The sequence below is a fragment of the Lampetra planeri genome, chromosome 2 (assembly GCF_965212315.1).
Source record: "Lampetra planeri chromosome 2, kcLamPlan1.2.h2, whole genome shotgun sequence".
Taxonomy (NCBI): Eukaryota; Metazoa; Chordata; class Hyperoartia; order Petromyzontiformes; family Petromyzontidae; genus Lampetra; species Lampetra planeri.
This window is the reverse complement of record NC_136108.1, coordinates 25,888,373-26,173,823: the sequence shown is the minus strand read 5'-3', so window position 1 is coordinate 26,173,823 and position 285,451 is coordinate 25,888,373. Positions and strand designations below refer to the sequence as shown.

Below are 285,451 nucleotides of genomic sequence, written 5' to 3'. Positions count from 1 at the left end.
GCTGGTAGTGGTGGTGGTGCTGGTGCTGGTGCAGCTGCTGGTGGTGCTGGTGGTGGGCGGTGCTGGTGGTGGGCGGTGCTGGTGATGGTGGTGCTGGTGGGGCTGGTGGTGGTGCTGGTGGTTCTGTGTCTGTGTGTTTTGGCCACTGTCGGCTCGTTTATATATTTATTTATGCGGCCGTTTATTTATTTACTCCTCCTAAACGTGGCCGCTGCTCCGGAGGGCTTGAAGAATGCGGGTTGCCGAGGAGACCACGAGTGTGGCGGTGGTGGCGGTGGCGGTGATTGTGGTGGTGATTGTGATTGTGGTGGTGCCGGTGGTTTAGCGGTTAGCCCCACTGTGCTACGAACCTGGCGACCCGAGTTCGATTCCCTCTTACGGCCGACACCAGTGACGATTATCTGAACCGGCCCTGGCCTCCCGTAAGTCGACTCAGCCTCAAAACGAGTGGGTAGTGAGTGCATGAATCGGCACGTCGCTACCTGCTGTGACGACGCGCGCTTCAGAAACAGGGAAGGCACCGAACAAAGAAGTGACAAGTGCCCAGAGAGGCTTGGAGAGACGGAAATAGAGGAACGTGTGGATTAGAGGGCGCACGTTAGGGCAGGTTCAACACGTAATTCTAAATATTTGGGGGGAGGATGTCTAATACCAAATATACCGAATCATAATCCTTGTAAATACTGGGCGTACGGTTATTGGATGGCGACATTGCCAGGGCAGAAGCATTGCGGAGATCGATGTCGTATCGCTGGTGTGTGTTGGCCTCGTGCTGCCCCACGCGTTTTAAATCAACGAGCACCACGGACCACCTCATGCCCCCCTCCCTCCCCGCAGAGAGCAGCGAATGTTTTGTCCGCGACTGCCGCTTCGCCGCTGTTACTCCGCACGATGGCGACGTCGTCTCGCCACGTGAGGCGCGCCACGTTATGGACGTGCAGGTCCCAGATGCGCCCCTGCACCTCCATCATCCATCGCTGTCAAGCCACGCGGTTCAAGCCCGTTGTCTTCTTGTACGGGGAAATCGAGTGTTCACGTCCATACGGCGTACGGCCGTCTCCATGCGGGCAAATGTGTTGTGTCTGTTTGTTTGTGTGTGTCCCTTGCGATGGGACTTTGTAGGATGAACGTTGAGATTTATCAAGGGCACGGGTGGCCAATAAGGTCTGAATTGGTCTGTGATAATGTAGGGCGCTGATGAGAGGTTGACGGATGTGATTATCAGAGGCGCCACTCTGCGCCCACCTATCACTGTAATGTAATGTGTGTGTGTGTGTTTATGTATGTATGTTGAACTGCTCTCTTTCTCACTGCACGTATTCCTCACTGCGCACTTTGTTGTAGATCAAACAAATCGTGACATTTGTCTTTGAAGCAGTCCGCTTGACGGCACGCCACGTGTCGGGGCAGTGAAGGGCCTCACGGCGACAGCCTGGCCAGATCATTCCGCAGTCCAACACGACACATATTTGACCAATCACTATATATGTATGTATGTTGAACTTCTTTCGCACCGTACGTAGCCAACCGTGCTAATTGGTGGTGCGGGGGAAGGACAACAAACTAGACGCCAAAAGCGGTTCTAAAGAAACGCGTCTGTGAATCTTTGTGATTTAAAAGTGCATAGCTCCGGTAGCTTCCTAATATCGGAAGGAAAAGCGTTTCCAGACGGCTGCAGAAGCGCATCTGAAAGCGCCACACGATGCAGTGACCGCCTTTGAAACCGGCGACCCGAGTTCGATTCCCGCTCACTGGCCAACACCAGTGACGATTATTTGAACCGGTCCTAGGCCTCTCCCTAGGTCGACTGAGCCTCAAATGAGCACCTGGTGCGATGTGTTACCTTCGCCACTGGCGGGACAAAGGCGGCCGGGTGTGGTGCTGGTCACCCAACCCCTCGTGTGCCGTTCCTGCCCTCATAGGTGCTCGCTAACAGCACTTGCCCCCACAGTCTGTTAAGGCTATACGGAGATCTTTGTCTTTGATGTCTGGCCAAACTCGAAATTGCATTGCTGCAAATAACACGTTTTAAACGACACGGAAACATTAACTAAAGAGTATTTATTTTTTAAGACTAAACATCAACCGTAACGAAATGCTAATGCTACGGTCAAATCACCCGGAATGTACCCCACCTCCTCAGATCTCGGTAGCTACGCAGAGGTTCAGCCTGGAAAATTGGGGTATGATGGGCGACCACCAGATAGGTCATCGTGAGTGACTGCTGCGCGGCGTGGTGGCCACGAGAGGGCGGCTTAAGTCGCGGATGCGTTCCTCAAATGATGCGACGGCGAATATCAAAACGACGTGAGTGGAAGCGATTTGCCGGGTAGTCAGTAGCAGGTGATTGTGGAAGCCGAAGGCTGAGAGAGGCGACCGACAGAGAGAAAGGAGGGACGGTGATGCTGTCAGCGACGTGAGTGCGGGCTTGAGGGGACGCCAATCGGGGCAGCGGTGTCAGTAAAGCGACGACGTGTATGCGAAACGACGTAATAGGGGGAGACGTGAATCGGGGGATTCCTGTACGATGCGGCTACGTCTACGATTCCCGCATTCACGGACCTCACTGACCAGCATGGTGAAGTATGGTCAAACGACACTGACAACCCACAGGGCCACGAGGTGCTCATCCAGCAGTGGATTTACGTGTGCGTCTCACCGTCTCCATTGCTGACGAACGAATCGCCGAGGCCGCCCGTTTAAGCCGCTTTGCCAAATAACTAAAACTAAACTATGAAACTATTTTTTTTATTTTACCAGGTAAGCCTCGCTGAGCTGTACAGCTCTTTTTCAGAAGCGACCTGGCCACAAACGATAGCCCAACGAAGTTGCTTATCATGTGCAAATGTAAAACAGCCAAATAATCTTAAACGCATTTTTCTAAATGTGGAGGGAAAATCTAGAGGACTCTGAGAGAAATCCACACGAGCATGGGGAGAACGTGCAAACTCCAATAATACAGGCGCCAGGGTCTGGATCGAACCCGCGACCTCATGTATACCAGGCAAGATAGTTAACATCTCACCACCGTGGCAGTTGAAACTGTCCGCATGTCAGTTTAACACGCAGGCTTCGCGACCAATATCATCCATAATACAGGGGTTTTATTGGGTTAGATCGCGTAAATATAAATACGTCGTTAAACCCGCCACCATCTGACACAGCCAATTAGTAAGGTTTGTCACCTAAACAGAACATGGCGATTCGTTACTAGTACAGCACACCGGTGTGTTGGAGAGCAAGTCCATTTGCAATCTGAGTACAACGTTTCGCCAGTAATTGCAACTAACTAAATCAGGCGACAGACAGATGTGTGATCTGTCTGTCGCCTGATGAAGCTAGTTGTAATTACTGGCGAAACGTCGTTGTGGCTTTGCTCTCCAACACACCGGTGTGCTGTACTAGCAACGAATTGGCACGTTCTGTTTACGTGACAAACCTGACTAATTGGCTGTGTCGGGTCGTAGCGGGTTTAACGACACATTTATATTAACGCCATCGAACCCAAAACGCCTCTATTATGTCCGTATGTGTCTCAAATCGGATTTTTGTTCCTTGTAACTCCAATCAAGGCCCCTTCCGAAAATGAATTTAATAAAACCTCATTAAGGGTGACTCATTAATTTCGCCCATCGTTAAATATTCCCACTCTACTTTTGCGAACAAAAATCCTCTAGAATTGCTCACTGTGTCGGGTGGTCGCGGGTTTAACGACACGTGGATATTTACGCGATCTAAACCTCACTGGTCCTTTTATCCCATAAATGGATGTTAAATTTCCCTTCGCGCCTAACTCCCATGGAGCAAACCCCGCGGCCTCTGTGCTTGGCCAGTGGAATGCCGTCTATAGCAGCAGTAACAACCCACGACAACTCAATTTGCACAATTATGAACATTTAACTAAATCCATACAGTACACTAGGTGAGGCAGTCTAGAGGCCAGCCTGCCTGATCCTGAGCGAGATTGCCTTGTGTCGGCAGTCTCGCAAGTGTTGGCAGGTCTTCCTAAGTGTTCATTCTTGTCTCGGGCTTATTATTATCATCATTAAAGACCTTCCTTTGCCTGATGGCAGGAGATTAACTTTAACGTGGTGCCATAACATTTGGACCCCACTCGCAGCGCAGTACATTTCTATTGGATGGGGGGGGGGGGAAATCGGAACACCGATGGACAATGCCGATTCCTGCGAGAATCCCGTAAGTAGAAGGGAAATAATAAAATAATTATTGAACAATTAAATTCTCACGACGTTTCGATTGCAACATAAGCAATCATCATCAGGTGTGAAAACCACAGCAAGAAAAAAACATGTCTTGCTGTAGTTTTCACAGCTGATGATGATTGCTTGTGTTGCAATCGAAACGTCGTGAGAATTGTATTGTTTTATTATTATTTTTATTATTTCCTTTGTACGTGACTTTACCGAAAGAACCAAGAATATGAATCCCTGCAGTCACGACATTTTTAAATCGAAATCCCATAAGTGTCACAAAGTTCACCGCGTGCCTGCGGAGGCTGCTCTCATCGCATTCACATTCTGCATGTTGGATGTTCCCCCTTCTTAAAGCGATTCTTTTTCTCTCCTAGACGTTGCGCTCCTATCGAATGTTCGCATTTTTTAGTGTTGTAACGTTCTGACCCGCCCCTCTACTGGACATGTGTGGAAAAAGAGCTTCATAGCTCATCGGATTCCTCCAGTGTCAATACATATGATGATGGTGATGATTTTGACGGCCTCTGGATGCCACTCAATAACTCTACCCTCCTCCGCCTTGCCTGTGTTTCGCACCCATTGCAATTTCATCTTCCTGATCACAGTGGTACGGATCATTCCTGCCGGTAGAAACGGCCGTTTTTGCGCTGTCATGGGAACTATAGAAAAGAGTGTTCACAGTGTGCACCTCTTATGAATCGCTCACAGACTCTCAGGAGCATCATCATCATCGTATAATCGCCGCGGGTTTTGGCTAGCCATCGAACAAAGACGGTCACTGCGTCGTGTGCGTTCAAAAGCGCTTCTGCGGCCGTCTGGAACGCTCTTCCTCCCAATATTAGGAAGCCACTGGAGCTACGCGCTTTAAAATCATCTAGATTGAAAATTAATTTCTTTAGAACTGCTCTTGTATTTAGTTTGTTGTCCTTCACCCACTCCTCCGATTAGCAGGGTTGACTACGTACGGTGCGAAAGAGGTTCAACATACATGATCACCATCAGTAGTAGTCGCATCAGTAGGAGCTTTCCTCTCTGGATTCCACAAGCCCTCTCTATACGCAAAGCAGCAGCATGCCACCATGAAGAGACTTTCAGCCTCAACAGACTGTAGGGGCAAGTGCTGTTAGTGAGCAGCACCTATGAAGGCCAGAACGGCACACGAGGTGGTGGGTGGCCAGCACCACGCCCAACCGCCTTTGACTCCCCAATGCTCATGTTTACACATCGCATCAGATACTCATTTGAGGCTGAGTTGACCTAGTGGAGGCCCAGGACCGGTTTAGATAATCGTCACTAGTGTTGGCCATGATCGGGAATCGAATTCGGGTCGCCGAGTTCATAGTGCAGCGCGCTAACCGCTACACTACCGCTCCCCACAACTGCTAATATGCAAAGTACTACAACAGATGCACACATACAAACTTCATGATGTTAAAGTATTCACGTTTATTATTGTTTTCTGCGTAGAGACAAAGTACAATATTTGAAAGTGTCGTTTTGCATGAACGCTATTTTATTAACAGCATATTTTTGGCAAAGCTCATTTTGACAGCGGCGTCTCCACAGACTGCAAAAGAATCGCAGACGTCTTACGCTGACACGGTTTTGCAGAACATCACAGCAGCTTCAGGTTGGCGTGATGCTCTTGAGTTTTGCAATGTTGTGAATTGGGAAATGTTGTATTTCACGATTGCTCTACCCATAATCCCAGACACGTCTTGCTCATGTCGACGTATTAATAGCAGCCCATAATTTAATGCTCAATTCGTTTATTTTTAAACAAATATATATTTTTATTTTATTTCATTAACTCCTGACATTCTATTGCTACTAAGTGGATAATTGTTAAGACTCATCTCTCTCAATGAGCATTGATAATGTATTCCTAATGTGCTACTTTCATTTCCCATCCCAATGCAAGTTGCCCAATCAACTAAATGGCAACCACATTTCAGTGGCCATGTATTGACAAATGTATGGCTTCCATCAGATATTATTAGCGATGTTTTGTGTATACACAGTACTACGAGAGCAAACTAACGTGAGAAAGGGTGCTATTATGCGGCGAGTGAATAATACTGGTGTGCTGCTTTAGAAGAGTCTCTGGATACACGAGTCACATGCTAGCACGTGGTCTCTTCTGGTAATGCTTTTTTTTCATATATCGACACTCATCAACTGAGACGGATTTTATGATTTTCAGAAAACCATTTTTGGTAGAAACACGAGGAGGAGAATAAGAAGAACAGCAGCTGGAAATCATCTCCCGTTCGTCCAGAGCAACAGGCGCATCATGCCGCGCGTGCCGAGGACAACGTCACCAACACGGTGCTAAGTCGGGTTCCCGCCTCCTTCACATTATTTACGAGTTTACATGTCGATTCAAAGTCGTTTTTTTCTCTCTCTCTCCAACTGACGACTTCATTGGCGATGAGCACGTTGAGAGGGGTCGCCATGCCCTCTGGTGGTGAACAACAGAACGGTGCTGCTGCTGTGATCGCGGGCGCTTGCTCAATCAATTCTAGATTTGACTATAGTCGATTTACTTTTTTTTGTTTATTTTACTAGGTAAGGCCCCCACTGAGCTATAAAGATCTTTTTTTTCAGAAGCGACCTGGCCACTAATGACAGCTCAACGAAGTGGCCTATCGTGTGGAAGTTTATAGCAGCCAAATACTCTCAACACGTGTTTCTAAATCTGGAGGGAAAAAACCGGAGGACCCAGAAAAAAATCCACGCGACCACGGAGAGCGAAAGAGAGACATGCAAACTCCAAATATACAGGAGCAGGCGTCAGGATAGGGATCGAAGCCACGACCTCCTGCATACCAGACGAGGCAATGAACATCTCGCCACCGTGACACCCCTTGGCACAATAGTCAGCGGTCAGGCATCTTCACTGCTAGCTCGCTCGTCGACAGCTGCGTCCTATGGTGACCATCAGACCACGCCCAGTTGTGAAATTAGCACGAAGACCGCAACCACCTTATCAGGCGGCTAAGGAGTCAACCATCGCCACCGATGCCTCAGGTTGGATCGGGGTCCCAGCCACCCGCCTGGTCAAACTGGGTCCCTTAGTGGAGTGAGGTGATGGTCTCAGCATAACAACACGTCACATTCAAGTTTGGATTCTCAATTTGGTTATGTTCCAGCTTTGAGAATTAAAATGTGTCTGACTGTCATGTGAAAGTCAAGCCAATATTCACCATTCTCACAGCAGAGTGCGTGGGAAAGTGCGCCCTCTGTGTTATAAAGACAAAAGGGGCCATTTAAAAAGGACGTTTTCGAAGAAGATACGTCAAAATGTCTTGCAGGGCTGCACACACACGGTGGTTGCGCTGCTCTGTAACATTCCCCAAGGGATTCTTCGCCTCACGTCACGACGGCGAAAGATACTGAGACATTTACTTGTTTTAACACCCCCGCCTGGCAACGGGTGGGGATGGAATCATATACAAGGAACAGTGGAGGGTAACCGTGCTGAATTCGTGCTCCTGATTGGCCACTGAGCAAACCAATCAGGTGCTTTATTTAAAAATGTGTACATTTGAAGGAAGACACAGGGAGGAGTGGTGGCACAGTGATTAGCACGCTCCGCTATGAACCCGGCAACCCAAGTTTGATTCCGGGCCACGGCTAACATCAGCGGTAAGCAATATGAAAACGAGTTATGTCATCTCCCACCTTCATCAACCAGTAATGACTTGGAGTGGTGAAGTATGGTTAAAAAATTTATTTTAAATGAGCAAAGGTGGAGAATGGAAGCCCCCGCAATAATTTGTGGACTGAGAATGGCCGGATTTTATTTGAAACCACACAATGGAGATGCCGGTAATCATGGGGCTCTAAATCCCCTCCATGGCACTTTCCTCTGGCATGAGGGCAGGGCGTGGCTGCTCTGTGGCCATAGCGTGGGGTTAGACCGGCATTTAAAACATCCGTGAAGCCACCGATGATTTTTGTTTCCGCCGTCATGATCTCTTATCGGGCGGAGGCAATCTCGACTTGCCCCTGGAGTAATCCGACGAGCCACGACGCCCCTTTTTCACAGACGTCATCTCATTATGCCCGAAGTCATCACACCTGGTAGCATTGTCACGGCTTGGCTGGTGTTGAAGCCATGACCGGATTGTCTGTTCTCCTGTACGCTCATGTTGCGATCGCGTGATGATGGCACCTCGATCTTTGTAAACCACTTTAAATTGGAGGTGTTGCTGGTACACGAGACGCCCAGCTCGACGGTAAATTTCTTCGGTAAATAACTTGGGAGATAAGACTTAAAATAAACTGTAATGCACAATTCGCAGCGCTGTGATGGCACCAACTGGTCATGTCGCAGCAACAATATTCCACGTTGACACCACAATTTAAAAGTCTCATTGCGCATAATGTTTACATTCAAACTTCAAAGGATACCTGAAATTATATTACAAATTTAACACGGTTTACAAACTGTGTGCAAGACCGTTATTGAACGTGCTGAGATCAAATCAAAGTTTGTTTATTTGATCTCATCTTCAAATTGGCTTAAAGTAAAGTGGCATCACGCGATCGCAGTCACAGCTCCAAGCCTCAGGTCGGCCCTGTCACCCCGTGCGTCCGCGTACGTACGCACGTTAAACCTCTTCCGCACCGTACGTAGCCAACCGTGCTAAGCGGAGGCGCGGGGGAAGGGCGATGACCGCGAGGGTTGGGACGCAGGCCGCTGGGGCGCGTCCCCTCCGTGCCACGGACACCCGCCGAGCCTCTGGCACAGCCCGGCGCACCGGGACCCCCCCCCCCCTAACCGCGCGTGGCGATCCCCGCGGCTACTCGGCGGCGGCGCGCTCGAACTCGCACACGAAGTACGCCGGCGCCTCGCAGTCCACGTCGTTCCACTCGCCCGCGGCGGCGGTCAGCTCCACGCAGCCCTCCGCGCCGCCCGAGTCGTTGGGCTCGCCCGTGCCCCAGCGCGCCAGCCCGCCCACCAGCGCGCCGCCGTCCACGTACGCGAAGCGCCGCGCCGCCGCCGGCCCCTCGCCCGCGTCCGCCGCGTCCCGCCGGTCGCGCACGCCGATGTACGCCGCGCCGACGCCGCGGTGGGAGAGGAAGGAGGCGAGCATGTCGTTGGTGGCCTTGTCCTTGGGCATGGCCAGCGTGCCGCCACGGTGCTGGCAGTCGCTCGCCGCGTCCGCGTGGCTCTTGCCCTCCTTGACGACGATGTAACTCTTCTGGCCCAGCTCGGAGACGCCCACCACTGCGTGCAACGCGGTTTTTTGTTGTTGTTAAATTACGTTCACGGGCGTGCGTGCGTTATGCGTGCGTACGTACCGCACTTTGAACTTATTTTCGCACCGTACGTACGTAGCCGGCCACGCTAATCAGAGGTGGCGGGGGAAGGACAACAAGCTAAACACAAAAAGCAATTCTAGAGAAATTAGTTTTGAATCTCGTTTTAAAAGTGCATAGCTCTAGTTTCTTCCGAATATCAGAAGAGCATTCCAGACGGCCGCAAAAACGCGTCTGGAAGCGCGCGATGCGGCGGCCGTCTTTTTTCGATGGCTAGCCAAAAGCCGCTGAGAGGCTATCACAAATGATAGCTCAACGAAGCCTGAAGCTGCCAGATAAATGCTTGTCAGCGAATTATGAAAGTGAGCAGTGGTTGTTCTGGACCATGGCCTCTGCACTCCTGCTGTAAAAACGCAAAGGCGAAGAGCTTCCCGTGTAGCCTCCACAGGCTGGTGGGGCGAGCGCGGTTAGCGGGTACCTGTGAAGGTGGGCACGGCGCGCGAGCATGCGGGTGATGTCGGTAACACCATGGCCAGTTACACACCGCGCCAGCAACTCACTTAAGGCTGGGCAGGACCAGCAGCAGTGCAGATATAAATTGTCATCTGATGTTACCCGTGGCCAGAAATCTAACTCGTGTAGCCAGGTGTGCAGTGCAGTGCCCTAACCACTGTGCCACCTCCCTCCAACTGGCACTGCTCTCCACACACAAGCTCAAATAACACGTCACTTGCAAAAAATTCAACAGTGCAAGTAATTTAAAAAAAAGTTGCGAGTGCTGTCGAGTTGATCTCCACTGAATACCCAGAGCCAGCCTCGGTGATTTTGAAAAAACTAATAACATTTTACTCCATAGCAGCTACTCGTTCACTGCCCAACCAGTGGGGAAATGATTTTGCTCGGAGTACACATTATTGCAGACTCCCATGGCAAAATAAACAATGCTTAAAAAATTATGAACATTTTTCTCTTCCACCCGACTGATTTCACTGTACGCTGGCACAGCGATTATTGCGCTGCGAGTTGAACCCGCTGAACCGAGTGCAATTCCTATCGTGGTGAGTCATATCCTAAACCGGTCCTCACAACCCCCTTCCGTGCTCGCTGCCGCAATCCGTGCTCGCTGCCGCGGTGAGTCATGGTGAATGAACCCCCAACAAACCCCACGTGTGCCGTGGGGAGGCTGTCATCCGGCGGTGGATTGAGAAAACGGCTACACGTGTGCAAAGAGTGTTGGCAGATTTGGAGACGTGGGCACTCTCCACCCTTATGGGGGAAGGTGAGGATGCGCATCACGCACACCCAACCCCCGGGGTTGGAGGACCACGGGGAAACTGTGGGTTCCCTGAAAGAAGCCGAACTATAAACTCAAACTCAACTTGTTATTATTTCCCTGGCTTGTAATTTTTCCAGGTAAGGCCCACTGAGCTACATAGCTCTTTTTCAGAAGCGACCCAGCCACAAATGATAGCTCAACAAAAGTGGCTTATCGTGTGAAAGTTTATAGCAGACAAATACTCTCAAATCATGTTTCTAAATGTGGAGGGGAAAAAAGGACCCGGAGAAAAATCCACGCGGCCACGGGGAGAACATACAAACTCCAAATATACAGGCGTCAGGGTCAGGATCGGGATCGAACCCACGACCTCCTGGATACCAGGAGAGGTGGTTACCAACTTGCCATCGTGGCGAGATGTTAACTAGAGGGGGCCCAGGACAAGTTCAGATATCTGTCACCGATATGTTGGCTGTGAGCGGGAGTCAATCTTGGGTGGCCGGGCTTGTAGCGCAGCGCGCTCACCGCTACACCACCGCTCCTCACCCACGAGACACACGCTCGCAGCACGGACACCCACGTGTAATGGAACACGGACCGCGCGGTGTGCCACCTCACCATTCTTCATCAGCTGAACCTCGTTTTTCAGCTGTGAGATGACGATGTCCAGCTCTCCCACAGTCCTACGCAGGTGGCCACATTCGCAGTGGGAGCCTGCAACGAAAAATGCATTCAACCCCTTTCATTGAGTAACCTTGGGCAGAGAGCACATTACTCTGATCATTACAGTGGTGCAATAGGCTTAGTGCTGCTTTAATGACTGGTTACACAAACCAGCGTGGGAACACTGGTGCAGTGGCTGGTGCACTGCACGCACTATGAACAACGGCCACCTGGGTTTGATTCCCGGCCGCAGTTCACATCAGTTGCGAGTGCTCGCCTCCTGTTTACACCACCGAGTCAGCGGTTAGAATTCCACATTCTCATGGCAAGAGCCTCTCTTTCGGGAAAACTACTCTCGTGACTTTTCCTCAAACTGGTTCTCATATTATTGACACCAGAGGGATCAGAACTCGAATATTGATTTATACTGGAGGAAACACATTCCTGCGGAGGGAGCTGGTAGGAACGTTGGGTTGCTCGGTCAATGGCCAGGGTCAACGGCGGAATGGTGTATTCCGCAAATATTCCCGACTGTGAGGGCGGGCACAAGCCGGCGGGAGTAGGTTAAACGTTGAGTTTTATAAGGGCACCACGGGGTGACCAGCCCCTCCTCACCCAGCCCCACCCCTCCCACCCCCTACCCAGCCCCTCCCCACCGTCCCCACACAGCCCCTCCCCACCCTCGCCTCCCCACCCAGCCCCTCCCTGCACGACGGACGGACGGACACAATAATCCCCTGTGGGCTGGTGTAACCAGGAGGTTCCTACCAGTATCATATGAGCTATAAAGCTCTTGTTCAGAGATGGCCAGTAGTTTTTGGGCTGAGTCGGGGGTCGGCAAGCAAAAATAACAAGAAGAGCCTTTTTTTATTGAATTCGGTATATTAAAAAAACTCAATATTTCCAAGAGCCGCCAATGCTTGTGGTGAAGACGACACGGTGGGCCCTTAGTAAATGACGTCACAAAGCCGTTCCTTAAAGAGCCACACGTGGTTCCAGCGCCGCAAGGTTCCTGAGCCCTGGGCTGAGTCAACCCCCTCACAATGGGGATGTGACAGTTTTGCGAGCTGCTGTGTGGCGGCGCACGACGCTTGGTGTCAGAGTGTGCTTCTCTCTCACCTGGGTCGCCTACTGGCCCGATTGGTCCCTCGCCACCCAGCTCTCCTTTGACGCCTGACAAAGACAAAGTTCCACAGTGTAGCCTTAACAGACTGTCGGGGCAAGTGCTGTCAGCGAGTAGCACCTATGAAGGCCGGCATGGCACACGAGGAGGTCGGTGGCCAGCAGCACCATGCCCTGTCGCCTTCGTCTCCCTCGTGGCGACGTTTACACACCGCACCGGGTACTCATTTGAGGCTGAGTCGACCTCGGGAAAGTCCAGGACCGGTTCAGGGCCAGTGAGCGGAAATCGAACTCGGGTGGCCGGGTTCCTAGTGCATAGCGCTGACCACTACACTATTGGACTCCCCACACTGCTCGCCGGGCTGCATCGACTTCCGGTTGCTGAAATAATACATTATAATAATGTCGCACTCACGACACACAAAGCACTTGCCACAAATCAACCACAATACCTGACTGATCTCGTCAAGGAGCATAATCCATCACGCAAACTCCGGTCATCCTCGCCGCAGCAACGCTTTTCGGCTGGCCATCGAACAATGACGGTCACCGCATCGCGCGCTTTCAGATGCGCTTCTGCGGCCGTCTGGAACGCTCTTCCGATATTAGAAAGCCACTGGGAGCTATCCACTTTTAAAGCACCGACATTGACAAACTCATTTGAACAGAACTGCTTCTTGCGTTTTAGAACTTTCGTGACTGCAGGAATTATTATTTGTTTCTTTCGGTTAAGTCACGTCTAAAGATAAAATAATAAATTAAATTAAATAATAGAATACGACGCAATCGAAACGTCGTATTCTATTATTTAATTTAATTTATTTAATTTAATTTATTATTTTATCTTTAGACGTGACTTAACCGAAAGAAACAAATAATGCTTCTTGCGTTCCGTTTGTTGTCCATCTCCCACACCTCCGATTAACGTATGGTGCGAAAGAAGTCCAACACATGCAGACATTGCAAACTGCGTGTTGGCTGGGAGACGCTTTGACCTCTGCGTGACCTCTCCTCGTCCTCGTCTGCCGCCTGTGGGTGCGCACAGCGGCCCCAGCCTTGTGGCGCCACCTCGTGGCAGGCAGGGCCACGGAGCTGACGGGGCTCTTCATCTCCGATCAACGCCGTGCATTTAGCGACAGGGGGCTCGTCAAACCAAAATAACAAGAAGAGACATTAAAAAAAAAATCTAATTCGGTAAAAAAATAAACCTCAATATTTCGAGAGCCGCGATGCGCGTGAATAACGTCACGGGGAAGCAGTGCACAAGGATCTCAGTGGTGCCCCAGGTTGCCGACAACTACCCATTGTGAACTGGACTCCCACGGTAAACTGAACTCCAATGAACTGGACTCCCATGGTGAACTGAACTCCCACGGTAAACTGGACTCGCATGGTAACCTGGACTTCCATGGTGAACTGGACTCCCATGGTAAACTGGACTCCCATGGTAAACTGGAATCCCACGGTAAACTGGACTCCCATGGTAAACTGGACTCCCATAGTAAACTGGAATCCCATGGAAAAAACTGGACTCCCATGGTGGACTGGACTCCCATGCTAAATTGGACTCCCATGGTCAGGTGTCGGCAACCAAAATAACAAGAGGAGATTTTTTTGATTTTTATTTCACGAGGCCACCACTGCAGCCCTTCAAGAGCCACCGCATGCGGCTCCGGAGCCACAGGTTTACCAACCCTGCTTCAGCTAAAAACTGAATCTGCCTGGGCATTGGTGCATTTCATTTTGAAACTGTTGTTCCTTTGTATACTGTATAAGGGAGTCTTCGGTGAATCGAGATCGTGTGTTCAGGACGTACCGATACAACACACTATGTAACACATACAACACGTGTTACATAGAGGGTTGCCACCTGTCCCAGGATGTGACCTGGACAATCCGGACATTGTCATCTCTATTCGGGAGTCCTGAATTGATTTCTTCCGACATGTGCCACCGGGATTGTGTTGAACTATATGAAAGTCGACTGCACAGCTTATTATTTTATTGTTATTATTTTTTATATCTACGTGACTTTACCGATGGTGATAATTAATTCCAACTTGATGGAGATAATTCATTACAACTTCATGGAGACAATTCATACCACTTGATGGAGATAATTCATTCGAACTTGATGGAGATCATGAATTACAACTTGATGGAGATAATTATTCATGCAACTTAATGGAGATAATTCACGTGGCGGGGAAAGCCTCCGATAGAGGAGTTTCACCTTTTTCTCCGACTGCGCCGATTTTGCCGTACGGTCCCATGATTCCTTTGGAGCCCTTTTCACCTGCAAAACCTGCAAACGCATTATCACAATTATTTTCAGAACTCAAGGCGTGTTTCTTTTTTCTGCCCAAGGTGATCTTTGATCGGCGTTCAACACTTCGCGATTATAAAATACAACTATAAATAAACATGCCAGAGATGCAAATATTAACGCATTCGCACAACTCCATTTAATATGATTCAAGGTGTGTTAGATTTAAAAAAGTACTCCCCCCCCGCCATCCACCAATTTTATCCTGCTTTGGCGAGGGGAATCTTGTCATGAGACAAATAAATAGTCCGTTCAGATCTTTCACAGAGCAGCACATCCCACCGTTAGGGAATAAGAGAATGGTCCGAGGAAGTGGACGTCACAGAGCTACCCCTGAGAGCCCTCACAGTAGACAGAAGCCATTGTCCACCTGCTCTGCATATGAGAGCTGTAGTTGCCATATGGCAGTCACGTGGTGCGGCATATAATTTAACCAAATGAAGTTGAGCCAAAATTAAGCGGACAATCAAACTTAATGCCCAGTCAGTTTAACACGTAGTAGGCTTTTGCGACCATTATCACCCATGATGCAGGTTTTTGGGGTTAGATCGCGTAAATAAAAAATGTGTCGTTAAACCTGCCACGACCCGACACAGCCAATTAGTCAGGTTTGTCACGTATTACGTAAACAGAATGTGGCCAATTCGTTACTAGTGAAGTATTGGAAAATGACGGCAGGAAACTCCTTGACGGGAACACACTTCTTTTATTAAATCTTGACTCGTAACAATACAACGCGTGGCCTCTCTTCTCACAATGCGCTTCTCTTGACTCTGGATTCTGTGCTGCCGGCTCTCTGTGCCTCGTGTAGACTCCGCGCCTCGGCTACACTCCTCTCTCGCCTCGTGTAGACTCTGCGCCTCTGCTACACTCTCCACTCGCCTCGTGTAGACTTTGCATCTCCCTCTGGCTACACCGTATGCATACTCGGCTCGTGTAGACCTTTCTCTCTCGCTGGCTACACCGTATGCATACTCGGCTCGTGTAGACCTTTCTCTCTCGCTGGCTACACACTATACATTACTCAGCTCGTGTAGACCTTTCTCTCTCGCTGGCTACACACTATACATTACTCAGCTCGTGTAGACCTTTCTCTCTCGCTGGCTACACACTATACATTACTCAGCTCGTGTAGACCTTTCTCTCTCGCTGGCTACACACTATACATTACTCAGCTCGTGTAGACCTTTCTCTCTCGCTGGCTACACACTATACATTACTCAGCTCGTGTAGACCTTTCTCTCTCGCTGGCTACACACTATACATTACTCAGCTCGTGTAGACCTTTCTCTCTCGCTGGCTACACACTATACCTTACTCTCCTCTACTCTCCATTACTCTCCTCTCCGGGCTCTATCTCTGCACCTTCGTCTTCATTCTTAGATGGTTCCACTTCTGCCCCCTGCTCCTCTGTGCATCACCTTATATACCCCTTCTTCCCGGGAGACGGAGCGGATGCGGACCTCAACGTCGGCACCGCTCCTCAGTTACCCAATCCCCACGCGCTATCCCTACGATCCGGTTCCGCTCAGCGCGTGTTTCCACTCCCCGACCAATCACACCGCGCTGCTACCCGATCACTCCCTCTGGGCGCGTCACCGGCACACAGCCAATCAGCAGCACTACCCCCACCCGCGCACTGACGCCTGCTCCTCCCCGTCAGCGCGCGTCACCACACACACACCCGTACATACGCGCTGGCACACGACATATACACCCAGCGCGTATCACCACTACATCACCCCCTCCCACATAGCTCGCAGCCGGCCCGGCTGCTAACAACAACCAACCGCGACGATAAAACGACAACCAACAAAAAAAAACCCCGTAACCCCCCGAGTGTGCCCCGTAACATAACACAACAACAACAACAACAAGAATAACTATGTACAGATTGACAATGAACCCGAAAAGTCAACAATAACACGATACGAGCAAATTCGAAACGAACGCGCCCCACGTCCCTGCGACTACACGCAGTGACGAGGCGCTCCAACTGCCCCGACTCCTCACGAGGCAGGTCATGCAAAGTAGCACGACCTGGCGCGAGTCCGTCTGGCTGGTCCATCGTATGGGGCGGGACACTGACGACCGTCCGGCGGTTCCGGCTGCTCCAGACGGCGCGGAACGGGCCTGAAAGGGCCGGCCCCGCCGCGGAGATCCGGCCGCCGGTGATCGGCAGCTGTCAGTTCCGAGACACCTGGGAGCAGATCAGGCGAAAATACGTGTGGATCAGGCAGAGACATTTCCCCCTCTGGGTCGCCGGTCACGTCACACGCCCGGCCATCACGACACAAGGGGAGGCCATATGGAGGCGAGAACGGTTTCAGTCGGGAGGGGTGAACGTACCACCGGCGCTTTCCCCACTTTATCTGAACGCACTGGGGCCGTGCAACGCGCACGACCTCCACGGGTCCCCTCCACGGTCTCAACAATTTAGGCGACGTAGCCAAGGGTGCCTGAGGGCAATGCAGCCAGGCCCTGTCACCTGGTTTCCATTCGTGCATGGACACCTTCCGTGCCCGCAACCGTTCATTAGCAATTTGGCGAGCCCGCGAATTAAGCCGCGCGGCCTCCCTTGCCTCTGTCAGCTTGTGAATATTAAACTTAATATGTTCTGCCAAATTAGAATTAGTTCGTGGAGCGGACAGGCCAAGTTGCGTTTCTATTGGCGGGTCAGCTTCCCGACCGTACATCAAATAGAATGGGGAAAACCCCGTAGCTGCATGGGGGGCCATTCTATACGCGGCAAGGACTCCCGGGACCTGCAGGTCCCAATCTACATGTGCCTCGCACACCTGCTGGCACAGCATGGAAGTCAAGGTTTTGTGGAGTCTCTCCACCATCCCGTCAGTCTGCGGGTGGTACGGGGAGGTACGCACCTTCTTGGTACCCAACAGATCGCACACCTCTTGCAACAATTTACTCGAAAAATTTTTACCTTGGTCGGTCAGCAGGCGTTCGGGAGCCCCCTTGTCCAGGACATAGCCCTGGACGAAGGCATCCGTCACAGCCGCTGCCGACTGGTTAGCGAGAGGCCACGCCATAGGCCATCGGGTAAAGTATTCGACCCCCACTAACAAATATTTATTCCCTCTCGGCGTGACTGGGAAGGGCCCCAAAATATCGAGTGCAACGAGCTCGTTGGTACGCGAGACCTGAATAGATTGCAGCGGTGGATTAGCTGCCACGGCCGGTGGTTTACGCCTGGCGCACTCAACGCACCCCTTCAGAATATGCACCACATCACTTCCCATTCCCGGCCAGTAATAGTCACGCTGAAGCAGGGCAAGCGTCTTGTTAACCCCCAAGTGCAAGAGGCGTTCGTGTGCCGCCAAGACAACCCTCCCCCTCACAGCGGAAGGCACCACGAGTGCGTTCCGCCGGGACAAACTGTCCCATTTCAATAACACGCCCCGCTCAAGTACATAGGAGCCGGTACGCTCCTGGTCCCCCTCGGGACCCCCAACCTTGCGGCGCAATGCTAGCAGCGAGCTGTCCGCCATCTGGAGGCGGCCCCATTCGCTGAGCGACAGCGAGAGCAGCGAGTCCCGACCCTGAGAGGCAGTGGAATCATCCCCGATCGGTGCGCCCGCTGTCGCAGCCAGTGCCCCCATCTCTCCCGCAAGCGTCGGTTTACAGCGCGCCGATCCCGACAAACACGCGCATTCATCACAAGGCAACAACCGCGACAAGCAATCGGCATTCGTGTGTCGCAACCCCTTACGGTACGTAGTCGTAAACTGATAGTCCTGGAGGACTTCCAACCAACGCGACAACTGGCCCGAGGGCTGGGCGACCCTCAATGAATACTGTAGCGCCGCGTGGTCCGTTCGGACTGTAAAGTGACGACCATAAAGATATGGCCTAAACTGCTGCACAAAAAAAACAATGGCAAGCAGCTCGCGACGGGTGACACAGTAGCGCTGCTCCGCCGGAGACAACACCCTACTACCGTAGGCGACAACTCTTTCGACACCCCCAACGACTTGGGATAGCACCCCCCCAATGCCCGTGTTGCTAGCATCAGTGTCCAGCAAAAAGGGACTGGCAAAATCGGGATAACACAAGGGTGGGGCACCCACCAAGGCGTCCCGGAGGGAGCGAAACGCGGCCTCCTCCTCCGGTCCCCATTTGAACTTCACTCCCTTCGCCGTTAGAGCGTGCAAGGGTTTTGCAATAGTGGCGAAGTGCTCAACGAACCGCCGATAATAAGAAGCAAACCCGATGAAACTACGCACGTCAGAAACGGACGTAGGTGTCGGCCACGAACCGACACAATCCGTCTTCGCGGGATCGGTGGAGATCCCCGAAGAATCGACAATGTGACCCAAGTATCTAACGGACCTACGAAGGAGGTGACATTTGGCCGGTTTAAATTTCAACTTAGCCGATCGCATTCGCAAGAACACCCCTCTCAATCGCCGGAGGTGTTCCTCAAACGTTTTACTGAAAACAATGACATCGTCCATATAAATCAAGCATGTATCCCACTGCAAGCCCGACAAAACCAGCTCCATAAGTCGCTGAAACGTCGCTGGAGAGGAGTGAAGTCCCATGGGTAACCGGTTAAACTGGAACAGCCCCCCTGGAGTCCGAAATGCTGTCTTAGGTTTCGACTCTTCGTCGAGCGGCAACTGCCAAAACCCCGATAACAAATCAAGAGTCGAAAAATATCGCGCACCAGACAATGCATCGAGGGACTCATCCATCCTGGGGAGCGGATACGCGTCAGCCACAGAGATCTTATTCAGGCGACGGAAATCAACGCAGAATCGCAGGGACCCGTCCTGCTTCTTAACCAGCACAATAGGCGCTCCCCACGGGCTAGAGGAGGGCGAAATAATATCGGCTTCTAGCATATCGTTAACAGCCGACTGAACATGTTCCTTCTCCACGGGACTCAGTCGGAAGGGATTTTGCCTGACCGGCGCCGCATCGCCCGTTTCAATGTGATGGTGCAACAAATCCGTGCACCCAATGTCATACTTATGTTTACTGAATACATCAGAGAATTCAATGAGCAACTCGCGCAGCGCACCCAACTGCGCCGCCGACAAATCGTCCGAGGCGGCACATAACGAATGGACCCACTCAAGGTCTTCCCTTGGCTCAACGTTCCGCGCGGGGCTCGAGCCCACCTGCGCAACCAACCCATCATCCCCAGGGACCTGCGCCGCGTGAGCCAGCACGGTGCCCTGCGGAATGACAGCTGGTCGCGACCCCGCGTTCAAAACCATCACAAACGGATCCCTGTCAGCCCGCACCAAAGTGTGAGCCACCGATAAATCAAGACCCCCGACAGCCTTGTTAGAAGGACCCAAAAGCATACTCTGTCCCGAAGCCTCCCTCACCCATGGTTTCCGCAACCGGAGGGGAATCAACATCTGTGAACCCGGGGGCACTTGCACTGTCTGCGTCGCCACCGCTTGTATCGTAGCGCACGCCGTCCGAATGTCAGTAGGGCCCGTCAAAAATGAAATCCGGCGACCCGATGGCAGTTCAATGCATCGTTGATCGATAAGAATTTTAATGGGCATTTTAGCCAAAAAGTCAGTGCCCAAAAGACACGGAACTGCCAAAGAAGACGAAACGAAAACGGGTCCCGACAATTTGATATCTCCAATGCAAATGGACGCCCTAACCTGACCGATAATGCCCAACGATCCCCCATTAGCGGCGTAAAATGGCACATCCACTGGAAGCAGCGGACGACATTGGACCGGAAGAATATTACAAATGAGGTCCGATATAATAGTAGCCGATGCCCCCGTGTCCACTAACACCCTAATCTCAACCCCATCAATAGATCCCGTAACAACGGACGAACCCGCCGAAGCAGCCACAATTCTATGCCCCAATTCCGCCCATTCAATGTCTCCCTGGTCCCGGCCGAACCCCCCTCGCCGAACCGAATCCCCGAACCTTAACCGGCCCTCCTCCGCCGCAACGCGGCGTCCCATGTGTGCCGAATAAACAGGCCGAGCGTGTGAGGTGCCGCGACTTGCCGGGGATTGTAGAGATGACTTGGGCTCTCGGTCGTCGTCCAGCCGAGCTCCCATGGCGCGCTGCCGCGGAGCGCGGCACCCGGACGCCACGTGGCCCCGGAGGCCGCAGTTATAGCACGTGACGAGGGTCGGAGTAGATCTTGGTTGCTCCGACTTTCGGCCCGATCGCAGAGGCGACCGGGCCCCCGGCCTCCAGTCCCCTGGTCGTCCCGTGGCGAACGCCTCCTCTCGTGGGCTGACGACTTGGGGTTCGGCGACCACCAAACCCGGGGCTGCGACGACAGCAGCGTTGCAACCCACGCCTTGCTTCCGTTGTAGGGCCTCGTGCGCTTGAATACTCGTGGCGACTCTCAAAGAAGAAATATCAATCTCGTCAGCTGTGTTGATAGGGACCCCCAGGTCCTGCGCCAACTTGAGCAGCTGCTCCAAAACCATCGCGTCTTGGCCCTCCTCGTCCATCCGAGGGAACGCAGCATCAGCAAGAGCCAGCAACGCCGTGCGATAGGCCAGCGCGGTCTCCGTGGCCGCTTTCCGTCTTGCGTAGAACTGATGGCGGCACGTAGAGGGAGGCCCGTAGACCCTGGCCAACAACCCCAGCGCATCCTTCAGCGTGGAGCGGTCCGACTTCCGTGCAGCCCTGAAGGCCGCGAGCGCATCGTCGTCCAGCATGGCGGGCAATGCCCGCAGCGCCGTAGCATCGGACCACGCTGACATCTCTTGATGGGCCAAAAACCTTCGCTGAAATTGGCCCCAGTCTCCGCCTTCCGCCTTGAAGGCTGACAACGTGGGCAGGCGCTGCTGAAAAATGAAGTCATCCGCCTCGTGGTTCCTCTCCGCCTGTCCGTCGGTGTCTAAGATGGCGGCTCCAGCAGCAGACGTAAGATGGCGGACCCCCTCGCGCGCTGATGACGTCGATGCGCGCGCTTGGGAACCCACCACCACGTGGCGCTCGCCGTTCCCGCCAAAAGTAGGCCCAGGCGCAATGGCGGGAATCCCCCATTCGTTTTGGCGGGAATCTGCGGGGCGACCTTGTAAAATGTCCCCCACCGTCCCCGCTCCTCCCGACGAGCTGATCTCCGCCAAGATGGACGCGGCGGCGAGCAGCAGCTCCGCCAGTCGGGAGTGCGCCTCACGAAGCCCGGCGTCTGTCCCCGGTCGCTCGGCCGGCGCCGTCGACGGACCCTGCAGCGTGGGCAAGTCCTCTTCCTCACCCCCCGCCACCAGCGGCCCCGAGTCGTCCAGGTCTTCCTCGCGGTCAATCCCGTGGGTCCTACGGGTCTTCCTCGTCTCCATACTTGGAAGCCCGTTTCACTTCTGACGCCAGATGAAGTATTGGAAAATGACGGCAGGAAACTCCTTGACGGGAACACACTTCTTTTATTAAATCTTGACTCGTAACAATACAACGCGTGGCCTCTCTTCTCACAATGCGCTTCTCTTGACTCTGGATTCTGTGCTGCCGGCTCTCTGTGCCTCGTGTAGACTCCGCGCCTCGGCTACACTCCTCTCTCGCCTCGTGTAGACTCTGCGCCTCTGCTACACTCTCCACTCGCCTCGTGTAGACTTTGCATCTCCCTCTGGCTACACCGTATGCATACTCGGCTCGTGTAGACCTTTCTCTCTCGCTGGCTACACCGTATGCATACTCGGCTCGTGTAGACCTTTCTCTCTCGCTGGCTACACACTATACATTACTCAGCTCGTGTAGACCTTTCTCTCTCGCTGGCTACACACTATACATTACTCAGCTCGTGTAGACCTTTCTCTCTCGCTGGCTACACACTATACATTACTCAGCTCGTGTAGACCTTTCTCTCTCGCTGGCTACACACTATACATTACTCAGCTCGTGTAGACCTTTCTCTCTCGCTGGCTACACACTATACATTACTCAGCTCGTGTAGACCTTTCTCTCTCGCTGGCTACACACTATACATTACTCAGCTCGTGTAGACCTTTCTCTCTCGCTGGCTACACACTATACCTTACTCTCCTCTACTCTCCATTACTCTCCTCTCCGGGCTCTATCTCTGCACCTTCGTCTTCATTCTTAGATGGTTCCACTTCTGCCCCCTGCTCCTCTGTGCATCACCTTATATACCCCTTCTTCCCGGGAGACGGAGCGGATGCGGACCTCAACGTCGGCACCGCTCCTCAGTTACCCAATCCCCACGCGCTATCCCTACGATCCGGTTCCGCTCAGCGCGTGTTTCCACTCCCCGACCAATCACACCGCGCTGCTACCCGATCACTCCCTCTGGGCGCGTCACCGGCACACAGCCAATCAGCAGCACTACCCCCACCCGCGCACTGACGCCTGCTCCTCCCCGTCAGCGCGCGTCACCACACACACACCCGTACATACGCGCTGGCACACGACATATACACCCAGCGCGTATCACCACTACACTAGTACAGCACACCGGTGTGTTGGAGCCGAGCCTACGAATATTAACGATCGACCGATAGACGCGCGTGCTCATTGATGACACTTTCCTGCTTCCGCGCAGAAGACTGCCCACTAAGTGGACAGCAGCAGAGCCACGCAAATTTACATCAATCAAAATCCATCCACTGTTGCAACTACTGTAGTGTAGAGGCGATCACGTGAATTTCGGATTCACTGGAGCACATATTTGTTCGGTTTAAGCACGTGACTTGTGATACATATTTCCAGACATAACAATGCTGTATAACTGTTGTCAGATTATTGATTTGTGCTTATGGGGAAATCCACGAGATGTTAATTTTCATTAAATTCGCAGGTGCGCGGTTAATCTGCAAATCGGATAAACCGCACGCGTATAATCGAGAGCCGACTGCACATTCATGCAACTGGATTCTAACCCAGGATCTCGTCAGTGCCAGCTCAGCGCTGTGACCTCTGAGCCACGAAGCCGCCACCATGGGTTCAGGGTTTTTAGTTTGGGGCCCTCTGTTACCTCTCTCTCCCACAGCTCCATGCTCCCCATCCAGCCCCTGCTCTCCCTTATCTCCTTTTCCCCCTTGGTCTCCTGCAAACAAAACACAGACGACAGTCGCCAGTCGTACGGTGATCACTGCCGGGGGGGGGGGGGGCTTCACGTGAACACTGTATAATGTGCCATGCAAAATCATGTTTCGTTTATCAAAAATCGCCCCCCCCCCCTCCCCTATAGCCTGAACAGACTGTTGGGGCAAGTGCTGTTAGCGAGAAGCACCTATGAAGGCCGGCACGGAGCATCAGAGGATAGGTGGCCGGCACCACGCTCGGCCGCCTTTGTCTCCCCAGTGGCGATGTTTACACACCGCACCGGGTACTCATTTGAGGCCGAGTCGTCCTAGGGGAGGCCCAAGAGCGGTTGAGATTGTCGCCACCGTCGTTCGCAGCGAGCGGGAATCGAACTCGGGTCGCCGGGGTGTTCGCGAGCGCTCCGCTGCCGCTCCCCACGCACTCCACAGCGTGCTCAGCGCCTCCCACGGGATTCAGAGTCACCATAGGATGGGCGATTCCCACAAGTGTTAAGGGACACGGAGCGGGTCTTGATGGGACCTACCGAACCCGCTCGCCGCACAGCGCGGGTCTCGCCGTGGCGTTGTGAGCGGCGTAGCCGTTCCAGGGGCTGGGGAGTGGCGGGGTGGGGTCGGTTGGCTCAGGCGCCCCTCCTGAAGGAGGTGGGGGGGGGGTGGAGCGTGGGGGGCACCGACCGAATGGGGGAGGGTGGATCTCAATTGTTGGTGAGGCACGCGGGGGGGAGGTGGATGGGGAGGGCAGTGGGTGTGAGGATGTCGTCGTAGAGAATTCGGTCTAAGTGAGCGACTCATTTGAAAGTCACAGAGTTGACAAAAACAAATTTCCGCAGAGAGACTGCGACAACAGAAAAACACCACAAAGACGGTCGCCGACTCAATAAGCGCGCGACGAAGGAGACAGAAAGAACCGTGGCCCCAAAACCCGAAGCCTTTCGCGTCGCTTTCAAACTTTGGGGCGGTGGGGGGAGGGACACGGGGAGTCCTTTAAGTTGCCATCGACCCAGCCGTAGGCGTCGCAGAGTGAGCTCGCCGTGGTCCTGGGTGGCGGTGGTGGCAGTTACCGTTGGGTCCGGGTAGCATGAAGGTGCTCAGGCAGGCGGAGGAGGAGCGGCTGGGTGGTTCCGTGGAACAAAGGCCCAGAGGAAGGAGCAGCAACAGCCAGCCAGACTCCATGCCTTGCGTAACCGACGCGAAGAAAAAAAAAACTCGCTGGCAGCATCGAGACGCACGAGCCAGAGTAAACACAGAGGCCTGGTGTCTGTGTGTGTCGCGTCCCTTCTTGTTTTATCCTTCAAGTCGCAAGCGTCACAGCGACTTTGCATTGTCATCTTTGCCATTCACACACAGTGAGCGAGTGCCAAAATGTTGTGAATTCGAGTTAAATAATAGTAGTGTGCTCCTTTTGAAGGGGTGGGGGGGGGGTGTTAGAAATATCGTAAACAACAACTGTCGTGCATGAACCCTGCAGACAAAAGAATAACCGAGGGAACACGACGGAGCCGTTTTCTCTCTCTCACAAAGACACAGATCCCCCGTGTAGCCTTAACAGACTGTTGGGGCAAGTGCTGTTAGCGAGCACCTATTGAAGAAAGGCACGGCACACGAGGCGGTGGGTACCAACACCACGCCTGACCGCCTTTGTCTCCCCAGTGGCGATGTTTACATCACCGCACCAGGTACTCATTTGAGGCTGAGTCGACCCTAGCAGAGGAGACCCATGACCAGTTCGGATAATCGACACTGGTGTTGGCCAGTGAGCGGGAATCGAATTCGGCTCGCCGGGTTCGTAGCGGTCAGCATATAGCGCTAACCGCTGCACCACCGCTCCCCGTTTCTCTCTCTCACGCACGCACTCACACACTCGCTCACACACAGACGCGCACCTCCTCCTCCTCACGACGACCACATCAACCGTGACGAGGGCAACGAGACACACAAAGGCGAGACACCGAACGAGACGTTCACGCCGAAGGGGTTGTCCGCGGATCGTGCGCCGGGAATTGGACGTACCGTCACAGGCGGGGAGGAATCTCGGCTCGCAGCGGAGCCCGCGACCGCTCGAACTGCCATGCGGTCCGTGTCACGCGATGTTTATAAGAGCCCCTTGACAGCTGCTTGCGTTCAGCGGCAACAGCAGAGGCGGGCGACACAACGAACCGAGCGAGCTGTTTTCCAACTTTTGCCCATCTGCGTGTTGGACCGCCACACCACCACCATCTCTACTGATACGACTCACTGCTGCTGATGGTCACTTGTAGGGCGAAGGGAAATCGTCTGCCCCGTTACAGTCGGCGGCACGAGCGCCTCCTGCCCTGTGGGCTCTGTCTCTAAAGGGTCGTCGCAACAACGGAGAGAGGTGGGGAATATTGATGCCAACACCACAAGAGTCGCTCGTTCGATCGCCCGGAGCGGCAGTTTAAACGATGGGGGTGGTGAAGGGTAGTGGGGGGCTAAGTGTCTTAACTCTGGAGGCTGCCGTGAATTCGTGAATTCACACGAGGGGGGGGGGGCACGCGGATGGCGAGAGGGGCCGAACAAAAGGGGTGGCCACGCTCCCTGTGAGAGGCACAAAGACAAAGATCCCCCGTGTAGCCTTCAACATACTTAGGGCAAGTATTGTTAGTGAAAGACAAATATCCCCCGTATAGCCTTACAAAGACTTAGGGCAAAGTGCTTTTCGCGAGACAAATACAAAGATCCCCCGAATAGCCTTCAACAGACTTAGGGCAAGTGCTATTAGCGAGACAAAGACAGAGACCCCCCGTGTAGCCTTGCACAGACTGTAGGGGCAAGTGCTGTTAGCGAGCACCTATAAAGGCCGGCAACGGCACACGAAAGGGGGGTGGGTGACCAGCACCACGCACGAAGCGCCGCAACCAGGTATTCATTTGAGGCCGAGTCGACCTAGGGGGAGGCCCAGGAACCGGTTCAGATATAATCGTCAGCGGACGAGTCGGTGGCCGTGGGCGGGAATGGAACTCGGGTGGCCGGGTTCACAGCGCAGCGCTGCCACCCCCACTCGCCGCCTTGCGCTCAGACCCGCAGGGTCTCCTCCCCACGTGTTGCTGCTACTGCTGCTGCTTGCTGCTCATGGGCACTGTGAAGCAGAGCTGTGGGTGGGTGGGTTGGGGGAGTTCCGTCACAATTACAGCAGCATGCAATTATGCTTAGCCTGACAGTCCGATCGCAATTTTCTTTTGTGCGTTGTCATTGGAATCCGTGACAAATTACACGGGCGGACCCGGCGGCGTGGCTGCTGAGGGGGGTAAGTGAACCACCTGTTGCACCTTCAACAGATTTAGAATCATATTCTTTGGGTCTTTCGGTAAAGCCACGTAGATAGAAAAAAAATAAAAATAAAATATCACGTTTTGATCGCAACACAAGCATCTGATGACGATTTCTTGTGTTGCAATCGAAACGTCGTGATGTTTTATATATTTTTTCTATCTACGTGACTTTACCGAAAGACCCAAAGAATATGAATTCTTGCAGTCACGAAACCTTTAAGTCAAGATTTAGAATCAACATCGCGCGTTTCGAGTTATTTGGCTGCTTAAAATTTCCCCCAATACAAGGTCATCATCATTATCATCATTAACCATGACCAATCCACTCGTGGATGAAGGCCTACACAAGCCATTTCCACGCCTGTGTATTTGGAGTTTTCAGGTCATTCTCTCTCCCCGTGGTCACGTGGATTTTCCTCCGGGTCCTACGGGTTTCCCTCCACATTTAGAATCAACATCACGTGTACTGCCGGACAATTGATGCCAAATCTGCCAGCCGCCGGAAAAGAAACTTCATCTTCTGCAGCTAGGAGGCTGCGACACGCAGCTCTGGGTGGATTGGCCCTGGGGTAACGGTACAGAGGGCACCACGTGACGAAGGATGGAAACCCCCGGGTTACGGAAGCAGCCGGCAGCCCTGCAATTGCTTACTCACTCGAAGGGGCTCCACAGAGCCTCCTTTTTCTAGAAGGTATTTAACCGACTCCTTCATGCGGGCCAGACGTCTTGGAAGAGGTGCGATATACCCACGCTTTACCCCACGATCGACTATCATGTACCCATAGACAGGCATACCTCCTATAGCGCTCAGGATGCCGTTATTGGTAAAACGGAGCGCTATACGAAACAGTGCTATAGGAGGTAATTATAACGTGATTCTAATGGAGATGCGTTCCCGACTTGGTTTTTTATACCAATGAGTGATATCTGAGGGCTTCATTGGGATATCGGTGAATAATCTGAATAATTATACTGTACAGATGATATTTCTGTAAAAGCATGTTGTGATTTTTTTTTATAATGACAGGAAAAAATACAATAAGTTATGGACTCACCAGTGCATTCGGTTAGAGCTTGCGTAGGATTAACCGCCGTCTGCCGTAAACACACGATCCGCAAGAAGCTGTACAGCACTAAACAATGGGATTACTCGATCAATGGATCGCCAATGAATCGATGCACTGATTAACCATCGATGAATCGATAATCTACGTGGCTGTCGGATCGACTGTGAGCAGACTTGACACAATAGACACCTCGACTCAAGTTCCACAAGACCACCTCCGATGAGCACGGTTGGCTACGTACAGTGCGAAAGAAGTTCAACTCACGCACACGGTACATACAAACACACGACCCTACGGGCAACGCCACGCCGACTTTCTTCCATACATGGGGGCTGACCCGCACAGGAATTTTCCTTCAGGACAAAGAGCGTTATAACGAAGCAGCGCTGTAAGAGGCAGCGAGCGCTATAAGAGGTGCGCCTATATATTTATGGGTGGACAGCAGTGAGGGGATGTTTAAGAAACTCGCACCATCGTTCCAACTCGCCACGCCGGGGAGATCGAACCCGGCGACTTGTGGATTTCTATCCGAGTGTGCGAACATCTGCCCCACAGCACGCTCCCTGTTCACTGCGTAGCGGACGCTGTACTGCGTTTATATTGCTCATCGCATTGTCGGCAATGTACAGAGTAGCCAAAGAAGACACAAATGTATGAACACTGTATAATAATATAAATGTAATTTATGTGTTACATTGAGCCAGTGATCCGTCCTCCACGGGGAAAGAACTTGGTGAATCACGCACAGAACTCGTGACACGACCCCGAGCAGTGACCCAACCACTGCGCCACTGCTGCGCCCATCACCGAAATCGTTGTGCGTCGTAATCCCCAACAATTGTTCACGGTCACGACGGGTTGGAGAATATAATTCTACAGAAATGAAATCTGCCGCATACTTCCGCCCCTTGGGAAAGCCTGCAAATCCGCAGTGCTGGAACAGCAGCTGCTCCGGCCGCTACGCTTGGGATACTTTCCAGAAGGACAGAGGGACCTTTCCGCCTGATGTAGGATAACTTTATGAAGGCTCTCGATTATCAGAGTGCACAGTATGTGAGACTGGTGTATAACTTGGTTTGCTGTTGGTGTTGTACTGCATATGTGTTTATACTTTGCGTGTGTGTGTGTGTGTTATCGGCCATCCACAAGACAGAGGCAGATCTAGAAACTCGTGATTTCAAGCTTTTGAAAACAAGGCCGTACATAAATAAAGGATATCATGCGATGCATTGCCTCTGCTAAATATCAATAAAACATCAATTATCAGGGTCTCTATGAAAGTCATTGCCCTCCCCTGCCCTCCCCCTCCCTGAACCCAACACTGGCACAAGGTATGCTATTCTAAACGTAATCTCATGAAGAATGCATTGCACGTACAGGGCACGTGGCCACGTCTCCCTCCAAAACGAGACAATGAATCCCAGTGGACTTTTCAGAGGAGGCGCTCATTGGCCAGAGGTCAGCAGTCCACAGTCCAAATGCCGGGTGGGCCACTCGGTGGGCCGGTCTGTATTGGGAAACGGCAAATGTGATCAGGGTAACATTTCTCCAATGAACCAAATATATAAATATTTTATCACTTCTAATGTGTGCGCTTAATTGCTCATTTACTTTCTCAGTTGGCGGAAGCCCCAAAGATTCTTCTTCATTTGTTTTTTTTGGACCAGCCACAAGGGGCCAATGAGTTCCAGTCCGTCACTACCTTTTCCACAGACCAAACCGGGACGTTTCCCGGTCTGCCGAGGTCGAACAGAACTGGGCAGTCTATTAAAGTTCAACACGACACTGGCACAAGGTTTCCATACAAAAATATTTTTTTGTCAGTTGCGTGACAATACACCACCAAAGACAATTCATTTACATGCAGTTCTTCTCTCTTCCGGTATTGGGAGATGTTCTTTTCCCGCATGATATGTCTCAGTTTTTACTTCTGAGGTGGCAACCCCAAAGATAAATATCCCCCATATAGCCTCAACAGACTGTTGAGGCAAATTCTGTTGGCGAGCGCCTATGAAGGCCGAAACGACACGAGGTGGTGGGTGGCCAGCACTACCACCACGTCCGGCCGCCTTTGTCTCCCCAGTAGCGATGTATCCACACCGTACCAAGTACTCATTTGAGGCTGATTCGACCTAGGGGAGGCGCAGGACCGGTTCAGATATTCGTCACCTATGTTTGCCGTGAGCGGGAATCGAACTTGGGTCGCCGGGTTCGTAGCACAGCGCGCTAATCGCTACACGACCGCTCCCCACTGCTGTGCATTGTATGGCCAGCGCATGTGCAAGTCAACGGGCAATGTTATTTGGCGCTGCAGGAGACTCCGTGACCGGCCCTGCTGCTGCCGGGAACCCGGTGGCCGGTCACGGCGAACCCTGCAGCGGAGCACTTGCACACAGCGACACAGCCACCCTGCGGGCAAGTGCATCGATGCTGCCAAATGATCACATTCGACATTTTATATTTCATGCCAGAATCGTGTCGCTAAAGTAACAATTCAATGAGCTGCGCATTGCGTCGTCCAATGAATCTCCATCTTCTCACTCCGTCTCTGTGTCTTTGTTGCTCTCTGTCCCCTCTTCTGCCTCTCCCCTCTGAATTTCTCTTCCTCCCTCCACTGCATCTCAACCACTCCCCCCCTATTTCTCTCCCTGTGTGTGTGGTTTCTCTCTCTCTTACCTCCCTCCCTCCTTATTCCTACCTCTCCTATCTCCATCCCTCTTGCATCAATATCATCCACCCTCCCAACTGCTGTGCTGCTTTCCTTCGCTCTCCTCTTTCCGTTTTGCTCTCGCTCTTTCCTCTCCGTCCGACGCCCCTTTCATTCTCTCGTCGCTCTCCGTCTCATAGCCGTCAACCCACGCGGTTTACCCCGTATTCTTGTGCAGGGAAATCGAGTTTTCAGGTCCATACGGCGTTTTTTTTGCCTACTCGTTTGTGTTTCTCCCTCGTGATGGCACTTTGTGGGATGAACGTTGAGATGTATAAGGGGCACGGGGTGACCAACAATGTCTGAATTGGTCTGGAACAAGGTGGGCACTGATAAGGGGTTGACAGGTCTGCCGTCTCGTCCTTCCTGCTGTATATCCCTCCCCCACCTCCCTCCTACATCTCCCTCCGTCACCTCTCCCGCTATGGGGCCATCCATTGAGTAGGTACGCAAAAATCTGTCAAAACTCGAGCCCTCCCCCCTCCCTGTATGCACGCGGACTTTTACCCCCCCCCCCACCTGCATACGTACGCCTGACGCACCCCCCCCCAATCCTATAGAACGGCCGATATTTAATCCACGCAGAAACGATCAGGAATTACTAATATTAACGTGCTTAAGCAAACAGATAGTCCAATGCCAGACTAACTCAATTGAATGTAGACAAATTATTATCGAGGCTTCCCCCCCCAGTTTCCTATGCGTACGTACATTGTCAGTAGACCCCCCATATGCATTTGGGTTAACCCCCCCCCCCTCCGTACGTACGTACTCAATGGATGGCCCCTATCTCCATGCGCCCATATTGTTTCCACTGTTTGTTTTCTTTAATTCGCGCCTACCTCGCTTATGACCGTTAAAACCCTCGTTTGTTGTTAAATATTCCTCAGAGGGCCCGTAACTCGTTCCCTGCAGTGCTGATGGTTTTTGTTGCTGCTGTTCTCACGCACGCTCCCGTGTGAAATAGCCGGGAGAGCGTCTCAACGGCACCACCCGCGTCACACGACGAGAACGCATCGATGGGTCCTTTTTGCCGGTATCCATGCATGGAATGTGCCGTTCGCCTTTTGGCGTCCTCTGGCCTGACACTGGTGAGACGAGGCCATAGAGAAAGCTGTCTCTGGTAGAGGTCAAGCAGTCAATGCCATATATGCATTAGTTATCAGAGAGTGGTTGTTTGCATGGTTTGCCACCAGTATTTGTGGTTAATGCAGACTAATGATGCCTTGCAAAAGGGTAGCTTCTTCTTGGTTCTTTCGGTAAAGTCACGTAGAATGGAAATAATAAAATAATAAAAATAAAACATAATAAAATAATTATCACCGACGTTTCGGCCACAACACAAGCAGCCGTCCTCAGGTGGAGAGCAGGTCTGTCGAGAAGACAGAGTCTGTCTTCTCGACAGACCTGCTCTCCACCTGAGTGGCCGAAACGTCGTGAGAATTATTTTATTATGTTTTATTTTTATTATTTTATTATTTCCATTCTATGTGACTTTACCGAAAGAACCAAGAAGATGAATCCCTGCAGTCACGAAAGCTTTCAATCGAAAAGGGTATCTCTTTGGCGTTTGAACATCTGAACACAATTCCTGTTTTATTGCCAGAAAGGGTAAAAACCGATTCATTATTTTTCAAAACGAATACACCTAAACTTACTTATAGTCGTAAACTCATCCCTCTCCCACGCGACCGGGTGGAGGGAGAGTGGGGGGAGGGGGGCTTTACGTTAGCACGCACCAACCCGGATTAACGGTCGAGGACACGGGTGACGTCATCACGCACGCAAGTCAGCAATACGGCCAGGAATCCACCGAGAAGACTTTTTTTTCCAATGGAATCGATGATCATACGCGATGGTGAAGATCTCGAGCAAGTTGCATGCTTGCATTACAATGTTAACTAATCCTATCAGAGAGAGAAAAACCCGCACGTATTGATTCCTGGGGTTTCTCCTGTGCTCACATCACGCGGTCATAGTGTTTATGAATAATAAAAGATAGACTTTTCAGCTACCAGGAGTGGGGTTCGAACCCACGAAGACATTCGTCCATTGGATCTTAAGTCCAACGCCTTAACCACTCGGCCATCCTGGTACACATCAGCACAATGGGGAAATCATTATGGAATGATGGGGTCATAACGGATTCATAATGGATCGGTCGTGATTATTTATCAACATTACGTTCACTACGTTAATTTTGCCAGGCAAGGCCCACTGAGCTATATGGCTTTTTTTTCATAAGCGACCTGACCATAAATGATAGCTCCAAGGAGTGGCTTATCACGTGCAAATTTATAGGAGCAAAATGACTCTTAACGTTTGGCGTTGATTCTAAAATTGGAGGGAAAACCTGGAGGACCCAGAGAAAAATCTACGCGACCACGGGGAGAGAGAGACACATGCAAACTCCAAATATACAGCAGGCGTCAGGGTCGGGATCGAGCTCCTGCATACCAGGCGAGGTAGTTAACATCTCGTCTCACGTTGCCCTACGAAGCAATACAGGGTGTTTCAAAATATGGACCCGATTTGAAATCGCTATATCTCTGCAACCACGAACCGTCCATGAATTAAATTCTTACCACTTGAAAGGGCGGGGCATAGAGAGGGCGGGGCATATAGTTTCAAATGATTACGTTAGAGGCCTCCCAGCGCACAAACAGCCTCAGTCATTCGCAAGACCCACAGCCTCAACGTTGGATAGGTCGCACGGGACCCCAAGACTTGGCGCTCCACTCTTGGCCCCCAAGAGCCCCAGACATCATCACACCCTGCGACTGTTTCTTGTGGGGATTTCGTCAAAGACCGTGGTGTTTTTGTGCCACCATTAGCGACTAATCTGGATGACCTCAAAACAGAATCACGGCAGCGGTGACCTCTGAGTTGCGGCCACTACGTCTGCAAATTTGCGCGCGTTACAAATTGAACTATTATTATTATTAGTGGAAAAATACACTTTGAGAGGCGTTTGGGACGAAATCAACTATCGTCTCGATGTCCGTACAGCAGGTGGAGGGCACATAGAGCATTTATAAAATGGTTAGTAAAACGTGATAACTCATTAAACCGTTTATAACTTTTTGTTTAATTGTAACATGTTGCCATCGTGAAATATACTGCTTTGAAATTGGGTCACTCTTAATTAAACACCCTGTACTTCGCGCGAGCTGTCGCCACTTCCACGTGTCAGTTTTGTTGCCAGATAGAAGGGTAAAGAACCAATTATCATATTTTTACTGGCAAATGAGGTTCCCATAGTGTAGATGCTTGCCCCGAGCTCTCATACTCTGATGGTGCATTGTCTTTGAGTTGTGCGCCTTTTGGCGTCATCTGGTCCAACCCATATGAGACTAGGCTCTAAGGAAAGCTGTCTCGGGTGTGGATCAATCAACTTTAAGGACAGTGCACATTATCAGAGTTATGTTCTTTTGTTTGTATTATGACGGCAGGTATTGCGGTCTATGCAAACATGACTCCTTGTAAAAAAGGTGTCAGTTTTGTTGCCAGATAGAAGGGTAAAGAACCAATTATCATATTTTTACTGGCAAATGAGGTTCCCATAGTGTAGACATTTTTTACTGTTTGGCCGTGTCGGGTGTTGGAGGGATACGACACATTTATAAATAACGCGATCTGACCCCAAAAAAACTATATTATGAATAATATTGGTCGCGAAAGCCTACGTGTTAAAGTGTATAGTAGTGTATAGTCGTGTTGTGCTGGAGTCTGTCGCCAGTAAAAGGGAGGTCTCGACCGCCCTCCTCAACACGCTGCCGCCGCGACCCTCGCCAGGACAAGCAGACTGGAAACAAACGAAGGAACGAACCGGTCGGCTGAATGAAAAATGAATCCCTGTGAAGCCTCGACAGTCCCCGCCGTTCCCTGGAAGCTGTCCCCATCCCCACTGCGCCTGCCACGAGTTGACAGCTCGTCACAGCGGCTCCCCTCCAGCCCCTGTGGTCGAGTTCGAGAGCGTTCCTCTCACTTGCGCAGCGGTTGTTTTGTTTTCTCTCTCTCTCTCTGAGTGTTCGTGGTCATTGTGTTCTTGAAGGCGCCGTGCGATTTACGACTTGCGAGTTCCGTGAATAACCACACCACGCAGGACACGAGCAACAGAACGGCACCGCACACCACAGGACAGGTGATATAAGATACAATTAGAAGTTAAAAGTCAATGCTGAAGGCTCTTCACATTTCCTGTTGCCCACTGGGAGATACATTCACCAATTGGTTCATTGTGCTGCACAACGTTGAGCCAAACATTGCATTTCCCATTTGTTGCAAAGGCGTTTCCGAGTCACGACCCCTGTGACGGTGAATATCATGACGCACAGTTTCATTGGCTCCTGATGGTGGCAACGATCTGCACATACGATTAGTACGATTGGCTACGTGTTGGTGCGAAAGAAGTTTGGACAACGTATCATACTGGTAGGAACCTCCTGGTTACACCAGCCTACAGGGGATTATTGTGTCCGTCCGTCCGTCGTGCAGGGAGGGGCTGGGTGGGGAGGGGAGGGGCTGGGTGGGGAGGGGAGGTCGGGTGGGGGGTGGGACTGGGTGGGGATGGTCACCCTGTGGTGCCCTTATAAAACTCAACGTTTAACCTACTCAAGCCGGCTTGTGCCTGCCCTCACAGTCGGGCATATTTGCGGAATACACCACGCCGCCGTTGACGCTGGCCATTGACCGAGCAACCCAACGTTCCTACCAGCTCCCTCCGCAGGAATGTGTTTCGTGGTATTTCTGCTGTGACAACACGCTCCAGTCATGGTTTTAAGAATAAAAAGTTAACAGCTACCAGGAGTGGGGTTCGAACCCACGAAGACATTCGTCCATTGGATCTTAAGTCCAACGCCTTAACCACTCGGCCATCCTGGTTCCGTACATAACGACATCGAGGATGTCACTGTATGGTTCCAGCCCGGGATGGCCATGGCGTGCGATGCACCGTCATCGCGTACACCCAGTAGGCGGGTGTAGTACCAGCCCTAGCGGGGCTTGGCGAGCGCTGGGATCGCGCGGCCACCACGCGTGGCGTGTAGTGCGAGCTCCCACAAGGGGGAGCGGCAGAGTGTCAGCCCAGGGGCAGGGTTGCCCCGGGCCATAGCACTCTGGTTGAACCCGCAGACACGTGATCTGGAGTGTCCACAGAGAAGGCCCCAGATGGGGGGGCTAGGGGGTGATCACGTGTCCGGGGATAGCTCCCGAGAGGGATCCAGGGGGAGCTAGAAGGCTAGAGAAGGCGGGCGGGGCCGAGGGCGGAGCGGCCCCGACCCGGGGGATATAAGGCGGGTCCCTGCGAGGGACGGACTTCTTCGTTCGACAACTGGAAGCCCTCCGTCTACAAGCTAGAAGCTCTACGTCCTACGAGGCACCAACACGTGGTCGGTGACCCGAGTTAGGGCCCGACCCTTCGTAGCTGTAACCCCTATGTATAGTGTAGTTAGCTGGGTGATCACCACCCTAGGCTGTACCTGGTGAAGGGGCAGTTACCCCTTTGTGTTAACGTGTTGATGTTACAATAAAAGTGTTGCCTCTAAAGAACAACGTCTGCGACTCAGTTGGACTCACTACATATATGCCAGCAAGAGGGAATTATAATGGATGTATAATGGACGGATGATTGTTGTAATTTGTTCACGTTAATTTTACCTTTCCTGAAAATCATCGGACGGATTTTCCACACTACGACAGAACTCGTATTCATTACCACGGCTGAGCAGGGTGGTCCAGATTTCTTGTGACCCCCCCCCCCCCCCCCATTTAATTCTCTACAAACTTAATGTTTTTTTTTAGTAAGGTGGATTTAAAACAGAAATGGATATGCAATGAAATAGCTCATTTATGGGTCATATGGACCGCCCTTTAAAGGAAAAAGAAGCTTTCCCCGTCCCAACTGAGCCAAGTGCTGCACCTTGACTCGAACTGTATTGATTGATGGAGTTTCTCCTGGTTTTGGATCTTTCGGTAAAGTCACGAAGAAGGGAAATAATGAAATTAAACATAATAAAATTCTCACGACGCTTCGGCCGCAAGACAAGCTTTTCAGACATCTCTGTTCTTCACCTGAGGACGGCTGCTTGTCTTGCGGCCGAAACGTCGTGAGAATTTTAATATGTTTTATTTTTATATTATTTCCCTTCTACGTGACTTTACCGAAATATCCAAGAATATGAATCCCTGCAGTCACGAAAGCTAGCTACCCGGAGTGGGGATCGAACCCACCAGGACATTTGGCGCAATTTGATTTGAAATCCAACTCCTTAACCACTCGGCCATCCTGGTTCGGCACTTGGTAGCAAGAGGGTGGAGACTCATGATGGATGTATGGGGTTATGATGGAATTATATAATGCGTTTGGTGTTGGTGCTCATTTATCTAGGTTACATTGCCCTCACTTGGAAATCAGAGGAGGCATTTTATGCACGACCAGAGTACGGCACTCGCTACGACTAAAGTAAAACCCCGGCTTGCTGGACCTTAAGATATCTGGAGTTCACATTTTAGCCGAACCAGGTCGGCAAAGACCTCGGGTCGGGCCCAGGATATGCTGGCGGGATTATGTCAGTGTATAGTCGTGTATAGTGTAGTGTATACTAGTGTATAGTCGTGTAAAGTAGTGTATAATGTATAGTAGTGTAGTGTATAGTGTAGTGTATAGTAGTGTATAATGTATAGCAGTGTCGTGTATTGTGTCGTGTATAGTAGTGTATAGTGTAGTGTATACTAGTGTATAGTCGTGTCTAGTAGTGTATAATGTATAGTACTGTCGTGTATAGTGTCGTGTATAGTAGCATAAAGTAGTGTATAATGTATAGTCGTGTAGTGTATAGTGTAGTGTATAGTAGTGTATAGTCGTGTATAGTGTAGTGTATAATCGTGTATAGTAGTGTATAATGTATAGTAGTGTAGTGTATAGTGTAGTGTATAGTGTAGTGTATAGTCGTGTATAGTGTAGTATATAATCGTGTATAGTAGTGTATAATGTATAGTAGTGTCGTGTATAGTGTAGTGTATAGTCGTGTATAGTGTAGTGTATAGTAGTGTAAAATAGTGTATAATGTATAGTAGTGTAGTGTATAGTAGTGTATAGTCGTGTATACTGTAGTGTATAATCGTGTATAGTAGTGTATAATGTATAGTCCTGTAGTGTATAGTGTTGTGTATAGTCGTGTAGTGTATAGTGTAGTGTATAGTGTAGTGTATAGTCGTGTAGTGTATAGTAGTGTAGTGCTGGAGTCTGTCGCCAGAGAAAGGCAGGTCTCGACCGCCCTCCTCAACACGCTGCCACCGCGACCCTCACCAGGACAAGCGGACTGAAAACAAACGAACGAACCGGTCGGCTAAATGAGAAATGAATCCCTGTGAAGCCTCGACAGTCCCCGCCGTTCCCTGGAAGCTGTCCCCATCCCCACTGCGCCTGCCACGAGTTGACAGCTCGTCACAGCGGCTCCCCTCCAGCCCCTGTGGTCGAGTTCGAGAGCGTTCCTCTCACTTGCGCAGCGGTCGTTTTGTTTTCTCTCTCTCTCTGAGTGTTCGTGGTTATCGTGTTCTTGAAGACGCCGTGCGATTTACGACTTGCGAGGACGGCACACTTCAATTGTGAGGAGCTCCGTGAATAACCACACCACGCAGGACACGACCAACAGAACGGCACCGCACACCACAGGACAGGTGATATAAGATACAATCAGAAATTCAAAAGTCAATGCTGAAGGCTCTTCACATTTCCTGTTGCCCACTGGGAGATACATTGACCAATTTGTTCATTGTGTTGCACAACGTTGAGCCAAACATTGCATTTCCCATTTGTTGCAAAGGCGTTCCCGAGTCACGACCCCTGTGTGGGTGAATATCATGACGCACAGTTTCATTGGCTTCTGATGGTGGCAACGATCTGCACGATTGGCTACGTGTGGTGCGAAAGAAGTCTTCTGTTGTGACAACACGCCACATTCATGGTTTTAAGAATAAAAAGTTAACAGCTACCAGGAGTGGGGTTCGAACCCACGAGGACATTCATCCATTGGATCTTAAGTCCAACGCCTTAACCACTCGGCCATCCTGGTTCTATACCGAGATAGTCAATGTGGAATTATGATGATTTTATCATGGATCGTCATGGCGGTAATCTATAAACGTGACATTGTCTTTGGAGACAATAATCAGCGCGAGCTGCAACCACTTCCACGCGCGCCTCTCTCCTGAAAATCAGAGGAGGCATTTCCCGCACGACCACAGTACTCGCTTTCTCTATGCCGCCAACTCTTAAAAGCGCACAATAGGGTGCTTATACTTGGGGGTATTAGGAGTGTATGCGGAATCAATTCAAACTTCACGAAATAGTTCTACTATATACAGTATATGTGTCACTTACCAATATTAGAAAGTTACAAGATTCAACCAAAAGTCTAAAATTAATGGTGAAGGCTCATCACATTTCCTAATTCCCAGTGGGACACACATGAACTGATTGGTCCGTTGCGCTACGCAAAATGTTGCTCAATTGTGTGCTTTAAATATACCTACACTGTATTTGAAAGTGTGCATTTGGTGGCACAGCGTATCCCCGTCATGACCTCTGGGGGAAAATGATGACGCTCAGTTTGATTCGCTGCTTTAACACTGGGAAGATGGCACCTGCTATATTGCCGTGTTTGCAATCATTGTCGTCATCTGCATAGCCCAAGTGCTACACCTTCGTCTTACCTGTATTGCTTGCTTGGCTTGTCCCCTGTGCTAACCACCATTCATCTGATTTTTTAACGAATAAAAGTTCGAGTACAGCTACCAGGAGTGGATGTAGAGTCCAACGCCTTAACCACTTGGTAACTCTAGAACTGCATTTACCATTAAGAGGGTGGATAATCATGATGGAATATGCCCGACGACGTCAGTCGTCATGCCGTGCCAAAAATAATCCCGCTGTAACGTCAACAAGGTTTTCTGCACCCCGAGATGTAACAACTTCTCAGCGTGCAGAATCCGAATCAACTCATATCGCAACGACGATGGCACAACAAGACGCCAGCGATCGTGCAAGCCTTCCCTCCACATCAACAAGCCGTCACTGAGAGTCGCTCCCGGCGTCCCATCGGACGACGGATATCCCCTCTCCTTCGCAGCCTGACTCCGTAAGGCCCCCAGCGAATCATCGAGCAATTGCTCTCGAATCCACACGGAACGCGGCAAATTTAAAACCCCGTCGGCCGGTTCCGGACACGTGGAAGCCCTGGGCATCTCCACAGCGGACATGACAGGACGCGGGGGCTGTGGAACCCGCGTGCACCTATTCATGCCAGAGGCACAGGCGCAGGTGGATCCCTGTGGCAATCGGGAGAGCGTGTCCGCATTTGCGTGACGCGACCCCTTACGATATTTAATCTCAAACGAAAATTCCTGCAAAGTTTCCAACCATCGCGCCAATTGGCCAGACGGTTGGTCAACTTTCAGGGAATATTGCAGAGCCGCGTGGTCTGTGCGCACAATAAATTTGCGGCCATACAAATACGGGCGGTATTGACGGACAAAATGCACTATAGCCAACAGTTCCCGGCGGGTAACGCAGTAGCAGGTCTCCGCCAGAGATAAAACGCGGCTCCCGTAAGCCACAACGCGCTCGACGCCACCCTTAAACTGAGATAGGACGGCCCCAATCCCCGTGTCACTAGCGTCAGTATCCAAAATAAAAATCAGGGTAGTCCAGCGTCGGCGCTGACGCCAAGCGATCGCGTAGGCCATGAAACACCGCCTCCTCAGCTGGCCCCCAAGCTGAATCTCCGGTTCTTTGCCGTAAGGAGGTGCAACGGCCTAGCGATCATAGCAAAATTTGGAATGAGCCTGCGATAATAGGAAGCGAACCCGACAAAACGACGCACGTCACCCACCGTGGCCGGAATCGGCCAGTCCTGGACGCACGCCGTTTTCTCTGGGTCCGTGGCCACACCGTCAGAGCTGACAATGTGGCCCAAATAGCGCACGGACCGTTGCAAAAGGTGACACTTCTTGGGCCTAAATTTCAAATTGGCGGAATGCACCCTAGCAAAAACAGCATCCAATCTCTAAAGATGCTCCTCAAACGTACGGTTGAACACAATAACATCATCCAAATATATCAAGCACGTGTCCCACTGCAGACCGGTCAACACGAGTTCCATCAACCTCTGGAACGTAGCATGGGCGGCGTTCAACCCCATGGGAAGACAATTAAACTGAAACAGGCCCTGCGGCATATGGAAAGCCGTCTTTTCCCTCGAGGACTCGTCGAGGGGGAGCTGCCAGAACCCCGAAGAGAGGTCAAGAGTGGAAAAAATTTTGCCCCAGACAAGGCATCGAGGGAATCATCCATACGCGGCAGGGGGTAAGCGTCCGCAACCGACACTTTGTTTAACCTCCGAAAATCAACACAAAACCGCAAATTACCATCCTTTTTCTTCACCAAGACCACCGGAGCGCCCCACGGGCTGTTGGATGGAGAGATAATGTCAGCAGCTAACATATCATCCACTGCGCCGCGTACATGATCCCTCTCCGCCGGGCTCAACCGATGTGGATTCATCCGAATGGGAGCAGCATCCCCAGTATCAATATTGTGGGAGAGCAACGAGGTGCGTCCCAGATCGAAATCGTCTTTACTAAAGACATCAGAATAATTCTCCAACAGCGCGCGAAGCGCGGACCGCTTGTCCGTAGTCAAGGACGCATTTTCTTGGCACAACCCGGTGATCCATCGATCGTCCTGCGACGTCGAGGCCGAAACCCCCCCTTCGAGGCCCCGGTGGGCCGGATCGTCATGGGCCATGAAGGTGGTCGTAGCATGGGCCAGAACCGTTCTGGCCGGCAAGACGACATTGTCCGCGCCTCCATTCAACACTTGCAAAAACGGAGGCTGACCCGGCCGAACAATCGTCCGTGCCGCGACCAGCGCCAGGCCAGCCGTAACCACGTTGGACGGCGACAATAACACCCCCGCCGCCCCCTCGACCCCAGGCACGGGCTTCCGATAACGCAGTGGAATGAGCATCTGCGAGCCAGGTGGCATGTCGACCGAAACATCGGACAGCGCCTGCACCTGGCGGTCCAGGGCGGACTGGCCCCACGGTGACGGCAAAAATAAAATCTTCTGGCCCGCCGCCGTTGACCCTGGCCATTGACCGAGCAACCCAACGTTCCTTCCAGCTCCCTCCGCAGGAATGTGTTTCCTGGTGTTTCTCCTGTGATAATCCGCCCCATTTATGGTTTGAAGAATAAAAAGTTAACAGCTACCAGGAGTGCGGTTCAAACCCACGAGGACATTCATCCATTGGATCTTAAGTCCAACGCCTTAACCACTCGGCCATCCTGGTACTATATCAGCAGCACCGAGATAATCACTGTTCAACAAAAAAAATTGTTTCTGGGTAGGAAGTGTTATTTCCTAATTGCTTATGCCTCAAAAGTACAGAAAATGGCTATTATTCCCCACAAACTTTGCTTTTGTGACCAAGAGAGTTATATTTTGAAATGTACCTATTTTCAATGAGAAAACGGGCGAATTTGTATCTTTTCATTCACATTAAGTCAGAAAAAAAAACATATGAATCAAAATGAACATGTATTTTACTAAAGTAATACAAAAATGACGACGACAGATTCCGACACCAAGGCGCACTACAACAGGCGGGACTGGCCACAGCAGACCGAGTTCTCTGTGGGGAGGAACAACGTCAAGTAGAAGCCACTGGTTGACCCCCAGAAGGTGATGATGCCACCACTGCACATCAAATTGGGCCTTATGAAACCATTTGTCAGAGCTGTAGATAAGGAGTCAGCAGCCTTCAAGTACCTTCAAGACTTCTTCCCTAAGTTGTCCTGAGGGAAAGGTCAAAGCCGGTGTCTTTGTCGGACCACAGTTAAAGAAGATCCTGGAGTGCAATGAATTCCCCAAGAAGCTCACTAATAAGGAGAAAGCAGCTTGGAACAGCTTTGTCGCAGTGGTTCGTGGCTTCCTGGGCAATCACAAGGTCGAAAACTATGTGGAGCTGTTTGAGACTCTGGTGAAGAACTACGGCACAATGGGCTGTAGCATGTCCCTCAAAGTCCAAATCCTTGGTGCTCATCTTGATAAATTCAAGGTGAACATGGGAGCGTACTCAAAGGAGCAAGGCGAGCGCTTCCACCAGGATATACTGGACTTTGAACGCCGCTACCAAGGACAGTATAACGAGAACATGATGGGAGACTACATGTGGGGGCTTATTCGTTAAAGTGAATTATAGTATAATCGTAAATCTCGAAAAACTACTCACTTCTAAATCTTTTCTAGTAATTTTTGTATTACTTCAGTATATATATACATGTTAATTTTGATTCATATATTGTTTTTTTCTGACTTTATGTGAACGAAAAGACACAAATTCGCCCGTTTTCTCATTGAAAATAGGTACATTTCAAAATATCACTGTCCTGGTCACAAAAGCAAAGTTTGTGGGGAATAATAGCCATTTTCTATACTTTTTAGGCATAAGCTATTACGAAATAACACTTACTACCCAGGAACAAAAATTGTGTTACATAGTGTAATCATTGTGGAATTATGATGATTTTGTCATGAATTGTCATGGCGGTAATCTATGAACATGACATTGGCCTTAGATACAATAATCAGCACGAGCTGCAACCACTTCCACGTGTGCCTCTCTCCTGCAAATAAGAGGCATTTCCCGCACGACCACAGTGCAGCACTCGTTACGACGAAAGTAACACCCTGGCTTGATGGACCTTTGCATAGCAAACCCACAACATTTACAATTCGCTGGTGATTACAACAACTGGCTTCATCGGGCGATTTGCCAACAAACCGGTCTGCTGAACCAGTAACGAATTGTCACGCTTTGTTTTACGTGACAAAGATTCCTAATCGGCTGTGTCGGGTGGCGGCGGGTTTAACGACACAATTTTCATATTTACGCGATCTAACCCAAACAACCTCTATTATGGGTAAAAAAAAATATCTGTAACAGGCGACGTATCGGGCGATAGCCCTTCTTCGCAGCGCACGAGCAAGGGCTGTTTCCACAAAACGTCGCCGATTCAGTCTGTCATTTGAAGGCAGTGTTACTGACCGACTCGTCGAGATCTTTTTTTACTTGAGCACCGCTGCCAACGCAGCGGTCGCATGTTGTTGTTGTGTTTGTTTCACACATTGTTCGTGTTTATCATTTTCTTGAAGGCATCACGCGATTTACGACTTTGAGGGCAACAAACGAAAATTGTGAGTGGTATTGTACTCTACAGGATGGTCCAGATGTTTTGTGACCCACATTTAATGCTCTAAAACATAATATTGTTGTATTCCAATGGGTGTGAAAACAGAAATTAATAAGCAAAGGGGAAAAAACTTTTAGTGGTCAATTAATTGTGGGGTCACAAGACATGTGGACCACCATGGATATTACCACACCACGTGGGCCACAGTAAACACAACATTGGCTGCTTCAGAACAGACAACCATGGTGTTATTTTTAAAGGATTTTTTTTATTATAAATAACAATAAGCAAACATTTATCTGTCCCATTTCAGAGACGACGTCGCGAGGCCTCTGGCGATGGTCGAGTAGCGAGAGGCGCCGTGAACTCTCGGTCCGAGCAACTCCCAAAGTGCTGCGCGAAATAAACAACGACAACAACATCGACGCTGGTTTACATGTCTGTTGAACGATTCGCGAGTAGGGATAGAGACCAAAAGATCCATCCATAAGGCGGGAGCGTTCCAGACCGACGTGAGATGCGACTGCAGGATGGCAGGGAGTGGGTCTTGACGACCCAGAGGTTGAAGAAAACTGCAATAAAATTGTCCTGGGTTACTTTTTTTATTCTCTAAACTTCAAAGGCCCAGAGTGACGTCGTACCGCGCAGCCAATCATGCCGTCGTCCCTCTCCGCCGTCTCTACCGTGGCCTAAGTCCCTCACTTCAAAGGCCCAGGGTGGCATTGTACCCCGCGGCCAATTGTGCACCGGCGGCGGCCACCCATTGTCCCTTTGTCTTGCACCCTTCACGCTCAGGGTTCCGTCCTCCCCCGACTTGTACCTCATTGCGGTTGGCCCAGGGAACCTTTTCTTTCTGCGCCCACACAATTTTCAACCAATTTGATGGGCATCGCAATGAAATCTGCCCTCCGAGGGTAGGCAAATCTCCTTGCACCGGGAAACCGTCGGACTTTCCCTCTAGAGGCCCTTTGGATTAAAACCCGATGTGGCAGGCAATCCCCAGGACACTACGTGGATGCGCTGCATGTTTAGTGCCAGGGGGGGGAGGGAATCGCGGTGCTTGCGGAGTTGCCCCGCGGTTGTGGCACCACACCAAACATATGTTGTCCTATCATGCCAAATCGTGCCCCGTCACGATCTTTGTGTGCGTGGCTATGATGATGCTCATTTTGATTCGCTGCTTTAACACCAAGCAGATGGCAGCAGCATTCGTTTCCAAAGCATACTCATTCATCTGCATTGGCCAAGTGCTGCACCTTCGTCCGACCTGCATTGCTTTCTGGGGGTTTCTCCTGTGCTCACCACCATTCATGGTTTTTTTTTTGCTTTTACAAATAAAAAGCTAAATACACCTACCAGGAGTGGGGTTCGAACCCACGAGGACATTCGTCCATTGGATCTTAAGTCCAACGCCTTAACCACTCGGCCATCCTGGTACTATATCAACACAAAAGAGGGAATCATGGATTTGAAGCTTTCGTGACTGCAGGAATCCATACTCAGTCTGCCTCAGCAGCAGACCATGCTTTCCCACCTGATGATGGACGCTTGTGTTGCGCCCGAAACGTCGTGATTTATTTTATTTTATACCTATGTAACTTTACCGAAAAAAACAAAGAGTATAAGGGAATCATTGTCTGATGATGAAAGATTGATGATAGATTTTGGTCAGTTGAACCCCCCTCCCCCCTCTCATTGCGAGAGATTGGCAACATAATGAGCATACAATAAAAAAAAATGAATTTCATTTAAATGATTCCTTTGCGTGGTGTTGTTCATATCTCATGATGAGGAGAGGTTGGGAAAGGGGGCGGAGGATTCCAGATAATATGAATCGTGTCTGCCTTCCCCAACCTCGTAAAGGATCGGCGCTGAGCCAGTGGTGGAAATTCCACGTTCCTATGGACGGGGCCATTCTCTCTACAGGTTGACCACGGTTTCCCTTCCCAAAGATTTGTGCTCATTTTGTCAACCCTGGGGAGATAATGGGCTGAATTCATCGTGTTTTATTTTTTACAAATAATCCTTGCCAAATGTTCAGGCCTGTTAGGACGTCCACGGTGGAGAAGGAGTATAGAAATGAGCTCATGTGCTGGAGGAATCGGTACATTGCAGCAACATGAGACATTTATCTTGTTTCTATTCAACTAAGGCCCACTGAACTATATAGCCCTTTTTCAGCAGCCACCTTGCCACAATTGATAGCTAAAGGAAGTTCCACATCACGTGGATACGTATAGCAGCCTAATACTCTAAACGCGTGTTCATTCTAAATGTGAAGGGGAAAAACCGGAGGACCCAGAGAAAATTACACGCAATCAAGGGCAGACACACAAACTCCCAATATACAGGCGTGGAGATGGCTTGGGGAGGCCTTCATGCAGAAGTGGATCATGGTGAATGATGTTGATGGACCCCATTTTTTCTTGACGTCAATGTACTATAATTTATGTTTAAATAAACTCTTGTTTATTTAAAACTAGCCCTTTCCTTACCGCGGTGGCGAGATGTTATCTCCCTTGCCTGGTTTGCAGGAAGTCGTGGGTTTGATTCCGATCCTGACACGTATATTTGGAGTTTGCGTGTCTCTTTCCTCGTGGTTGTGTGGATTTTTTCTCCGAGTCCTCTGTTTTTTTTCTTCCAAATTTAGAAACATACGTTTAGATTATTCGAGGCCTATACATTTCCACACGATAGGCCACTTTATTGAGCTATCATTTGTGGCCAGGTCACTTCTGAAAAAAAACTGATTAAGTGTTCTCTCGTTGTTCGCGAGGGATACGTTCTGGAGATGCTCATGAATATCAAATTACGTGGATAATTATATTGGCCTTTCATTTTAATAAATGACCTTAAATTAATACGTAAATAAGATATTAAACACATGGAAATTATCTCATCACTTTTTTGCTCATCACTCTATCTATCATCCCTTTACCTCTTATCACTTTATCTCTCATTACTTGATCTCATCAATTTATCTCATCACTTTCTCTCTCGATGCTTTCGTGTAGAGTTCCAGATGCGATTCGCGGATAGCCAGAATCCCGGATAGCAAGTTCGTTAATAACGATGGAATACTTTAGCTCAGTGGGCTTTACTTTATCTATTTAACTTATTTATTTGTTGGGATTTGCTTACCTCGACTATACTTTGCACTCCTATCGTGTGTTTGGATTGCTTGTTGTTGTAACTTTCTGACCCGTCTCTACTGGACATATGTGAACAAGAGCTTCATAGCTCGTCGGATTTCTCCAGGATAAATAGAGACTGTTTCCGCGAGAGTAGCTGCAGGAGAGGTGGGGGACGGGGCCCCAGAGGACGGTTCTGTTTATCTTGGAGACCTCTGATCATCATCCACTAGGGGGCCTCCACACTGCAGGCGACGTGTTGTGGATTTCATCAACGATGTCATACGCCTGTCTCTCGCTCAAGAGAGACACTTTCGAGCATGCGATATTACCAGTGCCGGATAAAGCCAGTACGGGGCCTGTAGCATCTGTTATAAAGAGGCCCTAAATAAAAAAAAACATAAATATGAAAACACAAATGTTTTACTTGCATGGTAAAGTAATTGTATGTTTTTTTATTTGTTACTAGCGGGAAGTACCCGGCATTGCCCGGGTCCAAAAAATATTTCACACCTACTCTTAAAAATCTAACAGCAGTGCATACTGACGGTGGTGGTACCTGCTATGATTACAGCAGTGCATACCGACTGTGGTGGTACCTGCTATCACTACAGTCGTACATGCTGACTCTATAGCAGTATGTATTGACTCTATAGCACAAAGTACTCACCTGACAGAGTGGCGTGGTGAGGCCTAGTCCCATGCAGAGCCTCCGGCCTCGCCTAGATTGTCCAGCCGGCCGAGGTGGCACCTTGGCAGGCTGGGGCTGGGTTGCTAACCCTGACCTCCCCCACCCCCCAGCCACGATCTCCCCGGCCGCTCTGCAGTAATATCTACGGCCTATAGTGATACCATCTGTCGACTGTATATATTAGTAACTGCACGCATCAGGGTGGGGGGGGGGACATCACACAGTGAAGATTTAAGCTCAGCGTGCAGTCTATTTTTATAGCATTTTAACGCGAAAGAAAATGTCCCCCTCACTCCCAGCGAAGGCGTGCGACTTGGCATGGGACGTCCCCCTCCACCAAAGGTGCAGAATCACTGAACCGGAATTGATAGCTTGAAAGCATTTAGCGCGGGGCCCTTGAAAGTGCGGGGCCCGGAGCATATGCTACTTTTGCTACTCAGATAATCCGGCACTGGATATTACCTGTGTCAGTTCAAGTGTAGTTTGTTCAATCAGGTGAGAAGTCAAGAGACCAGGATGAGTCTCGTCTCGTTTGTAAGAGTAACCTGAGTCACCAAAACGACAAAAGAAAAGAAAAACTACTTTCGTCACACGAGGAATTGTACGTATTTTGAACTTCTTTCACACTGTAAGTAGCCAACCGTGCTCATCGGAAGTGCCGGGGAAGGATACCAAACTAAACACTCAAAAAACGATTCTATAGAAATTAGTGTTTTAATCTAGACTTAAAAGTGCACAATTGAAATAATTGCAAGCATAATTCCCACCAGCCTAAATAAGGACACAATGTAGTACAGAGTCCTACTGAACTTGATTTTTGTGAGTGCTGGAAATATTGTACTGAGTGTTATCATACGGTGTATGCAAAAATCTGTTGAACGAAACAGAGGCGCCTATTTGATGTGACATTAATTTGCACCTCTGATTAGCACGGTTGGTTACATACGGTGCGAAAGAAGTTCAACATCCACACTGTCCATAGACTAGCACTATCCATAGGCTAACACTGCACATAGACTCAACACTGCACCTCCGATTAGCACGGTTGGCTACGTACGGTGCGAAAGAAGTTCAACATACATCGACGTATTGAGCACCCAAACACAGGAGCAGGTCAACACAATCACAGTCGGCTACTATTTAGGGTGCCACCTGTCCAGGAAAAATGCAGAAAGGTGGCAAACCCAATCCTGAATAATGCTCTAGCCCCGTGGGGTATCAACTATATGTGACCCCTTTGGTGAATTTATTTTCACCCCCCCCCCCCCTAGCCTGACCCAACATGGTTCCGAGAAATAAATGTACGAATAATGAACATCGATATTTGTATCAATTTCCCATTTTGTGAGGTATCCCAAATAGCAAAAAAAACTGCAAACGAATAAAACAATAACGTGGCGTCATTTGTTTGCGCTCGCTGGTTACTCTTGGAAACCCGGAGAGTTTACGATTGATGAGTTGGGAACGGTCTTTTAGATCGTTCGAGGTTACCACGGGAATTACAATGTTATTGTAGTTATTTTATATTGCCAGATTCATTCGTGATTATTCACCAATGACTCCCATGTACGATATAAATAGACACATTTACTGGTAAGAACCTCCTGGTTATACCAGCGCCCCAGGGGATTATTGTATCCGTCGTGCAGGGAGGGGCTGGGTGGGAAGGGAGGGGCTGGGTGGGGAGGGGAGGGTGGGGAGGGGCTGGGTGGGGATGTTGGGGCTGGGTGGGGGGTGGGAGGGGTGGGGCTGGGTGGGGAGGGGAGGGGCTGGTCACCCTGTGGTGCCCTCATAAAACTCAACGTTTAACCTACTCACGCCGAATTGTGCCCGCCCTCACAGTCGGCCATATTTGCGGAATACACCACGCCGCCGTTGACCCTGGCCATTGACCGAGCAACCCAACGTTCCTACCAGCTCCCTCCGCAGGAATGTGTTATAAAGCACCTCACGTACCCCCCCTCCCCCCTCCGGGGACATTGCCACTTACCCGCATGGGTCCGCGTACTCCTTGGTTGAGATCCACTGCTGTAGCCGACTGAGCTGGTCTCTCCAGGACGAGGCGTCTGTGCTCTGGTGGCAGGAATTAGTTTGAACGGATATCTGTCACCGATTTTGCGTTGAACTTTAACGCGGAATCGTGCACAATTTTGATAGATGTGGGCTGGGTTTAGTTTTGCGAGAAAAATTATGTGGCAACCGCTGCCACCAGAGTGCAGCTCACGCAATAAGTTACCGTTCACCCACTCAAGTGCCATATGTTCCTCGTGGCAAATCTTTACACAGAAGATGCTGTGTAGCCTTGAATGTCATCTCGTTTGTAACTTTTTACGATCTCTGTGACACTTTTATGTGAGTGGCCTGGTAACTATGAAAGCCTTCACTCTTTGCCATGATTGATCTCCTGCACTCAACGTAGAAGTGACGTCCTGCACAAATGAGCACGGAGGCATTGCTCATCTGTTAATACCCCCCCTCCCTCGAGCCAGTGGTGGAAATTCCCCATTCCCATAGCGGGGAGCGAGGATATCCATTGACTTTCCCACAAAGCGGTGCTTATATCCTGCACCAGTGATATATATGTGTGTGTATTTTAAGTTGCCCAGTATTTTTGAATATCCCACAGAACCACAAGGACAATGTTGGACGTTCCCTATGTCATTCAAAGTTCAAAGTTCATTTATTAGGTATAGTCCTGTGAGCCATTCGGCTCTTGAATCGGGTGCAACCGCAACAAACAAAAAACAAAAACATGACCAAGAAAACATCTTAAAGTGACTATGTGCAAACAGAAAATCCAAGAAAAGACAGCAAAATATTGCAGAAAAAAAATCACCGTACACCAACCCTGTGCAAATATCCCAGTGGGATGCAAGTCAAACAACAACAACCACAAGACAACTTAGATTAAGGCCATCAGTCTAACTCTGTACTACAACAAACAAACATGGCCAAACCAAAAAACGTTTCGAAAATCACCAAAATAAAGCCATAAAAGCAATGAAACAGTGGTCATAGGAACTGTGACCGAATTTTCACAATAAACGACGTAAACAACATGTACTACCAACATGTACTATCATTGTCATTCAATGAACTTCTGGAGTGATTCTCCTCCTTGCCTTCTAGTCCAGGGGTTGTCAACCTGCCGCTCCGGAGCCGAATGCGGCTCTCCCAGGAACTGCTTCGTGACGTTCATTAAGGACCTCCGCCGTCTCGGATTCCACCACGATACACGCGGCCCTTGAATATATTGAAGGGCGATTTTTATTTTTTTACCGAATTCGACAAAAAAGGTGGCTCTTCTTGTTATTGCTCTTTGCCGACCCCCTGCTCTGTCGACTTTGTGACCTGTTTCTGCAATGTGAGCGCACATTCACGGCAGCAAAAGCCATTTGCAAGAGGTGCTCGTAAACACTAATCGAGATGAGAATCTGTGAACCCATTACATTTAACAAATAGTTGTGGTTTTACATTGAAAAATACTGCGTGGATTAGGCAACATTGTGCGAGATCAAGCATTCTCTCGTGCCTGATTTGATGGATAGCTTACTTCAGTCGGTGTCTAGTTGGAGTTCAAACAGTCTTCATAATGCCAACAGTAATACAGACTTCATAATGCCAACAGTAATACAGTCTTCATAATGCCAACAGTAATACAGACTTCATAATGTCAACAGTAATACAGTCTTCATAATGCCAACAGTAATACAGACTTCATAATGTCAACAGTAATACAGTCTTCATAATGCCAACAGTAATACAGTCTTCATAATGTCAACAGTAATACAGTCTTCATAATGCCAACAGTAATACAGTCTTCATAATGCCAACAGTAATACAGACTTCATAATGTCAACAGTAATACAGTCTTCATAATGCCAACAGTAATACAGTCTTCATAATGTCAACAGTAATACAGTCTTCATAATGCCAACAGTAATACAGACTTCATAATGTCAACAGTAATACAGTCTTCATAATGCCAACCGTAATACAGTCTTCATAATGTCAACAGTAATACAGTCTTCATAATGCCAACAGTAATACAGACTTCATAATGCCAACAGTAATACAGACTTCATAATGCCAACAGTAATACAGACTTCATAATGCCAACAGTAATACAGACTTCATAATGCCAACAGTAATACAGACTTCATAATGCCAACAGTAATACAGACTTCATAATGCCAACAGTAATACAGACTTCATAATGCCAACAGTAATACAGACTTCATAATGCCAACAGTAATACAGTCTTCATAATGCCAACAGTAATACAGACTTCATAATGCCAACAGTAATACAGTCTTCATAATGCCAACAGTAATACAGACTTCATAATGCCAACAGTAATACAGTCTTCATAATGCCAACAGTAATACAGTCTTCATAATGCCAACAGTAATACAGTCTTCATAATGCCAACAGTAATACAGTCTTCATAATGCCAACAGTAATACAGACTTCATAATGCCAACAGTAATACAGACTTCATAATGCTAACGGTAATACAGTCTTCATAATGCCAACAGGAATACAGTCTTCATAATGCCAACAGTAATACAGACTTCATAATGCCAACAGTAATACAGTCTTCATAATGCCAACAGTAATGCAGACTCCATAATGCCAACGGTAATACAGACTTCATAATGCCAACGGTAATACAGACTTCATAATGCCAACGGTAATACAGACTTCATAATGCCAACCGTAATACAGTCTTCATAATGCCAACAGTAATACAGACTTCATAATGCCAACCGTAATACAGTCTTCATAATGCCAACCGTAATACAGTCTTCATAATGCCAACAGTAATACAGTCTTCATAATGCCAACCGTAATACAGACTTCATAATGCCAACAGTAATACAGACTTCATAATGCCAACCGTAATACAGTCTTCATAATGCCAACCGTAATACAGTCTTCATAATGCCAACAGTAATACAGACTTCATAATGCCAACCGTAATACAGTCTTCATAATGCCAACCGTAATACAGACTTCATAATGCCAACAGTAATACAGTCTTCATAATGCCAACCGTAATACAGTCTTCATAATGCCAACCGTAATACAGTCTTCATAATGCAAACCGTAATACAGTCTTCATAATGCCAACCGTAATACAGTCTTCATAATCCCAACCGTAATACAGTCTTCATAATGCCAACCGTAATACAGTCTTCATAATGCCAACCGTAATACAGTCTTCATAATGCCAACCGTAATACAGTCTTCATAATGCCAACCATAATACAGTCTTCATAATGCCAACCGTAATACAGTCTTCATAATGCAAACCGTAATACAGTCTTCATAATGCCAACCGTAATACAGACTTCATAATGCAAACAGTAATACAGACTTCATAATGCCAACAGTAATACAGTCTTCATAATCCCAACCGTAATACAGACTTCATAATGCCAACCGTAATACAGACTTCATAATGCCAACAGTAATACAGTCTTCATAATCCCAACCGTAATACAGACTTCATAATCCCAACTGTAATACAGTCTTCATAATGCAAACAGTAATACAGACTTCATAATGCCAACAGTAATACAGACTTTACAACTCCAACAGTAATACAGACTTCATAATGCCAACAGTAATACAGACTTCATAATGCCAACAGTAATACAGACTTTACAACTCCAACAGTAATACAGACTTCATAATGCCAACAGTAATACAGACTTTATAATGCCAACAGTAATACAGACTTCATAATGCCAACCGTAATACAGTCTTCATAATGCCAACCGTAATACAGTCTTCATAATGCCAACAGTAATACAGTCTTCATAATGCCAACAGTAATACAGACTTCATAATGCCAACAGTAATACAGTCTTCATAATGCCAACAGGAATACAGTCTTCATAATGCCAACCGTAATACAGTCTTCATAATGCCAACAGTAATACAGTCTTCATAATGCCAACCGTAATACAGACTTCATAATGCCAACAGTAATACAGTCTTCATAATGCCAACCGTAATACAGACTTCATAATGCCAACCGTAATACAGTCTTCATAATGCCAACAGTAATACAGTCTTCATAATGCCAACCGTAATACAGACTTCATAATGCCAACCGTAATACAGACTTCATAATGCCAACCGTAATACAGACTTCATAATGCCAACCGTAATACAGTCTTCATAATACAAACCGTAATACAGTCTTCATAATGCCAACCGTAATACAGTCTTCATAATGCCAACCGTAATACAGTCTTCATAATGCCAACCGTAATACAGTCTTCATAATGCCAACCGTAATACAGTCTTCATAATGCCAACCGTTATACAGTCTTCATAATGCCAACCATAATACAGTCTTCATAATGCCAACCATAATACAGACTTCATAATGCCAACAGTAATACAGTCTTCATAATGCCAACCGTAATACAGACTTCATAATGCAAACCGTAATACAGACTTCATAATGCCAACGGTAATACAGTCTTCATAATGCCAACAGTAATACAGTCTTCATAATGCCAACCGTAATACAGACTTCATAATGCCAACAGTAATACAGTCTTCATAATGCCAACGGTAATACAGTCTTCATAATGCCAACAGTAATACAGTCTTCATAATGCCAACCGTAATACAGTCTTCATAATGCCAACAGTAATACAGTCTTCATAATGCCAACGGTAATACATTCTTCATAATGCCAACAGTAATACAGTCTTCATAATGCCAACCGTAATACAGTCTTCATAATGCCAACCGTAATACAGACTTCATAATGCCAACAGTAATACAGTCTTCATAATGCCAACCGTAATACAGACTTCATAATGCCAACCGTAATACAGACTTCATAATGCCAACGGTAATACAGTCTTCATAATGCCAACAGTAATACAGTCTTCATAATGCCAACAGTAATACAGACTTCATAATGCCAACCGTAATACAGACTTCATAATGCCAACGGTAATACAGTCTTCATAATGCCAACAGTAATACAGTCTTCATAATGCCAACCGTAATACAGTCTTCATAATGCCAACAGTAATACAGTCTTCATAATGCCAACAGTATTACAGACTTCATAATGCCAACAGTAATACAGTCTTCATAATGCCAACCGTAATACAGACTTCATAATGCCAACAGTAATACAGTCTTCATAATGCCAACCGTAATACAGACTTCATAATGCCAACCGTAATACAGTCTTCATAATGCCAACAGTAATACAGTCTTCATAATGCCAACCGTAATACAGACTTCATAATGCCAACAGTAATACAGTCTTCATAATGTCAACAGTAATACAGTCTTCATAATGCCAACCGTAATACAGTCTTCATAATGCCAACCGTAATACAGACTTCATAATGCCAACCGTAATACAGACTTCATAATACCAACCGTAATACAGACTTCATAATGCCAACCGTAATACATACTTCATAATGCCAACCGTAATACAGACTTCATAATGCCAACCGTAATACAGACTTCATAATGCCAACCGTAATACATACTTCATAATGCCAACCGTAATACAGACTTCATAATGCCAACCGTAATACAGACTTCATAATGCCAACCGTAATACAGACTTCATAATGCCAACCGTAATACAGACTTCATAATGCCAACCGTAATACAGACTTCATAATGCCAACCGTAATACAGACTTCATAATGCCAACCGTAATACAGACTTCATAATGCAAACCGTAATACAGACTTCATAATGCAAACCGTAATACAGACTTCATAATGCCAACCGTAATACATACTTCATAATGCTAACCGTAATACAGTCTTCATAATGCCAACCGTAATACAGACTTCATAATGCCAACCGTAATACAGACTTCATAATACCAACCGTAATACAGACTTCATAATGCCAACCGTAATACATACTTCATAATGCAAACCGTAATACAGTCTTCATAATGCCAACCGTAATACAGACTTCATAATGCCAACCGTAATACATACTTCATAATGCCAACCCTAATACAGACTTCATAATGCAAACCGTAATACATACTTCATAATGCCAACAGTAATACAGTCTTCATAATGCCAACAGTAATACAGACTTCATAATGCCAACAGTAATACAGACTTCATAATGCCAACATTAATACAGACTTCATAATGCCAAGAGTAATACAGTCTTCATAATGCCAAGAGTAATACAGACTTCATAATGCCAACAGTAATACAGACTTTATGATGCCAACAGTAATACAGTCTTCATAATGCCAACAGTAATACAGACTTCATAATGCCAACAGTAATACAGACTTTATGATGCCAACAGTAATACAGTCTTCATAATGCCAACAGTAATACAGACTTCATAATGCCAACAGTAATACAGACTTCATAATGCCAAGAGTAATACAGTCTTCATAATGCCAAGAGTAATACAGACTTCATAATGCCAACAGTAATACAGACTTTATGATGCCAACAGTAATACAGTCTTCATAATGCCAACAGTAATACAGACTTCATAATGCCAACAGTAATACAGATTTCATAATGCCAACAGTAATACAGTCTTCATAATGCCAACAGTAATACAGACTTTATGATGCCAACAGTAATACAGACGTCATAATGCCAACAGTAATACAGACGTCATAATGCCAACAGTAATACAGACTTCATAATGCCAACAGTAATACAGACTTCATAATGCCAACAGTAATACAGTCTTCATAATGCCAACAGTAATACAGACTTCATAATGCCAACAGTAATACAGACTTCATGATGCCAACAGTAATACAGTCTTCACAACTCCAACAGTAATACAGACTTCATAATGCCAACAGTAATACAGACTTCACAACTCCAACAGTAATACAGACTTCATAATGCCAACAGTAATACAGTCTTCATAATGCCAACAGTAATACAGTCTTCATAATGCCAACAGTAATACAGACTTCATAATGCCAACAGTAATACAGTCTTCACAACTCCAACAGTAATACAGACTTCATAATGCCAATAGTAATACAGACTTCATAATGCCAACAGTAATACAGACTTCATAATGCCAACAGTAATACAGACGTCATAATGCCAACAGTAATACAGACTTCATAATGCCAACAGTAATACAGACTTCATAATGCCAACAGTAATACAGTCTTCATAATGCCAACAGTAATACAGACTTCATAATGCCAACAGTAATACAGACTTCATGATGCCAACAGTAATACAGTCTTCACAACTCCAACAGTAATACAGACTTCATAATGCCAACAGTAATACAGACTTCACAACTCCAACAGTAATACAGACTTCATAATGCCAACAGTAATACAGTCTTCATAATGCCAACAGTAATACAGTCTTCATAATGCCAACAGTAATACAGACTTCATAATGCCAACAGTAATACAGTCTTCACAACTCCAACAGTAATACAGACTTCATAATGCCAATAGTAATACAGACTTCATAATGCCAACAGTAATACAGACTTCATAATGCCAACAGTAATACAGTCTTCATAATGCCAACAGTAATACAGACTTCATAATGCCAACAGAAATACAGACTTCATAATGCCAACAGTAATACAGACTTCATAATGCCAACAGAAATACAGTCTTCATAATGCCAACAGTAATACAGACTTCATAATGCCAACAGAAATACAGTCTTCATAATGCCAACAGTAATACAGTCTTCATAATGCCAACAGAAATACAGTCTTCATAATGCCAACAATAATACAGTCTTCATAATGCCAACAGTAATACAGTCTTCATAATGCCAACAGTAATACAGTCTTCATAATGCCAACAGAAATACAGTCTTCATAATGCCAACAGAAATACAGTCTTCATAATGCCAACAGTAATACAGTCTTCATAATGCCAACAGAAATACAGTCTTCATAATGCCAACAGTAATACAGTCTTCATAATGCCAACAGTAATACAGACTTCATAATGCCAACAGTAATACAGACTTCATAATGCCAACAGTAATGCAGTCTTCATAATGCCAACAGGAATACATACTTCATAATGCCAACAGTAATACAGTCTTCATAATGCCAACAGGAATACAGTCTTCATAATGCCAACAGGAATACAGACTTCATAATGCCAACAGTAATACAGGCTTCATAATGCCAACAGTAATACAGACTTCATAATGCCAACGGTAATACAGACTTCATAATGCCAACGGTAATACAGACTTCATGATGCCAACGGTAATACAGACTTCATAATGCCAACCGTAATACAGACTTCATAATGCCAACAGTAATACAGACTTCATAATGCCAACAGTAATACAGACTTCATAATGCCAACGGTAATACAGACTTCATAATGCCAACCGTAATACAGTCTTCATAATGCCAACGGTAATACAGACTTCATAATGCCAACGGTAATACAGACTTCATAATGCCAACAGTAATACAGACTTCATAATGCCAACCGTAATACAGTCTTCATAATGCCAACAGTAATACAGTCTTCATAATGCCAATAGTCATACAGTCTTCATAATGCCAACCGTAATACAGTCTTCATAATGCCAACAGTAATACAGACTTCATAATGCCAACCGTAATACAGACTTCATAATGCCAACAGTAATACAGTCTTCATAATGCCAATAGTCATACAGTCTTCATAATGCCAATAGTCATACAGACTTCATAATGCCAATAGTCATACAGACTTCACAACTCCAACAGTAATACAAACCTCATGATGCCAACAGCGTGAACACAAAAGTAAATGCTTGTTGGATGTGCAAGTTTTGCACAACGTTTAACTTCGTTTCATTTGCATGAAATTGAACCCGAGGCTGCGGCACTGACGTGGTGCTGTCAATTGCGCGAGCTAAACGATCGCTCTTGTCGCCGAAAGGGCAGGGTCCAGCAACCACGATTGCATTATTGGAGTTCGCGGCGGTACAGGGACACCTGTGCGTCACAATCGTTTTCACGCATTTTTTTTTGACTGCGTCACCGTGTGCATTAAAAAAAAATTACAACTCAAAAAAAATTCCCAAGGACGTGGGTTCTTATAATTTGCATGTGATCTTTTTGTAAAATGTCGATGACCCATCCTTTTTAAAAATTGATTCTACAACTTTATGATTTATAGGTTAGGACACGACCCTGTCATTTTACTTTTATCGCGCCACTCCTGGCAGAAAGGGCCCTCTTGCAGAATTGCCAATAAAAAAAGTCTTCTTTGGAAGAGGTGGGAGTGCCAATCCCACACTTTACCCCAACCACCACAGGTGACCTGCCGATCGACCAAAATGTGGTCGTGAGCCATCGGCACTGCCGAGTGGACAGAGGCGAGAAGCCACCGCTGTCGACGAACCTTGGAAAGTAAACGACGAGGTTTTTTTTATTAAGGGGGGGGCGGTGAGGGAGGGGGGTAAATAAAAAAATAAATGCTCATTCACAAAACAGTGGAGGGGTCCTATGGCCACAGGCAAAGGCGCAGCCCTGCAATCGCTCGCTCACGACATTTCTGGTGGAAAGGCCTCCACTAGACAATGATCTAGTACCCTCATCTAGAAGGTATTTAAACTACAAACTATATTTTACTTTACCAGGTAAGGCCCACTGAGCTATACGGCTCTTTTTCAGAAGCGATCTGGCCGCAAATGATAGCTCAACGAAGTGGCTTCTTATCATGTTAAAATTTATAGCAGCCAGATACTCTAAACGCGTGACGTTGATTCTAAATATGAAGGTGGAAAACCAGAGGACCCGGAGACAAACCCACGTGACGACGGGGAGAACATGCAGACTCCAAATATACAGCAGCAGGCGTCAGGGTCGGGATGGAACCCACGAACTCCTGTATACCAGACGAGGCAGTTAACATCTCGCCACCAGAGCGCCCCTATTCGCACTGCTCTATCACACTGCCTTCGAACGAAAGTATCCACACTTTACCCCACGATACAGGCGAGGGAAGACGAATCCACAACTCACAGGTTATAGCAAGTTTCCACTTCGTGACCATCGCTAGAACGATGCAGTGGGTTAGGCTAAGCACTCGATTACAGATGCACACAATGTCAAGGACATTTCAGGTCAGGTACAAGGGACATTTGAGGTGAGCTTGTAGGCAATGATATTAAACGTGGGAACAGGCGTGTTTACTCATCGGCACACTTTGAAGATGATGTATGAAGAGATACGTCGCGAGGTCGGTATGCCGCACTGGCATGCACTGCGGCTGCAAAGTATTTCACTGTGTTGTGCAGCGTAAGAAACGTACGTCAGTGTTTCAACACGAAAAAGCATGTCAGGGATATTGGAAACCTGAGGCTACAGTCATGCGCTGAAGGCAATAGTTCTTGCACAATAACAACAACGCACACACACGAAAAAAAGTATACACACGCCTTTGTAAGAGAGCCGGGGTGGTTGGCGATGTCACGCTGGGTGCTCACAGCATTTGCAGTGCTGTGATGTCGCATACATCCAAGTCCAGCCAGCGGTGGAAACTCCACATCCCTGTGGCACGACCCATTCAACCTGAGCATGATCACATTTTTATCTCCGAATAAACAGGGACGGATATTGACGTGGGCAACTATCGAGCTGTGTGAGTTTGTTGGGCGTTGCAGGCGTTTCACCAGCGATTTGTTGCAAAGGAGAAGCAAACGGCTGTGAGCTCGAGGTAAAGCCAGCACGTGTGTAGGGCAGGGAAGAGGTGCGCTGATCGGCTTTCTCCTGTCGCAAAAAGGAGGTGTTTGGGATTTGTATGTATGTGTGTTGAACTTCTTTTGCACCATACGTAGCCAACCGCGGTAATTGGAGGTGCAGGGAAACGACGACAACACTCAACACAAAAGTAGTTCTCGAAGAAATTTGTTTTCAATCTTGCACAGAACAAACCGCAGAGCACAAGGTAAACAGAGAAAACAAATAGAGGACTTTGAAGTTGTTTTTGCATTAACAATTCAAATGGAAACAAATAAATACAATGTAATTTTTTGACTTAAAACTTTCGTGACTGCAATAATTCATATTCTATGGTTCTTTCGATAAAGTCACGTAGATGGAAAAATAATAACAATTAAATAATAAAAATAAAGTGTATAAAAATAATGATAAAATATCACGACGTTTCGATCGCAACACAAGCGGTCGACCGTTTGTGTTGCGATCAAAACGTCGTAATATTTAAAAATATATATATTCACTTTATTTATTTTATTTTATTGTCATTATTGTTTTTCTATCTACGTGACTTTACTGAAAGAACCATAGAATACAATATAATTTGTGAGAGAGAGAGAAAAAACTTCTTATAACTGTCAATGCAATATTACACCAAGGGTTTATATCGTACAATAATAATGAAAATGTCGAATAGTGGAACCCTGGTGCCCAAACATCACAGTGTTAATATGTTCACTGTTTTGTCGACAGCAATAAAACAACAACAACAAAAACGACACAGACAAATTGACGTCTCTACAAACATGAACGTGGATTTCTATTCAATTCGGACTTTTCACTTCAAAAGAAAGGCAGCATGGCTGGGTGGCTGGCACCCTTAATTCCCGTGGTATGCCACCAAGCCTGCACATCAGCACCTTCTCGACCTTAGATTCAGATCCGACAGCCGTGTGGTTTTTTTGTCTCCTTTTCATCTCTTGGCAATGCAAGGTCCAAGTTTTGTTGCTGCTGCTGTTATTGTTGCTGGTGTCCGTGCATCAGCTGATTCAGAGAATTCTCGCCGACAATGTCAGCTGTGCTGCACAAGCCAACTGTGCCACCCGCTCCGCCACTACTCCACGTGGAGCGACGCCGCCAGGGAAATAACAAATTAACTGCGCGCCCGAAGATAACATTTTTTTTTAAACTTGTAAGAATGTGCGTCGTGATACCGGCAAACATTGGAGTGTCCTTGCAAATGATGCCCTGTAATCTCACCACATTGCTGTTGATGGGTGGACTCTTTCCCTGCTTTTTTCCCCGCATTGTCAACAGATTTAAACCCCGCTGAACTCACCGCGAGCGTCACATTCGCTACAACTCCCGCAGTGTGTTGACACCGGTCACTTGTTAATAATAATAACGTTTAAATTCACAGCACATTTTCAATTTTAACGACGGCCCAATTAATGTCGCTGCAAGTGTGGTGTCGCTGTTTGCCTTTGGCACAGTTTGCTTCGGTGGTTTTTGTAGCGTATCGCTGATGGCGATGTAATTTACAGCCATACAAACATCAACCCATGTTGACTCCATTCGTACATTTGTTTTGCACTTTAGTCTGAAGTCAACATTATTGCAATGGAGTGTTACATTGAGGATAGGCCAGCACGGTTGGCTACGTACGGTGCGAAAGAAGTTCAACATACGCACATAAATCGAGTGCCGCAAGGTATTTATCTGGCGGTCACTGTCCCGTTGCTTAATAAAGAACCCGTTGGGATGCGATTTCTCTCTGACAATTGAGGTCTGGGGAAGCGAGAAAGGGTTATCCAAGATTTTCGATTTAAAGCTTTCGTGACTGCAGGGATTCATCTTTTTGGTTCTTTCGGTAAAGTCACGTAGAAGGGAAATAATAATAAAAATAAAACATAATAAAATAAAATTCTCACGACGTTTCGGCCACAACACAAAGCATTCAGCTTTCATGACACGAGTCCATGAAGGCCTACATTACATTATGGTCAGCAGTCTTCAATGTTAAATGCATGGAAGACGGTGAGAAGACAGTGAGCAGACAGTGAGCGGATGACTGCAGCTCAAGGTTGTTTCTTGCCACCAACCGACGTAATATAATTCGCACGGTCGGCTACATACGGTGCGAAATAAGTTCAACATACACACACACAGACGAGGCTTTGTTTCCCTGCCACTGGCAAAAGTTTTCGTTCACTCTCAGAGAGAAAATTATTCAAAGGAGTGGGAAACCACGGCGAAGCGGCAAGACGGCCAGGACTGGTGCCAACAATTGCTCAAACTCTGTGCTCCTATATTGGGTCGTTTGGTCACAGGCTTCCCCCGCAACCTCCGATTAGCACGGTTGGCGACGTACGGTGCGAAAGAAGTTCAACCTACATACATGCATTTGACTGTTCCTGGAGATTTTTCCCCCCAAATAATTGCTGTCTTATCGAGTAAACATTTTCAGAAAAAATATATGGGTTTGTAAAATAAAAAGTACATTTTCTCTGCAGCTCTCCGATGTTTTGTCGCGTGCCGCTTGGCGCGATGTCCGATGTTTTGTCGCGTGCCGCGATGTCCGATGTTTTGTTCCACACGCTGCTGGGAGCTTCTCTCAGGAACTAGAATTCAGTTGGGGCCTGATGTTCCAGAGTTGGAATCGAGTTCCTGACGAAGGTCCCAGCACAACGAGCGAAACGTCGGACATCCCGCAGGCACCGACGCGCGTTACGACCCGAACGCACGGCGGGGAGCTGCGCATAATTTCAACATTTGAACAAAATAAATAGAATATATCTAAACGCCCCAACTGAATTCTCTATATATCGACACGTCCTTTGTCTTTTAAACAGACGTATTAACAGTGCCGGGAATGGGAGAGTATATTGTTTAAACAAGGGGACTGATTCCACTTGGATGTGTCCACTACTGCTTTTTGTGTTTAGTTTGTTCTCCTTCACCCTACACCTCCGATCAGCTCGGTTGGCTACGTACGGTGCGAAAGAAGTTCAACATACATACATCTATGTTACTACAAATTGTTTGGATCACTGCAAAGTAAAACCACTATTGCAAGTGGAATACTTTGTACTTATGCAATTAGAACGTGTTTACTTGATCTATTTTACCTATTCATTTGTTTAACGTTCCTATACTTTGCGCTCCTGTCGATTGTTGTGTTGTTTGTTGCTGTAACGTTCTGACCCGCCCCTATCTGTGGAAAAAGAGCTTTATAGCTCATCGGATTCCTCCAGGATAAACAAAGATTCTGATTGTGTATGCCACGCAAGGTTGGACTGTAAGAAAAGTAGAAATGCTAGCACGATCAGTGTTTAAGATAAATAGGTAATTTATGACTAAAAAAAGAAGATTCTGCAGCCCTGATAAAGGACTCAACCCCTCATGGATCCCAAAGGTCAACATCCAGCTTGCAAACAGCCCCCCCCACCCCCGTGTGAGCAACTCGTCCGGGCAGTGTGTTTTTTTTATTATTAAACCTACTGAAAGTCTAAAGGAAAATTACTTTTGCATCCCAACTTGCTGTGGCGTACTGTTATCGGTTTTATTTGATCGTTTTGAAAAGCAAAGGGTTTGATGGGTTCAATCCCAGTTTCAGTGAATATTTGTAATTCTTTTAAATCTGTTTCCAGCAATGGCCACGTATCCTGAAATGAAGTGTGTTGCCTGTTCATGTGTCTCTACGGATGGCAGGAGGTGAACCATGGCCCATGTTCACCGTGTTTCACGTCCACCCAACGTCTCATGGCACAAAACTGATATAAACGAAAAACTATACAGTTTATTTTTACTTCACCAGGTAAGGCCCACTGAGCTGCATAGGTCTTTTTCAGAAGCGACCTGGCCACAAATGATAGCTCAACGAAGTGGCTTATCATCGCGCGGAAATGTATGGCAGCGAAACACTCTTAATGCATGTCGATTCTAAATGTGGAGAGAACAACTGGAGGACCCGGACAAAAATCACCGCGACCACGGAAAAAGAGACACGCAAACTCTGAATATACAGGCATCGGCAGGGTCGGGATCGAACCCACGACCTCCTGTATACCAGGCGAGGCAGTTAACATATCACCACCGAAGCGAAATGTTAACGACCTCGCCGATAAAACTTTAATAACACAGAACTCCTCTCACCCACGGCACTATTACCCACGACTCCTATTATCCGCGGCAGCTCTGGGGTTCATAAAAACTCCCATTATCTGCGGCCCTATTTCTTACTATTATTCGTGACTATCCGTGAGTTTACCCATAATGCAAAGTGAATCGGCTTACTAAGATTTGCAACAACAAAAAATGCGGATAAAAGGAGTCGTGCAGCAAATTCATCCTACTATCCGACGGGTTATCTGCTATTTTTTGTTACTCCCACGAAATGAGAAGTCAATTTGTGGATAACCCCATATCACCACGGATTAGATTATTTCTCCTGCACGGCATTACACCCGTGTATCAGTGCGAATTACTTCAGCATTTCAATAAGTTGTGCAGACATATTAAGTAGTTTTCAGGACGGTACAACGTCTCGCGGATTCCGCATGTGGAGTGTGCATCGAAGGAATAAATCCACCACGTGTGGCGACGGCGTCTGTGACGAATGCACTGCTCTCTTGTCACAGCGTGGCTTCCAGGACACGGCATGCAGTGACAGGTGAAGAATGTTGCCGCGTGTGCAGGAGAATATGTGCCCAGTGTGCAAAGTGCACCAAAAAAAAAACCTTGAGGCTTTAACAAAATGGCAAACAGCCAATCGGACAGCGACGAAACTGTGTGTTTAGCTTTGTGAAAATCTGCCGGTCGTGTTATGACAGATTCATGAGCCAGCACACATCTTGCTCATTAATCAGATTACTTTTTTGCGATGTTTAAGTCCAACTGAAAGGAGCCCTGTGGTTGATTACGCTCGGCTTGCTTGTAGTTACACTTTAAACAACTAAATCTAACCATACTGTATGATATATTTTTTTCGAAAAAAGTTTTGCTGGCTGGCTGGCTGCCTGCCCATCATTTATTGTTTTCCTCTTTCCATCCTGTCCCCTGTAATGGTCATGTCCAAATGACTGTCACATCCGGGGGGAGGGGCGGATGGACGGTCACGTCCAAAGATTTGCACGTTGCTAGTTTGAAAGTCAAATCGTTATTAAATGTTGTATTAATTCGTTCCGTGTGATTTAGCTATCAAGGTGTTCCGAACTACACTTGCGTGGCCACGGTGGTTAGAACGCGAGGCTTGAAGTCTGAATGTTACGAGTTCAAATGGCACTCGAGAGCCAACTCGGCTCCTCGTCCATCCGAGATCAGTGAATGATTCCTACCCTGAGAGAAGGTAGCAATGGTCACGGTTGATACGTATGGTGCGAAATAGTTCAACATACAAGGTGCCACGGTGGAGAGATGTTAACTACTTCGACTGGTATACAGGAGGTCGTCGGTTCTACCCTGATGCCTGCTGTAAATTTGGAGTTTGCGTGTCTCTCTCCCCGTGGTCGCGTGGATTTTTCTCCGGGTCCTCCGGGTGTTCCCTCCACATTTAGAATTATGTGTTCAGAGTATTCGGCTGCTATACATTTCCACATGATAAGCCACATTTGTGGCCAGGTCGCTTCTGAAAAAGAACTGTATAACTCAGTGGGCCTTACCTGGTAAGAAAAATAGTTTAGTTCCGTTTTACATGGTGTACAGAGACGAGGGTTGTTAAACGGCGACCAGTAACCACTCGTATTATAAAAATTCGGGAAGCACTAACGATTTCCTGTTAAATGTGAGGAATGCACCGATTGGCACCAACGGACGTACAAACGGCACGGTGCGCGTGGCTGATTCGGGCTATCGGCAGCTGTCTCCCAGCACCCATGCAGCCTACGGCAGGACGATCTAAGTAAGACGATGTTTTCTGGAGACGGAACAGCCTGTATTGTCGTGAAAGGCAAAAACCGTGGGAGCTGACGGGAGGAAACCACTGAGACGTCTGTCACCTCCCCTCTTCGCTCCGCGAACTTTGAACAAATGTCAGCGGTGCAGCGGTGACCCAGACTGGTAACTGTGAGAGAAGAGAGTGAAGATCCGAGACTAGTGTTGGCACATTCCTGCAGGCCGCTGTTTTGTAAACATCGGTGTTTAGTGTTTCACGATAGGATGCATGACTGTTTGAATAAGGGGCCGTCCATAAATGACGTCACGCACCAAGGGGTGGGGGTGGGGTCAGACATTTGTGACGATGTGTGACGAGAGGGGGGGTTTGAGAAACGTGACGTCACATCAAAATGCGCAACTTTAAATAAATATAGACAACACATTCTACTTAATTAAATAGACTTTTTAATAAATGTTTTCTCCTACAACATCAGAGTGCAGCGCCGCATTAAATACGCACTACATTGACAATAGTTTAAAGCGATTTGGAGCATGTTTTATTTTGCGAGGGTGGGCAGAGCTTTGTGACGTCATATTTGAGGGGGGTCTGACTTTTTGTAACGCCGTGTGACGAAGCGGGGGGGGCAAAATTCATCCAAAATCGCGTGACGTCATTTATGGACGGCCCATAACCGTTACACGCAAGAGACAAACATCCCCCGTACAGCCTTCAACAAACTGTTGGGGCACGATCTGTTTGCGAGCGCCTACGAGGGCTGGCACAGCACACAACGGGGTGGTTGGCCAACACCACATCCGGCCACCTTTGTTTCCCCACCACTGATGTTTTAAACACTGCACTCATTTAAGGCTGTGCTGACCAAGTGGAGGCCCAAGACTGGTTTAAATATGATCGACTCTGATCGGTTGTGAGCTCAGATCGCCGGGTTTCATTGCGAAGTGCGATAATCACTGCGCCACCGCTCCCCGCAGATAACACTTAAAAAAACACACAAGGCCACAGGCACGGAATACATCTGGTGACAAGTTATAGGAATGTCCTGGCACCGTCCGTTTTTTTGTATTATTTTGGCTGAGGTAAGATCACGTACTGTAAATAATAGTTTTAGGACATCAATCAATATTCACGTACGCATGTGTTTGACAAGCGCGCTAAGATTAATTGTTGATTTTTGTTTTGGCAAGTTCGCGTGAGTGAAATATGTGTCGTGCACCCTGCTCCACCCGACGCAGCCAATCAATGCATCTGTCAAGTGAACAAACGTGCCAATGTGCTACTGCTTCCGCAGCACCACCGGTGCTGTTGGGAGACAATGTTTACGTGAACAACATCGTCAGGAATCTTTTATTTTCTTTTACATGAATCGGCAACGCCGGTGAATGAATGGGGGATTTCACTGGTGCTCACCCCATCACCCTGTGCCGTCAGGTCGAGTATGACCTCTGGTGACATCCACAACCAGACTCCACCATCCAAGGCCGTAATTATAATATATATTGGGGCGGACACATCCCCCACAATATTCAAGGATGCTCAAAATGTCCCCCCCAATATATTGCTATAAAATAGATTTATGTGTATATGCTTGTGGTTATGGTTGTACTTTATGAATCCCTAATCTCTGCCACTTCATACAATGAAACAAGAAAAGGTAAAAAAGAAAAAAACAGAGCAATGTAATACAATACACTATTAGACATTATTGTAAAAATAAATAAAAAGTCCATCCCATGTGTTAGTGAATGTTTTAATATTTTAGGCAGGAAATTAGTTTTCAAATTGTTTTTTTTCTGGGAAGGGACCCCCAGACCCCCTGGAAGATTTGGTCCCCCCCAATGTTGACTCCATGGCTACGGCCTTGCCGCCATCCACACCACCTGTCTCTCGCTGCCTTTCGTAGCTGGGTTAGTGTAAGGCCAGCGGTGTTTTTGATGTCGTCCATCCACCTCCTCCAAGGTCGACCTCTGCCCCTGCTACTTTCTCCATTCTCAAGCAAAGACCGATTCCTCTCGTCCAGAGGTTCTCACAACGTGTCCAACACGATGTCAATTCCTGCTTCACCAATAAGGCCTCGAGTGGAAGAGTGGGATCGATCTCTCTCGAGACGCACATGTTTAATATTTTGGCTTTCCATGGTTTAAGTAGCACTGGTGCTACGCACTTATACATCTAGATTGAAAACTCAATTTCTTCTTTAGAACCGCTTTTTGTGTTTAGTTTGTTGTCCTTCCCCTGCCCCCGCACCTCAAATTAACACGGTTGGCGACGTACGGCGCGAAAGAAGTTCAACATACATACACACATTGTGATTGCTAACGTATGTTTTAGTTGGGACTGCAGAATGATCTGGCCGGGCTGTTGTCGTGAGCCCCCTTCACTCCCCCGACACGTGGCGCGCCGTCAAAGGGCAGCAATGTTCTTGCCCGCCAAGACAAACGTTCACGATGAATTCCATCGATTTCCATGAGCCAGTCGAGACAACGAAGTGCACGGTGAGGAATACGTGCAATGAGAAAGAGAGAAGTTCAACATACACACACATTACATTGGTAGCTGGGAGGAGAGCGGCGCGCCTCTGGTAATGATAAACACAATGGGGGGGAGGGGGGGCATCTGGGCATTTGTGATTCACGCGTTGCACAAAAACCCCGCGGGGGTAAGAGGAAGGCGGTGGGGTGGAACGTGACTTCGAGTGACGCACAGCGACAGCCACGCCTGGTGCACCTGGGACCACGTGCCTCCTCCTCGTGGCCACCGAAGACCACGTGACCCCTCCTCGTCCTCCTCCTCCTCGTGAGGCGTCGCGCGGTCTCCCTCGCTCATCCGCGGACTGGCACGGCGGGGAGTTGCTGCCTGCCGCATGCGACGACGGGATTGAGAGATGCAACTTTTTGGGTTGGGGAGTAGGGGGTGAGGCAGGATTATTGCTCGGTAGCTTAAATTAGATGCGCTAATTTAAATAGCAAATACGTACATTACGAGTGGATACCTGCTTGGTAGAGTGTAGAGAAGGCGAAATGCAAACCTATTCGATTAACTACTTTTTTGTTGTTAAAAATGTTAACAAGCATCCAGCCGCACATCCTTTGGACGTGACCGTCTGTCCGTCCCTCCAAGCCAGCCAGCCAATCTTTTCCCTAACAAACCATGAAAGTAACCATTCTATCTAGATTTGAAGTTTTCGTGACTACAGGGATCCATACTCTTTGGTTCTTTCGGTAATGTCACGTAGGTAGAAAATAAAATAATTTAATCACGATGTTTTGATTGCAACACAAGCAATCATCATCAGGTGGGAAAACATTTCTTGCTATGGTTTTCCCACCTGATGATGATTGCTTGTGTTGCGATTGAAACGTCGTGATTTAATTTATTTTATTTTCTACCTACGTGACTTTACCGAAAGAACCAAAGAGTATAGTAACCATTGTTTGAACGACGGTCTTTCCCCCACCCCCAACTTCCCTACCTCCCCACCCCTGGATGCCCCCCTCTCACGTGACAACACCTATAGCCCCCCCCCTCCCACCCCCTGGTCGCCCCCTTACCTCCCCCCCTCCATATGTGCCCCCCAAGGTACACATGTCACATAAGGGGGTGAGTGGCCAGCACCACACAAAGGCCGTATTTGACTCCCCAATGCTGATGCTTTACACACCACGCCAGCCACTTATTTAAGGCTGAGTCGACCGAGGTAAGGCCCAAGACCGGTTCAGATATTCGTCACCGATGTTGGCTTTGAGCGGGATTCATACTCGGGTCACTGGGTTCGTAGCCCAGTGCACGAACGACAACACTACCGCTCCCCACTACCGCAACACCACCGCATTATAACAGCCCCACATCATTGCGTTTTACACCGTGTCACGTCCCCTCGTGACCACATTGTCGTTTCACACCATCATCATCTCCATCATGATCATCATCACCATCTATCTCATGGATCCTCCCCCCCCACGTCCCACTCTCGTGGTACAATTCGGTCACAACACGCGTACATGAACAATGTTTCAGTACAGGCTTTTTCATGTGCGTTTGTACATGTGTATGCAGTAAACTTGCAACCGCCTTTGTAGTGTACATGCTACTTATTTGCAGAGCTTTTGGGTCCTTTGTAGGAAGATGGTTGTCGCTCGAGAGGAATTCTTCACCATTTAAAACGAAAGGCGACCGACCGCGGGACTTGTGGGGCCAGAGAGGCGGCGATCAACAGAAAACACAATCTAGCGTGGGGTAGAATTCTCGAGTGGAATTTTAATTAAAACGCCTAAAAGACCGCACTTTAACTGGTTTCTACCTATTAAATGGTTTTGCGCATCTAAATAGTGTTTACATTCGCTCAGCATAGCAATTACCGTTGAAACAACCACTTATTATGGAAACCAATCACGTCAGGAATGTCTGGCCAATGAATAGAGAGCAGTGTGGAGAGAGAAATTGCATTTTTTGAGTGCTCAGATGTTGACTTCAGGGCGGGGATTTAGAAATGTTGCCACCTAATAGATTCTGTACATGGTGTTTGCTGTAACACTTGAGGAACATATATATATCGTATTGCCCTCGAAATAAAGTGGACGGGGTACTAGGTTTGCCACTTACCTGGGTTTGACCCAGATAGTCCGGCATTTGGCATCAATGTGTTCAGATGGCAGGAATTTATTCGTACCAGGTGTCTGGTGGTATCCTGTTGAAATTCTATTGCACCGGATCTCAAATAATTTTTAGCTCAACGTCTTCAAAGATATACTATTCCTAATGTATAGGATTCATAAAGCTCCGTATTCACAAAAATGCAATCATGCCTTTCTTGCTTTTTTTTTACGTGGATCCAAATTTTGGGGAAATGTATTCCTTTGGCTGAGCTGGCTTTAATGCACATCCACTCTCTCTCTGTCCAACACCCTTATACGTTGTGCGAACTGCTCAGATTCTGGGAGCTTCAACAAGCCAAACTCACGCAGTCAAGTCAGCCTGCATCACGTCACACTGCCTCCTTGCACAAATAGATTGTAGAAATAGCGTGAGCGCCAATTAAAAAAAATAGGCGCCACGTTGGAACGATTCCCAGTGAAGGTGTACAGTTGCCAAGGCTTCCGGCACTTTGTTGACTCTTCACACTGCGATCAATATGTTGGCGTCTCACTCCTCTCCAATCGCACTGCCTTGATTGTTATTGCGATCTCAAACCATTGTGGCTTCCGCACATGGGCGTAGTGAACTTCACCCAATGTACTCGTTGATTCAAACACTCTCCCAGTGGGAATGATGAAATAGACACATTTTTACGAGATATATCCCATTATCATGGGATCTTTTTTTGACAGTATCAAAGTATGAAAAATAAGAATTAGGCGTTACACTTTCTGGCAATACAACAGATGTTAAGATGTTCAAACACCAAATAGATACGGACCATTGTTTATGTTTTTGGATTGTTAATGTAATGGTGTGTTATCACTTTACGACAGTGATTCCCAGCTGGAATTCAATTTCGGCACAAACATCCCAGGTGTACTTCTCGGTATTTTAGGGATTAGAGGAAATAATGTCGTGGCTATGCTCTCCAACACACTGGCGTGCTGTACTAGTAACGAATTGGCATGTTCTGTTTACGTGGCAACTCTTAGTAGTTGGCTGTGTAGGGATGTGGAGGGTTTAACGATACATCTATATTTCTACACGATCTAACCCAAAAAACCTGTATTATGGATGATATTGGTCGTGAAAGCCTACGTGTTAAACTGACTAACATATATGGGGAATGTCGGGTGATGGCGGGTTTAACAACACTACTTCAGCACAACCGGTGCGTTGGAGACTAAAACCATAACATTTACAATTTGAGTACGACGTTTCTCTGGTCATTACAACCAGCTTCATCAGGCGATTTGATGAACTTCACTGGAGCAGTTGAACTCCATGCCGTTCAGTGGCCTACCTAGCACCCCCCAACCACCCACCACCCAGCCCCCACCCCTACCACCCATCACTCACAGTAGAGAGGTTAGGAGAGTGAGAGAGCAGGCTAGCAGTAGAGAGACTAGGAGAGTGAGAGATAGAGCATGCTAGCAGTGGAGAGGCAGAGAGAGTGAGAGTGAGAACAGGCTAGCAGTGGAGAGGCTAGGAGAGTGAGAGAGAGAGAGCAGGCTAGCAGTGGAGAGGCTAGGAGAGTGAGAGAACAGGCTAGCAGTAGAGAGGCTAGGAGAGTGAGAGAGACCTGCAGGGCCCCCCACTGGGACAGCTGACACCTTCCTACAGGAGTGTCCTGCAGACATGGAGTTCCCTCGCCGTCAGGAGGCTGAACCAGCCGCGATCGGCCGAGGATCTGGTCTTCGAACCGATCCTCAGGAACCCGCAGACAAAGCTGCCATCCACCACCGCCACCCCCGGCATGGAGAGGTGCCTCGCCAATGCGCGGCTCACCAGGATGGGAGATCTGGTGGAGCCTGGAACACGGGGCCGGTGGCTCGGACCAGCAGACATTGCCGCAAAGACAGGGCTGCAGTCGCTCCGGGTGGCTGCCCGGATCCTGGCCAAAGCCAAGGGGGCCTTCTCAGCGGCAGCAGTGAGAACGCCCCCCATCGGCATTAGGGATGACGAGGCCCCTCTCGGTCCCCCTCCACCGGAGCTCTCCGTCGTGCCACTGCATCACCAATGCCGACAAGCAAAGGCGGATCACAATCTGTGCTGGAAGACCTACCGGAGGTGGCCTTCACAAATGTAAAGAGGAAGGTGCTCTACTCCTACATGGTCCGGTTTCACCAACAGGAGACCCTGAGGAACCACAAGGACCATGGCTGGAGGAAAGCCCTGCCCTGCATCTCTTCGGAGAGGCCTCACTGGAGGCAACTCTACTCCAGCCCGACGTACAACCGCATCGGTAACCTCAGCTGGAGCATCGCCCACGGCACCGTCACCACCAATGCCTCCCTGGCGTGTTTCACCGACACGTCCGCGGAGTGCCGGTTCTGTGGTAAAGTGGAGACAGTGGCGCACCAGTACGTGGAGTGCAAGAGCCTGGACATGTTGTTCAAGGTCCTGATAAACATCCTCCTAAGGTTCAGCCTCCAATTCTCCCCGACAGTCCTCATCTTTGGATACCCGAAGGGCGACGGACCCCAACATCTTCAGGGGCTGGTCAACGTGCTCGTCGGCTACGCCAAGCTCGCCATTTACAGGGCGAGAAAGGTGGCCGTGGAGGGGAAATGTCCGGTCAGCAGCCTGGGCATCTTCCGCGCTCTCGTCGGAGCCAGGGTTTGGCTGAAGTTCTGCCATGTGCGGCTGACCCACGCCGTGCCGGCCTTCAAGGAGCAGTGGGCGCTGGAGGAGGCCGTGTGCTCGGTGGAGAGCTCTGCATGCTGATATGAACTACCCGTCAGAGGCCGTTGGACTGCGAGAAGGGCTGCGTGCAGAACGAGAGAGAGCGAGAGAATGAGCGAGAGGTGGGGGGTTACATAAAGCAAAGTTATAAAAAAAAAATACGAAATGATGAACGAAGCAAAGTGCTGACTACACCGGGCATCTTCTTGTTTCCACTGATCATAAAAAAAGAGAGAGGGGGGGAGCAGAGCGAGCAGCGCAAGTGGGAAAATCACGACGGAGTCACGTGCTGTCGAATGCGAGGAGTTCTGTTCAATAAAAAGTGACACAGGAGAGAAATCAGAAGTTGGCCGCGTGAAATAAAACACTTCATTAATGCCAAATCTATACCTGCCAATATTTACTCTCATCCGAGTAATACAATTGTTTATAAAAACAATTTGTACGTACTTTATGATGTTAACGGCACGTTCCGGAAATGTGTGTTTTAAATGTGACTTGTTTAATGTACTGTATCCTCCAGTCTTATTTGTTGCGAAACTCGAGACAAATAGACAAACACGCAACCAAATTAGGTATCCACCCCACCTTCTTCACTGTCAATTTGCAAATTTAAACACGGCCCGCAGCGTTTGTTCCAACTTACGTGTGTGCAGTTGCAGCATTTGATTTCCGCAACAACAACAAAACCCTGATAACCGGTTTTTTTCTTCTTGTTCAAACGATGCACACGACACGTACACCGCTCTGCCTCCAGATACACCCGAAGCAAAGTCACCCGAGGCGGGCCGATGCGAGCACCAGGCTATTGCCACGGTCGGCCCACGAGGATCATCAGCAATTTCAGGGTGTCTGGAAGAGAGCATTGACGACTGTGAGAATGGCAATGAACCCGGTATTTGCTCATGCAGCCTCCCGCCGTAGCACAGGCAGAGTTTGACTTCTATATTTGGGGGTGGGGGAGCAGAGGTCGGCTTTGTCCCTCACATTCGGAATAGCCGGGTGCATGTAATTGATTTGTTTTAATCTTAATTGGAAACTATTGAAAATAAATTAATGAAGGTGTCCATGGGGAGGGGGCAAGCTTCCCCTGCCGAGGGCTCATTCCCCCCCCCCTCTTCTAAGTTTTCAGTCAAGTGTAGTGTGGTAAAATACGCGGTGCCACTGCTGCCGATGGCAGGCAGGTTGCTTGTGTGCAATGTCAGGTTCCACGTGCAAACCGCAACCTCTTTAACGGGAGATTCGGTTGCAGACGGGGTCGGTCCGGGGTCGTACGCTGGCACCGGAGGTGTTGCCAGGGAGACGTGCGATAAGGGGTGATTGATGGCCTGACAGGCGCCGGCCTATCGGGCCCTAAAGAGACACAAGGGAGGAGCTCGATAATTGGGAGGAGGAAATAAGGGGGTGCGTGAGAGCGGAGCAGGAGTTCGGGTTCTGGGACCAAGGTGAAGACATCTTGCCGCCGCCGCTCAAGCCAGGGATGGACCTCAACCCTCACGAGTCGCCGGGCGGGTGATGGTTGATCCCCCCGCCCAGATCGGACGAGTGAGTGGGTCTGAGGGAACGTAGGCGAGGGCAGCGGCGCAGAGGGAGAGCAGCTGAGTGCAAGCTCTGTGTGAGCACTGCTGTGTGCAAGCTTCTGTGTGAGCACTGCTGTGTGCGAGCTCTGTGTGAGCACTGCTGTGTGCAAGCTTCTGTGTGAGCACTGCTGTGTGCGAGCTCTGTGTGAGTGTTGCTGTGTGCAATCCTCTGTGTGAGCTGCTGTCTGTGTGCGGAGCTGTGAGTGCTGCTGTGTACAAGCTCTGTGTGAGCTGCAGTCTGTGTGCGGAGCTGTGAGTGCTGCTGTGTACAAGCTCTGTGTGAGCTGCTGTCTGTGTGCAAGCTCTGTGTGAGCTGCTGTCTGTGTGCGGAGCTGTAAGTGCTGCTGTGTACAAGCTCTGTGTGAGCTGCTGTCTGTGTGCAAGCTATGTGTGAGCTGCTGTCTGTGTGCAAGCGCTGTGTGAGCTGCTGTCTATGTGCAAGCTCTGTGTGAGTGCTGCTGTGTGCAAGCTCTGTGTGACTGCTGCTGTGTGCAAGCCTCTGTGTGAGCTGCTGTCTGTGTGCGGAGCTGTGAGTGCGGAGCTGCTGAGAGGAAGAGCTACCGCAGGTAGGTCAGCGAGGTGTAAAGTAGATAGGGGAAGTTGGTTAACAAAGTGACCGTATAGACAGAGATAGGAGTGCCTACAACTGGTGCGAGAGAGAGTAATCAAGTGTAAGCAGGTGACTTGGAACAACATGTCCGACTGAGTGATTCTACACAACACTACACAGGTAAAACAATTATCTACAATATATTCTTAACTTAGCTGTGTGCTGAACGAGCGACGAATTGCCACGTTTTGTGTACGCAACAAACCCTTACTAAACTCAGCCAAAACCCCCCTAAACTCAGCCAACACCCCCCTTAAATTCAGCCAAAAACCCCCCTAAACTCAGCCAAAAACCCCCCTAAACTCATCCAAAACCCCCCTAAACTCTCCAGTGTCTTCCTCCTCCCACTCCCATCCCCGCCCACCCACCCCCCCGATCTCTCCTCCCTGGCTCCTCCCCCGTCTCTTACCTATATAGCCCCTTGTTACAGCAGCTCTTTTGCCCACTTCAGCATTTGTTTCTTGCTGTGGTTGTCCCACCTGATGACGGACGCTTGTGTTGCGCCCGAAACGTCGTGATTTATTCTATTATTTTATTATTTATTTGTATTTCCTACGTGACTTTACCAAAACAACCTAAGAGTATGAATCCTTGCAGTCATGAAAGCTTCAAATCTAGAACCTTACTAATTTAGCTGTGTCAGGTGGTGGAGAGTTTAACGTCGCATTTATATTTATGCGATATATCCCAAAAACCTCGATTGTGGATAATATTGGTGGTGAAAGCCTACCACGTGTTAAACCGTCTGCTCCCCTATAACGGCGCATGTTTTCCTAACGCGCATTGGATGTAACCCGATGAACATATTAGGGAACACATTATTTTTCATAACACACATGCGAATTGGACATAACGTGATTGAGTGAACAGAATTACGTAGCATCGCACAAGGCGGGATGCTGCTGGATGCTTCTAGATGCTACCCCTGCGCCTCAGTCTTCATTCAGCCTGCATCCGCATCTCACGTGTTATCGCGGACTGTGTTTTACTCTTTATTATAATTAATATATGATAACGCGATTTGTCCATAACACGGTGTTCTTCAGGAACGCAACTACCACCGCGTTATCGGAGAACAGACTGTACGTTATAGACATAGGGCATGCGGAGTGCTCTAGCAGAATGAATAACAGAAAACAAATCAGATTACATTTAGTTATGCTCATTCTGTAAAGTGTTTAGCACGTGTTTAAAGCTTGTTTAACATTTGGCTGTGCCTTGCCACGCGTGAGTTTTTTTACATGCCCCCTTTTTTGAACGAGAGCTGTACCAAGGCAATATTATGGGCCATTTTGTGATTCTTACCGATGTCGAATGTAAGTCTTTGAATGCCCTGAGTGGTGCTCTACTTTACAGCACTTATTTTTCTCGTGGTGGTCAACAGATGCAGGTTAGGAGTACAGTATACCTATTAAAACTATTCAAAGATTTATTTCTTTATTTTACCAGGTAAGGCCGGCTGAGCGATACAGCTCTTTTTCAGAAGTGACCCGGCTATCACAAACGATAGCTCAATGAAGTGGCTTTTCACATGGACATTTATAGCAGCCAAATACTCTAAACGCGTGTTGATTCTAGGTGTGGAGGAAGAAACCGGAGGACCCGGGGGAAAATCCATGCGACCACGGGGAGAACATACTCACTGATGCTTCGTCACAGCTCGGTTCAGGGGCATCTTGCCCTGGCACACACAAAGGAAGGTACAATGTGGTAATTAAGTTGTTGATAGTAATGCTTCAAATGCACCTGTTCACTCCGGCACACAATGACGTGCCAATTGCTAGTGTCAACAAGGATCATTTGCATTCACACAAATTAGCCAATGGCGAAAATATCTGGTGTCAGTGCATTGCATTTTCAAGGGACTCATGTTGGATTTGAAATGGGGAACTCGGGAGGCAAAAACTGAGGGTAATACAGCTGACGCTAATCTTGTATGTTATACATGCTCCATATTTAAATGATTTATATGATACGTAGTTATCGCACCTCCGATTAGCACAGTTGGCTACGTACGGTGTGAAATAGATTAAACATGCATACATAATTTCATAAAAGTTAAACTCTCCCTCTCCACGACGACATGAAGTCACGGATAAGAGATGTGTTTTTATTACAATTAACCCAAATATTACACGAATCCACGGTCGAATACCACCAGGCCCGGACTGGCCATCGGAGCAGCAGTCCGTACGGTGGGCCGGTCTGTGTGGGAAAATTGCAAATGTGATCAGAGTAATTTTTTTATTAAAATATTGTATTACTTCTGTGTACGCCTCATTGGTTATTTACACTCTCAGTTGGCATTAAGTCCCATATTCAGCAGCCCCAAAGATTCTTCTTCATCGGCCCATTTGTTTTTTGGACCAGTCCAAATGGGCCAATGAGATCGCACAGCAAAATGGCGCTAAGACGTCACAGCGCACATCGAGCTACAAGTATGAAAGTTCGTCGCACAACTCGTCTAAAAAATAAATGTCCACAGCCCAAATTTGGACCGCTGTGTTTATAAATGCCTGGACCGATTTTTTGTCTCAGTCACTGAATACGAGTTGGGACTAAGCCATGTGTAAGGTCCCTCCACTGATGCCCCAACAAAGATCTGCAGGACCAGCGACCAGGGGGACAGTGGCTTCTTGCTGGTGCCCGAGCCCAGCTGTTCCAGCAGTCAAAGGGCACCAGTGGAGGAGAGCTGAGGGGGTCATACCCCCCCTCCGCCCCCGAAGGCGCCAGCCTGGGGTGAACCTTCGGCGAGTTGTAAGGTTCATCTCCTGGAACGTCCTAACTCTGGGAGATGATGATACCTTGGCCCTCCTATCAAAAGGAACTGCGCAGACTAAAGGTCAAAGTGGCCGCCCTGTTTGAGGTGTTGTCACCCTGGGGAGGTCCAGGTCAGTCATGGTGGCTAGACCACTGCTGCTCGGGCTGCCTGGGAGGGTGAACACCGGCATTGGTTGGCCACTGTGGTTGAGGGTGCTCTTGTTCCCCTGGTGGTTATGGGTCACTGCGGTCAGTGAGCGGACAATGACGACGACGATGAAGCTGAGGCGCTCTTTTGGTTGCCTCCTACCGCTGTCTACGCTCCCACCGAGGTGGACACGTGTCCCACTTGAGATGCTTGAGATGCCCTTGGTTGTCCGCGGAGACTTTAGAGCGAAAATTGGCACCTCCGATGAGCACGTTTGGCTACTTATGTTGCGAAAGACGTTCAACATACATAAAGACAGGATTGCCTATGAGATGGGCATCAGTCCACATGGGTCAGGGGCCAAGAATAGCGATGGTCACTAAAGAAAGCACTGAGGGCCCGGCTGAATGCCTTCGTTACGAGTGTATGTGAAGTATAGCAAACTACGGCGGGAAACCACTTGACGGGTAGCACACTTTATTCACACTTGGGTTGTCACAATAACACGTGTTGTCACTACAGCTCACGCAACACGTTCCACCTGACACGGGTGGTAACTACTGCTCACGCTACACGTTCCACCTGACACGGGTGGTAACTACTGCTCACACTACACGTTCCACCCGGCTACACACACACGGGCATTCCAGCCCCGTAGCATCCGGGGGAACCTCCAGACCCACCCCAGCTTGGGTACGGATCACGACCACTGGGTCCCGTGGCCCGGTCCTCACACGGACGTCCGGCCCCCGGGTCCCAAGGTCCCGCTTCCGAGCCACACAGGGCCCCGGTCCCTACAAGGACAGCGAAACTAGGTGTCTCAGGGCCCTATCTCTTCCTCCTCCGTCTTCCGTCTTCACTGGTCACCAACTTCTCCCCGAGCACCCGCACGCACCGCCTTATATAACCCTCCGCTCCAAGGAGACGGAGCCTATGCGGACCGCGATGCGAGCACCCACCCTAACCGACCAATCATCACGCGCTGCCACACGATCCCTTCTTGTGCCAGCGCACATAACCAATCCCCACGCGCTGCCACACGATCCATCACTGTCAGCGCGCGTCACCAACACACAGCCAATCACCATCACATATCCTCGCGGTCAATCTCGTGAGTCCGATGAGTCTTCCTGGTATCCATGCCTGGAAGACTTTCACTCCTGACGCCAGGTGAAGTATAGTAAACTACGGTGGGAAACCACTTGACGGGTAGCACACTTTATTCACACTTGGGTTGTCACAATAACACGTGTTGTCACTACAGCTCACGCTACACGTTCCACCTGACACGGGTGGTAACTACTGCTCACGCTACACGTTCCACCTGACACGGGTGGTAACTACTGCTCACGCTACACGTTCCACCCGGCTACACACACACGGGCATTCCAGCCCCGTAGCATCCGGGGGAACCTCCAGACCCACCCCAGCTTGGGTACGGATCACGACCACTGGGTCCCGTGGCCCGGTCCTCACACGGACGTCCGGCCCCCGGGTCCCAAGGTCCCGCTTCCGAGCCACACAGGGCCCCGGTCCCTACAAGGACAGCGGGACTAGGTGTTTCAGGGCCCTATCTCTTCCTCCTCCGTCTTCCGTCTTCACTGGTCACCAACTTCTCCCCGAGCACCCGCGCGCACCGCCTTATATAACCCTCCACTCCAAGGAGACGGAGCCTATGCGGACCGCGATGCGAGCACCCACCCTAACCGACCAATCATCACGCGCTGCCACACGATCCTTTCTTGTGCCAGCGCACATAACCAATCCCCACGCGCTGCCACACGATCCATCACTGTCAGCGCGCGTCACCAACACACAGCCAATCACCATCACATAACCCATGACCCCGCGCTGACCTACGATCCCTCACCGTCAGCGCGCGTCACCAACCCACAGCCAATCACCACGCGCTACCCCACGATCCTTACTACCCGCGCGTATCACCACTACATATGTGTAGTGAGTCCAACTGAGTCGCAAACGTTATCTTAGGAGCAACACTATTTATTTACACAACGGTACGTAACATAACACAATCTACACTCGGGTCTCGAATGCCCATTTAACCACGCTACGGCAGAACTAGACACGACTCGCTATCCCGGTCCGGACCACAAGCTGGGTCCCGGACCGCGTGGCTAAAGGCGTCTTTTCCCTGACGTGGATCTTCATAACACCAGCACACGAAGAACCTCGAGCTCTTCATGGGGCCCTCGTTATATCCCCTCGGGCTGGGGCTGGCTCCGCCCTTCACCCCGCCCACCTTCCAGGTCTCTCGAGCTCCTTCTCGAAGGTTCCCGAGAGCTCTTTTGGACCACGTGACCACCCCGCGGCCCCCGTCCACAGGTGGCCTCCCTCCAGTATCATCCGGTCACGTGTCAGCAGGTCAACCAGCGTATCATGCCCCAATGTAACCCTGGCTGGCTGACGCTCCCTCTCGCTCCCTCACCGGGAGCCTGCACCGCACACTGCTCGCGGTGCCTCCACGCTAACCAGCACTCACCCAGCCCCGCCAGGGCTGGTACTACACCCCGTAACCCGGGCTGCCCATATTGATAACACATTATCCGCCGTGGCTTCGTAAGCCCCGGCACCATACAGTGACAGCCATAGTCACTACATATGCATAGTCGAAGGATACAGTCGCCATTCCATAACATCCCTCGTCATCGCTTGAAATCACAGCAAGGCCTTTTGGACACCATCCGCTTAACCTTAAACAATTCGATTTCGACCCCCGATGAAGCTTGGAAAACTGAATGGAGTTCAAAATAAACAAACACCTTGTTGTGAAAGACTCAACGCAGAAGATCCCTGGGTTTGATCATCCACAAAGTTCATGGTGCACCCTAAACCGCATCCACACAAAGCATGGAAGATGCAGATACCTGATGCAGGTATCCATGGTCATCCACAACAGACCGTACATCATATGACGACGCAATGCCCGATTCACAAATACGAAGGAGACATCGCAGCGATCCACTCCACTGCTCCTGATGCGGTTATCTGGCTTGACCACCTGAACGTGAATTTGTAGTTGTCGCTCTGCATCTACATCAGCCGTACGAAAGAGGAAGTGTGTATATTCATGATGCCGCGCACGCTGTATACAACCCAATGATGCAACTAACAATAATAATATCACACAAATTATCTGCCATTTGTGGGGTCATGGGTGGGTGGGGGGTCTCCATAAAATATTCCACGAGAAATTAAAGCCCTGCTGGTAGGGGATATGCTGACAGTTGATAGGGCTGAGAGGGGGTACGCGAACAGAGGTTGGGACAATTGCTGGAATGCATTCCAACATGCGTTCGTCCTTGGACGTTCTGTATTCAATGAGAAATGTGATAGGCGTCAGATATTACTCCCCGACCACCGTTGGCGATTTCCAGGAATCGAACTAAGGTCGTCCCGAGTCCATAGCGGAGTGTGCTAACCACTGGGCCACCACTCCACTCCCAGTATTGGATTTTATACGTACACATTTATCAGTAACAATTAAAAACTACTGGAGATCTGTGAAAAAGAGCTTTATATCTCATCGGATTCCTCCAGTATAAAATACTTTGTATAGTAATACAAGTGTTGTTTAATGTTCAACTATAGAGTTATGCTATGACATACATCTGAAGTATAATCCTCAAGCGAATGAGAGGTTTGCAGGGTATGAAGGGAAAATAAATGTGGTTTCCCAATGCAGTTCAGCCAAATTGCCTCAGGGCAAGGCTAGTTGTTTGTGCGCAAAAACTGAACTGAGCAGTTTCATTTGTTATGACAAGGACACGTCATAAGAAAATTTCAAATTAGTAAGCGACAGATGTTGAAGTTTAATTACGTCATGAAAATGTCTTGAGCAACCGGTGAGGAGCTTTACTGGTCAGAAATTGATCAACACATTGCCACGTGTAAATGATACTGTAGGTATCGATGTGGCAATTTTGACGGATGGTGGAGGGTTCGTGGCAAGAAATCCTGCGTAAAACTAACCGAAAAGCAGCAGTCCATTGTATCATGGGACCTTTTTGCCAGTATCACTGTTCGTCTCTGGTCTGACACTCTTGAGACGAGGCCATGAAGAAAGCCATCTCAGGAGTAGGCCAATCAGTTTCAAAGACCATTCATATATTTTGACACCATGTTTGTTTGCATGTTCACCAGAAATATGTGTGGTTAATGCAGACTTGATTCCTTGCAAAAGGTGTTTGAACATCTTAACACCTGTTTTATTGCCAGAAAGGGGCCGTCCATAAATGACGTCACGCGATTTTGGACGATTTTTGACCCCCCCCCCCCTTCGTCACACGGCGTCACAAAAAGTCAGACCCCCCTCAAATATGACGTCACAAAGCTCTGCCCCCCCCCCCTCAGAAAAAATAAAACATGCTTTAAATCGCTTTAAACTATTGTCATTGTAGTGCGTATTTAATGTGGCGCTGCACTCTGATGTTGTAGGAGAAAACATTTATTAAAAAGTCTATTTAATTCAGTAGAACGTGTTGTCTATATTTATTTAAAGTTGCGCATTTTGATGTGACGTCACATTTCTCACCCCCCCCCCCTCGTCACACATCGTCACAAATGTCTGACCCCCCCCCCCCCAGTTGCGTGACGTCATTTATCGACGGCCCCAACGTGTTAAGCCTCTTATTTTTCAGTGGTTCATTGTATTGGCTTCAGAAACCAACGTTAGTTACAGGCAAGGCAATTCAATTCACAGACTCCCCAAATGATGTGAAGCTATACAGGGTGTCCTAGAGCTATCATCCGTGGATAAAGAATAAGAGAGAATAAGAGTTAGGAAATATGTCTCCTGTGAGAGTGATCAGCACACAGCTTAGTTGCATGCAACCTATACGCGGGCGTGTCTGCAAACCAGTTGCGGGCAGTTCTGATACAAATGAGACTCGTCTCTTGGGCCCCTTGTTCGTAGCTGATTCAATCAACAAAAAAATCTGAACGAACGTCCCGGTTTTTATACCTCAGAGGTGGCAACACTACGAGGGATGGAGGGGGGGGTTACTTGTCCCCCTCCCCCGCCACTCACTCAGCTAGGCGCATGCGCAGTGGCGCGCGAAGCGGCGGCGGGAAACCCCCAGCACGCGCCGCGATTCTCAATGAGGGTTCCGCGTGACGTCACCCAAGGGGGAGGAGGTGGGGGCGGAGAAGGGGGTGGGGAGGGGATACGCCCACAACCCAGTTGTGACCAATTAAAACGCGCGTCTCGCCGTGACGACCTCGGCTCTATCCAATGGGGTGGCTCGTTACATCGGCGCTGGGTATTTATAAGCGCGTTGCAATCCACCCTCTTCCAGCCCCAAGCTGTTCGACAATCGATATAAAAAAACACAATAAAAAGTCTCCTTTTCATTGTCTGTTTCCTTTACACTTTGTCAATCTGACTTTGTTGTGTTCGATTTTATGTACTGCTATTCGAACAAATGGTCATTAATCCGATTCCCCAAGCACGTGCGCACGATTCGGTCCGTGGAGCGCGCGGCAATCGATGATGGATCGATGCCTCTGCTCGACGATCGTCGTTGAATCCGCGAGAAGCGAGTGCGATATTCGCTGCTCCGTCACGGCCCACACCACGCATTCGTCACTTCGTGTATATTTATATCCTGCCACGCTGAGTCACAGGACGAGTTTTTTCATGGGGGTATATCCTGCATTGGGTGTTTTAATGTTTTTCTTCAGCCAATCTATGCGTTGCCTTTCCCATCTTGAATGCACAAAGCCTTGACGTCCTATGCACATCAAGTGTCTGCTGTACTGTAGGGAACATGCAAAAATCACGTTCCATTGTATTCTCTACTCTGGTTAAGTCACGTAGGTAGAACAAAATAATAATCGATCACGACGTTTCGACCGCAATACAAGCGGTCGTCCTAAGGTGGAAAAAAATAATCCAGCAGTGGATTTGTTGCCATTGGCCCCACTCACATTTCTGTCGTCTGGCCTGTGACCATATTCCTCAGTGCACACGAGATGTTAACTACCTCGCCTGGTGCACAGGATGTCGTGGGTTCGATCCCGACCCCATAGCTGTCAACCCATACAGTTTAACCCCGAATTCTTGTACGGGTAAATTTAGTTTTCAGGTCCATATGGGACTTTGTAAGATGAACGTTTATAATGGCATGGGGTGACCAATAAGATCTGAATTGGTCTGTAATAGGCCAGGGATGCGACCCTGACGTCTGCTGTATATTGAAAGTTTTCGTCTCTCTCTCGCTGTCTGGTCTTGTGTCTTTTTTTTCTCCGGGTCCTCTGGTTTTTCCCTCCATATTTTGAAACATTCGTTTATAGTTATTTGATATAAATTTCCACGCGATAAACCACTTTGTTGAGCTATCACTTGGTAGCCATGTCGCTTCTGAAAAAAGCTACAGGATATAGCTTCTTCTTGGTTCTTTCGGTAAAGTCACGTAGAAGGGAAGTAATAAAATAATAAAAATAAAACATAATAAAACAATTCTCACACTACTTCCCTTCTACGTGACTTTACCGAAAGAACCAAGAAGATGAATCCCTGCAGTCACGAAAGCTTTAAATCGAAAGGATATAGCTTACCTGGTAAAATTTAAATAGTTTCATATTTAAATTTCGATTTAAAGCTTTCGTGACTCCAGGGATTCATCTTCTTGGTTCTTTTGGTAAAGTCACGTAGAAGGGAAGTAATAAAATAATAAAAATAAAACATAATAAAAAAATTCTCACGACGTTTCGGCCACAACGCAAGCAGCCGTCCTCAGGAGAGGCCGAAACGTCGTGAGAATTTTTTTCGTCAGAATTATTTTATTATGTTTTATTTTTATTATTTTATTACTTCCCTTCTACGTGACTTTACCGAAAGAACCAAGAAGGAGTTTCATATTTCTTAAATAGTTTTTTTTTCAGATTTCAGAAGCCAAGAATTGAGCCTGCATGGACAGATGCTTGGATCGGTGGTCACATTGCACAATCAGGGTAGTCATGGGGCTGATGGGAAGAAAAATCCGAAGTTTTGTACTTCGATGTTTCACCCATCCGCGCTGCGAGGCGCTCATCCAGCAGTGGATTGACACGCACATGTCCGGCCAGGTAGTTGAGTGGTAGGGTTGAGTGCTTCGCAATCGGAAGGTTGCGAGTTCAAATCTTGGGAGGGGGGGGGGTGTGACAGCCAAGGTACGGAATGGGTTCATGAGTTTGGCCACTGAGGAGATGCAGTGATGATATGAGCTCGTGTGTGAAGATGCCATATGGATTATTCTATCGCAGCATGCTGAGAGATGGTGGTGACTTGGGCAGGCTTTCAGTAGAAGATTGCCCATGGCTAATGGTGATTGTCAAGTAATATCATTGCTATTACTCCTATTGTTATGCGTTTCATTGCTACAGCTTATGTCACTCACTGCTTCTATATCAATTAATTAGCGAATGCTGCTGTTAACCCTTATGCATTACAGTACTGTCACCACTGTTTTCACAATCTGTACTAGATTAAAACATTCCTTAAAGAGATGCCTGGGACATAAACACGGTAACCGTAACTACAACATTGCTGCTTCCAGACTTCCCTTAAAAGGCACCGCATTACCCAAATTGTCAGTCGTTGCATAAAGCAGCTTACGTGACTTTGTCCTTTGTATTACTTGCAATGAGAACGTAGTGCAAAGATCCCTCCACTGGTCTCCAATCAAATAAAATAAAATATTGTCTTCGTTAATCTTGAAGAGCCTCCATAGATTCTCAATTTCATCTCTGAACGCCACCTGTTGCACTCCACTATAGAAAGCAAGGCCCTTTGTCACAACCTCCGTGTCCACTCAATGTAACTTCGTCCTTACATCTGCACTCCCATCTCATTCCCGTGTAAATCATAGCTCAAAACGGTCTTACTCTTCCCAAATCCCATTCCTATTTCTGATGCACTATAATTGTATTTTATTTCTCATGTAAATAAATAGAAAATACTCATATTCTTTGGATCTTTCGGTAAAGTCACGTAGATAGGTTCTAAGAAATAACAAAAAAATCACAAACAAGAAAATACTCCGTGACCACTCTTTAGCCCCCTCTCCACCTTGTAGGGTACCTTAAGTATTGTTTTACAGTATTTCAATATCAAGGAGACATCATGTAATATGCCAGCACATCTCTGCCATACGATCATGACTTGCTCCTGTTGTGAACATTCTCTATTGCTTCTGTCCTAAATATAGATCAGTAGACGTGCCGTTATCATTGAGTCAAGCATTGAAAGTTACCGCTTGATGCCCATGATTTTTGTTGTCCTGTTTACACAGCTTTATAAATCAAAATTATATTGTGATTTTGCTATTGAATTTTGCCGTGGCTGCCTTCTACATAAGTAACAATTGCTGTTTATACATCTGTTGTGTAGAAGAACGACTTGGAAGCGAGTTGTATAGGGGCTAACGCCGAATAGTTTATTAGGGGCTTACGCCGAACTCGTGGGAAGGGGTTAACACAACTTGGTACTAACTAATCTCGCCAAGGGAAGGGTACTGGGAGTTCCTTACACCCTACCAGCTTAACCCTCAGCACTGGTCGAGGGTTCAGCCAACTCGGTCAGCCGGTTAAAGCAGCCCTCTAGCCTGGCGCCAATTCCCCTTTGACCCGGGGTCCCTACTCCCCTACCACTCACTCGCCTGGCTCCTGGCGAAGAGCCCCTCTATGTGACCGGTCCCCCCTCAAATACCCCGAGGTGACATGACGTCACTGCTCCGGAGGCGAGTGCGATATCCCGTCATCACTCATCCCGTCGTCACTCTACTCCTCAACACATCTGCTGCTGCATGCAGAATCTAAAACTGTTGCAGACATCTCAGCTGCTGCTGTCGATGAGGAAATATGACATCAGCAGTAACCAGATCCAGGGGAAATGTGTTGACCAATGAAAAATGCCTACATTTCACAGATATGGGGGACCCTGTTGAACGTTAAAACTTTTGTTGACTATATAAACTGACTTAAAAAAATACAATAAATAATCAGAAAAATACGCCTTCGTTCCATGCCTGTCAACATACAAATTTAAGTATATTTTACACATTCCATCAGCCACACGACCTTCTGGCAGAAAATTATTTCAGCATCATTAAAGGGACATATATGGGAAGAAGACTGATTGATTGTTTATTTTGTTACTTACATTCTCCACGATGATAATACTAGTTTTGTGTTACATATTCAAAAGGAATGGAGCTTTCTCTTGTTTTTGTTATGCTTAATATATAGCTGAAGGCTGTACGTTTAGCACTGCACATGCAACCTCAGCGAGTCGATGATGCCATCTGCTTTGGTTTTAACACCTTGTTTGCTTGACCGTAGATTCTCATATTCATCGATATGTAAATCCACACGACAATGAGGATGTCTCGTTCACTGGTCAAACAATGTCACGGTTTAAAAAGGTGTTTTCTTCTTCTTATCTGTCGTCAAATGCATCCGTTAATCCTCGTGTGATCTGCGCCAGTAACAATAAACAATGATATGCACATAAAAGGATGTACAATATTGTGGAGTGGCTACATTACATTAATTCCATGAGTTGTGGATATAACACGAGTTTTACATTTGTTATCAACGTGCTATTAAAATATGCAACACAAGCAATCATCATCAGGTGTGAAAACCACAGCAAGAACATTTTCGTGAGAATTTTATAGTTAAATTTGTATTATTGTATTATTTCCCTTCTACGTGACTTTACCTAAATAACCAAGAATATACATTTAAACTTTCAACACAATTAGAGGATTGCATTCATATATATCACAACAAAAACATTCCATCTTAAAACGTACAGGTAGGCAAACACCTGTAATGCGGGCGTAAGCGACCTTCCGGATGTGACGTCACGGGGGGTGGAGTCATGTGACGTGGGGGGAAGGTTCGGGTCCTTAAGCGGGTAAACTGGAAGGGGAAGGCAGTCGGGGTGTGAGCGGAAAAGAGTGAGGCCACGCGGGCGAGTGTGGAGAGGGGGGGGCGCCGACGGCCATCGGGAGCCAACCCCGAAGATAAGAGGAAGCTGCGGAGTGGTGTGCAGCTGCAGAGGAGACAGCCAGAAGGGCTGCGTGTTAGAGGCAGCGGTGTGGCTGCCAGGAGGAGCTGCGGAGAGAGAGAGAGACAGCAAGAGGCTGTCAGAGCTGCGGAGGGAGAGGAGTTGCAGCGAGTACAGCCAAGGGGGGCTGTGTGAGAGAAACAGCAGCGGAGCTGCTGTTGTGGATCGGGCCGACATTGGAGTCAGCACCGTGGAGAAGCTACAGAGTAAAGACAGCCGTGTGGGTGTACAGCACGAACCGAATAAAGGACACTGAGCCAGACATCGTGGTCCAGTCGTTTATTACACACCTATTGAGTTTATGGATTAAGGACAAATCTAGAAACTGCACTAACAAAAGGGAGAGTTATTCTCGGTCAAGAACTTATCTGAGAGGACTTCAGGTTTGACGTGTGCTCTTTAATGCCCTCGGTCGAGGGCAGGCATAAGCCACTCTTAAATAAACTACAGGATGCTGCTGCCAAGGTGCAGCGGCAGCTGAAACAGTGGACACGTTTCTTAAATGCCCCCTCACTTTGCCACGGGTGGTGAGATCTTAGCTACTTCGCCTGGTATACAGGAGGTCTTGGGTTCGATCCCGACCCTGGCGATGCCTGTATATTTGAAGGTTGCATGTTCTCCAGGTGGTTGGGTCCTCCAGATGTCCTCTCCACACTTAAAACATGCGTTTAAACTGATTTATCCACATTAAACATTTCCACGCGATAAGCCACTTCGTTCAGATATCATTTGTGACCAGGTCACTTCTGAAAAAGAGCAATATAGTTCAGTGGGCCTTACCTGGTAAAACTAAAATGTTAAACAAACTGCTCCCTTGACTATAATTCAGTACTGCAAGTTGACTAATCACCATGTGTTTCCATCTATAAGGGGATAGAGTGTTGCCCTCTCACGCGCGTGAGTTGTATCCAGGTCCTCCGGTTTCCTCCCACTTGTAAAACAATAAACATTCATTGTGATTCCTGTAGTCTCTGTCATGTATGTTGAATTTCTTTCGCACCGTACGTGGCCAAGGGCAACTAGAAAAAAAAACCATTGGCTGAAAGCATCTCAAAAATAAAATCCCAAGGCAGGACTTTCCTGAAAGAAAAAAAAATATGGTCCCACGATTTCAGTGTGGCGTTTCTAGATAATAAGTCAATTATAATTGATATGAGGATTTGGAAAGGGGGGGGCATTCAGCAGGGGCAGAGGGACGAGGGCTCAGTCCCCCGCAGGCCCCCCAGCGGTGGCTCCCGGCATGAGTTAGTACCGCAGCCAGAGCGGCTCCAGATTTGTGAAAGAAATGAAGCAGATATCAGCTCCATTTCAGATCTTAATATAAGCTAACAGGCTAATTAATATAAACACGCCATTTCACTTAATCTCTCTCATCTCTATTTTTGCCTACATTGACCACATCTCTTATCTCTTTGTCTATAAATCTCAATTAAAACTCCATCTTTCACCCCACCCCCACCTCTAATCTCACATCTTTCTCTCCACATTTCTCTCATCTCGCTCGTCTACGCATCTTCCTCCATCTGACGAATGACTTTAAGCACTCGCAATCTCATGATGAGCTAGGACGTGCGTGGTGTGAGGGGGGACGGAGCACACCAACACTGCTCCTGGGGGGAGGGGGAACACGTTGCTTGCTTGGACATTTCTTGGCACGCAATTGAAAAAGCCCTCTGACACAACCACACCGCCCACCACCCCCCACATTCAACGTGTGGAGGGAAATCCTCTGGGCCGACATGCGTGAGCTGTGTGGCCTGGCGGTGTGGGGGGAGGAGGAGAAGGAGGAGGCGCCACGCGATGGGAATGATAATGCCGCATGTCTGCCCGACCGACCGCCCGCCCGTTCTTTCTTTCTTTCTCCTCCTCCTCGCCCATGGTTGGCTGGCTGGCTGGTAGGATTTTTATTTATTTAAAGCACATTTTTATTTATTTCTTCTTCTCATTCCCTCCTCCCTCTTCCTCCTCTTCTATCGCCTCCTCCTCCTCTTCCTTCTCCCTCCCCTCCCCATTCTAAAGGGAGGGAAAATCCTCCCTTGCCGCCTCCCCCCCCCCATCCGCGATAACAATAACAGCGATAATAGCAGCGGTGGCGGCTACGGGCAATGACGAAGGAAGACCGAGGGGAAAACAACAACGAGGACAACAATAACGACGACAACAACAACAGCAGCAGCAGCGAATAAACGAGGACAAGAGAGAAGGAGGATAAGGACGGGAGGAGATTTTGTGTTCTCCACCCCGCCCACCACAACCATCATCATCTATCTCCCGCTCGCCGTGTCACCCACCGTGTTGCAACACTCGGCACACTCAGCACACACAACAGAGAGAGAGGGAGAGAAAGAGAAGCGAAAGGCGGGGTTGGTGAGAGGGAGAAACAATGAAATAAACGCGGGGGACGATGCGGATGTCCCCGAGCTCTCACGCCGGCGTCGCTTCGTCGTTCTGCCGCTGACTTAAAAGGAGTCGGCAGCCACCGCCGCAGCCTCCACAATCTCCTCCTGCTCTCATCGATCATCATCCACCACCACCACGGTCTCCGGCGTCTGCCGTGTGGTTGTCCATCGTTGTCGGCGGCGGCAAGCAGGCGGCGCGAGAGGGCCCCCCCCCCCTTGTTTCGTGGCCAGCCACAAAGCCAGCTTGTTTGCAGGCTCTCGTCTCGCTGTTGTTGTTATTGTGAGACACGAGAATAAGAAGAAAGGGTCTTCTCGTTCGGATTCCCATTGCAAACACCGACGAGAGAGATCTCTCCATCACCGTCGTCGCTTCGTGCCAGCCTCGGTGGAGGTCGTTCCTCATCTCTCGCTCATCTCGTCTTCTTTTCGTGGCCCCCCTCGTGGCTTCCAAGCCCCCCCAGGACGGATGGTCACGGCGTAAGAAGACGACTGGACTTGAGTAGTAGCGGTGATGGTGGTGGTGGTTGTTTCTCCAAGGAATATCATAGCCGGCGAGAAAGCGAGCCTCGTGTTTCCTTCGATTCGAGTCTGTTCGTTTTTAAGTTGACATTCGTGTTTTTAATTGGTTTAGCGGTGGGGTTATTTTGTTATTTTTTTCGTTAGCGTCGTCATTGTAGCTGACGTTGCAGTATTACATCGTTCCTTTGAAACCTCATAGCGAGATCGATAGTGAAGAGGAGAGTGTGGACTGAGAGAGACACCCCCGACCCGAGGAGGAGGAGGAAGAGCAGCAGCAGGAGGAGGAGTAGGAGACTACCCCAGGCTCTCATTTCCCCGCAGCTTTTCTGGGGCTCGGTTTTGTTTTCCTATGCGAGCCGATCTGTTCCCGGGGTCCGGTCTGCTCCAGGACGCCGCGGCCCATGGCCGGGATCCGGCTGCAGATCACAGCTTGCGGCCCGGACAGCATCAGCATCAGCAGCATCAGCAGCATCATCAGCTGGAGCAGGAGCTTGAGGCGGCCAAGTCGATGGAGACATGTCACCAGCTGCCCGTGCTGCCCCTCGACCGACCCATCCCCAAGCACGTCCTCTTGCGACGAGGCGCCATAAGCTTCAGCTCCTGCACGGCCCTCTTCAGTGGACCTCAGCCCAGGCTTCTGTCACAGGTACGGTGGGGAAGACGAGCCGCTGCTAGCTGCCACACGGTGGTGGTGATGGTGGTGGTGGAGATGGTGGTGGTCTGAACAATAAGTGAATACCTCGGTGGTGTTCTGAACAATAAGTCAATACTCAACAATAAGTGAATATCTCGGTGTGGCCTGAACAATAAGTGAATACCTCGGTGGTGGTCTGAACAATAAGTCAATACTGAACAATAAGTTAATACCTCGGTGGTGGGCTCGGTGGTGGCCTGAACAATAAGTGAATACCTCGGTGGTGGCCTGAACAATAAGTGAATACCTCGGTGGTTGTCTGCACATTAAGTGAATACCTCGGTGGGCTTTGCCCCTGGTTTGATGGGGATGGTTTAGTTGAATTTGTATGTTTTTTGGGTGATTTGTTTGCCTTCGCTGTACTTTGCACTCCCGTCGTGTGCTTGTATTGATTGTTGCTGTAACGTTCTCATCACGTGCCTCCTAACTGGACATCTGTGAAAAAGAGCTTAGTAGCTTATCGGATTCCTCCGGTATAGAATGCTTATTCTGGTCTATCGGATGGTCGCACAACGTGCTAGGGTGGTGGGGGGGGGCATTGGTGCAGTGGTAAACGCCGCCTCTTTGCAACGTTTTTTTAATCGGAATTTCAAAGTTGAATCCGTTGAATCTTGTGAACAATCAAGGCGGCTGATGCATTGCTGCTGCGATGACACACATCAAAAGCTGCCGGAGTTTGTTACTTGTGCCACAAGTACTTTACGGTGCATAGTGACGGCACAGCAAGCGAAGTCTGCCAAACCCCTCTTCGTCTGCGCGTTCACACAATAAGTGCATCTTACACGTGTGCAGGAGGGAAAGTAGCGAACGTGCAAACTTTTTGACCGTGCAGACATGTACGGTAATCTGCACCGTCGCATGCACAGCGATTGCATGTTCATGGCGCTGTCACTTAACCTAGAATATTGTGGCTCAGTTGTTTGCATTTCAGGCGTTCCATGCCTTGTATGCCTGAGCGTGACACTAAACTGGGATGGAGTTCTCTGGTAACTCAGGGGGGTCTCTCCATTGTAGTAGGCTCCTTCTTTGCTACAAGTGTGTAAACTTTGCATTGTGGTGGTACGTGTGACGGCATCACGAGGCCCTAGGCAGCACTGCATTTTGTTTGGGACAGTCACGTTTGTAAATTGTTTAAATAAGTGCCACTGCAGTGGAGGTGTCCATGGTGAGTGGGGAGCTGCTAATATTTATCGCTTTATACACAATATAAGCCTTGCGTGGGGTTGAGTGGATTTGTTTAACCAGGTGAGAACTCAAGAGACCAGGAGAGACTCATTTGTAAGTGACCTGGTGAAGTTTTGTATGCAATGCTGCTCAGTCCCAATGTCACAATTTATTAGGAAGCCACTGGAGCGATGCACTTTAAAATCTGGATTGAAAATTAATTTCTTTAAAACAAATGTTTGTGTTAGTTGAAAAACACCGAGATCGTTCTACGTTTCTCCAACTGTTATCATTTCAAAGTTGTGCTATTTCGTGGTTTCACTGAATGAATCGTGGTCTGTTTTTTGTATTTAAAGAATACTTAATTGCGTTCCCCATTGCCTTCTATAGCCAACTCAAAATCTTATTTTTCACGAGGGTGACTTTCTTTGTGTGGCTTCTCTCATCAAGTGGCCCGATAATGTAGTTACAACACAGGTGACAGTGGTCGGGCAGTACACTAAATCAACCCATATATTGTGTTCAAAGGACTCTCCTCCTAGGTCGTACGTATTGTGTTCTGCCTCGACTACTACTTTGGAAGGAGTGAATATTCTATAGAGGCACGACAACACCAGGCGGCCGATATTCATTGCCTTTGGGCAGTAGATATTGGAGCATTTATATTATTGGCGACGTGAAATGTGTTTGCGTATTTATATCACGGTGGTAAGTACAGTTTTGAGTGCGTCCCGCTTTTCATTAATTCAAATTGTTCGTGCAGCATTGCACATTTACAAACTCTTGTGCAGGTACTGTACCCGGACATATGTCTACGGTGTGTCAATTCATACAGTATGCTGTATATATTACAGTATTAGCCGAGCGCGGGGCATATTTCTGAATAATGTGAAATCAATACGGACAGCATTTGTTTTTCTGTTTAAATCTGAGAGATAGCTCTGAGCAGTGGGGCGCAATGAAACTCCATCACTTTGGTTTCACGGCGTTCGTAAAGGGACAGACAAGGGATAGAAACAGGAAGATGTAACGAGGAAACCCCTCCCAAAATGTAGCACGCAAACCCCCCTAAAAACTCACACTATCTCCACTGTAAAAAAACAGCATCAGTCCAAGCCTGGCGACGTTGCTGTTGAACAAGAGAATGAGTGGCTTGCATTGAACGTTAGTAGACATTTCACATGGTGGTTTAATTAGCAAGCCGATGGATCCCCGTAGAGCATTATTTATACAGCATGGCATTTCGGCCTGCAATCCAGAGGTAGCCAGTTCAATATTCGAGTCACACTGGAGTTGTTAATTCGCGATATACAGAATTCCATCTGGTGGGGAGGGCGGGTGAATGGCTGCAACTGTAGAAAATTGATTTGTGGTTCACTTTTTGATGAGGCAAACATGTGGGTATTAGATAGGGAAGGTCTGTCACTCTTAAGTTAAAAAGAGGGTATTGTGGAGCGCATAGAAAATTATTACCTCCTATAATTAAACTATTTGCGAACAGCTAATTTTTGTGCTGCGAATTCCTTTCAATGTATCATTGTTCTAAGTAGTGTAAGGAACTTGCTTTAAAGGACTGTCCTTGTCCCAGTGTGCTATGTGGAATGATCACAGCCTCCACTTGATCTTCAAGCTACACTTGTGAGTCAGTAGACACTTTTCGTGTCTTTTCACAAGGAAGTTTTTTGTTATGTAAAAAAAATGGTTTAACTTATCGTATTTTATAATCCCCGTGTCTTGTGGAAGGATTATATCATTATTTTAATTGAATCATTGTGCCTTCTATACACATACACACAAACACTATTTTATAAGTGCTGTGTGTTTACACTATATATCCTGTATATAATACACTCTACTGTACGTACTAATATAATCGGAGACATGTGTAATAAGTCATTTGTGTGCCAAGACACGCATCGTTGTGTGATACTTTTTAAAACGTATGCGGCCCAACAAACTCAAAACCCGGCCGTTTTTTAAGCCCTGGAAACTTCGGTACACATGCTCAAGATTCAGGAAGGGACAATTTTGCAATTTAGTACAGTAATTGCGGATAATTCCAAATTTGGCCCAGGCACTGGCATGCAGTCGTCCACGTTTATAGTAAACATCATCACTGGGGGTCCATACAAATAATCAGGCAGTGGTGGGTGACCTTGTTGTGTGTACGTGTTCCCACAGTGGGTGGGTGACACTGTGTGTTAGCGGGGCCCACGAGGTTCGGCCTCACACTTTGAACTCACTGGCAAATGGAATACAATCTGGGACATCCAGCGACCACGATAGAAATACATGGTGGTGGGTGTATGCTCATGATAGCCCGAAGGTAATAGTACACACAAGAAACCAAAATGACTTGTTTGCGTTTGAAGAGCATAAAACTTGTGCGTATGTTGTGCGTAGGGCGTTCCTCTACGTTCAGTGGAGGTCTTGTAAACAATTGTAAACGGTTTATGTTTACGTTTATTATCTAATGAAATGGCTTCTTTTAGAAGTCGTGCCAATGCACAGACGTATCGCAATTCTTTCTTTGCACGTATCCCTTTGCTTGTTGTTTTAGGAAGTTATATAAGGTGGCCAAATTAACGAGTGATTTCTCTGCCAATTTACATTGGAGATTGTTAAGAGTTTTGTGAAGTGATGAGGTGACTGGATGGCTTATTGAGCCATCCAGCCACTACTCCGTCACTCCTTCCGATGTTTTAGGATTTACATGGATGGCTCCATCCAAGGTAACAAATCTTCTCAACGTAATGTGTTGCGGTAGGTCACTAACACCCACGTTTTTTTCTAGTTTTCAGGTTAAGTCCAAAGCTGAAGGCTAACCTAATTTTCCGTCAATTGTTAACGTACACAGTGTGTGAAGAAAGCGAAATAAAAAAAATCATCTTGGGGCTGTGTTTAATGATGGCTTGCAAAAACGGCCTTTTGATTGAGACCCCAAATGTGGTGTTCTGGTTTATCTTTTCGAGTGTCGTTATTGGCTGTCCCTCTGTCACCAAACTGCACTGATCAGCGTGGTTATTTGACCGTACTTCACCACACTCACATGGCCAGTCATGGGGAGGCCTTCACCCAGCAGTAGATTGATAAAGGGCTGTGCAACACGTAATACCATGGAGAGGAGCATACACTCGTGTGGAACTTGCTAAGCAGCTCTACTGACAATGCATGCAAAATACCAATTGCGTGCATTGTGCACACGCACATTTCATATGACTGCAGTTCTTATCGTGTAATGCATTGTCAACGAGTGTCGTGTCCCTTATAATATTTCCGTGTTTTTTTTTGTACGGCAGCCATTCAAACGCTGGTATTCTTTTTATGTAACGGGTGCCGACGTGTTTCCACAAACGCCGCTCTGCACCCACGTCAGTATCGCCACAAACACTGTGGCACAGCAGTGCCCACGTCAGTGCCTTCGTGACGCTCATTTTTGAATTCCTGCCGGAGTGTGGGACTATCGTTTGACACTGCAGTGTCAGTTTAGTAACCACCCATTATTTTGTATTCATCACTCTTTAAGCAATGTAACATGGATAATGTAACATCGTTAATATTTACTCATGTGCATGTCAAACGACGACTGGATGAGGGCCTCTCCGCTCTGTGCAGGTCATGGTGGTTATTTGACCATACTTCACCTGAATGGTCAGTGCGGATTGCCTTTCTACAATGTGGCCTCACACTAGCATGTAGTAACGCATGTGCATGTTGGTCGCCCATCCAAGTACTATTCAGTCTCAGCCCTGCTTACTTTGTAATGAGATGGGTGCATTGTGAGTGATTTGTTGATAGCCCCCATATAATACCTGCTATTTAAGTGCCATTCAAGGTAAGTTGGCATACGGATCACGCTTGTGAAATGTGGAATTGATGCTACTGCCTTCGGGTTGTAAACAGCACGGCTTAATAATTGATGAAGGTATCCTGCTATGACGATGCATTTCTCACGTGTTAAAACATCTGCGGGGTAGCTTGCACAACCGTTTCAAAGGCGTGCTCATACAGGTGTATCACATTGGAACCTACCATCACAGCAGCTGTCTTACAATGTCCATGTGGGTGAATCGATTGCGACTCAAGGCTGCAGTTATAGAGCGAGCTTTCCTGTGCATCGCGAAGGCTTAAAGCTTTAACATGTGTGGCTTGCGGACGACCATTGGCACACACAGCCGTAATGTATATTGGAGAGAAGTTCGTGACGCTTTTGTTTGGTTACTTCCTAGACTGACGTGCATTTTTGAACACGCACATTGATGTGCCCTCCTGTTTGTGGTCACGCTTGGACATGTCATAAGCGTAATATTTGTGGCATGTGGCAATTAACAAATATCAGCTGCTTTATGTGTTGTTATAGAAGTAACAAGAGCATTGGAATATTGGGAATCGTGGATATGTATGTGGAGAGCTGCACCTAACTTTTTGATGAGGTTTTTTTCCAGCAAACTGCTATGCTCTGTCCTTTCAATTGAATTCATGGATCCCCTGAGATCCTACTCAACTTGGGGCACCCCATGCTTATTTGCACCCCAACTTGAAAATCATTGCCATGTGCCTGCACGACAACAGTGGGGTTTATCGTCGGGGATGTGCATGCAGCTCTCGGTAAAAGCCGTTACACCACTCAAAACACATTTCTGTACAACTCCTTCTAGTGATCATCATAGCATAGTGAACATAATTCTCCTTTAATTTCTGCTATGTGTAGTAATTAGCAATAGCAATGAAAAAATGTGTTCGGCAGCATTGCATACAGTGTGCAGCAACATGCGGTGCAGTAGTAAATGCAATGCAATTTTTTCTTGCAACACTATTTTCGAAAATATTTCTTCTATTTAGAGTGAAAATTTCCGGATTAACTTTGCCAGGTTCTTTTGTGTATCTTCATTACATGAGGATATAATATGTAAATTGTCAATTGCGGATTTTCTTTATCCAAGGCTGAATGAAGACCTAATTTTCTCTGCTTCTCTGGCTGTGGCCAGTCCTATGTATATAACCAGGATGCTTCGACTGTATTACCACGAATAGTGGAAATATAAATGTAGAAGTGCCAGTGTGTGAAACCGACTTGTCCTGGAGCCCCATGTTCACTGCCGTTTCACCTGCTTCGGAAACATCGCAGCATAGAAATAAGATCCATTTTAAAGAGTAACGGCTACACGTGCTTGGTGTTCTGAGAATTGCCGGTATGACGTACCCCCATCGCATGCTGGCACACGTTGGCTACTGATTACCGTTCTCCTGCATTGACTTGTTTATTTCTTGCTTGTGAATAATTTCGGATTTTCAGATGACAGAGAGTGACCCATGTGTTTTATAATTTCACCTTGTAATGGTGGTACACATCACTAGGTAGCTAGTTACTACTACTACATGTGTAGCTTTTCGAGCTAATGCTGTACAGCTCTGTTTTTGGTAGCTGGTTAATTGGTACTGATCGTTACCTGCCACTGAGTACATTAGTACTGGTTCAATAGCTGTTATCCTGCTACCATTCCTGGCATGTCAACTGCTCCGTAGGCACGTGGAACTGCAACATCGGTGCACGTGACTAGGTCGCTGTAGTGGTGTTGTATCGGATACCAAATTGGAACAAATCCACATCTAAATTACAAAATATAATAATGCTGTTTAGACAAACGATTTCCTTTATATAAACGGTCGTGTATTTTTTTTTATTCAAGCTTAAGTTAAACAACTGGCTTTTCCATGCACATCGAACGATTGATTGGGAATGCAGTTGCTTGTGTGTACGCGAGGTGAACATGGGATGAAACCTCTGTGCTGCCTGCATCAGGGTTTTCTCAAACTCAATTCCTCGTGCCCTCCCCAGCTTTGTTACCCCATGACCACCGGTCTTATTTTACAGTCAAATTGTCATTCTGGTGAAACTGAAAATCTGCCATCCGATTTAATCTGCGCATCATTTTATTTCCACGACACCCCTGCAGTTCAGAGCAAATCCCAACAATTCACGAGTCTTTGGCAATGTTTGGAGTTGGCGCATTTAACTCCCGGCTAAAATTGCGAGGCCCGGCCCCCCACGATTTTTTTTAAAAGCACTTGGTAAATCTTCGAACCACAGCTGGGACATACACAGACACGTGGGAATACCCGAGACACGCAGAAATACAAAGAGAGAGATTGAGAGAAAACAGAGAGATGGAGATAGACACCGGGATATGGAGGGAAACTCGCAGACAATTAGACGCACGCAAAATGACACGGAGATGGATGGCTTGATGAGCTACTGCTGGGTAAAGGCCTCACAAATCTGGCAATGCAACAGTCCATCTCTGTTTATTTTGACAGAAAATTTGAGGAGTTGTTATCGAGATTATTTGTGGATTTCAAGATCCACGAAAAGTGTTCCTCGCATCGACGTGTATTTTAGGATTTTCATTGTACACACTACTTGCGTCTCAAGGGAACCTACAAAATCACAGATAATGGTAAATGTAGTTATTTCACACTGCTGTCTGTTTTTTTTTTATAGATTTTCCCAGCAAAAGTCTGTTTCCTTACACAAATGAGCAATGATGCGCTGCTTCTGTCCGTCGGAGAGCCTAAGCCAGTGATGGCAACCCCAAATTCCCTTGGCATGGCCAGCCTCTCTTTCTCCATAGAATGACCACTATTGGCTTCCCATGAAGAGGTATGCAGGTTACAATGCATTTGACTGTGGGCACAAATATAAGCTGCCTAACAGCGGCTATGCTTATTGTAGACATCTAGTTGCAACGTGTTTTTATTACCACTAACACCGTACAATGACATCGCACAGTTATAAAGTTTTTACTCTGTATCAAATAGCAAACCTTAATGCCGCATTGAGATGACACGAAGCAGAAGTGTAGTCCGCCCCGCCACTGGATGTACATCGTCAGAGATGGCGACGGCGTGGGGAGGCCTTCATCCAGCAGTGGATCGACGATTGCTGATGGCGAAGACTGAACCTTGACGTTTACTAAATGTTGTACATTCGATTCATTGTCAACGGGGCATGAAGTTTTAATTTACTTCCCATAGAGGAGTAGTGCGTCTTCATAAATACAGTTATTTTCATTTACTGCATTTTTACTCACGATTTTTATTTTAAATTCAGAAACCAGCAGTTATAGGTTTTATAAAAAAAATATTATTGTTATGTACGGTGCCAATAATGGCGCCGCACTTGCTGTTTTGTCCTATTGTATGATTGTGTTAGTACATGCTGCTATGAAGGAATAGCTGGCTGACAGTTTACATGTTTTCACTTGCTGACCTTGTAATGATCTGCGTAGAGGCATTGCATGGCGATAGTGGTAATTAGTTCCTGTTTGCTACAAAAAAACGTTACATTTGAGCCAGTTCTGCCCAATTTGGAAATGTCCATATTTCCATGTTTTTAATAAATGATAAATGTTTTCGGTCAATGTGTTCTCAATTACTATATTTATGCATAACCCTCGTGCCAGAATATTTGTATTTTTGTTTTTAATATTTGTTCGTCGGCTTCAGTCGGTTTGAAATGAAGCTTTTTTTCCCCTGTCAAATTAGTGCTGTTTATTTAGTTACAAGGTTTTTCGAAATTGGATAGATAAAAAAATCAATTTCACATTTTTGTTGGACTCAATATCAGGATATTATTAAAAGTATTTTTTTTATGGAACAAATGCTCTTGAGCGCCAAGAATGAAAAGAAAAAAAATGAATTTTTATTCATGTAGCTCAACATTACTCATGCTTATTGGAACTGAGTACGTGTGGCATAATGTCATGTGTATAATTATGTTATGGTTATGTATGCATGTACGCAGTTAAGTCTGCTTTTGTGTGCATAATTGCATGAATGGGAGATCTTTCGGTGTTCATTATTAGAGTTCAATAAAAATGGGATATTTAAATTGGCAGTGAAGGCAATTGAATATTTTTTACATGTTGAGGTAGTAGCATTTGTATGTCTGAATAACGATGTAATTGAATAATTATTTGACTCAACCAATACCTGATGCATATCTACGCACTTAATAGCAGGGTCACTTGCTGGTTGTTGTGAAACTGAACTTTTCACGTGACATGGTGGCCCATTGACTTACTTGCCGGGCCTGTTTTCAATACAATGGAGCTGGTTTTGTATGAACCAGTTAAACATTGTCACGATGTGACTTCATCCATCAAAAAAAACAGTGCTGTCCTTTTTTTTTCATGAACACCTTAATGTAAAATAATAGCATATAAACACACTGTGGCTTGAGCAAGAAAAAAAAATCCACACCGCCAAAATATTTTCAGACTGAAATGAATTACTAAAACAAGGCAGCTGTGCAAGCTGGCCTGCGTGAGTTTCTCCCCACGACTCTGAGCACTGACAGCCACCTTCGACGTCAACCGCCGCACACCGCCCGTGACGTCAATGCGCGCTCGAGATGATCTGTCTCACCTTCACCGATGTTGCTGGCGGTGACACACACGCACACATCACAACGTCTTGTGTGTGTGCGCGCCTTGTTGAGCGGTTTCTCGAGGTGTGTGTTTGCCACCGTGCGTGCTTTGCCGTCCCTCAGCTGTTATATTTCACTTATTCTACTCTGGTTTTTACGCGCTCGCCGAGGTAACTGTTTCAAGAGGGATATTATAAAAGTCACACGTGCGATGCTTTGTGAGGCTTTTTTTTATTAAGCTCTTTTTGCGGTAGGGCCTTGTGAAGAGCATAGATCGAGTCGAGGCGTCCTCTCCATGTGCCGTCGAGCACGGCGGAGGTGTCGTTCTTCTCCAGCGGCAGTCCCAAATGCCTCTGCTGAAGATCCCCCCCCCCCCGCTCCTAGCAGGGGACATCCCCTCCACAGAACAACCCATGACGACTTTTCACAGCGTGGTGCAGTGATGTTAACGAGGGGACTACCTGTTCTCGGCTAGCAAGCAGAGTGCCGTGTTGAAGCGCTGCAAATACCGTCAGGTGTCTTACATTAATTACCCTCTTACAAGACCTGTTCATCTGCCCCTTGTACGTACGCACACAACATGTAAAATCCTTAATGCCCGCAAGATGACAGTGTTTACTGAAGTTCCGATTTAAATTTCTCTTCACTATTCCACCTGCTAACTCAAACTTGGGCCAGTCTTAATATGGTAGGGAATAGGGGGGGGAGGTCTGTATCTATCTTCTGCTCATTCTTTCTGCTGCTGCTGCTCGTACACTCCAAGCATGTCACCCTGAAGACCTATCTACTAATTCTATCGCATGTTCAGTATTTCCATTGATTTTTTTCTATATGCCTTCTGCCTGCCTACTTTTGTTAATATGCAGTTTAGTAAGTGCTCAGATGTTGTACGCATGTTTTCGGCTCGAATGATTAGTTTTTTGTTAAAATAGTGTATATGCCCGTGTTGTTACTTCAGCCTCATGCTGTGTTATTTATTTACATCTGTCGCTTGTGATGTGTCTGTGTGTTGATGCAAAGTACGATGGATATACATTTCACCCCTTCAATTATTAAATGGTTTGCCACAATTTTCGGTCATAATTTAATTCACGAATGAATTGTATTTGTCTTTTTGGGAATACAACTCAGGCCTCCGAGTTATTTGTACAGTCGACTCACGATATGCCACAACTCGTCATACTGTGTGTAGTGTCTAAAATTGCAATAACCTGGTGACACATATATATGGCGTACATTTAGAGCTACGTAGCTCAGCGGGCCTTACCTGGCAAAAATAAATAAATATATATATATATAACTCCTTGTTTGTGACATGATCCCGTGTATTCATGATTGTGGACATTAAATGGCTGTGATGTAAGCTCAAGCAGTGTTCTCGTGGGCCAAGACTTGCTTGGAAGGACTACAAGTTTCAGGATTCCATGCCGGGCAAATGGCCCCCAACAGTGGAGCTAGGAATTCCAGCCAGTGACCCTTTGCCACGGCTGGGGCAGAGCCACATTGTCGTGGCAGAATTAAAATGTGTTATGTTACTGGAATGTTGGACAACAGCAGAGCAGTTGCCGTTAAACTCTGGGTTTACAGCCACGGTTCAATTTCCCGTGCTTGTGTGACGGCAATAGTCAATAAAGCAAAATGTGGAATTCACTCGATCCCTCTGCGGAATAAACCAGAACAAAAGCTAAAGTATATCTTTACTCGTAATAAACATTTTTTCCCCCCCATAATTATAAGAGTTCACTTGGTTCATAAACTAGAATGTATTATGATCATCTCCATTTCATTATTTTAAACAATTTTGCATATTAGTTTTCTCTTTTATGATTACATAACCAGTTCGGTGGCACTGGTTAAAGAGCACATGGCTCCCAATGGAAGTGATGTAATCTCAAATCCTGGTCTGGGCTGGACTCAGCCATCATTTGTCCTAGGTCAAAAAAACGAGTTCCACTTTGTGATATGTTAACAATGGTCATGCCGTGGACAGATTGGCCCCTGCATGGGAATGTGGACTTTCCATAAATGCCTAAGGGTCACCAAATAACATGAATACTGCTCATTGGAGCAGACACACAATTTGACATTAGTCCATACCTTTTTAATATGGTATACGTTTATAGAAGTGTTTCTGTACAGATCTTATCATACAGTGACAAATATACTCTCATTAGGAACCCGAATGACTTGTAAAGTTGTAGAATAAGAACATTAGTTAATCATCTGAAGATAGGGAATACAACAACTATATAGTTTTATTTTATGTAAATTACTTGTGTTAATATTCAGTAGGGGCACCAAGGTAGCGAGATTTTAATTGCCTCGCCTCCTATATTTGGAGTTTGCAAGTTCTCCCCGCGGCTGTGTAGATTTTTCCTCTGATTTCTGCCACCACATTTATAAATATGTGTTTAGAGTATTTGTCTGCCGTACATTTACACGTGATAAGCCACTTCGTTGAGCTATAATTTGTGACCAGGTCGTTTCTGAAAACGAACTATATAGCTCAGTGGGTCTAACCTGGTAAAAAAAAATGGTTGAGTTAATTTTGTTTAACTCAAGAGACCAGGATAGTTTTATTCTCAAATGTGGTTAATAATGTCATCGTTGTCATAACGTACGTTCGTGCAGGATGTTCAGCTTGCATTCGTTCACGTTCACATCCCGCGCGCAGCCACAGGCATGAGGTTGCGTGTCTGTGAGCGAGCACAGTTTTTGCCTTTATCCTCATCATTCGGTCTTGGCAAACCCAGAACATTTTGCAGGATGAGCAGTTTTTATTGCCCACCACCCCCCTTCCCAGTTGTCAGGGCAACTGGATCACGCAGAACATAAATATTCAGAACCTTGAGACTCGGAGAGAGATGCGGCGAGCACTTTACCCTGGTTTTGCTCCACACCCCGAGCCTGTGCCATGGCCGAAAGTTTCACCTCACTCTGTCAGTTACCTCCTTTCCCCCGCCAACAATGAATTGTCACTGGTCAACCTCCTACCAAACGTGTTAATGCTACTGGATATCGTTCTAATGTCCATAATTGGACTTCAACAATGGAAGTACAACATTCTTACAGTGCTGTTTGTGCGCACCCGCGAGTATTGGGTGCGTTGTTATGAGCAAATGACAAGTTCTAAACAAGACGTGTTGTGAGCTTCATGAATGCAACGCTTGTTTTTCATAACTAATTTGCGTTTTACAAATGTCGACATGGCCCTTCTCCTTTTGATGAGGTAAGTAGCTGTATAGTGTATCGCTGGATGTCCTACTATATTGTTGCAGCCTTTTGTGTGTGGAGTTTGGATCTCCATCGGCCGCAGGGGTGTTCCTGCGAGCATGACGGCAGCAGTTTTTGGCTCAACCATCGAATAAAGACTGTCACCGCATCCCCCGCTTTCAGATGCGCTTCTGCGGCCGCCTGGAACGCTCTCCTTCCGATATCAGTAAGCGACTGGAGCTATGCAATTTTAAATCATATAGATTGAAAACTCATTTCGGCCGTGCCTCCGATTTGCACGGTTGGCTACGTAAGATGCGAAACAAGTTCAACATACATTGCATACACCTTCACGATCTGGCCTTAATCATACAGGGTGGGGGGGGATGTTTCACGACTCGCGAAGAGCACAGTCATCATTTAGCACACCCTCAAGGAAGATGCAACCCAACAAATGAATACATTTTGCAGGTACACACACAAACACATAGGCTCTGCGCCCTGGATTGACTAACTCCTTGTGCAAGAGTTTTTTTTATTTAATGACAGAAAATATTGTTTAAGACCTACATTCGAATGCTTTATTATAGCACTCAAGTGACAATACTGGCATATGTTTGAATACAACACCAATGCAGTGATTGTATTCGATTGCTCAGTTGTGAGATTAAAGTTTTTTTTTGTTATTGATAGTGATGCTTCAAACTACTGTGAGTGGACGACACTCAGCCGAGTTACGCGTGTTAAAAAAAAAGTGCCGTTTGTATTGTGGGTCAATCGTTCCTCCGTAAAACTGTCATTGGTGACAGATGTATTTGATGGGATTAAAAATATATGTAAAGCAGCGTTGGCAGTGGTGCACAATTAACAAAAAATCTCACCACGACCGTCAATAACAACACTGCGGCCTTAAAAGGAAAAAGATATAGTTGGCGACGATTTGAGCAATGGTACGTTTTCATCGCACATAAAATAATTAAACGTGTTTATGTTTAGAAGGACCATTGCCTGAAGCTTTCTATATATGATTCCTGTTGAGACCCGTGTTGTTGGTGAATGCGCGGTATGTTTTTTTGTGATATAGTGAGTAACAGCATCACATTTTTTGCTGACATTCGTGTGGAGCTTTTGGCGTCTGCCGTGATTGGAGCTGAGATCGTTGCCAGCGTCGGCTTTTGTCTGAAAGTGAAGCTTGTGCATTGTTTGCAGCCAGTGTAGCTTGAGGATGTATCGCCACATATGGTGATTGTGCAATTTAGCGAGTGTTTCAACACTAACTGGATGTTTTCTTCCTGCAATACATGACAAAATATCAATGCGAAGGATATAAATAACAAAATAAATAAGCAGAAAATATGTCTCATTCACATCGCGTTCTCCCTCAACAAAAACATAGTTTTTATATCACATCAGCCCACACGGCTCTCTCGAGTGCATAATTTCAACTCTGTTTCAGAGTTTGTGTTAAACCAATGCTTCTGTGGCGAAAGGTACGTGTTAACAGTACTTTTATTTTAGAAATAAAATGAAGTGAAGAGACCGATATGGGAAGGAGGCAAAGAGTATTTTTTTTTATTTTGTTCGAAAATACTTTCTATGTTGACAATTACTTTGCATTATGGGACTGTATAGTGTCTGATTACTAGAGCACAGATATCCAATGGTTATACTCGTTAAGCATTGGTAGATGTTCAGCCTTATTTGCAGACTTTTGAGTGATTAACACGGTAATGAAGTCAGGGTAATTTCAGCTCATTGTCCTACATTTAACAAAGTGAGGAACCCATTATAATTCGCTAACTGAAGTTATCTGACATTGCTCTTCTATATTCAGTTTGAGAATTCATATGTTGGCCAGACCACATAAATGGTGCAATTTTTTAAATAAATTGGAAGAGGAATTAATGCCATCTTTGCATGAGGCGGTGGGGGGGGCTCCCTTTTGTAATGTCATGCAGGAACTTCCAGGCAGCAGCATGGAACTGATTTTATGCAAACTGGAAGACTTGAATACTGGCAACTGTTCCTGGGCTACGAGGTTGGCTCGGAACATTTCCTCAACTCTGATTCTTCGCCTTGGCCTCGGGTGTGTGGTATCGTCCGAGAACTTGGCCTAGAGCCCCAACGGCCTTGACACTGGCCTCAGCCTGGAGGACCTGGCCTTGACTCCCCTTGACACTGGCCTCAGCCTAGAGTACCTGGCCTTGACTCCCCTTGACACAGGCCTCCGCCTAGAGTACCTGGCCTTGACTCCCCTTGACACAGGCCTCAGCCTGGAGGACCTGGCCTTGACTCCCCTTGACACAGGCCTCAGTCTGGAGGACCTGGCCTTGAATGGCCTTGAACTGGCCTCAGTCTGGAGGACCTGGCCTTGACTCCCCTTGACACAGGCCTCAGCCTGGAGGACCTGGCCTTGACTCCCCTTGACACAGGCCTCAGTCTGGAGGACCTGGCCTTGAATGGCCTTGACACTGGCCTCAGCCTGGAGGACCTGGCCTTGACTGGCCTTGACACTGGCCTCAGCCTCGAGGATTCAGCCCTGAATGGCCTTGACACTGATCTCGATCTACAAGGCTTCCCAGCCTTAGACTCGGCTCAGATTTTTGGCGTTCGACCTCACACTTTATCCTTGGACTCATGGCTTCTTGTTTTGAATGTAGTAAAACTGATGTTCCCATTGCGAGTATGCTAATCACAAGCTGACAAATGCCAGAACGTTGCACCTTCCTCAGCATGCCCACATTTGTAAGTATAGTATATCTCATATATGTGTACCTTGCACACTTCTGGCGTCTTCGAAGGCTTCACACGTGTTACCCCTGTTTTGATTTTTTTTCAAGGGTTACCTGTTTCTCCTCTTGCTGTCCTTGTTCGCGTAGCATTGCTTTATTTGTGTATCCGTAACTGTGTTTGTGTGTCTCCCTGAGTTTATGATTGCTAAAGGCAACCGCCTCATTAGATTTCCGAAGACAAATTAAGTGATTTAATACTCATCTGAGGCAAAATTGTCACGGAAAACTGCTTTTAAAACGAATTTTTAAAAGCGGTCTCAAAACATGCAAGTATACTTACAAGAGTGCACAAAACAACCCAAAATGTATTTTCATTAAGGGCACAAACTATATTCAAGATGTTTGACTGGTCTCAAGGCACATGGAATTACACGTTTGTCATGAAACTTGTGTACAGCAAGGCATTGCTCTGCTCCTAATAATTTGAACAGTGAATTACCATTCATTCTAGATTTGAAGCTTTCGTGACTGCAAGGAATCATATTCTTAGGTTTTTTCGGTAAAGTCACGTAGGTAAAACATCAAAATTAATGAAAATAAAATAAAATAAAAACAAAAATCACGACGTTTCGGAGGCAACACAAGTCTCCGTCATCAGGTTGGACCGTCACAGCCAGATTAGCCTCACTTGATGCAGCTAATCTGGCTGTGACGGTCCCACCTGATGACGGAGACTTGTGTTGCCTCCGAAACGTCGTGATTTTTGTTTTTATTTTATTTTCATTAATTGATGTTTTACCTACGTGACTTTACCGAAAAAACCTAAGAATATAAAAGTGAATTACCAAGCTGCCGCGTGCTTTAAAGTCAATGTTAATTAAACTCCCAGATAAATTAAATTGCTTGCGAAACCCATTACGTTGCCGTCTTAATCCAAATCTCAAAATATGAGTGCAGTACGGTGTTACAATATGAATGTAATGTTACAATTAAACTTTTAAAGTAATGGTTTAGCCTACTTGTGTCAACACTTGGACCTTTCCAGCAATAAAGATGATCAGTCCCACTGCATCATCTATTGCTGGGTTAAATAAAGGACGAAATTATATTAGTCTCTTCATAAGGCCTCGTACGCACTTGGTTCGTTCACTCTTTTGTCTATTCCGTTATGTAGGATATGAAAATTATCGGAGCGAAAGGAAAATTGTATTTTAAAGGAAAATTGTATTTTCAAAACAAATGTTTTGGATGTGTTATTTCGTAAAGTAGGCTTTTGCAGCATGGCAAAGAGTTCTACCGAACTTTCTGAGCAACGAGCACTTAATTCTAGATTTTCAGCTTTCGTGACTGCAAGGATTCATACTCTTTGGTTTTTTCGGTAAAGTCACGTAGGTAGAACATAAAAGAAATGAAAACAACTAAATTAAATCGCGACGTTTCGGAGGGAACGCAAGCTTCCGTCTTCAGGTGGAACCGTTATTTTATTTTTTACCTACGTGACTTTACCGAAAAAAATCAGAGTAGCAACGAGCACTTGTTTGCCGGAGCAGTCCCCCGTGGACTTGGCCTCCACTCTCTCAGCAGTTGTTGGTTTTATTCCTCCGACCTGGCCCTTTCATCCACGAAGTCCTCATTGAGTTTCACGACTCGTTTTTTAGGAGGGTCCTGCATTTGGGATGTTTTTGCCCGTTCCACGAATGAGTGTGGGGGGCTGTCTGGAACCCGCGAAAAAGCCCACACGTGAGGCAGTGACACTCAGCACGGCTGTCTCCTGGCTGCCTTACAGAACCCACTCCTACGGCAACTAGCAAGCCCCCGGTGGTGGTCACCCGTCCAATTACTAAGCAGGATCAACACATAAAGTTGAGCGCGTTTATGGTGGTTGATATAAATTATTTACGTGAATTGTGGTTATTTATCATTATGATCTCATTATAAAGATAACACGTAAATTATTTTTTTGTGATTTTGACGTTATTATTCGCCTATTTACGTGAATATGTTACGACCCTGAATATCTGTGAATATTTGTGCAGGAACTCGCAAGAAGAGAATTTGCCCATCTTAAAGGTTTAAATGGTTGCGGCATATAATGCGCCGCATTGAAACATGCGCGCGTTCGTACATGCATCTACCATAGTATTTACATTAGCACGCTTTTATAATGTACTGTAATTTTGAAACGGGGGGGTTATTTGCAAGGCAGGTTAAGCTGCGTGGTGAAGCTCGCTGCCTGAATGTCCAATCGGGTGGCTTTCCCTCCCGGTTGTGTGCACGCACCACCCCTTGCATGCCAATTACCACGGGCGGCGGCGCGCATGCCTGTTTGCACAGCCGTGCCTGCGTGCAGGGAATAAGGGGATAGGCTCGGGTTGCAGGGCCCTGCCGCCACCCCCTGCTCGGCGCGCTCAGTGCGCACCGTCCGTCCGCTCGTGTGTGTTCGCTGTGCAGTGCTGTGCTGTCTGAGCATGGCTGCGAGTGGGACAGTGCTGCCCAAAAAATCAGGACGTTCGCTCTCCGTTGCTTCGCTCGGCTCCAATGTAACAAATAAAATAAGTACGTTGCACAAAATGAAGATGTGTTACCGATGTTGAGCCTGGGCAACACGGTGGCGACATGTTCATTTCCTCGCCTGGTATACAGGAGGTCGTGGGTTCGATCCTGACTGACGATGGTATATTTGGAGTTTGCGTGTCTCTCTTCCTGTGGTCGCGTGGATCTTTCTCTCCAGGTCCTCCGGTATTTTCCTCAATGTTTAGAATCAACATGCGTTTAGAGTATTTGGCTGCAATAAATTTCCACGTGATATACCCTTCGTTGAGCTATAATTTATGGCCAGATCACTTCTGAAAATGAGCTATACAGGTCAGTGGGCCTTATCCTGGAAAAATAGTTTTTACTTTTAATAGTTTCATATTTTAGAATATTTCAGTGATCATAATTTATGCCACTTAAGTCAATCCACTGCTCTGTCTGCCTTATAATTCTGTCTTGGTCGTAGGGGTTGTTTGACCATACTTCAGCATGCTGGTCGACAATATCGCTCGCCACTGATGTTAGCTGTGACCGAGAATCAAGCTCAAGTCGTGGGATTCGTAGTGTGTACATCCCTGTGTCATCGATTCAACCCGATGGGAATCTAATTTTTGTAATCTTGACTCCGATGGGTTATTCAGCAGACATACTGTATGCGTAGTTGTCTTGCAAAACACTCGTCCCCGTCATAGGAATGTGGAATTTCAACTGTTGGCACGGGACTACCAGTCCACATGTTGGTTGGAGCATGGGGATGTATGTATGAGAAACGATCAAACCATTCCAGAATATGATTTTTAAGAGGTAACATCACACATTTTTCATTCACTATGCTAGAGATAATATCTATTCACTTATTTTCTCAAACGTTTCGTGAACGTGTTCTTGCATTATCGCATTCCCAAATTTTACTCTTGTCAGCCACGTTTATAAGCTTGAGATTTGCATCATTCAGTGGATATCTCACGGAAACACTTTCCCAACCATAGGCATGTGGAATTATCGCCACGCGCCAAGTGACCACCTGCATAGTTCCATCGCCGTTTTGATAAAGGAGGGACACTTACTTTTTTGGCCATATATTATAACATCCTCCTGCATATACATGGGTGAAATGTGGAGTGTGTGTTGGCCACAGCTTGCACTGTCTAGGCATAAGCTTTGGAAATTGTGCAATGAACTTTGGCCCGTGGATAAGTGTGAAGTGTTCAATGCCAGTCCATGTCTGACGTGTTGTGCAGTTTGTAAGTGGAAATGATTGACCCCGGTGCAATTTCAGCCGAAATGTTGGTTACTCCATTTTAGCAAATGCACGTTCATTTTTACTTGAATGTGGTTACAGTGCAACATTGCACCCTACTCGCCTAGGGAGGACTGGACTACAGAAGGATATGTGCAAAGCCTGGATATGGGAACATCGTCTGATGGTTAGAATATTCACAATAGGTTACAAGGCGCGATATTATGAATCTCACTGCTGGATAGAGTGAGGATATATGATCTTTAGATAAATCGCCGCGACTGGAGAGCTGGTGCAGTGGTTCCGCGCTCTGCGATGAACCTGGCTCCCCTGTCCACGGCTCTCGATTGTGGCGAGTGGTATTGTAAACCGGTTCTCAGGGATCCCTTCACGATTCATTCACCAGCCCCGTGAAGTTTGCTCAAACAGTAAAGTCACGTAGAAGGGAAATAAAAACATTTTTTACCCTTCTACGTGACTTAACTGAAAGAACCAAGAATATGAATCCCTGCAGTCACGAAAGCTTTAAATTTAAATTTTGTCAAACAATTTGCATGACCGAAACAACGTGGAGAGGCCTTCATCTAGCAGTGCATTGTTAAAGGCTGGACATTGATAATTCTTCATGACATTAATGTACGAAACTTAATTTCTAGTTGATGTATTTTGTACGGAGTACTGTATTCCCTTAAATACATTTTGTAGATGGTAATTGAACAGTAATCGCCTTGAATTCCTATTAGATTCTGTTTTTGCAAAGAATACGGACAATTTAGGTTTTCTGGAATGAATAAAGGGGCAATGTTTACAAGCGAATGGTATTACTTTGGTAAGTGTGCAATGTTATTTTCGGAGTGCAGTATTACAGAGGGGGCAATGCGTGTAGGTCTGCTGGTACGTAAGTATATGTGGCAAAGGACATACTTTTTTCCTAAGCAATTCAATGAAGGCTTCATTCACTCTACTCTCTTCACTGTGGTCTGCAGTCAATTCAGTTTACTCTTGCGTCCACAAGGCATCTTCCTGCCCTGCACTCGCCCGCCCGGTTTGTTCTCCCACCCCTCTGCTTGCTGCAAGTGGTTGAACCCAATCTGATTTGGGAGGCAAATTAGCCGGTGACATCACTGTTCCATCATGACACGGGCCGGCAGAGCAACAATACAGCCGTGACCACACCTATGAGCTTGACATCACGGACGGTAATTTGCCTAGCGTGCTTTGACGCAGGCGGGTTAACAAATGTCGGTGATTTAAGGTACCATATATGGGGGCGCATCGTCGAAGCCGACTGCTGTGTGCTCTGCGGAGGCCCCCCAGAGACCGTGGCGTCATTTAAATTCACGGGCCATTGTGTTCCAGTGCCGGCACGGATCGCTGTTGCAAAAGAATAAAGGTTTATTTCAACAGGGTGTCTTGCCCGTTGCTGTAAATAAATAAAGGAACTGATAGTTTTGCATGTGACGTCACGAGACTGGCTCACAAATGCGGTGTAAACACACGCTGCTCCAAACCAGTTTGCGGCAAGCCCCGTGTGAGTGAAACCAGCTTGGCGGAGTAAACCTGCCTTTAGTATCAACGCCAAAATGTAAATGAATGTTGCAGTGAACCATAAATCAGACGTGGAATGCAGGGACTGGAGTTGCCGCAAAGTGTTGCCTATGACGTCAATGTTTGAATTCCAATCCTGATTTATGCTCCACCCTTGCATTCATCAACACGTTTGGCTTTGTGTCACAGGCTCGAGCTGGCAAAGCCACGACGAAGAGTTCTTTTCTTTGAGTCTCATGCCATTTGCAAAAATGTACTTCAATGTCTCAGGTCGTTTGTACAGTAGGGTACATGGTTAATAATCGGGGATTTAAATGATTCCTGATTGGGTTGTACCTGTGTACGCCTGTCAATGTGCACAACTGACGAGCTGAACGCATGCAGAACTGATGACACTTTGGTCACAGTTGGATGTGGAGCGATTTTTGGAATGGTGGTGTATCCACCAAATTAAACGACTTCTCTAACGCAATGCTATTCACTGCCCATAGTGGGTGCTGCATTTTTTTATTCGCCCTGCCAAATATGTCATCTATCCACTGCAACCATTGCAGTAGCATACATTCAATCGTGCATAATATACATGCTTATGTATGTTATATGCCACATTCACCTTAAATATTATAAAGTAAAATAAATCAATTTGATATTATAGAAACTGAACCTAAAAATGAAAAGCAACGTGTACTGATTTTCCTAAAGAAGGAAGTTTTTAACCCATGTACATGACCTGCTATAGATACGGATTAGAAACATGGACAATGACGATGTAATTTGAGCAACGACTGAACAGTGCACGAAGAAGCATGGAGATGTGCACGCTTGGAATTGCAATGAGAGACAAAAAGAACACACGGATTAGATAACATCCACGTGAGGTTAGAGACATTGTATTGGTTTGAGAACACACTGCAACCGGGTACGATAGCCGACGCTATGTCGAGACTAATGACAGGGGAATGAACACGCCCGAGAAAATTCCGTCCGTCATGGAGATGGAGCGACGAAACCGGCTTGTTTGCCGGAGCTAAATAGATTATCGCATCGAGAGAAGCTGGTGACGGCCTGGTGGGGAGGGCTTAACCGAGCAGTGAGGATAGTCCCCATGGCTCCTGATGGTGAGGATGGAAATGCAAATATGTTCTCAATAAGGTGGGGCAGGCTTGCAAAGATAGTTTGTTCATAACCATTCTTGAACTACAGTGGCACGCATGACGTTAAAGACTTAAAACGTGGAGGGAAAATAACACTGCAATTCACTTTGGCATGGCGGATTTTTTGGGGGCGGGGGGTGGGGGCGCAAAAATGCATGACAATAAGCAGAGTTGACATTAGATTCAGTTAAGGCAACACGGTTGCATAAACAGTAATTTTAGTTGCTGCGTCAGCATTTCCTCCCTGCCCAGCTCGAACACAAGGGAGTTTTAAACAGATGCTGGGAAAGAAAAATATAAGCAATTCAACTTTTTGGATTTTTGCGCTTATTTTGGTGACGGACTTGTGCTGATTCGTAGAACTGGAGGAGTGTTGCTCATTAATACTACATAGGGCGGTCTCTATCTGGTATATATTGATGTTGATTAATTGTTTATTTCATTGTTACTACTACAGCAGAACGTTTCTTTAATGCCGTATTATTTTTTGGCAAAATTTAATTTCATGATGGCGTATTCTTGCGTAAAACACTCTCCGAAAATTACGTTAACCCTGTGGGTATTTTGCAGCTTAAATTGAGTACAGCAGAAGAAAAACGTAAATAAACGAATGTGCAGCACTTTTTAAATCCACTGCTAGAAGAAAATCCCCCTCCGTGCCTGGTTGGTCACCGTGGGAGTTGTTTGACCATACTTCACCACGCTCATCTGTGCAGGTGGGTGAAGAGGGCACCCAGGACTCGTTCAGATGCCACTCGTTAGTCACGTCGGCCACGGCTGGGAATCGAACTCAGGTCGGCGCAGCGCACTTGACCACTGTGCCACCACTATCCCGTGCATGGAATTGGCGTCTGTATTGTCCTAGAATGTAAAAAATATATATATATAACAACATTATCATGCCATGTATGCTTGTGTGCATCCCCAAAGTCAATGCTGGACTTTGATCACAAGAACATCATCCCATTTGAATGCCCCTTCAAGTGAAGCCACCTTTGCCCAGAGTGCAAACATTCAGCTTCCGGTTCGAACTTCAAATAAGATCAACTTCTGAACAATCCATCTTGTCATTGCGCACGATGGTGGGGGAGGTGAAGGAAAGGCCACAGATTAGCAAGCAGAATAAATGTATTTACAACTTGTTCCACATGGACCTCTGGCATTTACATCTTGCAATCATGTAGTTTCTTGGCTTACAGATTGCTTTGGCATTTATGTTTTGAGTGTCACTTGAATCAAAATAATTGATTGCTAGATAGGTGCTGTGCAGGGTGTGCTGTAACCTCTTGTCTGACGTTGGCACTGAGCTGGTAAGACATGCACCAATGATTGCGAGTGTTGTGGACCGTTGATAACTTTTTGCAAATGGAGAGCAGTCGTTCTAGCCACAGGTCTCATGAGTGTATGTTGAACTTTTTTCTCACCGTACGTAGCCAACCGCGCTAAACGGAGGTGCGGGTGAAGGACAACAAACTTAACACAAAGCAGTTGTAAAGACGAGTATTTAATCTAGACGATGGTTTAAAAGTTCATAGCTCTCGTGTCTTCCTAATATTGGAAGGAAGAGCATTCCAGACGGCCGCAGAAGCGCATCTGAAAGTGCGCGATGTCGTGACCATCTTTGTTCGATGGTCAGCCAAAAGCCTCTGAGGATGACCGGAGTTCACGTGATGGTTTATGCTCCTTGACGAAATCAGCAAAGTATTGTGGTTCATTTGTGGCAAGCACTTTGTGTGTAATGAGTGCTGGACACTGAAGCTTATCTTTGGGGCAATGGAACTCAATTTAGGGGCTTTAATGATTTGTGAAATAAATATTTATTCCATGATTTATATATGTGAGGTGTTTATGCATGTTTGATATGTATCTGTACTTGTACATTTACACGTAGGATAATCGAGAGTTGACTGTATTTTCTGTTTTGGTTTACCTTCAAAACACACGTGATAGATAATAAAGATGTATTATTTTTTCTAATTTCGCTGATGAGAATTCCAATCCAGTTTATCGGTGCCGACTCGGTGCTCTCGGATGGTAATCGCCCTGTGACCACACCGCCGATAACTTGTGTCATAATTTCACGCTTGTCGATGCAAATTATATCGCGCCTAATTCAATGTTTAGGTAGAAAGCAGTGGTGGGAAAAGGTTTCCAGCAAGTACACGTTTCTGCATTCATTCAGGAAATTGCGTGACCTCCCACTGGGTAGAATGGGAGTTGCCCGTGTTTCCCCCCCCCGCCCTTGCCCTCCCGCCCTTGCCCTCCCCACCCCGTCGTATCGGTATCCAAATCCGGGGCCAGAGTGTGGAATTTCCGTTGGAGCATCCACGATGCCACCTAACAAACTGTCCCCAGATGAGGCTGGGCGATGAGGCTCCCTGCATCCCGACACACACAAAGACAAGAGACAAAGATCCCCCATGTAGCCTTAACAGACTGTTGGGGCAAGTGCTGTTAGCGAGCTGCACCAATGAAGGTTGACACGGCGCATGAGGGGGTGGGTGGCCAGCACCACGTATAAGCCACCTTTGTCTCCCCAGTGGCAATGTTTACACACCGCACCAGGTGCTCATTTGAGGCTGAGTCAACCTCGGAGAGGTCCAGGACCGGTTCAGAGAATCGTCACTGGTGTTGGCCGTGAGCGGGCATCGAACTCGGGTCGCCAGCTTTGTAGCGCGGTGGGCTAACCGCTACACGACAGCTCCCCATCCACCGTGAAAACACACACACTCTCTCACACACAGATGGAGATTCCCCAGACCGACGAGTGCTACCCACACACTACCCACACATGTACTGCACACTCGGCCATACGCATCCACGTGGATGCGTGCGAGGTGTCGGCTAATTATGGGAGTTTATAAATGTGCGTGTAATGTACCCACAAACACGTAATGTATCGTCATTTAAAAGGCGGCTCATTCGCAGTGAAACTCCTCTTATCCGTGCCCCTAATGTCTGCTCTTACAATCGTGTGTCTCTGAATCTATTTACAGAAAATATTATTAATGCGCCATTCATGAAATGCTGCAAAATCACTGCCCTAATACCTAACACTCATGTATGTATACTCTTTGGTTCTTTCGGTAAAGTCACGTAGGTAGAAATAAAATAAAATAAAATTAAACAAATCATTTTATTTCTACCTACGTGAATTTACCGAAAGAACCAAAGAGTATGGATTCCTGCAGTCACGAAAGCTTCAACTCATGTATGTATGTTAAACTTCTTTTGCACCGTATGTAGCCAACCGTGCTAATTGTAGGTGTTGGCCGGAGGCCAACAAACTCAACTGGGTGTCCGCACAGGGAGTGTGCACAGACGGGCAACGTTTTGTGAGATCAAGTCAATATGCATTATCTGTGTATGCATACTACACCATCTTATTTACTTTGGTGGTAAGGAAGAATGCTAATTTCTCAATCCGCCTCGTCATCGTGAGCCATTGACAAACCACGACCGAACGAAGCCGCTGCTTCTCGTGATCGTGCGGTGCAATAATACAACATCCAGCAGCTGCACATGAACTCATTTTCATCCCTACATCTCCGTAATGGACGTCCACTCAGATGCCTGCCATTCCTCGACTCCCATAGTTTGAATGCCTTCAAAGTATCGCTTCTCCTATGTATGTTCTCTAACCCACATTTTTACCTTCTCTCAATATCATAGTAGTAGTAGTAACAAGGCAATGTCTATTACCACGCGCAATATTTCACGGGTATAAATTACCACTATTTTGGGGGGGGGGGTGCTCGGAGCCAAGCTCCCGTATCACTCAAAAGTCAGGTGAGAGGAAAGGGATTGCAGCCTAACGGTGTCCCTTAAGTCGGTGTAGAGATTGAACGCTGCGAATTTAATTCCAAGCATATGCATCTTTCGTTCCACGCATCTGGTGTGCACTTATCAGTTTTCGTTCTATCTTTTTATTAATGACGGTGTTTCTGAACCATATGTCAGAGCAGGCGGTACACGGTAATGAAACGCTTTCTTACGTAGGCCTAGCCATCCGTCCGACCATCCGTGTGTGTTACACGTCGGTATGGGTCCATGTTCTTCATGATAACCATGAGGAGCTATCGTGCTGGAAGAGCAGTTGGCGAGATGTTAACTACCTCGCCTGGAATACAGGAGGTTGTAGGGTTCCATTCCGACCCTGATGCCTGTATATTTAGAGTTTGTGTCTCTCTCCCCTTGGTCGCGTGGATTTCTTCTTTGGCTCCTCCGGTTTTTCCCTCCGCATTTAGAATCAATGTGCGTTGAGGGTATTTGCTTGGTATACATTTCCACTTGAGAAGCCACTTTGTTGAGCTCTTGTTTTTGATAGCCAGGTTGCTGCTGAAAAAAATCAATATAGCTCAGTGGGCCTTACTTGGTAAAATAAAAAATTGTTTTAGTTTCTCGATGCTTGGAAGCACGGCAAGGTCCTTGTCAAGTGGCAAAACCTGCCTCGTGAGTTGCGTGGAAGTGTGGCCACTGGGGTTTGGCCTAACCCCAGTCCCTCCGCCATTTTTAATGAGTACCAATCATGGCGCGAGGCAGTTTTTTTTTGCATAGCGGAAACTGCTTTGGTTGAATGGCATAGGAACTTTTGATGAGTTCCTGCCCATTTTGTGCAGAAAATTACGAAGAAACGGCTTGGCCGAACACACGATTAGACCCCATTATCTTGAGGTTTTGTGTAGACTCCAGTGCTTGCGTGGATCACCAGCACCATGTGTCTTTTAGGATGGCGTTTGTGTTTCAACCGTCCATCGCGAATACAATGCTTGATGGGTGGACATGGCTTGTAATTATTATAAAACCCCCCAAAAAAATTCAGAGGCTGAGTAAAGAAACAAATAAAGTTTTATATTTCTACGCTGCCGAAGACAAATCGACATCTCAGTATTTTTGTCAAACGTAGAAACGGGAGATGTGCGACTGAGAGCTATGGCGTTGTAAAAGTGCACACGCATGTGCACGCATAACAGTGTGAACTTCTCCACCCCCGCCCCCCCCCACAAATTGCACCAGTTACTGATTAGGCAATTGACGTAAGCAAGAAGAAGAAAAAAAACCCCAAACATCGGACCATAATATAGTGGGGCACTATTGAACACCACTATGGGGAGGGTACATAAATATTTATTTGTTTATTTAACATTGAATTCTAGTTGAAAATTCTGCCAAAATATTACATTCAGAGGCTTCCTTGGGTTTGATCACGGAAATATAAATGTGTTGTTAGACCCTACACAGCCAATTAGTAAGGTTTGTCACGTAAACAATACTTGCCAATTCGTTACTATTTCAGCACAACGGTTTGTTGGATAGAACACCCACATACATTACAATTGCCTAACACACTGGTGTGCTGAACTAATAACGAATTGACATGGTTTTTTTTACGTGACTAACCTTACTAGTTGGCTGTCGGATGATGGTGGATTTAACGGCACATATTTGCACGATCTAATCCAAAAAACCTCTTTTGGATATTATTGGACGCGAGAGCCTGCATGTTTAACCTATTGCATTCAGGTGTTTCTCTCTTTTTATGATATCCAATTGTGTCCCATTGCGCTGCATGTGAAGCTGCCACAGGTGACACCGAAGCTAGTTGTGGTTTTGCAAGGAAAATCCAACGCTGATTTCACAGACGTTTGTCAACGCGTTGAACATTTGGGGTTTAATTTTTTTACCGCTCGACCGTCCTCCCGCTTTTGAGCATTTGCCATCTCCGCTCACATCTGGTGTCACGACCTGACCATGTTTTGCACGAGTCGATTTCAAATGCATTGTGTGTCATAACTAAACCAGAAGTAGAGTAAAAACATTAAATGTCGAGTACTTACATACTTTGAGGTGTATTTGAAGACACAAAGCATGTTACCGAGTCTTGCGAAACAAACGAGGAGTTACAGTATACAGTTTTATAATTGTATGCCACTAAGTTAATGAATTTTAGTACACATTATCCGGTCACTCTGGAAAAACCTAGTTTGCCTGGCTTTCATCACCGCTGCTTGTATGTGGTAAGATGGGGACTTTTCTACTTTATTGGCATGTACTTACTGTTATATATTCTCCGCACTTTGCTGGAGAATGTGACGGTTTGTATCTCGGCTCCACTCCCCGAATTGTCTCTCATTACAGCCATCGTTCTCGCGTGGACTTTTGCACCCCTCTGTATGCGCGTGTGTGTGTGGGTTTGTGTGTGTGCGCGCGTGTGGGGAGCGGTCGTGTAGCGGTTAGCACTCTGCGCTACGAACTCGGCCACCCGAGTTAGATTTCCCGCTCACGTCCAACACCGGTGACAATGATCTGATCCTGTCCTGTGCATCCCCTAGGTCGACTCAGCCTAAAATGAGTACCTGGCGCAGCGTGCTAGAACGTCGTCACTGGGGAGACGAAGGCTGTCGGGCGTGGCACCTGCCTCCCACCTGCTCGTGTACCGTGCCGGCTTTCATAGGTGCTCGCTAACTAGTACTTGTCCCGACAGTCTGTTAAGGCTACACGGGGGATCTTTGTCTTTGTTTAGTGAGTGTGCGCGTGTGCATGTGCGCACGTGTGTGTAATGCTTGCGCATTCTGTGCTGAAGTGACATTTGCACGTTGGCCGGTCGCTGAACTGCAGCTGGTTATCTCTGGCTCGGCAGGAGCGAACGAGTTGCCCCTTATGGGCGATAAACCAGGGACCACCTCTAAAAGCCTTCAGCGGGAGGGGGGGGGGGACGGCTTGTTGGCTGTTGGGTGTGGAAGTGCTCCGACTTTCTGGATCACACATCTGCATTGCCTCGAGTGGTTTGTAACAACAGCAGCAGCAGCATCAGCAGAAAATTGACTGAACGTTGTTGATCGTTTGCGGAGGAAAGGCGGTGTGTGACCTTTCCTTACCATTGAGGTACCCATCTCCACCTTTCTCTTGTTCAATAACAGCCATCGGCACTTCTGCAGTAATACTAATGTACTGTATGCTAATAATACACTGTTTTTGGAGTCTCATTTTTCATCTTAATTTTAACGCGCTAAATTCGTTCTGAGGACAGTGTAATCTTTTTATGTTTAAATTTCGGCTTTTTAAGTTTCGCGTACCTTTTTGCACACTCGCGTCGTTTTTGTAATATTCTGTCGCGCGATACGCGGACTGACGTTTTGGGCTGCCGCGCCGTGCGTGTGTGTGAGAGCTGTGAGATAGCGTGTGCTTGCTGGTGTCTCTTCCTTCGAAACGCCTGTTTTCCTTGCCAGGAGCTGCCAAATGAACCGGATTATACTCCAGAGCATGATTCAGCACATGGCGCCAAAATGGTTAGTCAAAAGCAATTTTACAAAAAAAATGCTACGCGAATTTGTACTTCTAAGTTTTTTGTTTCGATTTTTTTTGGTACTTTACACTCCGAAGGGAAAAAAAACAATCTCAGCTTATTGTCAATTTATAACGAACACGAGTTAAGGCACTTTTGAGGTTAATTATCTATTGGCGGGGAAAATATGCGGGTCACCTACAAGGTGAGGATGGAAGCTAGCACTGTTTTTGTCTATTATTATTTAACTTTACAAATTCGGCTGTGAGGGGGGGGGGGGATGCAACATTTGTCCGTGTTCCAGCGGAGCACTTTGGCAATGCCTGTGGCCCCCACTGGCAGGATTGGAAGTCGGTCCAGTCGGCAGTGACTGCGACGGTACGGGAGTTGTGTGTATTGCGCCAGAAGCCTTACGCCACCACCCTCGCCCAGCGGTTCTTAACCGTGGCTGCAGCATTGCATCCCTTTGGTTCTTAATCGTAAAAATATAAAATGTACAATGTTAACAAATACATTGGTTTTGATGAAACAAAGTCGTCGTACTTAGGCGGCCGTGCTGAATTTGTGTTTTCGATGGTTTACCTTCGAAAAAAAATCTGGCCACGTCCCGCACCCCCCCATAAAGGGCATCCCGCATCCCCACGGGGTGCAGCGTGCACCACAGGTGAAGGAGAAGAACCACTGCCCCAGCAGAGCGATAGAGGAGGAAAATGACTCCCGCCGCTTGTTTGTCTTCACAGTGGCTATTCAGATGATTCTCGGGGTTATCACAAACTGACGGCAAGTTTTTGAGGGTTTGAACGTCGACAATATATTGCCATCGTTTTAAAGTTTATATCTCGCACTGTATTTTTTATATTTTTTTATTACTGTTTATGTACTTGTGCTTGCTTTACTTTGGGTGGGGGGGGTCCTCTTTGTTTGCTTTTGGGTGGCAGGCGTGTAATGATATTAACACAGAATCGTATTTTATAATCTATGTAAACTAGTTACATATGTATGTTGAACTTCCTTTCTTGCACCTAACGTAGCCAACCATGCCAATCGACTCAACACAAAATGTAGTATTAATGAAATTAGTTTTCAAACGAGATTTAAAAGTGCATAGCTCCAGTGGCTTCCAAATATCAACGGGAGTGTACAGTACAGTAATTGATGTAACATTAAAACAATCTCAAAGAAATGCTTCAACAAAAGATAACATATTTTACTCGGAGAAAGGAAAACGTTCAAGCGAATGCATTGGGTATTATATAACAATAAAAAAATACTCGGTGATGCTCTCAGGATTCATCCGAAGAAGATCTGTGCAAAAATGTAGAATTATGGGTTTGATGCCAAAACGTTGCAGCTCACATGAGCCCTGTAAACAAAAAACCATGCTCGAAGCAAGCTAGCAAGACGTCCCGTGTTGTTATGTTTTCCCTAAAAAGTTATAAAGTATTTAACTTCAAGGATCATTTGAACAGCTTACGAGAGATTTGTTAAATGGGATTTACACAATACCTGGTCCGACGTTCGTATAAATAACACGTACAGTAGTCTAATAAACGTTAGATTTTGCTTCGTATGTTGATGCTGTCCAGTGTAAACTCGTAGCGAGTAAGCCCATCATTCAACATGGTGCTTAGGCCAAGCAGGACAGTATTAAAGTGCTTAGATGAATGCATCGCGGAATGTAACTTAGTGATACGTTTCATTGTCTGCGCACGTATATTAGTTGGATATTCACGCACGCGGTGCGAGCCACTGGATAACCCGATGGCCAGTTTCTCTTGCCACTCGCGGTTGCAAGGACGTACACCCGTCAGCCGTAAAAAGGTGTAGGCACTGTAAACATTCCATAATAGAGGTTTTTTTGGGCGAGGTCGCGTAAATATAAATGTGTCGTGAAACCTGCCACCACCCGACACAGCCAATGAGTCAGGTTTGTCGCGTAAACAGAACGTGCCAATTTGTTACTGGTACAGCACACTGGTGTGTGGTAAGTTTAACGACACCTTTATTTTCACGCGATCAAACGCAACCTCTATTATGGATGATATTGGTTGTGAAAGTCTCCGTGTTAAACTGTCTGCGATGCTATTTTTTGCAAAAGCAATATCCACCGTGCATCTGCATCATGGGCACGTCTGGAGGAAATAACCTCGGTAATTTATGTTTCCACGTCGTTGCGTCTTTGGTCGTGGACTAGCTGGAGGAGCTAAATAGCTGCTTGTGTCAGAGCTCGGGGGGGGGGGGGGGCACTGCGCAGAGAGTGGACGACGACGATGGTGCTGATTGAGTTGACACTCTTCACCTTGTTGTTGTAAAGAGCTCCGTACACGAGGGCAATCCAAGACACGGTGGAGTTATGACGACAGAGTTATGCAACGTGAGAGGAGAAGAAGAAATAAAGTGTCTTAAAAAGTAGGTTGGTGTGGCTTGTTAACCAAACTCTTTTAGTTTTGAATTTAACAAAAGGAGTGGTTTTTTTTCTTTCCTTCTCCTAGGCTGTTTCAGACTCGGGTGACATGTAGCCGTATGTATGTGTGGAAGTTAAACTTTTTTTGCGCACCGTATTGCTAGCGTGGCGAGGAGGTTGACAGGAGGGTGACGGAGAATGCGTTTGCTTTCTTTGGAGTGCGAGAGCACGTGCGAGAGCGCGTGCGCGATCTTGGCGATGCGATTATTAAGGAAGGGGTCAGGAAGATGAAGGTTCAGAAAGGCAGCGGGACCTCATTTGTCAGCGATGCCGAGTTGAATGGGTGCCGTGGTAGGGCGAGATGTTGACTCCCTCACCTGGTATGCAGGAGGTTGTAGGTTCGACCCCGACCCTGACGCCTGCTGTATATTTGGAGTTTGCGTCTCTCTCTCTCTCCCACAGTGGTCGCGTGGAATTTTCTCCGGGTCCAGTTTTTCTCTCCACATTTAGAAACACGCGTTTAGAGCGTTTGGCTGCTCTACATTTCCACACGATAAGACCTCTACTTTGGGCTATCATTTGTGGCTGGGTCGCTTTTGAAAAAGAGCTACACAGCTCAGCGGTCCTTACCTGGTCAAATTAAAAAGAGGTTTTTAGTTTTATAGAAGGAGAATCCAATCCAGGGAGACGTGTGGTTGTCCTGCGGCAGCCTTGAGCATGCTCACAGCGATCTTGAATGACGCGCAGCTGAGACGTTATCACGCGGGACCCTTCCAGGAGCTGACGCAGTTAGCCTAGCAGCGGAATTTCTGCGTCGTCCGTAGGTTGCACATTGGGTATTACGGTTGTGCGTGTTGTTACGCGATGTAATTATAGCGGACGTTCATCGCCAGCATACAGTGCGTACGTGTGTGGCGGTCGTGTTTCTTCGCATGGAATTCTGCGGCGTCGGAGTTTGTGTTGGCATTCGCTTGCACGGTTGATAGATTTGTAAAGGAAATTGTTTGCCTGCCTTAAAGGGAAAAATGCATTTTTACATGAGTTTTGATAACGCTGACGGGGTTTTTTTTCTTTCTGTTCAACGAGAAAAATTCCCAATGGCAGTCACCGACCGACCGGCGGCGCGTGCGAGCGCGCGTCACGTTGCGCCCCCCCTCCACCTCACGCGTGCTGGGCTGGCGCGTTCATCACGACCACTGCGATGGATTATTGCTTCTGCCAATGCGTTGGTATAGGTAAAAGCGTGTTTTAATGTGCTTGCGGTTAAGCATAAACAAAAAACCCATAAAATGCCCGTGCTGGCAAAGATGCGCGAGCAATAAAATGCGTTAGAACTCCGATGTTTAATGCCGGGTGTCTGGGCACTCATGTTTGCAGTTTCATTGTACCGCCTGTGGTTTGTGGGTAGCCTGTTATTGTTAATCCACAGCCTGCATGGAGCAGCATGTTGACAATTCCCGGGTAAACACGGTGAGTGCAAAATGTTGTTGGGACATTTTTTGGTGTGGAAAACAAATGATTATTTCAGGGTAACCATTACGTGTGAAGTTCGGTCACTTACATTTTAAGGAAAACTAAAAGCGAACGCTGCAAGTAAGACTGTAAACACGGCGCTATCGCACACCCTTATGAGTCCAGTTCATCGCAAGCGTGCGCCGATCACGCAGAGTAGGCGCTTAGGAAGGACGCTGTTGTAAGTCTGTTGCAAACCTGGCCTCTCGAGGTTGGATCCCTGCTGCTGGTGACTGGGTCCAGGTTTCCGGGCCGCAGACCCCGGTGAGACTGGAGCAGCAGTTCGCCTGGATTGGAGACGGTGTGGATTGGGGTCCGCTGATGATGGTTCACAACGTACCCTTTGTGTTCATCTGATGGGAGAGAAACATCCGAATATGTACTGGGTATATATTCTTTTTTTATATATACTTTGCATGTATTCTTTTCTTCTTTAATTGAAATGTATGAAGACAAAAACTTATTATGAACTTAGCGCATTTTTCCTGCAGTTAATTTCACGTGTAGTAGTAAAGTATGTACAATAAGTAATTTAATTCAATTGCATAATTTACTCATAATGTTCATTGCCATTTTAAAACTGTCAATCAGTAATATTCATATGTTTTAAAGCAAACAAATGTATTTGCAAATACTTTAATGTACTTTCATTGCGGTCTTATTGGCCACAGTTGTATACAACCGAATGTCGGATACGGCTTCATGAGATCAGAATGTCGATCAGTCACCTAACCTGTTTTTGTCAACGCAATATACCCCCACCCCTTTTGTAAAAGCGGCATCCGTGTCGTTGCCCCGGTGGCTGAACTTGGTTTTAACTCGTTAATTTTAGTACCATTTTACAGACACCACTCGCCACTGATGTTAGTCGGGCCCGGGAATTGAACTTGGGTTGCCTGGTTCGTAACGCACGTGCGCAAACCACCCCGCTCCTGCTTCTTCGTCCCGTATAGCCCACGCGCATTCATACGGCGCACGTAGTATTTAATTTTATTTTACCTTGAGATGAAAATACAGGCCAATTGAGACACGTGTAACATGACCTCCTGTGCATTGGCGACATAGGTCTACGCTGTGTGTAGTCACAAAGCACCATTCATATACATTGCTGTATGTAAAGTTTTATTTTTGAAGCCCCATGTTTATGCTACGCTTCGTTCATATGTATAGTCAGGTTGAAACCTCTTAATAAAAATCCTGGAAGTTTTAATCGCTATAAATGCCATTTTGTGTAGCTTCAACATTTGATCACCTTTTCACAACACAAATATGGATTCTCCAATCCGACTTTAGCTTTTTAAAATAAACTGTCACACGTGGGAGCAGACTGGAGTGTTTCTTGTGCGACTCCGCAGCGCTCATAGTTGTGCTCTGTCTTTCCGTAAGCGGAATCATTTATGCAAATCCCGGTGGTCGGAGGAAAAATAAGTAAATAAGCCAGTTTTTTTTCCTATAAAGTTTGCAACAATTCTGAGTTTGGAAGTGGGCATCTCTCTTTTTAGTTAATACATATGTCAATTGAGTGGGGGGAAAAAAACAACAAGTACCTTGACCATGCCCCTTTTTTTCTCCTCTGAATTAAAAGACAACCTTAGCGCTTGGGGTTACGCAAGCGTCTCTCTGCTCACCGGTTTCTGGTCTTCCGCTGGCGGGACACAAATGAGGCAGAAACACGATCGCTGCCGCCGCTGCCGGCCGCGACCTTCTGCTCGCAAATTGGCACAGCGCCCACAGGCGTTCAGTGAATGCTTTGGAGAAAAAAAAAATGTCCCCTGCAATCTCACCCAGGTCGTGCAGGTCGTGCTTTTTTATGGGTGTAATGAACAAAAACCAGCAGATGTAGGTTTTTGTCAAAGGAAAGAAAAGTCCTTCCTGCTCGAAATAGTTCAGAGTGGATTTGAGATCATTTTTGATTTAAAGAGAGACTTGCTTGATGCCGCATCATAGGATTCGGTTTGGGTCACTCTGCCATGTGTTTTTTCTCCTCTCTTCCTCTCACTCAAAACACCAGTGCCGGCCTTCATCTCGATAACCTCTTCTCTCTGTTCTGACGCGTTCCCGAAATGCTCGGAACACGAGAGCGCAACCGTTACACGGGGGGGAGTAGGGGGAGAGCCTGTTCTGGACAAAAACACCTCTTGTTTGGGAGAGAACACACGGGGGAAGTGGAGGTTATATAAACAGATACACGGGGACACACCGCGGTTGCAATTTTTGCTTGACAACACGAGTGGAGACACGTCGAAAGGTGGGGGTGGTTCCGCTGGACAAGAGCACTGGTGTGTGAAGTGCGTGGGGCAAGCCTTTCTCTCTAGGTCAGCGATTCTTAACCTTTACTGCAGCCTTGCACCCCTTGGGTTCTCAGCTGTATAAAAAACAAACTGTATAATGTTAATAAATACACAGGTTTGATTAAACAAAGTAGTTATACTTACGTGCCCGTGCTTAATTTGTCTTTAGCTGATTTACCTTCTAAAAAAGAATCTTGCATGTCTCACACCCACAGAAAGGGCATCTCTACACCCCCAGGGAGTGCGAGATGCACCCTAGGTTAAGAACCGCTGCTATAGCTAATAGGGCGGGGGTCAATTTGGACAAGGATCAGATGGGTTAGTTGGGGTTCACACCGAGTTCAGTGTTTAACTAATTCCCTCCTGTAAACACAGCCTATGGCACTCTTTTAGAAAGTGGTTTTGTAACCATTCCATGAAGTTGAGAGCAAGGTTTTTTTTCTGGTTGCTGTTTGGCGACGATTATTAAATGGGAGTGAAACGCGGGAGTGGCAAGGTTTTTATACGCTACGAGTTTTACAAAAGCGACTTTGGGTGAAGTTTCCCAGATAATGTTGGTGTGCTTCCGGTAATATTCATGGATTTACTCCCATGCCTGTCCCATCAGACTGGTTAATGATTGTTGCTAGGTAACATGTCTCCAATTGAAATTATTTTTTTAATGACAGAGTGAAGTGGTTGGTGCCTATATTCATTGTTAAAGGCACCTCATAAGTGCAAATTATTATTTGAAATTGGTGACTGAACCAGATCTATCAGAGTGCAAAATAAATGGCTGTTTCGCTAATGCTGGCGTAGTTCTTGTAAGATGGACGGGAAGGAATGTTGGGTAGAATTTCCGAACACACGTGATTGTGGACAAATCCACATTTTAGGCATTCACCGTATTTGGCTGATGTAAATTTCCACGTGATAACCCACTTTGTTGAGCTATCATTTGTGGCAAGGTTCACTTCGGAAAATGAGCTATGTAGTTTAGTTGTAGGCAATATCACAATCAACTAGGCAGAGACGAAGGTGTTTTTTTTATCGCAGGGTTGGACACTCAGCCGTGGCGGGTTGGGGGAGGAAGAAGTTTGGGGGGGGGGGGTAGCTGTGTGCGGAGCGACGGCTGGAGGGGAGTCCGACGTGGCAGTGCAAAGGCTGTGCCGCTCAAGGGAGCTCCACTCGACTGTTCCCGTAGAGTTTCGCCACCGGCACGGCTCCGGCTCAAGTTTAAACAACCCGTTAGAAATGCGAGAGGTACATTTGTAGCGAACGCAGCGATACGTTAACAACGGCGGTGCGAGATTGCCGAAAGGTAAAGTTTTAACTGGCGGTAAGATAATTACGAGGAAATCATCACTGTGCGCCAACTTGCAAGTCTTGGCAGCAATTTGGCTGCAGTTAAGTGAAGTCTCATCATCATCATAATCATTCACGCACCAGAATTTACGTTCATCCCTTGTGGGAAACTAAATGTCTCCTGCCAGTAAGCAGAACAACTCAACTCCCTTGTCGTGTTCCCTTATGCTCAAGCAGCCATCGGCGTTGCGGATGCTCAGAGGTTTTGGGTGGTGCTCGTCTTTGTAACGGAGCGATACGGCAGTGACGCACGCTCGCCTTGCTACGACGATGGGAACCAATCTGTTTATTTGTTTATTCGAATTTGTTTTCGATGTTCGGGCCTCACCTTGTATGTGTTAGGCCCGTTGTGTTTGCACCTACTGGCAGTTGTGTGAGCCAAATGTCTCCCTGGCAAAGGAGGCTTAATGTCTCAGCGGGGTTTCTTAATCTGGTGACATAAAGCGCGCGATACTTTTAAACGCCGACGCTATTCGCTCGGAAACCAGCGGCAGCTTTGCCACGCGGTGGTCATTTAAATTGCCCAGTAGAGAGGACGACGACGACGACGTAATGGTGGTAACGGTGAGGATAATGCCGCTGGCTTCAAAGAGGCGAAGGAACTGATACTGTTATTTTGCATCGTCGTAGTGTGTTTTGCGGCAGCCGTGCACAGTTGCATACGAAAAGGAAGTCAAGAAATGTGTTTCGGTAGCAACGTGTAGTTTTGAGGGACTGCATAAACCACTTAGGAGTAGAAGAGATGTCAACTTTTTGGTCGGATACAAGTGTTTGTTAGCGTGTGGCACTCGGGTTGGACTATAACAAAGCGAAAGAGAAAATATGCTTCTTTTAATGCTCGCTAATCACAGGGTCTGCCAGTATTATAATGGCAGTCTATGAATCAAATATCTGTGCCTACATTACAACAATGGAGGGGAAGGTGGGGGGAGGGAGATGAAGGAGGAGAGAGTGAAATGGCATGCAATGAGAGAGAAAAGAATGGGAGCACAACGGTAAGGAGAAGAGGTGAGGGAACTGGATGATAATGATGTTGATGGTGACCACGGATAATTCATTCCTCCCTCGGGAGGGTAGACTGATAAGAAATGTGAGTGGTGTTTGGGCAGGGAGACATCCATAGAATAGATAATGGCTGGTGGTTGAGGCTAATGACAGATTGGCAGCCAAATGAGAAAACGTGCCCAAATGGACGCTCATTGTGGAGGAGGAGGAAGTCATTGGTATCGGCTCGTGTGCTAGGAGCTCGACGGACTGTTCCATTGCAAGACCATGAGAGATGATGACATCTTCGGAGGCTTTCATCCAGTCGTGGATAGATCCTGGATGATGATGTTGATGGTGACTTGATGAGAATTAATTCCTCTGTTGAGTTGAAGCAATCCGTCCAGAGCTTGCAAGAGCTAGATTTTTCTTACGGATAAAAACGAATATGTATGATGTCACTCACGGGCCCGTTCTACAGGACATGCCGCTGTACAGTTGTACAAGTTTCAAAATGGGGGTAAAAAAAACTGCTTTTCTTGGTGCCCAGACATCGGTAACACGACCAGCGTGCAATTTGTAAAAATAATATTTTTTAAAAAGCCACGCAATCGCATTCCACAGGTCTGGGAGCATTAACGATATGTGCAACAAAAACCCTGGATTTTTTTTATTACAGGATTATTCTTCCCTTCCCCCCCCCTGCCTCCTCCTCCGCTAAAACAAGCGCCGTCTTACAACTCCCAGCGCAGGGCTGCACCACGGCAGGCACCCCCCTGCGCCTTGGCCTGCGGAGGGGGGGGGTGCAAGGTCTCCCGAAAGTCCGTGGCGGGCGGGCGGTCGGGCGGTCGTGGTGGCGTTGCTTGTTTATGGCGCTGCTGCGCCGCTGGCCTCCTGCCATCTCGAGTCCCGTGGGCCGCTCTTGGTCATTCCACTGATGCCGTTTGATCTCGCCTTTGGGGGTACAGATAGGGTTACAAGTTAACCCCAATGACGCACGTAGCGCATTATCTGATGGGTGAAAAAATTGATAACCCAAAACGTATTGCAAAAGCGGAACCGCAGTATAATTAGGGAGTGTTTCTTAAGCTGTTGACCGCGTCCCATAGAAACTTTGTGATGTACTGTACACACGCCAGCGTTAGCGTTCTTTTCCTTACCTCAGTTTTTCATTCATAACGTGTTCCTGAAGTGGTAGTGAAAGTGCACAATTGTGAAAAACCAGCACTAGCTCTGTGCCTTACAGGAAAGATATCATGGTTTTATATTTTTACAATTTAAAGTTTGTAGATAAAAAAAACCTACTGCACTATACAATGCGGCAAACATTTTTTGATATCTCTAGAAAATTATGCATTGCTATGTAATCTGGAATGTCTCAGATTTTATATCTGTTAAGTGTATATTATGTGCCAGAAAATAGTGTGATCGGGCTATGAAGGCCAAGTAAGATTTTGTTGAATTAAAACCACTTACGTGTGGGGTGGTGCTTAGCACACTGGACACGCAGTCCAGTTGGCGCTGGTTCAATCTCCCAGTGTGGCAGGTCAAACGGTGGCCACGTTTTTTCAATCCACTTTCATTTGTCTCCATCCAGCAGTATAAATGGATACAGAGTCAATCGGCAGGTGACGTGTGGTGGGGTAAAGTGTGGGTCCTTCCGCCCCTTCCTCCAGAGGGAGACTCGTTCGTGAGCTTGTGGCGTGAGGTCCACACTTCACACAACGGCAGATTGCTGTTTTGGGGTTGCTAGCAAAATGGGCGTCTTCAAGAGGAACTGGAAATACAATGTGTGGCTGTACCGTCATTCTGTCATACATACTCGACGGTTATTTAACTGTGTACCTCGTTAGATTTAGCGGTGAAAGGTTTTGCCAAAATACGGGTCTTTTGACACTGTGGACGCATTTGGATTGTAAATGGTGGTAATATTCAAGAACGTATGGGCATTACAGTGTTGTAAATATCATATATCATGCTGGTCCACCCGCATGACTATAGGCAATGGGACTCTGGAAAGGTTTTGAACTCGCAGGTGGGTCAAAATCACACCCGTCAAAACACATCATGTGGTGTGTGTTTTGTTCCTTGCCAAAGGCCATATAGAACACAGTTTTTTTCGTACGACCCGTCGCGTTTGACAATGAGAGATGGCGTTTTTGTGAATGCCCTCTTCTTTGTTTTAACATTACACCGTGCAAAAGATATCGCAGAGGTTTGGAAGCATGTGTTTTTGTGATTTAATGTATGCTCGTGTATGTTATGTTTCCATAGATCATGCTCAGAAAGCCCACCCGTTGTTTTTAGTTTGCATGTCATGTCTTAAGTTAGTTTTACGCATAAGCTCGCGTTGGTATCATTCCCACAATGCACTTGTTCTATCAAAGGCAGCTTATAGGATTTCTTTGACTGTGCAAACTTAATTGTAAATGGTAGCAGTACGAAACATTCTGTAACAAAAATCTATTTTGAAGCCGGGTTTGCGCGGCGTTTTTTTACTTCTGCGAATGGCTTTTCCAACGTAAGCTTAATCTTAGATTTTACTTCACCAATCGAACGGCATTCGGTCTCGTCACGCTGTCTTGACGACACCCCGATTGTATGGACACATCCCAGATTCTCGTGCGCGTGTTGGCAAAATGTCGGTAATACTGCCACCACCTTGGCAAGTTTGCCCCTTTGGTTTACAGATGGTAAAATGGGCTCATTTATTTATTTCCGCCCCCCCAAAATCAGACGAGGAATTTTCACCAACATAACCCGGGGCCCATTGTGAATAACGGTCGCCAAAAAACTGGGATTGCCTTCGGTTTCAAAATCCTGAATGTTTCGGCTTTTGGAATGTATTTGCTTAAACTCTTGAACCAACCCGCAATAGTTATACAACTCTAGATAGCGCGTGCACTCCCGACAACAGCACCAATGTCCACCTGACGAGCAAGTAGGAAAATTAATCTAAAGGTCAAGAGGGGCTGGAAACCCCAGCCCGTGACATTTAAGCACCTGGGCTTGGTCTCCGTGCGTCCAGAGATTTGTTGATGTGGTTCTGTGAACATTGGCCTAAGGAGCACATTGGCTACACACTGTACTTCATGAATTACGGCACTGTAGCAGGAATGGCTCGCAATGTTGCAAGTTTGATTCCTGGTTGTGGGTTGACTTGGCCCATCATTTCCTCGTGTGTCAACAAAATAAGTACCACTTTGTGTGGGGAAGTCAACAGTGCTTGTCCAGTGGGTCGACTGGCCTCTGCCATATGAATGTGGAATTTCCACCCTTCACTTCAGGGCTTCAAACAGATGAGAACTGCCTCGGTGTTCATTTGAGTAGGAAATAACTTTGACTTATGCCAATGTAAATACCGTACGGTGAATTGAGATGAGATCGAGAAGAGATGGCATGTAATAATAGGTGTGGATGTTCTGTAATAGTGGGTGTGTAAAAAGACCTCTATCACATTTTTTTTTCCATTTGAGTCGACTAAAGCAGCGTTGTCATTGTCTTCTATTTTGTTTTTGCTCACAAGTGTTTCATTTGTGCATAATCTTACTTAATTAACCCTACATGGCCACGTTTAAATGAACCATTGCACAGTTTTTTTTTGCACGCATGCTCATTGCGTAAGCATGGCTCAATGCGGACTAATTCTTTCCTGCTATCATCATGTCCTTGCCTGGTAAACAAGTGCCTTCATGCAACTGTCCAACCAAAATCATCGTGTAATACACTCAATCTGCACACGATGTTCAAAGATTACTTACAAATAACTTACCGTATTTACACAATACAGCGTTTTCCGGTTTTGTGTCCCCCAACGGTTATTTTTTTTGCTCTGAAAACTTTTTCGTAATGACTTATGGTAGTTTTTCTCTCGCGTATCTCACGAAATATTGTCAGTCCTCACTATTACACTCTCAAATAATTTCCTCGAGTAAATTTCCATTTAGTTGTTATCATGATTGTGTCATCAGCAAATCGAAGATCTCAAAACGTTTCAACAGTCATGTTTATAACTTGATTTCTTCATTCCAATGTTCAGACAAGACAAAGATCCCCCGTATAGCCTTAACAGATCGTTTGGGCAAGTGCTGTTAGCGAGCACCTATGAAGGCCAGCAACGTCACACAAGGGGCAGGGTGGCCAGCACCATGCCGGGCCGTCTTTGTTTCCCCAGTGGCGATGTTTACACACCGCACCAGGTACTCATTTGAGGCCGAGTCGACCTAGAGGAGGCCCAGGACCGGTTCAGATAATCGTCACAGCTGTTGGTCGCGAGCGGGAATCGAACTCGAGTCGCCGGTTTTTATAGCGCAGTTTGCTGACCGCTACGCCGCCGCTCCCCCCAAGTCCAATGTTCAGACAAGACAAAGATCCCCACTATAGCCTCCTCGTGTGTTGTGAAACAGCCTTGGTGAGTTTGGGTGGGGTTCCTGACTTGGGGGGAGAACCAGGGTGTCGGGGTGACCGTCAGTTTTTCAAAGGGGTTCGACTAATCAATGGGGTCGGCAACCAAATATGACGAGAAGAGCCACATTTTGTTCGAATTCGGAAAAAACCCCATCTATTTTCAAAAGCCTGCAACGCAATTTGGTGAAGATACGAGACCGTCGGTCCTTAATAAATAACGCCACGGAGCGGTTCCTTAAAGAGCCGCAGGATTGCCGAACCCTGGACTAATCTATCGCAGCAAAGTAGTCGATTACGATTGTAATCGATTGTAATCGAATGGTACACAAATGGAGCCAGCTCTCGTTGGCATTTGCTCGTCCTGCAAAAGTCGTCTGCAAGTGATAGCTCGTCACACACGCTTCTTCCACGTAGCGGCGCCACCACGCACACGTCCTGCACCCGGATAGCTACATCGCTCCACCACCAGAGGGAGCCATCACCGGTTATTGCAGTGGTTCTTCACCTGGGGGTGCGAGACATGGCCAGATTTTTTTTTTTGGACGCGTAAATCATCTAAACACAGATTACAACTACTTTGACGTAAAGGTTAAGAACCACTGGGTTATTGCTTCGCCTCCATGAAGGGCATCTCTCGTTTTATGTTAATATCCAACAAACAATACAACAACAACTAAAAATATATGAACGAAATGAAATGCGTATTATTCAGGGCCATCATGATTGTCATCATTATCAGCCACGTTCAATCCACAGCTCGATGAAATGTTTTTCCAAACCTCACCACCGCCTCTCGTTGTGACCTGCCAATGTAATCATTAACCGAGTGCCTGCGCACGCGCGTTAACTTCTAGGACTGCACAACGCTTTAATTTCGGCATTTAGTGGTTTGCCTGCGAAAAGCCTTACTTACATTTTTAAACCGTGGCAATGTGCGCGCTTCAAGATAACCTGTGCAGTATCGTTTTGTCCCTTCATCTACACCTAGGAATTGCTTTTGCGACAGTTGGGCCCCAATGGATCTATCACAGCTTTCCACCAAGGTGTTCAGTCGTAGCAAACATTCAGACAATTCGATAATTGCAGGTAATTTGTAAAATTTGGGCAAGGCAGGGACACACAATGGCCTGGGTCTTAGGAACAATGGAACGGGATCTGTGACGTGTGAACCGTTTATCAGCCAGCACTTACGTGAGAATGTTCCCCTGGCAGGTTAATGTGGGGGTGAGGTTGGTTTCCACCCCAGAGAGCCCAGTTACGGACTTCACTCGCCACCAGGTTTTTAAGCCGTTCGTGTCCTGTGGTTTCTTGTCCGTGTCAGCAATTATCCACCCGCTGCTGGATGCTGTTGCCATTGCTCAATGGGCTTGCGATGCCACGGTCCATCTCGCTCCAGCTGATTTCGTCGCTCCGTTTTAGTGGTGGTAAAACTCCCGGGCTTGATCCCACCTTTGACTGCCACTCCACCACCATTCCCACCCATCAACTGTCATTCTTGCAAAAGGACCTTCCTCAAGTACGCTTAAGTCCAATTTTTTGGACTTGTTTTCTTCATCCATGTATTCCTCTTTCTGTATTTGAGGGTAATTCCCAACGTGCATATTTTGTTATTTTTGTGTACTTTTCAGATTTTGTTCCACGTTCATTGACAGAATCCATGTTTTCGATCTGTACATCATGGTCATTAAATTGCAATGGTTGAAGATGTTCTTCCCGAGGCCCCATTGCTCTATTGCTTTTCATTATGGCTAACATCAGCCTGCACTGACCCAGTGTGGTGAAGTATGGTCAAGCAACCCCATGACTGACATGGTCATGAGGAACAAAAATCATCCATATACAGAGATTCTGAAATGATTTCCAGTACGCATATGTCCTCGGAAGTAGGACTTCCTCATCACCCACGGTATTTTATGAACTTTACTGTATCTTACATGCACACATGACACTACTGTGTGTATGCATGTCGCGTGTAAACACACTTCACAGAAAACTGTACGATTATTTCCCATTGCCGTTCGCTCGTTTTACAAAAGTCCCGGCACGTCAGCGGCCAACGTTTGTCTCGGAGTTTGAAAAAAGGCCGAATGACTGAACTACAACATTTTTCATTTGTGAAGCCGTTAGAGTGAAGACTCCCCCCCCCCCACCCCGGGTTCCTCATACACGGCAGCCATGCGTGAAGTGGTCAGGAAACACCTGTGCAATTTTGAAACTCGGGCAAGTTTCCTTACGTAGATTGAAAACTATTTAGACATTTTTATTTTACCAGGTAAGGCCCACTGAGCTGTGTAGCTTTTTTTTTCAGAAGCGACCTGGCTATCATAAATGATAGCTAGGAGAAAGTTGGCTTATCACGTGGGAATTTAAATGTATGTTCATGTTGATTCTAAATGTGTAGGGAAAAACCGAAGGACTTGTAGAAAAGCTACGCGACCATGGGGAGAACGAGACATACAAACTCAAAATATACAGCAGGCGTCAGGGTTGGAATCGAACCCACGACCTCCTCTATACCAGGTGAGGTAGTTAACATATTGCCACCGTGGCGAAAGGCAGAGAGTAAAATGTACCTGTATAACCTGATATGTTTTAAAAGTCTACGTATTTATACTATGTGCACTTTGCAAAATAAAAAAAATAGCAATGGGACGGAACTGGAACAAACAAATGTTGCAATTTGACTTGTAATAATAAGCAAACTCTGGGTTTCCTGTCGTGCTTCAGAGTTGATTGAAATGCAGTCCATGTTGAAGCGATCCAGGGCAGCATACAATTTTATAAATGTAAAAACAGGTGCACGACTGTGGCCAATTTTTATTAATTCTGATGTGTTGCATGTAGCAATCTACACAGGTACAAAATATATCACGATAATTGCAATAATTATTTTACGCGGACAATCTCCCACAGATATAAATGACCATAATTCTGAGGCGTGTGGAGAACTTTCCGTTAGCCGGGGCGACGTGGGTGACCTAATATTTCGCATCTGCTCTAATGTCCATACTCCCCTTCTTAACCAACTGGCACTGACCAGCGTGGTCAAGTGTGATGGTATAACCCCTACGAACCCACACGGCATGAGGGGAGAGGTCCTCATCCAGCAGTGCATTGACAAAAAGGGCCATGCACGTAATACGTCACAACTATGACCACAACGACTTTTAAAATGGGACACCACGGTGGTGAGATGTTAACAACCTCGTCTGGTATACAGGAGGTCGTAGGTCCGATCCTGACCCTGACGGCTGTATATTTAAAGTTTGCATGTCTGTCTTTCCCCGTGGTCGTGTGGATTTTTCCCCTGGTCCACCGGTTTTTACCTTCCACATTTACAAACATGTGTTTTAGAGTATTTGGCTGCTGTACATTTCCACATGATGAGCCACTTCGTTGAGCTATCATTTGGGGCCAGGCCCCTTCTGAGAAAGAGCTATACAACTCGGTGAGCCCTACCTGGTAAAATAAAAAATTGTTTAACCTTTTAAAATCAGCGAACCGCCGTGTGCTGACGTGAGCAAACCTATGAAATGTAGACACAACGCCTCTCACACCGCGTCTCGCCCCTGGCGACTTCTCTCCCCCATGCCTTGCCCACCCCATGTGGAGAGGATTGGCCTCTTATCCCACCACCGGGTCACGGGCCATGTTGAGTGCGGCACTGTGAATGCCACCGTTGTGTACGTTGCCGTGCGTGTAGATGTATGGCCCCTTTTGTCACAAGTTCGGCACCTTCGCTTCATTATTTTCAAGAGTATTTTGCGGAGTGTCTGAGTTCCCGACGAAGTCTGTGGTTGTTTAGTAATGCTATCTTACACGCAACCGTGTGACAGCATCACTAAGTGCGTGCCTGTGCGTACACCGAAGCTGCAAATCACGCACGCGCTGTGGCTAAAAGTAAACATTTGCCGAGGCGGAATGACGCGGCGACAGGAGAGAGGGTGTCAGCACGATCCCCGCGGTCTTGTGTGGCTCGTAGGCCGTGGGAGTCGTGGTCAAGAAGCTCGTGCCTGGACACGAGCGCTCGGATTCTCTCCTGGGTGGTTGTATTATTTCAGTGGGGAAAGTCCATATATTGTGGCTCAATTCAGCTTGATCAGATGTAAATAACAGAATGCATTGGGTTCTATGAATAGGCAACACCCTGTGTATGTACGACTCAGGCCATTGTCAATCAACTTCTGGGTGAAAGCCTCCCCATGCTCTTTGGTCACCCTGGTTTTTCAACATACTTCACCGCGCTGGTCTTTGTGGTTTGGTGAAAGGAGAGCCCCAGGATCGGTTCATATATCGCTCACTCTACTGGTGTTTGCCATGGTCAGGAATTGAACTCTGGTTGCCAGGTTTGTAGGCGGCGCGTGAACCGCCGCGTCACCGCTGCCCTTGCTGGCAAAGACTGGCTGGGTTCTCAAGTGTAGTGCGGTTATGGTTTCAGTCCAGTGACCAATGACTGCACAAATAAACCATCGTTAAATCCGCTTCTGCTCACAATGTGGCTAAATTCCATCTCTGAGAATGTAATGTTGGTTTGTCATGCAACAAATATTACTCCAGGTCACTCGTGCAAATGAGACTAGCCTTGTTTCTTGAGGTTATCACCTGGTTAACTAAAGTAAACTTAATTCTCATATGCAAGTGGGAAGTGCTGCCCACTATCGTGTATGGACCAAGTCACTTGCAGGGGTCTCAGAGGTAGCTCCGTGATATCCACTTCCGTGGGTCGTTCTTTGAACAAGAAGAGTCGCACTGCTCTACGAGAAATGGAAACTGTCTTATGAAGTGACGCCGATGGCTAATTCGGAATAGAATGGCGGGGGAGAAATGATGATAAAATACTTTAAAAAAAGGAGTGGAACCTGTAAATGTTTAGAGCACCTTTAATTTGTCATTGCCGGCACCCCTTCCACGATACCGTTTTCTCCATATGGCAGAGCCACCGTCTGCAGAGAGCAAGCAGCAACACGTGGCGGGCACTATGTTGTTCAGCGTACACGTGTGCGGAGACCTTCTCGCATTGTGCGTTCGTATATGTGTGTATATACATATATAGCTGCACAAGGCAGCGACAGAAATGGATTGACAACTTAAAATAATGGAGTAACCCTGACTATTTTAATTTTACCATGTAAGGCCCACTGAGCCATATAGCTCTTTTTCAGAAGCGACATGGCCACAAATGATAGCTCAACAAAGTGGCCTATCACGTTGAAATTTATAGCAGACAAATAAACGCATGTTTCTATATGTGGACGTAAAAACCGGAGGAACCGGAGAATAATCCACATGACCACAAGGAGAACATGCAAACTCCAACTATACAGGAATCACGGTCGGAATTAAACCCACTACCTCTTGTATACCAGACGAGGTAGTTAACATCTCGCCACTGCGGCACCCAAACTTGAATAGCTCACAAGAGCAGAGGACAGAACAAAGATGGAGATCCATGGCCACCACTCGCTCGTGAAGAGACTGCACATTTGATTGGTAGTTCCTTCTCCGTTTGAAAACCTCAGTTTCCCAATTCCTGTAAAATGATTTCATTGACACCAATAGCCAATGAATGTTGCCTTATCCATAATATGTAAATATTTCTGAGGGGTAAATAAATATGACAACAGGGATGGGCATTGTTACAGTCTCCTTGGCATTTTGAGCCTGAGAAAGGTTCCACAGTGTATGTTATTCAATCTGAACTATCGTACGAGAGACGTCATGGCTTCATGAAGCATAAATACGAACAATTGAAACGTGCATCTTTGCTCCAACATGGATCGTTCGGCAATTGAACTGGAGGTAAACTTTGCGTAGATATTGAACCATCTCTGCCCAGTGCCCAGTCTTGTTTGCCATTGCTGTGTGTGGAAAGCCCTGCTTGACAGTGGAATGCAGAGTCTGAAAAATGATTACGATGACAGCACCGAATACTCGTGCGTTGACTTCTAGTGGCAAAGTGCCGTCAAGAATTGAGTGTCTACAGCTGACTGCTGACGAAGCATTAGCCGGGGGGATGATTGAGCAGTGTGTGAAGTTGAGGCCTTTGCGTGTAATGCGAGCACACCTATTCATCTCATCCTGTGTGCTTGTGTAAGTGAGTGCATGCATGTGTCCGTGTGCGCTTAGCTAATTAAAGTATGAGCGATTTAAAGCCGTACGCTTCGGAGATGTGCATCGTTGACATTTGTTATTGGGACTTGGACTGAGCCTCCCAAAAGTCAATTGGCTTGCAATGAGAAGATAGCATTTAGTATTAATGTCAGCATTTATCTTGTTAGTCTTATTATCCTATTGTGTACCACATCTGTCATTATCGGTGTTCAATAACCACGCTTGTCCACTTGTCTGTTTTAGTTGAATGGGGATGTTTGTGCCGGTACGGTTAGTGTGTGTCGGTGCTTGCTAACAGCACTTGCCTCAGCGAGTCTGTTAAGGCTATTGTTATGTTTGTATATATGTACGGGGTGGTGACATGGAGGAGGCTCCTGAAGGACGCTACTGAGGGTACCTGTGCGATGGAGAAACATTGCCGGGAGAAGCCGGGTGAAGCCGGGTGGGGGGGGGACCGCCTCCCCGAGGAGTGCGTGTGGGGGGGGGGGCGCAGCTGGTCGGCACGGCGCGCTGGCCGGGCTCACCTTACCACGCCGGTGGGACTGCTGCGGCGCACGGTCTGCGGGCAGATGGGCGACGACAAAAATGTGCTGTTGGAATGTATACGGCACGCACACGGCCTGGGGGTGTGCGTGTGCACGCGCGTGTGTATCAGGTAGCATGCTTTTTTCGATTGCGTACGAATTCGATGTTAAAAATAATTAATTTTAAAAATGGCCTCCGTGCGTGTAGCAGCACAGAGAGACAAAGGCGTAGGATGTGGGTGCTAGTACGTTCAATTCTTGTTCCTGCCCCACAGGTAGACTTCATCATTTATTGTTGCCCACTATACAGCTTAGGGATGCCGCTCTGGCAAAATGTTAACTACCTCGTCTGGTATGCAGGATCTCGTGGGTTCAATCCTGACCCTGACGCCTGTATATTTGGAGTTTGCATGACTCTCTCCCCGTGGTCGCGTTCATTTTTCTCCGGGTCCTCTAGTTTTACCTTCCACTTTTATAAACATGCGTTTATAGTATTTGGCTGCTATACATTTCCACATGATAAGCCACTTCGTTGAGCTATCATTTGTGGCCAGGTAGATAGTAGTACATTTACATATGATTGCAATTTAATTAAATGTTGAGGAATTCCACTTTGCAGAAACTATGGTGAGCCATGTCTCCTATGAAACTCAAACTGTTCATCTCTAAGGTCTCTCAAAAGTCAAATAGTTTCCATGCCCAAATGGGCATTGGGGATGTGCTCCTCTCCATGGATGGTGCCGAGGCAGCAATGGAAATTCCACATTCCCATGCTGGTGGCCATTCTATCCATAGAACAACCACTTGGGATATTTGACTCTTCCTGGTTAAATAAAGGATTTACATATCCTCTTCTTTGTAACGTAAATATACGAGGAATTGTTGGACTTTATTTTGCAGTTAAATGGCGAAAAGAATGCATCGGACCTCTATCATGTATCACACTGCGAGTCAACTTGTTCTGGCATAAACGGATGCTTTCTGCCAGAGGAGAGCAGAACACGATAGAGAGAGAGAGCGATTATATAAAATTACGTTACAAACAACAGTCTGACAGCACAGAGCGTGCACCTTTCGCAAAACGTTTGTACCCTTCTCTCCACATGGGCCTGTGGCAAAGGCCAGCCCAATATAAATAGGATCGCACCGTGAACACCGCTCCATCTTTGGGCTGCACCGGCTGGGGGAGTGTGGGGAAGGGGTTGCATCTGGGTGGGGGGGGGGCTTGAGGAGGATTGGGATTTGCGGGGCATGAATATCAGTCAGCGGCGATGCCTCCTCCTCCTTTCCTTTCCACTGGACCACATGTGAAGGTCTCATTAGAAGAAGTTCACTGGAAATCCCGCTGGGGCAGCTTTGCTTGAGAGCAATTAGTATATCAGAATTCTTTGAGCCCCACGCTGTTCAGACAGGCGGATTAAAGCCCAGCTAAACTTTACAGCATCGTCTGCAGGACACTGAGATTTAAAAATTAATTTTCTCTTCCCTCCCCAACTCCCCCGCCGCCACTCCCCAACCAATACAATGGTGACTGTCTTTTTTATAAAACGAGGGGCATTTTAGCGTTGGCACTGAAGGACGCTGCGGAAATCGAAGCAACGTCTTCAGAATAATTTTTGCCAGGGGTTGAGACGCCTTGGCCACCCTTGGAAGATAATTGCACATTACAATTTTAACCACCGTGTATTTACTGTAATAACCACACGCACGTACCCGTATGCCGTTGCGTCTGTAAATATTCATGTTTATACTCGCTGCGCAGAGTTGAAGCTGAAGATGACTATGTTTAAGGATGCCCTTTCCAAGCTGGTGGCACAGCTGTGCCGGCTCTGGAGGTGCCGGGAGGAGGTAGGGTACATCTCACTCTGTGGCAAGCGTGCTTACACGGAACACCTGCCCCGGTCTCTCTCCGTGTGTTCTGCGCTAAAGGACAGAGCATTCTGGAAAACTCGTGAGTGTGCTGTGGTGATAGTGGTGCTCACGAGGCTACATTATTTAAGGATGCGTTACAACACAAATTTACCATCTTCATTGCGCGTGTATAGATGCATACACACACTTTGTCCTTCTGAATATATCAAACGTCATTGGTTGTAATGAACAACATTTTTAGAAAAAAAATTTTGAGATGCATGTCAAAGGTTGTGTTTTGAAAGTTTATTTTATTTCCTGTTGTACTCGGGTGCGTGTCGTAGATGTTCTAAAAGGCCATGGTCATCGCAGACAAAGTGTTTCGTGAGATCGAACGCGCCTCCTTTTCGTTTGGTTTGGTGGCAAGTAGATGAACGACGCGTGTCTGTTCATGTTGAGGTCCAGGGGTGAGTCAATGGACGGCCCCAGGAGTAGCCTCGTGATGAATATCTGCAGTGCTGCCAGCGAATGATGGAAGGAACTGGGCAGTGGTGTTATAAGCACGGCCGCTCTTTGGTTTCTGACAGTTGCAAGCTAACCGCTAACCGCTGATGTTGTGTGTAGATTCGCACGTGCGTTAAATGGGCCGTCTTCAACGCGCAGAACACACTCGTGCGTGGTTTGATTTCATATTGGCTCACAAACATGCACTTCACATGATAAGCCACTTCGTTTGTGGCCAGGTCACTTTTGAAAAAGAAGCTAATAGCTCGGTGGGCTTTACCTGGTAAAATAAAAATAGGTTATGTTTATTTGTATACATTTTTGTGATTTTCTTTCCTTTCATATACTTTGCACTCCTATTGTGTTTTAGTATTGTTTGTTTTTGTAACGTTGTAACCCGCCCCTACTAGACATCTGTGAAAAAGAGCTTTACATCTCATCGGATTCCTCCTGCAGTATAAATACATTTTCACTTTCTGAGTGTGCCTCTTACGCAGAGCACAATGCACAACTCAGCTGGTTATGACCGACTCATGGTAAGTTGGCTTCCCAAGCGTAGTGGACATTCTCCCGGCTATTCTCACAGTTATTTATGTATGGGGCACCCCTTTCAGAGGTAACGTGGACAGCATAAAAAATAAGTGGCAAGTGTATGTTGTGTGAAACTTTAACGTTAATGCGAATACGGTACAAACCAGTTGATGACCCATGTGATGTAAACACCAACGCAGACACAATGTAGACATTGCTTTACTGTTCACTATCCCTAAAGCTTGTGATAATTAAAATAGGAGCGGGAATATAATAAAGAGATTTCCACTTCAACGTGATTTTTTTTAATATTTTCCATCCACATTTCGTTGGGGTTTCCATTGCTCAGTAGGTCACAGGCCCCTGTAGCTGCAAGCAAAGGGATCCGCAGAACAGGCAGGGACACGGGGCAGCAATGGTGAGGTTTGGAGGAGTCAAATGCCAGAATTTTTATTTTGTTCATAGCAGTTTGATATGAGCGATGGAACTGCAGGAGATAGAGGATGATATTTCACAAGCAAATTACGGTACCATGAGACACTGTGTTCTGTAAACTACGTTGGCCTAAAATTGAAGAACCATTACTCGAGCATAAAACGTAACAGTTCACAAAGAAAATAACTCTCAAACATCCACCTTGTGAAAGACCCAACACACAAGATCTCTGGGTTTGATCTTCGCAGTTATCTGGCTTGACCACCTAAATGTGAAATTTGTGTTGTTGCTCTGCATCTACATCAGCCGCCACACGAAATAAAGGTGAAACGTAACGGCTGTAAAGTCGCACAGCATAAATCTCAATTCTTCACTAGTGACCTGCCGACATACGATCACGCTTCACTGCGCACGTTCATCCTGGAGCGTCACACGACGTTGCTCGTGTGCCTCACCGTGGGAGAGAAAACGTCGCGCGTGACTAAAGCGCGGCTGATGACTACACGTGTGTTTACGGATCGATGCGCTCGTGTTGCCAGTGAAGCGGCCGATATCTGAATATGGAAGTCGAATGTGGCGAGTATATTTAACCGCGACCGTTACAGCGTAATTGGTGTAATTGCGCGATTGCCAAATCCACATGTTTGGAACAACCTCGAATCCGTAGAATCTCTTGCATGCATGCACATAAACCCACGGCTAGCTGTACAATAAACGTTAACGAGGAATGCGTAACTTACAAGCAACACTTTATAGCAATGTGCCTAAAGATTTGGGAAGGTCTTGTGGCTTCAATGCCAGCTGCAGTAACTTCTCGCCCTTGTCAATGAAGCAGCCATGTACATTTTAGAAGTCTTGACATTGGAAACCTGGATCTTAATGATGAAACAAAATACAATCAAGGTTACTCTTGTGGGAAGATAATTATAGTTTCGGTTGTCTGGAATATTGTTTTAATTGTCCGTGTAATAATTTTCATTATTCCTCGAAACCTGGAACATATTTCAGTATTCCCATTTGCGAGGGATACGTTCCGGAGATGCCTCGTGAAAATCAAATAATTATATTGTCCTACAAAAATGAATTACCTGAAATAAATACGTAAATAAGATATTAAATACATGAAAAGTATCACAACACAAAATAATTTTTAATTGGTTATAATGAACATAAAGTAAATGCAAATCAATGTTAAAGTATTAAATTTTAGTTTATAAATGAACTAACCTTATATTATATATGATCTCTCATCGCTTTATCTCCATCGCTTTATCTCATCAATTTCTTTTTCTCTCGCTGCAGTCGTGTAGAGTTCCAGGTGCGATTTGCGGACAGCAAGTTTGTGAATAACGAGGGAATATTGTACATTCATATCAAAGGGAGCTTGAAATGTCATTCCACAAAAGAATTGTCTTGGAGCACATTTGAGCAACTTGAGTATGAATTGGTTCGTTCTCATATTTTTAACACTTTTTGACCCACATTTTCCCTTGCTATACCGTAATACACGGCGCTGAAAGTGGTGGACACTGCATTCGGCACGCTGCATTATCTCCGCTGCATTCTCCATGCGTGGCGCACACGTCGGGGTCGTCTTGCCGTTCGTGCCAATTGCAAAGACGTAAACATTAACTGCGAGTGTGTTTACGGTATATCGTTCACGTTCACAGAGTTAGCGAACTTGAGTGAAATATTTCATCATGGACCTCCTTTTTGCCAGTACCAAAATATATGAATAGGTTTTTTCCCTTTTGGCAACAAAACTGAAACCTTTTTACAAGGAACCATGTCTGAATTAACCACAATACTTGTCCTTGAAACTCATTAGTCCACACCAGAGACAGCTTTCTTTTGAGCTTCGTCTCAAACGGTGTTAGACCAGAGGATGCCAAAAGGTGTACAACCTAGAGATAGAATCTGCGGCGGTATTGTCCAGCAACAGATGATCTCGAAAGAGCCTTTTTTTATTTGCTTGGCATGCTGGTAAGGCGTTAACATTTCTGGAAATGTCAGGCAGGGAGTCTTGAAAGAATAGCTTGAAGCTGGGGCCACGCCACCTTGGAAGGCAACGTTCTCTCATTTTTGCCTTTGATGTCACTGTCTGAGAAAGTACACAAAAGAGAAATTATTAAAATGGTGCATTTGCTACCTTGGTTTTGAAAAGTAAAACACATACGGTAGTACAATCTTCACATATTCAACCTCATGCTTATATATATTGCTTGTGCTGTTGGCAGGCAAAATAGCAGATTCAGCAGCAGGCTTTGTGAATAAAGACAGGGCCCCCTGTGGCATTAGCGGAGTCCCACTGTGGAGCTCGGCAGCGGTGCAAAATCGGAGCAACAGCCACGGCATGTCTCGTAAACATGTACGAGTTATGTATGCCAAATAATTTCCATACACCGTGCCCCGAAACTGTTACCAATTCAATAAGCACGCAGGTCGTCTCCCGTAACGTGCACTGTGTCCATAACACATCACGGTGCATCCTCCATGCCTTTGAGATGATTACATCCGAAAGAGTCTGCAAAGTAACTACAGACGAAAATGGTGGAAAGAGTGAAAAACCTAGTATTGTGTGTAGCCCTTGCCAATCCGCTGCTGGGTTTTAAATCTCCCCCTGCCTTATCGACTGTTCGGGTTGTTTTGCCATACACAGGTCAGTACGGTTCGACGAAGGGAGGCTCTGGACTGGTTTTGGGATATCTCATGCCACCAATGTTGGCTGTGACCGGAAATCAAACTCAGGTTGCCAAGGCTTGCGTTGCACTTCGCAAACCACACTGGGCGCCAGCAATGTGAGGGATGCCGTTCGTAACGGGTAGAGGATCGCCGGGTGCTCGTGCACCGTGGACACGTGCAAACACGCACCGACATACAAATCTTTTGCGATCACTTGCCAACGCGGACACTGCCGTCTGTATGCTCCACCAAGTGACCTGCCCCCCCCACCCCCATAACGATTCAGAGGAGGTATTTTCCGACCAGTAACCCTAGCAGCACCAGCCGGTAAATGTCACTTGTCGGTTACCCCCCCTGCCTCCCCCCCGCCAGCTTCACAGCCCTGCTGTTTGTACAACACAACACGGGACTTTTATAGCGTCTGCATTTCAGCAGGGGGGACCTTTCTTTCTGGTGAAGCGCAACCGTGGAGAGATAGTTTGTTGGTGACTAAACTGCCTGTTGGTTTTAGGTGGCATGGTAACCAAGGACATTCGATAACATTGTACCTGTCCGTTGATGTGTGCAAATATTGTTTCATTGGGTTCACCTGCGTGGGCCATGCAGTCCAGTCCAATCGCAATACAATACGTGTGTGTATGTGTATATAGTGTATAGCATCGCCACTTGGGAGACCAAGGCGGCCGGGCGTGGTGCTGGCCACCCACCACCTCGTGGGCCGTGCCTTAATAGGTGCTCGCTAACAGCACTTGCCCCAACAGTCGGTTACAGTCGATACGTCGGAATCTTTTTTTGTTTTGATAGCGTGTAAAGGCAGCAGCGTCTCAAGGCGCTGTGCGTGAACATTTTTCATATTTATTTGATGGAGAAAAAGAGGCGGTCTGTCTTGGGCTGAGGAGAAGACGATGGCCGTGAGCCTGGAGTTGGAACAGGGGCACGGAGTCGACAGCACAGATGGCTGGGGGAACGAAGTTCAAGACTGGGAGTAGCAGAGGAGAATAAGAAACCTCCCACTGAGCAAAGGTTGATTGGGGGATGTTCACCTATACTATTTGATAATTTGATCACAGAAGTCTGCTTTTGCAGCAGGGTGAAATGAAGCTGCGAACGAGTGTTCGGGAAATATCTTTGGCTGAGTCTCTCTCTGCTTCTGTGCTGTCAAGGGGGCCCGGGTGAAAGAGAAGGATAATGTCAATATCACTGGTTCAACAAGCTGTGTGCGCATCACAGCGCTCAAACAAATCCGTGCGAGTGATAATGCGCTGCATAACTTTTGGATCCCTGGTCACGCAATAATTGTTTTACAATAACAGCATACGTAAGCACACCTCCGTTGTGGCCACATATACAGTCAATACAACACGTGCTTTATTCCATTGGCCTATTGGCTCTCTCCGGACGAGCATATTAACGTGCAGCATTTCCTTATCGTTTTCGAATTTGTCGGCAACCAAAATAACAACGAGCTATTTTTTTCGAATTCTGTAAAAAAATTCTAAATATTTCAAGAGCCACAATGCTATGTGAATACGAGACGGTGATCCTCAAAAATAACGTCACAAAGCAGTCCTTAAAGATTCTAGACTGGAAGCTTTCGTGGCTGCAAGGATTCCTACTCTTTGGTTTTTTACCTACGTGACTTTACCGAAAAATCCAAAGAGTATCAGTCCTTAAAGAGCCACAGGTTGCTGACCCCTGGTGTAGACCATACACACGTAGTCAGCCCGTCTCGTGACTCTGTGGCCTTGGCTCGACACTTTGTCCCAGATTATTGTCCGTCACTTCACACAACTTGCACTTGTTACTTAGTGGAAATCCTCTGACTGGATCTCGAGGCTGTTATTTGTTGCAGGGCGTAATGCCCTGGAGCGCTCGGGCATTACTGTGTAGTCTTGTCTATAATCTTCGAGACCTTTTGGGTCAAATGTACCACCTGCTCTCAATCATCATCATCATCAGCCATGATCAGGCCGCTGTTGGATGAAGTTGTTTTTGCCATGATTTTGGTTCACTTCACACTTCACTGCTGTACTTTATTTTATTTATTTAGCTTTTGTCATTTTTGTGACCCAGGTCACTCCTCTAAATGAGGCTCGCCCCTGGTCTCTCTCTCTCTGATATCTCACCTGTGTTAAACAAAACAAAAACTATTTAATTTTTCTAGGTAAGGCCCCACTGAGCTATGTTGCGGTTTAAGTAACGAGCTGGCTATCGCAAGTGATAGCTCAACAAAATCGCTTATCCTGAGGAAATGCATGGAAGCCAGATACTCTAAACGCTTGCTAAATCTAAATGTGGAGGCAAAAACTGGAGGACCCAGAGAAAAGTCCACGCAACCATGAGGAGAGAGACACGCAAACTCCAAACAAACCGCAGGCTTCAGGGTCGGCATCGAACCCACGACCTCCTGCATACCAGGCGAGAGAGTTGACATCCTGCCATTGCGGCACCCATAAACTTGAAGGCCCTCCTGCTCCTTGATCATGTGGGTGTGTTTGACCATACTTCACCACACTGGTCAAGTGTGAGTCGGTGACGGTGGTAGGTGCCACAGTAGCAGTCACTTGACGTTGGCCATGGCTGGGAATCCCCTCGGCTCGCTGCACTCACAGCGTGGTGCCACCCACCATGCCACTACTGCCCCACCCAGAATGCTTATTTATATTGGAGAAATCCGATGAACTGTAAAGCTCTTTTTCACAGATGTGCAGTGTGTTGGGCACCAGTGGCTGGCTACAGCAAATTACTCTTTAAGTGAACGTTTCGATTCGTTTATATGTTGACTCATCATGGGAACTGAGGGCAATTTTCACTCAAGCTTTGTCATGCAATCAACCCCAGGTGCTTATTCAGCTTTGAAACGTACCTGGCAAGGGCTTTAACGGTTACGATGCTGCCCAATTGATTAGCTTGTAGCTATTCTGCATCACTGCGTGCAATTAATGGCAAGGGTTAGCATGCTGTGGCGCATTGCATAGCTGCAACCAAATCGGCTGCCGTGCAATAAACACAAGCTGCAAACTGTGCGAATTGCAATGATCTTCATCGTTTTAAACAACATGTGCACGGAATAGGTGCACTTGTTTGCGAAATGAAGTAATGGTTAATGTTGGTGCTGAATACGCTCGTGTTGATAATTGGGTGGAGATTAATGTTGGCACGTTATAGATGCTTTTGAGCACAAATTAGTTGACTTCATAATAGGTTCACAGCTCTAAGGCTTAAATGTGAACTTCATTCGCACCGTACGTAGCCAACAGTTCTAATCGGAGGCTCTTATATTGTCAAAAGAAAACTGGTATTCATCAATGGCATTCTCTCATGCCTACAATATTTATGTAATTTGCTTATTCACAAAGCCCTAAATAAAGCGCTACGTTTTGAAGCTGCCTCATTGTAAGGGGAGCTGTGGCAGAGGAGCGCCATTTAAATCCCCTCGGCATATTCACAGAAGTGCATTATTGATGACATTCATAACTCGGAGATGTGACCTGGTTTTAAAAGTGGAGAGATATTGAAAGAACTGCTTCTACAAGTTGGAGCACATATATGTATGTTGACCTTCTTTCGCACCGTACATAGCAAACCGTGATAATTGGAGGTTGCGAGGGAAGGATGACAGACTAAACACAAATAGCAGTTCAAAATAAATGAATTTTCAATCTGAATGTAAAAGTGCATAGCTCCAGTGACTTCCAAAGAGGGTTCCAGACGGCCGCAGAAGCGCATTTGAAAGCGCGTCATGCGGTGACCGTCTTTGTTCAATGGTCAGTTCAAAAGCCTCTGCGAGGATGACCAGAGTTCATGTGATGGTTTATGATCCTCGTGTGGCTGCATTGATTCCATTATGAATAATCTCAGGTTCATTATCCATTTAGCAGATGTTATGCTAAATACTTGTTGACTTTTTTTATATCTGCAAAATATACGCGGTATTTTGTTGATGACCACAATGGACGAGGCGGTACAATTTACACAAAACGAGGGAGAAGAATGTGAAACTTAACTAAATTCATGCATTGATTTGTGACATTCCGCCGGTGCGTGTAGAGAGGTCAGCATATTAAAGTTTGACACGTCTTGCTCTTCAAACTTAATAATGCATGAATTAGGAAGTGGGTGAATACTCTTGTCAGAAGATCAGAACAACGTGTTCACTTGCTCTAATGATGATAAATGGGATGGGCACTCATCTCTGCAGCGAGCCCTGAACTCATGGAAATTCCACATTCCCCTGGTTGAGGCCAGTCTCCTTCCTCCGGACAACCGGTGATGAATTTGCTGTACGTGCTGGTGGGAGCGTCTTTTAAAACTGAATTCACTCTCCTGGTACATGGGAACGGAAACGTACATCGTGGCAAACATCACACGGTACGACCTGAAACGCATGGGAGCACAACCGCGAAAAGCTGTGCGAGTAGTCACATTTTTTTGGGGGTGTTATGGTGGTGAAATGTTAACTACCTTGCCTTGTTTCCAAGAGGTCGTGGGTTTGATCCCGACCCTGACACCTGTATATTTGGGAGTTTGCATGTCTCTCTGCCCGTGGTCGCGTGGATCTTTCTTTCCAGGTCCTCCAGTATTTTCCTCCATGTTTAGAATCAACGTGCGTTCAGAGTATTTGGCTGCTGTACATTTCCACATGATAAGCCACTTCGTTGAGCTATCATTTGTGATTGCCAGGTCGCTTCTGAAGAAGAGCGATATAGCTCAGCTTGTCTTACCTTGTAAAAAAAAAAGTTTTGTTTTGGGATAATTTAGTTTTATCAACCGTGGAAGGATGATGGCCTTGTCGACCCCCTGATGACGATTGGACGTTCTGATCCTCCAATTGTGAGTCAGTGGGGAAACACCGCAACGCCACCGAGCCAAGGGCGACTGCAATGGGTGCTCAACAATTTTCGTCGTCTGAAAATACTTGGTAATTTTTGCAGAGGAGTAAATACCAGATTGAGCTGTCAGCTGCAAAGTAGAGGTGAAAAATCCAATGACGTCATTTGCCAGAATAAGCCATTGTGTTCACGAGGGATCAAAGACCTTGAAAGTTATCCTCAACTGATTTTGGGAAGAAAAGTGTGGGCAAATTCTGGCCCACTTAATCGTTGTGTACTTTGAAATGGGGTAGGTATCCTCTTGGATTACTCTCATAGTGCTGCTCCTGAGCCTTTGGATGTTATCATTATCAATGCCTTTCAGGTCTCCTTCGGTATAATTCTATTATGTATGCACGTACGTTGAAATTTTTTTGCACCGTACGTAGCCAACTTTGCCATTAGGATGGCCCAATTCATGGACTCGCGTGCATTTTTTGTACATGTCAGGATTAAAAACAGCGGCTTGAATACTGCAGCACAACATATTTGAACCACCAAATGCAAGGTTCGGTCAGCGCGTGCAAGCAAGCTACGACATCACAGTGCTCGCCTATCTGCTGCACATGTTATGGAAGAGGTGGATTTAGTGGTGACGGGTGACCTTGCTGTAGGGATTTTTTTGTTATGTCACAGGGGAGGTTATGAAATTATCGCCTGACCCCCGTGGGCTGTTAAGTGACTGGCTGGTTGATCGTTTGTGCGCGCGTGGAACGCACGACGATTGTGCTGCCACGTAACGAATAAAGGTGCCGAGGACACAATCCCTCGGCTTAGGCGAGCCTTGCTTGCGGATAAAGCTTCTGTGTGACACTCAATGCGTTGTCGCCGCTGCCCAGAAAAGTGCAGGTTTGTACAATAATAAAAAAAAGTAGACATTTGATCGTTGAAGCGTGCATTGTCGTACACGGGTTGAGACGTCAGCGTGGCGCTGCAGTTTTGAACGACACAAGAGTGCTCGATGCCGTTTATTGATGGAAACAATCGGCTTTTGAGGCCGCTGCTGCTTGGAGCGTTTCGTCGTCATGTCTCCGTGACACCACCTCGTGCGTCGGAGCCTCGAGGCACCTGCAGGAATACAGCCGGAGTTTCAAATACATGACAACATGCTCTCTGGTTACAAGGTGTATGTAACTGAAATTTAATTAAAGTGTCAAGAGCGCAGCGGCCTTGCCTAGCAGCAGTTTGGTCCAAGTTGAAATGGTTGGCTAAGCTCTGTATGTATGTCGTTCAACTTATTTCGCATGATAAGTAGCCAACCATGCTAACTGCAGGTGTGGGAGAAGGACAACACAAGTAACGCAAAAACTGTCCTATAAAAAAGTTCGTTTTAAATCTAGATTTAAAAGTGCATATGCTGAGCTATACACACATCCACCATTCATTTCAAGTTTAATCGTGCTTCGTGCATATACTTTCTAAATAATGCTTAACTGATTCATTCTCCATCCCTTCTAATATATTCCTTCAGCAAATGTCTAACGAGGCGCAGTTAAAGTGCCTCGCTAATTCGGTTTATTGCAGCACTGGCCTCGATAATAACCATTGTTTTTACGATACCGCTGCTCAGACTTAGAAGTCTGCAGTTTGACACGGTTTGGTTTCCAGGGGCAAGCTCTGCATTACTTCCAGACTTGCTTGCTGAATTGTTGGGGACTTTGGTGTTGTTGTTGTCTGTTACCTCCCCAGATACTATCTGTGAGCAGTTACATACCGTGCCTTTAACTGTCATGTATGAACTGGCTGGGAGCCGCCTGTTGAGATACAATTGATTGTGTGTGCTGCAACCTATGGTTCTACAACAACAACAAGAGAAAAGTTGCAGAATGATAGCCACGTCTGACCTTTGTAGTCTGTCGTCAACCTTGGGCCTGGCATCATTGCGCATCTCTTCAGCCTTGGCTTTGATGATGGGATTCCTGGCCTTGGGGTTCCCTCCTGGGCATGTGTTTAAAAAGGGCATGAAGATCCAAATTGTTTCTCCTACGTTGTGTGTGCGCGTCTTTTTTTTTTACTCCTTTTATTCAGAAAACGATTACATAACAATCCCTCGGAAAATGTTGCAAGTACGTATCGTGGAAGTTTGCATGCGTTTACCACAACACAACGTCACGTGACACGCGGTGGTTTTTACATCAGCGGCGGCCCAGCCTGGTGGCACGGCGTTACCCACAGCCTACGTGGTGAGGCGAACTCACCGCTGTGGTATGTCATGAATTATTTCCAGAGTGGATTTTGCCTCAATATAAAGATCACGGCTTTTTTGGTTTCTCAACTCAAACAAAGTGTTTCGGTGGGGAAAGTCGTGGGTGGACATTGGGTCTGTGCAGGAATTATCGCTTCACGTTTGGTCGTTGAAAAAAATACTGGCTTTGTGTGTGTGCGCAATGGGCCTTCATAGGTGCTGCTTGCAAACAGCACTTGCCCCTATAGTCTGTTAATGCTATACGGGGATCTTTGTCTTTTTTCGTAAACAACGGCGTTTGAAAATGCATGGAGTCTGCAGGTGGGTGCGTGGTCCAGATGGCTGATATTGAATTAGGTTGCCATGATGGCGAGATGTTAACTACCTCGCCTCGTATACAGGAGGTTGTGTGTTCCATCCCAACCCTGACACCAGTCTATTTGGAGTTTGCATGTTCTCCCCGTGGTCGTGTGGATTTTTCTTCGGGTCCTCCAGTTGTTTCCTCCACATTTAGAATCCACATGCGTTTCGAGTATTTGGCCGCTCTACATTTCCACGCGATGACAAGCCACTTCGTTGAGCTATCATCGTGTGTGATAGCCAGGTCGCTTTTGAAAAAGCTATATATCTCAGTGGGCCTCACCTGGTAAAATACAAAATACTTTTCTAGTTTATAGTACTTCTGAGATCTTATATTCAGATCCTGTTAGTGGTACCCATGATTCATGTTGATTCTCAAGTATAGTGAGTTTATGGTCTCACCGCATACAAAAACAAACACCTTTTTCTGAAGGACGTGTTTGCAAACGTACACATGTGTGCGGATTCTGACCCATATGCGATTGAAAGTTGGTAGTTATTAAACATCTGGCTATAACTTGAATTTCTTTCTGCAGTTAAAAAATAGTAGAGTGAAATAACTTTAGTAATAAAATGCATCGACATGACGTTAATCCCTCTTAATCCTTTATCCGCTGTCCACTGGAGCTACCAGGAGTAGTGGGCAGGATCGGCAAAGCCCTCGGCGGGGCTGATGAGAAGAGGCAATGCGCTGTGCCTTGCGGACTATCTGTTGAGTGGGTGGGGCTATGTCAGAGTGGGTGGGGCTACGTGACAGTGGGTGGTGCTGCCAACTCGCCATGTTTCCTGGTTGAGCTTCCCAGAGAAATGTGCTCGCCTTAATCGTGACACAAGAGATGGCGCTGCACTTGCTGAAATGTAATACATTCCAAAATTGTTGTCTGACTTACATGCCTGTGTGGCAAATCCATACGGATTCCATTAAAACCGCACCGTTGCTCAACGTTTACAATTCATTACAAAGGCACACATTGAAACGTCTCCGTTGTGCTTTAATCATCGTGAAATAGTCCCCTTGGCATGCCAAATAGAACGCCCGACTGGGCACGTCTCCCCCCGTTGGTTATTCGAGGTATGCGTTCAAAACGCTCGGCGCGAACGTGCGAGACCCGCTCTGACCGAAGCCGTGAGTAAAGAGAAAAGGGGCGGTGGGGGGGGCCCTTGTGTGGTGAACACGAGGGATGGCTGGAGCCGCTCTGGCTGGCTCCGATGTCTCAGGCTTGGCTCCGACAGCGCGGCTGGAAGGCTGCCCGATGGCGTGCGCTCTCACGCGCAGCTTCACCGCCCCCCCCCGCCGCCACGTTCGGCATAGCAGCAGCAGCAGTAACAGCAGCAGCAGCGGGCATCAGCCGATCCCTGGACGAGAGACGCATGTTCGGCGCGAACAGGCCGCCTCATGTTAGAAGCGTACGGCGGCAGACGCCGACGACGACGCCGACACTGGACATCTGTGAAAAAGAGCTTCACAGCTCATCGGATTTCTCCAGGATGAATCATTATTCTGATTCTGACGCACTCCGTCGGCATGCCCGCAAATAACGTCTTGTACCAGGCTCCCGGAACTTTGTACACCCTCTTTAATCAATATTGAATGCGTGCGGCCATTTACTTTTAACTAAACTAAAACTTATTTGTTGTTTTACCAGGTAAGGCCCTCTGAGCTATATAGCTGTTTTATTAGAAGCAACCTGGCCACAAATGAAAGCTCAACGAAGTGGCTTATCACGTGGACATTATAGCAGTAGCCAAATACTCTAAACTGAGCTTCCAGCACTTGGTGTTAACTATCACCTAACTGGTCCTATACAAGTCCTCTTTTTACCTTTATGACAAAAATATGACTTAATCTTGCGGACATTGGCGATTTAAACCCGGGACGTCTATGACGGCATTTTTTTTTTACTTTCGTGGCGTTAAGAGGAGCGCATTACAAAAAAATCTCGCACCCAGATGGATCTCAAAAACTTAGACACCCACTGGAATGGTGGCGGAGGAGTTACGTGGTGCTGTGGGGGGTGGGGGTCAGCGCCTACCCAATCATTAAGTGAATAATGATTGATCAAGTTTTGCGGCACAGAATGGTGTTCATGAGCACAGAGTCGGAGTGTGTCGGAGGCCACCTGTGGAGGCTGGAGGTTATGTAATTGCTAACGCACCGTGTTTGCCGCTCACCTAACAATGCAATAGTTTGCAGATATCTGTCACCCCCCTGCTAGATGAAGGTCTCCCCATGCGGTGTCCATCTTGGGGGTTGTTTGACCATACTTCCACCCTGGTGAGTGCAGGTTGGTGCCCAGTACCAGTTCATATATCGCCCGCAACTTACGTTAGCCTTGGCCAGGAATTGAACTCTGTTCCTGGAAATGACAGCACAGCATGCTAACAGCTATTTATTTATTAATTTTATGTGTCAATCACATTTGTAATATCTTTGTTAATTATTACGTACCGACTTTATAGCAATCATGTACGATTTTTATATGCCAATGCCATCATCCACAAATCAGCTACCAAGTGCCTGGTCCGGCCACATGACTCACCCCACCCGCTCTTCCCACAATTCCTCACCTAACCATCGACCAAAGACTGTCACCGCATCGCGCGCTTTCAGATGCGCTTCTGCGGCCGTCTGGAACCCTCTTCCTTTTCGAAATTGGGAAGCCACTGGAGCTGTGCACTTTTTGATCTTGATTGACAACTCATTTCTTTAGAACTGCTTTTTGTGTTTAGTTTGTTGTCCTTCCCCCACACCTCCGATTAGCACGGTTGGCTACGTAAAGTGTGAAAAAGAAGTTCAACATACATAAGTAGTTTACACACATACGTACACCTCTGCACCGGGAGCATGTGCGGCTTCGTCTTTGCCACCTTAGCCAAATCGGTTAAAAGGTAGTGGAAATAAAATTACAGTGCGGTTCGTCAAAGAGGTCCCGCTTGTTTCAGAGCCGTGGTTCTTAACCTTTACTGCAGCCTTGCACCCGTTTGGTTCTCAATAGTAAAAATGTTTTATAATGTTAATAAATACGTAGGTTTGATTAAACACAGTGGTTGTACTTATGTGCCCGTGCTTAATTTGTATTTCGATTATTTACCTTAAAAAAAAATCTGGCCATGTCTCGCACTCCCAGAAAGGACATCTCGCACCCCATGCTAACATGAACCACTGCTTTAGAGCAACGTTTCTTCATTCACGTCCGACCCCGGCTGCATTGGCTGCAGCGAACACGACGTGTTAAATAGATCGCCACCGTCGCTTACACTGCCATGTATTCCGTTATAGCAATGCATTGTGGGTGAACCAGTGCCCCCAAACGTTTTCCCGAATGTAAAGTAACATGGCTTTCCATCTACAGAACAACCTGTCATCCAGTAATGTCTGTGTTATTACGACGAACATAGGAACTTTGCCGGTAGCCCTTCTAGCTGTGATCATTGATTGTCCTCGCTAAGCCTGCTTTCCCATTTACGTCACCGGTACAGGAGCGTAATCTGTTCATCGCCTGGCTCAGTGACGCACATTTTTTTGAATTGTGTTGTGTTAAAGACCAGCAAATGTACGTTTGATCCGGCCATAAGAATTGTCGAGGCTCGCGCGGACAGCTCGGAGCGAAGTGAAGCGTGTTTGAAGTGCTTTTTGCAAATGTATTACTCGTCTGTCTTCCAGCATTGTCGTGAAATATAAAATAAATAAATAAAAATTCCTCACCTGGCACTTGGGTTACGTCATCCCTGTCGTTGGTGAAGTTCTTACGAGGATGCTTGTCCACCATGGTGCGAGCACACATCTTGTAAATTGTGTTTCATGAATCTCATTTTAATAATGGAATGCCATTTGGCAAATTCACGCAGCTCCCATGGGCAACAGCTGGAATTCAAGCTCATTTTGATCCAAAAAGTGGCTCAAAATCCATTTTGCAAGGTCTCTTGGAACCAAGTTTCAAACCATCTGATCTTGAAAGAATGACATTGTTCCCAAAAACCTTTGAACATGTGTTCTTGGCATTGGCTAGTTATGCCGTTGCTTTTTTTTTTCCTGGGCACATGTTTAGGCTGGCCATTACACTTTTATTGTAACAAGTCATCCCTTGCCAGCAAAGTTTGTTGGGACCACATATGCCGAACGTCATTCACCGTGATTTTCTCTCTCTCACAATTTGCGGCGAGCCACCGCTCTGTGCCCGTTCGTATCTCACAGGAAATTCATACAGGAAAGTGAGCTTGCAAAAAAGCATGTGCATTTGCCCGCGGTACGTGCAGCACAATTGACGTAAATTGTTTGAGCTTTGCATTCTCTTCGGCCGGCTTGTCTGAATGCCAATTCACAACCCACAACGTTTTACTAAGACGACCGCCGATGCAAGATACTGTAGGTTTTCCAATTTGATTTCATTAAAAAAACGAATGTGATGTGGAAGTGGGTACTGATAATGTGTATTAGTCCATTTGGTATAACCGCACAAGCGGTTCATGGCAAACGATGCCTGTTTTTGCTTCCTCTCTCTCGCAAAATACGGCCGGAGATGATCACCGTGCCTAGTGTGCCACTCCGCTTGAGAGTTCGGTTCAACATAATAATTCGTCTGGCCGGCCCTCGGAGCGCACGCATTATTACTGATGTGATGTTCTTATCATCTGCCACGCAAATACTTTCCAGTTTTGTGACGACGTGGGCTGTCGGGAGACACGTGGGATAACTGCGAGGCAGGAAGCAGATTTGCTTGCATGCCGTTAATGAAATTGTTGATGAAAACATTACGTAAATATACACAAGCAAAGAAGTGTTATTTTTTTTTATTTAAGTCAACGATGACTGAGTGGAGGAAAATGATCAGGCCCAACCGTGATGGACTACAGCGAGAGGAGGCTAACGAGCCCAAATAAAGACAAAGACTGAGATCGTTTAGTAACCTTATTAGAAACAACAGCACACTGAGGAGGACCATAAGGTAATTAACTATAAATGTTTTTAAAAGGATTTACTACATTTACTGATTGGCTAGCGATGGGATTGGAGTTCCAGCAAACGGAGGCAGCGGAGGAGGCGGATGGGTGATCTCCCACTGAGCATTGGGTGACTGGGAGTTTAGACAAAGAGCTTTGCGTTGATGGAGCAGACAGCGGGCATAGGGGAGTAGTAGAGTGAGACGAGAGGGGAGAGGTAGGAGAGTGCGTGGAGGGGGGTAGAGGGAGATGAGAGGGGAGATGTAGGCCGGGGAGTGGCCATGGAGAGGATATTGAAGGTGGTGAGTGCCATCCATTTCTTGTCCCGGGGGTTGGCTTGGGAGCCAGCGGAGGGAGACGTGGTCTCGTTTAACGCGGCGAGTGACGAGTCTGGCAGTCCAACATTTTTTTGACAATTCATGCCCCTTGGCTAACCCGTGACATCGTTGTGATCGGCACGCCATAGGAAAGCATCTCACGTGCTCATTAGAGGCATTAAAGAGCCCATAAATCTCTGTAATGTATGTTTCACTTGAATACCTCGTGCCTCAACTAACCACCCGATGATACGTCGATACGTTTCGGTCGCTGAAACAAAGCAGAACTTTTTTTCTTGCAAATAAACAGTGTCTGTCTTTATGCAGACAACCCGTCTGCAGAATTTTTAAATTAAACAATACATTATACACCTTCGCCAATGGTAGTTTAGCTCTCCGACACACCTGATAAACACGTGCGGGGTTTTATTTTTGCTGCTGAATGCTTAGCGTCACGCTGCAGGCGAACGTGCTTCTGTGAAATCAACCACGGCGACCTCTGCTCCCTTGTGGCGGCCCCGCTTTGGAGGGGGAACACCCCCTCCCTTCTCGCTTGTGCGGCCCGATGTATGTAATGTATGCACGTATGTTGAACTTCTTTTACGCTGTACGTAGGCTAACCGTGGTAATTGGAGGTGCGGGTGGTGACCCAATGGGCCCCCCGATGGCCCGTGACATCATAGATATTCTTACGCTTCATTGATTCCAAGTGTGCGCACGTGCGCGGGTCTGCTGACCAGACAAGAAGAATTGCTTTCCATTTGCGAGACCAAAAAAGGAAACAAAATCGCAGAAAAATTACCCCATTGGTTTACTTTGAGATGGGCGTTGTGTAAACGTTTTGGAATTGAGTTTTGTCTTTCCTTTGAAAAATTCCTTGCAGTGCTTTGTGATGTCTGGCGTTGCCATCTTTTGAACTGGCTGCGGTCCAGTTTGTGTTCTTAGCGGCAGTGCTAAGTTGAAGACAAACAAACATGCACTAATTAGGGACCGGCAGAATTTCTAGATTTTACAATTCGAGAGCTTCCTTTGCTCGAACACAGCGAAGACGTTGCAGCATTGGCCGAGCCGTGTGTCGAGGCCCAACCGAACAATTCACCGTCGCTTTGTTGTGGGGTTCTGACAACGCTGTCACATTAATGAGTCCTCCACCCCAGTCACGCTCGGACCAGTCAAGACTGTCCGCATTTTAAATTAAATCAACTGTTACCGCACATGTTTCGCTCAATCCAGTTTTTTTTTTCAACCTTGCTCAAGAGCAATCCTGGATCACACGATTGCTCTCAGGGGCAACCCACGTTTCATGCCATGGCAACAATAAATATAATAGCAGACAACGAGCGTGACCAGACCTGACTTGGACAGACTGGAATGGTCCAGTGGGTATGTGCACCCACATCGAAATTCATTACGTGGCGTTCAAGGTCACGGGCGTGTTATTATGAAAGATGTTGTGTAAATAACATTTGATTCAAGGTGTGTGTGCATACACGTCAGTGGAACGGCTATCTTGGTGTTGTGTGTTTGGAGTTACACGCGTATTTGCGTTTTCTCGAAAAATTTGCCAACAAATAATCGGACCACGACACGTCGTCGTCACTCGCACGGAAGAGAAATTGAGTGGCGGCTGACAGGCCTTGGTGGAAGCTGAAGGGTGCTACTACCAGGGAATATAGACGTTATTACAGGGCACAATTTTCAGCTGTTTTTACATCGAGTCTCAACATGCCTGAGTTTTAAAACCCATCCGATTTAGAGATCTATCTATGCCACACTGAAGCTGGGTTATAATTCGTCCTAGATTTGAAGCTTTCGTGACTGCAAGGATTCATACTCTTTGGTTTTTTCGGTAAAATTACGTAGGTTAAAAGAAAACAAAAAAAAAATGTATTTGTTTTCTTTTAACCTACGTGACTTTACCGAAAAAGCCAAAGAGTTATAATTTGTCCTTGCGTGTCTCGGCTTTGGGAGAACGAAAGGTCAACATTATCCCGATGCTACTTGCCACGGACAAGTTTGGCCAAAGTGTTTTTTTTTGTCTGATATATAATTTTATGATTGTACTATGTATTTGCAAATCCATCAAAATATGGGGAAATGGAGGAAAATTTCACTTGCAGATGACCGGATGTGAAACCAATTGTCAAGATTGTGCCTTCATGCATTGTAGAAACCTCTGACTTGCACCGTTTGTAACACAATACAATTTGGATTTATACAAAGTGCAGCATCTGAATGTGACCGCATCTGAAGATGCTGGACTGGGAGTGCGTGCTTATTTCATCGAGAGAAAGAGGCAGTCTAAGAATAAACTTTTTATTTTATTTTGCCAGTTAAAGCACCACTAAGCTACTTTATAGCTCTTTTTCAGAAGCGACCTGGCCACAAATGATCGCCCAATGAAGTGGCTTATGTGGAAATTTATGCCAGCCAAACAAACTAAATGCATATTTATAAATGTGGAGGGGAAAAAACGGAGCTCGTGGAGAAAAATCCAATTGACCACGGGGAGAACGTACAAACTCCAAATATACAGCAGACATCAGGATCGGGATCAAACCCGCAACCTCCTGTATACCAGGCGAGATAGTCAACATCTCGCCACTGTGGCAACCTCATCTCAGTCGTTCACAGGCAAGAGGGGAACAACGAAGAGAACGGGAGTCAGACAGCTGGGGGAGCAGTGCGTCAAGGACAGGGTCAAGGTGTGGCAGGCAGTGAACACCAGGAATGGCTTTGGTTGTGGAATGCAAAACAATAACAATAATGTAGTCGTGTATTTTTCACATTGTCACACTGCCCCAGGTGGCCTTGACCATAAAGCAGGATTTTGAACGTTGCTTTTCTAGAAATTCCTGGATACTCGGCAGTATCTGCTCAATACCACGGCAATCCTTTTATCTTACATTCAAAGAGTTTTCTCTTTATATATATGTAGTGAGTTCAACTGAGTCGCAGACGCACTTTTCGTAGGCAACACATTTATTAATACCAACGCACGGGGTAACTGCCCCTTAACAAGATAACAACCTGTGGTGGTGGACCGCCAGGCTAACTGCACTAGTTACGACGTAACTGGCTACAACGGACCGGACCACAGCTTGGGTCCAGGTCCACGTGTTGGTGACTCTGTAGGACGTGGAACGAAGATTCTTCAGGATGAACAACAGCCGCCGGTCCTTCTGGGGGACCCGGCTTCTATCCTCTGTGGCGTGGCTGGCTCCGCCCTTAGCCACGACCACCTTCTAGAATCCTCGAGCAGAATCTCGACCCTGACACGTGACCACCCCTAGCCCCCATTTGGGGGCCCTGTGTAGACTTTACCCGTTACGTGTCCTTCGGGGTCAGCCAGTGTGTCATGGCCCTTAGTAACCCATTTCCATGGCCGGCACTCTCACACCCTATCCTGTAGGGATCGGCACTGCACGCAGAGCGTGGTGCCACTCAGCACTGTCAGTCAGCGTTCACAGAGCCCCTCTAGGGTCGGTGCTGCACCCATATACACGTGGTGTCGGCGATGTTAATACATCGCACGCCGTGCCTCTCTAGGGCTGGCATTACACAGTGATATCTGCGATGTCACTACATCTATAAAACTCTGTGGCCACTTATCCTCTGCTTTATAGGGGGAATCAAAAGCTTAATATTTTTTTTGCACGATCTGCTAAAACCCAGGTTTAAAACACAAGACGTTCCTTGTATACGTTCACTTTATCCTCGGTCGGCCACAACCACCTGAGGCGGCTCGTAATAAATGCTTCGGGAGTCGCCACGTAAAAACGCAGCATTTATTTAATGCCAGATGGGGGTGGTGGGGGGAAACTGCAGCATTTTTTTCTGACGCCAAGGCACTCAGAGGACGAGTCGGGCGGGGGAAGGTCTTGCGATGCGCAATCGCGGCATGGCACGCACACGGGGGGGGGACGTGACACCCCCCCCCCCTTGGCTTTTCTTACGCGTGCCTGCCTGTGTGCGGTACGCTTAACGTGCAGTAACACGCTGCAGCGCATGGGCTGACAATGGAAAGAAAAAAACCAACACTGTGGGTTCAGCTGCAACTGCTATCAGATGGACGCAGCACAGAGGAGGAGGTGTTGGGGCTTGAGGCCTGATAGCTAGGAAAAACGGTGGAAACTCGACAACGCAAACACACGGACCTGTTCACGACATGCACCACGAGGCCAAAACCACAGGGAGGAAACCAAAGTTCCCAGAGAACCTTCACCCCTGAGGGAGTCGCACTAAGAATCAGGATATTTATTTTTACTGGAGGAATCCGATGAGCTATCAAGCTCTTGTTCAGAGATGTCCAGGAGGAGACGGGTAAGCACATTAGATACAACAACAAACAATAAAAATAAACATCATAGTAGTTTAAAGTACAAGAAAGGTAAACAAATCGCCCAAACACATGCAAATGCATTGTAACCATCCTCATCCGACCAGGCAAACCCCACTGAGGTGTTAACTTATTTTTCAGAAGCGACCTGGCCACAAATGATAGCTCAACGAAGTGGCTTATCATGAGGACATTTATAGCAGTGAACATCTTCTTAGGTTTTTTCGGTAAAGTCACGTAGAAAGTAAAATAAAATAAAAACAAAAATCACGACGTTTCGGAGGCAACACAAGTCTCCGTCATCAGGTGGGACCGTCACAGCCAGATTAGCTGTATCAAGTGACCGTCACAGCCAGATTAGCTGTATCAAGTGACTTGTTACAGCTAATCTGGCTGTGACGGTCCCACCTGATGACGGAGACTTGTGTTGCCTCCGAAACGTCGTGATTTTTGTTTTTATTTTATTTTACTTTCTACGTGACTTTACCGAAAAAACCTAAGAAGATGATTCCTTGCAGTCACGAAAGCTTCAAATCTAGAATTATAGCAGTGAAATTATCTAAGTAATCTCAATGTCTTTAAGGATAAAATATAGCATTCTGCTCAGCTCTGCAGGTTCAATTTCTCACCACATTGTGATGGAGGTTTGTGTGTGCCACAATATGCTTGGCAGGCAGATGTTTTCTTACGTGAAAACACAGGGTACAATCTCGAGTGGGTTGTGTAATGTCGTTTGTAACGCTCTGCAGTATCGAGTGTATGTGTTCTTCTTAAGTCAATGATGTTACAGAATTTCTGGTTAGACGAGGATGGGACAGTGCTCTCCACCATTGGCAGTCATGAGCCGTGATTTTAACCTGGCCGTCAAACGAACACACAAAAACCCATTGCATTAATTTTAGTTGCTTCACTTAATTTTGCGAAATTCCACCTCTGAAAATAAGAATATCGATTTTTCATCCTTGAAATGAACATTTGTTTGTAGCAGGTGTATGGGAGACTGTGGTATCCCTCAGCGCATTTTTTAAATAAATAACTTGAAGGGTTCTCAGAATTAGTTCTGTGAAATCTGCTTCCCCGGGCTGTTCTCTAACAAGATGCTACTTTGTGGGTGTTCCAAGTGGACGCTTCATCTCATGACACAGATGGTCACTTCACTGTAAACAAATAACTTACCGTCAATTGCAGAATAAGGCCGCCACATCGTATGCGGCCGATCTGTATTTTCATCCATTAATGGCGTCCACGCGTTCAATTTGACAGCGGCGGGGAGGTGAAACGCTGGCCAAGTGGCTCCTTGCTCAACCAAGGGTGCACCACTGCTCATCTCCATCGGGCTAAGCTAGTGGTGGAAATTCCACATTCTTGTGGCATGGTTTAGGGTCACCACAGGACAACCACTGCTCATGATCCAGAACGAAAGATGGGATGGTGGCCTGATTTGACCCTTCACCGGAATTTGAACTGGCAGCCTTTTGCTTCTCAAGCCAAGTGCTCTTCACAGAGCGCCACTCGTGTGGATGGCGGGGAATGTGGGGCAAAGATAATGTTTGTGAATCTGAGCAGACACTGAATACACTTGGCTTGAGGTTAGTACATTTAAACAGTCCAGAAATCAGCCGGTGAATTATAATGCAAGATGCCATGTGCTACATATTTCCTTTCTCCATTGCTCTAGGTTTGGGGTGCTATGGTGGCAAGATGATGTTAGCTCCCTCTCCTGGTATGCAGGAGGTCGTGGGTTCGATCTTGACCCTGACGCCTGTTTATTTGGAGTATGCATGTCCTCCCCGTGGTCGCGTGGATTTTTATCCGGGTCCTCGGGTTTTTCCCTCTACATTAAGAAACAATACGTTTAGAAGGCTACTCTAAATTTCCACACGATAAGCCACTTTCAGCTATTATTTATGGCCAGGTCGATTCTGAAAAAGAGCTAATAGCTCTGGGTTTTACCTAGTAAGTAAAATATGTTTAGTTTATTTTTCATAAAGGCAATGATCAATGAAGGATATTCATCACACTTTACTAATTTTGTATGTGGCTCGGTGGATTAAAAGCTGTTAAAGTTGACTTATTGAGCTAAATGAGTAAGTATTTGAAGTCATATTTAATGGAGAAAAAAATCTAAATATTCATTCAGAAAATGTCTTAAGAGTCCATTGTACAAAAGCATTGCTTTAACATCTATTGATAAGCTTCCCCACTTGTGTATGTGCTTGTGAAGCCTATCAGACACTTGTTTTTCCATGTAAACCTGCTAATAGATGTTGCCAGCACTCCATGTCACCGAGCTCTTAATATTGCAAAGTTCTCGAAGTAGCTTAAATATTTACTTCGATGTGAAAACAATATTAAGTTTATATTCTTGGTTCTTTCGGTAAAGTCACGTAGAAGGGAAATAATAAAATAATACAAATGAAAAACAATACAATTCTCACGACGTTTCGACTGCAACACACGTTACTTTACCGAAATAACCAAGAATATGAATCCCTGCAGTCACGAAAGCTTTAAATAAAAATTTAAGATGAAGTTTGATTGCTACTTCAAAAAACATTTCCGTAAATCTAACTGAAACATAAAAAATCAACGTCGCTGTATATAAGAATCCCTTAACAAATTAGAGTTGAGTACATAAAACAATGCAAATTACGAGTAGATGCACTATCAATGCACTACCGTAACAGACGTTTGGCCTATGCACTAACAAAGATATAGACACGAGAAATGTATTTTATAATTTTTCCTACACCGTCACCACCCCTCACAGTCATTGCCATAAACCATCTCACTCTTGCACCACACGAGCCAATCTCATCACTCCATCTCCACGCTGGTGGTTGTCCGCTTGGGCATGTTCTGTATTTTGGCTGTCATTCTGTCACTACTCTTTATAAGGTCGCACTCATTTCACATAAAGTGCTTGCCACAAGTGAACCACAATACCTTGCTGATCTCGTCAAGGAGCATAAATCATCGCGCAAACTTGGGTCGTCCTCACAGCGGCTCTTTGCTAGCCCATCGGACAAAGACGGTCACTGCATTGCGCGCTTTCAGATGCGCTTCTGTGGCCGTCTGGAACGCTCTTCTTTCCGATATTAGGAAGCTGCTAGAGCGATGCACTTTAAAGCATCTAGACTGAAAACTAATTTCTTCAGAACTACTTTTGGTGTTTAGTTTGTCCTTTCCCCCCCGCACCTCCAGTTAGCACGGTTGGCTACGTACATAGGTCTTGTCCAGTCGCCCATCGTCACTTTTAGCGGTTTTCTCTCCAATTCCCCGCATGCGTTGCGGTGACGCGGCGGCCCCAGTGGCAATGGTGCAGGGCCGCTTCTGATTTTAATGAAGCGGTCTGCGTCTTTCCCGTGATGATGCCATGCGCGCCATCCGCTTCCTAGTGGCGGCGTGAAAGCTCCCATGACGTCATGCGCAAGAGGTAGGCGGCCAATGCATTGGCGGCATCAAGGTCCACATTGCCAAAAAGAAATCAATTGCCCCGGAAATTGCTCGCGGAGGATATACGTTCCAGGCATCGCCATCACCCTGCGCCTCTTGCGGAAAACTTGGCAAGGCCGTCCTGAAAATGAGTCGTAAGGCTTTGTTTGTGGCTTTCCTGGGTAAACAAGTTTAATAAAAATATCGCAGAGTTTGCAAATAAAGTGTGCCAAGGCACGAGCAACGAACGCACACTATGTGAGCCAAAAGCACATGGCGATATAAATGCAAATATGACGTATTATTCTTATGGCAGCAAGCATTGCAGATCTGCCTTTCGCCCAGCTGGTATCTGTTCCCTGGAAATTGTGCTGTGTGGTGGTGTAACTTTGACAGTATCTGAGTTTGGGATTATTGAAGGGTGGAGTGGGATGTGCCATTCAGAATGTTACATCGCTTGCTTCAAGATTGGTGGTTTTACTAATTGTTTTTAAACATCTTTTTTATCTTATCTGAACGAAATAATTAACGATGTGTACTGTAAAAGTGTGACATGAGTCTGACAATGCGTGAAGTAAAGGACGATGAAAGTGTGACAATCAGTGGTAAATGATGGATGGGGTAGAGAATTTGGGAAGAGGGATTGAGTTAGTGATGGGGACGGGAGGGGGAAGTTTGGTTAAGCACAGAAAAATAAGTGAGTTTTAAGGCAAGAACGAAAAATAGACACATGTAGAGGACTGCAGAGCTTGGGAAATTATCGACACCGGCTCACTGCCTTGCGTCAGCGATTGTGGGATACAATTTTCATGAACAACGAGATATAAAACAGATTCTTTTTTTTCCGTGTGGTAATAAAAAAAAAATTGAGGTCATAATAATTATGTACGCCAATCCTTTGAAGTAACGTTCCGCAAAGTAGCCGACTGTAATGACTCCCAATTGTGGTTGCCCACGCAATTTTCTGAGGCTTATTATTCCGGAAAACGGTCAAAGTCGGGCATGATTGCCTTGCCTCTTGGCTACAAGTACATCGGATTTTTTAAACTCAATTTGAATATTGTTTTGTTTAAATACAGAAAGAATAGCAGTTGTGTTATATAACCAAACTCTGCTGGACATCTTCGATTGATTATCATTATTCATAATCCTTCTCATCCCTTTGTCAATCTACTGCTGGATGAAGGCCTCCCCAAGATGTATTGGCCATGGAGGTTGTTTGACAATATTTGTTTCACCAAAAGTAGTAATTCATGCAAATCATGTACATTTTACATACACACTTGAATACATCAATTTTCAATGTTTTTCTAAATGTTTTATGCCGGACACCTTTTCTCCATCCATTATTGATCCAGCTTCAAATGTTTTGTAACTAGGGAGGCAAGTATATTAACAGCTGTAGCTACTACTTCAGCCACCAATAATGAACATTACTTTCTCAAGCAGCAGCATCAACAACAACAGCAGCATCAGCCGTCATTCGCCAGTAAGTGGCGGTGACGTCACCGCAGGGTTATGCGCGCTTAGAGGCCGTGTGAAGTGTAGAAGGCTTGTTGGCAGGTCATGGGACAGAGACCCCCAGGTGTTACTTGTTCACCAGGGGCGTGTGGTCAGGGAAGGCAGGGGAGGCAGAGCCTCATCTGTCATACTCCAATGAAAATTGCTGTTACGAAAAGTAAAAAAGAAAGAAAAATCAAATTTAATATTAAGATTTTTCCATTGATCTGTGTTATAAATGTCATTTCTGTACGATTCCAATCATTTTTATAGTCAAAATCGCCAAATTGGCGGAGCTCCGCTGCAAATACAGGAAGAGACGAGAGGTGAGGCAGCGACGTGCTCAGCCTCCCCTCTGATTGCGCAACCCCTCAGTAACTGGATGGAGCACGGGCAATAAGCGCGTGCCTGTTACTATCTCAGTATGTCACCAATATAATGTTTGTAGACCCCTTCGTTTCATGTCCTCACCCTTCCATACTCACGTATGTGTATAAAGATATTTAGGCTCGCTGGTCTCGTCATAAAACTGCAACGAAAAAGCACCAGGGGAGGCAGCTATCACATCTGCCTCACTGAGGGGGACGTGTCTAACACGCCCCCCTCAGTGAGGACACGCCCCCCTCAGTGAGGACACGCCTCCCTCCGTGAGGCCACGCCCCTCAGTGTGTGAATCTGGTTCTGACACGAGCCAGTGCCTCCCCAGCCATTGACCTCACCGCACGTCACTGTTGTTCACTGACTGTGATGGCTGTGCCCCCCACTGCCAAACTTGCTCTGTCGGTACAAAGAAAAAAGGATCATCTGCATAGCCTTAACAGACTGTTGGGGCAAGTGCTGTTAGCGAGCAGCACCTATAAAGGTGGACACGGCACACGAGGGGGTGGGTGGCCAGCGCCACGTCCAGCCGCCGTTGTCTCCCAAGTGGCGATGATTAAACACTGCACCAGGTACTCATTAGAGGCTGAGTCGACCAAGGGGAGGCCCAGGACCGGTTTAGATAATCGTCACTGCTGTTAACCGTGACCGGGAATCGAACCCAGGCCGGCAAATGCACGCGCACACACACAGCACAGGCGGTGCATCTTGCCCCCACTTAATGAGATTAAAAAAAAAACTTAACTTACCTCAGCTCCTTGTTCATGCCATATAAAATAAGCACACCTGCTCACTGTTGTTGCTCATCAACAATCCAGTGAATATATGTTAAAACGGCCTGTTATGTAATGCTCTGGCTAGAATAGGCTTTGTGTGTAATGTGGATAAACGTGCATTCTGTTCTTGCCAAACATGTACGCTGTGGCCATCCGTGTGCGCACACCCACACACTGTTATACACGTACAGCTCTTTAGTCAATCCACTGCTGGATGGAGTTTTGTTTTTACCACACTCCCGCCATGCCGGTCGGTGAAGGCGGGGGAGCATAGACTTTTGGAGCAGGGTACAATACAGCGACGGCTTTCTTTTTTTTCTGTAATGCCCTCTGCTGACAACGGAGCCCGGCAGCAGCCTTTAGCATCTATTCCAGGCCCAGCCCGCTTAGCTTCCAAGCTCTGACAAGATTAGGCGCATTCCACGCGATTTGGTTATGGGGCACGCGACATGATTTGTTCGCCCCTGAGCCAGAATGCTTATTATATAAGAAGCGGCCGCTGCTGTTGATGGAAAACACTTACTACTTGTGACCGACTGTCGACATGACCTAAAGCCTGTTTTTGTGTTCTCGTTCCCTCTCTCCTCCTTGCAGCGGCGTGGTGCAATCTCATTTGAAAGCTCGGACCAGAATGCCATTTACGTTCGCATGCTAGGTAAGTGCGCCTGCGATGTCTCTCCCCTTCCTCGCCGCCACCATTGCCAACGCGATCATCAACTCTGACCGCCAAAGCCCTCTCCACGCTTAATGCCTAATTTGATTTGGGTTTATGCCGCGTACAGTGATATTTCTTTCATGCCAAAATTCTCGTAGTTAACCCCTCTCCACCAGCCAACACTATTGTCACATTTACAGAGATTAATTACACGTGCCAAAAGCATAGATCACATTCAAGGTGGCTTTGTAAGACTTTTCACGATTGAATGTGGCACCAGATGTACGACGGCACTTTATTCCCAACTGCATTGAGCTTGCTCAGCCCTGTGCTTCTGGAAATCGTACGGGCTGCATCAGCTGACCGATTTAAATACCTGCCGTGACAACATCCGAATGAAAGATTTCGGGGCAGGGAGGAAGCACAGCACCACACTTGGAAACCCCTTCACAGCATCCACCTCCTAATTATACAACTTTGGGTTTAATCATTGCACTTCGAATTGTTGTATATACTGCTGTCGATTCCAAATCGTTTGTTCGATAAAAAAAATACTCTTGGGGAAATAAAATGCCTGCTGTGACATCACCAACTAAATGGGTAATTTACATTTATTATCAATTTGGGCCCTGGATACTTTGTAAAATGAATACCCTACACTCGATGTAAAATGAGAGTTTTATTTCTGTGTTTGTTCCCGTAGGTATATAGCAATTGACAGCCTCTGTAATTTGATATATTTTCACATTTAAAATGTGTGTACGATTCAAGAATCCTTTCTTTTTTCCTCTCATTTATTGCCTCGTTTGTATTGTTTGTTGTCTCTTCTCCCTCTCAAGTATAGCTTCCTTCTGCAGTAGCCTAAATGTAACGTTAGTAAGCTATTGATTCCTATACGCACAAATCACCGCATTGCATCGTTAGCGTAAGAATCCATTTTGATGGCTAACGCAGTGAATCACTGTGTGCCTATTTACCGTACGTGTTACACAGTGGAACTCAGGCTTCACTCGGGTCTGTTGTTGGTGAAAACTGCATTTATTTTAGTTCCGTTGCGACCAAATGGGTGCTACCTGGCGATGGCTAATGATCTCTGCTTGGCCGAGACCACATCGAGCGATTGAGTCGGGCTAAGGTCAGCCGCCCAGTTGGCCCATTGGTAGAGCGGGCAGCTTGCAAATCCGAAGGTTACAATTTCAAATTTCCGGTTGTGTGTTGACTCTACCCATCGTCCCTGTGGGGGTCGATTAACTGAGTCCCGCTTTGTGGTGACATCAACAGTGAATAGACTCGCCCCCGCCATAGGTATGTGGAATGTCCAACGACTTGCTCAGAGACTGTAAACAGGAGATGAGCACTGCCTCCAATGCTCATTGGGGCAGGAATTATTTTTTTTTAAAGTGGCTCTAGGCCAGGGATGAAGAGGAACAAAACCATCCCGTGATTAGTCTTCCAGTTTTCTGCCAAGTGAGCGCAAGACGGGTGGAGCTGGTGGCCAGGGTGACCCTCGTCAAGGCTGTTCACATCGCTAGCCAGAACGGGATTTCTAACAACGCTCGCGTGTGCACGAGTTTCGGGGGCGAAACGCTCTAACAGTCTCATTCGTCCACAGTGACGTATGTACGTATGTTGAACTTCTGTCCGTTCCGTACGTAGCCGACCGTGCCCGTCGGAGGTGTTGGGGGGAAGGACAACAAAATAAAACACAAAAATCAGTTTTAAAGAAATTAGTTATCAATCCATTTGATTTAAAAGTCGACAGCTCCAGTGGCTTCCTAATATTCGAAGGAAGAGCGTTCCAGACGGCCGCAGAAGCATCCAAAAGCAAGTGATGCAGTGACCATCTTTGTTCGATGGCGAACCCCGATCCATGGGCAGGACAGCCTGTAGGTGTCCACTGCTCATTTCGTCATTTGTTTCCACTTTCCTCTGTCTTATTCCCAATTTGTTCAAGAAGTGCCACATCTTTTTTTCACACCAATCTCTTATGCCGTCATCAAGCCATTCTCTGTGAGGTCTTCCTCTCTTTCTGGTTCCTTCCATTTTTCACAACAACAACAACACACTTTTTATTTTCCTGTTTTTCATCCTGCGGTTGGCCGTCCATGCTTTCGTACCTCCGATTAGCACGGTTGGCTACGTACGGTGCGAAATAAGTTCTACACACATACACGATTGATATACAGTATTAATATGAGTATATCTGAACACGTACGTATTCCATGGCCGAGATATGTGTGTGTACACAATGCTACTGAATAAAGTACGAGGTCATGCAGAAACACTGCTCTCAAATATTTAATGGAAATTGGATGATAAAATTGGATGAAAGCATTGCACTCAAACTATCACAGGTAAATGCCATCATCTTGTTTTTTGCCGTGATCCAGCCATGGAAATTCCACATTCCAGTGACAGGGATGAGTGCATTCATAGTACGAACACGTTGATTTCCCGCAGAGTGGTAGTCATTTCTTCAGCGATGGAGGAATAAAGGGTGCAGTGATGCACTAACCACCACTCTTAACTCACCACCGCTAAAACCCACCACCCCTCTAACTCACCACTGCTCTAACTTGCCGAATAAGTAATTTTTAGCATTCTATGAATCTTGCTTTTGACCAGCCCTGTATTCACATCCTGGAATTCCACTGGCAAAACTTCAGACGTCTCGTTGTGACGTCACTAAAAATAAATGCACTCTCATCCACATCTGTCCATAACACTGAACCTTTTCCTTCGAGTGTATTTGAAGTCATGGGAATTTAAATAGCAAGTCGGTGTTCCAAGATCTTTATAAATTGGCGTACCCTATGGAAAATTACACAATTGTGTTTGTGAGCACATGCTGAAGATGCGTGTGTGTACTTGTATGAACGTATGTATACGTGTTTCACTTGGTACACGTGTTTACCCAGGAAAGCCTCGCTGAGTCTCATGACTCTGTTTAAGGAGGATCCTGCGAAGTATTTATCCAGTAGGGGAGTTTGACTGCTATGGGCGCCACGGTGGCGAGATGTTAACTACCTCGCCTAGTATGCAAAGAGGTCGTGGGTGCCATCCCGACGATGCTTTTATATTTGGAGTTTGCATGTCTCTCCCCGTGGTCGCGTGGATTTTTCTCCGAGTCCTCTGGCTATTCCCTCTACATTTTAGAATCATTTAATCGATCAGATTAACTGGCTTCTATACATTTACACATGATAAGACACTTCGTTGAGCCATCATTTATGGCCAGGTCGCTTCTGAAAACAAGCTATATCGCTCAGTGGGACCTTAACTAGTAACATACAAATTGTTTAGTTTGAGGCGAAATTCCACATTCCAACTGTGCATTATGCGGGTAATGTTTCAAATTTGGACCGTCACACCGGCACACAATATCCTACTCTTGACATCACGGTATCTGCAATGCTCGCCATGAAGTTGTCCGGTCAATGCTACCTCCTCCCCCCCCACAGTAACCAGGGCGGCCACCAGAGTCGAACCGCGACCCACTAGAACGAGCCTGTGAACGCGCCACCGCTGGCCCATATCACGTCCCCCCCCCGTGTAGCCCAGCGTAAGGCTTGGCCTTGTGAAGCAAGGGCACCCTGGCTTGTGAGGCGTACGGACGTGTTATTTATTAATTTATTTTGCCCCCCCCCCCCCCCGCCTTGCCGTGTGCATGCGCGTATAAATACTCGGCCGCGTCGCGTGCCACTCGTTTTTTAGGAGTGCCCTTTAGTAATGGGTGACACGTAACTGAAAGCAGGTGGCTAATTTGACCATGTGACACCCGGTCCACGCTGTGGCCTGCTCGCGGAGAGCCCTGTGCAATTTCGCAAACGCGCGGGAGAGTCTCGATCATCGGCAGGCAGGCAGGGAGCACCGGAGGCTTTATGCACGTCTTCTGCAGAGGTACACGCCGCTCTCTGATGCACGCACTGTGGCCGTGCCGTCGTGTGCAGTGTTGTATTCGGTGCCGTTCGGACATTTTTTCTGACTTTCGTAGGCTGCAGCTTTCTTCTCCACTGACTCGCATGCTTGTAGTAAAAACTTCATGTCTATTTAAGTTTCTGTTTTGAAGGTAATTATCACATTCGTTATCTTGCGCAAGCATTTTTTTTTCATGCTCAAAAACACAATAACAATGTGTAATGAGGAGTTGTTTTGCCGTAGTGCATATTTTTTGATGTTTAACATGCAATGGCCTTTGCTTTCCATGACCATAGGCACTGAGAATTGTGTGCTGTTTGAATAACCCTGAAGTGTAGGCAGACTCATTGATCAATATTCTCATCAAGGGTCACGCGATTAACCCTTTGAAAGATTGGGTGGATTCAAATATGTCTTGCAGCGATATCTGGAATTGCATGGCTAATGTCATTGTTATTTCAATATAAACTAAATTACAAACGAAACAATTTTTTTTCTACCAGGTAAGGCCCACTGAGCTATATAGTTATTTTTCAGAAGTTACCTGGCCACAATTGATAGGTCCACGAAGTGGCTTATCACGTGGACATTTATAGCAGCCAAATACTCTAAATGCATGTTGATTCTAAATATGGAGGGAAAAAACTAAGGACCCGGAAAAAAAAACCATGCGACCACGGGGGGAGAGAGATATGCAAACGACAAATATACAACAAGCGTCAGGGTTAGGATCGTATGTCGTGGTCAAAAGGTCATCGCAGCCAATCCCCTTTGCACCAACACCCTCTGCCACCACCACCGCCCCTTTTAATCTTTCTACCAAATCCCACAACTGTATTAAAACTACAAGCAGTTCTTGCAGTGACACACAAGTGTTACCACTGCCCCCCACCCTACTGCAACGCTAGCAGTTGAGGCTTATTGGGAAAACTCAGTCAGCCTCCAATCTAGAAGTTCTTTCCTCTCCTGGGCTGCCCATAAATTCTGGATTTCCATCAACATCGACAAGTGAGCTGCTATCTCCTCCTTGAAATCCTTGCTCCTTTAAATCTTGACTCAAGACATTTTCTTCTCTGCCTGGACAGAATTTCGGCAAAATATCGGCCGTCATTCTCCAGAAACATGGTGAAGCGGTGTCCATTAACGTCACGAGAATTGTGCCGATGGTTCGAGGTCACCTCAGCCCATTATTAGCTCTGTGTTGTTTTTAATGAACCGTTCCCACAACTTCTTCTAATTTCCGTACACTCATTTCCATGAACTTTCATTTCAACATCAGCTGTTGCCATACATGTGCACTTGTATTGTATTGTGTGTTCCCATCCATTCGCATTGCTCAAACACTTCAGCCGTGGCTGTAAGTGCCGTTTGTGTTTGCACATGGACCATGAGTGCAGTTCCATAATATTTACAGCTTCAGGGCAGGCTGGAACGGGTATGCAAGGGGTTTTAAAGTTGGTTAAGCATCGCTTCCTTGCTGTTATTATTTTGGCCAAAATTCTCAAAGGTGGCATTCCTTTTTAATGCCGAATGTTTTCCACTTTTGGATCTATTCTAGCTTCCCTTTGTCTCGTGGCTCACACATAGAGAATGAACGTATCATTTTTACACTAGTCGTAGCAGCAATACTACATACTTTCAGAGCAAGTCAATTTTGCTTAGCTTGTTGGCATACATTTACAATTAAACTTTTTCTTACATAGATCCGGCTTAAGTGTTTTTGGTGAAATTGTTGCAAGGTTGCTGCACTTTACACACGCGCTGACGAGAGGGACTGTTGGGGCACGCTCTTATTGGGCAACGCTCGGCAGGAGTTGATGTAGCTAGAGCCACACATAACCACCTTTGTCTTGCCACGTGTTGTGACAACTATTTTATCTAGGGCATTGGTTCCCAGCCTTTTGTTCCCACCGGGGCACCGCGGTGGCAAGGTATTAACTACCTCGCCTGGTATGCAGGAGGTCGTGGGTTCGATCCCGGCCCTTGACACCTGCTGTATATTCGGAGTTTGCGTGTCTTGTCTCTCCGTGGTCGCGTGGATTTTTCTCCGGGTCCTCCAGTTTTTCCCTCCACATTTAGAAACGTGCGTTTATATTATTCGGCTGCTATAAATTTCCACATGATAAGCCACTTCATTGAGCTATGGCTCAGTGGGCCTTACCTGGTAAAAAAAAATGTATATATAATTTAGCGTTTGGTCCGCGGACGACTGGTTCTTGGCGAGGCCATGGGAAGTGTTCCTGGAACTGTTGCAGATGAGTTTCTTTTCACGAAATGCCAGATTTCTTTTCCTGCATGGTGGTCCGTGGAAATCTCAAAGGCCCATAGTGCTCCAGGGGCCCAGACAGGTTGGGAACCCCATTGGCCCTAAGGGGCTGCTTCACTCTGTTCATAAACCAATTAGCCACGGTGATACGTGGCCAGTATATGGGACCAGTGTGTCTGGCCGTCCGTATTGTCATAGTGCAGTACACCAAGCTACACAACTGTCGTCTGTCTCCTCTTACTTTGACTTGACGCCTGCCTCTCTGTACTTGCTGTACTTGGTGTACGACCTGTCCCTTGGTTGCTGCTTGGCATGACCCTCAACCTCTTGACCCCTCCCCAAACCTCTTTGTTGTGAGACTCCCCGTGCATCAGTGCCCGTAATGTTGTAGCCAGTGGGTAGCGAGGCATCCATCGCTAACATATCACTGCAGGGAAAGGTGCATTTTACGACCTCGCCAAAGTTAACGGGCATTAAAATGCATTTGAGTTGTTTGAAAATTAAGGTTCCGTGCCCTTCTTTCTTCGAGACCATTGTGTACATATATTATAAGAGTGTATTGGTTGTCTGCAACTGCATCATCAATGACTCGTTATTTCTTTTGTCTGCTTGGAAATGATCGGAATCCACTAACGTTACCAGATTGTGTAGCATAATTACCGGTGAACGTTGAACTGTATACTCCAGCAGCACGTAGTGGTGGTGACGACATAGACCACGTGTGAGGAAATCGTCCAACTGCTCAAATGAGCGCATGCCAACTTCGTGATGGGGTTACTCCAATGCAGAAGTGTGTGCCATGGTGGTGAAATGTTAACTACCTCACGTGGCATACAAGAGGTCGTGGGTTCGATCCCGGCCCTGACTCCTGTATGTTTGTAGTTCTCCATGTTCCCCCCGTGGTCACGTGGATTTTGCTGTGGTTGTCCCCTCCACATTTAGACTCGACAGGCGTTCAGAGTATTTGGCTGCTATAAATCTCTACACAATAAGCCACGATGTTGACCTATCATTTGTGAAAGTCAGGTTGCTTCTTAAAAAGCACTATATAGCAGCTCAGTGGTGCACCTTACCTGGTAAAACGAAAAAATTGTTAAATAGAAATAGTCAAGGAGGTAAACGGTGCAGAGATGGAGGAGACGGTGGGGAGGACATTGGCCACTGGAGTGAGGATCAAGGGAGGTGAGCGTCCGCTCGCGGTCGCTCGCCCGCAAGGGAGCACGTGAAAATCATCCACACCGTTTTCTATGGCCAATTAACGTAAAAGCGCAATTGTCCAATTACTGTGCAGTGTGAACAATATACGCGAATTACTCAGCGGGCTGTGACAGCCTGTTTGTTAATCGTCATTACAGTTTTCGCAAGGGAGGCCAAGATAACCATAATTGCACAGAGTTGTTTTTTTTAAGTCATTTAGTTTTGTGTAATTTTCTCATTTTGCTATCTCAGCGATGGCATAGGCACAGAACGATCACTTTTTTTACTACCTTTCTAAATCGTGTAACTTTCAATTGAAACGGCTCACTTTGGTAGTGCCCCCCCCCAACGTGGCTTTAAGGTGGCTTGGGAACCTCACTTTCTAACTCTCACTCGCTCTGTGTTGAGCCACGTTGTGACCACTCGGCAATCCAGCACACCCAGGGGTAAATTGCACGCGAAAACCCCCTATGGCAGGGCCTCTCATTCATTCTGAAAAGGCTTTCCCGCACCAATCCCGGCAATTTACAACCAAAAATGGTAATTTGGTTTTGCCAACGCAATAGAGTATATCGGTCAATACCTTGTGTGATACTGTCGAGGTGAAAACATGAAGACGCTCTTTAAATCTAAGTTCCATTGCAAACTAAGCGATACGACTTAAGCTTGTTAATGCCAAGAGCTTCAGCAATTCTTAACATTTGCTTATTTGCCGTTACAGTACTTATTTACGATAATTATTATTCCGCCTACTACTGCAGGAGGCTCTGTGAGTGGCCGATTTTGTTTGGTGTGTTGCAGGCGATGTGCGAGTAAGAAGCCAGGCAGGATTCTCAGCCCAGACCCAGCGCAGGGGCTCCTACCCTCAACTCGACTTTAGACTTTTGCACTGTAAGTCAGTCCCCGGGCTCATGGCGATCCCACGCCTCACGCACCCTCGCACCACTTCAGACGCACGCCTCCTCGCTCAAGTGGATGGACGATGCACGTTGTGTCGGGGTTAGGGTGACCGAGCACGCAGCGTGCCCACCCCCCCCACAACCCCCCCCCCACCAGGCCACTAGGCCAGCTCGCACAAAATCTTACCGGGTAATTTGTGTTGTTAGTTCTCAATTTAACATGCAGGCTTTTGCGACCAATATTGTCCATAGTAGAGGTTTTTGGGTTAGATCGCGTAAATATAAAGGTGTCGTTAAACCCGCCATCACCCGACACAGCCAATTAGTAAGGGTTGTCATGGCAACAAAACGTGCCAATTCGCTACTAGTACAGCACGCCGGTGTGTTGGAGAGTAAACCCACTAGTTACCACTACAACATTTACAATTCGAGTACCGTGACGTTTCACCAGTAATTACAACAACCAGCATCATCAGACGGACAGCCAGAGTTGCGGAGAAATCCTCCTGTTTCGGTCTTAAATATAGGGATGAATGTGATGTCGTCACTTGTGAGCCAATCGTGTTAGTTCTCAAAGCTGGCGAAGTGAACGACCAAGGCACCCACGAAAGTCCCAGCGCGTCGTCACGGATTTGAAATTCTCCCGAAGCCGCCAACTGGTCACATTAAATGATCAGAATCGTATAGAACACACGTCTCGCTGACGAAAGATACACCTATTGAGCTGCTCAATGTAATGCTTAAAAAGGCAAGCGTACAAATAATAAGTCATTTTTGGAGGCAAACCAGAGTTCCTGACAACTTCCTTACAAAAAGCACCAGTTGATCTACTCTCATATTTGTGTGATACCATTAGAATTACTATAGAATGTTGCCTTTTTTAGAGTCCCCCACATTCACCGCACAGTAAATGTGCTGAAAATACTGTTGAATCGTGCGCCGTTCTCTTTATTGTGATTTTTTTTTGCCGGAGTGTTTGTGGCTTGATGATGATGATGATGTTTCGATTTAAAGCTTTTGTGACTGCAGGGATTCATATTATTGGTTCTTTCGGTAAAGTCACGTAGAAGGGAAATAATTAAATAAATTTTTTTGCAAATAAAACTTACATTTTCTTGCTGTGGTTTTCACACCTGATGATGATTGCTTGTGTTGCAATCGACACGTCGTGAAAATGTTATTGTTTTATTTTTATTATTTCCCTTTTACGTGACTTTACCAAAAGAACCAAGAATATAAAGATGATGATGTTGTTTGCTCATCCAGGAAAGCCTCACTAAGTCTTCAGAGAAGCGATGGGTTTCATTGAATAGCCCCACGTGTATGGCAGTGTGACAGATAACCTCGTACAGGTTTAAAGCAACAGTATGGTTTCTCCGATCACGACGATTTTTTTCATGGGTTCGATTCCCAACTGGGTTGCCTTTCTACGTGAAGTTTGAATCCTGGACATCTGTGAAAAAGAGCTATATCGCTCATTGGATTTCTCCAGTATAAATAAATAATCTTATTCTGTATGTTCACCCACCACTACATGGGATTCCTCCGAGTTCCCTGAAATTCTCCCCCAATAGCTAAAAAAGATATATATATATATGTAACCCCCTTCTGCAAGAATAGAAAAACTTGGCAGGATACCCCTGAAAAAAAAGTGTTGAGGCTTTCCTGGGTAAACAAGCAAATCAAATCAAAATCTATGCAATTCATGTCCTTTAGGGGCGACAGAATTTTCAACGAAACTTTAAAGTACCCCGATCACCCAGCATGTTACCCCCCTCCAGCGATTGAAATGCCATCTTTGCTCATGCGCGTTTGGGTTTCCCTTCGACAGGGAGCGTCTTCGCTTCACGGAGCTCGGTTCTTGGTAGCCGGAGTGGAGTGTCTCAGCCATGTGGAACCGCATTTAATTCGGGAAATAAATATTTCTGCCTCAGAATAACAAGAAATAAATACCGTTTGCAAGGGCAGAGATGAGAATGCTGAGATGCAAATGAATACGTTCGAGCCTTAGCGGGAGTCACTGATGTTCTCGAGAAGTTAAGGTGCGGTGAGACTTTGGTGTTTGGGCACGCGTAAAGAAGCGATAGAAGGGCTGTAGAGACACCAGCGGTGCAGGGGAGGAGGGGAGGGAGACAGAGGGTGAGAGATGGGAGGATGCAGCGGAACGAGGACAGTGGACGTGACCTCGAAGAGGCGCAGAATAGCAAATCCGAGCAGCCCGGCCCCAAGCGGTCTTTTGGTTTAGCAGAAGTCTTTGTGCCTTGCGATGGTGAAAAGTAAAAGAGTCTCCCACCAGCAGTGCCGACGCATCGTCCATCCTGGACTATTCGGTGGTGCCGGCGCCGTGTTCATCCTGTGCTCCTCGTAGTTGCCAGAGCTTTGTCGATCCTGTGCTCATCAGCCATGCCGTCTCGATCCTGTGTCGCGTATGCAGCTGCGGCGGCAGGCTCTGGAGAGAGCGCGTCGCGGCGCAAGGTGAAGCGCCTGCTGAGCTGCCAGCGCTACCTGCGGGCCACGCCGGTGCAGCGGGGCGGCTGCTCGCGTCTCTCCCTTCACATGCTGGACGACGATTACGACGGGCAGGCCAAGGTGGGCTCCTGCACGGCTTCACATTCGTAACAACAATCGTCTTCACATTCATAACAAAAATCGTCTTCACATAATAACGATCAGCTTCACATCCATAATAACGATCAGCTTCACATTCATAACAACGATCATCTTATTCTTAGGTTTTTTCGGTAAAGTAACATAGGTAAAAAATTAAAATTAATAAAAAGTAAAATAAAAATAAAATAAAAATCACGACGTTTCGGAGGCAACACAAGCTTCCGTCTTCAGGTGGAACAGTCACAGCACGATAGCTGTATCAAGTGAGAGAATGACGACACGGGATCTTTAACGTCCACTGTGAAACGGACGGCACGTGCGGTTAATACTTCCCCCGCACCTCCGAATAGCACAGTTGGCCCGGCACGAAAGAAGTTCAACATACATACATTCACAGTATTAACCAGGGGCGCCTTTCGGATTCGACCTACGCATCTCTCCAACAAACGGCGACCACTCTACCGCTGGGCCGTATCACTGCCCCACTCGTTCTCAATCTTTCTCATACGACAACGATGATGATGGCGGCGATGATGATGGCGGCGATGATGATGGCATCAGGGTGGCATGTGTATGACCTTATCACCTTGGCCGATCATGTGTTATTCCTGCCGGGTTTTGGGCAAAACCATTTGATCAATTTCGCTTCCAAACCCCCCCTGGTCAGGTCCAGTCTCAAGAACTTCCTCATCTGTTGTGACTGTGACTCTCTCTTCTCTGCAATAAATTATATAAATTAGTGCCACGCTGTTTTTGTACGGCGTCTTCAGGTGCATTGGAATTTATAATGCCATACAGTAGTACGGTAATTCATATGTATATACCTGTGCATAGAATATAGTAGATAATTTACCATTGGTTTGTTGTAAAGTGTAGCTTTGGAGTATTTTTTACTCCCAATTTTTTTATTTGTATAATTCTCTGCTCATTGCTCGGACCATCTTTGAGTAGACGAGGGATGTACCATTGCATGTGTATTGATGTACACGTGGTTTGTGCTAAGTGAGACGTGTGTGCCTTCCGTTGCAGTGCATGTTGATGAAGGCTGCAAGCTGGAGCTTTGACATGTTTTTGTTCGACCGATTAACCAACGGTAAGACTTTTAATTTCGCCGTTGTTAAAATATTCATGCGTCCTCTCAAAGGCATAAGTTTCCCCGACCTAAGTCAGAATTCAATTATGAGCATTCCCTTGAAAATGAGATAATACCAGCTGAGCATGAATGCGCATTTATATTATACTTCGATGATCTTAAACTTGGTAAAAAAAAAGTTTTTCTTAATTTTATATTTTAAAAAATGTAGTTCTGGCCAATTTCCGCTGATGTTAGTCATGGCCTAGAGTTTTACTCGGTTCGCTTGGTTCATTTAGTGCACCTCCTCTCTCTCCAAGTTTATTTCTACGTCAACTCCGCTGCATCAGGTTATCGTCGTTGTCTCGCGCAGCTCCTCCGATGTTTTCTCGATTGCACCGCCGCGTGTTGTTTTGCGCACGACGTCCGAGGTTTCGCCCCCGTATGCTGGGAAGCTTCTTCAGGAGCCGAATGTCAAACAGCGCACCGCGAAAACATAATCGGAAAGCTGCATCGCTGCTACGTTAAAAGTTTTGTAGTTTAACACGTTGGCTTTCGCGACCAATATCCATAATAGAGATTTTTTTTGGGTTAGATCACGTAAATATGAATGTGTCGTTAAACCCACCACCCCCCGACACAGCCAATTCGTAAGGTTTGTCACGTAATCAAGAAGTTCCAATTAGTTACTAGTTCAGCACACCGGTGTGTTGGAGAATTAAATCCACAACATTTACAATTTGAATACCGTGACGTTTCGCCAGTAATTACAACCAGCCTCATTAGGCGACGGCCAAAATTACGGAGTAAATCCTCCTGTTCCGGTCTTAAAAGTGTTGTACATTGTTTGTTTTTCAACAGGGAACAGCCTGGTGTCCCTCACATGCCACTTGTTTAATTTCCACGGACTAATCCAGCACTTCCAACTCGACATGGTCAAGCTCCGTGGATTTCTCGGTGAGATTCTAAAGCCGCTGTCGCCTACACACCACAGGCAGGGGTGTACTGCCATCAAACACTGTGGGTCTGCACCAGCAAGCCTGTTGACGTGGCTTTGCATTTATTTTTTTTGCACCGAGTTGGTTCCCCACTGCCCGTTCCGTTTGGGTTGTTCCGTGTCAAATCATCAGATACAGGCGCTACGATGGAAGTGACATGGCTTTGATTTTTTGCCTGGAACCTCGGAAGCAGTGTGAGAGGTATTATGAGGTGCTTTCAAAAACGTTCACCACATTATCACTTAATATTTAGAAGGGAGGTTGGTGAAGTCCCTCTTGACAGGTGTTTCTTTGCAGCCATTTCTAGGAATCTGTTGTAGATGTAGAATGTTGCGCACTGTTTTTGCACGTTCCTGCATTTCTGTATGCAGATTCAGAATCTATGAACCTAAGTACAACATAATTATTTTTTCTGAACTTAATTTTAACCTGGCAAATATTTAAGAAGGTTTGATTTAAGGTGAAATGTTTGGCACCTTTGCTTTGCACCACACACACCACAGCAAATCAAGTTTCTCGGCACCATTTCTTGACACGGATCACAACCCGTTTGTGAACTGGAATGATAATCTGGTGGTTAAAAGCAGTTTGTGACGTCTGAAGAGGAGAGCGACAGTTGTTCCTGAAGTATCGAGAATATGTTCTTCCCGGCTGACTGTCAAGCCCAAATTAATCATCACCCAGGTCAATTAGCAACTTCTATGTTACCAGGAGTCCTGAGAACACAAGATCATTTTTGAAACTAAATAAGTGACAGCGAGTAAATACATATATTGAATACAGCCTGTTCTCCTGTAACGTGGTAGCTGTCTTCCTGAAGAAAACCACGTTTTGGAAAAATTTCGTTATTATAAATAATATATAATGATATAATGTAGAGTAAAGCACAGTCGGTAATAACGCGTGAGATGAGTACGCAGGCTGAACAAAGATAGCATCTAGAAGCATCCAGCAGCGTCCCACTGCCTTGTGTGAAGCTACGCCGAGGCAGCCGTACGACCGCTTATTCCTACTCGTGCAACCTAGTTCCGTTTGCTCAATCGCGTGATATCCAATTTGCTTTCACGTGATAAAAAGTGCGTTCCCTAAATACATTTATCGCCTTATGAAAACACGCAGCGTTATAAGAGAACAGACTAAAGTTGATATTCTTGGTTCTTTCGGTAAAGTCACGTAGAAGAGAAATAGTAAAATAATATAAATATAAAACAATACAAATTCTCACGACTGCAACACAAGCAATCATCATCAGGTGTGAAATCCATAGCAAGAATTTTTTTTTGCTGTGGATTTCTTTACCGAAAGAACCAAGAATATGAATCCCTGCAGTCACGAAACTTTTACATCAAAATTTAGACTGAATTTGGTTTTGCGGGTGCTTGGAATTGAGTGAACATTTGCGTACGTTGTGGAACCAAGCCCTGTGTTTATGCAGTGCACCATTTTGACGAGCAACACAACCGATGGAAGTTTTAGGCAATTGGAAAGTCTACTGAAAGCACATGTTCTGAGGCTCGTTGTTGACGGTGCGTGGCTTCATCCATGTGTGTGTGTGTTTGCATGTGCCTGGTGTGTGGGTGTGTTCTCCACGGTGGGTGCGGAGCGGTAGTGTAGCGGTTAGCGCGCTGCGCTATGAACCTGGCGACCCAAGTTTGATTCCCGCTCACGGCCAACACCAGTAACGATTACCTGAACTGGTCATGGGCCTCCCGTAGGAAGACTCGGCCTCAAATGAGTACCTAGTTCGGTGTGTAAACATCGCCACTGGGGAGACAAAGGCGGCCGGGCGTGGTGCCGGCCACCCCACCCCCCTCGCGTACCGTGACGTCCTTCTGTAGGTGCCGCTTGCGAACAGCACTTGCTCCCAACAGTCTGTTAAGGCTGTACGGTGGGTGTGTGGTGGTGTTGTTGTCTCTGTGCAGTGATGGTGCAGGAAGACTACCATAACCAGAACCCGTACCACAACGCGGTGCACGCGGCGGACGTCACGCAGGCCATGCACTGCTACCTGCGCGAGCCCAAGGTGAGAAACGTCGACGCGTGTTGGCGGACGCTTTTTTTTCTCTTTCGTTTTTTTTTTAAAGGCATTGCTAAAAAAAATGTATCACGCTTCTGCTGCCCAGAGAAGGGCCCCCGGCCTGTCAGGAACTTGAGAGCTCCACGGAGGGGAGGGTTTTGGGGCCTACTTTTACACGCTGGGAGCTACCCACGCATTACCCCCCGTAGCAAGCGGCCAAGTTCTACTGGGTGGACAGAGGTGGTGGGGGGAGGATTTAATAAACTTTCCCTTTTGTTTCAACTGACTGCCACGCTGGGTATCCAGTGTGCTTGGTTACACACGCAGTTTTACACCCCACTTTATTGTGATCTCGTCATTGGGCATGTCTGATTTGGCACAAATTCTGTACGTTTTCATTACAATGAAAAGTGCTATTTAATTCAAAGGATGTTGTTCGTCCAGCTTGGTTGGTAACACAGTTTACGCCAGTTGTAGATGAAGAGCAATGATTAGTTTGTGGCCTCTCGCGTTATAATACACGAGTGGATTTCTGAACTGTTTAAATGGGACCTGCTGCGCGCCCACTTCAAGCCAAGTGTCATTCGGTGTATGCTCAGATTCACCGATGAGTGGCACTCTGTGAAGAGTACTTGGCCTGAGAAGCAAACGACTCTGCCAGTTCAAATTCCCGGTTGAAGTGTCAATTCGGGACACCAATCCCATCTTTCGTTGTGGTTTATTAGCAGTGGTTCTTCTCTGGTAAGCCTCAATCCAGCCATGGGAATGTTGAATTTCCACCACGAGCTTGGCCCGACGTAGATGAGCAGTTGTTGCACCCTCGATTGAGCAAGGAGCCACTTGGACAGTGTTTGACCTCCCCACTGTGGTCAAATTGAACGAGTGTATGCCCATTAATGGATGAACATTCAGATGGACCGTATGCGATGTGCTGGATTTATTCTGCCCATGACATGAATTCTTTTTTTTTTATAATTCCGTCATGGATTGTGCTGCCCGTGACTGCCCAAAATGTATCCCCCACCACAGCCCTGTGACAGCCTCCTTTGTACATGGCGGTCACCGATCTGAGCACAATCGACACTCAATATCAGTGCTCTTCACTGCAAAGCCCCGCAGGCTACTGGCGGCCCCTGGTGGCCTTTAGTATGGCCGCTGACGTGCGGCCCCCGACAATACACAAATGTGAAAACACCCCCCCCATCATCATCATGTGTGGCGGCCCTCGCATTGATGATGTCTTATCTGAAAATTAGTGAAGAACACTGCTCAACCCACTGCTTAGCTTAACAGGCCTGTTATACAAGGCCTATAACCACATCCTGGTAATGTGGTCATAGGCCTCGTATAACATCACAACCCTTAAAATCCTGGTCGAAGTATTATGACTGGGTTTAGACATTTGGCCGACCGATAGAGTATTATGCTCGCGAGTGTGGAAATCGCAATGCCCGTAGAAAGCTCGGGCATGTGTGTTTGAGAAGATACCGTTCGGACTTTGCACAGATAGGCGAGGAAGCCTACTTTCTGTACCGCTTCTGACGTAGACACACCGCCTTGTGTGCCGCGCAGAAGCTGGTCCTGTCTGTGGTGGCAGCGACGTTCGTTAGAGAGTGTGCGTGCGTGCGCCGTGCTTGTTATACCCTGGGCTGCCACCACGATGCCGCTGCGGTCGTGCCAAGTTGTGTGCACAGCGTGGAAAGAGGCTTAACCGCATGCACACGTATCGCTTTCGGGAGCATCCTTGAGGGGGGGGGGGCGGTACGTCGAGCCACCGCCGTTCCAACTATCGCCGAAGGTCGGTTCTGAAGCGAGCCACGAATAGCGTCAGTGTCTCTAAATCCCTGTGGCCAAATAGTGAAACAAAAAATGCTAGGGTATGCTGTACAGAGAGCCCCCGGTCACCTCGTGCCCTCCACCCCGCCCCCCGTAATCCTACTCCCAGGAATGTGGATTGTGGAGAGCGCAGCGCATTGAAGCCCAGCAATCTTGGCCTTGCTCGTAAGGCATCCCTGGTAATGACATGACTGCGGTCAGTGATTGCGTTGTCTCAGAGCCATCGGGCCCGATGACGGCGCGTTTGGTTTTTATTCGGTAAAAAATGTAAAGATTCACAATATATATTTTTTCAGCCACCACACACACATTTCTTTTTGCTCTGATGTCTTATCCAGGGGAGCGCAGTGGTTTTGAGTTACAGAAATTACTGCGTGCGGCAGTAGTCGTCGTAATTGTAGCTGCTCCCCAGTCTTTTCTTAACCCTAAATCTTTCCAGTCAGTGCATAGCTATTGCTGTTATTGGAAGCCACGATGGTACAGGGAAATGGCATGCTCGTCACGGCAGTCCAGGGGAGACAAGTTCGAATCCAAATACAAATGTGGATAATGTCATTACGCGTCCCCTCTGCCTGCCTGCGTTGTGGCAAAGGGAATTTGGCAGGGCTCACTCTGCGGCCTCCCACTTCTCTTACAAATTAATTTGTCCAGCAGAACGTAGCAGAACAAACTTCCCTGAGGGCTGCGAGTCGTGATGATATATTACTTGAACAATGTTATCGTTTCCAATTGCGAAAATTTCGGCCAACGAGCCTTTTGCGAGTTCGGCATGTTAAGTAAATTGTTAAAGGGGCATCCCTGCATTTTGCTTGATCATGTCACTGCTGGCAGAAGGAACCTCCACTGAAGAGAGAGAGCCCCTACATGCATTGAGAGTTTTCAGATTATTTTGCTGCTATAAATGTCCAAATGATGGACCACTTTGAACTATTAATCGTGGCAAGGTCGCTTCTCAATAATAAGTGAATACTGGGCTTTGTCTGGTAGGATGTGGATGGTTTAATTGTATTTGTATGTGTTTGGGTGATTTGTTGACCTTGTTTGTACTTTGCGCTATTATCGTGTATTTGTACTGTTTGTTGTTTTTTTACCAGCCCCAACTGGACATCTGTGAAAATGAGCTTGACAGCTCATCGGGTTCCTCCAGTATAAATACATATTCTGATTCTACAGAGAGGTTTTATTTTATATATACATTAAGATTTTATTTAACAACACACGAGCCCATTGCAGCCAGTCGCGCAGTCCTGTTTGAGGGTCACCCGTCACTCGAAGGCGTCCCGATGCAACTGAGCTGGATAAACCAGAGCGGGGGGGGGGGGGAGGAAGTGGGTTGGAGGGGGATGGGCCCGCTTCCCCAGCAAGAGTGAGGCCGTGATAAGCAAAATGTTTTAATTCGGGGGGGGGGGGGGGGGTTAGAGGGGTTCCACAGAGTTTTGAAACGTCGGACGTCATGCCGAACAACACGCTGCACATCACACGCAGAGCCGCACAGCACGTACTATGTGAGCCCACGCAGTGGCTATTGATCACTTTCGCACACCTGCAGAAAGCAGCCGTCACGTCCACTATTTGCATGTGTGGAACGTTAACACGGAAACAGCCTTTCCCCTAGCAGTTGGTCAACTTGTCAGAGCGTGCTCAAACAGTGTCCCATTCAACCTGCCACTCTCGCAGTACTACGAAGATTCATTTGTCACTTTAACGCGTCCAAATAATCGTTGGTGTTCAGCTCAGCATTGCGCTGGCTGTTCCAGTTCCCTTTTTTATTTTGTTTCAGATACCCCTTGGGGGTGTGGTGATTGTTAATTGTCTTCGCATGTACCTGTGTTCATTATAGCCTCTGTTTTTATATCATCTTGTCCACATCCTGTATACGGCTTGTACTCTACACATTTAGAAACATGCGTTTAGGTTAGTATTTGGCTGCTGTAATGTCCACATGATAAGCCACTTCATTGTGCTCTTACTTCTGAAAAAGAGCTATATAGCTTAGTGGAGCTTTACCTGGTAAAATAAAAATAGTAATTTTTTTATCCATTAGTTAAATCGTTATTATTTAAAGAACGGTATATGTTATACCGCTCGTTTGAATATTTTCGTGTTTGCATATGCGGTATCGCATTACGTGTAGGGCATTAGAAAGAATGTCCGTGCATGCTTCTGCGAAATAGGCACTCTGCCTTTGTGTGGCCGTGCACAGGCTATTGTTTTCAGCGTGATGTCAGTGTCATACCGAGCGCGAGAGGTTGCTTAGTTTAGTGGTTACGCAGCACGTGCCACAAAAAAATGACGGTCACGTTCTTAGAAATCGACACGGACAGTTCCAGTTGAACCCCCCCACCACCCTTCTCTGTCATCTGTCTCGTCCGCAAAGTGTCACGCAGCTGGGAAAGCGTGACGCTCGTCAACGCTTACCACTGCGCCAGTTGGGGCCAAGTCAACAGTTCATGTTACCCCACCACCTGGCAATTCTCTGCGCAGGACGTTACTAAAATACGACGGTGTTTTTGTGTTAATGTCGACACCACCGTCGTGGCTGCACTGACCACGGTTCTTCAAGGATGCCCACCCATGCCCTCCGTGTTGACAAGGGGGTGGCAGGGACTGGGCCCGATTGCGCAATTGGTGATCACAGTATCGCTTGGAACCTTCAGCAAGTGAATGGTGGCGACAGGCTGATGCAGGCTTGAATGGAACTTGGGACAGTCGGCTAATCCCGCAGTGGAATAACAACAGCCACGTCTTGCAGATGACCAGCCAGTAACCATGGAAAAGCGGCTGCAGAGCCGGTTCTGGCATCAAGGACAGGGGCTCGTATTTGCTCATCAGCTACCAGTTAGTCCAGCAAATGTGTGTATGTGGGGAGCGGTAGTGGTAGTGATTTTCGCGCTGCGTTACGAACCCGGTGACCTGGGTTTGATTCCTGCTCATGGCTGACACCAGTGACGATTATCTCAACTGGTCCTGGGCCTCCCCTAGGTTGACTCGGTCTAAAATTATTACCTGGTGCGGTCTGTAAGCCTTGCCCACGACGGAGACAAAGGCGGCCGAGCGTAGTGCTGGCCACCCACTCCCTTCATTTGCCATTCTGGCCTACATAGGTGCTCGCTAAAAGCACTTTCCCCAACAGTCTGTTCAGGCTATACTGGGAGACCTTTGGCTTTGTGTATGCAGTGTGACATTTAACTATCCTGATGCCAGTACTGATCTGGCACGATTGTCACTCGGTGCAAGAATGGAGGCTGCTGGTGCCCATGACTGTTGTGGTGTGCTAACGCATGTGTAAACACATGCGTGGTCACGCGGATGTCTGTATAGCTACAGTCAACATATTGTGATTTAAACTAGATTCGAAGCTTTCGTGACTGCAGGAATTACTCTCTGGTTCTTTCGGTAAAGTCACGTAGAAAGAAAATAAATAAAATGATAATAGAATACGACGTTTCGATTGCAACACAAGCAACCATCATCAGGTAAGAATGAATGAGAAAACAAACATAGTAAACTTAGAAATACAATGCAATACAACACAACGTATATTTAGTTTCAAGTTTTTATTTTATTTATCCAGGCAGGAAACCCAGGGGACCAAGAGTGACCTGGGTCACCCAAAATTACAAAAGCGAAACAGAGTTCAGCAATTAAGCAAAATGTGTTGCTGGTTTTAATATTTTGCGCAACGCACGTCCATATGTGGCCACCTGAATTGTCGTGTTCATTGATGCTTGCGTTAGCGTCTGTGCGTTTACGGGCGAGTTGACTTAACCACAAGATGGTACACGACTACGAAACGTGCTGAGATACGTCTGCAGCTGCGGCAGCAGTGAGGTGCGGTGGTTGGCGCGCTTCGATGGTGCCCTCCTGGCACTCGGGGGTTGGAATTCTGCCCACGCACATCAGTGGCGAGGGCTCCATGAACCTGCGCTTGGGCCTGAGTTGACCAAGCCATCAATAAATGCCGACTGTGAGAACATCTGCACTGGGGAGACAAAGATGACCAGGCATTCTGAATAACTACCTCTTCTCCCCCACCCGCCTCCCCCAAATCTTTCATCTTGCTGGCTTTAGTAGGTGCTCACTGAGAGCACTTGGTTCCTGTAAGGCTATACGTTGGTCTATATATATGATCTGGAAGTTTTTAATGTATTTGTGTATAACCAAGTGTGTGCAGTATATTGTTACGTGGATGCATGTGCGTGTCCATTGATGTGTGGAGAGCGGTCGTGTGGCGATTGGCGCAGTGCGCGACTAGTGCGGCGACCCGAGTTCAATTCCCGCTCACTGCTGGCATCAGTCATGGATACCTGAGCAGGTAGAGGTTGTAAAATTTGCACTTGGTGCAGTGTGTTAACATCACCAATTGGGAAGACAAAGGCAGCCAGGATTGGTGCTGGCCATCGACCCTCTCGCGTGCCACCAGGGTGCTGGCTGTAACGGCACTTTCCTCGACAGTCTGATGGAAGCTGTGAAGGGTGGCTTTGTGTTGTGTGCGTCATCACGTGCGGGCTCACTCTCTCTCTTTTTCCGTGGCTCACCGACGCGTGCCTGGCGTGTGGTTTCCTGCAGCTGGCCGTGCACCTGACGCGCAGAGACATCATGCTGGGCCTGCTGGCCGCATCGGCCCACGACGTGGATCACCCCGGGGTCAACCAGCCCTTCCTCATCAAGACTCACCACCACCTGGCCAGCCTGTACCACGTAAGGGGCACCTCTTGCGCACGCCGCGGGCCCGCGTCGGCGGTGTGAGCGACGCGAGGAGATGGGAGAGGGAGAGAGGATAGAGAGACACGAGGGGGAAACAAAGAAACACGAAGCGAGGCACGAGAAGAGCGAGACAGACCCTCGGGTGACCCAGGGAGGTCGGGTAATTCCCTTGCTCCGAGTGCAGCATCTTCCGCATATTAAGAGGCTAATTAAAAATTATCACGGGTTTTTACTGCCACCGAGAGGAAAGAAGCTTTTAAGTGTTTCGGCAAATGTCCTGCAGGAAATATTAAGGTTCACAGTGGGAAGAGGTTTCTTGTATATACCGACAACACGGCTTGGGTGCAGTTGTGAGCATGTCACTGTGGCACAATGAGCGTTCAGAGTCTGAATAACGATTAAAGATTCCTACGGGCGAGTATACGAGAGTGTATATGTTGTAGCTTTAGTCGTTTGATTGGGGAGAAGTTTCTAATTTGGGAAATTGTTTTTGACGGTGGCAGCTTTTTTGCAATTGACGTCACCGAGCCTAAAATGATTCATATTTGTATTTGGGTTCTGCCACATAGTGGTCGTAAATTTAACCGCCGGTGGCATCTACATCTGCAGAATATGACGACCCAGTGGCATCTAGATCAACAGGAGATTATACAACTTGTAAAGCCATGCTCCGTGTTTAGTGTACACGCCGTACAACACGTTTGGAATCCATAGGAGTAAAGTTGGACGTATGAACAAATCGACTTACGGACAGACCTCTGGAACCTAACTTGTTTGTAAGTAGTGGAGTCCTTGTGTTGTCTGTCATTTGCCCTCCGCCACCCAACAGCATTTTCAACTTTTACAAATACAGTGAGTGACCATTGTGTTGGTTTCAAAAACCTGCGTTTTAAGGACTCTTACATTTTTCCTTTCTTGTATTTAGCCTCCAGTATTGCATTGACACTTGCAAAGCATTTAGGCCGGTAATACAAACAAGTACCGTTAAAAACGAGGTGAAACATACATCCACGTATTTTTTTTGTCAAATCGTGATCCCGAATTGTGGCGGTCGACGACTGTAAAACGGTGCACCACTTCAAAACGAGATTATGCCCTTCGGTACGTGAGATTTCGCCGGGTGGATTTGCAACAGTGGGAAAATAATGTTGCTCTTTGAGGTTGTCCCAGTCTTTGCTGGAGGGCTCGGTGGTGATAAGTGTGACAGCTGAAAAGAGCTGGATGAATGTAAATAAAACCTTGTTTATATGAATGTGGATCCACTCGGGGTTTAAATCTACAGCCTTTTTTGAAGCATCGGTGTGTAAGAGCAGCTTGACCCTAAGTTGAACCCGGATAACTGAAAGAAATGCAAGAATTGCCAGCTCAGGATAGAGGAAGGTGAGGTCGTGATGATGATAACGTTAAGAATAGGTTCACAGAAGTGGAAACTTGCATACGCATAAATGCGTACATGCGCACGCATCGTACCCCATGCAACACTCAAGCACACACTGCCACCATCTACACATTGTACTGGGACAACACGTAAAAATGTGCACTGCGTTTAAAAAAACAAAAAAGCTCCCGGCAATAAGTGTTATGAGAAAAAAAACACGAGTGCCCGAAGAACTGCATCGTGGTCATCTCTTCTCTTGCTGTTGCGATCGGTTTTCCCCACCTTGTACAGATTTTTAAACACCGTATTTGGCACAGTGCCGACTAAAGGTCATTCACACGCGCACACACACACTGCGAACAACTCGGCATGCAAACATAAACCGTGTGTAAGTACAAACAAGTGCAAACAAAGGTACTTTTGCGCAGTTGCGTGCGTACTCCGTGCAAGGCCCACGCACGCGTGCACACACTTTTTGCTCGTGCAGTTCTGGCCTGTGTCGCACGGTCGCGTGCGACATTAACGGCGACCTAAGCGGTGCGTGCCCGAGCAAATTGATGACGTGTTGGCATGTGTTCAGGCAGTGCATCTGCTCTGTGGCAGCGTCATCCTGACGACAAATCGCCCATCCCTCATCGGACACGAGATGTTGATTATTATTATCATTATTATCAAATTCATTATTCACACGTTACGAGTGTAGGCATTTGGGAATTGCACTTATTGGACGTTCACCCGTAGGGATCCGTGTTTAACACATGCTAATGCGTCACTGCCTCTCTGCACACGCTTGCTGTCATCAATCCATTCATCTTAGTCACTGTGTGATTAGACACTGAAGTTGCACTTTCATTTTGGATTCTTTAACTAATTCATCGTTTAATTTGTATTTAATCATAATTTTATTATTCATTTCGAAGTTTTACTTTGTACTTTTTTGTGTTACAATTTGTGTACGTGTACATTGTGCACATTAATACTGACTAATGTGTCACCTTTACATCTGAATGTGTTTAAACACGGGGCCTACCTTAAGAAAAGAGACTTCTAGTCCCAGTGTGCTCTCAGCTGGTTATAAACAATATTACATTACAATGACAACCAGTTGCCCTTCAAAACTCGCGTACACTTACAGGAAGGGTGTTTAAAACAAAAACTTAACTGTGGCAAAATTAATCTGCCCTCTATAAATACACTCGGCAAATAAATACACAACCGTGTGCTTATGCGGGAGTGTGTGGTAAGAAACTCCTCCATGGATGACAGCCACCATCCATTACAGAAGGGCTCGATGGGAGGTCCTTGTCGTAGCCAGCTGTCGAGTGCACCAGGATCCTTGCTCAGTGGCGTGAACATGAGATGCGCGTGCAGCGTTCGAGTGGCATGACAGTCGTAAATGGGGCGTCAGGTTTGTTTGGAGACCCGCCGGGCTGCCCGGCTGTTCAAGCACGCAGCGGCGCTGGGGGGGGGGGGGGTCACCCTGGGTGAACGCCGTCGCTCAGTTTTATTTTTTCTGAAAAGCCTTTTCTGAAATCGTATAAATCGGACTGATAACGATAGGACATTTCGCGTTGGTTTAAAAGCTCCGTCCGTACACGCTCTGAAGAATTAAACACCGTTTGTATCGGGGTCCGCATTATTACGTTCATATAGCAATAATTGTATGTACATTTCTACTGAAATGGACTACCGCTCGTTTCTACAGACCTTGAGTTTCTCTCTCTCTCTCTCCATTCGGCATTTCCTCGATTTAAGCAACAGTCACATAGACGTACGATTGTAAATGTACATCCCTTACATTAATCAACTGCCGGACGACAGCCCTTCCATGCCGTGCGGGTTGTGGGAGTTATTTGGCCATACTTCACCACACTGGTCAGCCTGGGTGGAAGGTAGGGAGCAAAGACTGAGCTTAGAAGCACAACAACGGATTGTTCTGCACTGCCCCTTTCTACCTACAGCGTGGCGCAGCCCTGCAACTGCCTATGGCAGCCTGGTGGGCGCCACGATAGCGAGATGTTAACTCCCTCGCCTGGTACACAGGAGGTCGTGGGTTCGATCCCGATGCTGACGCCTGTTGTAATTTTGGAGTTGGCATGTTCTCTCCCTCCCTGTGGTCGCATGGATTTTTCTCCGGGTCTTCCGGTTTTTGCATCCACCTTTAGAATCCTTGAATCGTTCAGAGTATTTGGGCTGCTGTATATTTCCACGTGATAAGCCACTTCGTTGAGCTATCATTTGTGGCTATGTCGCTTCTGAAAAAGGGCGAAATAGTTCAGTGCACTTTACCTGGTAAAATAATAAATAGTTTAGTTTTAGTTTAAGAGGTGAAATTTCACATTGCCCTGACACGGGCGAGTCGATTCATTAAGCGAAAAAACTGGAGGCTTCCCACAAAGTGGCGCTCGTTAGGACTTTGCCTCCTGTTTAAACTGGTGGGCACCCTTTGCCTTACTTGCAGATGTCTAATCAGGACGATCGAGAGAAAGAGATGTAGTTTGGGTACATTCTCACAGGTGTGTGCTCGATGGAGAAGGTTGTATTTATGTTTGCAGATTATTGTTTTTTTTATGTCCCCACCGTACACAGCCAACTGTGCTAATCCGTTGTGGAAGGGTCAGGGACCTTGGGAAAGAGGCCAAGAGGCAGAGAAAGAAAAATGCTGCTCGACGCCTTCAAGGAAGGAAGGAAGAAGGGGGTGCATAAGTGGCATGAGGAAGAGGGCTCCAGATCAGATAGAACGGAGGGAGTTTCAGCCAAAGACCTGCCACTGGCACGATAGGAGGAAATCTTCCAATCACTATAAATCATTGTAATGTTAGCATAATGTAAATAGGCATTTAAGAAATGCACAATCACGCTGAAGCGTCTCTCTCAAGGACATTGACATCTCATCGCGCCGTCTCATCGCACCTCCGATGAGCTCGGTTGGCTATGTACGGTGCGAAAGAAGTTCAACGTACACACACATACGATAATAGGTTTTTCCCCTTTTTTCTGGCAACAAAACAGGTGTTAAGATGTTAAAACACCAAACTGAAACCTTTCACAAGGAATCATGTCTGCATTAACCACAATGCTTGTGGTCAGAATGCAAACACAAAAACAAAAAAAAGTAATTTAATGAACATACGTTCATTAAATGACTTTGAAAGTCTCGCTTGATGTGGTCTGACGATGTAACGCACCGAGATGAGCGTAACAGCAGCGCGCGCCGTGCCTCCGCAGAACTCCTCCGTGCTGGAGAACCACCACTGGCGCTCCACGGTGGGGATGCTGCGGGAATCCGGACTCTTCGCTCACCTACCAATGGACGAGAGGCGAGTGTCACTCTCCCGCCATGTATTCATCATCATCACCATCCCAGAGTCGTCGCGTGACTTGTGACACATGAGTTGTCCGTGTGCAGTGTCATTAATGTCACGCGTGATCCGCTATGCATGTAAGGGTTGTTTGTTGTGAAGCTGTCTAACCATAGATTGGTGGTGGTGTTGTAATTATTGTGTGCAGACTGCAGATGGAGAGGGATCTTGGTTCTCTGATTCTCGCCACGGACATCAGCCGACAGAATGAGTTCCTGTCCCAGTTCAAATCTCACCTGGACAAGGGGGACTTATGTCTTGAGGAAGCTCCTCATCGCCACTTCATATTGCAGGTATGGGTTCAGGAATCGCACAATCCTCTTCTAGCAAATGCAGAGGCGGCCTGCCGCATCAGCTCGATGTGTACATTGTCATCGTTGGGTCTCTGGAAGTACGTGACCAAATTGACATTAGCCTTTTATTTTTCAGCCAATTGCTGCTTCATAATAAAAAAAAAAATCAGAGTGCCGGGCTTGAATTTCCGAGGTCCTGGTTTAACCCAGGTGCCCATCCGTGATAAACTCCCCTAAAGCCCCAGGAATCTTGGGGCAAAATCAGTCACCTGACATGAAAAGTGGATACATTTTAAGAGAGGGTTATTTGCTTTCAACCGATCGAGACAATAAAAATAACTGTATGATGATGACATATATGGAGGAATATCAACTTTGTGACAGAACTATATACATCTCAATACTTATTTTGAGCCCGAGTGCAAACATTAAATGAGCTTAAAACTTCAAGTAGCCAAAAGAAAGTGATCCTGTAAAGATACCTGATGCAACAGGATAGACCGTCACACAGCAAAGCAAACCGTTAAGGATTCATAGCAGCGTGCATTGTACGTGCGTGGAAGATCAGAGCCCCCTGACGGTAATTAACGGATACACCGCGTGTGTATTCCAGTTAGCTTTATGAATGTATGTTGAACATCTTCCGCACCGCAAGATGTTAACTACCTCGCCTGGTATGCAGGAAGTCGTGGGTTCGATCCCAACCCTGCTGCCTGTATATTTGGAGTTTGCATGTCTGTGTCTCAGTGGTTTGTGTGGATTTTTCCCTGAGTTCTCCAGTTTTTCCTTCCACATTTAGAAACATGCAGTTAGAGTATATGGCTGCTATAAATTTCCACTCAATAAGCCACTTCATTGAGCTATAATTTGTGATAGCCAGGTCACTTCTGAAAAAGAGCTACATAGCTCAGTGGGCCTTCCCTGGTAAAATAAAAAATAAAAAAACAGTTTCGTTTTACAGAGCCAACCGTGCTAACCGAAGGTGCGGGGAAAGCACAACAAAAGGAGAATTCTTCTACGATAGAATAGTGTGACTGGCAGTCTGGGAGGACCGTGTATTGCTGACACAGCAGAGTGTTTTAAAATAGTTTAAATAGAGTGTCCCTACCTACATCGCCTGAGTAGGCCGCTCGCACAGATCCGGCGAACAGAACATAACGAGCTGGAAACAGCCATTATTGTTATTGCTCCACCAAAGGAATATGTGAACTGACAATCATCACCGGCCTCATGGATTGACTAACAGGACGGTTCGTTTTAATTACGTGGAAAGTTATGGCTAACATCGGCATTCGAAAGCAGTATAAAAATGTGAGGTAATTTTCCATTAACCGTTTTACTAATCATCGTGGCCTTGCTCCAAACCCACCCTGGCTGGTTATGTAAGAAATGTGTAGCCGGTGGTTTATCAATTACTTGCAAGAGTGGTTTTAACTTCATTAAAGTAGCTGAAACATATGGAATAATTGCAACCTCTTTGTGCGCCCCACTTAAACATCATGGGCTAAACCACGTGAACCTAGAGGTGATGCACATGAATGTAGGGGCATGTATAGCCACAAAAGTGGCCAAAAACTTGGTCGACTGGTATGTATGTATGTTGAACTACTTTCGCACTTTACATAGCCAACCGTGCTAATCAGTCATCACTTTTAAAGTAATTCACCCAAAGCAAGTGGCTGTTAGTCCCTCAGGATGATCAGTTGCCAGCTGTATCCATTAAATTGCAGTGTAAAATATGGCATTCAATTGGTGCAGCGGAACTTATAAACCGCGCGATAAACTTGACGACTTTGTAAATGTTCGCTCGGCTTTGCATTCGGCCCTCTAACAGATCGCTCTGAAGTGCGCCGACATCTGCAACCCGTGCCGCGTATGGGACACCAGCAAGCGGTGGAGTGAGAAGGTGTGCGAGGAGTTCTTCAAGCAAGGTGGGGTGGCGCGCACACCACGCAACGGCACACGTGGCACCACGGGGCACCACACGGGGCAGCACAAGCGGCACACGCAGCACACTCGCACAGACGGTATACGTCTCACATTAGCACACGCAGCAGCACACGCAGCAGCACACGCGGCAGCACACGCAGCAGCACACGTGGCACAAAGCCTCTGTCCCGCAAGGATGGGGTGTGGGCACACGGAACGTGTACGAAGGCTTCATCACGAGCACGGGGCGTTAGCGTGATCACATGTGATCCTAGCCCTTGTGGGCTGCTGCATGGTGTGTCCAAGCACGAAGTGGGTGCCCCGGGCTTCTTAAACTTAAAAAAGATTGTTTCCTTTACCAGTTAAGGCCCACTGAGCTATAGAGCTCTTTTTCAGAAGCAACTTGGCCACAAACGATAGCTCATAGAAGTGGCTTGTCGCGTGGACTTTTATAGCAGCCAAATACTCGAAAAGCATGTTGATTCTAAATGTGGAGGGAAAAAACCAGAGGACCCGGAGAATAATCCACGACCACAGGGAAAAGAGACATGCAAACTCCAAATATACAGATGTCAGAGTCAGGATCGAACCCACTACCTCGTGCATACCGGGCGGGGAAGTTAACATCTCGCCACCGCGGCCTGCAGTATTTTTAACTTGAGCCTGTGGCAAAGTTGATGCCGTCGCCTCGGTCATCCGCGTGGATGGCTGTGAATGTGAATGAACACGATAAAGAGTTGGGGGACCACAAACATTTTGTTTACCGAGTGGCACATTTTTACAACAGCAAGGGACTCTCAGGTATCATTCAACTGAAAGTCTCCACCATCGCGATGACCTCGCATTAATGGCGAAAATATTGATTAGTATTGATCATTAAGTTCGCATGTATGTATGTTGAACTTCGTTCGCACCGTACGTAGCCAACCGTGCTAATCGGAGGTGCGAGAGTGTGCGTCAAATGCCTCAATTGTGCGCAAGATTCAGTTAAAAGGAATTCATGCAGATTTTGTGCTTACTCTAACGAACAAACCTTTACAAACAAGCCGGTAACAGGAGAATACAAACAGAACGGTAAAAACATGACAAAAACAGATCTGCATTGTGACTACAAAGTAAATCTGCCAGATTCTGGGTGTGACTGTGAACAATCGTGAACTCTACGAGCGTTGAACGCGGGGCCTACGGGACTGACCCGCGGCGGTTGAACCATTCCGCGTGCAACCAACCGTGCACTAACTCGAGCCCCCCCCCGGGTTGCGTTGTCGCCTCTTGCCCGGCCGCGTGTGGTGTGTGCGCAGGCGACATGGAGCGCAAGTGGAGGCTGGAAATCAGCCCTTTGTGTGACCGCTACACACAGACTGTGCCCAACATTCAGATCGGTGAGTAGTTTTTTTGTTTTACTGCGCGTGCTAGTCGCAGCTTTAGGGCCACTTCTCACGGTGATGCGATGGGGGGGAGGATCTTCCCATGGTAACTGTGGGCACAAAACATGCCCTGCCTGTTGCCTGGACATGCCAGGGTGTAAATAGACCTCGCTCCGATAAGACAAGGTTAATGATGCAAAGAAGGGTCGGAGATCGTGTTAATAATAATTAGAGCTGTGAAGAAATGCAACAATCATGGGGGTTTTTTGTGACTATAATAACATATATAAAGAAAAGAAACCTAAACAATTTTTTTACATTACCATGTAAGGCCCACCGAGCTATGTAGCTATTTTGCAGAAGCGACATGGCGTATCACAAAGTAAAGCTCAATGGAGTGGCATATCACGTGAACATTTATAGCAGCCAAATACTCTAAATACGTGATGTTGATTCTAAATTTGGAGGGTAAAAACTGGAGGACCCGGAGAAAAATCCACGCAACCACAGGGAGAGAGAGAAAATGCGAACTCAAAATATACAGGTGTGAGGGTTAGGATATATATTCAGTAATGTCTAGCTTAATAGTACAGCATCCACCAGGGTTCATGCTGATAGCCAGCCAAGTGAATTAATGTTATTCCTTGTTGTGTATACACTGGGTAGCTTCGTGCAGTTGTTGATACGTCTACAAATGCCACTGAAATTTTGAAATGCACAAAGTCTCTCCCGCAAAACCTGACGCAACTTGGAGGATCCTTGGGCCCTGTGCACGATCGCGGATGGGGAAAACTCAAATCCCCAGGCGTGTGCGTGACGCGTAAGCCGCTGGAGCGTCGAGGATCTGACGTGTGCGGTTGGCGTGTGCGCGCAGGCTTCATGACGTTCGTGGTGGAGCCGCTGTTCATGGAGTGGGCGCGCTTCATGGGCTTCACGCACCTCTCCCGCACCATGCTGGGCCACCTGGGACTAAACAAGGCCAGCTGGCGCGGCCTGCAGAACGAGCTGGAGGCCGGCAGCGTCAGGGCGGACGCCGCCACCGCCGATACCGCGGACGACTCGCCCGAGGACGGAGAGGGCCCCGAGCTGGGGCCCACGTCCTCCTCCTCCCCGCAATAGCGGCGCTTCGACCTCCAGCAGCGGCCGGAGGTTTCTCGAGAGCGGTGCCAAGATTGCGCGGACCTTAGTACCGTCGGTTTTGTTCGCACGTCGATGTGGTGGTGCCGAGATGGCTGGCTGTGCGTCACGTAAGCCAAGGCCTTTATTTGCATCACGAGAGCTCCCCAGCAGGAGCACGGAGCCACGTATTGAGCACGCCCACCTGCTTTCACTCCGCCACCGACACCAACGTCGCCACCGGCCCTTGCGACACCACCATCACCACCACCACCACGGTGTGTGGCTGTGGATTGCCGAGCGGGGCAGACCGACCGCAATACGTGATGAAAGTGAGGACTGTGTACGGTGGACTTGCAAAAGTGATTGAATCTCAGAGGGATTTGTATGAACCCTTAACGTGAGGACCATGATGCCAAACTTTCAGAAAGAACGTGAGGAGGGACATCCAGCTGGCCAGTGATGCGCCCCCCCCCCCCCATCCTCAACTCTCTATCAAGACAGAGCGGCCTGCACCCCGATTAAAAAAAACAAGTGGCCTTCTCGAGGGCCCCAATAGATTGTGACTGATGAAGATGAAGGGAAAAAATTAATTCGTCAATACTGAATAGAATGCGCTTCCAATTGCAGGATTCACCAGCGTTAGCAGACCGCCCCTGCCCGTGTGCAGTTATTGATGACACGGAGAAGTGAAAATCTTCAAAACCTGTTTTTCTTCACGCAACGTCGAGGCATTAGTTCGACCAAGGGGCACGTGGACACGGAACGTAGAGTGTTGGAAACGGAGAGGCCACTTGGAAATCTCGAAATGAAGTCTGGTCACCCTCTCAATGTCACTCGTCAGAATCGCATCCAAAACCCCCTGGCCGTTTTAAGAACACAATGGCCCCCACGGAATCTATCGATCCCAGCTTCGTTTCATGTCGCTGCCATAGTCTTACCCAACAGCCACTGAGGCTAGGCTGACAGCTGCTCCGGTGAATTTTCTATGGAGATTTTAAAAAAGTAAAAGCATTTTACAACAATTCCTAAATCCCTTTCTTGAAACCCCTGAAGTTCATTACCCCCTTTTTCTGACTTCACCAGCCCCAGGCCTTTAACTCGTGCACCGGCTGCACTGCTGTGCCCACACACTCGACACCAGCGAATGGGGCCCGCCGTTCTCGTGCGAGCGAGCGACGCTTGCCGACGCTCGCGCGCGGTCCGAGCACGGGGGTGTAGAGGGACCGCGCGAGCCCTCTCTCTAGGGTCCTAGAAGCGCCGTCAGCGGGGTTGACACAGGCGCGCTTAGAGCTTTGAAGGGCACGCACGCATGCTGGGCTTTTGCTTTTCTACCAATATTAAAAAAAAAAATCCTAAGTTAAATTTGCGCGTGCGCAGTCGGGGCCCACGCAGCCCACGACGAGCAGGTCACGGGGGCCGTCGCAAGGGGAAAACGCCTCGACGGCCTTTTAAAATTCGGTTTTCTCCCTTGGGTAGCCTGCGAAAGGCCGAGTGAACATGAAAACAATGAGGGCTCGGAGGATGATCAGAGTTCCCCATCCTGTTGGTTGGCCGATAAATGCCAAGGTGTGCTCACTGATGGCTGCGAGGTGTCGCGTGTCCTTTTTTTTATCGATTGACCCGGACCGACATCCTTCGTGCAACCAAGCAGGGGTAACTCGGCGGTGTTTGCCGAGAATATTTTTTCTTCTGATTGGGTTTTTATTTCTTTTTTTAATTTCTTCCCACACCACGCGGCGCACGTTCCTCCTGCGCTTCACGTTCTCGTGTTGCCCCCCCCCTCCCACCGTCACTTGCGTAAATCTCGAGACTTGCGGTGGTTGAAATGGGTGCAAAGGCGCGTTCACAAACTTGCGCATGGGCGGGAGCCATCATCGTGAAACATCCATCGGGTCGAGGAAGGAGGCGTGGCCTTTACACGCTTTCACAAACCAGCACAGAATGGAACGCGTCGTTTTTAACCATTTACCGTGCCCGCCGTGGAGATGGGGTATGCGGTAAACCAAAGTACTCGCCGTGCACTCACGGGAATCGGTGGGGGTGGCGTGTGGCCGAACGACTGGTCAAGGCTGCAGTTGAATGCGAGCGGGTCAAGTCTCTGAGGTGGTCAAAGTTCCAGGTTTAGATTTTAGAGCGATGAACGCTGGTGGTGGAACAGCAGCCAAGTCTTATACATGCACAAGGCCAAAACGATGAGTTTGCGCATTCACGGAAACACGTTAAAACAATCCGTCGAGATATTTTTGCTATGTTCAATAAGTATATTGTGTCGTTAATGGAGTGACGGGTGGGCTCGTTGGGGAGTTCGTGGCCAATTGTTGTTTACCTATGGAAATAAGAAAAAAGGGATGGCATGCATTTGCTCTGTGTGCGCGTGTGTTTGCGTACGAGCTCGTGCTATTCTACACACATGCGCGCAATGCAAGTGCACGTTCACGCACGGGCGTGCGTGCGTTGCGTGATGTAATTATAGGGGGGGGGGGGAGCGGGCGGGGGGGGGTAACACCTTTTCAAGAAAAGTGAAGACTTGAATTCAAACTGTCGAAGCAAACAGTACCTCAAGCAAAACTCAGCTTGCAAGACTGTTAGAGGTTTTCCCTGTATGCTTGCTGTTTGATAAACGATGGAAAGAGCAAGTTAATCGCATTTATATAACAACAAAACTCAAGGCTTTGCCAAGTCCCCGTCAGTTCCCTGTCCAGCTAAGTTTGATTTACTTTTAACAATTTGTGATGCGTTTCCTTTCTGCAAAATTGGCCTGTCGTGGAGTGAAGCCGGTTGGGGGGGGGGGGGACTGGGGAAACTTTTGGGCGTATGATGTGTGTACATATATAAAATGCGAACAGTATGCATTCTCAGGTATATTACAGGGTTGTGTCAAGTTTTTATATCCGATTGTCGACGTTCGGGAGGCCATAGAAGTTGTTCTTGCTTCACACACACGCGCCTGTGCCCACTCGACAGAAGTCAACGGCGATGCCTATGCCATGTCGCGGGGCCTCACGTTAACATCGATTATTTCCCCCCCCTAACCCCCCTCCGATGCAGAGTTGACACTGAATCTCGCAGACTCCTCTTTCTCTCCTTATACAATTATCCGAAGTCTTGAGACGCTGTTTTGTGAGGGGAAGAGTCGGTGGGGGTTCCGTGCTCACAGCTGTTGAATGGCACACGCACGAAAAACCAATGGAGGTGCGCTCACGCAAGCCCACATTGCTGCAGATATTTTCGTTGGAAATTATTTCTATATTATTATTATTCTATTGCATTTTTGACCCCATTTTCGTTTTCATTGGCATAATATAAAGTAATTTCTAACTGGCCGCACTCTTATCATTTGCAATATTTCCACCTGTAACCTGTTAATAAACAATATAAAAAACACAATTCAAGGAGGGAAGCTATTATTACACAGGCAGTGTTAAGCAAAACTTTTCCAGTTTGAAGCTCTCTTAAAGTGCAAAAACACAGCCCCTGCAAACCGGCGTAGATCGATCCCAGCTTGCAGGGAAATCCCAGCGGGTGTCGGCACAGCTACCGTCACCGCGGGAGGTACCCGCCACGGGAAGTGTAGCTCTCTCACACGTGTGAGTGTACTCCGCAACTGGGACGTGTTATTTGTGCAGTAGGGCCGCCCTCTCCTCGATCGCGCTTCGACCGTTCCGAACTGAACTCGCTCGGTCAACCACTCGTCCACGCGGGTCCGCTCCAGCGCGTGCGATGCATTAAGAGAGAAGCCAACGTGGCCGTCAAACCCCCAACCCCAGCCCGGTTGAGCCACTTAAACAGAACATTGGAGTTTAATCAGGAACGCCGACTTGCGTGAAAGTCGTCCCCCATGCCGTCGTTCGCAGAAACCTGGAGGAGTAAGGGCCGCCACATTCCACTCCTGAACGGAGCCGTGTACGCGTCGCTCCAGCGCAGCACGCGCACGCCTCATTTCTGGCTTGAGGGCACTTGGTGAGACGGTGACATCGCACAGTGTGACCAAACTCAAAACTCACACCATCAAAAGCAAACTTTTTTTTTGTTACTTGTAAAATGTTATCCGATACATTTTGCTGTAAGGAATCCAACTGGCTGGGAACATTTGAGGGGGGGGGGGCGGCGGGGTGGGCGTTGGTGCCCACACCTCTGTAATAATCCGCAATAGCTTCAGAGAGAACAGAAGGCGGAGTTGGCAAGTAGATCGCAAACCGCTTCGGAGTTGATCGAGAACGAGAGTGCAGTGGCGTGCGTATTGACGAGGGGCGGTCTGCAAGCTGAACGATGCCGCTTTTAGAACAGTTTAAAACGCTCACGACAAACGACTCTGCTGACAAGAACCAGCTGCATAAGCCGAGGTGTTTTTTGCAGTTTGCACTGTAATTTAATTTGGTTTTATAGCCTTTCTGTGTTTCATAACATGCTCTTACCTCATCTCTCTAGCTGCCATAATGGTTACCGACCATGCCTGAGGAACTTGTGTGTGGCCCAAGAGGATTTTATTTCAAATTGTGAACTAATATGGCTGAACAACAACAAACAAAAAAATTGGTAGTATATAACACTGATTATTAAAAAATATATAATGGGGGGTGGGGGGTACGGGTGGCGGGGCGTTCTAAAAAGCTTTGGTAAACTAAGCAGTGTCGCGTGCGATCATTGTGCTGGAATGAGACGGGAATGGGCAGGAGCGAACCGGGGCCCCGGGTTTATTTATTAATTTCCGCCTTCACAAACGCAGTGTTGCGACCGGGAGGGGTGGGATGAATGGGATGCTTCGCGCGCGCGCGTGTGTTTCAGACCCCTCTCGCTTGTTTACAATCGGCTTCATCGCGACGCGCTGGGCTTGTTTGTAAAAGGAACACACAAACAGAACAAAAGTGTGCACTCGGAATGATGATAATTATAAAAAAAAACATTGTGGAAAAAAAAACTTTCAGTACTGACACCATCCGGTTAAATTCTGTTCGCGCGACCCCCTTTTCAAAAGTTGAATGTGTGTGTGTAAATAAGCGTGTGGATATGTATGTATACGTGTTATGCATACATATGGCGTCAGTGTAAGACTTTAGATAGCAGTCACAATGGCCACTGTAGCCTCATTTTCAGAATCTAAATGTCCACGTGTTACTGCTGCACTGAAGCGACTGTTGGAATGCTGTACTTTTGTTACGTCTGTCAATTGGCATGTTTATCGATGCATTTTTTTCATGTTAATGTATAATGTAAAGTTCTTTATTGTTGAGATACATTTATTTATCAGTCTTTTTATGCTTAACCTTAGGAGAGACGGAAAGAGTACACATTAGTGCTGAGAGTTGTACATTAAAATGAAGCATTTTGTATTGCCTTTTTGAAGCCTTGGGCAAACATGTTTGTGATGAGTAATGCGTTGTTTTTAATTGTTAACATTAAGCTTCATTGTCACATTTTTTTTAGTTCCTCTTCATTGAGCCTGGGATCCTTTACGTTGACGTAATGGTACGGAGTCCATGCAGTCATCTTCCCCCCCAAACGGAACATCAGAAGTGAACGTGTGACTGCCAATGTTTGGGATTGCATCACGGCGTTGTGTCTCGGCCGTTCCCGTAGACATCCACAGATGCGCGTCACCATTTTTGTAAATATAATTCGAGTAGTCTACAGGGAAGCAACACAACAAATGTGTGTGCGTGCGTGTATGTGTGTTGAACTTCTTTCGCACCGAACGTAGCCTACCGCGCTAATCGGAGGTGCGGGGGAAGGACAACAAACTAAACACCAAAAAGCAGTTCTAATGAAATTATTTTTCAATCTGGATGATTTTAAAAGTGCATAGCTCTGGTGGCACGATGCCGTGTGCCCGTCTCTGTTGCGATGGCTCGGCAAAAGCCGCTGCTGCTGCTGCTGCGAAGGTGACGATCGGAGTTCGCGCGTGATGGTTTACGCACCTTGACGGGACGCTGTGAAACGCTCGGGACTTGGCCTCGGGGGGGGGGGGGGAGCGGGTGAATTGTGTCGGGAGAAGCTCTTTTCCTTTTTAAAAGTTGTGCCTAACACCACCAGCAGGTCGGTCCACAATTTTGTTAAATCGACACACATTTTTCTCTCGGTGCCCAAGTGCGGAACGCCACATCGCACGGTCTCCGTGGCGTGCCGATGGGGCGTGGGGACACGCGTGGTGTGATCTCAGTGGAACTCCGCAGGCCCAAGTCGTGAGATTTGTGACACGCGTAATAATGCCTTGGGTAAAAAAAACGAAAAAAACTCACGTGTGTCCGTCTTTCGCAGCGCCACGCATTTGGAAAACATAGCAGGGCCGTGGCGAAAGAGTGTCGCAACGATTACAACCATCGGCGTAATATACCATTGCCTTAAACCTATGCACATGGCTGAGTTGAACACGTTTCCTAACGTGCACGGCGATATCTGGTCACAGTTAAGACCGTGGTCGTTGGGGGTTGCCATTCAGCTCTGCTTGACTGTAAGGAATTGGGTTACATTTTGGGAACGTAAAACACTTCGCGAACATTCCATTTTGTATTTTGATTTTCCTTTTTTTTCTCCCTTAGTTTTTTTATGTAATGTTAGGTTTAGTTATTTTAATTGCAGTTTATAATACCATAATGGCCATTTAGTTATGTGGATGTTTTTCATTCTTACGCGGTATGTAACACGTTAACTGTTGACAGCACAAGGTGCTTTTTGTGTTTTCCTTGGTTTTTACATTGAAAAATAAATAAACAATTGAAATCCTTAAAATGTGCCCACACATTTCACTGTTGTTTTGTTAAAAAAAAAAACGCACATGACAAAGGAGAGAGGCCTGATACCAAACTGCTATCGGCCTCCCACATTCGTACGAGGTGAGCCGGGCCACTCCTCGCGGTTCTGGGGTCATTCAGGATTGGGGTGTACCCCCTGCTATATGGGTTGCTCTTTACAAAACTCCATTCTTTCCATAAAGAGCACAATTAGGCCATCTCATGCATGTACGTATGTATGTTGAACTTCTTTCGTACCATACGTAGCCATCCGTGCTTATTGGAGGCGTGGGGGAAGGACAACAAACTAAACGCAAAAATCTCTTTTACCAGTGGCAAAATATGATAGTAGGTTTTTACCCTTTTAACTGGTACAAAACTGACACCTTTATTCAAGGCATCATGTTTGCAAACATGATGCCTTGAATAAAGGTGTCAGTTTTGTACCAGTTAAAAGGGTAAAAACCTACTATCATAAACGCAAAAACTGTTATAAAGAAATGAGTTTCAGTCTAGATGATTTTAAAGTGCGTAACTCCAATGGCTTCCTAATATTGAAAGGAAGAACGTTCCAGACGGCCGCATAAGCGCATCTGAAAGCGCTACGTGATGCAGTGACAGATTGTGATAAAAAAAAATGTGATAAAAAATATATAAAAACAAATAGGATATAATATTAATGTATGCCCTTTACCCTAACAAGTTTCAGATTATGTAAAATGCATTTCCATGTTTACCTTCTACACGGCTGTGTCAATTATGGGATTTGAATAACTATAATCTATCTGCAATTTTGGTCATTTGGGATGTGAATGGGGCATGGTATTGTTACAATTTTTTTGCATATTTTGCCACTCGATGACAGACGCATCACATGATCAAAGATGGCAGCACCCTTACACAACTGCACATTCGACGAGTGGCAAGCAGTTGTGTTATTTACTCCGAGGGTGTAGAGGCAAGTGGAATCCATTGAAGACGAAAGTTGTAATATGGTGGAAACAATAGATTGCGGAAACATTCACAAACAAGAACATCAGGATGCGAACATGTTTATGATAGCAAAGCGGTAGACCAGGTGATCGATCAGCTACAGTCAATTTCACACGTTGATTTTGGAAGGATCCCGACTTAAGAAAGGAAAAGTGGTGTTTCGGCACAATAACACAGCCAAAACCTGCACATGCAATGACAGAATTGGGGAGAGCTTTGATGGAATATTCTGAAACATCTAGCATACAGCCCAGACCTATCCCCTTCGGACATCCATTTGTTTCGACCTGTGATGAAGAAGGCAGGACTCAAGGAAGGATGTTGCGAAAGCGGCGACATGTTTATGGCTTTGGAGACCTACCTATAGACATCTGAGCTGCTGGAACGGCGAGGAAGAGGCCACTCGGACAAGTGCGTTTGAGAAGAGCGTGACTCGAGAAGTGATTACACTGGTCAACACACTTTTTCTGGCATAAGGTATTCCAACGGGTTTAAGGTAATTTTGGGGTGCTGATTCCAAATCTGGCATCAGTTTTGTCTATCACATCAGGTTTTTGAGATATCAAATATTGCATTTTCAATAAAAACTGCAGAAGAAAAATATTAAATAAATGTGGATATCTACATACAATGATATGATAAACACACTATACTAAAAATACAGCACCATATTTTTACACGAAAGCAGTCACTGACTCGCAACAACTTGCAATCATAAGTGACGGAGTTAATTTCGGGTAAAATCAATGAAAATGGGGTATGCCGATAGCATAAAAATGATGTGAAAGAGCAAATCTGAGATCACATTTCGAATCAGCACCCTGAAATGTCTAAATCAGCTGCAAAAGTCCAGGCCAGAAAAAAATGTTTTTTTTGTTGTTGACCAGTGTTATCAAACATCCCTCGCACATGTCATATCGGTGGGGCAATGGCTAGAATGTACACGCGTGTGTATATATTATCGGAAGTTATTTTTAGGAACCCATTACGAACACGTATTCGTGAACGGTCCATTGAATCGGGTATCGGAACTACTTCAGAGATTTCAAGTGATCGGGTCGTGGAGGGTCTTGACGACACACATTTTGTTGTCAGATCGTTATCACGTGGCCTTAACGCAAACGGTCCAGCACACACAGCAAAGTGTTCCACTACCACCCACTCGCGAAGCTCACCTCCGATTAGCACCCGTTGGTTACCTAACAGTGCGAAAGAAGTCCAGCACACACACCACGCCGCAAAGCCCGTAGACCACCCCGAGGGTGGTGAAGCCTTTGTCTATGGGGCCGTCCATAAATTACGCCACGCGATTTTGGACGATTTTTGACCCCCCCCCCCCCTCGTCACACGGCGTCACAAAAAGTCAGACCCCCCCTCAAATATGACGTCACAAAGCTCTGCCCCCCCCCCCCAAAACCATATTTCCATTTTGAAAATAAATCATGCTTCAAATCGCTTTAAACTATTGTCATTGTAGTGCGTATTTAATGTGGCGCTGCACTCTGATGTAGGAGAAAACATTGATTAAAAAGTTGTCCATATTTATTTAAAGTTGCGCATCTTGATGTGACGTCACATTTCTTACCCCCCCCCCCTCTCGTCACACATCGTCACAAATGTCTGACCCCCCCCCCGCCCCTAGGTGCGTGACGTCATTTACGGACGGCCCCTTTCTCGCTGTGCCCTCGGGGCCCCGGCTGTGCGGAGGTGGCGCTTGGCACGGAACGGCGAGCCCCGTTCCTTTGTCGTCCTCCCCCCGCACCTCCGACTCGCGCCGGTGGTCCACGTCACGGTGCGAGAGAAGTTCAACATACGGGGGGTTGGTCCATATGTCCTGTGACCCCCCCCTCCCTTCCAAATTAATTGACCCTTGTTTAACACGTAGGCTTTCACGACCAATATCATCCATAATACAGGTGTTTTTTTGGGTTAGATCACGATCTAACCCAACAAAACAACCTGTATTATTGGGTTGTATCGCGATTTAACCCAAACAAACCTGTTTTATCGATAATTGCTAGCGTTTCCCGTGCCCGGTGCAAACCCCACACCGTCTGAGCCCCCACCGCCATCGCCTTCAAACTAAACCATCTGACACCGTAACGCGCAACCCCCCCCCCCCACACACAAAGCGCGGGGCCCGGGGCAGTCTCTAGCGGCTGCTGTTGATATCTTTATGGGCCGTACCATAAAGACGACACGGTCGGCTACGTACGGCGTGAAAGAAGTTCAACATACATACGCAACTGCTATTACAGGATCTTGGGTTGTCTTGTATTATATTCACGAGCGGGGTAATCGTATTGGGAGTGCCGGATGAAGCTTGTGCAGGGCCTGTAGCAGATGTGATAAAGGGACCCTAAATTATAAATAAAAACACAGAAATATTAAAACACAACTTTGCACCTTGCATAGTAAAGTAATTGTATTGTTTCATTTGCTATGCAGCCAGATAATACGACACATAGCTAACCTTAAACACCCAGTCGTTCATAAAAGTTTAAGGCAGTATAGTATTTAGTAATAGAGCAAGTGCAGAATCACTGAACCGGAATTGATAGCTTGAAAGGATTTAGCGCGGGGCCCCTGAACGTGCGGGGCCCGTAGCTTATGTCGCTACTTTTACTACTACTACGATCATCCGGCGCTGCTTATTGCGGGTGGTTAATAAATACTGTATGTCGGACACAGAATCCTGTATCTTTGGGGAGATCCTAGATGGGAGTATGGCGGTGGCTGTAGTTGAAATCTAAATCTGTACACATTTCCATCTGTGAGCTCCTCCAGCAGGCAAGGCAGCGTTGGCTGGGTCATGTAGCTGACATGCCCAGCTACTGCATGCCCAAGCAGATTCTGTTTGGCCGGATAGAGGGGGCTAAACGGGCATGACACGAGCTGGAGAAGAGATGGACCAGAGGATGTGGAGCTGAGTGGACTTGCCGAAGACTGGTACGAGCGGTGTCAAGATCGGCCTCTGTGAAGGAGGCTTGTGAAGTCGCCCTCCAACAACAACGGAGGGCGGAGGAGCGACGCTCCCACCAACGGGTGGAGCACCGGGCGGCTAAAATACAGCAAGTTGGCACAGTAGGGGACACAACTGGTGCATCTGCCAGCCATCTCAGTCAACCCAAGGCACCTAGGCCTGTTCCGTGACCTCCTGTCACCAGCGAGTCTTCGTTACGCTTCACGTGGCCTCAAAGTGCGCCTGGCCTGGCACAGTCGCCGTGGTCACGTCACCGCCGCTGAGTGGCGGATGGCGGTTGTTGTTGTTGTTGATGTGCCCATTGTGTGCGGTCACAGGCACGCTGCACCACCAATCACTTGTAAAGCAGCTCAGTCTCAGATGACGTCACTGTTGTCTGACAATTGTGCTGCTCCGTAAAAACACCGCGACAAGTTCTTTTTTTATATCAATAATACTCCCATAATGTATTATCTCTAAGACTTAAACCCCTAAAAAGTACCGCATGGACCCGCATGGAACTTAACCCGTGTTTATGGTTTAAATGTTAAAGAGGTCAAGAGTTCATCACAGCGCATGTCCATTGATGCCATGACGCACCTGCGCATAGCTTCTGCAGGGTCCCACGAACTGTTGCGGTCGGCATAAAACCGTCAAGGTCAGCTCGTGAGTGTGAGTGTCTCTGTGACATTTAGATGTCCAACCTTGCTGATGGATCAGCTGTGTTCTGTAAACAAACGCGGGCTCCAATAGGGGCTGCACCCTTGGCAAAAGGACGAATCCTGCGAAAACCGGTACAGGTGGCAACCCCTCAGGTGACCTCAAAAACACCTTGAGCGAGCCGTCGTCGGTGTCTGGGAGGTCGCCACGGTGCCCGTGCCAGGCTGGGTGGCCACGGGGTGGGCTTCGAGTGCTGTTCCGGAGAACCGACGTCTGCAACGTCGTCGTCTTCTGCTTTGTAGGACTGTTGACGTGCTGAGCGTTGTGTGTTACTCGTCGTGGGGCTATCGTGGACAGAGTGGCCTTGTCCAACCAAACTGACTACACAGAGTGGCCTTGTCCAACCAAACTGACTACACAGAGTGGCCTTGTCCAACCAAACTGACTACACAGAGTGGCCTTGTCCAACCAAACTGACTACACAGAGTGGCCTTGTCCACCCAAAGTGACTACACAGAGTGGCCTTGTCCAACCAAACTGACTACACAGAGTGGCCTTGTCCACCCAAACTGACTACACAGAGTGGCCTTGTCCAACCAAACTGACTACACAGAGTGGCCTTGTCCACCCAAACTGACTACACAAAGTGGCCTTGTCCAACCAAACTGACTACACAGAGTGGCCTTGTCCACCCAAACTGACTACACAGAGTGGCCTTGTCCAACCAAACTGACTGCACAGAGTGGCCTTGTCCAACCAAACTGACTACACAGAGTGGCCTTGTCCAACCAAACTGACTACACAGAGTGGTCTTGTCCACCCAAACTGACTACACAGAGTGGCCTTGTCCACCAAAACTGACTACACAGAGTGGCCTTGTCCACCCAAACTGACTACACAAAGTGGCCTTGTCCAACCAAACTGACTACACAGAGTGGCCTTGTCCACCCAAACTGACTACACAAAGTGGCCTTGTCCAACCAAACTGACTACACAGAGTGGCCTTGTCCACCCAAACTGACTACACAGAGTGGCCTTGTCCAACCAAACTGACTGCACAGAGTGGCCTTGTCCAACCAAACTGACTACACAGAGTGGCCTTGTCCAACCAAACTGACTACACAGAGTGGCCTTGTCCAACCAAACTAACTACACAGAGTGGTCTTGTCCACCCAAACTGACTACACAGAGTGGCCTTGTCCACCCAAACTGTCTACACAGAGTGGTCTTGTCCAACCAAACTGACTACACAAAGTGGCCTTGCCCAACCAAACTGACTACACAGAGTGGCCTTGTCCACCCAAACTGACTACACAGAGTGGCCTTGTCCAACCAAACTGACTGCACAGAGTGGCCTTGTCCAACCAAACTGACTACACAGAGTGGTCTTGTCCAACCAAACTGACTACACATGACTTCAGGGACGCACAATTCAAATCACGTATGGCAAGCGGAGTCCATTATAAATACAGATATATGAATACATCGGATCATCACAAGTTCCATCCTATGATATTCGATGTCAATACATTACGTGTTGTGTTGAGGGGCAGCCCTGCAATTTCCCATTCACGCCACTGCTGGCAGAAGGGTCTCTTTTAAGATGTCTTGTAAGAGGTGGAAGTACTCACACCTCAACCCCACCACACGCGACTCGCCAATCAACTGTAGTAACTCATACCCATTCATACTCCTGGGTGGACAATGACTGGCCATGGGGTTTTAAGAAACTGTGTCCATTGCTGGAGATCTCAGGTGTCATATATTTGACGTAAAACACTTATTATATATTAACTCCGACCTTTGAAGCAGAATGAATCAATGATGTACGTATACACAAACACTCAATGCATTCTTGAATCATGCACGTCTTACAAAATGTGATCTCTTCCCACGTGATGAGCCATCGTAAATCAAGGCTCGTGTTGACAAAACTGGCACTCACCCACTGGCATGTCGTGGAAATAGAACCAGATGTTCAGGGCGACTCGATGCCTGCGCTCCAGCGAAGGTCGGCTCGTGCTCGAGATGATTAATGTCGTGTTGCCGCAGACTCACAAATGGTCAACATCACCTCTCCATGCTGCACGTGACTCCCGCCCCTCAAGTGCAAACTGCAAAGCCTGCTGCTACCCTCTGTCCATGACTGATCGGTCACTCTGCCTGAACTTCGTTTAGTCTGCACCCCCCCCTCTCCCCCTTGCACAGACTTTTTCCAGTTGCCAAATAACCTACAAACGTTTTGTTGTATTTACCAGGTAAGGCCCAATGAGCTATATAGCTTTTTTTCAGAAGTGATCCGGCCGCAAACGACGTGGTTTTTTCGTGGAAAACACCTGTTGATTCTAAATGTGGAGTATAAGCCGTGTACAAGATGTGGACATCACCATCCTTTGACCATGGCTCCAAGATGATTTCATGAACAGAGCTACATGCGAATACAATTGACAATCAGTGCAACCCAATAGGTATCTGAAATGCCAAAATACCTCGAAACGCGAGATGTTGATTATAAATGTGGAGGGAAACCCCCGGAGGACCCGGAGAAAAATCCACGCGACCACGGGGAAACAGAGAGACGTAAACACAAAAAAATACAGGCATCGTCAGGGTCGGGATCGAACCAACGACACAAGGCGAGGTAATTAACATCTCGCCACCTCAAAACTCTCCCACACTGCTTCCATAATTCAAATGTCCCCTCCTCTTCCAAAGCAGTGGCGGCTCCTGCAAAATCTCTCAGGGGGGGCAAATGTCTGGATGATTGACAAGGATAAGGTCCACCCATGCAATGGATAAATTAACAGCTTAAGCATGTAAAGGCAACTTCACTTCTTTAATATTAATGAAAAATAAAGTGACTCTTACAATACATCTTGTTTGTTTCTATACTCACTATTAAAACAAACCACTAAAGTTTATTTTATTAAAGATTCCACTAGGTGGCGACAAATTATATTGTTGGATGAAACGTGCTTACGTATGATGACGTAAGCACGTTAGTGCGAGCCCTCCCGGAAGCCATAGAGAATGCATTGCAGCGCCCCCGTTCGAAAAAAAACCATCTTTGAATGTAAGTCTATGGGGCCACTCGGGGCGATTCTCAGCCGGAGTGAAATCGCCCAAAAAGAGGCGGTACTCCACAGAACGTGACATGACGCTGATTGGACTATATCCAGAGGCACAGTGACGGCTAGCGTGACTCTGTGGTTGAATGACATTGGTGGTGAGTCGCCCAATCGCCCTAATGAAGAAACCACCCTTGTTCCAAAGTATCTTAATATACAGTAAATTAATATTGCATTGGACATCTTATACACATAAATCATACATATTATGCCTTGTTTTATAATTAATGTTTAGATTAGGCCAAGGTAATAATCTCGCCAAATAATGAGGCATGCACGCTTCCATGTCCTCAAATCCATGGAATAAAAAAAAACCTACGCCTCACGTCATGGTCATCATCCCACGTGTGTGGGAATTGATCTTGCGAGCGAGCTGCAGACATGGATGGGGTTGCAGCTTGCCGGCGTTGCCCGACATAACAAGTGGAACAAGTCAACATAACACCAAGGGGCCACCACTTTGACACGGACAGTTTTACTCCGACACGATAGGGGAGTATTCTTGGTTCTTTCGGTAAAGTCACGTAGAAGGGAAATAATAAAATAATAAAGGCGCTCTCCTCCTCCCACCCAGCTTAAAATACGCTGCCAAGCTGAGCAGTGTACATTAGGACGCTGTCTTTCCGACAACTCTGTTTCTTCACCTGAGGACGGCTGCTTGCGTTGTGGCCGAAACGTCGTGAGAATTTTATTTGATTATGTTTATTTTTATTGTTTTATTATTTCCCTTCTACGTGACTTCACCGAAAGAACCAAGAATATGAATCCCTGCAGTCACGAAAGCTTTAAATCGAAAGATAGGGGAGTAGTTTCCTGGGAGCACGGACAGTTGCAAAATACCAACGGTTTAATTCACCGGCCTCTTTTAAGTTGTAATTGCTGTAGCAAAAACGTGCATTTGTGGCGTAAGCGCGCACACAACATAACACGCGGGACGCCCACACACATTACACATGCGCACACCCACTCTGAACTGTGAATCACAGTTCCTATGATCACTGTTACATTGTTTTTGTGGCTTTATTTTGGTGATTTTGAGGACGGTTTGGTCTGGCCATGTTTGTTTGTTGTGGTACCGAGTTGGCCTGATAACTTGAATCTACATTGTCTTATGGTTGATATTGTTTGAATTGCATCCCACTGGGATTTTTGCACACAGCGTTGAAATTCGGTGTTTTTTCTGGAAGACTTTTGCTGTTTTTTCCAGGATTTTTTTTCTGTTGCGTGTAGTCACTCTAAGATGTTTCTTGTTCATGTTTTTGTTTTGTTGCGGTTGCACCCGAGTCAAGAGCTGCATGGCTCACAGGGTTATACCTAATACAGTGAGGGAATAAAAGTATTTTATCCCCTGCTGATTTTGCACGTTTGCCCACTGACAAATAAATTCTCAGTTTTTAATTTTAATGGTAGGTTTATTTGAACAGTGAGAGACAGAATAACAACAAAAAGATCCAGAAAAACGCATGTCAAAAATGTTATACATTGATTTGTATTTTAATGAGGGAAAAAGTATTTGACCCCCTCTCAATCATAAAGATTTCTGGCTCCCAGGTGTCTTTTATACAGGTAACGAGCTGAGATTAGGAGCACACTCTTAAAGGGAGTGCTCCTAATCTCAGCTTGTTACCTGTATAAAGACACCTGTTCACAGAAGCAATCAATCAATCAGATTTCAAACTCTCCACCATGGCCAAGACCAAAGAGCTCTCCACCTACACACAAGGCTCGAATGGGCTATAAGACCATCGCCAAGCAGCTTGGTGAGAAGGTGACAACAGTTGGTGCGATTATTCGCAAATGGAAGAAACACAAAAGAACTGTCAATCTCCCTCGGCCTGGGGCTCCATGCAAGATCTCACCTCGTGGAGTTGCAATGATCATGAGAACGGTGAGGAATCAGCCCAGAACTACACGGGAGGATCTTGTCAATGATCTCAAGGCAGCTGGGACCATAGTCACCAAGAAAATAGTTGGTAACACACTATGCCGTGAAGGACTGCAATCCTGCAGCGCCTGCAAGGTCCCCCTGCTCAAGAAAGCACACATACATGCCCGTCTGAAGTTTGCCAATGAACATTTAAATGATTCAGAGGACAACTGGGTGAAAGTGTTGTGGTCAGATGAGACCAAAATGGAGCTCTTTGGCATCAACTCAACTCGCCGTGTTTGGAGGAGGAGGAATGCTGCCTATGACCCCAAGAACACCATCCCCACCGTCAAACATGGAGGTGGAAACATTATGCTTTGGGGGTGTTTTTCTGCTAAGGGGACAGGACAACTTCACCGCATCAAAGGGACGATGGACGGGGCCATGTACCGTCACATCTTGGGTGAGAACCTCCTTCCCTCAGCCAGGGCATTGAAAATGGGTCGTGGATGGGTATTCCAGCATGACAATGACCCAAAACACACGGCCAAGGCAACAAAGGAGTGGCTCAAGAAGAAGCACATTAAGGTCCTGGAGTGGCCTAGCCAGTCTCCAGACCTTAATCCCATAGAAAATCTGTGGAGGCAGCTGAAGGTTCGAGTTCCCAAACGTCAGCCTCGAAACCTTAATGACTTGGAGAAGATCTGCAAAGAGTGGGACAAAATCTCTCCTGAGATGTGTGCAAACCTGGTGGCCAACTACAAGAAACGTCTGACCTCTGTGATTGCCAACAAGGGTTTTGCCACCAAGTACTAAGTCATGTTTTGCAGAGGGGTCAAATACTTATTTCCCTCCTTAAAATGCAAATTAATTTATAAAAATTTTGACATGCGTTTTTCTGGACTTTGTTGTTGTTATTCTGTCTCTCACTGTTCAAATAAACCTACCATTAAAATTATAGACTGATCATTTCTTTGTCAGTGGGCAAACGTACAAAATCAGCAGGGGATCAAATACTTTTTCCCTCACTGTACATGAAACTGAAACATACAAGGACTCTTTACACAGACAGCGGTCCCTCATTTGCTGTGACACGTTCGTGCATCCACCTCTTAAGGTCCTCCGTATGGCAAAGACAGAGATCCCCCGTATAGCCTTAACAGACTGTTGGGGCAAGTGATGTTCGTGAGCACCTTTTGAAGGCCGGCACTGTGACACACGGGGTGGGGTGGCCAGCACCACGCCCGGCCGCCTTTGTTTCCCCAGTGTCGATGTTAACTACACACTGCACACCGATTATTTTAACCGTGTAGCGATTATCGCAGTGAGATAATCGCTACACTACCGCTCCCCACACATTACACCACACACGTGAATGTCTACCATGGCTAGGGGCTGTTGGTCTGCGTGTGGTGGCACAAGGGGTAGTTTATGGCTATTGTGGCAGTTGTTGGTGGATTACGCCCAATGTCACAGACTCCACAGGTAGCAACGTAGCAAGTGGGTTATTGAACCTATCTATGTGCAGCTTTGATATCTCCGTTATTGCATGGGTTTTCCCGGAGTATTTCAATGTCTTTACCACACGGTGGCAAGATGTTAAATACCTCGCTAGGTATACAGGAGCACATGGGTTCGATCCCGACCCAGATGCCCGTTGTATATTTGGAGTATGCATGTTTTCCCCGTTGTCGTGGGGATTTTTCTCCAGGTCCTCTGGTGTTTCCCTCCACATTTAGACACATGCGTTTGCAGTATTTGGCTGCTATAAATTTCCACATGATAAGCCACTTCGTTGAGCTATCATTTGTCGTCAGGTCGCTTCTGAAAAAGAGCTAGAAGTTGATAGTTGAGTTGTTAATTACTTCAATAATTTAATTGATTACTCTACCGATTATTAGTTTGATCTTGCAACTGTTCAGATAACGCCAAAAGAGCTGGGGGAAAAACACATCTCAATTGTTTCCAAGCTTGTCGCTGGACAGGTGATGGGTGCAGCTTGCTGACATGAGCACCATCATCCGGATGGCGAGTATGTGGAACTTCTTTCGCACGGTACGTAGCCAACCGCGTTCATCGCAGGTGCGACTTACCGATCCTGTCAGTATTGGTCTCATTTGGCCCACCTGTCATTAATTCTAATTTCATCGTACACCTCATTCAATCCATTCACCTAAATGTACACTTGCATACAACTTACATACATCGTAGGTTATGAACTCTCACGGAATTTTTTTTCATAACGTCTCATTACATGATGAATAATCCTGGCACACTCCCTTGCCACATAACATACATCAGAAACAGGGCTTACATTAGCAGGGATTGTTTATTAATAACATTAAACATCTTGGCAAAATGTTCAATGAAATAAAACACGAGTGATTATTCCCTCGTATGCGTAACTTTCCTCCCACGTTAACTCGTGTTTACAATTGGGTTGGAAGACCCAACCTCAATAAGGCCGAGATAAACTACATTGCTACTATAATAATATTGCGAACTTTTCAAATAGTTATGTTATTAACCTGCCCTTTATATCGAGATGCCCTTGATGATGTGACGTGAGCTTTTAAACTTGCTTTATTCACACGTTCACCAATAACATAAAACGATCTAAGGATAGTTTTAAAATCACAGCAAGCGAACAAGATATGACAATGCACTATTTTGATTACAATTAATACTGAACGTCACACGCACAGAGGCCACGAGCTTAAAAGACACGAGACTGCATGGGTGAACGCGTCACAGTGCAGGTGTTTTGTGTTCATGAGTGAAAAGCAAACAAGGCAGTCATTGAAGTTCTCACTTGTGACCAATGTACACACGTATAAATTAGATATACTGCGATCTTTTTTGGTAACAAATTAGAAGATAATCTATCTTTTTTATAAACTGTACGTTTGACGAAAATATTAGCTTCACGATTGAACATTTCGGGCATCACAACTTGCCTCGTAGCTGTTGACGGGTGATCTTTGCGATTATATGCGCACGCGCACAGCGTAAACGCCGCCAGCGGTAGACGTATTAATAATAAAAATGCTTGATTTACATGTTTGCAAATCATGGCGCAAGAGAATTCGGCTTATCTGTGACCGTGTCACCTAAGCCCGCTGCTTTCTGCAGAGGTCAGCAGGTCCACCATTCGCCACATTATTGAGGATCCGCTAAGATGCATGAGATAGCAGTGTATCATACATTGTATGACACACATCATCATCATCACGCGTGCTAGTGATCATAGATGGAAGTGCAGCCTTGCCCTTGGCTCATGCTGCTGCGGAACCCAGCAGGTGTTAGTCTCTATCCCGCTCACATATATACCTTGAAGAAATTAGATGAATGATTAACACTATCTGGGTGACAGCAGCCAAGCAAGGGTGGACTTCCTCGACGCTTCAGTTACATGAATGCAGGTATGCCTCTAAGCCACACTATGTGAATCAGACACAGAGGCGCTGGGAAGTCATTCAAACAAACACCTTCCACCATTCACCTGATATAACCTGCCAGGCGACTCGTTTTACATACGAGTTATCTTATGTTATTTACGACATTTTCCATGTACACCGTCACAAACAAGAGTTTTCCCGAGGCTATGTATATGTTTAGCTAGTGCGCTCAATCATAGGTACATTTTGCGAAAGATTCGATAATATTGTTCTCTTATCACCTGTTAGTTTGTATAAACCTGGATAACAATTCACAACTTTCAAATACGTTAAATATAAAACAATGGATGCTTGTTGAAATTAAAGGCCTGCATTGAGACAGAAAAGGGAAGGCTTCCTCAAGAAAAAACTTTAAAAAGTAAGTTAAAAAGCGAGTATGGTGTATGAATGATGAAAACACAAATGCCAATGCTTCTTGCTTTCCATCTTCCTCGATTTACCGTGAGGCTTTTTAATAAACATGCCACCCGCCCGAATTAACTGATTTTGTACATTGAAGCCGCATGAAGGCAAGACCCATATTACCAGATTTGAACTCCGTTATTTTATAAAGAAGCTTGTGTACACACATTGTAATCTGGTAACTTTCCACAAGTGATTAATAACTGGCACGTAACACGTGGCCGTCTAAAAATAACTTTTTGACGCTATGAGTTCACTCTCAATTCATGGTGTGAACTGAATCCATCCGAGTGTGCGATACAGATTGGCCATTTTAGGGTTGAGGTCAGAGCGTATGGTGCAGCAGAGGGCAATAAAACACAGGCAAGTAAATGTGCGTTCACGTTGGCAATGCTCAAAGGTGCATGGAGGGGGAAAGGCAACGGGATTATACGCCACGCGGCTCACGTACGCGAATCTCACTCACACTCTCAGTTGGAAAAACACTTCCCCACGTGGGCAGTGCCACCTCTTGCCACTCGGGGGGGAGAGGAAGACGAGAGGCCTCCTCAGGAAGGACTCGAAAACTTGAGCTTGACGGCCTCCGTGATGACGGACGCCGGGTCGGCTGGGTGGCGCCCGTTGTCCGTCAGTGCGGTGCCACTGGAATCAGAATGTTCATTGAGACTGCAGGAGGAATCCGATGGGCTATGAAGCTCTTTGTTTCACAGAGCAAGCAGGGGGCAGGTCAGAACGTTACAACAACAAATACAAAGTAAGCAACAGACAAACCGTGCTGTAAAGCGAGAACTTCTTACACTCAAGCACCTTTGCAACTCCACGGTCCACTTTGAATGCTTCTAAATCGATGCGTGCCAAAGTATGATCAAACACTCTTTGGTTCTTTCGGTAAAGTCACGTAGAAAAAAAAAATCAAATAATAACAGAATACGACGTTTCGATTGCAACACAAGCAACCATCATCAGGTAAGACACGGAAACAACATAGGCAGACACACATGCAGAGAGCGACACACACAAAGACACACCGAGCGAGACACACACCGAGACAAACAGAAGGACAACTAATCTGTGCCGAGGCGTTAAATAGAGAGAGGGGGGGGAGGGCTGAGGCAAAGAGAGGACTGGGGAGGCGGACAGACGAGAGGGGACAAGGAGGGAGCAGTGTGGAATTCCGGACCACAGTGGCCGGAGGAGAGTCAATGGTTTAGAGCAAGAAAATCGAAAGTTTGAGAAAGCAAATTTAGTCAAATTGAGAAGTGTAATGCAATGCAACAGAGGATCAGTTAACACACAGTTAACACAGAGCCTGGTTGATTAACGTTCTCACAAAGATTGCTGAATTAGATTGCTAAAAGCTTTGAATCTAGTTTGAACCACATCTACGGGGAGGGTTTACTCACAACTCACACTTTACTTCTAATTTAGAAATCTTTGGGAGAACGTTAATCAACCAGGCTATGCGTTAACTGTGTTAGCCAACTCTCTGCGTTGCATTACATGACACTCTAATTTTACTAAATTTGTTGTCAAACTTCCAATTTATCTCTCTAAATGTCTCCTTGCTTGTCTGTTCCACACTTAACTTCTAATTTAGCAATCTTTGGAAGAACATCAATCTTGGTGTGTCTCACTCAGTGTGTCTTTGTGTGCATCTCTCTCTACATGTGTGTCTGCCTATGCTGTTCCCGTGTCTGTGTTTTATCATTCATTCTGATGATAGTTGCTTGTGTTGCAATCGAAACGTCGTATTCTATTATTATTTGATTTTATTTTCTACGTGACTTTACCGAAAGAACCAAAGAGCAATTCCTGCAGTCAGGGAAGCTTCGAATCTAGTTTATAATCAAACGCCTTTCGGAAAACGGATGAAAATGAGACGAACGACTGCGGGATGGCTCTCGGACAGTGGCTCTAACCTGGGTGCACACACCTCCTGGCGGTGCGTGGTGCCCTTCCTGTGAACCAAAGGGCTGGAGAGGCTGCTGTCAAGGTTAAGAACCACTGTCCTAGGATTTGAGATTTAAAACTATGCAATGCTGGCATGAACTTTTATTACATGATGGTGTATCAGTTTTTTGTAAGAGCAATATTTATTGGTTTCAAATATAGGTGTGCATGTAATACATGCACAAACATAATCACCTATCATGGCCTCGTTAAAACTGTTGGGACTCAAGCTAGATGCAAAACATCATGAGGATGTTCGTATATGTGCATCCACACGCACAAAGACCCTCCATTAATCTTCTTGGTTCTTTCGGTAAAGTCACATAGAAGGGAAATAATAAAATAATAAAAATAAAACATAATAAAATACAATTCTCACGACGTTTCGGCCACAACGCAATCAGCCGTCCTCAGGTGAAGAAACAGAGCTGTCGGAAAGACAGCGTCTGAATGAACACCACCAAGCTTGGCAGCGTATATTTAAGCTGGGTTAGAGGAGGAGGGCGCCTTGACAAAGGAATTTGCATATCAACAGACTTTACCGAAAAAAACAACAAGATGAATCCCTGCAGTCACGAAAGCTTTAAATCGAAACCTCCATTAAGCCTAAAGATAATGTTGGGGCAAGCGTATGAGAGATGCAGACATGTCCAGCTTCCTGTACCGATGCTGACAAACAGCATCTGCTATCACTCGTGCAGGTTCATGCCAGGTGTAAGACACCAATTACACTGGTGTAAGACACCAATTACACTTTTGTGCACGGTAACAATTGAAACCTGAGTCACTATAATTATAGCTCAACTACTAAACTGCATCTAGCTAGTGTGTGTGCTCAGTGGGCCAGCGTTTGTGCACAAACAAGAGTTGCCTGCCACCTCCAAGTGTAAGAAATGTCAACATGGTGCATGTGTTGTCAGGCGACGGGCACTCTGAATGTATGTTGAACTTCGTTCACACCGTACATCGCCAACCGTGGTTAATACATTGCATAAACCAAATCGTTATGGACTTTAAGGGCTATAAGAAGGTGAATTACGGTAATTGTGGGTTCATCAGGTACCGACTGACGAACACAGGCTCATGCATAGTGCAATCAATTCAACGGTGCAAGTCCCAGCTGATTAATCAAGTCTTGCCGATAAAAGCGGCCACTTTGTATGTAGCATCAGCTGATTGTAATGAGGGACAACTGGTGTGACAACTGGGTGGGGGGGGGAGAACTCAATTGTATAATCATGCAATCAGAATAACGAGCAGCAGCAGCAGCCTGTAAATCTATCTGGGGAGGAGCAATCTGATAAAAAGTGGCAGCCCGCGTAGACACGTGGGTAGTTTTGTCGGCAGGCTCTATTCTGACGCTGCTCACTCATACGGCACTGATGTTTGCTGCAGTCCAAGCAAAGCGCTCATGTGGTGTGTGTGTGTTGCCTTTGTATTAATTGTATGACTTGTTGATTACAGCTCTTGTTTTAATTCAGATAAAGATTTGGATCAGTACTACACAAGATGTGTCGTAGCTTCCTGGCTGTATAGTACAGTCGACAGCAAGGGCAGGCAGGAGCACGCATGGGTGTGTGTGTGTATATACAATTGCGCAAAAAAAATGAGCTTCAAAGAGACTGCAATTTTAAAGGGATGCGTGTAAATAATTCTCAACGCAACTAACCCTGACAATCACTTCATGTGGCCTGTGAGCCAGTGAATTGAGCCATCCTGCCTGAGTAACGCTCCGAAGGGGGTCACACGAGCGCATGGACTTGCGTGTGTGAAGAGGAACACCGCGTGTCCATCTCGGCTTGACCGAACAATTGCACTCGCTTCCTATATTCCATCTGCTGGAGGTCACGGCGAGCCCAGGGGAGCAGAGCGCCGCAGCCTCGCCCCGAAAACGTGATGCTCACTCTACTGCGAACGGATGGTCCCTGCTACATTGTTACACACTTCCATGAGTGAATAAAAAAAAGTCTGTACACGTTCCTTGAATTCTTGCCTCATTTTATGGGCTCCCCGCTCGCTGTTTTGTTCACCATTTGGACGTTCTGATTTTTTTACGAGGCATTGAAATGGTCTTGGTTGCCTCACTGAGCTCGCATGTTTCTCTCCATTCACAAAACTCTTTAATTATTAGGACATCCCTCGGCTCACAATCTACACTCGGGCTAAGGGAATCAGTTCATGTAATGCTCCTAACCTACCCTGGGTCAGATCTGCCAATTCTTGTCCATTTTTTTTTATCGCGCCTGAAGACCTGCACACGTTAAAAAAGGCCTTCACTAACACTCAATTTTATCAACGATGAAAATGTGTTATTTGATTGTATTTGTCCTGTTCTGTAGCTACTTTACATTGTACTGAGCTGCACTTATATAAATGCAGTGCTGTAACGCAGACTGCCTCGGCCTTCATTGAACAAGAGGTGCGACACAGGAGTGTATCCATTACGATCAAGCGTAGCTTGGCACGGAGGATGCCCTCAATTGCACAAACATGAATATTACGATGAAGTAAATTCAGATCTCTGTAGTTAAGTGTATCGGTACTTGTTTTAAATAAATAAGGCTTTCACAAACACTTGTTTTCATTAAATTTTCATGTTTTAAACGTGGCTGGTGGGTGCAGGTACCTATTGTCTTATGAGCGATGTGAAATTGCTGTGCAAACGTGACTCCCAACCGCCACCAGTTGTGTTTGGACTGGAAAATGTTGCCTCATCGCAGTTGCTGCTATGCCTCCTATTGTTAGACCGTGGCCACTGCAGCTACCGGTTGGTCAACAGCGATACAAGTTTTTGCACGTTCTTAGTGCACCTCAGAGCCGTGGTGAGGAAGTGAGGAAGATCATGCTGGAATTTTAATGTCTACGAGTTACGAGTTATTTGCGAAAGTGGTTTCCGTGAAAATTGGACAAAAGAGCTTTGTGGCATGCCAGCTTCTCCACAGCTTAACGCACTCAATGCTCATTGACATCCGAGGTAAGACATCTTCACACAACACAAAGGTGGCCACGGAGACTTCTCGGTTAGTAACCTACCGATGTGAGAACCACATTCACACTGGCAGAGGGCCCCCTCCGCGCCCCCCAAATAAACCACAGGTTAGGGTGTTGGCATCCGTGATGCACCCAGGCAAATTAGTTTGTGGGCGATTTTTGATAAGGACCCACCAGCCCCCCACGTCTGCAGAATATTCTAGAAGTACTTAAAACGAGCCATTTACCAGGTCATTAGACGGGTGGGCGCACACAGATTCCCCCTGTATAGTCTTTAAAGACGGTTGGGGCAAGTGCTGTGAGCGATCACCTAATGAAGGCCGGCACTGCACAGGAGGGGGTGGGTGGCCAGCATCACCTGGCCACCTTCATCTCCCTCGTGGTGATATTGAAAAATCGTACCAGATACTCATTTAAGGCTGAGTTGACCTAGGTGAGGCCCAGAACCAGTGCAGATATGTTACCGATGTTAACCATGAGTGGGAATCGAACTTGGGTCACCGGTTTCGTAGCACAGTGTGCTAACCGCTGCACTACCGCTCACACACACACCTGTAAGGCTGAGCGTTGCTCAGGGGACCGAAGTGTTCGTTTGGCATCTCGTCTTCGTCGTCACTGTGCTCCTCAGAGCCCAGAACCCACGCCAGGCCGGCCGGCACGCTGCACGACTGGTCCTCTGTACAAACACACACGCACGCACGCACACACACCGTCCAGCGAGGGATGGAAAGGCATCCACGCTACAGTTAAGCCTTCGTGTGCATGTACAGTGCTTTTTCCACTGCTGGATGAGGGCCTCCCAGTGTCGTGCGTGCTACACAGGCTCCAATCTGCTTGGCTTCTGATATGAGACTGGGAGCTTCCGGGCGAATTGGTCACAGGCGTTCACACAAGATTTTAGAATTGCAACGGGAAAACGACAGCAGCTTCACTTGCCTGCGCCTTGGAAATTTTGATGTACGTTGAAGATGTCTTGGTGGTTAATAAATTGATTGGCTTCCTGGAGTAATAACAATAAATTGATTGGCTTCCTGGAGTAATAACAAAGTATTGTGGGAATTAACCTTGTTTAAAATGTATTTTCAGTCAGTCCATAATGGGTGTAATGTAATTTTAAAATCTTGGTGCAATGCACTTGATTATCTGCACACCATGGCACCTTTCATCGATGAAATAACACAAAACACAGCAAAATAATACATTGTCAGATGCCAAAGTTGGTGTTCGAAGTTTTTTGTTGAACCTTGGGGATGTATACCTCCTTGGAATTTGTTTGTTTTTCGAGGTGAGATTGAGAGATCAACGAGGTGCCATGGTGTAGTCGATGCCCAGCCTGTTTGCTGAAATTAAATCCAGTCGCCAGGAGATGGCAGTACAATCAAGTTCGCACATTTGCAGGGTGTATTTTAAGTGTTCTACACACGGTTTCTCTGGGTACCATAGTTGCCCTCCCACATTCCTTCTTTTCAAATGATTCTCGGCAAGGCTTTTATGGATAAAGCATTTGTTTGAAATAGTAGAATGACAGGCAACATCCAAGCAGGAATCCTTTAACATCGCACGTCTTTCCAAGGAGACCTTCACGTGTGATCTGTGGCGATTTCACGTTTTAAGACATTGCTAGGACTACGATCAACTTAGTCTGGAGGTAGAATAGTGGCTAGCGCACATCGTCAGGAAACCCAGCGAGACCAGGGTTTGATTCCTGGTCACGACCAACATTATCAGCAAGTGGTATGGGAACCGGTCCTGCCCCTCCCTTCACCAACCCACAATGACCAGTGTGGTGAAGTAAGGCCAAATTACCCAGGTGATCAACATGCTGTGGGGGGCCTTTATCCAGCAGTGGATTTAAAAAATAACCGTTCTTTTTAATTATAGATTCTGTCTGCATGGAGCTTTGCTTAGGCTGCTTCTATGAGCACTAACACAAGGTTGAGAGTTATCACTGGGGAACAACAGTGCTCACTCTCTCTCGCACACAACAGGTACTAGAACTCACGCATGGTCTGTATATGGCAAATGTATGGAGCACGAGGCTTCACGGTAAAGTGGTCAGGAAACAGGCACTCCTCTACTTACGAACAAGTTATGTTCCATGTCCGTTCGTAAGTCGATTTGTTCATAAGTCCAACTTTACTCCTCTCGATTCCAAACACGTTGTACGGCGTGTACACTAAACACACCGGAATGGCTTTAAGAGTTGTATAATCCCCTGTAAATGAAGAATCCACTGGTTCTTCATGTTCTGCGGATGTAGATGCCACCACCTCCATCTATTGCGCAAGGGTTAAACTTACGATTCTCGATTCGAACAGGCAACTGAACATACCGACAGGTTTGTTGGTATCTCTGAAAGTTCGTGAGTCGAATGTCCGTAAGTAAAGGAGTGCCTGTATCATGGAAACGCCCGATTTCATAACGTGGGCTTTGACTATAATCTGAAGGGTGCATGAAAATAACGTTATCATATTTAAAATGAATCGGCCACATTTCAAGTAACCAGCGGAATGTTAGGAAACTTCAATGGACCTGTTTGTACTCCTGCACAGGATTGCGTGGTTTTTCTATGTCTAGCTCTTCGATGTGCCTTGGGCTTGTGCCGTATACTGCCAAACAACACGCGGTACACGCTAGAAAAGTCAGCTCCATTTTTACGATATCAAGCGCAAGAACGCCCGCGCACACAAAGCGGAACCTAGCACCAGAGGTCTCTCAGTGCAAACCCCGGCCCGAGCACGCGACGGACCGGCGCCTGGCGAGGTTTGCAGGGTCGGCTTGCAGGCGAGCAGCAGCGCAATCTGCGCGCGCAGGTGGCTCAGCTCTTCCTCCAGACGGGGGTGAGAGGGCGCGTCCTCCTCGGCGAGCGGGGGCTGGGCGCCCGCGGGACGCCCACGCATGCACGGGGAAGAGAAAACCTTGCGCAGCGACGCCAGGGAGTTGGTGCGGCGATTCTGCTTGCCCGGCCTGAGCTCTGACCTGGCAGCAAGAGAAGGTAAATATGATTGTAAATTGTTTTGAGAATAATTATGAATTGCTTATTTACCCGGGAAAGGCACGTGTGTGTCGAACTTTGTTCTTTTTTTCATGAGGGTCTTTGCGTTGGGATATTTTTGGGCAAGGCACCAATGACCGTGCGTGTGTTTTTGTAGCTATCGAGGAAATAGAGAATCCCGAGGTAACTCTTGTTCAGTGGGGGGGCGTAATATAAAAACCCGACACATAAAGGTGTCAGAGTTTGGAATAGACGAACCCAGGCCCTTGGCGTGTGGCACAAGTGTTACCACGGCACCCCCCCCCGTACTGCTCTATCAAATAGTAGAATGTGCTTCAGTTAACACGGTGATAAACCTTTCACATGGGATATATTAATTATTGAATTATGCACACAGTAAGTTTCCAATTCATTTCGAAATCATTTATGCCACATACTGGCTACTGAATTGCCTCGTGGCCTGCACAGATGTATGTGGAAAATGTAATATAGGGGACTGTTTACTACGCCTGGGGTAATCGATGAATTGTGCAATACTGTATTCTAAGATGCTGTAAAAATGTATTCACATGAGCTCACGGTGTACCAACAACATCCATATCTCAAATGTGAAAGTTGATTACGAGACATTAATTGCTTGTTCTTAATGGAACTGCGGCGGATGAAAAAATAGTTGACCTCTTCCAACAATTTAGGAGTGAGGGCCTGATTTTAGGCCTTGACATAAGTAACAATCTAACACGTAGGAGGCTTTCGCGACCAATATCATCCATAAGAAGTTTTTGGGTTAGATCGCGTAAATATATAAATGTGTCGTTAAAACCCGCCACCACCCGACACAGCCAACTAGTAATGGTTGTCATGTTAATAGAACATGCCAATTCGTCACTAGTACAGCACACCGGTGTGTTGGAGAGCCAAGCCACAACATTTACAATGTGTGTGCTGTACTAGTGACGAATTGGCACGTTCTGTTTACATGTCAACCCTTACTAACTGGCTGTGTCGGGTGGTGGCGGGTTTTAACGACACATTTATATTTACGCGATCTAACCCAAAAAACCTCTTATGGATAAGTAACAACCGTAAGAATTGACAAAGAATTGAAATGATCAACTTAGAGTCACGAGCAAAAATAGTAATTTTTTGTGGATTATTATCCATGCCGCTGGCATGCCAACATGAACTTTTCATCACAACAAGGATGGACACTGCCCCATAGCTCGTTTAAGATTGATTTATCGAACGCTTTAACACGTTACTTTTACTCAGTTAAGAGCACTGGTGATTTAGAGAAGGGTGACCATGGTATTGGACTTTGTTATATACTGTAACGCAGGTGAAAACTATCGCCATCTCAAAAACCAGCTCCTAAAACGATTGGTCCAAGGGGAACAAAATATACCGGGGGCTATGGTGCAAGATAATCTCAATGGGCACGCTCATTTTCCATACAACCTATTTATAATCTACAAACGCATAGCAGTGCATATACATGAAATAATAAAAATGCTATACAATATGCTACTTTTCTTTTCCGAATAAGGTAGATCATTCTTTAAAGGCAATACATTGGTGTCAAGTTGTTCTCTTATTTGCTTCAAAAGGTGTTTCCATGGCAAACTGTGAAGGATCTCAATGCTCTCATTTTCGTCAAAATTGCAGTTCGTGGAAAACCTACCATTGGCAAAAAATGCCACGGGGGAAAATGACCGTTCTTCGCTACCAAGAACTTAACTGCCAATGCCGGACAATGTGCCAGATGCGTACACAAGCTGTGCAAGGTGGGACAATTTCCACAATGCAAAAGATTTTCCGATTTGTACCCAAAACCAGATGTTGAACTTAGAGCCTCACCGGAGTCTGCTAAAGGTCTCGCCCTCATCGTCCATTATCCACATGATATCTGCCAGTGAAGGCACGTCCTGGTCTTCCTCTGGGCTGGCATTTAACTGCTGGATGTCTTGATCCTTCCCAGCAGTCTGTGACAGGCATAACAGGCAACAGTTCAACGTGTTATTAAGCAAGGTGGGTTGAAGGTTGACGATATTGTTGGGAAACTATAACCTGGGAAATAATAAAGTTTACAATGGCATTTAAATAACGAAAAAAAATAAGTATAGAAATGTCTAATTATTCTGTAGCCTACATCAGTGAAATTTTGCGAAACAATGTGAAGTGAATAAATTAGAACCCAGATACTTCCACAAGATGGTAGACTTATTATTATGAGATATAAAAAAAGATATCCTTGCTACACTAGTTCCGGGCGAGTCTACATATTTGACCTTAACTCACAAAAGATGGAACAAATTCAGTGTTTGGGTGCTATTTTATTCTCGCAGTGTGAAAGCACTAACTTTTATTTCAATGTCAAGGGTCTCTGCTCTAAAATAAGAGTTCTGGAAAAAGTTTAACCACATATGGCACGCATTAATTACTCTCCTAACAGTACCAGTATGTCGTAGCTGTTGAGTAAAAGTTAAAGTGAAGATGTAAGTTTAAAGTTATTTGTTTGAAACGTAGCACCGTCCAGTTTTTAGAAAGTTTTGGTAAGACGGAAATATCGTGCACGCAAATTTGAACGAATGAAATAATCTAGTGATTCATCGCAGGTCACCCAGTTGATCCACGCTGCACGCGCCCGCTGACTGTTGGACAAGCGACATGCTACGAAATTAACGCCGTCTGCGGCACGGCACGCGTAATACACGTACGGCGTGAAATACTTTGCGAGGCATGAATGATGGGTTTAACTCTTTCCCATTCTGATGACGTACGTGTACATCATTAGTTTTCCTTCAGATTCCGTTCCAGAGTCTCGTACTACTACAAAGGTTATATTCCGAGCATGATCGTCAACGTCATTTCATTGATGTCAGAGAAGCTTGGGCTCTTCATTTGCAAGTTTGAGGAATGCACCCAGCCTGTATTATACGGGCATAAGAGTTGTGTTTTGCCAACAGACCCGATATTTTTTTTACTCTCCCTCTCTGGCACGTGTGCTGTGCATAAGGGTCATTGCCTGAAACGTCACCTCTTATATATTTTTTCTTTTCAAGACCACAGTGTTAATCAATGTGAGTTTGTTGTTGTGTTGGACAGCTCTCAATTACAATAGGGAAAGAGAGAGGTATTTAGACTACATACCTGTTAACCCAAATTGTTACAGTGAGGGAAAAAGTATTTGATCCCCTGCTGATTTTGTACGTTTGCCGACTGACAAAGAAATGATCAGCCTATAATTTTAATGGTAGGTTTATTTGAACAATGGGAGACAGAATAACAACAACAAAATCCAGAAAAATGCATGTCAAAAATGTTATAAATTGATTTGCATTTTAATGAGGGAAATAAGTATTTGACCCTAGATTTGAAGCTTTCGTGACTGCAAGGATTCATATTCTTAGGTTTTTTCGGTAAAGTCACGTGGGTAAAACTCCAGCTGTCGTGGCTGTGACGGTTCCACCTGAAGACGGAAGCTTGTGTTGCCTCCGAAACGTCGTGATTTTTATTTTATTTTTATTAATTTTAATGTTTTACCTACGTGACTTTACCGAAAAAACCTAAGAATAAGTATTTGACCCTCTCTCAATCAGAAAGATTTCTGGCTCCCAGGTGTCTTTTATACAGGTAACGAGTTGAGATTAGTAGCACACTCTTAAAGGGAGTGCTCCTAATCTCAGCTTGTTACCTGTATAAAAGACACCTGTTCACAGAAGCAATCAATCAATCAGATTCCAAACTCTCCACCATGGCCAAGACCAAAGATCTCTCCAAGGATGTCAGGGACAAGATTGTAGACCTACACAAGGCTGGGATGGGCTACAAGACCATCGTCAAGCAGCTTGGTGAGAAGGTGACAACAGTTGGTGCGATTATTCGCAAATGGAAGAAACACAAAATAACTTTCAATCTCCCTTGGCCTGAGGCTCCATGCAAGATCTCACCTCGTAGAGTTGCAATGATCATGAGAACGGTGAGGAATCAGCCCAGAGCTACACGGGAGGATCTTGTCAATGATCTCAAGGCAGCTGGGACCATAGTCACCAACAAAACAGTTGGTAACACACTACGCCGTGAAGGACTGAAATCCTGCAGCGCCCGCAAGGTCCCCCTGCTCAAGAAAGCACATATACATGCCCGTCTGAAGTTTGCCAATGAACATCTGAATGATTTAGAGGACAACTGGGTGAAAGTGTTGTGGTCAGATGAGACCAAAATGGAGCTCTTTGGCATCAACTCAACTCGCCGTGTTTGGAGGAGGAGGAATGCTGCCTACGACCCTAAGAACACCATCCCCACCGTCAAACATGGAGGTGGAAACATTATGCTTTGGGAGTGTTTTTCTGCTAAGGGGACAGGACAACTTCACCGCATCAAAGGGACGATGGACGGGGCCATGTACCGTCAAATCTTGGGTGAGAACCTCCTTCCCTCAGCCAGGGCATTGAAAATGAGTCGTGGATGGGTATTCCAGCAAGACAATGACCCAAACAACACGGCCAAGGCAAAAAAGGAGTGGCTCAAGAAGAAGCACATTAAGGTCCTGGAGTAGCCTAGCCAGTCTCCAGACCTTAATCCCATAGAAAATCTGTGGAGGGAGCTGAAGGTTCGAGTTGCCAAACGTCAGCCTCGAAACCTTAATGACTTGGAGAAGATCTGCAAAGGAGTGGACAAAATCCCTCCTGAGATGTGTGCAAACCTAGTGGCCAACTAAAAGAAACGTCTGACCTCTGTGATTGCCAACAATGGTTTTGCCACCAAGTACTAAGTCATGTTTTGCAGAGGGGTCAAATACTTATTTCCCTCATTAAAATGCAAATCAATTTATAACATTTTTGACATGCGTTTTTCTGGATTTTTTGTTGTTATTCTGTCTCTCACTGTTCAAAGAAACCTACCATTAAAATTATAGACTGATCATTTCTTTGTCAGTGGGCAAACGTACAAAATCAGCAGGGGATCAAATACGTTTTTTCATCACTGTATACAGTCCATACAGCGAACAGCCGTTTCAATACGAGCAAAAAAAAATTGGCTGTTGGTTTGTGTTTCTCCCTTGTGATGGGACTTTGTAGGATGCGCGGTGAGATTTATAAGGGCACGGGGTGACCAAAAAAATCTGAACTGGTCTGTAATAAGTTAGACACTGATAAGGGGTTGACAAGTATGAGTCTAGGCCAGGGGTCGCCAACCAAAAAAACAAGAGCGGCGATTATTTTAAAATTTCAAGAGCCGCACGTGGCACAGGAGCTGCAGGTTGCCAACCCCTGGTATAGGCTTCGACACAAGGGGAGGGAGCTGGCCGGATAATGCAAGGGATTTCACACGGTGGAGGTGAATAAGTGATCTCTCAACAAAACACAACCCAAGTTGTGTTTTTTTTGGAGGTAGGAAAGTGCCAGCCCAAGCAATGTTCTGAAGACAGGCGGACAGACCTCAGTAATCCCCCCCCCACGTGGCGCAAGAGCGCAGAAGTGTGATCACCACATCTACGCCTCTATATAATGAACGAAACAGACAAATCTGGCTGCAGCTTGAAGCTAGTTGTAATTACTGGCGAAACGTCGTACTCAGATTGTAAATGTTGTGGCTTGGCTCTCCAACACACCGGTGTACTGTACTAGTGACGAATTAGCATGTTGTTTACGCGACAACCCTTACTAGTTGGCTGTGTCGGGTGGTGGCGGGTTTAAACGATACATTTATATATTTACGCGATCTAACCCAAAAAACCTCTTATGGATATTGGTTACGAAAGCCTACATGATAAACAGACCAACTCTGCCATACACGTGTACAAGCATGTACGTCAGAGGGATCCGGGACCTGATTGGTTGGCCACCATCTGTGGGCGAGGTTTATTCCCTGGTGTTGTATTTTGTAGCACACCCATGATTTTGTTAAATATATACGGAGCGAACATGGGCTCTGACCATATAACTTGGCAGAATGATACCTTCAACTCATAGTCAACAGGACAGAATGTGCTTTCATCGAAGTTGCTGCCGACAGACGTTTTTATCTCGACTGCATACAAGTTATTTAGATGTACAATTTATAGCACATGGTGCACTTTAGTAATTGCCCACACTACCTGGCAGACAGTTGCAAAAATGCAACAGCTCATTCTGTGCAAATGATTCAGTGGTGAATGCAACCACCACGTAGAATCCATCGGTCACAACCGAGCACATCTAGATCGAGATTAATCATACAATTTCTAATATGTAAATGGGTGTTTCAATGTGTTCATACGACATTGCTGCACGAAAGCCAAAAGCAAGGAAACATGAATGTGAAATTTTAATGACCAGCCAAGATAAACCAGTCTTGTGTCGTCAAGCAGTGGTAAATGTAAACAAACATCTAGATTAATGCACATTTAGAGGAATTCAGCTCGGGGCTAAATTTTTGTACACCTTAATAAATTATTTTATACAGGTAAAATATGGAAATACAACATCGGTATTATCTATTACTTGGAAACCTTTCTCCAGCGAACATTTTGTACTTTGTAGGGATATATTTAGCCACACACACGTGTGCATTGCAATTACAAAACCTCTCCTACTTATGCAGACCATCGGCTCAAAAGTGCTGGATGGACATTTGGCTTTTTGTGCATTTAATGCACACCTTTCATTGTGAAATATATTTGTTTCCACCCCAATTTTGTTTGTTTCTGTTGCAGATTCGTTTTCTCATTTACAGGTTTGAAGTTTGTAGGGAGTTGTCAACATTACCTTGCAACGAGAATCTGATCCAAATGTTGCTCAAAGGAAACCATTTGTCTGTTATTGATGACCCTAAAATAGAAAATGACTTGGCCAATAACAAGTGTTGATAAATACAATGTATATTATGTTGTATAAGCTTGTATCAAAATAAGACATTTCAAAACGTTAAAACTAAGACTGCCAAGATTTAAATGTGGTAGAACTTTAACTTTTGAAAATCTGAAGAAAAAAAACGCACCATATTACATAACCATAATGATCTAATGATAACCGGCAAAGGTCTGCAGAAGACTTGCACAAAGTACAAAGGCCCAGTCTATGCAACTATGTTGGCTATCGCTCCACCACTTTTTGGCAGAATAAAGGCCATTTTCAAATCTAGAAATGTCTCCATTTAGTGATCCCTGTGCCGCCCAATGGAGGATTCTTTGCGTGCAGAATTTTGCCGCTGCTCATGCCACCCAGCAAGAGTGCGTGGGATTCAAGTTGGGCTCGGGTGAGGCCAATGATGGCGCAGCGTTGATGTGATACAAGTGTGTATCTTGAAATTCTTTCGCACTGTAGGTGGCCAACCGTGCTAATTAGAGGTGCGGTTAGAGCACAGTGCGAAAGGAATTCAACGTACATACGTAAATACAATAGCAGTGGGGGTACCTGTATGAAGGCTCGGGTGCAGGGCTTGAGAGGTAGGTGCGTGCCGATCATGCGCACCAGGCTCCGCGCTGGCCCACACGCCTTGCCCTGCAACTCTGGCTACAGCGAAGACATGCAAGCCAAAGTATTAACATGGTTATACAGGCAAATTGACAAAAATACAAAGCACTCTTTAGCCCAAATTATTAACAGATGTGGTTAAAATAACTCAAGCTGGCCAGTGTTACGATGGTGTAATGGGGTAAATACTTCCCATTGAGATTGGGTCGTAGGTTCGGATCCCAGCTGTTAAATTCCTTGTTGATTTTTAAAAAGAAAAATAATTCATTTTCGAACGAATCACAATATAAAATATTGTGCAATGTCGCAAAAAAAATGTGTCTATTGATAAAAAGCTGAATGTTAAACTCAGGGTGTTCCCAATTGTATGATTAACTGCGAATATCTGAAAATAAGGACTAAATACTACATTTTGGATTGTCCAAAACAAATGGTTGTGGATTGACCTGTGGTGTCCTCGTGTAATTTTTATGGTGACATGACTTTTTTATGGTGACATGACAAGCGGACGACCGCTTGTGTTGCGATCGAAACGTCGTGGTTTAAATTTGTACACATTTTTTTTCCAAATATACTTGTATGGAGTTTTTTTTAACCAATGGAACTTTAATTTGAATTTCAAAGTTTTATATTTGGAATTATGCTTTTTATTCCATGCATAAACTCAATTTAAATTTGAAAATAAATTCCAAATGGGGCCTAGGAAAAAAATGGGAACTAGAAAAAGCATGAATCCATAACTACTCTTCATCTCATCTAACCTATATAATTCATTTTTTGTCTGTCCGTCCGTCCGTCTGCGTACGCTCCCTACCGGGGGATTTAGCTCTCGGACCGTGGCGTTCGGCGAGATTAAATTTTGCAGGTGGGCACGCCCCCGGCCCCGCGGTAAACTTAGGCATTTCCGATGTTTCGTCTCTAAACTTTAAATCGGACCGATTATCGATTTAGTGCGATTGATCTTTAATTAGTTATTTAACGCTTTATTTATTTATTTACTCTTGCCGGCCGGCGCGGACCACGGCGGTTGCCCCTGGCAACGGATAGCAACGCGTTCGCTGCGGGGTGGACGCCATTTTGAATTACCATTAAAAATATGTACACGCATTAACACGCGACTCTGAGGTAAATTCATCAAAGTTTCACGTCCTCTTCACTCCCCCCCCACCCCAATGTGTGCAGTTACTATTATAGGGTCGGTAGATAATACAATTATAGCGATTAGACAGTATTATTGTAGCGCGGGGGGGGGGGGGGGGTTAACGGACCCAGTACCCAGCCTCAGCCGGGTGGGCAATCTAGGCGAGGCCGGAGGCTCTGCACGGTACTAGGCCTCGACACGCAAGTCTGTCAGGCGTCGACTTTGTGGTATAAACTCGATATACCCAGCGTTGCCCGGGGGAAAAATACATTTAAAATCTTCTGAAAACTTTAAAACATAACATCCCAATGAAAATACAACTGTGTAATTAAAACTCTAAACCTGACCGCGCCAAGAATCGATTCTCTGGTTCGCGAAAATGAATCGAAGGTTGTAGATTCATTTAGAATCGCCTTATTTCCGTTTAATATTAGTTGGTTATCGAGTTGATATAAACTGCTACGAATGGGAAATATCCGGCGTTGACCGGGACTAAAATATAATTAAAACTCCTGAAAACTTTAAAACATAACATAAGAATGAAAATAAAACTCTGTAATTAAAAATGGAAACCTCCTATGCGCCAGGAATCGATTCTTTGAATCGCGCAAAGGAATCATCGAAGGTTGTAGATTCCTTTAGGATCGCCCTTAACATGTGGTGAGGGGGAGAGTGGTGAGGGGGAGAGTGGTGTGGGGGAGAGTGGTGGTGGTGTAGGGGAGAGTGGTGGTGGTGTGGGAGAGAGTGGTGGTGGTGTGGGAGAGAGTGGTGGTGGTGTGGGAGAGAGTGGTGGTGGTGTGGGAGAGAGTGGTGGTGGTGTGGGAGAGAGTGGTGGTGGTGTGGGAGAGAGTGGTGGTGGTGTGGGAGAGAGTGGTGGTGGTGTGGGAGAGAGTGGTGGTGGTGTGGGAGAGAGTGGTGGTGGTGTGGGAGAGAGTGGTGGTGGTGTGGGAGAGAGTGGTGGTGGTGTGGGAGAGAGTGGTGGTGGTGTGGGAGAGAGTGGTGGTGGTGTGGGAGAGAGTGGTGGTGGTGTGGGAGAGAGTGGTGGTGGTGTGGGAGAGAGTGGTGGTGGTGTGGGAGAGAGTGGTGGTGGTGTGGGAGAGAGTGGTGGTGGTGTGGGAGAGAGTGGTGGTGGTGTGGGAGAGAGTGGTGGTGGTGTGGGAGAGAGTGGTGGTGGTGTGGGAGAGAGTGGTGGTGGTGTGGGAGAGAGTGGTGGTGGTGTGGGAGAGAGTGGTGGTGGTGTGGGAGAGAGTGGTGGTGGTGTGGGAGAGAGTGGTGGTGGTGTGGGAGAGAGTGGTGGTGGTGTGGGAGAGAGTGGTGGTGGTGTGGGAGAGAGTGGTGGTGGTGTGGGAGAGAGTGGTGGTGGTGTGGGAGAGAGTGGTGGTGGTGTGGGAGAGAGTGGTGGTGGTGTGGGAGAGAGTGGTGGTGGTGTGGGAGAGAGTGGTGGTGGTGTGGGAGAGAGTGGTGGTGGTGTGGGAGAGAGTGGTGGTGGTGTGGGAGAGAGTGGTGGTGGTGTGGGAGAGAGTGGTGGTGGTGTGGGAGAGAGTGGTGGTGGTGTGGGAGAGAGTGGTGGTGGTGTGGGAGAGAGTGGTGGTGGGTGGGAGAGAGTGGTGGTGGTGTGGGAGAGAGTGGTGGTGGTGTGAGAGAGAGTGGTGGTGGTGTGGGAGAGAGTGGTGGTGGTGTGGGAGAGAGTGGTGGTGGCGTGGGAGAGAGTGGTAGTGGCGTGGGAGAGAGTGGTGGTGGCGTGGGAGAGTGGTGGTGGCGTGGGAGAGAGTGGTGGTGGCGTGGGAGAGAGTGGTGGTGGTGTGGGAGAGTGGTGGTGGTGTGGGAGAGAGTGGTGGTGGTGTGGGAGAGAGTGGTGGTGGTGTGGGAGAGAGTGGTGGTGGTGTGGGAGAGAGTGGTGGTGGTGTGGGAGAGAGTGGTGGTGGTGTGGGAGAGAGTGGTGGTGGTGTGGGAGAGTGGTGGTGGTGTGGGAGAGTGGTGGTGGTGTGGGTGAGTGGTGAGGGTGAGGTTGAGTGGTGAGGGTGAGGGTGAGTGGGGAGGGTGAGTGGCGGTTGTTAGTGGTGATTAGTGAGGGGTGAGTGGGGAGGGTTAGTGGTGAGCATGAGTGGTGAGGGTGGGTGTTGAGCGTGAGTGGTGAGGGTGAGTGGTGATTGTTGAGGGTGTGATTGGTGAGGATGAGTGGTGAGTAGTGAGTGTGAGTGGTGAGGGTGAGTGGTGAGGGTGAGTGGTGGTTGTGAGTGGTGATTAGTGAGGGGTGAGTGGTGAGGGTGAGCATGAGTGGTTAGGGTGAGTGGTGAGGGTGAGCAGTGAGGGTGAGCAGTGAGGGTGAGCAGTGAGGGTGAGTGGTGATTGGTGAGGGTGTGATTGGTGAGGATGAGTGGTGAGTGGTCAGGGTGAGTGGTGAGGGTGAGTGGTGAGCGTGAGTGGTGAGTGGTGAGCGTGACTGGTGAGGGAGAGTGGTGAGGGAGAGTGGTGAGGGAGAGTGGTGAGGGAGAGTGGTGAGGGAGAGTGGTGAGGGTGAGTAGTGAGGGTGAGTGGTGATTGGTGAGGGTGAGTGGTGAGGGTGAGTGGGGAGGGTGAGTGGCGGTTGTTAGTGGTGATTAGTGAGGGGTGAGTGGTGAGGGTGAGCGTGAGTGGTGAGGTTGAGTGGTGAGCAGTGAGGGTGAGTGGTGATTGGTGAGGGTGTGATTGGTGAGGATGAGTGGTGAGTGGTCAGGGTGAGTGGTGAGCGGTGAGGGTGAGTGTTGAGGGTGAGTGGTGAGCGGTGAGGGTGAGTGTTGAGGGTGAGTGGTGAGTAGTGAGGGTGAGTGGTGAGCGTGACTGGTGAGTGGTGAGGGAGTGGTGAGGGAAAGTGGTGAGGGTGAGTGGTGAGGGTGAATGGTGAGGGTGAGTGGTGAGGGTGAGTGGTGATTGGTGAGGGTGAGTGGTGAGGGTGAGTGGGGAGGGTGAGTGGCAGTTGTGAGTGGTGATTAGTGAGAGGTGAGTGGTGAGGGTGAGCGTGAGTGGTGAAGGTGAGGTTGAGTGGTGAGCGGTGAGGGTGAGCAGTGAGGGTGAGTGGTGATTGGTGAGGGTGCGATTGGTGAGGATGAGTAGTGAGGGTGAGTGTTTGTTGTGAGGGTGAGTGGTGAGGGTGAGTGATGAGGGTGAGTGGTAAGAGTGAGTGGTGAGGGTGAGTGACGGTTGTGAGAGGTGAATAGTGAGTGGTGAGGGTGAGGGTTAGTGGTGAGGGTGAGTGTTGAGCGTGAGTGGTGAGGGTGAGTGGTGATTGTTGAGGGTGTGATTGGTGAGGATGAGTGGTGAGTGGTCAGGGTGAGTGGTGAGGGTGAGTGGTGAGGGTGAGTGGTGAGAGGTGAGGGTGAGTGTTGAGGGTGAGTGGTGAGTAGTGAGGGTGAGTGGTGAGCGTGACTGGTGAGTGGTGAGGGAGAGTGGTGAGGGAGAGTGGTGAGGGAGAGTGGTGAGGGTGAATGGTGAGGGTGAGGGTGAGTGGCAAGTGGTGAGGATGAGTGGTGAGGGTGTGATTGGTGAGGATTAGTGGTGAGTGGTGAGGGTGAGTAGTGAGGGTGAGTGCTGAGCGGTGAGGGTGAGTGGTTGTTGTGAGGGTGAGTGGTGAGAGTGAGTGGTGAGGGTGAGTTGTGAGGGTGAGTGGTGATTGTTGAGGGTGTGATTGGTGAGAATGAGTGGTGAGTAGTGAGGGTGAGTGGTGACGGTGAGTGGTGAGGGTGAGTGTTGAGGGTGAGTGGTGAGGGTGAGTGGCGGTTATGAGTGGTGATTAGTGAGGGGTGAGTGGTGAGGGTGAGCGTGAGTGGTGAGGGTGAGCAGTGCGGGTGAGTGGTGATTGGTGAGGGTGTGATTGGTGAGGATGAGTGGTGAGTGGTCAGGGTGAGTGGTGAGGGTGAGTGGTTGTTGTGAGGGTGAGTGGTGAGGATGAGTGGTGAGGGTGAGTGGCGGTTGTGAGTGGTGATGGGCGAGTGGTGAGCGGTGAGGGGTGAGTGGTGAGGGTGAGTGGTGAGGGTGAGTGGTGAGGGTGAGTGGTGAGGGTGAGTGCTGAGTGGTGAGGGTGAGTGGTGAGAGAGTGGTTAGTTTTGAGGGTGAGTGGTGAGGTTGAGTGGTGAGGGTTAGTGGAGAGTGGTGATTGGTCAGTGGTGATTGGTGAGGATGAATGGTGAGTAGTGAGGGTGAAGTTGAGTGGTGAGGGTGAGTGGTGGTTGTGACGGTGAGTGGTGAGGGTGAGTGGTGAGGGTGAGTGGTGAGGCTGAATGGTGAGGGTGAATGGTGAGAGTGAGTGGTGAGTGGTGAGGGAGAGTGGTGAGTGAGAGTGGTGAGGGTTAGTGGTGAGGGTTAGTGGTGAGAGTGAGTGGTGAGGGTGAGTGGTGAGGGTGAGTGGTGAGGGTGAGTGGTGAGGGAGATTGGTGAGGGAGGTTGGTGAGTGGTGAGTTGTGAGGGTGAATGGTGAATGATGAGTGGTAAGGGTGAGTTGTGAGTGGTGAATGGTGAGGGTGAATGATGGGTACAGTCAATATGCACTGCTGTTATCATACCAGGTACCACCACCACAATATGTACTCCTCTCATCATAGCAGATACCACCACAGCAGTATGCACTGCTGTAATCATAGCAGGTTCCACCACAATATGCACTGCTGTCATCATAACAGGTACCAACACAGCAGTATGCACTGCTGTAGTGATAGCAGGTACGACCTCAGTCGGTATACACTGCTGTAGCGATAGTAGATACTGCTATCGAGTTGGTAGATACCGCTATAGTAAATACTAAAACAGTCAGTATATACCGCTACAGTCAGTCAATACTGCTACAGTCAGTATATACTACTATACAGTCAGTACATACTACCACGGTGAGTAGCTACTAGAGTCAGTAGATACTATTATAGAGTGAGTAGATACTGCTATAGATTTTGTAGTTACTACTATAGTCAGTGGATACAACTATAGAGTCATCAGATACTATACAGTTAGTCGTTACGAGTATATAGTCGGTAGATACTACTGTAGGCCCAGTAAATACTACTATGGTCAGTAGTTATTACAGTCACTAAATACTACTACACAGTCAGTAGCTACTACTGGCTCAGTAGATACTACGGTACAGTCAGTAGATACCAGAGGTGGGACAAAGTCATTGTTATGCAAGTCCAAGTCGAGTCGCAAGTCATCAAATTCATGACTCGAGTCTGACTCGAGTCCAAGTCACATGACTCGAGTCCACATCTCATAGGTGGGACAAAGTCATTGTTATGCAAGTCCAAGTCGAGTCGCAAGTCATCAAATTCATGACTCGAGTCTGACTCGAGTCCAAGTCACATGACTCGAGTCCACACCTCTGGTAGATACTACTACAGAGTCAATAGATACCACTTCCTCTGTTGTATGTAAGGTGTTGTTAGTATATATACCTACGAGGGGTAAAGATATTTTTTGAGGGGGGGGGGAGACCGCAATTTTCGGAAACCTTTTAACATCAACTATTTACCCCACACTTTCTACAACTTTTTGGACTTGTGAAAGCCTCTTATATATTTGTTGGTGGAGAAATGTACAAACAGCCCACCGGGCTTTGACAATACCTTAGTATCTGTGTATATATATGTAAGGTTTTTAAGAAATATATTTTTCACCCGGGCAAAGCCGGGTACTTCCGCTAGTTGTCTATATATTTTCAATTTGTGGAACACAGTTTGAGTGCAATAACATTGAAACATCTGCATGGCTACATTATGCAGTGACTGTTATGGCCAGCAGTGAAGTGCATTTCCTCATACCTTAGTCCACGGGCCCTAAAGAGATATTTTCATCGGTAGTAGCAATTGCAGTGGTTAAACTTTGAAGGTATTTCTCTTTCAATGGCCCTGAGCACTGCATTATAACCTTGTTAAATGAGATACGGCTCATGGCTCTCTAAAAAAAAGTCAATACAGTACGACTAAAGATTTTATACTTTAGATGGCACAGATATGTGCTCGAACCCATGACTTTTAATACTCAAGACTTTTTTGGTAACAAAACAAAATTAAGCTGGTAAAACTGCATGCAATTTACTTTAAATATACTTATTAACGGAAGCTAATCTCTCCCGCGAATCACGCAAGCTGGTCAAACGGCTCCATGCCACTGCGGCAGGCAGTGATGACAGACCCTTGATTGCTCCGTTGACTGCACCTGCCGCAGATTAAAGATGCATTAAGACGCGAGGGTTGTCGTGTGCCCAAGCACAGGGGATGGAGGGAGGGCGGTGGGGTAGACTGGCCTGGCCTCCACCTCTCCTTGACGCTGATGTGCGGATTCGTACAGCCACCCAGGCTCGAAGTTCGTATTCCTATGTGCGATGTCCCAGCAGTATCGATCTCGCGCAACCCCATCGAATAATTAGAGTGATACACTCGCATCCTCGCAAGCAAAGGCACGGGTTTCGTATTCCTTATTGGTAACACTCTTCATCTGATTGAAGTGGATAGGCAAAAACTGCGAGTAAGTGGAATTAAAATTACATGTTTTATTAGTGTTACTGTAATATTACACACAGCATATTATTATGCTGTATATCATGTGAATACCACTGCACTGCGGTGGCGATATGTTAACTACCTCGCCTGGTCATGAGTTTGATCCTGACTGACGCCTGTGTAGAGGTATTATGTAACGGGGTGTGGCGAGCTGTTACGTTGGGGGTGTCTACATCAACGTCCGCAAACGGTCACTACCCTGGGGGGCTGTGTGAAAGCTGTGGCTGGGATCCCACACAGCCCCGCCCCTCGGGGGGGGGTTGGGTATATAAGGCAGTGAGAGAGAGAGCTCGAGGCAGTCGTTGGAGCCAGAAGGAAGAGCCAGTGAAGATTGAAGACCGACTAGCCTAGCCCTGGGACTACCCTGTCTCGCAGTTCTTATAAGAGCCGAGCAGGGCAAGCCAGGGGCGACCTCAGAGAGCGAGGTCTGGGTCCCTGTGAGGGCCAGACTCGAGTGGCTGAGGGTCGGACTCAGCTGAGCTGAAGCTGGGCCAGGTCAGTTAGCCTCCTGTAGGATGGTCTGAGATAGAGGGGTGTAGTAGGAGCTAACGAGGAACGTTAGCTGAGGAACACATCCTCTAGTAGAATCGGGTGAAGGGGCCGTTACCCCTTCAAGTGTGAGGGTTCGCTACGCGCTGTATCGTAGCTCTTGTTAATAAATACGTGTTGCCTCCATCGACGTCTCCTGCGCTACTTACACTCACCACACTTGTATAGTTGCTTGTTCTCTCCGTGGTTGCATGGATTTCTAATCGGGATCCTCCGGTTTTTCCCTCCACATTTACAATCAAAATCACGCGTTTCAAGTATTTGGATGCTATAAATTTAAACACAATAAGCCATTTTGTTAAGCTATCATTTGTGGCCAGGTCGCTTCTGAAAAAAAGCTCAGTGGCCACTACCTGGTAAAATTAAGAACCAAAGAGTATGGATTCCTGCAGTCACGAAAGCTTCAAATCAAGATTAAAATTACTTTAGTTTAGTCATTCTAGTTACAGCAGTTATCTTCGTTATTGGCAATATTGCCCATGGACGATAATTTCTATGACATTCATGAATGCTCTGTCTTGGGGGGACACTGATGTAACTAATTGAGTCCTTCAAGCAGGCACTGCACGCGATGGAGTGATGTGATGTGGCCAACATCACGCCTTCTGACATGTATCCCTCCAAGTGCTACTGCTGCTTACATACAGCACCAGGCTAAGTTTCCCTTATGGCTCAGTGAGACTCTGAGGGCGCCAAGACAGATGACACACGACGCTGATGTTATTCCTGGCAAGAACGTAACCTTGATCCATCCATGATGCAGTGCAGGGCACCAACAACTTCACCAGCTCCCCACATTCAATAATAAACAAAAAGGCAAGTGCTAATAGCGAGCACCTATTCAGGGACTACACAGAATGAACGAAGAAGTGTTGTAGCCAGAACCAGGCACGGTCATCTTTGTCTTCTTCCTAGTGCTGATTTTTATTTTTACACACTGGGTATTACGGTCGAGTCAACATAGGGGGAAGCCAAGGAATGGTTTGAATATCATTCACCAATGATGTTAGCTGTGGCCAAGAACTCAACTCTGTTCACTGGGTTTTCACAGCGCAGTGTGCTAAAAAAACACTGTTGCAGCCTTTTGAAAGTTCTATTGACTAATTATATAACAACTATAAGCCAATCTGACATGGTTAATATTTCTTCAAATTCATGTTGGCCTTTCTGCATAATATTTTTTCTGAAACATCTTCTACCTATACTCTCTGGTTCTTTCGGTAAAGTCACGTAGGTATATTTTAACAATGTATGTACAGTATGTTGAACTTCATTCACACCGTACGTAGTCAACCGCGGTAATCGGAGGTGCGACATCTACATTACCCATCACACTAACACCATCTAAACTATATTTTATACCTACGTGACTTTACCGAAAGAACCAAAGAGTATGGATTCCTGCAGTCACGAAAGCTTCAAATCTACATCTTCTACAATTAACTTTGGCTGGAGTATCTCCAAAGTGGCTGTCCTTGTTAGTGTATCTCATTATTGGATGGTATCGTGTTCCACTCTTGTGTTTCGTTTCAATCGATTATGAATTGCGAGCGAGCGCGTTGAAATGCTTTTTGGGAAAGTAAACTTGATCATGCAAAGAACCATAAGGATGTGGGTCAGGAGACATTGATCAGTCACAAGGTCATTTACAAAAAGTTTAATCCGAATGTTATGCCGTGGAAAAAGTGGGATGCTTTCCTGGAAATTTGCGTTGAGACTCGGAGGGAACACTTGCATGGGATAATCCTTTATTTTAAGTGAGCTTGGGCAGGTAGTATCATGACGAGGAGGGGATGATGATCAAGACTGCCCATGGAATATCAGCCAAAGGGGAAGAGAACGCGCAAGAGGATAGAAGGCTGAGACGGTGTTCGTATGGATGGTGGGTGTTAGTTTAGATGGTGTTAGTGTGATGGGTCATGTAGATGTCGCACCTCCGATTAGCACGGTTGGCTACATACGGTGTGAAAGAAGTTCAACATACTGTCCATACATTGTTAGTGTGGATGATTAGTCTGTTAGTGAAGTTGCTCGTGTTTCGTACAGGTTATAAGTGTTGCACAAAGCAGTGGTTATAATAATCTATAGGTAATGTATAATTTAGCGTCATAATAACCCATTTGCTGTTCACCATTGGAACCTCATTTGCCAGTAAAAATATGATAATTGTTTTTTATCCTTCTAGCTGGCAACAAAACTGACACCTTTTTTACAAGGAGTCATGGGTTGGTCCAACCCATGTGAGACTAGGCTCTAAGGAAAGCTGTCTCGGGTGTGGACCAATCAACTTCAAGGACAGTGCACATTATCAGAGTTATGTTTTTTGTTTGCATTATGACTGCAGGTATTGTGGTCTATGTAAACATGACTCCTTGTAAAAAAGGTGTCAGTTTTGTTCCCAGATAGGTCAGTTTTGTTGCCAGATAGAAGGGTAAAAAAAACAATTACCATTTGCTATTGTTTAACGGTTGTGTGTGGTTATAATGAACTGTGGTGTGTATGTACATCATGATTTGTGTTTGACGGTAACACAAATACTTCACACGGTGTACTGTTAATACCTGTTAACCCACACGGGTTAACCCCCCCCCCCCCCGAATTATTGTACAGAGAAAAAGTTTTATAAAGTCCATACGGCATTTCAATAGAGGCAACAACAATTGTGTCTATTTGTTTGTGTTTCTCCCTTGCGATGGGACTGTAGGATGAACGTTGAGATCTACAAAGGGCACGGGGTGACGAATAAGGTCTGAATTGGTCTGCAATAAGGTAGGGCACTGATAAGGGGTTCACAGGTAATGAGTGTCTGTGAGTTGTGTGTGTACAGAGTACTCACACTAACGTTGTTTTGTGGCGCTACACCACCGTGTGTACAGTTGCGGTGATAGGGCGGCCCTGGTCGTAACCCATTCCCTTTACAACTCCAGCCATAAACCATCAAAGACAACGATCCCTGCCCCCGTGTCGCCCATTGAGAGAACTGTGGGGGGCTCTTAAGAGAACCGTGGGGGAGAGTCGCAACCTACGAAGGCCGGCACGGCGCTCAAAAGGAGGTGGCCAGCATCACGCCCGGCCGCCTTTGTCTCCCCAGTGGCGACTGTTTACGACACTGTTTACACCGCACACCGGGGGTACAGTGCTCGTGTGAGGATGAGTCGACGTCAGAGGTTCAGATGATAATGGTCACGGCAGAGCGAGCTCGACTCGAACTCGATTCGCCTGGTTCGTAGCGCGGCGCGCGAACCACCATCACCAACATTACCATCACCAACATTACCATCATCACCAACATCACTATCACCACCACCATCACCACCACCAACATCACCACCATCACCACCACCAACATCACCATTATCACCATTATCACCATCACCACCATCACCACCATCCCCACCATCATTACCACCATCATCACCACCATCACCACCAACATCACCACCACCAAACATCACCAACATCACCACCATCACCATCATCACCACCACCATTATCACCACCACCATCACTACCATCCCCACCAACTTCACCACCATCATCACCACCATCACCACCACCACCAAACAGTAAACACGCGAGCTCCCTCCGCCTCATCCCCTCTCTCACCTTCCCCGGCGCCTCCATCTCCGCCTCCTCCTGCTGCTGCTGCCGGGGTCACCCCGGTGACGTCGCCCTGCGCCGCCGTGACGTCACCACTGACGGTGCTCAGTGACGTCACGGCTTTTGTGTTCGCGGTGAAGTTTTCGCTTCTTTCGCGTCGTACGAAAAGCGAATCCGTGCCAAGTTTGTGTTGCTTCCGAAACGTCGTGATTTAAGTTAGTTGTTTCTATTTTATTCTTAATTTTTATTCTTATTTATTTTCACCTACGTGACTTTACCGAAAGAACCAAAGAGTGTGTAAGAGTCGTAAACAAAAACACACGCGGATCAAAAACAATTCAAATGTGAGAGCAAAAGGCGCCAGATAAACGTTAGGTGCGGGTGCAAGTAAGCCCCGTGTTTTAGTTTAGATCTTAAACACGCGCATTGAAAAGGGGGCAGTGCAAACATGGAAAGAGACGTCAGGAGAAACATTTCAACCTTCACGAATTTGCGTGCCATGGGCAGCAGAGGGCAGTGCAGCTAAATATTGATTTACATGTTTGTGATTTCCGCCAGCGTTTGAACCCGTTGCTCTTCAACAGAAAATAAGAGACAGCTATCGATGTTCATGCTCTTCTCACGATCCTGTATTCGGAGCACTAAAATATTTTTTACGTAATAAAATGCCAAGATATATATTATTCGTTTATTTTTTATTTTCCAGAATTTAAAGAATATGCTGGTGAAAGAATTCCATTCCATGAATACAAATTGAAAATGTTGAGCAATTTTAAACGAAACCTCATTCTTCTGTATTCGATACTCCCACCGCTTCGGTGTCGCTACATATTAAATGTCTTGCACCGTTTGAACTCAACGTTTATTTGTTACACGGGAAACACCGTTTAGCCAGTCACCCAGCTAGTTTCGGTGGCAACGGCCCTCATCAGCCACTCACAACAGAATTGTTGTCGGGGAGGAGAGGAGCCCAGCCAGCAGCCAGCCAGGAAACTCGAGGCATTATTTTTAACAGCATATTTTTTAAAAGTGTGATTCACCACAAAGGAACACTTTATTATTCAGAGTTGTATTTTATATATCATTTTGCATCAAATTAGGATTTATCTTAAAGAGGTGGTGCTTTCCATAACATCTGGCAGTTCAACATTTATACAAGCCTGACTGCTGCTGATGAGACACTGTTGCCGAAATTGCACACTCCCAGAAGGTTGTGGGGCCTATGTGTTTGTGATAAAATACTTGTAGTTTTCATGTGGAGAGACATATATGAAGGTGTCATTGTATGTCTATCTATTTAGAAAAATATAGCTCGAATGAACATGTTTTTTTACAATCAGCTTTCGTGGTTCTGAGCCGGTCAAAGTCTCACATCACACGAGGATTACAGGGGCTTGTATGCCTTGGAAACTCAAAGCACCTTGCGCCAGATCTTATCTCAACTACTCCAATGCCCTGCTGCAGTTTAGCTAAGGGGACCCCCAGTGGCAGCTGTGCCTATGCAGACAGGATGAGCGCAGCATCGGCCTGCAAATATGCATTGGTCGTCCAATAGGAAGCAACGTTTCTCCGTGTTTATTTCTTCTCCCCCAATTAAATAATGTATCACATTTAGACCATGATATCGGCACACATGGCCTGCTCTTTTTATGTCACGTGATCTTTAACGTCCAGTCTGTGAAGCAGATGGATCGAATTAATGGTTAAAACACCCGCCAGTATTAACCAAGGTGGTCACCAGGCTCGAACGCAACGAGTGACATTTTTTACCACACGGCCATGTTCTCCAGCCCGTCCCTTGACTTCACAAAGTGATGTGAATTTTATCTATCACTGTAGGATGATGAGCTCATTTTACCTTTAGTAAAATGTCTAATTGTGCAAGTTGTTTTAACCAATTTTTTTATTCCATAACCACAATGAATGTGGAAGATAAGGTGGAGTGTTTTTTTAATACAAAATAGCGAGGCCAAAAGCATTTAGCACATTTGAATACAGAGGTCACTGTCAGAATGTAGCATTCAAAAATAAAATGTCTTTCTTAAACATCTATGTGACTTGCAGTATTAAAATAAACTCTTTTGTACATCCATGTGAAAAATAATGACTTAAGTTCTTAATATTCTGCCATTTTAGCTGATGCCTTTATGATCCGCCTATAGAACACAACTCATTCTTTTGATTTTGTCTTCAGTGAAACTTATCTACGTTGATGTGGGAGCTGTGGTTAGCAGATGACCACAGTTGTGGGTTGGAGGAATTACCCAAATCGACACAAAAATACTGTCTCTTATCCACAATCATCCCCCCAAAAATGTAAATGTAGCACCTATGGCGAACACTTCCTGGTAACTCCGGAAAAATAATCCGTAGAATCCTTCCTCAGATAATCCAAGTTTCACTGTTTTAGTTACGCCTGCTGTGGTGATACCGTACTAATTACACGGAACGGAATCCTCTCATTTACCCGCCACGAAGCACTGCTCAGTAACATGGTATGTCATCATTGAATAAGGTGCAATATGTCCTTAGAACACAAATGCTCCACAAGCATGTAAAGCTGATATACAATCTCTGGTTTATTAACACCCTGGCTTGACTCACAGAAGAATTGTTACATTTTTTTTTATCTCCATTGCTTCTCACCTGATTCCGAGCCGAGGCATATTTGAGGCGCTGAAATATTGTTTTAAATATGAAAAGTAGTGTTGTGAAAATATATTAATGAAGCAACCTCACCAAATACCGCAAGATAAAACTGTCATTGTCAGCTGCATTTGAACACCATGAAATATACGGGTACACGTTTCTCGAAGGAATTTTTGGGACAAAAATAAACGGCATTTGTTGAAGCACATAACCATATTAATCTTACGCGAGCAGAGATGGGTATCGCGCCTAGATTGTAAGTGAGTGGACCGTTCATGCTTCATTCTCGCTTCTGCAGCCAGTACAGCGTGCATGACAGGTGCCACTAAACAAAGTTCATTTCACGAGTTCACAAAACTCAAGTTTAATCAACTATGGGACTTCTACTTTACTGGGACCCTAATTTCATTGTTTTCCCTTCAGATCCTTGAACAACCAAGATTCTGTCTGTTCCTTTGCGCTAATTACAGAAGCATCGGTGCAAGTCAGATGTGAAGTTCACTGATGTTAAAACGTAGGCTTTCACGGACAATATTATTCATGATAAAGGCAAAATCGCCCGATGAAGCTGGTTGTATTTACCAGCAGAACGTAGCAACTCAAATTATAAATGTGGTGGGTTTACCCTCCAACACTGAAATAGCAACTAATTGGCATGTTTTGTTTTCGTGACAAACCTTACTAATTGGCTGTCGGGTGGCGGTGGCTTAACGACACGTTTATATTTACCCGATCAAACCCAAAAAACAACATTTATTACGATGATTGTAAAAGGCCGCAGACTCGATCTTACTCTGTCTTTGATACTACTGAGCATACAGTTACACGGTGTACAGATACAACTGCAATCTATTTCCATTGCTGGATAATACAATAAATGGTTGTCATCTATCAAATCAAGCAATTTACACGCAGTACAATGTAAGTCTTATTCTAAAATTCGACCCATAGGCGTGTGTAAAATGGTAATTGTGCAGTGCGGTGTAGCATTTAAGGGTTTAGCCTTTAAAATTAAACGAACACAGCAAACTCTATCTAATTTACCCTCCTCCCCAGCTGTGCCCTGCTCAGAAACCTACAATAATGCGGTACAGTACAGGTTTTAATGTGTCCTTAGAACGCATACGCTCACGAGCATGTTGTTGGTATAATCCTCGATTATTAATTTTATCCCGGCCTGTCTCGCAGATGATAGATTACATCTTCATCTTTCACGGGCTCTCACCTAAGGCCATGCCAAGGAATGTTTGATGCGCTCAAATATTGCTGCTACACTCTTTGCAATACCATCTGCAATCTTGTGCCAAGTGTGTATATTCCCCAGACTGTACATATTCGTGGAATTAAGCGGCCCAAGCATTGTGTGAATCTTAACAAGCAAGTATGAACAATCTGTATGGTATTAACGAGGGCAGCATGTACCGAGCATTGCATTATGTTATTTAACGCTGGATGGGAAGTCCGCAAAGCATAATAACAGCTTTTAAAACGAGGGTATATGAACCTGCTGCCCATCCGGTAACACGTGCGTCTTAACATGGGGTTGAGTTCATAAGGCACAGTGAGCGTTACAACTAAAAAGCATGTGGCATGTGAGTTGCTGCCATCTGTAACGGAGGGTGTTGCACTGGATCTCCGTACGACGAGCCGCAGTTGAGGACGTACACAAGCTAGGGACTTCCTGTGGACCGTGAAGGGCATGTTGCTTGAACTCGATGACGGCTCGTGGTCAGGGACGTTAACGATCGAGGTGGCAGCAAAAGGAGGGAACATGCTGGATAGGGCGGCCGCCATGGAGATGGAGTGTTGGAATCGGCTAGATCAGGGGTTGGCAACGTGCGGCTCCGGAGCCGCATGGGGCACTTTGAGCACTGCTTCATGATGTTATTAATGAAGGACCACCGTATTCACCACACGCATTGCGGCTCTTGAAATTTTGGAGTTTTTAGCGCGTTCGAAAAAATTGGCTCTTCTTGTTATTTTGGTCGCCGACCCCTGAGCCAGATGGATTGTTGCATTGCAGGACCTTAAGATATGGTGGTAATCTCAGAGAACTTCATCCAGCAATGGATATACCATGGCTGCTGCTGATGATGATGGTGAACATATAGCTGTTACATTTTGTCTAACACGTGTTTTTATTTGTTTGTTAGATCGCTTCTTGACCAGGTGGCTGGGTGGAGGTCAGAGCGCTGAGCTGGCACTGTTGAGATCCTGGGTTTAAGTCTGGGCGGCTGCCCACGATTTCAAACAACTTGTGAGTTGATGGTCGAAATCCAGTCGCCATTGGCAGCGAAAAAATGCACGTAATTAAATTTGGGTCTGCGCGAAATGAAATGTTGGTCTGACCGTCGCGTAATGCAAACTTTTTTCGGTATCAGGGTGGGTCAAAGTCCACCCAAGTGTGCAATGGAGGTCCCTTCAGAATTCAGAGCAGTTCCGTGATACTATCTCCTTCAGTGGGCGTGTGTCCAACATGGAGTCATGCACTGCCCCCCTGCAAGAGTGCCAGATGTCTCCTAACACGACGTCGATGGCACAGCTAGAATTAATTTGGGGGGTGGAAGGGAAACGTGTCGCTCCGCAGTGGCAAGATGTTATCTCCCTCGCCTAGTATACAGGAGGTCGTGGGTTCGAATCGGACCCTGACGCCTGTATATTTGGAGTTTGCGTGTTCTCCCCGTTGGTCGGGTGGATTTTTCTCTTGGTCCTCCGGTTTTTCCGTCCACATTTGGAAACATACAATTCCACGCGATAAAGCGACGTTGTTGAGATATCCTACGTGGCCAGGTGGCTTTTAAAAAAGAGCTACATAACTCAGGGCACCTTACCTGTTAAAATAACAATGATTAATAGTTTAAAAAATATATCCCGACAACGCGAGCCGTGGGGAAGTGGGGAAGTGGTGCAGTGGGGAGGGATGAGTGCAGGAAGTGGGACAGCTGGATGAGGGCCACAGGGTTCGTGGGGACACAACTACCTCGTGTTCTCCACTGCACAACGAGCCACGCTGGGGCCCAGCCAGCCTGGCGCGGCTCGGGAGGCGCCGGTTTGTTTTGCACCGCAGAAGCCGAGCCGTGCGTTGACGTCATCAGCGATTTGAATGTGTAATTAGCCCCGCCCCCTGATCCTGCTTGGTCCGGATCCATTCTTTGGAGTCTTGCAAAGGTTTCGAGTTTCATGGTTTGATTCTGCTGGCTCTGCTCGGTAATAAGCCGGTAAGTAACCACCTGTGCCGTGGGGGTCACGTGCTGGCTCTGCTCGAATATGCCAGTGGGGAAAAGGGGTCAACTTGGCCTGGCTTGGCTGCATGTCGTCTGAAACTGAAAACTAAGCTGAAGGTAAGGCCCACTGAGCTATATAACTATTTTTCAGAAGAGACCTGGCTATCACAAATGATAGCTCAATGAAGTGGCTTATCATCGTGTGGACATTTATAGCAGCCATATACTCTAAACGCGTGATGTTAATTCTAAATGTTGAGGACCCAGAGAAAAATCCACACGACCACGAGGAGAGAGACATGCAAACTCCAAATATACGTCAGGGTCAGGATCGAACCCACGAGCTCCCGCATACCAGGCGAGGTAGTTAACATCTCGCCACCACGGCACCCTTTGGACTCGATCTGGACACCAGCGCAGCCGACGCGGGTGACACCCAAGGATGCCACGTCCAGTTTTCTGGAGGAACGCTCAAACGGATCACCTACGCAGCCACGTTGCAATACCATCCCAGGAGAGGGGGGGAGAAGAGGAAACTGCCAGGATGTGGTCAGCTGCTGCAACACGCCCCAACGTGTGTCCACCATTGTGACGTCCATCAGCACTTGGTGGTTGGTGGAGTGTGTTTTGTTAAAACGAATGCAATGGAGAGCACTTTTGAGCACAGCAATTAAGGGGCCGGTGTGCAAGCACTGCCCAACAGAAACCCACCACGTTGTTCTGCCAGTAACACGGCCGTGAAAGAGCCTTCGCCAACCCCGGCACTGACAAGCGTGGTGAAGCATGATCAAGCAGCCGCCATGCCATGCGTGGCACGGGGAGGCTTTTATCCAGCAGTGGATTGACACAACTGACTGTAAATTAGTATTATATTACTATGAAGGAAGCAGTGACTAATGCTTCAGGCTGTTTAAATAACGGCAGTTTTTTTTCCGTGGCAAAGTAAAAACTAGGTTTTTTTAACATTAAAATGCGAAACGTCAAAAGGAACAGGGATGGCACTCCTCTTTCTGCTCGTTCCTCCGCCCGTAGAATCGATTCACGCGTTGTCCTCCTCTTGCCGGCGCTCGCGATTGTCCCTCAGATGTCCACGCGGCGCCGCCGCTCACAAAGCTCGCACCGTCCTCGTTGGAAGGATACTAAAAAAAGTGCGCTGCTCGACATGCGGCGCCGGTCCATTTCTTGGCCACGGTCTCGCGTGGTCGGCATCTCGCGCTCTGCCGACTCTGTTGTTTACGTTGCCGGTGATTTCGCCATTGTTCAGGAATTCGCACCCAAGCGATTGTGGCAAAGGTGACCCATACATCAGTGGACCCTGTCAAGACTATTGGCTGTTGCATGACAGTCGTGGCTTGCGATGACGAAGCTGGCAACAACAACAAAAGAGTAATAGATTTCGTATCTTTGTCAAACATTAACTTTTTTTACGGAATGTAATGCCGACAAGTTGGCGAGGGTTGATGTTGAAGGTAACCTTGTAGGAGTTCGATTCAATTACCGTCAAAGTTTCTGGTGTGCATCGTTCGCGATGATTACAACGCCAGTTATAAATACAAAGGCGCAGATCTCTCTTGACTTCTTGGTGGATCTGCAACGGTTTTGGAAACTTGGCTTTGTTGTAGCTGGACTCCAGGAGGCGTCTTAGGTCTCCTTGCTTGTGGCAGGCGGTCTTGCAGTTACGTCCTTCCTGTTTTTTTTACGCTGTCCATTTTTTTTCTTCCCCCGTCCTTTGTGGCCTACCTCTTTCCTTTCTTGAGGTTTTTCTGAAGCCGTTTCTTTAACACAGGACAACAGCACACGTAGTCCGTAGTTAGATATGCATTCGTAATACAGGTTTTTTTGGGTTAGATCGCGTAAGTATAAATGTGGCGTAACTCACCACCACCCAACAGGGCCAACCAGTAAGGTTTGTTTCTTAAACAAAACGTGCCAATTCGTTACTACTTCAGCCCACCAGTGTGTTGGGAGAGTAAATCCACAACATTTTCTATTTGAGTGCTGTGACATCAACCAGCATCATCAGGATTTTGCCAGAACTGTGAAGAGACCCACCTGCTCTGGGTCTTAATTAGAGCAAGGTGACGTTATTACTGTAAGCCAATCAAATGCGGAGAGCAGAGAGGGTGGGGGGGGTAATTATATAACAATAGATTATTAATCACAGTTAATTAGTATGTGATGTAATCTTAATTTTAGAACTTTCGTGACTGCAGGAATTATTATTGTTATTTGGTTCTTTCGGTTAAGTCACGTCTAAAAAAGCGGGAGCAACACAGGAAACAGAGAGGGGTGATCGTCTCTGTGGAGACGATCACCCCTCTTTGTTTCCTGTGTTGCTCCCGCTATGTATCTTGGTGATATCTGTCTGCTAATATGTCTATCTATAGTTTTCTGGTTAGATTTTATGTCGCTATTTCATTATACCTGATGATGATTGCTTGTGTTGCAATCGAAACGTCGTATTCTATTATTTAATTTAATTTATTATTTTATCTTTAGACGTGACTTAACCGAAAGAACCAAATAATAGTATGTGATGTATTTACAAGGCATCACATACTATTACTTATTATTAGGTATACACACACACAACACTGTAAACAACACAAATACAAATATCCCCCCCGTGTAGCCTTAACAGACTTTTGGGGCAAGTGCTGTTCGCGAGCAGCAGCACCTACGAAGTCTGGCACGGAACACGACGGGTGGGTGGCCAGTACCACGCCTGGCCGCATTTGTCTCCCCAGTGGCGATGTTTTCATACCGCACCAGGTACTCATTTGAGGCTGAGTCGACCTAGGGGAGGCCCAGGACCGGTTCAGATGATCGTAACTGGTGTTGATGGCAGGGGGTCGAACCCAGGTCGCCGGGTTCGTGGTGCAGCTCGCTAATCGCTACACTACTGCTCCCCAACATGTAAACAATACACACTCAAGTCATGTTTTTTTATGATAACTGATTGAAAATGTCCGTGTACAGCCTTTTTGTCAATCCACTGCTGGATAGAGACCTCCCCACGCCATGTGGGTCATTAAGGTTGTCTTGGTTAAAGCAGGCACAAGAGACGTGGGTGCACAGAAATACAGTTCAACAATGCCATTTTGCTGTGCTGCCCTCTGCTACACCACAACCTAGCCCCACAGACACATTTGACAACCTTATTGCGCAAGGTGGTTGTCCGTCCAAGCGTCATCCACGCTCAACGTTGCTCAGCTTTCGAGATCTGGGCGCATTCCGGGTGATTTGGTCGTCCGCGCCACGCTACAATGGCATGTAGGGATGCTGGACTGGTGTAACGGTCAACGCGCTGGGCTTACAATCTTCCGGTGCGGCAGTTTGGACGTTTATTAAATCCCACCAACTCTGTCCATTCGGCAATATTTTTAAAATGTTATTTTAGCAGGTAAGGCCTGCTGAGCTATACAGCAATTTTTCAGATGCCACCTGGCCACAAATGATAGTTCAGCGAAGTGGCTTATCAAGTGAAAATGTACAGCAGCCAAATACTCTAAAAGCACGTTGATTCCTATTGTGGAGGAAAAAATCGGACACACTCGGAGAAAAATCTACGCGACCATGGGGAGAAAAACAAAAACTCCAAATATATAGGCATAGTCAGGACGGGGATCGAACCCACGACCTCCTGTATACTAGGTGAGGTAGTTAATATCTCTCCACCGCGGCACCCTCTATAAATGGCCATGCCACAGTTGATCGGCAGGTTGCATTGAGTGGGGTAAAGTGTGGAGACTTCCACCTCCGAAATCGTCTGGCCCGACGTGGAGGCGTAGGCGAAAGTACCCTTTGGAGGGCCTCTCTGGAGGCTCCCTCTGTTGGAGGTCATTTTACCAGCAGTGGCCTGGGCAGGTCAAATCAATCAAACTTTTTTTGTGCCTCGTGCCATTCTCATGCACACGCCGTACAATGGGCGATCCAAATGAAGTGCCCGTTGTGAATTCTGTTTTTTAATAACTCTCGTGAAACCAGACGAGACGAGCGCCGGCCCAACGCGTTTTTCACGAACGCAGAGCTCCCTTGGATTGCCAGGGAGTTACCGGACAGAGGAGCCCCCTTTTTGCATCCTCCGCTGCGCTGGGGACACGTGGCGCTCCTGTACGGTGCCAGGCGCGGTGAACTCACCCGAGCCGGCCCCCTCCTTCTTTGCGCACTGGCGGCGCTGGAGCCTGCAGCGCTTGCTCTCCCGCACGGCCGGGCACGGGCGGCCGTGGAGGGAGGGCTCCCGCGCGATGGTCCGCTCGCGGTGGTGGGTGCCCCGCTTGCCGCCGCACGGCTTGCCGTTCTTCGTGCAGGGCCCCCACTCGCTCCAGGGCCCCACCTCACACTCGACTGTCGGCAACACGGGTTCGGCGTTAATTTCATTGAGGCGTAGTAGCGCCGTCGTTTTTAAAGACGTCGTTGCTCACTGCAGAGAACTGCAGCGACACGATCGCACTCTAATGATGGCTGGCGCCAAACTGTGCCACACGCCTTCCAGCATGTCCTTGTGGGAGCCTCGGTACCGGTATAGTTTTTATTTCGGGTTAGTTCCGATGGCGTACATGTTTAGTATTATTTGTATATATTTTTTCGTGATTTGCTTACCTTTCCAATACTCTGCACTCCTATTGTGTTTTTGGATTGTTTGTTGTCGTAACGTTCTGACCTGCTCCTACTGGATATCTGTGAAAAGAGCTTCAGGCCAAACTGGGACACGTTTCTCCGTCGGCCGAGGTCCATCAGAGCCGGGCAGTCGACTGTAAACCTGAACATTACGGCGGCCGGGATTGTTCCTGTCACTCAAAACACAGATGCCACTTCCTGGACTGCCCGGGTCAAGCCCTGTTGCCACCTGTTCAGGTCAAACCCGGATAGGTTGGGCCCTACGCTGTTGCTTGGTGTGCTTCAACTACTGATGATGGGATCTGTTCTGACTTGAATTGTTCATCTCTAAATGACGAGTGGGTGCCGCGTTGGTTCGATGTTAACTACCTCAACTGGTATACAGGAGGTTGTGGGTTCGATCCAGACCCTAATGCTTGTTGTATCTCTGGAGTTTGCGTATTCTCCCCTTGGTCGCGTGGATTTTTCTCCGGGTCCTCCGGTTTTTCCCTCTACATTTAGAAACATGCTTTTGGAGTATTTTACTGCAATACATTTCCACGTGATAATCCACTTTGTTAAGATTTAATTTGTGGCCAGATCGCTTCTGAAAAAAAGCCATATAGCTCTGAGGATCTTATCTAATAAAATATTAAAAATAGTTCAAATAGTTTAATAGACTGCTCGATTGAACATCGTGGCAGCACTCGCCTGCTGTGTTGGTGGCAGCGCCTAAGCCAGTGGTGGCCATCCTTCCATTGTGTGAGGGACCGCGCGCGATCAGTGTTCACAACTGAGTCTGGCTCGCCATCGAATAAAGACGGTCGCCGCAGTGGGCGTTTTCAGATGTGCTTCTGCGGCCGTCTGGAACGCTCTCCCTTCCGACATTGGGAAGCCACTGGGAAGCTATGCACTTTTAAATCATGTCTTTAGAGTGCGAAAGAAGTGCAACATACGTACTTGAGAGAAAACTGAGTTGACCCCTTGACCAGAATTTGAACCCTCCTGATGACAGCTGCCGCTGCCACGGCCATGTTGTACAGTGCGAGATCAATGACAATTTCGTCGTCGCTTTCACGAATTATCATCATCTCACGACTGTTGTTGTTGTTGTTGCCGATTTAATTTTATTATTTTTTTCGTTGCTCTACAATTGAAGTCGTGATAAATAGCCATCATCTATGAAATGTGTTCTTTGCGAAATATTTTCTGGCGTAATTGATGGTGTGGCGATTATATGACGTCATTATTGTGATTACATTTTAATCGTTTAATTTTAGATATACATTGTAATGACTTAAGGCAGTCTTATATTGAGTGAACTGCAGTTGAAGAACTTTGAAGTAATCTTCATAAAATTTCGACATACGTCAAAATACAGAAATAAAACAATATAATGTGAAATACAATTATAAAGTGACGAGAAGCCTATATTGCGATACATGAGGGAAGGTTACATTGTTGCACTGACCTTTGACCCAATTATTTGGTGACCCAAAAATGTACCCCTTCATACCGAGTGTGCCTGCTGTGATTTAGTGAAGGACCTTTGGGATCAACATGTTTGATCCTGTTGATGAGGCAAAGATTTAAGCACGCAATCGTTTGGGGAGGCTGTTGCTCCAAAAAAAACCTGTTTCTGTAAAGATTGTGCTCACATTTAGTATTTGATCTTTTGAGAAAATGTCCCAAAAAAAAATCTACTCGGCAATTCCAAAAACCTCTCAATCCAAATGTTTTGAACATGTGTTGAAAACGATGATTTGACCTTTCAGTTGACACTGTATTGAACCCTAAAATTAGGGTTACATTTCAAAAGTGGATTTGATTTTTTGCCTCACTGAAAATTGTTTCGTGGGTCTGTGCAGATGTGAAATGTATACTGTACACACACGTAGATGGCTCTGCCGTGCCACGTTTCACCCACTTGAGTCGAGAAGGCTCAAAATGGCTTGTCGCAATGCGACCGCAGCTCACGGCTTTGCCAATTCATCACAAGCAATAAAAAGTTGACTTTGTATGTACGCATGTTGAACTTCTTTCACGACGTACATTGCCAACCGTGCCCTAAACGAACACAGCGGGCTCAACCCTTGTAAGCGACACCAAAGCGCGTTGTACGCAAATCGCCCACAGTTGCTCATCAAATTACGGCTGCTAGCAACTTCAAATGAGTACATTTCACAGTTTCGACTGACATGGTTTTAAAATGAGGGATGGCGCCCGGGGGGAGGACTGCACGGGCGGTACGACGAGGGCAGGTGTAAATCATCAGCGCAAGGTGAGAGCCAAATACCGACCGCTGCAAGGCCTTGTTATCTGCACGAAATTTGGCCTCCGCGATACGGAGGGGATTAATCCCAAAGACTAATAAATACGCTCCTGTGTACTGCGAAACATCGTGCTGCGTTGCTCCATTCTGAGGTCACAAGCGTGCGAGTCATTAAGCGTGATGGCCGCGGCGCTAAAGTTTGTCATGCTCGTTGCCCGAAACATTCCCGCAGCCTGTCACCGAGGGGGGGGGGGGGGGTGCTGCCAATGCTGGTGGCATGGAGACGTACCGACATTGATGCATTCCATGCTTTGGCTGTCCACAGCGAAACCTTCTGGGCAGGTGCTTGAACATTTTCCCAGGTGCAAATAATATCCAGATGTACATTTTGTACAAAAACTTCTGGCGAAGCAGCTGCTGCAGTGGTCCACTTTGCATTCTGTTGGAGATAAACAGGCGCTCTCTTTTAAGAAGTAGAAGCAAAAACAAAGCGATTGCACAAAAAATTACACAGCGTGTTGCGGCGAAGGCTTTAAAGCACCCGAAAGTTGAACGTCACGTGGAATTTAAGGTGCACACCAGCGGCGCAAATGTGGTTAACAACTTCAGTGTCAAGTCAGCGATACCACCGTTGCTCATTCAGCGAAAACATCGCCGTGAGTCACTCCACATCTCCCAAATCTCTTGTCTGGATGTCAAATTGACATCGTATTCTAAACGTTTGCTCTTCTTCAACACGATGTCGTCACCAAATGTCCAACGCTCTATGATGTAAACGAAACACAAATGTCAAATAAGACCCGGCCAGGAGCCACTGTCGCTGGAGCTTTCAAACTCGCAATCTGAAATTTTTGCAAACCCAAAAACCTTGATTGAGGACAAACTCCTCATTCTGCGTGGGATGGCTAAAACTTGGTCATCCTGCGAAGAGACTGCCCCCCTCCCGCCACCAAAATGTGGAACTTCCACCATCGCGGACAGACGTTTCCGGTGAACGAAGCACTTGGAATAGGCTCTCGAATGCTCAAAACCGCAAGCAACCTTGATAGAGACTCCCAAGATAATGTTATTTTTGGTTTGCTTCAGACAGTAGCAAGGCTGGTGTGGGTTAGCGGCTATGCAAGGAGCACGTTGTGGTTTGCTAGCTCTTTTCCATGAGACAGCTGGATTTAAGTTGGCAGGTCACCACACTTGCTCACTATGATGTGTTTAAAAAAATAGCACTTTAAAATAAACAAGATGATCAATTAAATTCCACCGCACTCCCTCATCCCCCTCACCCTCTCCGTTTTTTTTTAGATCTGCCTCCAATCTGGATCTCAACTGCCGCATAGCTCTGCAGTGTCCTCAAATCGCTGGGCTAATGCTGAGGTGGGGTGCCAGTCGACCCACTGTGGTGTACTTATTTATATATTTATATACGGTTGGGTTGGACAAGCAACAGAATCTGCGTCTCAGAATCTGTCAAAAATTTGGTCGGATAATTTCGTGGCCAGACCTAAAAAGAGCAATTATGGCCTCTTACGTGTTACGCAAATGACATCATTCCGATTTAAATCTGTTCTCTGATTTTACTGGAGACTCGGTGTGGAGAGGGCTGTATTTAAACAAAGTAACCATCTTTTCCAATTTTGTTGTCGGCATCGTGCCAAGAAGAGAAACCTCTGAGCACTATTGCATCACACAAAGGAACGACCCTTGGATAAGGTGCAGGGGACACGGTGTCGATATGTTAACTACCTCGTCTGGTATACAGGAGGTCGCCTGTATATTTAGAGTTTGCGTGTTCTCCCTATGGTTGCGTGGATTTTTCTCCGGGTCCTCCGGTTTTTCCCTCCACATCTGGAATCAACGTGCGTTTAGTTTATTTGGCTGCTATGCATTTCCACACGATCAGCCACTTCGTTGAGCTATAATGTGTGGCCAAGTCGCTTCTGAAAAGAGCCTAGGTAGCTCAGTGGGTCTTACCTGGTAAAATAAAAAATTCGTTTAGTCGTTTAGTTAGGTCCCAGAAGCTGTGTCGAGTCGCTTTCAAGTATGTGTCCGATCCTATACCGAACGGCACACCCTGAACGGCCTGCAGTGAGATTGCTCATTGCATGTTTAGCCGTCAGAACTAAAATTATCTGAATTTAATTATAAATACATTTTTTATTTGACCGTTTGGATTTCAACACAGAATTCAATGTTGGCTCAGTCCGTTGAGTGTGGACAGATTAGGCTCATTGCTCATCGGATTCTTTCCAATCGTGGAGCAGAACACAAATCCCTTGCCGTTTTTGTTGATTTATTTTTACAATTGGAAGGAGGTTCTAGTTTTCTGTCAAGAGTCATAGCCTCCTCCGTAAAAAATCGCAAGAATCCAGAGACTCTTAAGAATGCTAAGTTGCAGCACATGTCAAAGATTGCGGCCTGTTTTTAATTGTACGCGCCGTTCTCTTGCATCTCCACATTAAATGCTGAGCAAACATCTACATCGGAGGGACTACATGCGGTCACGAGGTCATCGGGCCAACCATCGCAGCCACTGCTCTTCACCGTTACTTCCTTCTGCCGGATCCCAAAGATGTTGGACGGTTAAAACAGCCCGACATGCAACGTATTCCGGATTCACGGCCTTCCCCCATAGCCCCTATCCTCACTGAAAGCTTTTTCTCACCCAGTAGGTTGCCTGTGTAACCTGCCATCCCATCCTTCAACCTCCACCTCGTGTTCGATGTCCACGATGGTTTCTCACCCCAGTTTATTATGAACTTCCAAGACGCTCACCTTTCCACTGAACTGTCAGCATCTGGGCCGCTGCGATGCCAAGTGCTCTCTCTCTCTCTCTGCATTGCCATAATCCAGCCACTGCCACCTTGCCCAACGCTACCTTTTTCTCCAGCACTTCTGTATTCTTTCAATTCGCACATTTATTTTTCCCCTTTGCTGCCCGGTGTGTCTCAAATTCTCGAGTTTAGGGTAGGGGGACACACACCCCCCCCCCCACATTTAGCACAAAACACAAAATAAATACCAATATTAAACACGCCAAGTTCGCTTCTGAAAAAATAGCTATATGGCTCAGTGAACCTTACCTGGTAAAATAAAAGAAAAAGTTCAGTTTAAGATTCAGGAGCCGGATAAAAATCCATGCGACCATGGGGGAAACATGCAAACTCCAAATATACAGGCGTCGCCAGGGTCGGAATCGAATCCACCACCTCCTGCATACCAGGCAAGGTAGTTAACATCTCGCCACCACGGCGTGTTTAAAAGCCCTCGGCCTTATCCAGACCAGCAGCTCAAAAGAACTGAATGTGTGGCCGATTTGTTTCGTGGCCATCACAACAGGACCCGTTGTGCATCTGCAACTGTTGCCCTGCACCACGTGACCGTGGTGATGACATCTTCAATCTTTTGTGCATTGTGATTTAACTCTTTTTTTTAATTATATCCCTCTCCTCCTAATTGTTTGACAGAGTTGTGTTTATTTATTTTGGCATTTTCATCCCTTGTCATATCTGTCCTTCCCATCATGTCTTTAGTGGCATCAGATTACTTATTCTTTGTTCGCCTTTTGCTTCGCTCTCATCACCTTTCATGACATCGTTTTGCTTTTTTAGACATTTGAATCTGTTGCTTGCTTTAATTTTGCTTGCTCCTGAACTACATTTTCGACTTCAACTGACACTTGCTTGTAATTAGTGCTGAAGTGTCACTCGCCAGAGCCTATAATCAATTGTAAGTACGTTGAACTTCTCCCGCACCGAACGTAGCCAACCATGATAATTGGAGGTGCGGAGGAAGGACTAAGCACAAAAATCCGTTTTAAAGAAATGAGTTTGAATCTAAAATTTAAAGTGCATAGCTGCAGTAGCTTCCTAATATCTGAAGGAAGAGCGTTCCAGACGGCCACAAAAGCGCATTTGAAAGCACCTGATGTGGTGAACGTCTTTGGCGAGATTAGCAAGGCATTGTGGTTGATTTGTGGCAAGCACTTTGTGTCTCATGAGTGCGACAGTTTTATGTATTCGTTCGGCAACTGAAAGCCAATTCAGCTGGGTGAGCACTGGACGGACACGTTTGGATCTTGCAGTACCCGTCCCACACCTTGCCAGGTCAATCCCCCCCCACCTCCATTCTGCGTTCCGATTACATCTCCTTCCCGCCGGCTTCCCTCCTTCCCATTATGCTTTTCCAGGCCCGTGGTTGTCAAAAATAAAAAAAATAGGTGCAAATCTCCTGGGCATATTTTGCGTCACTGACCCAGGTGAATTGTAAGCCAGAGAGGGGGGGGGGGGTCACTGTTCTGAGAGCCAAATGCATGCATGTGCATCAGAGCAGAATGCTCGTGCAGTGCAATTTTCTGTAACTACTACTGAAGGAAACATTTTTGTTCCAATCGCTTGCATCTAAAATTCCATATTTTGGATGGTGCATTGCCAAGAGCATATGTAATCCATCTTGAGTACCAGCAAGGACATTAGCTTGTAATTACAGGAAGTACGTTTTTATTCAAACGTAACCATGTGATCACGTTTTATTGAAACAGTGCGGAATCAGAATAGATGTATTGGGTGTCAATAAAACGTGATCTCATTGTATGTTTGAAGAAAAAACTACTATCTGCAATTGTGTGTATAACGTTTTCGCATTGAAATATTTTCTGCAGAAAGATTAAATTATGGATTGGCGGCTGCTAAAATACAAGTTCACCTCGCACATTTACTTCAACTTGAATGCGAGTTTGAGTGTAGATGTCTCGTGAAATGACGTGCCGGTAAATGTTGAGGTAGCATTGTCAAACTGGGAAATAAAACTGCTTAATGAAAATCCGCGTATATCATAAAACCACACGTGCTTTTTTATGGCATGGAAAATCCCAAGATATTACGTAATGAATATATGCATCAGAGACACTGGTAAATCTGGAAATGAAATTTGAAGCTGATACGCTTATTTAATAAGATGGAAGATAAGTCTTGCAGAAATTATTTTCTTTCTTTAATTGGAATCATCTCTATGATGCAATGACATTTTTTGGCAAGGAAGCCAAGCCTTGAGTAGCGAAAACTCAGAGAATCCACAAAGTTTCCTCTCCTCCGTTTCATAATCCAGCGAAACCAGCTCCCCAAACATTTCTTCTTAGGCATATATTTCTGTCACAACCACCCATAACCGGTTTTAAACTTATAAATGTTATTGTATGTTTAGTTTGTTGTCCGATAAGCACAGCTGGCTACCTACGCTGCGAAATAAGTTGAAACATTCATACATATTAAATCTTGACTTAAAGCTTTCGTAACTGCAGGAATTCATATTCTTTGGGTCTTTCGGTAAAGCCACGTAGATAGATCAAATGATAAAAAATAATAAAAATATTAACAATATCACGACGTTTCGATCGCAACACAAGCAATCGTCATCAGGTGAGAAATATCGCGGGAGAGCTGTTGTATATATTCTCAGCAGCTCTCCCGATGATGTTCACGGGTGTTGTGTTGCGCTGCACAGCGCTCCGCTGTGTGTGTGCGCGCTGTAGATCGGCACTGAGTGGAGCAGCTCACGTCTCACTTCCCCTCCCTCCTTCCCTCACTCAACCAAGAAAAAGTGAGAAATGAGCAGCTCAATTCGGTCTCTGAAGCTCCGAGCATCTGGAGTGAAACGTCAGACATTCTGCCAGACGATGCTGGGGCAAGTCCCAAAAAAGGTATCGGAGAACCGACCTGGATCCTCTCTCGCCATTGCAAGCGTGTATTCCTTTTCCCCACTTTAACTCCACTTTTTTGTGAGCCCTCATCCATTTGCTTTATTTTTCATCATCAGAGCCAGTGCCTCTGCTCCAGTGTCAAGCGCCAGCTGCTTGAAAATCCTGCCCTCATATTTCTCGTGCTGATTCATCGTCTTTCGTGCTGTTTGCGAGCGTTCCAAACCCGTGTTTGCATGAAGTCGGCCAAATTATTTTGCCGCACTACCTCACTCGTACTTTTAAAAGTAAAAACGATCAAGTAGAATACAGGCGCCAGCTGCGATTTCAACTGGCCTCTCAAGTGTAGCGAGCTAATAGTCTCAACCTGGCCACAAGTCAATACTGAAACAAAACTGGCATTACATTTAGTTTTGCACTTTGGCTGTAAGAATGAAACGTCAGATGTTACTAGCGTATGACAAGCATTACTCTGTAGCAGCACAAGGTGACTGCTGCCCTTTGGTGTGGGTATGAGTAGTTCTGTGATCTCCGTTTCCACGGGCTGTCTTTTATAACAAGGGCTATTAAACTACTCTGAAAAAGTTCGGAAAGAATTCTTCATCTCAATGACGTGATGCCGACAGCACGGTCGTTGTAAAAATTTGTGGAACAAAACAAAGCGAACAACAAAAATAGAAGTATTTCTGCGTGAACTCATTCTCACAGTGTATTTCATGTGAGGAGATTCCTTTTCAGCTCCAATTGGAACTCCATTTGATTTATTTTACTTGGAAGCAGATGCCTCCGCATTTTCACCACGTCTTAATCACATCGCACACATGGATTTGATGTTACATCGAGAAGCAGAGGGTATTCTTCTGATTTGACATTGCAGACTAATATTTTAACACTTGGCAAAACTATATTTTTATTTTGCCAGGTAAGGGCCGCTGGGCGATACAAATATTTTTCACAAGTCACCTGGCCACAAATGAATGCTCAACGGAGTGGCTTATCACGTGGAATTTTTGCAGCAGCCAAGAAATCTAAACGCACGTTTCTAAACGTGGAGGGAAAAACCGGAAGACCCAGAGATAAATTCAGGCGACCACGAGTAGAGAACAAGTAACTCCAAATATACAGCAGGCGTTATCAGGGTTGAGGATCGAACCCACGACCTCCTGCATACCAGGCGAGGGAGATATAATCTCCTAGCCACCACGATGCCTACGGGGGGAGCATGGTGGCGCAGTCGTAAGAGTTGCGCTTCAGCCAAGCACACCTGGGTTCAATTCCTCCTGACTCTGGGCATCTTTATTCATTGTGGAGTTTGCATGTCCCCCCCTGTTGTTCGTGGCTTTCTCTGGGTTCTCTGGTGCCCCCCCATCCCCCCCCCCCCTCCCCCCAAAAAACTGAATAAAACCGTACAATGGAACTGATCATAGGCCAACATCCCAATCCTAAACGTTTGCCGGCAGTTTACTCAATTGGTATTACGCATAGAAATCATTGCCTCCTACTGCAAGGACTTGGTGGGACCTTCCTGAAGAGTATTCTTGAACTCGTATGTATGCATCGCATGTGAAACTTCTTTCGCACCGTACATAGCCAACCGTGCTGACTTTGTGGGGCTTTCCCGGGTGAACAAACGTCATAGCAGCAGTAGTATTGTGATACCTCCTGCAGGTGACACAGCCTAACGAGTCCTCCGTGCCCTGACAGTTTTGACCTCAGGACAAACTCGTCTCCCGAGTGATGACAATCGGAAACCCCGGATAAATGTTTTGTTTCGTTCAGCGTCGTTCACGTACACCGCATTTTGCGTCTCTTTGACGATTTGTCAAGCGCGGACATGCGAGTGAACCGCAGGCGAGGTGGCATCGAAGTTGAGAAATTCGTTCCTGACCATTTTCATGTTATCCGATTTTAGCGGAGTAACGGAACCCATACATCAGTCACATCATGAGGTTTTATTTTGTTTTGCCAGGTAAGGCCCACTGAGCTTTACAACTCTTATTTAGAAGCGACCTGGCTTATCACGTGGAAATGTAGAGTAGCCAAATACTCTAAACGCGTGTTTCAAAATGTGGAGGGAATAACCGGAGGACCCAGAGAAAAATCCACACGACCACAGGGAGGGAGACATGCAAACTCCAAATGTAGATGCGTCAGGGCGGCATCGAACCCATGTCCTCCTGTATACCAGGCAAGGTAGTTAACATCTCGTCACCGTGGCGCCCCCGATACTAAAGTAATCAATAGCCCAGCTCTACTGTAGATAAATTACTGCCCATCCTCATACATTCCGCTACCTGAGGGTCAAACTTGTAACCTCCTATATTACTTTATTTTAACTGAACCTAGCCCCTTTTGCATCACATTCCATTGTCACGTAAATGTAACAATGTTTTACGTACTTGTATTGCTTCCAAATATTTTTTTTTTCACTCCGACTGCTAAGGTCACAAGTGTCTTGAAGTTTGAGGCCATGACTCTACCAACATACCAAGCCCATATTTGAAAGAAACACGTGCTCACTACAGTGCAGATATGGATCACGTTTTATGTTTATATTTTTAAAATGACACTTTTTTCACTTCACAAGTATAACAATCTTGAGATGTAATTATGGTGCACATTATAATTGCATTCCTCAAATTTTGGTTTCAAGTTTTATATCACTAAATATATCTACTGGCTTTCCCAGACCACACACTGTAAACGTTTACCATTTGCCAACTCTATGATGGATTCAAAGTGTTGGTCCAAATTCGTTGAACCACCCCTATAAAACATGGTACAGTCCGCAGCTAATTACAAACAGGTGTCTGGCACAATAAAGGACACTGTGGGGAAACAATGGCCGGACTGCACCATGTATTTTGAGGGTTGCGCCATCTTGTTTTGATCTAGCACTGTGTATTCGTACCGCATATGAACGGGAGTTTGCTAATCATGGGCAGAAAGTCAGAAGATGTCATGAACCGCTGCTGATGTCCACTTTTTGGTATCGTCTGCCCTTCGCTGGGAAAGCCCTGTATTTTCCACGGGAATGGTTTTTCTTTCAGAAATGCTCTTCACCATTGTCCCCTGTCGCATAGATTATCCAGGTCCTCTTTCCACAAACATCTTACGGGCGCAACGGTGGCACAATGTTCACGACCTCGCCTGGTCTACATGAAGTCTTGGGGGCTCGATCCCATATGCTGCACCGGTGGCGAGATGTTAACTACCTCGCCTGGTATGCAGGAGGTTGTGGGTTCAATCTTGACCCTGACGCTTGCTGCTGTATATTTGCAGTTTGCATGTTCTCCCCGTGGTCGCGTGGATTTTTCTCCGAATCCTCCGTTTTTTTCCCTCCACATTTAAGAAAAAAAATGTGTTCAGAGTATTTGGCTGCTGTACATTTCCACGCGACAAGCCACCTCGTCGAGCTATAATTTGTGGCCAGGTTGCTTCTGAACAAGAGCCGTATAGCTCAGTGGGCCTTACCTGGTAAAATAGAAATAGTTGCAGTTTTTTTTCTTGGGGTGAGAGATTCATCTCTGTTCGTGGCTCCGAGCATGAATGAGTGTGCGAATTGTGTCAATGGACGTGAGAATCCGTGGACGGAGCATACCGACAATCCTTATCCGTGATGCCGTGAGGGCAGTTGCGGCAGATAAGCAAATGTGCTTTATCTGCACAGCTCGGTTTGCGTGGGAAGAGCTCCCGAGCGATGGCACAAGACCATGAGAAGTGGAAGCGGTGGATGTCCGTGATAGGGGACAGACTAATTAACAAAGTCTGCTGCCTCCCAAGTAGCCAAGTATGGAGTGTATGGCTTTTATTTCTCACTCGGTGCTTTCCCGTGAACGCTGGTCGGCTGGCTTGGAGTCGGAATTATCGGCATGAGGCACTACCACTAGAGTACAATGTACGCCTATCCATAATAATCCGATATTAATGTGTCGTATGTTTTTTTAAACAAAAATACGACGAAATAAGGTGACATGGATGTGGTTGCCATTCTAATTCTCGTAACAGCGTTTCGGAGCTCTGAAATGGAGCTCTGCTGGTACCCCTGGGCACAAGAGCAACCGTGATGTCCGAACCCCATTTGGTGTCCCCCACTGTGGCACAGACGCCTTACTATTTTGACTGCAAGTATTGTGGTTAATCCAGACATGAATCCATGTAAAAAGGTTCCAGTTTTGTTGCCAGAAAAAAGGGGAAAAACCCTATTATTATATTTTTGTACTGGCAAAGGAGGTATAATGATGTAGATGCTCACCCCGAGCCCTCATTACTTTGATAGTGCATTGTCTTTGAGCTGTACGCCTTTTGGCGTCCTCTGGTCGAGCACCAATTGGGTCGAGGCTCAAAAGAAAGCCGTCCCTTGGTGTGGACCAATCAGTTTCAAGGACAATGCATATATTATGATAGTGTGTTTTTGTTTGCATTTTGACTGCAAGTATTGTGGTTAATGCAGACATGAATCCTTGCAAAAAGTTTTAAGTTTTGTTGCCAGATAAAAAGGGGAAACCCCCTATTATTATTGGAGCCGATATCGTTCATGGTCAGACGATGCCATCCCACTAAAGACAAAGATTCGCCCCCTGTGTAGCCTTAACAGACTGTTGGGGTAAGTGCTGTTAGCGAGCAGCACCCGTGAAGGCCGTCACGGCACACGAGGGGGTGGGTGGCCAACACCAAGCCCGATCGTGTCTGTGTCTCCCCACTGGCGATGTTTACGACACACACCGCACCAGCCACTCATTTATGAAGCTGAGTCAACCCAGGGGAGGCCCAAGACCGGTTCAGATTACATCATCGTCACTCGTGTTAGCCGTGAGCGGGAATCGAACTTGTGCCGCTGGGTTTGTGGTACAGCGTGCTAACCGCTACACTACCGCTCCCCATCCCACCACACGCACCCACGGTGTCCCATGTTTAATGTATGCTGCCCCATCTCTCGGGAGCTGCGAAGGGTAGCAAGAAACAGCTCCGTCGGCAATATTGCACGCCGGCCTTCCCGTATGCTGGCGTCTGCATCGCGACGGGAGGTGCGCTGTGGGGCACACCGCGGTTGCCGTTCGGCATTTAACGTTGGGTGCCTTGGGGGGGTGGGGGAGGGGATACAGGGCCAGCTACGCGTAACATCCGCATTGTTACGGAATTGCAGGTAGGATAAGCCCTTTAGGTCTATTATGAAGAAAATTGTGCATGTGTGTGTGTGGTTTAGATGGAAAGATCGGCGTATACGAGTGTTTTTTTTATCACCCGCGTGTGTTCTGCGGTGAACTTAGCTACGCTCACGAAACACCAGCACTGAATTTCAGCCGGAACAGGCGGCGACCACTCGTGCCTCGCACCAAAAAGCGCCGAGGACGGATTCCCGATTCGGGTGGCATTTTCTCTATGAAGTGTATATGTTCTCCCCCTGTTCTACATGGGGTTTCCTCCGGGTGGGGGGGGGGGTCGATTCCCAACCGTAGCTCAAGAAACCGTTACTATGTAACAGGTGTTACCCAAACATCACAAATGCTGAAAATATTTCGTGCCAAAAAAAAGCACGAGGCAACATCGCCACCGACTGCGTGATACATAAAAAAACAACACACTTGGCAGGACAATATTGTGTAAAACTCCTGGCACTCCACATCCATACTGTGACCACGTTTCTATAAAGCTACATTTTTAATACATCTGTTCACAGTTTCCCACGGTGAAGAAAACATGGGCCCGTGGATTGTTTAAAAAATGGTCCTCCTGTGTTCCGTTTCATTCACCCACGACCACCATGACCTTTACCGTGGCATTGCAGATAAAAGTTTTTCCTGTAATTAGCGCTGTATTAACAAAAACCGTACCCATCCTTTGCGATAAAAGTAATCTCTCCGAACAAGACCAGGCAGCCAAAAAATGCCTGGCCTTCAGAACGATTATCACCACAAGAGTGACCGAAAAATGTACTGTTTGTTTTAATTAAAATGTTTCAATTGACGATTGAGAAAACGGACCAGGTGGCCGAGGATACATGGGGGGGGATTCGTGAATCTCTGGCAACTCCTTCTACAAGAATGACTGTGTAGCCACAGACGACGATGGTCGTGATGCTTTGTTAATTGCAATTTACTGTCAAGTAAGTTAATGATCAGAGAGAACACTGAAAAAAAAGCAGAGTCAATTGGAAATCACTGATTCCATGGAAGAAAAGTGAATTCTCAATGTAATCTCACAAGTGGAGGTCGTGCATTCTCGTCCACCTTTTCAAGTAATATGAACGGTTACTTGAAATTCAATTGAAAGTCCTTTTCTAGTGACTTTAATTTCGATGTGAACTTTCTCATGAAAGTGAATTACCCATTACATCACAAGGCAAAGGCAATAGGGACTCACTACGAAGCAAATCGAACGGAGTGTTTTTGGGTGATTTAATTACAGCAAAGTGAATTGAAAGTGATCTCAGACAGGAAGATATATAAAAGTGACGCCTAAGATGTGAGAAAATATTGCCTGAAACAAATCGATTTTAAATGCATCTCAAACGTGAAAAGTTGACCCGTGGGTCATTTATTGACAGAAATATGAGATTGAAACGGATCTTTCAAAAAGGCAATTGAAAGTCACCGAAAATAAAGAAAGCTATATCAACGGATAAAATGAAAATGCCAGTTTATAGTTTCCATCGGTGATTTCATGACAAAGTCAACATAAAGTTGACAATAAAATGTTCTTAAAAAGATTTCCGTTTAACTCCCGTCCGTCCTCTCCTCAATGCTTGGCCATGCCCGCACCCCCCGTAACCCATGCCGTGAAATATAAACCACGTCATGCTGCTGCTGATTCTGCGTAGGCTTTCTCTGCTGTGATGTCCCGCTGCCCCAATGGGATTTATGTCAAACAACCGCGTGTCGTCCGGCACCGTTGTCCAACGTTTTTTGCTCCGCTTTGCTGGGAACTTCTTCAGGCACTGAATTCAGGGAAGTGATTTTGGGTTTTGGAAAATCTGAATCAGACGTCCAGTAGGGGTGGGTCGGCAAGTTACAACAAACAATTGAAAAACACGATAGGAGTACAAAATAGAGAAAAATGTAAGCAAGTCTATAGTTAAAAGTAATTAAAGAATAACTTAGAGACTGTCCAAATTTCCAACACTAAATGCAAGCTTGGTCGAGGCGGCAAAAACAACAAAAACAGTCTCAGAGCACACCAAGTCAATTGGGGGAGGGGGAGGTTATACGGAACGTTGGACAACTTTGCTTATCAACATGTGGTGCAGCCCGACCAGAGGTCAGCCGTTCCATCTCCCGGCGCGGCAGCGGCGGTTGAAGCAGTTGCCGAAATCCCCACTCCCATTCACACTAAAAACATTGTATGTAACCAGGTAAGGCCCACTGAGCTATGAAGCCCTTTTTCAGAAGCACGACCTGCTTATCACAAATGATAGCTCAACGAAGTGGCTTATCATCGTGTGGACATTTATAGCGGGCCAAATACTCTAAACGTGTGATGTTGATTCTAAATGTTGAGGGAAAAACCGGAGGACTTGGAGAAAAATCCACGCGACCACGGGGAGAGAGACACGCAAACTCCAAATATACAGCAGGCGTCAGGATCGAGATTGAACCCACAACCTCTTGCATACCAGGCGAGGTAGTTAATATCTCGCCACCGGTGCAACATGTATTTTTTTCGTCATGTCCTTATGCAAATATTTCTGAACTGACAATCCCCAAGACGGAACCTCGAACATATATGGAACACGTGAGAACTGTTCTTTCATATCTTGTGTAAGATGCTTGCGGCTTGAACCCAAGATATCAGAGATCCTGAGATGAACGATTTGACACAGGCCTTCGCTGTGAGCTCCTACCGCTAGCTGCTGTTCTGCTTGACCCGTCGCCATCGTCCAGTTTATGTTTGTGCAATGGCAGGTGCGGTGCAAAGCAAATCGGATTGCGAAGTGGGCAAAGGCTGCTGGAGACATTTTAAAAATCACCTTAATTATTTCCACGTTTTAATTGAAACCAAATATGGCCATGTAAACTCGGTAAGCGCGGCACCAGGGGTTTCTGTCCAGTGTCAATCTCACGTCACCTCGCAAGTCTCTTAGCAGCATTGCCACTTGCACCCTTGTTAAGTCCACCAAACGTTCCAGTGTGGCCCGGTAAAGAAAGGCTGTCCTGGTGTCGCCTCCAAAGCATTTGTGGAAAAAAAAATCGATTTTTGTTGTTGGGTTTTAACGTTTTCTTTCTGGCTTGAAACTCAAATCGTTATACGAGGGCAGGGCTACCTGGGTCGTGGGCAGAGTTGGCAGAGAAGTGGGTGGGGCCAATGGGCAGGATTGTGGAGCCAACGTTGCAGTGAAGCCACTGTGGGGGTGGGGCTAGTGGCTGGGTGGGCGTGGCCATGTAAAAATGGGCGAGAATGATGGAGGGAGGGGTTGCCAGCTCTCCATGCGTCCCTGTTGAGCCGCCCAGAAATGTATCAGCATGAATTTATTGCATCTCACCACGTGATATCTCATGTTTGATGAGGTTCCTCATTTCTGTCTCACCACTGTAAGTATATGTATGTTGAACTTCTTTCGCACCGTATATAGCCAACCGTGCTAATCGGGGGTGCAGGGGAAGGGCAATAAACTAAACACAAAAAGCAGTTTTAAATAAATGAGTTATCAATCTAGATGAGTTAAAAGTGCATAGCTCCATTGACTTCCTAATATCGGAAGGAAGAGCATTCCAGACGGCCGCGATGCAAACTATACTATTTTGTTTCCTTGTCGGTATCCACTTGCATCCTGTGTGGTATTTATTCTCACGTAATCTTCCTGTACCGCGTCACATTGCCATCGCATCATCTCTGCCACGCTCGCATTTTTTTTCTCCATCTGTGCAATTCCTCTGCCTATCACTTGTTCACCACTGCTGTACCCTAATTTGCAATGAAACTAAAAAAACTGAACGGCCACATTCTGAGCCACCACTCCCATATCGGACTGTGGACTTTTCAATCGCCCCACGAACATGTAGAATCAACACTCGGTTCGACTCCCTCCTTGCCACTGGGTGGCACGTGAAACACAAGAAAACACTTGACAATCACTGTGCTTCTTTTAAAAATTGAATTGTCAAGAATTGCCACATGCGTCCCTCCTGTGTCGCACGCAATCCCCTGTAGCATGCAACCTTACGCGGATAAACCAAACACGCAGACAAAGAAATAAATCTGGCCCCTTCGTCTATCCACTGCTGGCTTCAAGGCCTCCCCATTCTGCGTCGGCCACGGGAGTTCGTCGACCGTACTTCACCAGCATGGCCGTGACATCCACGTGGCTAAGACCTAGACTAAAACCTACCAAAGTTTACCGTCGACTCGCCTAACCTAACGACCACGAGTCAGGCCGGGTGACCACGCGGGGGACCATGCCCAGCCCGGTGGTGTCCTTTCGTGCGGTGGGGGTGGGCAGGTGGGGCAGGGGTTACTCACTTGCACACCTGTTGATGGAGGGCTCTCGCTGCTCGTAGTGCCCCTGGGGACACGCGGCAGTGCAGCGGCCCTGCTGCCGCATGCCCTTGCGCTCCAGGAAGAAGAAGTAACGCTGCTCGCAGCTCAGGCAGCCGTTCACCTCCGAGCAGCTGCGGCAGCCCCTGGGACAGGACGCGCTCACCACGGCCGCCGCTGCCCCAGCCGCCGCTGCTGACGGGACAGAAAGCGCAAGCGACCAGGTAAGGGCCACTGCTATTGGCGCCATGGTGGCGAGATGTTAACTCCCTCGCCTGGTATGCCGGAGGTCGTAGGTTTGATCGCGACCATGTCGTCTGTATATTTGGAGATTGTGTGTCTCTCTCCCCGTGGTCGCGTGGATTTTTCTCTGGGTCCTCTGGTTTTCCCCTCCACATTTACAATCAACATCACGCGTTTAGAGTATTTGGCTGCTAAACATTTCCACGTGATGATAAGCCGCTTTTTTGAGCTATGTGGCCAGGTTGCTTCTGAAAAAGAGCCATATCGCTCCGTGGGCCGTTCCTGGTAAAATAAAAAAAAGTTTAGTTTTTTTTTTAAGATAACTCTTTAAAGCAGCCAAATACTCTGAAACTTGTTCGCTTGGTGCAGCCCGGGTCGCCCACCACCTGCCTGGCCTGGTTCGACCCTAGTACACGGTGAGAATTGGCACCCGCGTTTTCTGGCGCCAGGAATTGATTTTCAGCGAGAATCTGGTGCCGGTGTTGAGTTTGGAATTTTTTTTATTCCTGTCTTTAACTGCGTGGTTTTGATAACGGACGTTGGATGAGAAAAAAACACTAAAACGTGTCTGGGATTGGTCTGGGGGTGCAACCTATTTTGGTGCAGCTCTGCAATTGCTTTATGAGGCCACTGCTCGGTAGAAGGGCCTCCACTAGAGGGAGCTCGAGAGCCCCTCTACACTGGTAATTGGCCTACTCCTCCACACTGGCTAGACGAGTTGGAAAGGGTGGAATTACCAAAACTTTACCCCCTACCCAGAGTTGAGCTCGCGACTGTTTGACCGTGAGCTGGGCGCTTTAACCACCACGGCCTCGTAGTTACATCATAGACATGGGCACAATTGTGGTTGAACTGTGGTGTGTTATATTCTCCTGCGCCCGCAGTCTTCAACAAATCCCCCCCCTCCCATTCAAGTCCAGGCTCAAGACTTCCCCCCCCCCGTCCACTCTAACTGACCACCTCTCCCTATAAAACGCCGAAGCCCACGACTTCTGTGCAGCATCTCATTGAGACTACGTCTCAATTAGGCGCTGCTTATGTCCACCGGAGAGCATCCGAGTGGACGCTGACTGCGGAGATGGAGCGATGAAATAAGCTTGCATCGCGGCATGGTGAGTGATGGCGGCGGCTTGGAGAGGCCCTCCATCTAGCAGCGGATTGACCAAGGATGCTGCTGATGATGAAGATGCCTTCATGAACAGTGATGGAGAAGTCCCTCCGGAAATATGTATGCACACCACATTCAGTATATGTCTCGCTATGAAACGAAACTATTTATTTAAACTATGAACATTATTTTCCAGGCAAGGCCCACTGAGCTATATATAGCCACAAATGTGGAGGGAAAACCCGGAGGACCCAGGACAAATCCACGCGGCCACAGGAACAGCGAGATGCAAACTCCAAATATACAGCAGGCGTCAGGGTCGGGATCGAACCCACACCCCCCGGCATACCAGGCGAGGTTGTTAACATCTTGCCACCGTGGCGCCCACTACGTCTGTGACTACCAAAACGTGTACCTACCCCAGTCAACCAGGGACCTGCAAAAAAATTCGGGGAAGAAATGAATAGCTGCTTTTGGCTAATATAGGAGTGGTGTGAAAAGCACATTACATTGAAGATGGATTACCAAATGCCATGACAATCGATGAACTGTTATAGTGTTCAGGTGTTTAAAATTACCTTATTTATGGACATGGGCAAGTACAAGCTTTTGCCAATCTTCTGCAGAATGAGGACCGTATGGTGGCTGGATGTTAACTACTTCGCCAGGTATACAGGAGGTCTTGAGTTCGACCCCGATCCTGACGCCTGCTGTATATTTGGAATCTGCACGTTCTCTCTCTTTCCCCGTGGCCGCGTGGATTTTTCTCCAGGCCCTCCGGTTTTTCCCTCCACATTTAGAAACACGCGTTTTTGAGTATTTTTGGCTGCTATACATTTCCACGTGATAAGCCACTTCGTTGAACTATCGTTTGTGGCCACGTCATTCTGAAAAAGATCTATATAGCTCAATGGGTCTAACCTGGTAAAATAAAAATAAAGTGTTTAGTATAGTTTTATCTGTATGCTTGGGAGAGCGTTGGGGTTATTTCAACCATACTTCACCACTCTGGTTATTGTGGGCTGGCGAAGGTGGAGAGCATAGACGTGGAGCACAGTAGGCAAAGTTAATTTCCCTGCTTTGCCCCCTCCTGCCCACTACATATCCCCGCAGCAGCAGCAGCAGCCTATAACGCCCTGCTGTACATGGAGGTCGCCCATCAGAGCGCTATCCAGGCTCAACGCTGCTTGTTTTCCGATATCTGTTGATAACTTAAAGATGGACAAATGTTTGGCTGATAGCAGTCGTGAAATATCTCCAAAAAACAAGGGCTTCGCACGGCAACATCTCATCGACATGGGAGACTCATTATGATATTCTTCTTTGTTCTAAGTCCACCAAGTCGGGCTCTGTGTTGTCAGGCGTGGGCTGTCAGGGTGCCTTCCACATTTTACTACTCACAGAAAAAGTCAACCCGTTCATGATATAATCGTGGAAAAACCATAAAACTATATTCATGACCCAACTGGACATACTTTGGAACAAAGCAAGTCAGAATTCCACTATATTTTTTCACCGCATTTCGTAACAATGGATCTACATGGGCCGGGGTCGGCAACCTGCAGTTCCGGAGCCGCACGTGACTCATTCAGGAACTACCACCGTCTCGTATTCACCCACAGTGCATTGCGGCTATGGAAATATTGAGGATTTGTTTTTACCGGATTCGAACAAAAGTATCTCCTTGTTATGTTGGTTTTCAACCCCTGTGCATGGGTCCTTAATGTTTTATCCTGGATATTGAGGCCCAAATCTTTCACTGAAAACCATGAATCACTCACTCACACCATTTACTGGCTTCCTGACATTTATCCTCCCGTTCATTGCATTTACTGGTATCACTTTCACAAACCGAACACTCATTCATGGCAAGGACAAATATTCCAGTGCAGGACCCTCCTGAAAACGAGCCTTGATACAAAAATGACTCAATTACGATACAATGTATGTTGCACTTTTTTCGCACCGTACATAGACAACTGTGCTTATCAGAGGTGCGAGGGAAGGACAACGAAATAAACACAAACATCAGTTGTGAAGAAATGCGATTTCAACATAGATGATTTAAAAGCGCATAGCTCCCAGTGGCTTACTAATGCCGGAAGAGCGTTCCAGACGGCTGCAGAAGCGCATCTGAAAGCGCGCGATGCAGTGACCACCGTCTTTGTTAGATGGCCAGCAGCCAAAAGCCGCTGCTGCGAGGATGACCAGAGTTGGCGTGGTGGTTTACGCTCCTTGACGAGATCAGCAAGTTTCTGTGGTTCGTTTGTGACCGTTAACTTCAGATTATCTGGGGTAACGGAGGGGAGCCACGGGCCGGTTAAAACGAAAACAGATGTTCATGAAGTTCAAGTTGAAGTTCATTTAGTTTGACCGGGCGAGAACTCAAGAGCAGAACCGTCTCGTGTGCAAGAGTGATGCCGGGTCAGTGACAAAACCAATAGCTCGTTAAATGTATTTAATTTAAACAATCCAATAGCATTATGCAATCACCAATGTGAAGAACAACCAAACACATCCTTGTACACGAGCTCAAATACATTACGCTCTCATCTGGCAATACTCAAAAAGCCAAAGTCAGTCCAGTAGAGGATGTTTGAATGCTGTCTAGATTTGTTGTTGTGGTTTACAATGGACGGTGCATTTATATACTCGCTGTGAATAAACCAAATGTGAGGTCACCTTTCATCGGCACATGCAACGCTTGGTGTTCAAATGCACCGCGCCGGATTTGGGACATCTTCTGCTTTGAAAAATCATTGCACCGAACCAAATCGGCCCAGGCATGTTTGAGTTAGCGCCTCGTCTCCCACGATGGGACTGCCTTTAACAAGCGACTTCACAATGTATACCTGCCAACCGCGTTTCATAGATCACCCCCACAGCGCGGGAGCCGATGCAGTTTGAGCTTGGTGCCAGTGGCCTCTGTGCCAGAGGTGTTGGAGCATTTCAAAGGGAAGATGATCAAATGGACGCATTGGCGGCACACCGGTGCAGCGTAACATCAACACCGGGTTCAGCGTACCAAGACGCCGGTCCTCATCAAATAGTCTGACGAAGTCGCTGTTTGCCCCTGAGTGAGCTGCAGGACTCTCCATCAGATATTGCACTTTGATGCCACAGCAGCAGCTGCTTCACCATTCGAACTCGGGGCGGTGACGCCACCACGAGTCGTAATCTTGTGATGCCACCATCCGCCAAGGAATGATTCCGGAAATGAATCGAGGAACCGATTCGTTCCGAGTCTAGGGCACGAATCAAATGTTGCCTTTGGAACACGGAGCAGGCAATGGTCATCAGGCTGGGTGCTGCTATACGGCGACAGACTGCGAAGCTTCGCGTTCAGCCGCTCGTATAAACGTTCCGCCTTCGACATCACCAGAACATATTTTGACGTAGGACCACCCCACAATATTTTCTGACGGTAGTTTGCGAATAATAATTATTGCGACAATTTCGCTTTTTTGTTTTCAATACGGTGCACCGATATACCGCCAATACGTTCAAATGTAGTTCGTGTGCAGCTTAACGCTGTGTGGGTAAACGGTCTTTCCAGCCCTCGAATCCCCCGCTCGGGACGACTGCTGGCGGAAGGGCCTTCACTAAAGGTGGTCTCTTAGACAGCCCCTTTCGATGGTATTTGGCCTACTCTTCCACGCTAGCCTGACGTGTGAAAAGAAAAGGGAGTTACCCCACCACACTTTACCCCCCCCCCCCCCCACGCCACCACATGCGACCTGACTGTGAAGAGTTACATGTTTTGTTGCTCAAATCCCTGTTCAGAGTCGTGGACCAGTGGTGTGAATGTCACATTGCTATGACAGGAGACGAGTCTATCTATGGGACAACCATTGGTGACTTGCCCACAAAGTGGTACTCATGAGAAATGAGAATAGTTTTTACCCTTTCTGGAAATACAACGTGAGGTGTTCAGATGTTCAAACACCAAATATGAACCTTTTGCAAGGAATCAAGTCTGCACTAACCACGCGTGCTTGTGGTGAACATGCAAACATGTTCTGATAAGATGTGCAATGTATTTCAAACTGATTGGCCTACACCAGAAAGAGCCTTCTTTGTGGCCTAGTCTCACCACCAGCGTCAGACCAGAGAACGCCAATAGGCGAACAGTACAAAGACAATTCCACACGTATCAGAGCATTGACAGCTCGGGACGAGCAGCCTTTTTATCAATACCAGAGGGATGATGACGAGGGGAGGTAATCCCCAAACAGAACTCGAACTCTCAACCTAGTCATTGCGAGCTTGCTCGCTGCTACCGTAGACACAGCTGGTCAGATGACAACCCTGGATCGCATATCTCACGAGGCCCAACATTTTTACATCGGGACGACATCCAGAACGTTGTATAGAGTTCGATATTAATTAATTGCCGTCATCATCACCACCACCATTATGGTCATCGTTATCAAATTCCCCTTCTATTGCTTCGTGAAAGCGAATCCCTGATTCGAATTCCTCCTATAGCCACCTTTGAATTGAGATGCGTTTTTAAAACGTGAAGGCATTTCGGCCACTGCTATTTCGATAATTATATTATGTGGGCAATTGTAGCAATGCATCGTTACTACCCCATAGGTTCATAGGTATGAAGGTACTTCTACTGTACCGTTATTCTCCTGATTACAAGGGACACTTGTTCCACTCGATCTAAAGCAAAAGTTAGGGGTTTCGTCTTATACAATTTGGTGGGGGTGTGTGTGTGCGTGACTTAATTTGTGTTGGGAGCGGCAGTGTAGCGGTTAGCACTACGCTGCGCTAAGAACCCGGCCACCCGAGTTCGATTCCAGCTCACGGCCACCAACACCAGTGACGATTATCTGAACTTGTCCTGGGCCTCCCCTAGGTCGACTCAGCCTCAAATGAGTACCTGGTGCGGTGTGTAAACATCGCCATTGGGGAGACAAAGGCGGCCGTGCGGGCTGTAGGCCACCCACCCCCTCGTGTGCCGTTTCTCGCCTTCAAAGGTGCTCGCTAACAGCACTTTCTCCAACAGTCTGTTACAGGCTACACGGGCGGATCTTTGTCTTTGACTAGATTTGTGACATCGCGGACACACGTTAGGGAGTGCGTGACGACACGTCTGTGAAGACGGACGCTCTTAATTGCCGTTTGTTGTTATTGTTGTTGTGCCTGAGTCTCACCTGAACGTCCGTGACACATCTGCCGTGTGTGAGCGTGTCGTGCTGCTGCTGTAGGCGGCGCGGGAGTTCGGTGTGGAACGTCGAGAAGTCACGAGCGTCAAATGTGACCTTGAAATTGCGTCGCCACGAAATGTCGAGGCGCTGCGCGTCGGCGTCGCGTTTGCGACATCCCATCCGTGACAAAACAACGAGGAACCACTTAGGCGAGGGGGAGGGAGAGGTGTGGGAGGCGACGAAGCGAAGGTTGAATTCTCTCCCTCTCTCTAAAACAAAAAAACCCATCGACCATTAAAATTCCACTAGCGCAAAGTTGAGACGTTTTCTCCAACGGGGACGATGCGTGCTGTCATCGATGCCCTCGATGGGTCAAAGCGGAGGCAGAATCGGCAAACACATCCTTAAATCCCCCTCAACACCCGTTCTCTCTCCTCCCAGCAGTGTCAGATATCTCCATGAATAAGTGGTCGATCAGGAGTAAGTGGGTACCGTTGTCGGTCGCGCGTGGTGGGGTAAGGTGGGGATAATAGAACCTCTTCCAAGACGGTCTGGCTTGTATGGAAGAGTAGGCCAAATACCCTATCGAGGAGCGGAAAGGCCGTACTCGGGTCTGGCGGGACAGGCACACTCACGGTCACCTCGCTCCTCCTTCGCCGGCAGAGATTCCTTCTCCCGGCACCAAGTCGCGTTGTCACCACCATCACCACCCCATCACAATCATCACCACCATTACCATCATCACCACCATTACCATCATCACCACCGTCACCACCAGAATCACCAACATTACCATCATTACCACCGTTACCATCATCACCACCATCACCACCACCATTACCACCAATACCATCATTACCATCATCACCACCACCATCACCACCATTACCATCATTACCACCGTTACCATCATCACCACCATCACCACCACCACTACCATCATTACCACCGTTACCATCATCACCACCATTACCACCATCACCAGCATTACCATCATCACCACCATTACCATAATCATCATCACCACCATCATCATCACCACCATTACCACCATTACCATCATTACCACCACGACCACCATCATCACCACCATTACCACCATCACCACCACCACCATCATCACCACCACCATCACCACCATTACCATCATCACCACCACCACCACCACCATCATCACCACCATTACCACCATCACCACCACCAAGAGGAGACGACGAAGTCACGGACACGTGCACGCGTCAACTCGCGCACCGCGGCGTTTGCCACCGGCCGTGGCCACCTTCACGT

At 46.8% G+C, this 285,451-nt stretch overlaps 4 protein-coding genes and 5 non-coding genes across 15 annotated transcripts; 1 reads left to right on the top strand and 8 right to left on the bottom strand.

The window, feature by feature from the left end:
• Positions 1 to 9,022: 9,022 nt before the first annotated feature.
• On the bottom strand, positions 9,023 to 26,338 carry LOC144724262 (collectin-10-like). Its single transcript, XM_078603244.1, has 7 exons — positions 25,900 to 26,338; positions 24,951 to 25,064; positions 23,820 to 23,891; positions 14,777 to 14,848; positions 12,541 to 12,594; positions 11,377 to 11,472; positions 9,023 to 9,450 (listed from the first exon to the last, which is right to left on the bottom strand). The coding sequence occupies exons 2-7, from the start codon at positions 25,060 to 25,062 to the stop codon at positions 9,023 to 9,025; spliced, it is 834 nt and encodes a 277-aa protein (XP_078459370.1). The 5' UTR covers positions 25,063 to 25,064; positions 25,900 to 26,338.
• Positions 26,339 to 32,965: 6,627 nt separating this feature from the next.
• On the bottom strand, positions 32,966 to 33,048 carry TRNAL-UAA (transfer RNA leucine (anticodon UAA)). Its single transcript has one exon. It is a non-coding gene; the product is annotated as a tRNA-Leu (tRNA).
• Positions 33,049 to 35,754: 2,706 nt separating this feature from the next.
• Positions 35,755 to 35,837, bottom strand: TRNAL-UAA (transfer RNA leucine (anticodon UAA)). Its single transcript has one exon. It is a non-coding gene; the product is annotated as a tRNA-Leu (tRNA).
• A 3,108-nt stretch (positions 35,838 to 38,945) lies between these two features.
• On the bottom strand, positions 38,946 to 39,028 carry TRNAL-UAA (transfer RNA leucine (anticodon UAA)). The gene has a single exon. It is a non-coding gene; the product is annotated as a tRNA-Leu (tRNA).
• Positions 39,029 to 42,221: 3,193 nt separating this feature from the next.
• Positions 42,222 to 42,304, bottom strand: TRNAL-UAA (transfer RNA leucine (anticodon UAA)). The gene has a single exon. It is a non-coding gene; the product is annotated as a tRNA-Leu (tRNA).
• A 3,256-nt stretch (positions 42,305 to 45,560) lies between these two features.
• On the bottom strand, positions 45,561 to 45,643 carry TRNAL-UAA (transfer RNA leucine (anticodon UAA)). Its single transcript has one exon. It is a non-coding gene; the product is annotated as a tRNA-Leu (tRNA).
• Positions 45,644 to 90,980: 45,337 nt separating this feature from the next.
• Positions 90,981 to 209,071, top strand: LOC144730725 (high affinity 3',5'-cyclic-AMP phosphodiesterase 7A-like). Of its 6 annotated transcripts, XM_078611482.1 has the most exons (14): positions 121,481 to 121,640; positions 121,985 to 122,044; positions 171,317 to 171,377; positions 179,560 to 179,649; positions 182,092 to 182,246; positions 183,297 to 183,360; positions 184,201 to 184,296; positions 186,260 to 186,360; positions 192,760 to 192,891; positions 197,504 to 197,595; positions 197,786 to 197,930; positions 199,765 to 199,861; positions 201,161 to 201,241; positions 202,101 to 209,071. In XM_078611482.1, exons 2-14 carry the CDS (start codon positions 122,042 to 122,044, stop codon positions 202,343 to 202,345), a joined length of 1,362 nt encoding a protein of 453 aa, XP_078467608.1. In that variant the 5' UTR covers positions 121,481 to 121,640; positions 121,985 to 122,041; the 3' UTR covers positions 202,346 to 209,071. The 6 variants fall into 6 exon arrangements, with proteins under 6 accessions (XP_078467574.1, XP_078467566.1, XP_078467608.1 ...); XM_078611440.1 differs by lacking the exons at positions 121,481 to 121,640; positions 121,985 to 122,044 and adding an exon at positions 90,982 to 92,693; XM_078611464.1 differs by lacking the exons at positions 121,481 to 121,640; positions 121,985 to 122,044 and adding an exon at positions 122,066 to 125,914.
• Positions 209,072 to 221,248: 12,177 nt separating this feature from the next.
• On the bottom strand, positions 221,249 to 249,844 carry MTFR1L (mitochondrial fission regulator 1 like). 2 transcript variants are annotated; one of them, XM_078611415.1, is made up of 6 exons: positions 249,757 to 249,844; positions 237,877 to 237,975; positions 232,337 to 232,461; positions 230,234 to 230,463; positions 228,037 to 228,160; positions 221,249 to 223,185 (listed from the first exon to the last, which is right to left on the bottom strand). In XM_078611415.1, exons 1-6 carry the CDS (start codon positions 249,772 to 249,774, stop codon positions 223,092 to 223,094), a joined length of 690 nt encoding a protein of 229 aa, XP_078467541.1. In that variant the 5' UTR covers positions 249,775 to 249,844; the 3' UTR covers positions 221,249 to 223,091. The 2 variants fall into 2 exon arrangements, with proteins under 2 accessions (XP_078467541.1, XP_078467550.1); XM_078611424.1 differs by having other exon boundaries at positions 223,148 to 223,240.
• Positions 249,845 to 252,305: 2,461 nt separating this feature from the next.
• Positions 252,306 to 277,904, bottom strand: LOC144730706 (R-spondin-3-like). Its single transcript, XM_078611403.1, has 4 exons — positions 277,640 to 277,904; positions 262,784 to 262,933; positions 259,764 to 259,970; positions 252,306 to 257,398 (listed from the first exon to the last, which is right to left on the bottom strand). Exons 1-4 carry the CDS (start codon positions 277,902 to 277,904, stop codon positions 257,265 to 257,267), a joined length of 756 nt encoding a protein of 251 aa, XP_078467529.1. The 3' UTR covers positions 252,306 to 257,264.
• Between the last annotated feature and the right edge of the window lie 7,547 nt (positions 277,905 to 285,451).

What these genes read in the sequence shown, in the direction of transcription:
- LOC144724262 (XM_078603244.1), bottom strand. Translation starts at nt 25,062, where the DNA reads ATGGAGTCTGGCTGGCTGTTGCTGCTCCTTCCTCTGGGCCTTTGTTCC. An exon ending in CGGCGCAGTCGGAGAAAAAG is followed by an intron (nt 12,595 to 14,776) that starts GTGAAACTCCTC and finishes TGTCTTTGTCAG; the next exon opens with GCGTCAAAGGAGAGCTGGGT. An exon ending in CGGGCCAGTAGGCGACCCAG is followed by an intron (nt 11,473 to 12,540) that starts GTGAGAGAGAAG and finishes TTTTCGTTGCAG; the next exon opens with GCTCCCACTGCGAATGTGGC.
- LOC144730725 (XM_078611440.1), top strand. Translation starts at nt 92,397, where the DNA reads ATGCGAGCCGATCTGTTCCCGGGGTCCGGTCTGCTCCAGGACGCCGCG. An exon ending in ACCTGGCCAGCCTGTACCAC is followed by an intron (nt 192,892 to 197,503) that starts GTAAGGGGCACC and finishes GTGCCTCCGCAG; the next exon opens with AACTCCTCCGTGCTGGAGAA. An exon ending in ATCGCCACTTCATATTGCAG is followed by an intron (nt 197,931 to 199,764) that starts GTATGGGTTCAG and finishes GCCCTCTAACAG; the next exon opens with ATCGCTCTGAAGTGCGCCGA.
- MTFR1L (XM_078611415.1), bottom strand. An exon ending in GAGACCTTTAGCAGACTCCG is followed by an intron (nt 230,464 to 232,336) that starts GTGAGGCTCTAA and finishes TCTTGCTGCCAG; the next exon opens with GTCAGAGCTCAGGCCGGGCA. An exon ending in GCAAACCTCGCCAGGCGCCG is followed by an intron (nt 228,161 to 230,233) that starts GTCCGTCGCGTG and finishes GTGTTTGTACAG; the next exon opens with AGGACCAGTCGTGCAGCGTG.
- LOC144730706 (XM_078611403.1), bottom strand. Translation starts at nt 277,904, where the DNA reads ATGGCGCCAATAGCAGTGGCCCTTACCTGGTCGCTTGCGCTTTCTGTC. An exon ending in CTCCATCAACAGGTGTGCAA is followed by an intron (nt 262,934 to 277,639) that starts GTGAGTAACCCC and finishes TATCTCCAACAG; the next exon opens with AATGCAAAGTGGACCACTGC. An exon ending in CATGGAATGCATCAATGTCG is followed by an intron (nt 259,971 to 262,783) that starts GTACGTCTCCAT and finishes TGTTGCCGACAG; the next exon opens with TCGAGTGTGAGGTGGGGCCC.